The sequence below is a fragment of the Bos javanicus genome, chromosome 22, assembly GCF_032452875.1.
Source record: "Bos javanicus breed banteng chromosome 22, ARS-OSU_banteng_1.0, whole genome shotgun sequence".
In the NCBI taxonomy this organism is placed as follows: Eukaryota; Metazoa; Chordata; class Mammalia; order Artiodactyla; family Bovidae; genus Bos; species Bos javanicus.
Genome location: NC_083889.1, coordinates 12,936,789 through 13,225,146, shown reverse-complemented (window position 1 = coordinate 13,225,146; position 288,358 = coordinate 12,936,789). Strand labels below are relative to the sequence as shown.

The window sequence follows — 288,358 nt, the reverse complement described above, 5'->3', positions numbered from 1 at the left end:
TTATATGTATACTTATGGCTGATTCATGTTGTTGTATAGCAGAAACCGACACAACATTGTAAAGCAATTATCCCCCAATTAAAAATAAATTAAAAATAGAAAATAAATTTAAAAAATGGAATATTGGAAATTCCCTGGCAGTCCAGTGGTTAGGACTCTGCACGTTCTCTGTAGAGGGCACAGGTTCAATTCCTGGTCAGGGAGCTAAGATCTGCAAGCTGCATGATGCAGTTAAGAAAACCCCACAAAAGACAAAAAAATAGGAATGTTGTTTTGAAAAAACTTCAGATTTTGCCAAGAATTCACTATTTCTGTCTTTCTTTTTTTACTTAGTATTTAAAGTCTTTTTCTCTGCAGAAAGCATGTCTTCACTTGCTTTACTATTTTTGAGTTTAGTGAACTGTAATTTTTTAAATGAAAAATTGGAGTAAATTGTGATGTCTATTTAGGAAGGAAAACTGCCCTAGGATGTAGAGAAGTTCAAGAAAAGATGGCCAGTAGTGATCATATTTCTCCTCTGGGCTTTGACATGGACTTTACTTGAAGGTCATAAAGAAGTGTTTGGGGACGTTTTGTAGAAAGAGCCTTATCTGGAGGAGCCATCTGAAAAGGTTCAGGCTGGTTCATTTATTTTCTTATGGCCAGAGCATTTTACGGCTTCATCACAGGAGATTATAGCTGGGTGTTTTGAGGTTCTCCTAGAAACAGTCCGGATTCTAGGAGGCTGGCTTAGATGACTTATTTGGTGCCTGGTGGTGACTGAAGATCTCTGCCCTGGGCTGAATGGTGAATCTTAAGTATGAACCAATAGCCAAGACAAAACAAAGCTGCCAACATGCACGATAGAGGGAGAGAAAACAAAACAACAGCAATAACAAAAACAGGTCAGAAAAAGGAACTCAGAGAACAAATAAGACAGTGGACCTGGAGTAGCAAAAGAAAAGATAAACAGCAAACCCCAGAATCATTAAACTGCTGAGAGACTTGAAGATACTGTATCTATAAGAAGAAAGGAAACACAATGAAACAGGAACATTTAGAGTGCATGCAATGTTCTGTTGGGCATTTAAAATATGACAGAAGATGAAGGGAAGAGTCCAGTTGACTGTTTGGAAAATAAACATGGGGAAATATATTAGGATTAATATATACATGTATTATAAAAAGATAAAATGGGAGAGAAATTATAAGAAAAAGAGGATCAATTCTGGAAGTACAGCATTCAATAAAATTTCCAGAAGTAAAGCAGAGAAAATGGAGGGGGAGAGATTATTAAAGAAGTAATACAAGAGAACCCTCAGAATTGGAGAAAAATAATGTCCAGACTGAAATGCTAAATTAAGTGCCCAGCACAATGGATGAAAAAACAGGCAAAGAAGTCATGTTATTTTCAAAACACTGATGATGGCAAGAAGATTGAAGAGACAGAAAGGGAGAAAGAGAATCGTTCACTTGCAAAGGAATGAAAATCAGATAGAGATATTAGGCTTCTTAATAATAACACTCAGTACTAAAAGATGGTGAAATTATGCTTTAAGATTCCCTTCTATGATCAAATAAAATGATGATGATGGTAAAAATTATTTCCAATATACAAACAATAGCTAATTTCTATTGACTCTTTACAAAGTGTCAGGAAGTAAGCTAAATTCTTCACATCGACCTTCATGTTTAATGCTCCCAACAAAGTTATGTTTTATTATTATTCCCATTTTACATATGAAGAAGCTGAAGTGCAACATGGTTAACTAACTTGTTAAAGGTCAAGCAGAGAGTAAACTTTGGAGGCAAAATGAGTTTCCAAAAAATTATGAAAATACTTGGATCAGGCAGTAAGATGTTAATGTTATATCTGTCACACAGGGTAAGAGAATAAAGAGAAGAAAAGAATAAAAAGAATTTGACAAAGATTCCTCCATTTTAGGTGCAAAAGAATTATCAATCAAGAAGGAAAAGGGAAAAAAGTTTTGTAGCACTAAGTAACTGTTTTACCCCTGTGCTAATGAGTCATATTGCAAAGTTTTTGCTGCTGGGGAATGTGTGATCCTTTGCATCCGCTGTGATACTGGGCACCAAAAGAAATACTCAACTTGATGAAGCCAGCTTATATCCACATGCAATCTGCTGTGAATGAAGCATATTGGCACCTTGAGCCCCACTTACCTTGTGAAGCAGGAGAGGCAGTTCAAGGTGAAAGCATTCAGGCAGGGTGTTTTGGCAGTCCCTGGAGAGGTAGGGTGTGTCCCTTGAGGAAACAGAATTTAATTTACCTTTCTCCAAGTAGGACTGTGTTGGTAACAGAGTCTTGGTGAAAAGTCAGTGTGAGCAAAGAAGGCTTTCAGGAAGAGAGTGAATCACCTTGGTTACTGTAGCTGATAACCATCTTTGATAATCTTCAAGATAGGCAAAATAAAAAACATTTTAGGGGAAATCTGATGCATTTGGGCATTTGGGAAAATTATTGTTAGACTTGTGATCTTTTATATCACTTGAAAAAAATACCATAGAAAATGAAACAAATAAAAACTGGGGGAAAATAAAAAACTGTAAAGAGAAGGAAGCAAATCATAAAGCCATGTGGCTCACCAGTGAATAATACTTACGTTGGCTATTTGTTCCACTAAAAAAGTTGTGATTTAACCATATTGCAAATATTAAGAAGAGGAAGCAGGTAGTCATGACATGTAACAGCATGAAACTCTCAAATACCATAACTGGAAATAAACTGACATGCTCCAAAACAGATAGACCTAGAAGGGGCAACAGGAACATCCTTCTTAGAAATGTGAGACCAAATATGAGAAGAAGCAGCTCAAAGAGTGGAAAAGTGGACACTTCTGAAGAAGGACAGAGCGAGGGTGGGGGTGGAGATCAGTGGGGCAGAGAACTTTCTTTTAACACTATTTATTTTTAAATTATGTGCCTGTATTATTCTTTTAATCTTTTTTTTTTTTTTTTTTACAATAGAAAGTGTTTTCACATGTTTCAAAATTTGAATGGTACAGTAAAAAGTTTGCCTTTTCTCTCACTCTTTCCTACCTGGCTTCCCTCTGCAAAAGCATCCAATATTTTCCCCTTGTGTATTGTTCCAAAAATAATTTAATTGTATTTAATATTCATTTTATTAAAGTGAATATTAGTTTAAAAAGGCTAAGGCAAAAAGAAAATCTACTGAGGTATGTAGTTGACATGGTCCAATAAAATAAATTTTATCTAAGTGCAGTGAAGTGACTTTTGCAGAAAATTAATAGAATGTCCTAATTCCTTGACATCATCAATAGTAATTCATACCATCGCTTTAATAACATTTTTTAAAGAAATAATTCTGTCATTACATTAAAAATCAACAAATATGTAGCAATGACAACTTCTCTTTCCTTCTTAGAGGCATGGGCCTCAGATTTTAAGTGTCTTATATTTGCTGCCACTTTTAAAAGGGAAAGATGCTCACTTCAAGCCAAATATTCTGTATCTTACACTTGATAATAGATCCCTTTCCCAGAGCTAATGGTAAGTTTAGCTGCAGGTTTACCTAAAAGTCAATTACAAATATTGGTAAAGACAAGATGCAATTTGCGGGCAGCCTAACTTGTTATTAAGTACAAGGTGTTTTATCCAGTCTTGTTAAACACTTTCCACAGGGCTCTAAGGATTCATTCCCATACATGATGTATAGCAGGTAGAGGAGGCTGAGGTGGAGATGGGGTGGGAAAACATCTCAAAGACTGCCCTGTTTAACTGTAGAGGAGGTGAGAGAAGCCCAGTCCTTATAACTCTGTGACCATCGCATCATTTACCACATCCACAACAAAGGAAGCTCCAATAGTCTGTTAAAATCCTGTGTGTTCTTTTATTCATTCATTCAAACATCGCCTTGTATTGATTGCCTCAGTTCAGTTCAGTTCAGTCCCTCAGTTGTGTCTGACTCTTGGCAACCCCGTGAACCACAGCACGCCAGGCCTCCCTGTCCATCACCAACTGCTGGAGTTTACCCAAACCCATGTCCATTGAGTGGGTGATGCCATCCAACCATCTCATCCTCTGTCGTCCCCTTCTCCTCCTGCCTGAATCTTCCCCAGCATCAGGGTCTTTTCAAATGAGTCAGCTCTTTGCATCAGGTGGTCAAAGTATTGGAGTTTCAGCTTCAACATCAGTCCTTCCATTGAACACCCAGGACTGATCTTCTTTAGGATGAACTGGGTTCGATCTCCATGCAGTCCAAGGGACTCTCAAGAGTCTTCACCAATACCACAGTTCAAAAGCATCAATTCCTCGGTGCTCAGCTTTCTTTATAGTCCAACTCTCACATCCATACATGACTACTGGAAAAACCTTAGCCTTGACTAGACAGACCTTTGTTGACAAAGTAATGTCTCTGCTTTTTAATATGCTGTCTAGATTGGTCATAACTTTCCTTCCAAGGAGTAAGCGTCTTTTAATTTCACGGCTGCAATCACCATCTGCAGTGATTTTGGAGCCCAAGAAAATAAAGTCAGCCACTGTTTCCACTGTTTCGCCATCTGTTTCCCATGAAGTGATGGGACTGGATGCCATAATCTTCGTTTTCTGAATGTTGAGCTTTAAGCCAACTTTTTCACTCTCCACTTTCACTTTCATCAAGAGCCTTTTTAATTATTCTTCACTTTCTGCCATGAGGGTGGTGTCATCTGCATATCTGAGGTTATTGATATTTCTCCCAGCAATCTTGATTCCAGCTTGTGCTTCCTCCAGCCCAGCATTTCTCATGATGTACTCTGCATAGAAGTTAAATAAGCAGGGTGACAATATACAGCCTTGACATACTCCTTTTCCTATTTGGAACCAGTCTGTTGGTCCATTTCCAGTTCTAACTGTTGCTTCCTGACCTGCATATAGGTTTCTCAAGAGGCAGGCCAGGTGGTCTGGCATTCCCATCTCCTTCAAAATTTTATTTTGATCCACACAATCAAAGGCTTTGGCATAGTCAATAAAGCAGAAATAGATGTTTTTCTGAAATTCTCTTGGTTTTTCGATAATCCAGCAGATGTTGGCAATTTGATCTCTGGTTCCCCTGCCTTTTCTAAAACCAGCTTGAACATCTGGAAGTTTGCAGTTCATGTATTGCTGAAGCCTGGCTTGGAGAATTTTGAGCATTACTTTACTAGTGTGTGAAATGAGTGCAATTGTGTGGTAGTTTGAGCATTCTTTGGCATTGCCTTTCTTTGGGATTGGCTTGAAAACTGACCTTTTCCAGTCCCATGGCCACTGCTGAGTTTTCCAAATTTGCTGGCATATTGAGTGCAGCACTTTCACAGCATCATCTTTTAGGATTTGAAATAGCTCAACTGGAATTCTATCACCTCCACTAGCTTTGTTCATAGTGATGCTTCCTAAGGGCCACTTGACTTCACATTCCAGGATGTCTGGCTCTAGGTGAGTGATCACAACATCATGATTATCTTGCTCATGAAGATCTTTTTTCTACAGTTCTTCTGTGTATTCTTGCCATCTCTTCTTAATATCTTCTGCTTCTGTTAGGTCCATACCATTTTTGTCCTTAATCGAGCCCATCTTTGCATGAAATGCTCCCTTGGTATCTCTAATTGTCTTGAAGAGATCTCTAGTCTTTCCCATTGTGTTGTTTTCCTCTATTTCTTTGCATTGATTGCTGAAGAAGGCTTTCTTATCTCTCCTTGCTATTCTTTGGAACTCTGCATTCAGATGCTTATATCTTTCCTTTTCTCCTTTGCTTTTCGCTTCTCTTCTTTTCACAGCTGTTTGTAAGGCCGCCCCAGACAACCATTTTGCTTTTTTGCATTTCTTTTCCATGGGGATGGTCTTGATCCCTGTCTCCTGTACAGTGTCATGAACCTCTGTCCATAGTTCATCAGGCACCCTATCTATCAGATCTAGTCCCTTAAATCTATTTCTCACTTCCATTGTATAATCATAAGGGATTTGATTTAGGTCATACCTGAATGGTCTAGTGGTTTTCCCTACTTTCTTCAATTTCAATCTGAATTTGGCAATAAGGAGTTCATGATCTGAACCACAGTCAGCTCCCGGTCTTGTTTTGCTGACTGTATAGAGCTTCTCCATCTTTGGCTGCAAAGAATATAATCAGTCTGATTTTGGTGTTGACCATCTGGTGATGTCCATGTGTAGAGTCTTCTCTTGTGTTGTTGGAAGAGGGTGTTTGCTATAACCAGTGCATTTTTTTGGCAGAACTCTATTAGTCTTTGCCCTGCTTCATTCCGTATTCCAAGGCCAAATTTGCCCGTTACTCCAGGTGTTTCTTGACTTCCTACTTTTGCATTCCAGTCTCTATAATGAAAAGGACATCTTTTGGGGGTGTTAGTTCTAGAAAGTCTTGTAGGTCTTCATAGAACCATTCAACTTCAGCTTCTTCAGCATTACTGGTCAGGGCATAGACTTGGATTACTGTGATATTGAATGGTTTGCCTTGGAAATGAACAGAAATCATTCTGTCATTTTTGAGATTGCATCCAAGTACTGCATTTTGGACTCTTGTTGACTATGATGGCTACTCCATTTCTTCTAAGGGATTCTCCCCACAGTAATAGATACAATGGTCATCTGAGTTAAAGTCACCCATTCCAGTCCATCTTAGTTTGCTGATTCCTAGAATGTCGATGTTCACTCTTGCCATCTCCTGTTTGACCACTTCCAATTTGCCTTGATTCGTGGAACTAACATTCCAGGTTCCTATGCAATATTGCTCTTTACAGCATCAGACCTTGCTTCCATCACCAGTCCCATCCACAAGTGGGTGTGTTTTTTTTGCTTTGGCTCCATCCATTCTTTCTGGAGTTATTTCTCTACTGATCTCCAGTAGCATATTGGGCACCTACCGACCTGGGGAGTTCCTACCTTGTGCCAATGCTGGGTTACATTTAGGAACTAGACAGAGGAGGAGTGAGGCAGACAAGGGCTGGTTGGCAAGATATTCTTTATTTTTTGTGATGCCAGCTAACCAAAGGTCTTGATGAAATCATAAATTCTGGAGCAGGAAGCTTCTTCAGACATTATCTTTCCAGCTAGGGCCCAGTGAAATTAAACAACTGACCCACAGCCTCACTGGTATTTGCTGAACTGAGATAAAGACCACCTTCCAACCTGGTTGGCTCCATGTGATAGATTATCAAAGGTGCGAAAGATCTGTAGACAATGACATTCTATAACTCTCTTCATAGTAAGTTTCTGGAAACATGACTGAGTGGGCTTCTTGATTTTTTCAGACTGAACAACTCACTGAACATCTATGTCAAGGGGAAGGGAATTACCCTCAGGGATCAGGAACCTCCCTGACCCTCTAGGCCAGCTGCATAGCCATGGCAGTAAGAGCCCCAGAAAGTGATGGCTGGACAACAGAAACTGTGAAGGGAGAATCTGGAAGTGCAAAAACCAGAGATAAAAAGCCTCTAGTAACATTCATGGAATGTGGAGGAAAGAAGGAAAAGCATGTGGAAAGACGGGATGGGAGCCCTTAAGTTTGTCACGCACTAAGGAGGAAATCTATTGGAACTGCTGTGTTCACAGGTCCCTATGAGAAAGGAAAGCATTGTCCCCAAAGGAAAAGCACGTCATTTTATATACTACAGATGAAGATGAGAAGCTTTCTCCTACCTCCTCAAGAGCTTCTGATCCACAGGGAATAAAGTGAGCATGCACCCTTCAGAAGTAAATGGTAGACAAATTACATTTTTGAAAGAGAGAGAAAGTACATCTCACTCACTTTTCAGAAGTAAGGATTAGGAACCTGAAACTCTAGCACATGCAGTTGGCTAGAACGTAGTCATTTGTTTAGCACTGTTGCTGGTTCAGTCGCTGGAATGAACAAGGGTGGGAGTAGTGTGAGGGGGCTCAAACGGAAGAGAAGCAAATCTGAAGGGAGAAGGATAGGGTTAAGACATAAATAAACGCGAAGAACAAGGGTGGTGGATAGAGACCCACAGAGAAAGAGGAGGACAGAAAGGAACACACTCTCAAGAGAGACAAGTGCGATTTCAAAGGAAGAGCATGAAGATTCCTCATCTGCTGCTAAACCTCCCTGCCCCATCCCCAATAGCTGGCGAGTCCAAGATTTCTGGTTCTGCCATTTCCCACTCAGGTGAATCAAGCTCTCCAACCTAGCATCCACCCCACCACCACCTCCACCCCCATGAAATCATTAAAATCTCTGTTTTCTTTAGTGTCCACATTACCAGACTTCTACTGAAGATTTCTTTTAGCTCTTGTGCCTAAAGAATATTGTAGAACTGTCTGCCCTTCACACATTTCTAAGTTAACACCTATTCTTTTTCATCTTAAGGTTAAATAACTGCAAAGGATAAAGGCTCCCAATGTACATGTGTGAGCCTTAAATATATTTTTATCAAAATGTTGTTGTTGCAGACTTATCTTTTTTTTTTTTTTTAAGATTTATGTATTCATTTTGGCTGCACAGGGTCTTTGCTGTTGCATATACATGCTTTCTCTAGTTGCAGTGAGGGGGAGCTACTCTCTAGCAGTGGTACGTGGGCTTCTCGTTGCAGTGGTTTCTCTTGTTGTTGAGCATGAGCTCTAGGCATGTGGGCTTCAGTAGTAGGAATGTCTTTGTTCAGGGTGGAGGCTGGCCACCCCCAACAGTCTAGGGTAGGGCTGGCCACGCCAGAAAGACTAACCTTATGGGTCTTGCATTATCAGTTGACCTGGGGACTAAGTTCAGCCATACAGGCAATGACACAATCAAGCATGCCTGTGTAAACTTACAAGAGCTTTGAACAGTGGGCTTCCCTAGTTGATGGTACTCGAAGTGTGTTGTCACACAGCGATGTTTGGAGGGAGCGTGCCCTAACTCCATGCGGGATAGGATGGTGGAAGCTCAAGTCTGTAGTCCTCCTGGGCTCCGCCCTATGCTTCTCTTCCTTCGGCTCATCTTAGTCTGCATCCTTTCACTGCAGTAAACTGTAACCATGAGTATAATGACTTTCAATGAATTCTGTGAGTTTTTCTAGTGAATTGTCACAATCCCTGGTGATTTGGGAAACCTCTGAACTTGCACTTGGTGTCAGAAGTGAGGGTGGTCTTTGTGGAGACTATATCCTCTAAGCTTGTAGTTGGCCCTAAACTCCTCACAAATAAAAGACTCTGAAAGTAGAATTTCTGGGTCAGAAATATGTGCATTTGCAAATTTGGCCAAGGTGAATAAGATGGCCCCACAGAGATTGTCTCAAATTATATTCCCACCAGGAACAGAGCAGAGTTTTTTGGTAAGAGGGTGGGGAGAAAAAAATAACCCTACCATGGATTGTGAGAGAATAAAAAGTCATGGCGGGGAGCACCCTGGTAGACACCAGGGGGTTAAGGCAAGGAAGCGGGGAGAGTGTTCTCAGAGGTGTTTGAGGCAAGAGATGAGCAGGGGTTGAGGAAGTGGAGACAAACGGTGGCCGCATCAGGAGCGAAGTGGAACAGGGCGTGACAGAGTCATGGGGCAGTAGAGTGCCATCTTCACAACCGGGCACTCATGCTCCTGGGCGGAACCCAGGGATTCCTGAGAGAAGAAAGGATTCGGGATCCTCCACTTCTTTGTGTGTTGCTTTCTGATGTAAATTTGTCTGAAGAGGAAGCTTGCGATCTTCCGGTTCTCCTTCTCCTAACTTACCATGAAAAGTCTCACCTCTCCCACATCCCAAACCCTCCAGAAGCTGAAGGCAAAAGCCACACCATCTCTTTGGACAGAGGCAAATTTTTTAGTACACAGTCCTACATACACATTCACACATGTACAAAATGACGCACATACAAAGCTGATTAACCACAGCATGTTTGTCATAGCAGAGATTTGGAACAACCTAACTGTTTCTCAGCAGAGTGCTAGTTGAACAAATTTAAGATATATTTACCCAAGGTAAGAATTTTTAGTCAGAAAAAAAGAATGAAGAAGCATTTTATGTATTGATATGAAGCCATCTATATACTGCTAAAGAGAGCTGGTGTTTTCTGTCAATATAAAAAGTACTTACACTTTTTTTTTTTTTTTGCAAATGCACAGAAAGATATCTCTGGAAAGATAACCAAGAATGTAATAATAAAGCAGGTAAATGGGTGACTAGAGAATGGGCTGGGAGAGAGGTTTTGACTCTATATCCTTTAATGTCTTTTGAATTTTAAGCATGAGACATTATCTACTAATAAATACTTAAAATTTAAAAATAAAAACCAAAAATCCTTCTTCTTTGCATTCAGCTGTGGCTGACTCCTCCTCCCTTTTTTGCTGGCTGCAAATTTCTGGAAGACATCCATCATCAAGTTATGGAAGTTTCCTTTAATATCTGTTTTGTTAGGAGATGCTTTTTTAAAAATTAATGTAAGAATAGTATTGAATTTTATGAGCATATAGTGAGATAATGATATTTTCCCCCTTTAATCTCTGTACTGAATTGCAGTAATAGATATCTTAATGTTCAATCATCTATTTCTAGAATAAACCCACAATATATTGTTCTTTCAATCCACTGCTGAGTTTAATTTGCTAATATTTTATTAGGATACTTTTTCATCCATATTCCTAAGTAAAATCAACAGATCTCCTTCTTCTAACTCACTGATTTTGGTATCAGATTTATGCAAGGTTCATAAATGGGGAGATGTCCATCTTTTTCTGTGCTGTAGAATAATTTATGTAATATGAAAATTACATAATCCCTATATGGTTCTGTTTATTTAAAAACTCCAAATAGGCAAAACTGATCTATGATGTTAGACATTAGTATACTGGCTAACTTTTGGAAGGAAGAGGATTGGGAGGGGAGATAATGAAGGCTTCTGGATCCTTGCTTGCATGCGTGCTAAGTTGCTTCAGTTGTATCTGACTGTTTGTGAGTCTATGGATGGTAGCCCACCAGGTTCCTCTGTCCATAGGATTCTCCAGGCAAGTATACTGGAGTGGGTTGCCATGCCCTCCTTCAGGGGATCTTCCCAACCAAGGGATCAAACCCACATCTCTTATGTCTCCTACATTGGTGGGTTCTTTACCACTAGCGCCACCTGGGAAGCCATTCTGGGTCCTTATTAGTTATCTATTTTATGTCTGAAAGTGAAAGTGAAGTTGCTCAGTTGTGTCCAGCTCTTTGCGACCCCAGGGGCTGTAGCCTACCGGGCTCCTCTGTCCATGGGATTTTCCAGGCGACAGTACTGGCGTGGAATGCCATGTCTAGTAGTGTATATATGTCAGTCCCAATCTCCCAATTTATTCCTTCCCCCCATATTCCCTGGTAACCATAAGTTTGTTTTCTACATCTGTGACTCAATTTCTGTTTTGTAAATAATTTCATTGGTACCATTTTTTAAGATTCCACATACAAGTAATACCATGTATGTGTCTTTCTCTGTCTGACTCACTTCACTTAGTATGATAACCTCTAGGTCCATGCATGTTGCTGCAACTGGCATCCATTCTTTTTTATGGCTGAGTAATGTTTCATTGTATATGTGTACCACATCTTCTTTACCCATCCCTCCTGTTGACAGACATTTAGGTTGCTTCCTTGTCTTGACTATTGTAAACAGTGCTTCAGTGACCACTGGGGTGCATGTATCCTTTCAGATTATGGTTTTCTCCGGATACATGCCCAGGGCTTCCCTGGTAGCTCAATTGATAAAGAATCCACCTACAATGTGGGAAACCTAGGTTCAATCCCTGGGTTCGGAAGATCCCCTGGAGAAGGGAATGGCTACCCACTCCAGTATTCTGGCCTAGAGAATTCCGTGGACTGTATAGTCCATGGGGTCACCAAGAGTCAAACACGACTGAGCAACTTTCACTCACTCCCTCTGGATAGATGCCCAGGTCTTCCCCTTCTTATAAGGGTGCCAGTCCAATAGGATTAGGGCCCCACCCTTATGACTTCATTTAACCTTTATCATCTCCTCATAGGTCCTATGTCCAAATACAGTCACACTGGAAATTAGGGCTTCAAGATATGAATTTTCTGTGAGGAGAATACAATTTGGTCCATAGCAGAGCTATCTATTTTATGATTCATACATTTCTCTTAATGTATGTTATACTTTAATTTTAAAAGTGTATTCAGTAAAGTAAAATGAATGAGAACATGAAGAGGATCAGAAGTCACATGCTCACAGCTGCTCTTGGAGACACAGGGACCACATAACCATCTTACAGAGATGGACCAGTGCTCATGAGCCATTGTGAAAAGCCCAGTCCAGTCTCCAGGTGTGGGCTCTTTGCCTGACTCCCTGCTGCAGGACACATCACATCTTAGATTGTATCAAAGTACTCACTGTCTCTGTGCAGAACCTGTGCATCACCTCCTCGGCAATTTTCTCAATCATTGAGCCGATGAGTTCATGAACAGGCTATGGTCTGTGTTAGGGTGTGAGTGGCTATTGGTAGAACAAAACACAGAGTGTCCTTGGGGAGTCACACATTTGTTAGGAGGTCACAGGGCAGCTAAGGTAGGGAGAGAGAAATGAAGAAGAAAAGAAAGACATCAAAAGTATTTTAAAATATCCAAGTGGAAAGATTTTTAAAGCACTATTTAGTTATTAACTTATGATTGTATTGCACTTCGGTCATTATAATTTCCACTTTTTGAAATTTGTCAACATTCCCTGTGTGACCTAATGGTCAAAAATTGGGAATGTTTCATCCTAGCATGAAAAAAGTGCATATTCATTCAACAAATATTTAGTGAGAGCCTAAGCGGCCACCCACTGTTTCAGAATCTTAGAATGTTATCAGTGAACAAAGTAAAGATCCTTACCCTTGTGGAGTTTTCATTTAAGTGAGAAGACACAAGTGACAAGCAATATTCACATAGAATAAACAAGTTATAAAGAAATATTACGTGTGCTATGGAAAGTGACAAATGTTTTCCAAAATAGTAAAGTAGGATGGGGGATGCAGGGTGGTGGCACAGATCACAATTGATGTAGGGTGGTCAGGGAAGGCCTACTTGAAACGTGAGGGAGAGGAGGTGTGCCTGTATGTGTGTGCCTGCAGGTGTGCACACTTCCTGAAAGGCTTTGCAGGGCTTTGCAGGGTTTTGCAGGGCTTGGACCCTTAGCAGTGGAGATGAAGAGAGCTAGTTGGATTGACTGGATGGATGGTTTTGTCAAGGTAGATGGTCAATGTGGAGATTTTGGATTGACGATATGTTTTGAAAGTAGAGTCAATGTGGTTTCCTGACAGTTTGGTGATGGTTAATTGTAGAGAGAAGTCCAGGACTGTGCCAGGGTTTTGGCTTGAGTGGCTTTCTAGAGCTGCCATTCATTGAGATGCAGAAGACTGTAGATGGATCAGGTTGGGAGCTGGAGATCTGGAACTCAATTTCTGAAATGCTAAATTTGAGATGTTTTGAGTAGCTAATTGGATCCATGAATATGCGATTTGGGAGAGAGGGCTGGGAATGAGATATAAATTTAGGAAATGTCAATGAAGTGAAACTGTTAGTCGCTCAGTCGTGTCTGACCCTTCACGACCCCATGGAGTGTAGCCCACCAGGCTCCTCTGTCCATGGAATTCTCTAGGCAAGAATACTGGAGTGGGTTGCCACTTCTTTTTCCAGGGGAGCTTCCCTACTCAGGGATTGAACCCAGGTCTCCTGCATTGCAGGCAGACTCTTTAGGGTCTGAGCCACCAGGAAAGCCCTCGGAACTGTCAGTAGGTGGTTGGTATTTACAACCAAGAGACTAGATGAGGGCACTTAGGGAATGAGTGTGGTTGGAGGGAAGAAGAGCCAAAGGACTAAACCATGTAACACACACGTGGTAAATCTGGGAGGTGGAGGAACAGGCAAAGGACTGAGAAAGAGGCGCCAGTGAAGGATGAGGAAACAGAGGAGGGGGTCATGGAGGCCAAGTGTAGAAAGTGAATCAAGGGGAGGTATTATTTGTTTTGAGGTTATAATATTTACTGTATTTTGTTCATTGTTATTCAAATATTCTATATTCTTCATTTGTATCCACTCTGTCAATTTCTGATATTTTAAATTTTGTCATAGAGATTGTGGATTTGTCCATTTGCCCGTGTATATCTACCATTTTTGTTTTATATATTTCAAAGCTTTAATGCTAGATGCATAATGACTCACTTCTATAATTTTTCTACCTATTATTTTTTTGGTTTAAAATTTACAAAATTTGTGTATAGGTTTGATCTTCATTTAAAAAATTTATTGGCGTATATAGTTGATTTACAATGTTGTGCCAGTTTCGGTGTGCAACATAGTGATCCAGTTACACAGACGCATGTGTTCATCCCTTTTGAATTATTTTCCCATATAGATTATCACAGAATATTGAGTAGAGTTCCCTGTGCTATACAGTAGGTCCTTGCTGCTTATCTCTTTCTGTGCTGTCTAGTAGTGTGTGCCGGAGAAGGCAAGCAATGGCACCCCACTCCAGCACTCTTGCCTGGAGAATCCCATGGGCGGAGGAGCCTGGTGGGCTGCAGTCCATGGGGTCGCAAAGAGTCGGGTACGACTGAGCGACTTCACTTTCACTTTTCACTTTCATGCATTGGAGAAGGAAATGGCAACCCACTCCAGTGTTCTTGCCTGGAGAATCCCAGGAACGGGGGAGCCTGGTGGGCTGCGGTCTATGGGGTCGCACAGAGTCGGACATGACTGAAGCGATTTAGCAGCAGCAGCAATAGTGTGTGTATGTTAATCCCAGACTCCTAATTTATACCTCTCTCCATGTTTTCCCTTTGGTATTCATCAGTTTGTTTTCAAAATCTGTGATTCTGTTTCTGTTTGGTAAATAAGTTCACGTATGTAATTTTTTAAAAATTAAATTCCACATATGAGTGCTATCATATGATATTTGTCTTTCTCTGTCCTCTACTTTTAAAATTTATTTATCTCCATGTTGTTTTCTTTGAGGGGACTTAGAGTAAAATAGAAAACACCACAATATTAAGGGCAGGGAAAGAAATGAGAGTAAGAGACGGAAGATGAGAGATAAGCAAAGAATAGATTTGTGCCTGAGAAAACCTATAGCGATTAAAAACCGTCAAATGCAAGCTCCCCAAATATCGCCAGCACCGCCTATTGCTAAGACAGTGCTAAGCTGATTGCTCGCTGTGGAAGGGAGAACACCAGCACCACTGCACGGGACTTTAGCTCTGACTCAGGGGCAAAGGCAAAGCTGGATCTCAATGAGAACTGCAAGTTTGATCAAAGCTGGTCTTCAGGTGTGATGCTTGATCAGGATTGGGTAAAAATTGCGACTAATGGTTTATTTTTTAAAATTTATTTATTTTAATTGGAGGCTAATTACTTTACAGTGTTGTAAAGTTTTGTCACATAAATATTGACATGAATCAGCCATGGGTGTACATGTGTTCCCCATCCTGAACCCCCCTCCCACCTCCCTCCCTATCTCATCCCTCAGGGTCATCCCAGTGCACCAGCCCTGAGCACCCTGTCTCATGCATCAAACCTGGACTGGAGATCTGTTTCACACATGACTAATGGTTTAGAATTGGTGGCAACAGCAAGGTGAGGACTTTGAGGTGAGAGATTCAAAGAATCTTAGGGAGTAAGCGGTCTGTTGATGGTTCTTACAGAGGCATTGCTGTGTCTTTTGAGAGGTTCACGTAGTGAATGAACTTTCACGTTCCTTTCCTGAGAAGTCTCCTGGCACAGCAGTTATACTAATGCATATGATGGAATACTAAAGTTGTGTTGGAGAAGACAGTAAGCTCTGTGTGCATAGGGGACATGGGCGTGTGTTTGTTTCAGCTCCTCGACACAAAAACCAAGCTGCGTCATCTCTCACTGTGGTGCAGACCTCCAACCCTCTGCCCTGACCACAGTAGCACTGCTCACTCTGGGCTCCAAGGCTTTGAGTTGTCTTTCTAAGCAAGCAGTTAATGGTTCAACGTCTCCTTAATGCTTGTAAAGTTTTTGCCGTCAGTGGGACCGTGATTCCTAATGAGCAAAGTCAATTTAAATTGAATAAGGTTTGGACCGATAGTGCTCGTTGTTTATCTGCAGTGGATGTCCCAAAGGACATAATCTTTTGTCCATTAATGACAAATTAGATTTGGAATTTTCAACTCCATTTTGTTCTCTTATGAGCTTTCAGTTACACGTGATTAATGGCCGTAATTGTCCAGACATTCCATTTTTAGGAAGCAAAGATTTCCTGGTAAATATGTCACTCTTCAGCTACCGAGCACAATTTACAGTATTCAACCTCATTCCCTTAGATTGCCTCACTACCCTGGGCATTGCTGAGAAAGACTCAGCTTAACACCGTGGATTTAATTTTCTTATTATTTTCTCTAAAAGAATCACCAAGGTCCTACAAAAGGCTTAAAGATGGTTTTAATTCATCTCCCCATATTATATTAATCTTGATATTATTTTGCTCTTTGGTCTTATCATTTAACTAATTGAATAATTAAATACTAATTGAATAAAACATACTGTCCAATGCATAGATAGGCATTACACTTTTCATAATGAAAAATGTCGTCAGCATCATCCTCTCTGTAGTGGACATTGTCCGTGTCACACCCAGATGCCTCCACCTAGCCACTGGACACAACCCCAGAAGCTGGGAGTGTTGAAGATTAATTGTTCACAACTGCTCCCTTCAGAGAGTCGCTCTGGCAGACAGGAGCTGTCTGGCCTGAACTATTATACCCCCAGCCTGCCCAGGGCAGCCCACAGCCGATGAGTGATTGACATGGGTATAAAAGGCCAGCCCTCTTGCCTCAAGCTGGGACTGACTGCAATACAATTCATGCTTCATCTGGGCAGAAAAAGCCTCTGGTCTGTAGTGTGATCAGCCTTGACAGCCCCTGGGACCCTTTGTTCTGAACAAAGCTGCTGGGCCCCAGGTTCCCACCACCAGCAGTTCCCATCTACTCCTGGACTTGAGCAACTCCCAAGATGACATCCAGTCATTTGTTTCTGAACCCCAGAATTATAGACTTAAAAACGTGTCCAACAGAGGTTGGGGATGTCCGTCTGAGGAGAGGAAATGTGACGTTGCCGGAGGATGGTGACTAAGAATAACTCACTGGAGCTTGCACGTGTTCTCATGTACAACTGGTGGGAGTGTAAATGGATTCAGTCATTGCTTCCTGGCAAAATGATCATAGCTTTTGACCTGGTTATTGCACGTCTCTAAATTTATTTTTAAGATACTAGATGATTAATTAGGCAAAAAATCAGCTATATGGAGACCCATTTCAGTGTTATTTATAACAACAACAACAAAAAACTGGAGACAATCAGGAGCCCCAAAAGGGGAATTATTGTGTATTCATGCAACACAACACTATTTAGTTATCTAACCATATCCGTTATCATCACTCATGGTTTTTTGTGGGCAGAGTGGAAATGGCTCATCTCTGCTCCATGTCCATGTCTGGGCCCTCAGCTGGATAATTAAAGGCTGGAATGATATGAAGGTTTGTTTGCTCTCACATTGGCGGATGCTGATAATCAGCCAGAGCCCAACTGGGTATGTCAGCTGGAACAGTTTTGTGTGGCTTTTCCATGCAGCTTAGACTTCCTCACAATGTGGAATCTTGGTTCCAAGGTTGAAAAGAAAGAAGGAGAGCCAGGCAGAAGCCATATTGCCTTTTATGACCTGCTGTGCAAATCACACAGTGTCATCTATGACACATTCTATTTACCGCAGCAATACAAAAGCCTGGTGGGGCTGAGAAGAAGAAAACACAGACCCCGCCTCTTGATAGAGTCATGTCAGTGTCGCATTGTAGAAAGAGCACGTGGGATGGGATATATAATATGCTGGTGCTGGCATCTATGGAAAATACAGTGTGACTGTAACCAATCACATCTTAATGTCTAATGGCATAGGGTAATGTTCACGATATGCTGTGAAGTTAAAAAGATCAGATTCAAAGACAGTATGCACAGTATAATCCCACTGTGAAGGAAATCTGTATAGATGCAAGGTATGAACAATGGCTTCCACCAGAGATGAGATGAATTTAAATGGGTAATTGTATAAGCTGTTTGTTCAAGTATGTGTGTGTGTGTGTGTGTGTGTGTGTGTGTTGGGGTAGGGCTGTTTACTGAAAGCATCTGTCTTTTTTGCCCGTAGGCAGCTCCAGGGGCTTCCTTTGGAAGAGTTCTCTTTGGCCCCCTGAGTAGATCATTGGATTTAATAGTCAGGAAAAGCTATTTTTACTCAGGGATGCCTCTGGGTGTTCTTCCAGGAGGCCCTGGCCTGAGTCCAGTTTACTTGGCATTGATTCCCAGCAGCATGTGGCCCCAAGGACAAGGCATGAGTGAATTAAAGTTTAATTAAAGGTAAAGCTCCAGTGTAGATGGGGCTGCCTGTTTCCTCTCGGGTCGTTAGTGCAGGTGGGTAATAACGAACCTCCCTCCTGGGCTTGTGTGTAATCAGTTTCCCCTGCACTTCTGTGGGACACCTTTCTTTTTCTTTTGCAAAGGGGATGAAAAGATGTTGAAAAGTATGGTAATGAAAACACAGAGAACCAGCGTGGACAGAGTCTGGGGTGGCAAATGCAGAATAGTTCTCAGGTTTATAATCGAATTGGTCCCCATGCCTTGCAGACTCCCTGTCCTGGGCCCCTCAAACAGCCATCTTTGAAAGACCAGATGGAAGGGGTTTCTTGGGGCCAGACCTGCCTCTCATGGGTATCAAGGAGCACTTAGCCGGATAACACCCCTGCTGTGGGTGTGGGCATGGAGTGGAGGGGGTGCACCCAGTTCGGTGGCTTTGGGTTTCCGTGCAGAGCAGAGACAGGGTGGACTGGTCCAGGTCTCACAAACCGCCTAAAGCTGACTAAGAGGACCAACAGGACGGGCTACATAGTTGGGAAACAAAATCGAGAAAGAAGGAAAGGCGCTTTGATATGTACACGGTACCCAGTATGGAAGGCGCCACAGAGATGCTATTCCAAGGTCCACTGCCAAGCTGAACTAACTGCTCAGAAAGGCACCTTTTAGGGCAAGGGTTGTTCTGGTCACACGCTGGCTCTGGAACTCTCCGTGAGGCCCAGCAGCTCGTGGAGCCACAGTCTCCTCACCTGTGAAATGGGGCTCAGCTCACCTGCCTTACCTTGTTGGAGGTGCCAGTGAGATGATGCCTGCCAGAGTTAGTCCTTGTCCTCAGAAAGATGGGAGTGTATTGTGAGAATACGATAGAGCAATGAAGGAGACAGACTTTGATGGAAATTAGAAAAAGAAACCTTAATTGTACCAGGACTTAGAAATGATTAAAACTGGACCCATGGAAGCTTCAGGGACCCCCAACAAGTGGAGTTAGCAGATCTTCACCATGACATTGTAATGATGCAAATAATTCGTAATTATACTGATAATAAAAAAAATAAAGTTTAGCAACCATTGACTCTGCAGAGCACATGCTCAGACCTTTATGGAATCATCTCATTTGCTCATTTTCTCCCCATCACAACTCCGGGAGACACTTTCACCTTCCCTGTAGCCCCTCCCCTGCCTAATGAGGCTCATCATTTCTGTGTAGACAAAGCTTTGCTTGCCCGTTGCTCCTGCCCCTCTCAGGACTTCTAACATGACTCCTTTCAGAAAGCTACAGTGCCTGATACTCACTGCTTGATCATTTCCCAGTTTCCCAACTCAAATTTCTTAAAGCAGGAACATCCCCAGTCTGCAGGGACCTGATGCTTGTACAGCTTTAGAGACATTCTTTAAGAAAGGAAAAATAAAGCACACATATGCAGATCCGGGCTCAGGGACCTAGAGAAGGCCTGGGCAGGTGAGGGCCCCGAGGCTTCAGTGCTTGTGTTTCAGGGGGACTCAGCCTCTGCTCTAGCCTAGTGATGTTTTTTTGGTGGTTGGGTGGGGGGTGACATTCCATGGTACCGAACATGGCTATTAAAAGGTGATGCCTTTGAGCACAGCCTCTCTCCCCAGCGGTTTCATCTCAATCAGAGAAAACTGGTCTCAGGGGGCACCTGGCCATCTCTTTGTCTCCTGTGTCCCTCTGTTCTTCATTCAGAAGTTGGACCTGAGAGAGGGAAATGGGGGCTAGGAACTAAGAGCCAGGCTCCCTGGAGACCTGCGAGGGGAGATGCAGGCCTGGGGTGCAGTGACCAAGCAGTAATTCCATATGCCTCGTGCCTTAGGTACATGGCTCTCTCAGGGATCTCATGGGGATAAGGAATGGCTAGATCTGCAAATTTGGGGGCAATTACGGGGCTCATGGGCCCATTGCCATATCACCTTTTTAAAAAACTATCAAAACCTTTCCATTGTTCCTAACACTTCCCTCTGGTGATTTCCTTTAAAAAAGTGCATGAAGGTGGAAGATCTGAACAATTTAAAGCCCTCAACATGTAATTTTGTTAAAATGAAATTCATTCAAGTTTCATTCCAAAAAGTTATAGTGATTTACACTTGCTCCAAAGAGGATACATCTCCCTCGGAAATCATGACTCCCATGTTCAATTTCACTCTGGTGGAAAATTATTCCTAACTAAAGCCCCTTTTTTAATCCTTGAAAGTGAGTTCCAGGAGGCCTGCTCATCTGCAGTCCAAAACAAGCCAGCCAGGTGACTGTGCCAAGGGAGGCATCTCCAGGGAATGGCGAGCAGGTCACTTAGACATCATGACAAAGGGGAATAAGTCCCAGGAGGGACATTTTTCTGTACTTTTTAAACCAAAGTTTTTTTTTCCCCCCCTTGAGTGCCTGGAGCATTTGAGAGTTTAGCCAGTTTTGTATAACCCCTCCATTTCTTCTGACTTTCAGGTCTTTTCTCTAAAACAAACTTAAAGACAAGCAAAGGGATTCCCTTGTGTTAGACGGTGAAGAATCCACCTGCAATGCAGGAAACCCAGGTTCCATCCCTAGGTCAGGAAGATCCCCTGGAGAAGGGAATGGCAACCCACTCCAGGATTCTTGCCTGGGAAATCCCATGGACCAGGGAGCCTGGTGGGCTACAGTCCATGGGGTTACAGAGAGTCAGACACGACTGGGCGGCTAACAGTACCACTGATGTGTGCTGTGTGTGCTAAGTCGTTTCAGTCGTGTCCCACTCTTTGCGACCCCATGGACCATAGCCCACCAGGCTCCCCTGTCCGTGAGGTTCTCTAGGCAAGAATCCTGGAGTGGGTGGCCATGCCCTTCTCCAGGGGCTGCGAGGGCAGGATTTAAATAGGTCAATAGCATCATCTATTGGCCATATGCAGGTACTGCAGCTACTATTCTTTTCCAACTTACTTTACAAAAGGTATCTCTGCCACACTATAACAGAGAATCAGAAAATGAAAAAGCAGCGCTGTCTTCAGAGAATTACATTAACACCTGATTATCTCCAAATACACTAGTTGAGGAGAGGGACACATGCAGTGACAGCGGTGTAGCTTGAGGAGGATGCCATCGTGTACATATTTATCACATCTTCTTTACCCATTCTGGAGAAGGAAATGGCAACCCGCTCCAGTATTCTTGCTTGGGAAATCCCATGGACAGAGGAGCCTGGCGGGCTACAGTCCATGAGGTTGCAAAGAGTCGGACATGACTTAGTGACTAAAAAGCAGCAGCTTTGTTCGTTCATCTACTGATGAACACTTAGGGTACTTCCATATCTTGGCTGCTGTAAACTCAGCTGCAGCAAACATAGGTGCGTATATCTTTTCAAATTACTATTTTCATTTTCTTTGGATAAATATCCAGGAATGAAATTGCTAGATTCAATGGTAGCTCTATTTTTAATTTTTTGAGGAAACTGCATACTGTTTTCCATAGTGGCTGTACAAATTTACATTCCCACAAACAGTGTATGAGGGTTCCCTTTTCTCCATACCCGCTCCAACATTGTTATTTCTTGTCTTTATGATAATAGCCATTCTAACAGGTATGATGTTATATCCCATTGTGATTTTGATTTGCATTTCCCTGATAATTAGTGGTTCTAAACATCTTTGCACGTGTCTGTTGACCATCTCTATGTCTTTGGGAAAATATCTAGATCCTCTGCCCATTTCCCTGGGTTGGGAAGATCTCCTGGAGAAGGAAATGGCAATCCACTCCAGTATTCCTGCCTGGAGAATCCCAGAGACGGAGGAGCCTGGTAGGCCACAGTCCACGGGGTCACAAAGAGTCGGACACGACTGAGCAACTCACTTCACTTCTGCCCATTTTAAAAATTACATTGTTTGTTTTTGCTATTGTTTAAATTCTTAATATATTTTGGATATTAACTCCTTATTTGATATATGATTTGCAAATACCTTCCCTCACTCAGTAGGCTGCCTTTGCATTTTGTAGATCTTTTCTGCACAGAAGCCTTTAATTTGGTGCACTCCCACTTGTTTATATTCACTTTTGTTCCTTTGCTTTTGGGGACAGATCCAAAAATTCTGTGAGTCTGTTTCTGTTTCATAAATAGATTTATTTGCATTGTATTTTAGATTCCGTATATAAGTGATATCAAATGGTTTTTTTCTCTCTCTGACTTCGCTTAGTATAATCATCTCCATCCATGTTGCTGCAAATGGCATTATTTCACTCCTTTTATAACCAGCTAATATTCCGTTGTGTATGTTAACCATCACATCTTCTTTATCCACTAACCTGCTGATGGATATGTGGGTTGTCTCCATGTCTTGGCTGTTGTAAATAGTGCTGCTATGAACTTAGGGGTGCATGCATCTTTTTGAATTAGTTTTGTCTGGATATTTGCCCAGGAGTGGGATTGCTGGATCATATGGCAACCCTAGTTTTAGCTTTTTGAGGAACCTCCATACTGTTTTTCATAGCGGCTGCATGGTGATGCTCTCTTTATTACAATATTCACTTTATTGCAGTGGGTTGGAACAGAACCACAATATCTCTGGAGGTATGCCTGCATTTGAAAGATGAGAAATATTAGGGGATATTTGTATCTGATGAAAAGGATACAGTTGGGTGGTACATATTTACAATAGAATATTACTCAGGCATAAAAGGGGACACATTTGAGTCAGTTCTAATGAGGTGGATGACCCTAGAGCCTATTATACAGAAGGAAGTAAGTCAGAAAGAGGAAAACAAACGTCACGTATTAATGCATCTCTATGGAATCTAGAAACACGGCACTGATGAACCTATTTGCAGGGCAGCAGTGGAGACGCAGGCAGAACAGACTTGTGAGCACAGTGGGGGAAGGAGAGGGTGGGGTAATTGAGAGAGCAGCATGGAGATTTAATTGCCATATATAAAATAGCCAGTGGGAATTTGCTGTGATGTAGGGAGCTCAAACTAGCGCTCTGTGACAACATAGAGGAGTTCGACGGGGTGGGAGGTGGCAGGGAGGTTCAGAGAGAGTGGGGGCATACATATGCCTCTGGCCAATTCATGTTGCTGTGTGGCAGAAACCAACACAATGTTTTAAAGCAATTATCCTCCAATTAAAAATAAATATTTTGTTTTAAAAGCAAAAAAAAAAAAAGAGGATCAAGTAGGGAGGGAGAAATTGATGATTCAGAAAAAGGAGGGTAATGACAGTGATAATTCATTGAGAAGAGGATGCAAAATGAGGGCTTAGTTTTAACGGGAGCAAGTACCCTTCATCCATTATAAACAGAAAAGAAGACAGAGAGTATACACCATTGCCTTAGATGAGAAGATTTGAAGATGGAAAAATGCAGGAGCTTCAGATACCTCAGTGAAGGATGAGGCAAAGGCTTCACCTGTGTAAGATGGAGGATGGGGATGAAGGGAAAGGGCGGGGAACCGTTGTTCCCTCAGCCGCCGCCAGCTGTCCTGTGCAGGTACAGAGCCGGAGCCGGGAGGTGAGTTTAACAAGGGCAGCGTTTTGACAGATGAGTGCAAAGGAAGGAGACAAGATCAAAGGAGACGAGGGTATTTGCGGGGAGATAATTATAATGGTAAGCCAGGGAAGCTATGCCGCGTCATGAAGTCTGTGAGAATTACATGAGCAGATGTACAAAAGGTGCTCAGAACTCTAGGCTACAAGTGTTGAAAAGAGGTTAGCCATTTTTGACTTTTGTTGCAAGGGAAGTGAGAGAATGAGGGACAATGCTTGGTTAAAATGTGGAAGTGTCAAAGGATCTACTGTTAGAGATAGTACATTTTCTGAAGTTAAACCTCCCAACACCTCCCTGGCGAGATTCTCTGGTCAGAAGCCCTCTTGTGATGCCGTCCTCAACTCACATAGAATCAAATCCCTGAACAATTTCCAGGCTACCACTGAGCTCCCATTAGGCTTCCCTCACTTGTGAAGGTGAGATCTGCCAGAGGCTCTCCAAGCGAGCATATTACTAATGGTTAATCTGCCAAGTGAGTCGTGTCCTGGGTTCTTTAGGCCTAAGGCAGTGGCATCGCTGAAGATGTCAGGCCTTTAAGGGAGCCCAGTCACTACTTTTCCCAGACAAAGGTTGCTAGTGTTCAAGTGACCCTCTAAGTGGGTGTGACTCCAGTGGCCAGAAAGTCACACTCACCTGTGTACTGGTCCAAGATAGGGGTTTAAACTGAGGGCACTATGTACTTATGGCGTGTGTGTGTGTGTAAAGTAGATGTAATGGTCATCTGAGTGAAATTCACCCATTCCAGTCCATTTTAGTTCACTGATTCCTAAAATGTCGATGTTCACTCTTGCCATCTCCTGTTTGACCACTTCCAATTTGCCTTGACTCATGGAACTAACCCTGGAGAAGGAAATGGCAACCCACTCCAGTACTCTTGCCTGGAAAATTCCATGGACGAAGGAGCCTGGTAGGCTACAGTCCATGGGATCGCAAAGAGTAGGACACGACTGAGCGACTTCACTTCATTTCACATAGACCTACCATTCCAGGTTCCTATGCAATATTGGTCTTTACAGCATCGGCCTTTACTTCCATCACCAGTCACACCCATAACTGGGTGTTGCTTCTGCTTTGGCTCTGTCTCTTCATTCTTTCTGGAGTTATTTCTCCACTGATCTCCAGTAGCATATTGGGCACCTACCAACCTGGGGAGTTAATCTTTCAGTCCTATCTTTTTGCCTTTTCATACTGTTCATGGGGTTTTCAAGGCAAGAATACTGAAGTGGTTTGCCATTCCCTTCTCCAGTTTTGTCAGAACTCTCCACCATGACCTGTCCGTCTTGGGTGGCCCTGCATGGCATGGCTCATAGTTTCACTGAGTTAGACAAGGCTGTGGTCCATGTGATCAGTTTGGTTAGTTTTCTGTGATTGTGGTTTTCATTCTGGATAAGAGGCTTATGGAAGCTTCCTGATGGGAGAGACTGACTGAGGGGGAAACGGTCTTGCTCTGATGGTTGGGGCCATGCTCAGTAAATCTTTAATCTGATTTTCTGTTGATGGGCAAGACTGTGTTCCCTCCCTGTTGTTTGACCTGAGGCCAAACTATGGTGGAGGTAATGAAGATAATGGCGACCTCCTTCAAAACATCCCACACACGCACTGCACTCAGTGCCCCCAACCCTGCAGCAGGCCACCGCCAACCCACGCCTCCACCAGAGACTCCTGGACACTCATGAGCAAGTCTGGGTCAGTCTCTTGTGTGTGTAAAACTCCAGATTGTTTCCCAACGGGTGACAATTTAGCAGAGGCCTTGGTTGTTTTCTAGCTTAATCATCCATTCTCTGGAGGCTATAAACAGATGTCTCTGTTTACACTTGAATTAAATTCCTTCTATTAACACTGGGATAGATAATAGGTAAGGTGGCTTTATACATCCCCAGGGCAAGACTATGAAGGCATTTTCTTATCTCTCCCAGGTAAAAGCAAACCGAAATATATTTCTATGGATTGCAATGATAAAAGATTGTTGGCTAGATCAATTTCTGCATAACATTTGAGGGATGACAAATTAAATCTGTCAGCTGATGCTTTAGTGATGTCTGCAACTTAAAGCTTCTGTAATTTACAAGCCGTCAAGAGCGAACACAAGTGGCCACAAGGGGGTGGCAAAGGACTGCATACTTGCTCTTACCCTGACCCTAACCCATCTTCCTCTTTGAGTTCAGTTCAGAAGGCAATGGCACCCCACTCCAATACTCTTGCCTGGAAAATCCCATGGACGGAGGAGCCTGGTGGGCTGCAGTCCATGGGGTTGCTAGGAGTCAGACACGACTGAGCAAATTCACTTTCACTTTTCACTTTCATGCACTGGAGAAGGAAATGGCAGCCCACTCCAGTGTTCTTGCCTGGAGAATCCCAGGGACCGGGGAGCCTGGTGGGCTGCTGTCTATGGGGTCGCACAGAGTCGGACACGACTGAAGCGACTTAGCAGCAGCAGCAGCAGCAGTTCAGTCACTCAGTCGTGTCCAACTCTTTGTGACCCTATGGACAGCAGTACGCCAGGCCTCCCTGTCCATCACCAACTCCCAGAGTTTACTGAAACTCATGTCCATCAGTGATGACATCCAACTATCTCATCCTCTGTTGTCCCCTTCTCCTCCCCTCTTCAATCTTTCCCAGCATCAGGGTCTTTCCCAGTTCTTTGCATCAGATGGCCAAAGTATTGGAGTTTCAGCTTCAGCATCAGTCCTTCCAGTGAATATTCAGGACTGATTTCCTTTAGGATGGACTAGTTTGATCTCCTTGTCCAAGGGACTCTCAAGTCTTCTCCAACACCACAGTTCAAAAGCATCAATTTGTCAGCGCTCAGCTTTGTTTATAGTCCAACTCTCACATCCATACATGACTACTGGAAAAACCAAAGCTTTGACTAGACAGACCTTTGTTGGCAAAGTAATGTCTTTGCTTTTTAACATGCTAAGTTGGTCATAGCTTTTCTTCCAAGGAGCAAGTAATTTCATGGCTGCAATCACCATCTGCAGTGATTTTGGAGGTCCCCCAAAATAAAGTCTGTCACTGTTTCCACTGTCTCCCCATCTATTTGCCATGAAGTGATGGACCTGGATGCCATGATCTGTTTTCTGAATGTTGAGCTTTAAGCCAACTTTTTCACTCTCTTCTTTCACTTCCATCAAGAGGCTCTTTAGTTCCTCTTCACTTTCTGCCATAAGGGTGGCGTCATCTGCATATCTGAGGTTATTGATATTTCTGTCAATCTTGATTCCAGCTTGTGCTTCATCCAGCCCAACGTTTCTCATGATGTACTCTGTATATAAGTCAAATAAGCAGGGTGACAGCATACAGCCTGATGGACTCCTTTCCCGATTTGGAACCAGTTGTGTTGCTCCATGTCCTTACTTATGTAAAATCATTCCCTTGGTACCCTATGGTGTTTCATTTCAACAATCTTAATCCATTGAGTAGGTTGCTGGTGGTTCTCATAGTTCTGAGTATCAGGTTAAGGTTTCCTGTATTTTTAACAAGTTAATAGCAATTAGGCACCTAGAGTAGACATTAGTGACCAAGGAGTAGATGGGCCTTTTCCCTACTTCCAGGGGTTATGTGTGTGTGCTCAGTCGCATTCAACTTGACTCTCTGCGACCCTATGGACTATAACCCGCCAGGCTCCTTGGTGCATGGGATTTCCCAGGCAAGAATACTGGAGTGGGTTGCCATTTCCTACTCCGGGGGAATCGACCCAGAATCCCTCAAGAGATTATACCATTCTCTAAATCCTTGGTGATGTTTTCCCCATGGAATCTGTCATGGGTGATGTGGATTAAAGTACTTTCTGATGTATTTCCACTCTCCAGACTGTATGTGGGTCCTTGCCCAGTAACTGAGGAGGTGGGCCTGGGGTCCTGATGATGGATGAAAGACGCATGGAGACAAACTTAGTGGTTAGCTAGCTTCCTTCTGGATCATCCTCTAGGCCCAGAGACCCTCCAGGCTAGAGCAGAGGACTGCAGCAGAAGCCCAGCTTGGAGGATCAAGATTACTTAGATTTCTAGTAGAGGAATTTAGCTTTGAGCTTTAGTCCCCTTTGTGCACTGCATGAATGGTGTTTATCTCTATGTAATTGTTTTTTGCATGAAAAGAAGTCTGCAGGTTGTTCACTGGTTTGAGATGAAAGCACCATGATTCAGATCCTGCCCTCAGTTCACTCACAGATCTACTGCTCCCCCTGCTAGATTCAAAATCAGGCTGATGAGCTACCAGGCCACCTCACACTGGCATTCTCACCGCCAATGCCCAGTTTAAATTCCCCTTTAAGTTCTCCATAAAGACCAGAGAGGGCTTCCCTGGTGGCTCAGTGGTAAAGAACCTGCCTGCCAATGCAGGAGATACAGGAGACGTGGGTTTGATCCCTAGATCAGGAAGAGCCCCTGGAGAAAGAAATGACAATCCACTCCAGTATTTTTGCCTGGGAAATCCCATGGACAGAGGAGCCTGGCAGGCTACAGACCATGGGGTCACAAAAGAGTTGGATACGACTTAAGTGACTAAACAATAGACCAGAGAACCCCACAGGCCACCTGTCATCTGACACACAGGCCTGGATTAGGAACATCCAGGGACAGTGTGAGTTCCCTCCTCTGCTGGAACTCGTGCCCCCATGAATGGTTTTCCAGGAGTGAAGAAATACAGCCATTCCTCCAGCTTAGGGCTTTTCTTTTTCCAAGCTTCCACTATCTAGATGAAAAGGGAGTTAAATGTCCACATAGCCATGTGAAAGGAGCCATCAGTACTGAAGGCACCCTTACATGTACTTACTCCTGCTTGGTTCACCAGCCAATTCACTTGGCCCCCACGATCCCAGACAAGCACAACGTTGCATGTCAAGCAAGGGTAGCTGGTTGCTGTCCGCTGTGAGTGAGACTTTTCTTTGGTTTTAGATATAGCAGGGCCTTGCCTGCTTCCTTTCCTTCCCACGCCCAATTCTGGCTTGATGTGGGGAAACCTCACAGGCTCACTGAACAAGTCTGTGTAGGCAATCTAATGAGCTTGATTCTGCCTAAGCCCTAACTGCCCATTCCTTTCGCTGGAGCCCAGCTGGTGACAGAAGGTACACAGACGGCTGTTACCATTCTGTACGTCTCAAGTTATTTTGGTTAACTGTATCTGATTGGGACTAGGACTGTTCCTTCCCTAAGATGAGAGCCACCCTCTCTCTAGGGTGGTTCAGAGAACAGCTCTTGAGTTCCTAAACAGGAAGGGGGCACCCCCAACCCCCAGGTTTTCCTCTGCCTCCTGTGGGGCCAAGATCCAAGGGCAGAGGGCATTGTTGCTATAGCAGCAGTCTACTCAGGCTGTGCCTCAATCAACCAAAGGTCAATTTCCCATTGGCTTCACCAAAACCTCTACGGAGCATAGAGGTTCAGGGACAATCTACTAGTCCTCTACTCGATAGTTCAAAGTACAGATCACTAAAAATCTGCAGATCACAACCTTCCCACAGAGGCACAAGGAGATACCACTTGGCTCGCATTTTAGCTGCGTAGCTGCGTCTGTAGGACGTACTCTCCCACCTGTTCCACAATACCACCTCGTCACTTTTGCAGACAAGTGTTGCAGCCCTTAAAGCAGACAAGAACACTGAGCTTTGCTCCTAGGTATCTCTAAGGCTCCCTGTCAGCTTTCCCACTTGGGGGGACATTGACTTTGACTGGTTTCAGTAAAATTGTACAAACGTGTAGCTATTTCTATTGTATTGCTCAAAGACAAGAAAGGTACACGATACTGTTTTTGCTCTAAGGATGAGGACTGCCCTACAGGTGACAAGTCCAAGCATGTATCTGGGGCTCACAGGCCGAAGGATCAGGCCAAGAGCTTATCTCTGGGGAAACAGTTTAACAAGCTTTCCCTTATCCGCCTATGTCCCTGTTCAATCAATCTCAACAGACAATTCTTTTCCCTGCACTACCTCGGATCTCCCTAGATGAAGCAACACTTCAGTGTGTTAATGTGTCTGCTGTATTGTTTTTTCTGTTTCCCCAGCACCTCTCAATGTGAGATGGGATGGTTACAAAATGTTACAGGTAGAAAAGTGAAGATTTCTCAAATCAGAAGATTTCTCCCATGTCTCTTGACCTTCCTGGTCAAACTGCTGTTTTTCGGGAATGAGCTTACCAAATTTGGCACCGTTTCCTGGTGTTCTCACTTCTCAATACTCCCAGTCTCCCTTGCTTAAGAGGTAGAATGGGGTGAGAAAGTCACAAAACCTATCAAGTATCCTCCAGACGTAAACTGTGGGGGCTGATTTTATTTTCCAAAAGCAGTACCATCAAAACAGAAGCGAGAATTCAGCGGGAACAGAATGTAGTGACATTTTCCACATCATTATTCCACTGCATTTAGCTTAAAAGCACGTGTCCATCCAACAGTTCCCTCCTTATCTGAGATTTCACTTTCTGCAGTTTGTTACCTGTGGTCTAAAACAAAACTAGATGGTAAATTCTAGGGATAAACAATTCATAGGTTTACTACTGGGTACCATGAGACGGAATCTCAATCTGCTCCATCTGGGCAAGACCCGATTCATGCCTTTCTCGAGCATACCTACACAGTATATGCTATTTCCTGGGTTTGATACTACCTGCAGTTTCAGATGTCCACTCAGGCTCTTGGAATAGGTACTCCTTGGATACAGGGGTGACTACTGTAGATGCATTTTTCTGTCTTGGCTAAATGGTTTTAAGGACAGTTTGTCAAAGTGTCAGTTGCTTAGTCCTTCGAACTCTTTGCGACTCTCTGGACTGCCTGCCAGGTCGTCTGTCTGTGGAATTCTCCAGGCAAGAATACTGGAGTAGGTATCCATTCCCTTCTCCAGGGCATCTTCCCAACCCAGGGAGTGAACCCAGGTCTCCTGCCTTGCAGGCAGATTCTTTACCATCTGAGCCACAAAGGAAGCCTTGTATAACTAAGCAAATAACGATGGCTCAATAAAAAAGCAGAAGTCTGGAAATCAAAGAGGATAAGCAGCAGCAATCTCCTAAGAACCGTTAATTCTCTTATTTCTCACACTACTCCCAGTCCCCATGCACTATTACCTGTGGTTCTTACTTCTGGTGAAACAAATACAAACCAGGATTTAGTGAAAGAATATGACTTCTCTGGTTGGAAGCCTCTGGCTGGCACCCCAACTGTCACTTCCTAGCACTCCAGGGAAGTTAAGCCCAACCCCAAGCAATGTCTTTCTTCCATCTGTAGAACAGTAGTACCAGCCACCCACCCACCCACACTTGCAAGGCAGCACCTCTGACTAAATTTATGTCAGGAACCTACTTTGTCTGGCACTTAGAGACAAACTTATGTTGGCATACCAATAATATAACCCAATAAAAGAACCAAAAGAATTCTATGTGCTAATACTTAAGTTTAAACTATGTCATTTTCTTCTCAACAATTTAACAGTACTTTCTGATAAATTCTTGGTTTTGACTGAGTTTATGTTTTTTCTACTCTTATTTTTAAGTCAGTGAGTAAAGAACAAAAATTACATATAACAAAGGTTCTCCTCTAGCTTTAACAGCATCTGAAATTAATCAGAAAGAATAAACAAAATGAGAACGCCAGTTATGAAAGACAAACTATAGGTGTACATTACCTGCTTAGATTTGGGAGCCTAACTGATCACAAAAGCACTCATAGATATTTTTTTTTATTGTTAAGCTGCAACATACATGGTTTAATACAACAAAAAAAAATTTAATCAAGTGAAAAGTAATAAACTGAACAATAAACAAATAAACACTCAAAACAAAATCTTTTCCATTGGAAACATGTTAAGATGAATACGGGGTTTCATTACCATCTTACTGCAATTTTCTTATGTGTTACTAGCCTACATACCCCATGTTTTCTGTAATCATGCAGGTGTGAATGGAAGTTTGAATGATTAAATAAATGAAAAGTCCATTTACTGCAGAGAATCATTTCACAAGGCAGCCAAACTAGGTCAGAGAACAAAATTATTCAAGAAATCCTCCACGTATTTAGGTTCATTTTAGAATCCATGAACCTTAAGCTGTTCCTCCTTGACAATGCCAACCTACAAAATAAAATTTAGCAGAATCACTACATATAAATTCATTCCTAAGAAAACAGAGCAGTCATTAAAAAGTATCACTGTTAACAGGTCAATGCAACACTATTATTTGTGGCATGAACTGTTAATAAAAATTCAACACACATTTGAATATCATGACATGCCGCAAAACATCCTCAGTGGACCCAGGAATAATCAGGTCATTCTAATGACAAAATAAACTGGTACTCCTGTCTTCAAAATAAGTACAATTAATGTGCTTCATCCACATGACTTCTTACTAAAGAGGATAAAGTTATAATTCATGTCACCCTTAAGTACAATGTCAGAAGCAATCTCAAGGCTGTACATAAAGCACCCAATCACTCACCTCCAAGAGAAACTGGCAAATGTTTTTCCTTTGGTCACCTTGAAGCTGAATAACCTCTCCGTATTCCGGATGTTCAATCACAGTACCATTACAGGCAAATTTCTGAAGAAGTAGATTCAACATAAATGAATCAAATAACAATGATATTTTATTTTCACCCTAAGATTACCTAGATGTTAATTAAGAGTATGAACATAGTTTCCTTGGGTCAAATCATCTTCACCCACACTGACAGTCAAGTAAGGTGTGGACCATAATCCTACTTAGAGGTGTGCTTCAATAACTACATTTTAATCTCTTCTTCCTAACACCTTTACCTTTTTGAAAGCTTTCACAAGTTTCTTTTTGTCATAATCATCCGCAATGCCCTGAACAGTAGTCAGTGTCTTCCTGCCGTTCCGTTGCTGGATTCTTATATGAATGTAATCCTCAGTCCCTGCCGGGAGTAAGTCGTCACCCTTAGTTGCATCAGCAAAGGGGTCTGCAAAGGGAATACAAAAAAATCCAAAGCAGGAAAATATCTTTTAGTTAGTAATTTCCAGATATATGGTTCGCTACAATCTAGACACTCAGCAAAGAAGGTTCTAGTGCCTCTGCTTTTTTTCTGCAGGTGGGGATGGGGGGGGGGGGGGCAGTCATAAGCTTAGGTTATTGATGAAACCGCTAAGGTACTCTCACAAAATGAGACTTTAAACAGGTATGCCCACCAATACCGGAAGAGAAAAACGCTTACAGGTAGATAATATTATCGTTGAACATAATCCTTAGATTTTAAGACCTTAATTTTATAGCCACTATAAAAAATGTGCGTCATCTCGATTACATTCTGATGACAACAGAAAGATTCACAGATAACCTCCTAATCATTTAACAGTAACTGCCTGGGAAAAAGATGCACATATCTCAATACACAGTACTACACGTAAAGAACTGGACCACTACCCTATAACAGATCAGAGGCCTGATCCGCCGCATCTTCTACTAAATGCCCCCGGGAGCCGCTCACAGAACAGCCCCGACCGCTAATGGACGCCGATACCCCGGCCCGGGCCGGCGTCTCCCTGGCCAGCAGCAGGGCAGGTCTGGGGGCGGCACAGGGCCGCAGAGGCGGCAGGAGGCAGAAGCGAGGCGCAGGCCGGTCTGGGAGCGGGCAGGGGGCGGCACAGGGTCCGCGGCCGGGGCTCCGGGGGCCGTCTTCAGGGAGGGGGTCGCCAGGGGCCCAGTCGCCATCTTCTGGGCGCCGAGACAAAGCCCCACTCGGGGTGCGGGGAGGGCGACCGGGGGCCCTGCGAGGCAGGGGGCGGAAGAGCGGCCCCGCCGGGGGCTGGCAGCGGCGGCTGGACAGCCGAGAGGCGCGCGGAGGACGCGGTGGGCGGGAGGACGCGGCGGGGCGACCCGCTCTTACCGAAAGATTGGAGGTTCTGGATAGTGGACATGCGATACTAGTGTGAGGCCGGTGTGGGGATAAAATTCCTGCGGGGCCCGCCCGGATCACCGTGTCAGGAGGCTGTAGTGGCGAAAAAACGGAAACAAATACGGAGACGCTTGGCCCCGGGGCTGGGATGCGGCTTGAGCGGCGGCGGCGGCGGCGGAAGCCGGGAGGAGGCAGGAAGAGGCGAAGGAGGAGGCGGAGGAAGAGGCGGCGGCAACGGATGCGAAGACGCGAAAGAAGAGGCGGCGCTGCGGCTTCTCCCACAAAATGGCCGACGGAGACTATTTAGCCGCGCCCGCCGCCCCTCCCACGTGACCCGCCCTCGCCAAGCACTCTGGGACTTGTAGTTTTCTCGAGGCAAGACAGTCCGGAAAGCCTGGAAAGGGTGGGCTTCCAGGACCTCAATTCCCAGCAGGGTGTGCGCCCCCCAGCACGGGGTGGCTTGGGCAGGGAAGGGTTTAGCGGGCCGCCGATCTGTCTGGCTAGAACCCTCGTTGTCTAGCCCTGTCCTTCCCGGTCTCTAGCACACTCTCCCTTGACTCGTCTTTTCTCGCCGTAGGGTGGCAGCCCGGAGGGGTCGGTGCTGGCGGGGTCAGGGGAGGGTAGGCGGATAATCTCCGTCAGTCACCCTCGAGGCCCTGGGTAATGTAAGTAAAATCGGGGTACAGGAGCAGAACAAGGCCCCAAGTCCCGGCTTTCGACTCGATGGACGCCCCTCATCATCTCCCTTCCCAATCTCCCGCCTCGTCCGGTTGCAGGAGCCCTGTTAGTTCCTACCAAGGGTCGAGGTGGGGGCCTCCTACCCAGGATTGTGCTGTCCTCCGAGTGTGTCTATCACGGTGGTTCTCAAACTCTAGCGTATATCTCCCCGAGGGCTTAAAATACAGACTGATGGACACCCCGGAGCTTCAGTTTTAGGACGTCTGGGGTGTGACCCGAGAATTTGCATATCTAACAAGCTGACAGGAGACGCTAATTCTACTGATCTGGAACCTCCGCTTCGAAACCACTGCCCAGCTTCACCAAAGGCCTGGCATCCAGTGGGAGTCACATATATTCCCCAAGTCGATCGAATGCACCAGAAAATCAACCTGTCAGCTTAACACAGAACCTTGAACACGAAGGTTAATTGACAGAGTCAGACACCAGAACAGTAGTATCTTCCTATCAAGCTATAAACAGAAAAACAAACCTGAGACTATGGGAATGGGCTCACCCAGTCAGGTGCTCAATTGTAAAACTTGGTTGGCCTTCTGGAAGCAAAGAGATAGACTGAAAGGGATTCTTAACCTTGTTTTGTGCCATGGCAGTCTTGTGAAACCTATGGACCCATTCTCAGAATAATCCTTTTAAGTGCCTGAAATGAATGTTGGATTACAAAGGAAACTATTGAAATTAAAACCAATACATTGATAACATAGTATTGCTTCTTTACTAATGCCTTAATTGAGAAGATCTAGCAGCAGATCTCACAAAGGCTGGAATTTCGAAAAGGTGACAAATATTTTGAGATGTCTGTAAGCATCAGAAATGTAATATGAAAATATCAGTGACTTATACTGGTGCAAAGTTACAGATCCTTCAGATACTACTTTGATGTTGCCAGCATTCATAATGAAACAAAAGCTAACTTTTGTTTAGAGATTAGTGAAAATGTAGGTGGACTCTTATTTTCCACCCGGTTTTAGGAATCCACTCTCCTCCCCACCCACCCACAGTTTTAGCTGTGGATTGACAATGTGCAGGCCCCAGTTTCAGTTCAGTTCAGTTGCTCAGTCGTGTCCGACTCTTTGCGACCCCATGAATCGCAGCACGCCAGGCCTCCCTGTCCATCACCAACTCCCGGAGTTAACCCAGACTCACGTCCATCGAGTCGGTGATGCCATCCAGCCATCTCATCCTCTGTCGTCCGCTTCTCCTGCCCCTAATCCCTCCCAGCATCAGAGTCTTCCCAATCCTGGATTTAATAATCTTTTGTGATTAACTATGATAATAGTAAGTGAATAATTTACTATTATAAATAATTTACTATTATAAAAAATAATAAATGGATAATTTATTGAGTACATACTATTTGCCTGTTGTAAGCTTTATACACAGTATATTAATCTTCATAGCCATTCTATAATATAGTTATTCCTCTGTTTATACTCATGTAGAAATGGAGGCTTTCATGGGTTAAATTATTTGCCTGAAGAATCAAATTGGCAACTCTCAGAAATCTGAACTACATTTTGGGGCTTTTAGTCCTGACTTAAATGAATGACACTTTTATTATCCAAACTAAAGTGTAAAGTGTTAGAACTGGTTCAAAAACAAGAAGGAGAAGCAAACATTTTTTGTTGTTCATTTGTTGATTATTCCTACAATGGCTTTCTAGTTTTGAAGCTTTATCAGTGTGCTTTAAAGTAATTTTTAATACTTATTTGGATGAAATTTAAGAATAAACAAAATGCATAACCATTTCTGTTTTCTTTGTTACTAGACATCTCAAACTGTTTTATGTTTTTTCTTAGAAGGAGCCAAAAGTGGTCCAGTCAAGGAAAAAAAAAACATAGAGACGTTAAAAAAGATCCAGAAATCTTGGGGTATTCATGGTCATTACCTGTGTCAGGAGAGCACATACTTTCTTGGACCTACTGTTTACATCAGAGATCCCCAGGAGCTCAGAAATCAAAGCCAACTATGAATACAGGTCAAATACAATTGTGATGATAGTCTGGAAAACCCTTCTGACTCTAGTCATCATTCTGACTTTGTATTTAGACCTGACCTGTCCAATACAGGAGCCACTAACGACGTGTGGCTATTGAAGCCTTGCAGTGTAGCTACTGCAAACTGTGACGTGCTCTCACTCTAAAGTACACATTTGGAAGACTTAAATTGTCTCAGTTCACCTGTTTCTTTTTAGAATGTGGCTACTATAAAATGTAATACTGCATATGGCTCACATACTATTTCTATTGGACAGCACTGGTTTAGAGAGAAAGGATTTGACCTATATGTAAAGTTATAAAAGGGACAAATTTAAGCACTTAAAATCTATTATTTTTATTAATATCTCTAAACAATATCAGCCTAGTTTAAGGTGATTATTTTCTGCCTTATTTCCAAAGGGAGTGTAGATCACTTGCAGAAAACAGTAGTAGTGACTAAAGGAATCAGGGAAGATTTAAAAAAAAAAATGTTAGACTAGTTGAGAAATAAAAGCCCCCGAAGCTAGAGAGAAACCTCAGATCTGGCTTTTAACTTCCTAATGGTTAAGACAAAGAGAAAATCAGCTAGAAAATCCGTACGCCTACCAGGATGAAAACATACCAGTTGTGCAGGAGGAATGACTTTGCCTGGCTCTGAGCCACAGGCGGTGTTTTTCTTGGGCTCTCAAAAAGGGGACACTGTGAGGTAGTGGACAGTGTCCCCAGTAGTCTGCCTACCATGGAGACAATGGTGGGTTTTATGCAGCTGCTTCGCATATCAGCCAGTCATGAAGAGATGCTAACAGGTGAGGACTCGGGTCTTTGTCCATCCAGAGGTTACTGATTGCAGCGGCCTCGTGAGGATGTGGCGCTCAGGTTTTCTGCTTCAGTGAGTGTAGCTCACCATCTGTCTCAGCTGCTGTGCTCTGAATTCAGCATCACTGAGGTCACCCCTCCCACCAGCTGTTCCTGGTGACTCAACAAGAATCCTAATCCAGGCCGGTTCTTGAGAGATGTGGGACTCCTTATGTAGGAGGATCTAGACCTAGTGTCTAGGTCAGAAAAAGTCACTTTACAACCTCAGCTTATTATCGTGAACACTTGATTGTTATATTAGCAATGTGTGATACAAAGGAAATGCTTGAAAACATTATCAGTTAAGACATTTAATTCTTTTTTTGTCGTTGAAGATAGTAGAATTGTGTTAGAGCAGAACTCACTATTATGAGTATTTGCATAGGCCAAAAGTAAAATCACATCTCCAGAAACCTACTTAACCTGCAGTGGGAACTTGAATGATAGATCATTGAAATTAATAATAATAATCAAGGGTTATGCTATCATTAAAGAGAAGGGAATAGTAATTCGCTCAAAATGGCTAGCTTGTTATCTTCACTATCCAAAGATCCCTAATAATGTCAGAAAATACATGTTTTGGGGAAGAATAAATTTAGCACTGAACAATACGGGTATGTCATCAACAGATTAGACATTTCTTTCCTCCTAAAGGAAAGAAAAACAAATCAGTTAATGGAGGAAATGCTGAAACACTAGCTTCACTGGATTATTAAAGATTACAAAACATCTTTAAAATTCTGATATTATGGGCCTGAAATCCTATATTTTGGCAAAATAATATGCAAGAAGAAGACAAAGGCATTTTTCAAAATGTTTAAAAACTCAGAAAGTTTACTCCCATGCACAGTATTGATGACACACTCCAGAAAAATTAAAACTCAAAGAAGAGAAAGATACAAATAAAAGAACATAGGTACATAGAGAACTCAGTAAAGGTTATGGTTATGCCTAAATCACATTGGTATGTAATGAGGGTGAAATATTTTATGGGTGACTTTTAGAAGAATAGAAATTTCATGCTTTTTTCAATCCAACAAAAGGTAAGAAAATGTAGAAAAGAGCAGCAAGAAATCATACAGTAAATTTAAAACACTAAATCATAATAAAGATGTTAAAAGTACATAATTACCAGCAATCACAAGCATGAATGTTATATTTTTCTGTTAACTAAAATGGCTGCAAAACTTTACCTAGGTGCTATTTATGATACATTTAAGGTCGAATGACAGAGACCGAAAAAGTTATTGCAAGCAACTGCTAGTTGAAAAGCAGCGTATAACAATATGACTATTGGGAAAAATGAATTCAAGAATTACATTAAGCAGGACAAAGAAGAACGGTTTATCTGGATCATAGTTATGTTGGACCAAGGATATGAGTCACAGACTTTTATATTCCTTACAACTTGGCAAAATGCGTATGAGGCAAAAAAAAGAAAAATATTGAGAAATTGATGAATTTGCAGCCATAATGGAATACAGTAACACATTTGTTTCAGAAACTTATGTATGGTAAACAAAAATTAAGGTATAGATACATTTAATAATATAGATGTTATTATATTATTATAATTATAATATTGGCACAATAGATAACATGTAAAACTTTGTACCCAGTGCAAAGCATACCAATTGTGTAAAAACACCCAGGACACCCAAATGTCCATCAACTGATGAATGAATAAGCAACATTGGGTATATCCATAAATGGAATATATTCATCCAAAAAAGGAATGATACATGCTGCGGTGTGGATGAACTTTGAAAACATGAGGCCAAATGAAAGAACCCAGTCACAGAAGACCACATACTGTGTGACCCCTCTTAGGTGAGTTGTCTAAAATTGGCCAAGCTATAGAGACAGAAAGTAGATGAGTTGTTGCCTAGGACTGGGGATGTGTTTGAGGGGAAATGGGTAGTTGCAGCTACTGAATATGTAGTTTCTTTTTTGAGTTAATGAGAATGTTCTAAAATTGATTATTGTTTAGTCGCTGAGTCGTGTCTGACTCTGCAACCCATGGACTGCAGCACACCCGGTTTCCTTGTCTTTCACCGTCTCCCGGAGTTTGCTCAAACTCCTGTCCATTGAGTCAGTGACGCTATCCAACCATCTCATCCTCTGCTGCCTGCCTTCTCCTCCTGCCCTTAATCTTTCCCAGAATTAGAGTGTTTTACAATGAATTGGCTCTTTGAATCAGGTGGCCAAAGCATCAGTCCTTCCAATGAATATCCAGGGTTGATTTCCTTTAGAATTGACTGGTTTGATCTCCTTGTTGTCTAAGGGACTCTCAAGAGTCTTCTCCAGCACCACAGATGGAAAGCATCCGTTCTTCAGCGCCCAGTTGATTATGATGATGGGTAGATTGTATGGGATGTGAATTATATCTCAATAAAGTAGTGGTAAAAAAATAGGATACAAAAAAGTAAAAAAAAAGTTTCTCTGATTCATTTTCAACATAGTAAGTAAAATATTAGCAAATCAAGTCAGCACTATACCCAAAAGAATAGTATTAACCCAGATATGCCAAGATGACCAATCATAAGTAAGTATATTTTAATAATATACTTCAGAATTTAATATACAAAACTTTAAATAGAGAGTTTTGCCATCCTGTAGGAGCACAGAGAAATGTTCACCAGCCAGGAGCTGAAGAATTCTCCATACCTCAAGTCATTAACCAATCAAAATGACAGACTTACAAAACAGACTCACCCAAAACCATTCCCAAGAGTCGCATTTTAGTCAGTAGGGTCGGAGGGGGCTTGGGACATGGAGAAGGGGATTGGAGATCTGGTGGTACTCAAATAGAATTGATAGAGACTTCCTGTCTTTCAGAGGAGATGAAACCCCTTAACAGCATGGGAAAGAAAAATGGACACCATAGTGGTAAGTCAGCTAGCTTCAAAAAAGCCTCTTTGGAAAGGTGCACGGTATCATTTCATTGAGCTTTAACTTGTAGGTACAGGCCCGATCTGAACTACCACACTGAGAAGAGACTGGTCTCTCCCTTTCTCAACACACTGACCAGTGAAAAGACATGAGCTCAATGGTCGTGTGAAGATGAAAAAAAAGATTTTAGTTGATTACCTGGCTCTATTCGCCAAAGACACTGCCCCCTTCTGCCACTCAATGAGGGGAAAGCCAGGACCACAGCGTGGGAGTTAAGGCTGCATGTTATATGAGCTCATTCAATTTCTGGAAGTGGCATGACACAGGTTGTTGCTTCTTTCAAGGATAGACCAGTGACCTTTCCAAGTCTCAAATTTATGCTGATGCTTTCATTGTAATAATAGCTTGCATGAATTCTTTTCTTAGTTCACTTTAATATGAGGGCGACTTAATCGATTGTATTACTCTTTTAACTGAGCCATCGGTTATTTTTTTAATATTCAATATTCCCATATCACAATCTGCCCATCATGCTATGTAATCCTAGAACAACCATGTCCTTATGTCATGGGTCTGCCTAAAGCTCTGGTAACAGCTACACTGAGATATCAACCTGTGGTGCCATGTCCTTATAAAATCGTATTTAATTGATACCATGCTGTTCATATTTTGTCAGTTTCTCGGGTCTAGGGTTTCAAGACTTTTGAGTTTAATCACCTTTATTGGAAACATTTTCTTCATTTAGTGAATTTACAAGGCTGGTAAAACAATCTCAGCCAAGATTCAGTTTCTTTCTTTATTCCTTTTTCTTTTTATTTTTAATAGGATTGTGTCTCATCTAAGCAAAGAAAACAGAAATATTCATGTGGTAATATAGTACTAGCTTGCACCTACTAAGTGTGCCATATGTACCAGGTCTGGGCTAAGTGCTTTCCACACAATACTTGTATTTTCCTTAGCTTCATTTTAAATTCTGGACCACAAATCCCAAATGGGCATTCAGCGTCACAGTTCTTACGGCACTTACTCAGATGTTTTCCTCTTTCTCACTCTCTCCAATGATGATTTCATACATCGGTCTTCTCAAACCCAAATTCCTTCCCCCGTGTTCCTTCTCAGCTGATGACCTTGGTTATATTTCACTGAGACTATAGAAGCAATCAAATGGAAACAAACTCCAGCCACCAAATCTCCAAATCTCACTGCATTTGTCCCTGTGCTCTTTGCCTTGCCAGCTTGTTACCCTGGTTGAGCACCCTGTTTTCCTCTTTTGCACTTTCAAGGATGTTGCTCCTGGAAGTATCCACCTCTCCCTCTTGCATCTATAATGTCTCTTTCTCTATAGACTTACTTCCACCAGGATGCAAATATGCTCTAGAATCATACGTCTTAATAGACGAAAACAAAAATTCCTTTGACACATGTTCTTTTCTTCCAGGACCCATTTCTCTTCTCTTCCAAAAAGTTGTCTAAGGTCACTGTCTCTGCTTGTTCATGATTCATCTCTCCTTAACTCCTCCGTACAGGCTTCCATCTCCGCTGCTATGCTGAGATCATCCATGCCCAAGTGTGCTTGACCCTATGTTGCCAACCCAATGCTGTCTCACTGTTTCTGACTTGGCAGCATTTGACAGCATGAACTACTCTTTTCTTCTCTTGGCTGCTGCGACTTCATCGTCTCTTGCTTTTCTTCCATCTCATTGGTCATGCTATTTTCAACTGCTTTGCTGACTCCTTCTTTGCTCAAACTGTGTCAGTGTGTTTATTAAGATAAGAGGAAAAATCAGGAGATGGTATGTTGGAAGTCAAGGAAAGGAAGTGTGCATCCCAAAGGCTGGGTTATGAGTGGTTATCACGAGCTGAGGACAGCTGAGCCCGGTAGACTGGCAACCTTCTAGCTGCATTCAGTGGCATCATGGTGTCAGGGTTAGGGGACAGAGCTGAAGTAGACGAGCTGACTACTTCCAAACATTCATGCGACCAGGGAGGATCTCAGATCCCCTCCACTTAGGTTACACTGGCTATCATAAGCAACTGGCAAGGAGGGAATGCATTAGAACTTCCCCTTGAGCTCAAGAAAAACAAACATGGAGAGGAAGTTATTCTGCATCAAAAGCATCTGTAAAGAAGGGAAACAAACATGGACAGTTATGTAAACAAAGCCATTCTGCTTTGAGAAATGGATAGGACATGGAGAGAGGGTGAGGAAACAGACTAAGTGAAAGAAAATCTACTCCTGAGTTCAGCTCACCTCAATTCACTTGGAATATTAGGCATCTTTAATAAGAATTCTTTTTTACAGAAACTTGAGAATTTGCAGAGCTGTCAGTGAAGCAATGAGTTGGGAGGGCAGTGTCATTGTTTCTTGGAGTATAATTCCAAAATAAATAAAGGACCCCAGGCTGTCTGTGTAACAGACAGCATCCTCAATAGCATTTTTTTCCTGGTAATTGACAAAAGGGGTTCCATGTGGCTTTTGCTTACAGATGAAAAAGAGTAAAGACCTTCACCCTCTTAGAAACAGCTGTGCATCTGTCAGATCTACCCAGTCACAAACACTGAGTCTGGCTTTCCAAAGTAAACATGTTATTTTGTATGTAATTGCTATAATTAGCTGTAGGGACATCACTGACCCATTAGCAGGAAAAACAGATGGGATAAGATTTGTCTTCATGCATGGGCTAGGATATAGTGAAAATATTAGAAATTGTTAGCCATAAACTCAGTCACCATGTTGCAGAGCTAGAATGCTCAGTTAAAAACAGTGGAGGAAGTGGTACAAGCAGTCCATGAAGGACCTCTTTCAGTTACTCAGGATGACCATTTTAGACGTCTTTCATGGTGGCGGATTACTGCAAAATCAGTTCATGTGAAAATGTGAGCAAACTCCCCAAATCTATTTTCACATTCTCAACTACTGAAACTGCCACTGACCCAGCAGCCTTGGCGGGAAGCCTGGGGACCCTGCCACTTCTTCCCTTCTCTCCACTCTGTCTGCTTGGTCTCTGAGTCGGCCTCCAACGCAGCAACACCTACTTTGAACATCATCTAGAATTTTGATTAGGGACTAGAATTTTGTGAAATGTTTAGATTTTGTAGGGGGAGTGGGGATTGGCATATGTATTCTTTACTTTTTAAAACTGAAGTATAGTTGATTTACAATGTTGTGTTAGATTCAAGTGTACAACAAAGTAATTCAGTGATTCAGAGTGGTTCACGCACACATATATGTGTGTGTACAATATACTTTCTCAGATTCTTTTCCCTTATACATTATTATAAGAAACTGAGTATAGTTCCCTGTGCTATACAGTAGGTCCTTGTTGGTTAACTAGTTTATATATACTAGTGTTGTCTATACTAGTATAATCCCACTTAAACCCTGAGTTTTCAGTGGGGCCAAGGCATCAGAGAGGCCCTAGGAGTTGGCCAAGCAATTCTCTAGTCAAAGACAGGAAGTCAGGGCACAGTAGGAGACTGGTGCCATGTGGAGAGACTGCTATTGGTTGGAAAAAAGGCTTTTGAGGAACAGGAGTGTCTAAATTAGATTGTCACGTATAACACAATATACCGTGTGCCCCTGCCCCCCGACTTCTTCCCCATCCCCCATCCTCGTCCTTCAGTGAGGTCTGCTACAGGGCTGGTTGATCTCTTTGTTGTTGCTGTTGTTTTAAGTGAAAATTGTTGGGGAGGTTACATTTCCCTTCTGGATCGATACAGTATAAAACAGAGGCTTCTTTTCTCTTTCTGACTTACTTCACTCTGTACAATATGCTTTGGGTTCATCCTCCTCATTAGAACCGTCTCAAATGTGTTCCTTTTCATTGCTGAGTAATATTCCATTGTATATATGTACCACAATTTCTTTATCCATTCATCTGTTGATGGAGATGTGAGGGAGGTTCAAGAGAGAGGGGACATATGTATACCTATGGCTGATTCATACTGATGTATGGCAGAAACCAACACAGTATTGTAAAGCAATTATCCTCTAATGAAAAATAAATCAATTAAGGAAAAAACAGAGGCTGCAACAGGGATGCAAAACCATTGATCTCCATAAGCCCAAATTCACAGGCTTTTGGGGAAAGCTTTGGGCTTTAAGGGAAATAGAATTGGGGGTTTGAAGGAGTATAGACTGGAATGTAAATTTTTCCTGGCACGGAGCTTACTCTTACCTCCAAACATCTGGGCTACACTAGGCTTCTCCTGAGCTGGGGAGGGTCAGGAACCATCAGAGGGGACTTTTGAACCGAGCCTTCTCAAAGGATAGGTAAGGGTTTTCAAAGTCAGAGGGAGGCATTTCAGAGGATTGAATGTAATGTGGGAAGATGCAGAGTTGAGAAGGGTCCTAGCTTGAGTGGTTTGTGAGCCACAAAGGGTAATAGGGCCCTACCAGGAGCTGTGGTCCAGAGTTACATATACTATTACAGTCCAGCTCTGACAATGCCTGGAACAGACTTTCCAACCACACTTAGATCTGTCTTTTAACATTAGCCAAGACAACCATTTTCCCCGGCAATCAAAGACAAAGTGGAGGCCAGGGGAGCAGAATCCCAACTGCCTCAAATCAAGAAGTGGTAACTTATTCCTTTGTCATCAGACAGTTTAACAATCGATGGGCACCAAGCTGACATCTAGCCAAGTGGCATCAGCAGAGCTGTTGTGCCACAGACAGTCAGCGTTTCAACAGGCCAGGGTCACTGAGAAGAATTGCTACTGGGCACAGATAAAACAATAACAGTGTCATTTAAAGACAAAGAAGAACCTCAGTTCTGCCAGACCGATGACAGGAACTCATTCATTGCCAGGATGGTTCTACAAAGACCCAAATTACAAACAGGGTGGAAGCGCTGATTCACAGTCTGTTTTCAGCAGCAGAGCATTCATGACACATGGTCTGCCTTTATCAGGACAAAGAATACTTGTCCAGATTTTCCCTTTTAAAGATAAAAAATCTTTTTTTTTTCTGACTTCCCAGTGGGTTTGTTACGAAATGAATGAAATAATAGAGAAGAATAAATCAGAAAGGACAGGCTTGAAAGTGCAAATTATTGTCATTACCAGGAAGCAGGAAAGGGCACGTTGAAGGTAGAAGTGCCATAGGAAACACTGACCACCACCGCTGCCTGCAGATCGCGCTTGCATCTTCCGTTAGGTGATTACCACGTTGCTCAGTGAATGAGGACAGCAGTTGCATCCTGTCACCTTGGCACCCAGCACCTCATGCTTGGGGCACATCCTGTCTCTGGGCCAGCGTTGCTTCTTGTCTTTTTGATACACAGCACACGGAGGAGAAGGTCCCCAGGCGCCCAGGCCCGTCTCTCCCTGAGCAGGTACAAAGCTGAGAACTTGCAAACTTGGTGGTGCTGTGTAGGAGTCGCCAAAGGCATACTCCCCAGATTGCTCCGATGACAGCAGAGGACAGAGTCTCCTGGACTCATGGAAGATCTTGAGAGTGGGCAGGTGGGCAGAGGATGTTTCCTGCACAAGCAGACTTCCTGGAGGCGCTCAGGTTGCTGGTCTTGTAAACTCTGCAGCCCCTGCCTGCCTGGCTGGCTCTGGGCACTGTGCTATGAAGAAAGGCAGGGATGGGTAGAGGAGGGGGCTGTTACCTGGTCCACCTGGCTCCATCCCAGCTCACCTGGCCCTCCAAGCAGAGATTTAACTTTGTCCACTTCAGAGAGCCCCAGGGATATGTGACTGGAATCCCCCTTCCTCAAGGCTGCCCATTGGGTTGTTTTGAGGCAACAGTAATCCAAAGTCTCCAGGAAGTTCAGTTAAGACGGCTGGATAGTGAATTGACATTTTTTCCCTGGACTGGGGAGAGCAAAGGAAACAGATGAGACAGACACAAAGCTTTTCCCTAGAGGGATGGAACAGCGCTCATCCCAGGGCTCAAACCATAGACTGGGGCTCTCTGTATTACCCCCTCCCCTCTGCCCTTCCTTCAGCTGCTCTTTAAGCACTGGCTTACATTTTGAGCGTAGCACTGTCCTTGACAGGGATGGTGATGGGGACTGGTTGGAGGGGAAATTTGAGTCATCAGAAGTTTACAAGGGGGACTTCCCTGGCAGTCCATTGGTTAAGACTCTGCACTCCCAATGTAGGGGGCACAGGTTCAATCCCTGGTCGGGGAACTAAGATCCCGCCAACTGCACAATGCACCAAAAAAAGAAAAGCTTACAAGGTTTTCTAACTAGTGGGTGGTCTCCAAACGTTTTGGGCCACACATCCCATCAGTAAAAACTGTTTGACAGTGCATCCCTGAAATATGTATGTTCATTTATAAATTATTACATGCACTTGCATCTATCCACGTATTTAATCTTGGTAAAGCTTACTTCCACATAGAAAGTGAGTTCAAGGATGAGTATGCTCTTTCACCTGACCCCAGTGGACCATCTTCTGTATCCTTTATGCAGTCTGTACCCCACTTTGGAAACTGCTTTCTAACTTTAGAGTTCCCCCCAAGTTCTGGTTTTTATGGGCAAAGGATGAAGGAGAGAAATCCACTCAGAGAAAAGATGGGTCATGGCTGGGAACACGGGTTTTGTTTAGAAGTCAGTGAAAAAAATAACTTTTCAATGTCTTCCCTGCCTCATCATGGATGGCAGGAAGGAGTGATGGCACCCAAGAACTCTGTGGTAGCTCTTGACCAGCTTAGAGATGGTGCTTTAAGAGGCCCACTCAAAGTTACTGGTGTCTCACTGGGGCCTACAGATTGTGAGCATCTGTGGATACAGGAGCTTGTGCTTTGGGATTCTGCGCAGCCTGGACCATTTCACTGCCCCCTGAAGTTGCTCCACAGTCTTTAGAAAAGGGAGGGAGTGAAGTAGAGGTTAGGGGGAGCCTCTTGCTTCTCCACCTTGGTGTTGAGATCCCTTCTATACACTTCAGTGTCAGAAGGGTGCTCACCCCCAGCCTTGGATGGGCACCATCTTCAGTTGTCGATTGGTCACGGGGTAACCACAGGCTGGAGGTAGGACCACCATGGCCACAATAGGTGAACCAGATTTGTTTCAAGCACCTGCTCTGTGCCAAGCTCTGTGTGATTATGAACGGAACCCACTTCCTCAAGAAGCTTTCAGGTCAGTGCAGGAGAAAGATAATCACATATGTAAATGCAGTGCAGGGAATGTCTTAGTTTGAAGTTTCCTCAAAGGAGATTCTGCATTAAGTGGTTAATTTGGGAAGTGACCCCCAGGGTATATGCTGAGGGAGGGAGAATGTGAGAGTGAAGGGAGAAAAAGTCACAAGAAAGCATCAATGAACAGGTTACCACTGTGGGCACCTGGACCTCAGCCCTGCAGGGGACTCTCTGAGGGACTCTATTGAGCACTGCTACTCAAAGTGGGCCACAGGGCTGAAAAAGGTCAATTTTCATTCCAGTCTCAAAGAAGGGCAATGCCAAAGAATGTGAACTGAGAACTTCCGCATGTACAAACTGGGTTTAGAAAAGTCAGAAGAACCAGGGATCAAACTGCCAACTTTTGCTGGATCATGGGAAAAACAAGGGGATTCCAGAAAAACATTTACTTCTGCTTCATTGACTACCCTAAATAAAGCCTTTGACTGTGTGGATCATAACAAACTGTGGAAAATTCTTAAAGAGATGGGAATACCAGACCACCTTACCTGTCTCCTGAGAAACCTATATGAAGGTCAAGAAGCTGAATGAAGGTCATAGAACTGATATGAAACAGCTGACTGGTTCCAAATTGGGAAAGGAGCGCGTCAAGGTTGTATATTGTCACCTTGCTTATTTAACTTACATGCAGAGTACATCATGTGAAATGCCAGGCTAGATAAATCACAAGCTAGAATCAAGATTTCTGGGAGAAATATCAACAACCTCAGATATGCAGATAATACCACTCTAATGGCAGAAAGTGAAGAGGAGCTAAAGAGTCTCTTGATGAGGGTGAAAGAGGAGAGTGAAAAAGCTGACTTGAAACTCAACATTCAAAAAACTAAGATCATGGCATCCACACCCGTCACTTCGCGGCAAATATACGGAGAAAAGGTGGAATCAGTGACAGGTTTTCTTTTCTTGGAGTCCAGAATCACTGTGGACAGTGACTGCAGTCATGGAATTTTTAAAAGACGCTTGCTCCTTGGAAGAAAAGCTATGACAAACCTAGACAGCATATCAAAAAGCAGAGACATCACTTTGCCGACAAAGGTCTGTATTGTTAAAACTACGGTTTTTCTAGTAGTCACTTATGGATATGAGAGCTGGTCTATAAAAAAGGCTCAGTGCTGAAGAATTGATGCTTTTGAATTGTGGTGCTGGAGAAGATTCTTGAGAGTCCCTGGACTGCAAGGAGATCAAACCAATCAATCCTAAAGGAAATCAACCCAATCAATCCTAAAGGAAATCAACCTTGAATATTCATCGGAAGGACTGGTGCTGAAGCTGAAGTTCCAGTACCTTGGCCACCTGATGCAAAGAGCTGACTCACTGGAAAAGACCCTGATGCTTGGGAAGATAGAAGGCAAAAGGAGAAGGGGGTGACGAAGGAAGAGATAGTTAGATAGCATCACCGACTCAGTGGATATAAATTTGAGGAAACTCTGGGAGATAGTGGAGGACAGAAAAGCGTGGCATACTGCGGTCCATGGGGTCACAAAGAGCTGGACAAGACTTAGGGTCTGAATGACAACAACTCAAAGTATAACCAGCAGCAGCAGCAGCACTCGGGAGCTTGTTAGAAATGTAGCATCATGGGTCCCACCAGGCCTGCTGAATCAGAATTTGCACATTAAAGTTTGAGAAGCACTGCCTTTAATCTTTCATCTTTATCAAACATGGTAACTTTGATATAAAACATATTTTTCTATATTTGAGGACTTGATTCTACCAAATCTGATCCTTCTGAATAACTTCTTTGAGATTTCCAATGTTTGAAGTGCATATTAAAGTTTTTCTGGTCCCTTGAAAGCTCTTTAAAATGCAACGCCATTTACCTGCACTTTATCGTAATTACAACTCAATTGTAGTGACAGAAGGCTCACTAAACCTACTGTTCTGTAAAATGCAAATTTTGTATGGGAAATACTTCCCCTGGGAGAAAATAAAGTGGCTGTCATTCGAAAAGTTATTTTTAAAGGAATGTACCTAGTGCCTCCTGTACTTTAAAGTTTTGTCCAAAATTTCAAGGAATAGAGGACCCTTTGTGAAAGATCAACATGTACACAGAAAGATACTTCAAAAATGTAACAGAAGTTCCATATTTAACAAAATGTCAAAGACAAGTAGTTCAATAGTTGCTTATATATCTTTTATATTGGCATGTGATTTTACTTTTGGCATCCACTCATCTTCATTTCATCACTAACACAAAGATTAATCTAAGGTTATAAAACTAATTTTTCACATAGTGTATCAGTTACCTATTACTCCATAATAAACAACTCCCAAGCTCAGTGCTTTGAAGGAGCAATGATTTATTCTTGTTCGTATGTCTACATGTTGCCTGGGGTGGCTTTGATGACCTCCTGGGCTCAATAGACTTGGCTAAAGGTTGGATCCGAATCTGTTCCTCAGGTCAGTGGGCTGCCTGTGGCATGTTCTCATTCAGTTCATTTCAGTTCAGTCGCTCAGTCGTGTCCAACTCTTTGTGACCCCATGGACAGCAGCACACCAGGCCTCCCTGTCTATCACCAACTCCCGGAGTTTACCCAAACTCATGTCCATCGAGTCCGTGATACCATCCAGCCATCTCATCCTCTGTCATACCCTACTCCTCCTTCCCCCAATCCCTTCCAGCATCAGTCTTTTCCAATGAGTCAACTCTTTGCACGAGGTGGCCAAAGTATTGGAGTTTCAGCTTCAGTGTCAGTCTTTCCAATGAACATCCAGGACTGATCTCCTTTAGGATGGACTGGTTGGATCTTCTTGCAGTCCAAGGGACTCTCAAGAGTCTTCTCCAACACCACAGTTCAAAAGCATCAATTCTTCGGCACTCAGCTTTCTTCATAGTCCAACTCTCGCATCCACACATGACCACAGGAAAAACCATAGCCTTGACTAGACGGACCTTTGTTGGCAAAGTAATGTCTCTGATTTTCAATATGCTATCTAGGTTGGTCATAGCTTTTCTTCCAGGGAGTAAGCGTCTTTTAATTTCATGGCTGCAGTCACCATCTGCAGTGATTTTGGAGCCCCCCAAAATAAAGTCTAACACTGTTTCCACTGTTTCCCCATCTATTTCCCATGAAGTGATAGGACCAGATGCCATGATCTTAGTTTTCTGAATGTTGAGCTTTAAGCCAACTTTTTCACTCTCCTCTTTCACTTTCATCAAGAGGCTTTTTAGTTCCTCTTCACTTTCTGCCATAAGGGTGGTGTCATCTGCATATCTGAGGTTGTTGATATTTCTCCTGGAAATCTTGATTCCAGCTTGTGCTTCCTCCAGCCCAGCATTTCTCCTGATGTACTCTGCATATAAGTTAAATAAGCAGGGTGACAATATACAGCCTTGACGTACTCCTTTTCCTATTTGGAACCGATCTGTTGTTCCATGTCATGTTCTCATAGTGAATGGCAAATATAAATGGGCCAACCCAACTCCATAAACAAGTCCCTTATGTAGCTCTTCTTCTATTAATAACATGTCATGAGTCAAAGCAAGTTACATGGCCAAGTCCAAACCAAGGGTTCAGTAATGCTATTGTCTGGATGTTGTGCCCTCTCAAAATTCATGTTCTGAAACCTGACCCCTGAGGTGGTGATATGAGGAGGTAAGGCCTCTGGGAGGCAATTAGGTCAGAAAGGCTCCACTCTCTTGGTTGGGATTAGTGCCCTTTTAAAGGAGGCTCCAGTGAACCCTCTCCATGTGAGGACACGTGAGAAGTCTGCAGCAGCCTTCCCCACAACCAACTATGCTGGCACTCTGATCTTGGACTCTCGGTCTCCAGAGCTGTGGGAAATACATTTCTGTTGTTTATAAACTTCCCAGTCTTTGGTATTTTTGTTATAGTAGCCAGAGACAGAGAAGTGTGCTCCGCCAACCATAGGCAAGTGACATGACCAAGCCCAACTCCAGTGGGGTGAGGCAGTGCACTCCTCCCAGAGTTAGGGGGATAAGGGAGTGAATATTTGCAGAAAAATAATCTCTTCTACCATAAGTAGAAAAATTGAGGCACAGCATTTTGCAAAATAAATCATTGGTGCTGATATGCTAATGCTTTTCGTATTTCAAGAGAAAAAGGAAGACATTGAGGACCTATAGTTACCAAGCATTCTGCTGAGAATTTCCTTGTGTGTTACTTCATTGAACTTTTATCTTTCAAAAACTATTTATTTATTTATTTGTCTTGGTGGGTCTTTGTTGCTACACACCAGCTTTCTCTAGGTTCAGTGAGCGGGGGCTGCTCTTTGCTGCAGAGCATGGGCTTCTCATTGCGGTGGTTTTGCTTGCTGCGGAGCACGGGCTATACGCGTGGGCTCAGTGGTTGTGGCGCATAGACGGCTTAGTTGCTCCATGGCATGCGGGATCTTCCTGGAGCAGGGATCAAGCCAATGTTGCAAGGTGGATTCTTAACCACTGGACCACCAGGGAAGCCCTTCAGTGAACCTTTTAACAACGCCATGAGGAAGCTATTTTAACTCCATTTTACAGATGAGGTGCTAGGTCACCAACCTGGCATTTGGGATGTCAAAGAGCAGAGCTCAGTGTTTTCTGGCAGCCTTCAAATACTATGAATACTGGGTCACTTTATTATTTTTTTTGGCATGGCAAATCAAGCTCTTATTTCTTAGGGGAAAATACTATCTTTACTCTGTTCCTATTTATCCTGGGAACAAGAAGAGCTGTACATTTTCTACAAGTTTAGTTGCCTATCGCTCTTGACACTCAAATTATTGACTCAAACTGGTTCTCTTGAATACTTGGAGTGTCAGCACACATTGGCTGCTCAATACAAGTTTTCTGGGCTTCTGGGTTAGGGTAGACAAATGCTTGGGTAACTGGAGTGCGTCTGAACCCTCTTAGCTGTTTCCATGTCTTGCTGTCCTATGGGAATGTGCTTGGGGACGGGAGGCAGTGTAGAGAAGTCAGGAATTCTGGTCTGGAAATGCTGCCCAGAGAATATCTCAGAGGGTCTCCTGGTGTCATTCTCCCCGCTGGCCCCATCTGAAATGCCCCACCAACCTAAGTGTTAACTGGTTGTGAATGTTTAGCGAATATTGTGCCATGCACATTAATGGGAGCGTTGTTGTTATTGTTCACTCACCTAGTCGTGTCCACTCTTTGCGACCCCATGGAGTACAGCACGCCAGCCCTCCCTTTCCCTCACCTTTTCCTGAAGTTTGCCCAAGTCCATGTCCATTGCATCAGTGATGCCATCCAGCCGTCCCATCCTTTGATGCCCTCCTCTCCCTCTGCCCCCAATCTTTTCCAGCATCAGGGACTTTTCCAATGAGTCATCTGTTCACATCAGATGACTGGAGTTTCACCTTCAGCATCAGTCCTTCCAACGAGTATTCAGTGTTGATTTCCTTTAGGATTGACTGGTTTGATATCCTTGCCGTCCATGGGAGCATAGAGGAAGGTAAACTGAGGATGGGAGGTGACTGGATTTATTCCCTGAATCTGTGTTTTTGCAGGGGATTGTGATGCCCACTCAAGCTTGAGTACTACTGTCAGCCTCTCAGGCAGAGAAGGCTCTCAGCTGCTTCTTTTTGTTTAAGCCATAGTTGATTTGCAATATTGTGTTAGTTTCAGGTGTGCAGCTTCAGATTCTTTTCCATTATAGATTACAAGATATTGAATATAGTTCCCTGTGCTATACAATAAATCCTTGTTGTTTATTTTATATACAGTGATTTGCGCCTGTTAATCCCAAACTCCTAACTTATCCCTCCCCACCTTCCCCTTCGGTAACCATAAATTTGGCTTCTATGTCTGTGAATCTGTTTCATTACTTAGTTGATTTGCATCATTTTCTTTTGATTCCACATATAAGTGACATCATATGATGTTTGTGTTTCTTTGTCTGATTTACTTCACTCAGTATGACCATCTCTCGGTCCATCTGCTCTTTGCTGCTGTTTTATTCCCTCATTCATTGCAGTTTTGTTGTGGGTTCCTACTCCCATCCGGGGATGGAAGGGCCAGTGTGTGAGCAGGCCAGCCTCACAGGACCAACAACTGCCTCTGAGCCTGTGAAAGGCTCTGAGAGAGTCACTGCCCTGCTTCCCACTCAGCCACACAGTCCCCACGGAGGTGGGAGCGGCTTTTCCACAGGTGTCCAGGCTTCCCTCCAGGGTCTAACCCAGGGTTCTCATACCCGGCACCACTGACATCTTCGGTTGGGTAATTCTTTGTTTTGGGTGGTACTGTCCTGTGCGCTGGAGGGTGTTTAGCAGCATCCCTGGCTGCTGTTTGTGCGCGTCGTGCCCCCAGCAAGTTGTGACAATGTCCCCTGAGGCACAAAAATCACACTGCCCCTCCTCCTGCTTTGAGAACTGCTAGTCTTACCTGAGTGACCCCTCAGTAGAGGTGGTCCTGGGCGATTCTGTTCTCAGGAAGACAAGCAGTGGAGAGGTGAGTGGTATAACCAGAAGGAACATGGGGTATGGGGCAACCATGGCTTTGCATCTTGGCCCTGCCAATGACTAGCCATTGACTTCCCTACCCCTTCTTCATTCCCAGTCTTCTGTAACCAATAAAACCAAAACCGAAAAAATCACACACCCACAAACATTATTTTCATAAATGACTTTTACTTCTTGATCATTTTTCTTGACAGTAATTCTTGGCAATGTGCATATAACATGAAGGCAAGCATACTTTCAGAAGTCATCAAAGATATGGTCCTATTGGCCTCATTTTCTTAAACCATTAAAATATTTTCATTTATAAAAATTAATCTAAATATAAATATTGACACTGAAGATCAAAATCACTTGATGACAAAATAATTCTTCTGGAACTATAACATATGTGTATGGATTTTAATAGTAAATTAAATCTTTGCACTTATTTGGCACAAGGAAACCTTTATAAAAATTCAAATGCCATAGAGCAGGCTTCTTCTTCTTTTTTTTTTTGCAAGGCTTACACAGTACACATTTTTGTCAAGGAAAACTGAATATTTTAACACTGTAACACAACAGTAGTTGCTTTTCATGCCTCTTAAAGAAAACGCTCTATTTGGAACTCAGATCTTTTTTGTTGTGTTTTAAAATTGTGTATTTGTTTGCTTTTAACCACGCCAACAGAACGAAAAGCCAAAGATTTACTTTATTTCAAAGGACTCATTTCTGTTGGATAACACATATACAGCATCAGCAAGGAATATTACTGGAGGATAGGTAGACCCCCATCAGGAATGGATCATAACACACATTTCAGCAGCAAGTCAGGTCTGGAAATGTGCACAGCAGCAAAAGAACAGAGAAGTTGAAAACAACACAGAATGAGGCTTTGTCAGGCGTTCAAATTACACTTAGCTTAAAGGTCTGATTTTGGCAAATTAATCACTCTGGCCCTCAGTCTCCTCATCTGAAAAATGGGGATACCTACTGAATAGGGTTGCTATAAGGATTAGAATGGTAAGTCCATCGCCTCCTTCAGAGCAGTCCCTTAATAAACATCAATCATGCTATTCCTTTACTTTCCATCTTGTACCTTCTTCCTTGGATTCAAAATATACAAGGGGAAAATTTTAAAAAAGGTTGCTAGTACTCAATTAATTGAGTGAAATTCCAACTCCATTTGCTTTTATAAACACACTGAACAGTCATGCATTTGAGACCACACAAGGGGAGTTAGCGTCAACTCTTGCGTCTGTTGAGTTCATAGTTGGTCCTTGCTTTATTCAGACATGCAAGTTTTCTCAGGCTGGTCCTTAACCATTTTTATCTTTAGGGTCTTCTTACTACTTCGGCTGAATTTTTATTGGGAGGTAAATTTTGGAGTACAGCATTTCCTTGTGTGGTTGTATTCTGCAATCATCCAGTTACCTAAAACCTCATTTAGACGCGGTCATTGCTAAACCACATCTTACTGATTCTGGACAATGCACTAAAGTTAAGCCAATGGTGGGCTTTCTCAGGCCCCTCTCCCCTTCAGAGCGGGGAGACTCTCAGCAAGTCCAAGGAAGAGCCCTGAATTCTTGATGAGACATTGTTTCAGATAGACTCGGGCATGGCATGGGTGAGTGAGAGCTTTCTGTCCTGTGGCTTCCGACTTTAAAGTGATGGGAGGAATTGGTGGTGTGGTGGGCGAGAAGCCAGCAAGAACAAGGTGGCTAGAGGGAGACTTTGATGTTGAGGGCTCCCAAGTTAGACAGTCCCTAGTGCTCACTACAGGGGCATTTCACTTTTCTCCTAAGCATTTGTAGGACAGACATGCCTGTGAGAGATTAATAAGAACTGATGACTTAAATGTTAACACCCTTCCCTCCACTATCCCCTGACCCCAGCACTGTATTTTGGGACAAATTGTTGACATGTAATTCTAGTTGAATCAAAAGCGTAAAAAAAATAAAATAAAATGAAGTCTTAAAGACCACACACAGAGCAAAGTGAACAGGGAGAGGACGCATCTTTTGAACATGGAGCTCTGCTGTTGGAAGCCAGCGTCTGGGGTTCTGTCTTGGATTCCCCTGGGAGCCTAAGGCAGAGAGTAGGCAAGACCTTGATGCTGAAGTCTGGGTCTGCTTTCTGGCTGAGGTGTCAGGACAGCCCTGTGCAGGGGTGCGCTGTGGCCTCCCCAGGCCCTCTCCTCAGGTGGAAATCCGTGCAGCAATTCGATGGCTGTTGGGGCAAGGCACTGTCGTGTACGCCGGAGGCAGTGGGTCACTGGCAGTGGGGCTCCACGGTGCTAACACATCACAGCAGACTCCAGGGTGGGCTCCTGAGGTGGAAAACGAGCAGGTGCAATCAGCCACTCGGTGAAAGCAGGCGAGGCCATTAACAACGTCTGCTGCTTTTTTATGTCATGAAAGGTATTCATGCCCATTGCCCAGTGGAACAGTTCACAGCACTCAAAAAGTGATGTATTTCTACATGTACTTCTTAATCCATCTGAAATTCATTCTGGTATATGGAGTGAGACAAACTGATTCCCTTCCGACTACATCCCATTGGCTAATTTGCCAAGCACAGTTGTTGTTGTTTTTTTTTAATTATCTATACCTTCTCTACTGGTTCCTAAGGCTTAAAAAATTCATAAAACAGACTTTCATATGTGCCTGTATCTATTTCTGAGCTTTCTATTCTATTTCATTAATCATCAATTTCTTTACAGTTTTTAATTTATTTAAAAATCTGGCAGGAAAACCATTTTAACTTTGCAAATTGCCCTTGTCTATTCGTTCATATTTATTCCTATATGAACTTTAGTTCTAAGAAAATCTCACTAAGAATTTTACGAGAATTAGATTATAAGTTAATCTGGAAAGAATGAATTTTTTGTGGGATTTATTAATCATTATCTCAGTATTAAAGGTCTTGTTGCATTCTGTAAGATTTATCTGGTAATTTATTATTTAAAGTACCCCTGCATTTAATTTGCTAATATTTTATTTAGCATGCCTCACCTTTCTGAAGAAGCACTACTGGTGTGTGATTTGTATGTGTCTGTGTGTGTAAGTGAGCATGGAGATGTGTACACACTTACCAGCCCCATCAGGCTTTGGTTGTTGGGGTTTCAACAGTTTCAGAACATGTGAGATTATTTTGAGGATTGGGGTCACAGAGGGTAGTTTTATACTTTCTACCTGTGGGAATTTATTGAGGCTTTCTTTGTAGTTGGTATAAAATCAGTTTTTATAAGTGGTCCACTGATGTTTGGAAAGAAAGTGAACTCTCTGTTAAGTGTAAAGTTAGATATGTTTTTTAGATATATTTCCTAATTAAAGCTTAGTCATTACACTATTCTAAATTATATAATTTGTATGTATTTCTGGTGTACTGGGCTTCCAAGGGCTGATAGGAGAATTTTAAAGTCATTAACCATGGCACATTAAATTGCTCTGTTTTCCAGTTCAAGAAAGGCTCATGATTTCCTTTATTTTATCAATATCTAAACATGCCCCCTCCTGTTTCTTCTGTGTGCTTCCTGCCTTGGATTCTACTTTGTTTGAAAGTAGCATTCCTGCCCTTTGTTTTTTCTTTCCATTTATTTAGCAAACATCGTCTATCCTTTCATTTTTAACCTTTCTGTGTTATTTAAAGTTAACTTATTAAAAAAAAATTTACTGAGGTGAAATTCACAAACATAAAATTAACCATTTAAAAATGAACAATTCAGCAGCATTTAGTACATTGTCAATGTTACATAGCCACCAGCTCAGTCAAGTTTCAAAACATACCCTCACTCTATAGTAAAACCTCTTATCCTTAAGCATTTCTTTCTATGCTCCCTCCTCAGAACCCCTGGCAACCACTTATCTATGTTCTATCTCTATGGAAGGTAATTTATTTATTGTTTTTTTTTTTTTTAATTTTAAGAGAGGGGGGACCTGGAGCTTTATTCTCTTTATTTTTTTTTAATAATATTGAAGTATAGTTGATTTACAATGTTGTATTAGTTTCAGGAGTATAGCAAAGTGAGTCAGGTATATATGCGAGCTTCGTGCTCAGTCGCTTCAGTCGTGTCTGACTCTGTGAAACCCTATGGATTGTAGCTCGCCAAGCTCTTCTGTCCATGGGATTCTCCAGGCAAGAATACTGGAGTGGGTTGCCATGCCCTCCTCCAGTGGATCTTCCTGACCCAGGGATTGAACCCAAGTCATGTCTCCTGCATTGGCAGGTAGGTTCTTACCACTAGCACCACCTTGGCAGCCTAGGTGTATGTATGTATATATATTTCAGATTCTTTTCCCTTATAGGTTGAGTACGGCTCCCTGTGCTATACAGTAGGTCCTTCTTGGTTGTCTATTTTTATATATACTAATGTGTATATGTTAATCTCAAACTCCTAATTTATCCCTCTTCCCCACCCTCCCACTTTCCCCTAAGGTAATTTATTTTTAACTGTCTTATTTATAACAGATTCCTTCCCTGGCCCTAGTGGTCTGCCCTTTTAGAGTAATAATGCATCTTTTTAGGTCTTTGCAATAATGGCCAGGAGCCAGGTGGTTGGACTTTGGAAGGTCGGGGTACTGGCTCACCAGTGAAGCAAAGGCAATGGGCCGCACAGTTGCCATATGGTGCCTGAGAGATGTAGTAACTTGTAGTTCAAAAGAGCGTGCCCTCCATTGTGCCATTTCCTGGTGTCTGTGTGCTCAGGACACAGGGGCAGTGCGGGGGGGAAGGGAAGGGAGCAACAGGTGATGCATAAAAGGTCTGCCTGTGCTTCAGTCTTGTCACCAGCCATCTTCTGCCCCCTCAGCATTATCAGTATCCCCGGGGCAGTTCAGCTGGATCTTTACCTCCCACGTAAGCAGCATCGAGCATTTGCAAAATTCTGAAGCATATGTTGGTGTAATCCCTTAGCCCTCTTACGTGATCTCCAGGTTTATGCAAATTATCCATTATCCCTTTCTTTGCCACATTTATGGGCAGCTGCTGACTTTTTTGTAGGAACACAAGTAATTAATGGCTAACAAGAAATTTAAGGAAGAGTGAATATGAACCAAAGGCAGAATAAAAACTTGTACACCTCAATTAGACCTTACATTTTGTCTACATGTTTTTATTTCTCTTATATTAAACCTGGTTCCTAAAAGGAGCTGGAGATATAGCTGAGAGAATGTATTCACATACCCAGGAGTTTAGCAATATAAGGAACCCTGTCATTTAACCAACAGACCATGAGATCATGCAGGAAGTTCTGACTGGGGATCCACAGAAAGAATGGCTGCAGAATGGAGGTGCCATCAATAGTGAAAGTAACTGGCATTAAGACAGAGATGACTTACTATCAAATCCTTGGGGGTGCTATTCCTTTCTTTAGTCCCGTTTGTCGAGGAGTCTTGGAGAATGAAGTTGCGGTTAAATGTTTTAATGGTGGCTGTTGAAGACGCCTCAATTTTTTCAGCTAAAAGGAAACACAGGAATAAGTATCATGTGGAAGCTGGACTGATGGTTAAGGAAGAAGGAGCAGCTGTCCAGTCTACCCAGATTTTTGTTCTAGAATTGGCATCTCATTCTGGGTCCATAGGTCTGACTGTGGGAACGTTTTTTTCTGTTTATTTATTTTGACTAGTGACTAGTGAAGTCACTCAGTTGTGTCTGACTCTTTGTGACCCCATGGACTGTAGCCTACCAGGCTCCTCTGTCCATGGGATTTTCCAGGCAAGAGTACTGGAGTGGGTTGCCATTTCCTTCTCCAGGGGATCTTCCCAACATAGGAACCAAACCCAGGTCTCCCGCATCGTAAGCAGACGCTTTTACCCTCTGAGCCACCAGGGAAGTCCTTATTTATTTTGGGGTAGATCAAATAAACCAAAGCATCATTCATTGGTGGCTTTCTGGCAAAAAGGTAGCTTGGAGATAATCCAATACAGTCTACTAACTCTTATTTGCAATTCCGAAATATAAAAGGCTCAAAAAAAAAAAAAAAAAGGCAAATCTTTATGACTTTGGAGTCAAAACTGCCTAATGGCAAAACCTGATGTAAGCTGACAAGTGGCCGTTTCAGGTCCTTGTCCCGCCCACAGAGCATGAGCATTCTCACACTTGGCTGCAGGGTACTGATGTGTTTATCAGACGCTACACCAGACACCACGCGGAGGGGGCTGTTAGGAAGCACACGGCACACAGACCGAATTGCCTTTCTAATGTCCAAATGATTCTGAAACACATAGAGACCCAAGGCTTTCAAAATAAGAGCTCATGGATCTGCAGTGTATTTTCATTGTTTAGGGCTCCGTGGAATATAAAGTAGGCATTGAGTAAATGTTTGTTGAACAGTGAAGGGTAGACCCAGGACTCAAACATGTATCCACTGACTTTCTACTCTTTTACTTTGTAGGTCTAAATTTTTAGTTTGGCATCCTCACTCTGTGGCTTCTGAATCCAGGGAGATGGTTGAAAACGACCAGTAGATACGGGCGATGGGACTGGCATTACTGGAATCCCTCTAAGTCGGGCCCTGAGTTAGATGCTTTCGGCGTGTGCTCACATCTCCCTGACAGTCACCATCCCAGTCCACTCTGACAGCATCCTGCTGCAGGCACCACCACTCTCTCTTAGCCCATGAGTGATGGGGCAGGTCAGAAGTACCAGGGAGTTAATGTCCCTGCCCAAAATAACCTTCAAGCAAAGATGAGAGTTGAAAAACCTCATCTTCCTAATTCTTTGAGCAGGAAAGTGTGAGATACGGTTAATACTGTCTCCCAGAAGTCCCCATCAGGGTTTAGCATCATTTGCACAAAGAAGCAAACTATTAATACTGATCAAAGTACACTGTATTGGCTTAACTTCCTTCCCTGAATCATTTCTCTCTTCCCATATCCGTGTTTCTTGGGAGTTACCTCCCATATCACATCCTTGTCCCAGGGTCTGCCTCTTGGAGGAATCCAAAGCAAGACAGACTCTCCACAAGGGTAATTCTGGATGAGAACACCTCATTAGATCTGGTCCTCAAACTCAGATCTCTGAGTTACTCTAAGTGAATGAGTCAGGCTTGATTCTTGGGTGGCTCTGTGGTCTGATGTAAGCGTACCTTTCACCGGTGGAGCAGGCAGTTTCCTCCTCTGATGCCTTGACGTGTCTATGGTTTGTACCTACAAACAGAACACAGGCATCAGCACTCCTTCGTGAAGCCACAGGTGTTTTATCTTCTGCGTTTTCCAGGTCATGTGGTATTCCAGCAGATGGAGCGAGGGACAAACTCACCTGGTTCCTTTGCTTCTGGTTTCGTTTTCTGGTGAGGCGCCCACAGGGTGCTATGTTCAACCCTGCATTGGTCAGGGCTGAAATCCGGCTCTCAATATCAGAAATCTTAATGCAAGAGAAAGACAGAATCAGTAGGCATAAAGTCCAGGAGGAGAGAATCTTTATTAAAAGTGTTATGAACCTATAGAAAACAAATTTGCTTTGATATATGCTCATTCATTCATTCATTCAACTTCCACCAGGCATGTCTCTACCTGGTACTGTAGTGAAGAAAATAAACCACGGATCCCTCTTTGTAAACTCAATTTTCCAGTTGTTAGCTCTAGAGCATGTCACCCCTGTCAGAGGTCCCTGAGGGATAAATGGAAGCCTGGGGCATGATGGGAACCCTGGCCCAGGGCCACCGGGCTCAGCATAGGGGTGGGGGTGGGGTCCAGGAAGACTTCCCTGGGAGGCAACACGCTGTGAGTTTTGAAAGGCAAGTAGGAGCTGGAGATCCACCTTCCTTCTTCCATGACTCCGAGAGTCCAAAATCACAGCTCCAGGTCTTAGGTGGGAGGCCCAGCAGCACCTGATTCAAGTCCGTTTCCTCTATGAAGAGGCCAAGTGGCTTTGAGAAACTCCCTCCAGCCTCTGGGCATTGGTTTCCTTCACTATAACATCGGAAGGTGAGAAGGAGCTCAGATTTCTTCTCCAACAATGTCTTAAGGTAGATAAGGAGAACAACAGTCCACTCAGTGCTAGGAAAGAATCCCCGTCGGTCCATGTCCCCAGGGGTGAAGAAGACATGGTCCCTGCTCTTAGAAAAGGGCATCACTGTGTGCCATCACCATGCTGAGTGCTTTAAATAAATGAACTCACTCATGCTTCGGTCATAATCCTGTGACGCAGGCACCGTCCTCTTGGTTTTACAGACGAGGAAACTGTGGCTCAGAGGGATGAGTGATGCACCCACATCTCACAGCAGAGCTCAGAATTAATGCCAGTGCCCATGCCCGCACCATGCTGCTGCATCCTCAGAGGCCTCTTGCCAAGACCTGGCATGGGGGACACTGGAGGAGGCAGGAGGAAGCTGGCAGAGCTGAGGGAGGGGGCTATGACGCAGCCTGGGTGTGCTGGGGCATCAGACGGGAGACCTGAAAGCAGGCCCAGCCCAACGTGTGTGCCCTCCACCCCGACGTCTTCACTGCCTTCCCTGTGTCAGCTGCTCAGTCGTGTCCGACTCTATGTGACCCCATGGACTGTACCCGGCCAGGCTCCTCTGTCCATAGAATTCTCCAGGCAAGGGTACTGGAGTGATAGCTAGCACATGGAAGCAGCCTAGAGGTCCATCGGCAGACGAATGGATAAGGAAGCTGTGGTACCTATACACAATGGAATATTACTCAGCCATAAAAAAGAATGCATTTGAGTCTGTTCTAATGAGGTAGATGAAACTGGAGCCTATTATACAGAGTGAAGTAAGTCAGAAAGAAAAACACCAATGCAGTATATTAATGCATATACATGGAATTTAGAAAAACGGTAATGATGATCCTATATGCAAGGCAGCAAAAGAGACACAGATGTAAAGAACAGACTTTTGGACTCTGGGAGAAGGCGAGGGTGGGATGATTTGAGAGAACAGCATTGAAACATGTATATTACCATATGTGAAATAGATGACCAGTGCAAGTTCGATGCATGAAGCAGGGCACTCAAAGCCAGTGCTCTGGGACAACCCTGAGGGAGGGGGTGAGGAGGAAGGTGAGAGGGGGGTTCAGGATGGGGGACACATGTGCACCATGGCTGATTCATGTCGATGTATGGCAAAAACCACCACAATATTGTAAAGTAATGGTCCTCCAATTAAAATAAAGAAAGAAAGAAAAAAAAGAATACTGGAGTAGGTTGCCATTTCTTTCTCCAGGGGATCTTCCTAACCCAGGGATTGAACCTGGGTCTCTTGCATTGCAAGCAGATTCTACCATCTGAGCCACTTGGAAAGCCCATTGCCTCCCCTGTCCCTAAGCTATTTTGTGCTGCGCAAGACGAATTCTAATTCCGCTGTCATTTACTGAGGGCTTCTTTGGATGAAGCCCATGGAGAGAGCTGCTCTAGGAGATGCAGAGAGAAGGTCTGAAAGGGCAGCAGATATGGGAGATGCTTCCCCTATCCCGCAGTCTTACTCAGAGAAGGAGGAGGAGGCAGGTAAAGGCCAGGATGTGGCAGCTGGTCAAAGAACACTAGTGAGCTGCCCAGCAGCCAGTCCCCAGCAGGGGCCACTGTGCAGCCCTCGTCCCTCCCTGCCCCCCAGAGGCCTGCCTATTCTGATTCCTCAAATTTCACACTGAGGAGGGCATTCCCTTGGTTTAGAGACAAACAGATTGCTGATAAACTGTTGTCAGTCATTAGCAACTTGTGTGAGTGAGACCCCACACTCTCTCCTGGAAGCAATTTTGATGGATGGATTTGCTCAGAGGGCTCTGCTCAGAGGGCTCCTCCCCTTGAAGACAGCAAGTTGCTGATCTGATTTGCTGACTGCCAGGCTCTGGAATAAGAAGGGTTAATTTTTCCTGCTTTAGTCCACGGGCAAAGGATGAAGAAAGAGCAAAGGAGATTGCTGAGGGTTGGTTTTGCCTGCATTTTATCTATCTGTCTATCTGCCTATCTATCATTTTCTGTCTAATTGTGTTCCATTAATTCCTAAGACCAAATACCCAGGGACCCTTACCCTCGCTCTTAATAGAAGGGGATGACCAGTTTAGTTCTGAGTTTTCTGGGAGCCAAAGCAAAAAGATCAGTGTAGGACTCTGTGTTCACAGATAAAGACCAAGTATTTAGGAGAACAGCTTTTCCTGATATTAAGAGTTAAGAGAGACATTTCCCAGGAATGCTCACAGAGGTGACCCTGCAGGACACAGTGGCCAGCTGTTCTTAGCACGCTGCCCCGTGGATGGCCCTGCACTCTCCTTGAGCACCCGGCAAGCCTGTCCCAAAGGTAAACTCCAAAGTGAAGGCGTCCCCGGAATCTGACCTAAGCTAAGAACATAATTCAGCACATCTACCCTCCAGGCGGGCTTCCCTGGTGGCTCAGAGGTTAAAGTGTCTGCCTGTAATGCGGGAGTCCTAGGTTCGATCCCTGGGTTGGGAAGATCCCCTGGAGAAGGAAACGGCAACCCACTCCAGTATTCTTGCCTCCAGGCAAGCCCCATGGACAGAGGAGCCTGGTGGGCTACAGTCCACGGGGTCGCAAAGAGTTGAACACAACTGAGCTACTAATAGCAACCCACTCCAGTACTCTTGCCTGGAAAATCCCATGGACGGAGGAGCCTGGTGGGCTGCAGTCCATGGGGTCGCTAAGAGTCAGACATGACTCAGCGACTTCACTTTTCACTTTCATGCATTGGAGAAGGAAATGGCAACCCACTCCAGTGTTCTTGCCTGGAGAATCCCAGGGACGGGGGAGCCTGGTGGGCTGCCGTCTATGGGGTCGCACAGAGTCGGACACGACTGAAGCGACAGCAGCAGCAGCAGAGCTACTAAACGACAACAACAAGGCACATGCAAACACAAGGAAAATAGATATTTTGGATGCCAGGATTTTCTTCCATAAAACATGGCTGCAGTAATTTAAGCCTAGAAAAATTTGGAATCACAAATAACTAATTATCCAATAAAACCCTCCCAGTCATCCATAAACAATATTACTTCCTGCCAAGCCATTTGAGAAATATTTGCTGCAAACTACACCCCCAGAAAACAAATGACTTGATTCTATTTTATATCACACTGACTATGAATTGATTAAATGTTGAGGGGCATTTGTGGGAAATGATTTTTATTTGAGGAGAGTTGCTCTTCAGCCATTCTTGCTGGTAATAAACAGTCAACAGGGTCATATGTGATGAGCCCATTCCCAGGCCATTCCTAGCACAGAACTGGTGCCCTCCCATTCTCAAGAATGCTTAATAGTATCAGCAGTTGTTGTGATTTTTGACTCTTTAAAATAGAAATATTTATTTAAAAATAATTATCAAAAAAAAAATAATTATCACCCAAGACTGTCATCTTCTCTGTCCAGAGATGGTTTCTACTGATGCCCATTCTCCAAACGAGGCAAGTTTTGAGATGCAGGGTCTACAGAAATATCAGTGAACCAGGGATCTACACTGAGCTTATGCTGCAGAGACCAGCATTTTTCGTGGGTCCCTGAATATGCGTATGTCCACAGACCCCAGTCTGAGAATCACTTAGTCCACAGTCAATTCTGATCCAGAATCAGAGGCTAAGAGGCTATCCATGAAAACTGCAAACAAGCATCTTCAGAAAGTTACAGAAAATATAGTAGTTAGTTCTAAAACAGCCACATTGAAAATCATGCAAAATACTGGTCTAAGAATTCTACACTTAATTTTTCATTCATTTATTCCTCTCAATGTTATTGGGCCCCAAACCCATGTCTGGTGTTATGTTAGGCACTGGACTTATGGTGTTAAGCTAGACAGCTAGAGTCCTGTTCTCAAGAAACTTTCAGTCTATCATGGGGAACACTGGCATTAAATAGGTAATCAACAACATGCTAAAGGTTAGGGAAGCTGGTCTTGGGGTGGGGTGGGAGCCTCTATAGCAAGGGTCAGAGAATTTGTCAAAGAGGAAGATGGCATAGGTTTGGAAGACGTATATTATCAAGGCTATAATTCAGGGAGAGGAGGGCTGCACTTTGAAAAGGAGGATTTGGTGGCATCCTGGGAGGACCATGTCCATGAAGTCTGCTGGAGACGGCAGGAACGGACAGATACAAAGGCTTAGAGACGACTCTCGTGGGAGATGAGGCACCCCCTCTTTTTGCCTCCACCTGGGCATAGGGGAGAGCTCTTACCTGGATCTCGGCGTGGTGGACCTGGGCTGCTGCCGTGGCCACTTGGTCCTCCAGATCTGCCAGCTCGGTCTCATCCGTGCCGCTGTGGATGCACCGGGCGGCATCCTCTAGCTCGCTCAGCTGGCCCTCAAGTCCGTACACAGTGCCTGCAGCCAGGTACACCTGCAGAGGAGGCATGGCCTTTGAGCTCAGGCCTGTGGGCCCGGGGCTGGTGGGGCCCTTTCAGGGGATGCTACAATTCAGGGGAGTGAGAAAGAGTTAGACTCAACATTGGGAAAAAGAGACAGGGAATCCCCCATTTATAAACATTCTTTACACGTAAGTGGTAACATAAGGTCTTCCCACCCCCTCACTGTCAGACACACCTCCTTTTCCCCCAGCCTTTCCTGGGAGAAAAAATAGTTTGCAAATTCTAAAAATATGATAAAATAGTATAAAAATACATGAGATAAGCTACATAAACTGTGAATTTGTCCAGCAACTATAACAACCATAGTATCAGGACAGAAGAAACAAGGAGGAAAACTCATGATGCAGTTTTTCCAATAAAATTTTTGGTTGGCATTTAGTAACTGGGAAAAATTCAGAGAACACGAAAGAGGTGAAATTAATTTAAACCAATTACAAATTCTGAGTGAATTATCTCTGAACAGGTATATTAGCTTGCTTGAATCAGATTAAGGGAATGAAAAGGAACCTGATATTTGTAATACTTTATTTCTGAGAAAATAGTATGATGTGGAGAAGCATGTGAAATCTGTTTAATGTAAGACAGCTGGTAAAGAATCTGCCTGCAATGCCGGAGACCTGGGTTTGATCTCTGGGGTGGGAAGATCCCCTGGAGAAGGGAAAGGCTGCCCACTCCAGTATTCTGGCCTGAAGAATTCCATGGATTGTATAGTCCATGAGGTCACAAAGAGTCGAACATGACTGAGTGATTTCCACTTTCACTTTGACTGAAAACTAAAGAGAAAATAAGATAGAAGTAATTTGAGGGGAAATTAAAGGAAAAATTACTTTGGCTTATGAGTTTATAATGTGATTCTCATAAAAGTGGGCAAACAAGGAGATTCCTGCTGGTCCAGTGCTTAGGACTCCAAGCTTCCGCTGCAGGGGGCACGGGATTGATTCTGGCCGAGGGATCTAAGATCCTGAATCCTGCATACCATGTGGCAAAGCCAAAAAACAAAAACATGGGCAAACAGAAAGTAAATCGTTGAAATAATTCAGGCCGAGGGATGCCGGACAGGGTGAATGAAACAAATGCCCCTTCAGCCTAATTAACAATGTAATGAAACAAGGGACAACACAGGAACCAGATGTATCTAGAGAAGTAATTAATTAAAGAGAGATTCATGAGGTTTAACACGTAATCACAATCATTTTGAGTTGATCTGAACGATGCGCACCGCCCCTTCTTTAACTGTTCTTTTAACTTGAGGTAAAAATATAACAGAGTTAGGCAGTCCAAGAGCCGTGCACACAGATCACCTGCGCTGAGTGATGCTGAGTGTGGACGAGGAGGGCGAAGACCCCTGAGATACTCCAACTCGGTCAGTTCCTTGGCATGATTCATACATCTGTGTGAAAACTGGCAGTTTGACAAAGCTTTTCAGTGTGGAACAAAAGCAGGCGCAGGTGTGATGAAAGCAAATTTGACCGTGCATTACCAGACAGGACTAGCTGGGCTGTGGGAGCTTCCAGCGGCGACCGCCACGTCTGGCGTCATGCCGGGTGATTGATCGCTCACGCCGGGGTCATACATCGCATGTCTGCTGGCCATCGCCCTATTGCAGTTTGCCCTTAGTGTTATATTTCCTTATCACAGGCGAGTATTAGAGAACTTCTGTTTCTAAAGATCTTCACAGTTTAATACAGCCATATGTTCTTCATCTTCAAAATAAGAAAAACTTTTTTTTTGTCCGATGAAGAAAATGATGAATATTTCAAAGCTATTTGAGGGGAGAAAAAGCTGTGAGGTTGAAAAATTTATCTTCAGAAAGGGAGAAAAATTGCAGACAGAGAAAGAGGAAAGAAGAGTAGGAGAAGAGGAAGAGGAGGAGGAGGGAGGGGGAGAGGGGAGAAAAGATTAGAGAGATGGCCATGACAGTTTGAGTTTGGGTATTATATTTTTGGTAGCCACACCCAAAATGGTGAATTTATTTTGATATGATCATTTAAAACATAAACTGAGAGCTTTTCACAATGAACCAAAATTTGTAATTATGATTTAAATAAAATGAATAATTTAAGTGTATCAGTGGTTAAACATGACATAAGGTCTCATAACCTTGATATTTCCAGAAATATGGAAAACTAAATGTCGTCATACCCTATGGCCATATCAACTCAATAGCATCTTGTTCTCTCACCAGCATAGTCATCCACCAACATTCCTTATTTTCTCTGCCAAGACAAAGCAGTATGAAATCGCTCCAAGTCCTCAGCAAGGCCAGAATGTTCATCTTTTACTCTGTGTTCCCTGAAAGCATGCTTTCCCGGCACTAGCGGGGCGGGGAGGTTCAGAGGTTTGGCACTGACACCCATTCCACAGGAACTTACAAGCACCCAAAGGATTAGAGGAGGGTGATGATGGTCATGGCTGTGATGATGATCATGACAGGTATTTATTGAGCCAGAGGGCTGGTGCCAGATTTCATGCCTTTAGCCACCCTGCCCTATGACGGTGTGCTCAGTCGTGTCCAGCTCTTTGGGACCCCATGAACTGGAACCCACCAGGCTCCTCTGTCCCTGGGATTTCCCAGGCAAGGATACTGGAGTGGGTTGCCATTTCCTCCTCTAGGGGATCTCCCCAACCCAGGGATCGATCCCCCATTTCCCACATCTCCTGCATTGCAGGTGGATTCTTTACTACTCTACCACCAGGGAAGCCCAATCTATGATTACCATGACACTTAATCTCAATTGGAATGTTATGACGATTTATAGTTCAAACTTTGGCATAAAGGTACTAGAGTCACTGTGGTTACAGATGGACGTGATACTGGCTCTGTGGCCAGGCTGAAATAACAAAAATTAACATGCTATATAATGAAAATGTTATTCTAGTCTTAAAAATAACCCATTTGAAAACTGTCAACTTGGTATTGCTTGCTTAATTACGGTGCACTTTTGGCAAGAAATATGGTTACCACATCTGAGCAATCTACATCCCCTCCAAACTCTAGTTACTGATGCCTGTGACCCCACTGCTTGGCTCCTGGTTCAACAAGCCTTTCTTAAACTGTTCAATGGATGAGAATAAGTGTTTCATTAAGGAAGGACATTATGATCAAAGCCCCTAGGATACAGAATATTAAACAGATTTCTTATTGTAGAACTTCTCAGAGTCTTTAATGTGCTAACATGTATCTCAATTTTCCTAGAAAGAGTTTATGGGTTTCTCAAGCCTGTTTGATCTTAGAGCATCTCGTTGGACTTGGCTTCCATGAAATACACGTCAAGGGACTAAGGTTAGACAGCAGCAGATAGGATTTCTTTTCTTGTCTCTGAGAGCAAAGAGCTATGATCACTTCCAGAAGTTCTACCTCACCTGTGCTGTGGGGGCTGTTCAAGGGCTTTGAGAAGGAAGGTCAACCTCCTCTGCCTGGTCTTAGATTGTGGGTCAGAGGTGGGTGCCCCCGTGGCTGTCCCACTGTGCCTGCTACCACTAACTGCATACTACAGAGTACTTGGCATCGCCGAAACTTTTAGGGCAGAAGTAAAAAACTAAGGTCATGGCACCCAGTCCCATCACTTCATGGCAAATAGATGGGGAAACAATGGAAACAATGACAGACTATTTTCTTGGGCTCCAAAATCACTGCAGATGGTGACTGCAGCCATGAAATTAAAAGATGGGTGCTCCTTGGAAGAAAAGCTATGGCCAACCTAGACAGCATATTAAAAAGCAGAGACGTTACTTCGTCAACAAAGGTCCATCTAGTCAAGGCTACGGTTTTTCCAGTAGTCATGTATAGATGTGAGAGTTGGACCATAAAGAAAGCTGAGCACCAAAGAATTGATGCTTTTGAACTGTGGTGTTGGAGAAGACTCTTGAGAGTCCTTTGGACAGCCAGGAGATCAAGCCAGTCAATCCTAAAGGAAATCAACCCTGAATGCTGAATAGTCACTAGAAGGACTGAGGCTGAAGCTGAAGCTCCAATACTTTGGCCATCTGATGCAAAGAACTGACTTCATTGGGAAAGACCCTGATTCTGGGAAAGATTGAAGGCAGGAGGAGAAGGGACAACAGAAGATGAGATGGTTGGATGGCATCACCGACTCAATGGACATGAGTTTGAGCAAGCTCTGGGAGTTGCTGATGGACAAGGAAGTCTGGCATGCTGCAGTCCATGGGGTCACAAAGAGTCCGACATGACTGAGTGACTGAACTGAACTGAAAAGGACGTTGAGACTGTTCCTCCACTGGCTCTGTGGCTGGGAATTATGGGGTACCCCCGATGGTCTCTTTCAGAAGATCTTTAGATGGGGGTGTAATGGTGAGGGAGCCCACTCATGCTGCCCCCTCACAACCCTGCATAATCCCACAAGGTGGCCATGGTGGGTTCCCCCATTCACACTACAGGTTTTAGAATGGTTAAGCTGGTTATTCTCTGTTGATCCCTAGATCCATTTTCCATTCTTCTCTGCTCTGTTCTGTTCTCTGCGAGGCTGACCGATACAAACTTTACCATCAAGGATCCCTTGCTGGCAGGGATGGGTTTCGCCAATGAGAAGATCAAAGGCAGGAGGAGAAAGAAGTTGGAGCCTCCCCCCATCCCCTTTCCTTCCTGGATTACATGGCAGCAGCTCCCACTAGGGGATGCTCTTCCAGGCTCCAGCTCTCCCTGGGCTATAATGGCCTGGGGGTGGTGGCTACTTCCTCCTCCTCCTACTCTCTGGGCACTGCAGCATCCCTTAACCTTGCCCAGACCTGAGCCAATACTCTTTTCCTGAAACTCTCCTCTCCCAGCCAGACCCCTACAGGTACAGTAGGACCCTGTGCTTCAGAGGTCCCTAGGCATTTAATCTGAGAAACTGAGTCTCCACTGTGTGTGTGCAGGGAAGGCTGAGGTTCCTCCCACCTTTAGGTGAGACAGAGCTGACTTTACAACCAGGCAGCAGGTCAGAAGTGTCAAAGTTAAGAGACAAAGGAGATTCTCAAATCCCCTGTTTGTTGTTGTTCAGTCGTGTCCAGCTCTTTGCAACTTCACAGACTGAAGCACGCCAGGCTCCCCTGTCTTTCACCACCTCCTGGAGTTTGCTCAGATTCATGTCCATTGAGTTGGTGATGCCAGCTAACCATCTCATCCTTTGCCACCTCCGTCTCCTTTTGCCTTCAATCTTTCCCAGCATCAGGGTCTTTTCCAATGAACCTGTGCCCCCCTTTCCCCAATTAAGTGGATTAACAAGGCAGTTCATGAAACAGATTTGACATGTGGATGTGACATATTTCATTTTATGTAGCTCTGAAATCTTCCTAAGTCTACATAAAGGTGGACATTCTCTTGCAAATCTTCTCTTTTATCTGAGTCTTGGTCTGCAGAAGCCAGTGTTCAGAAAGCAGACTAAGTGTTGCCATTTCTATTTCTGCTGGTCCCTGGGCTCCTTGGCACAAAGGAGAAAGGCAGCAGAGGAATGAGAGCAGGAGCGCTCTTTAGAACACAGACAGACACAAGCCCTGGTTTAATTAAATCAGCTGCACCCAGAGGCCAGTTTAAGAATCAGCTCTGCCCTTCTCCTGCTGCTCAACTGAATTCCATCCTGGAAACAGCAGAGCAAGCGACCTGCCCACGGCTCTGTGATCTGGGGAACTGAAGAGATAAAGAAAAAAATCATCCCTTCCATGACTCAAAGACCCACAGAATTCAAAGGAACACAGATGTAATAATCTCTTTAGAGGTGAAATTTGAAAAGCTGGACGGGGTAGGGAAGGAGGTGGAAGTAGGCAGTTAACTCTTTGTGAACAAGAGAGGCATCTTAGAGGGTCCGTACAGGGAGCAGGGAGCTGTAACTCCCAGCCTTCCACTGTTGGCCTTTCTGACATCCTGAATCAGTGGCTAAGAGGATGAGTTTCGGACTCAAAGTGTTAATGCACCCACGAAAAGAAACATGATGTACAATAAAAGGATCTTACATATGAAAACTCTGCCAAGGCCATTGTATTTTTCAATACACTCCTTAGAGGAAAAGAAAAAGGCATGCTGTCTTTGCTTTCAATGTGCCGTGGGGACTGGCCGTTGTTGTTTAAATCTGGATTATTTCATGCATTGTAAGTTTTTTGACACCATACTTTGTAAAAAGAAAATTCATCCCTTCCTGGTTAACCACATCTGTAATCTTTTCAACTCTGTGTGTGCAGGATTAGGGCTACTTGAGGACTAACAGCACCTGAGAGTTACAGGCATGTTTAAAGAACAGAGACCTGCACGTTAGGAGTAAAACAGTGCTTTTAAAAAATGTACCATATTCATCTGATGTAATCATGTATTGGGCTTCCCAGGTGGTGCTAGTGGTAGAGACCATGGGAGAGGCCCATGCAGGAAACATAAGGGCCTCAGGTTTGGTCTCTGGGTTGGGAAGATCCCCTGGAGAAGGGCTTGGCAACCCACTCCAGTATTCTTGCCTGGAGAATCCCATGGATAGAGGAGCCTGGCAGACTACAGTCCATAGGGCGCCAAGAGTTGGACATGATTGAAGTGACTGAGCACACACGCATGCATGCAACCATGCATCAGATAAACATCTCTGGGGCACCTCCTCTGTGTCAGGCTCAGGACCAAGGGCGAGGGCTATCGATAGGAAAGGCAGCAGGTCCGGTTCTGTGGGAATTTATATATCTGGTTTCCAACGTGGGCATGATCGTGCCATAGTCTTCTCTCACGCCCCCGCTAAGATTTGACAATGTCTGGAGACACTTTCGACTGTCAAATCTGGGAGGGTGCAGCTTCCAGCATTGAATGGGCAGAGACCATTGGATGCCGCCAAACATCCTGTCCTACAAAGTACAGGACAGGCCCCACAACAAAGGATTATCTGATGCAGAGTGTCATTGGTGCTGATCTAATGGGAGATATATGAGTGAACCGAAAGCGACATGAAGTGAGGCAGACACACGTGTAGGTTTTATGGGAATCCAAAGGGAGAGAGTCTTCCACTTTTCAAGCAAAACTAATCTGTTTGTTTGTTTTTTTTTTTAACTTTGAGTCATTTAGATTTGTTGTTTCAACTTCCGGCAAAAAAAAAAAATCTTTCTAATAACATTTCCTGGTTTCTGAGAATGCCATTCATTAGAGCATCTCCAAATTAGGGTTGATTCTGCTGGAGGAAAGATAGAATCACCTGACTGGCTCTGCTAGTGGGACTATGCCAACTGTGATGGTAATGATGACCTGAGTGGTCACGTCCAGATTTCTCTGTGTCATCCCTGGCTGCGATGCGTTGTTGGAAAATTCTCACTGAATCTTCAGTGAGGTCTTAAAAGTGACTGTACATATCTGTATGTAAGAATCTATTTCTTTCTTTCCTCACTAGTTGGAAGGACAGAAAAATCCATTACAAGCAGACCTATCTGTGAAGCACGGCAGACCAGTTGCAGTAACCTACCACTCCAGTACTCTTGCCTGGAAAATCCCATGGACAGAGGAGCCTGGTAGGCTGCAGTTCATGGGGTCGCAAAGAGTCGGACATGACTGAGCAACTTCACTTTCACTTTTCACTTTCATGCATTGGAGAAGGAAATGGCAACCCACTCCAGTGTTCTTGCCTGGAGAATCCCAGGGACGGGGAGCCTGGTGGGCTGCCGTCTATGGGGTCGCACAGAGTCAGACACGACTGAAGCGACTTAGCAGCAGCAGCAGCAGCAAGCTCTGTTGGCAACCACTCTTACTCTCTGTAGTGGCACTGGCAACATTCCACATGGATCCCCACGGATCCCTTATATAATTTCTGCTCACTGCCCTCCCCACTCCCAAGCTGGGGTGTGCTTTTGGTTCTAATAACCCAAACCTCTGCAGAAGACTACCTTTGAGCTACTGTAGACACTTTGAAAGTGAAAGTGTTTGTCACTCAGTCGTGTCCTACTCTTTGGGACCCTTTGGACCGTAGCCCGCCAGGCTCCGCTGTCCATGGGATTCTCCAGGCAAGAGTACTGGAGTGGGTTGCCATGCCCTCCTCCAGGGGATCTTCCTTACTCAGGGATTGAACCTGGGTCTCCCGCATTGCAGGAAGATTCTTCACTGTCCGAGTCACCAGGGAAGCAGACACTTTGCCTGCATGCAGAGAGACTGAGGTGCCTGCTGGCTGTAGGAAGGGCTGGTTTCTTTGCCTCAGGTCAGGACAACTCTGAGATGCAACTCACACTCCCGGGAGTTGCCTGCAGCTTTGGGCTTACTCTCTAAGGTCATAGCTTTGCTTGACTTCTTCCCTCTCCCTAATCCCTTATAAATAAGTCTTCCCTGGGAGCACTTCCCTAATAAATCAGTTGCATAGGAATCCTCATCTTGGAGTCTGCTTCTGGGGAACCCAGTCTAAGACCCTTCTGAGAATATACATGCTATGGCAGTGGTGTGTTTGTGTCCTCGGCCTCTGTGATGAGTTACATCATCAGCTCCTCCTTCACGTATGTGTGCCCTAAGCAGAGCACATCCACATTGTCTTACATTTTCCTCCAGGGAAGTCAGCTGCTCATCCAGTCTCGCTTGGTCTGTCCCAAGAGGAAATGTCCCCTTCTCTCTATCAGGAGGGACAGGCGGGAACTCCCAGGGCCCTGCAGACTCAGCGATCAACTCCTCCGTGGCGTTGATGACTTTCAGGACTTCTGTGGAGATGTTGCAGAGAGAAACAGCAGAATACTTCTGTTTGGTCCAATAACAGAAGGGGACAGAAGACAAGAACAACATTAACAATGACATGGAAATTCTACATCATCATGGTGCTCATCATGAGACTGATTCTGTCATAACACACACACACATCAATGTGCTGAAGGAATGAGAATCTCTAAAATACCTATCCAGTCTGAGGGGACTGAGAGGAGGCCTGATGAACTACTGTGGCTCACAGCGAATTATTTCAGATTCTTAGGGAGAGAGGAAGAGGAGCCCAGGGGGAAGTTACTAGGTCCTTTGCCCACTGCTGATAGTTTCATATTCATCACCTCGTTTTCTGGATAATATTCTTTCCTCAGCAGACCTGCAGTCACAGACTCTGTCAAACTACATTCATGATGTGGTCCAATGGGTCGCTTTCTGGACCGTGAGTGAGGAGGCCTGGGCTCTAGATCTGGCTGTAATTTCACCCAGACATGGGACCTTGGTCAGGCTACTTCCCATTTCTGGAACTCAGTTTTGTCATCTGTTCATTGAGAGGATCGGAAAGAGTTTCTCTGCAGCCACTTGGTAGCCACTGTGTTGTTAGCTCACTCACATCCATCCTCAAGCCCATTCCTCCTTGCCTTCCTTCACCACTGAGGCTGAACAAGAAATACACTCCATTTCCCAGCCTCCCCTGGAGCCAGGGGCAGTCATGTGACATGGTTCTGCCCAGTGAGCCTGCAGGGAAAGCCCACTGGGGTTTCTAGCAAAGCTTTTGTTTTCCTAATCAGGTGAACAGATGCAGATGCTCTCCTGCTCCTGCCTTGATCATAGGTGTGCAGTTAGGAGGTCAACATGAGTGAGGATGATATGAAAATGCTGAGTCAGGTGGATCAAAAAGACTGAAAGAGCCTGGCCCACATAGACCCTGGATCAGCTGTACTGCTGCGAATCTCCCTGCCTCTGAAAATGCATGAGAAAAATAATTCCCTGCCTGTTGGAACCCTTGTGGGCCAGATTTTCCATTATTTATGGTTGAACACATTTCTGACCGACACAATTCACTTCCAGTTTTTGTATTCGTGACTCAAAGTTATAATCAGTCCAGATCTGGGCCAAGGTCTTTGATGGAGTGGACGTGCTTCAGCCACAAAGAATCATCTGCATCTTTGAGTTCATCTGAACATTTAGCACCAAGAAATAAGAAGGAGATCAATGTTGCTTGGCAGTAATGGTGTCCATCTATAATCAATTTTACTTAGCCCATCACAGGGTTTGCAAACTGGAAATTCAAACACTGCCCATTTGCAGGAAAGCCTGGAATTTTAATGCCTTTGGTACCTCTCAAGGTATCTATCTGATTCATATCAGATCACATCAGTTGCTCAGTCGTGTCCGACTCTTTGCGACCCCATGAATCACAGCACGCCAGGCCTCCCTGTCCATCACCAACTCCCGGAGTTCACTGAGACTCACGTTCATCGAGTCAGTGATGCCATCCGGCCATCTCATCCTCCGTCGTCCCCTTCTCCTCCTGCCCACAATCCCTCCCACCATCAGAGTCTTTTCCAATGAGTCAACTCTTTGCATGAGGTGGCCAAAATACTGGAGTTTCAGCTTTAGCATCAGTCCTTCCAAAGAAATCCCAGGGCTGGTCTCCTTCAGAATGGACAGGCTGGATCTCCTTGCAGTCCAAGGGACTCTCAAGAGTCTTCTCCAACACCACAGTTCAAAAGCATCAATTCTTCGGTGCTCAGCCTTCTTCACAGTCCAACTCTCACATTCATACATGACCACAGGAAAAACCATAGCCTTGACTAGACGAACCTTTGTTGGCAAAGTAATGTCTCTGCTTTTGAATATGCTATCTAGGTTGGTCATAACTTTCCTTCCAAGGAGTAAGCGTCTTTTAATTTCATGGCTGCAGTCACCATCTGTAGTGATTTTGGAGCCCAGAAAAATAAAGTCTGACACTGTTTCCACTGTTTCCCCATCTATTTCGATGAAGTGATGGGACCGGATGCCATGATCTTTGTTTTCTGAATGTTGAGCTTTAAGCCAACTTTTTCAGTCTCCACTTTCACTTTCATCAAGAGGCTTTTGAGTTCCTCTTCACTTTCTGCCATAAGGGTGCTGTCATCTGCATATCTGAGGTTATTGATATTTCTCCCAGCAATCTTGATTCCAGCTTGTGTTTCTTCCAGTCCAGCGTTTCTCATAATGTACTCTGCATATAAGTTAAATAAACAGGGTGACAATATACAGCCTTGACGAACTCCTTTTCCTATTTGGAACCAATCTGTTGTTCCATGTCCAGTTCTAACTGTTGCTTCCTGACCTGCACACAAATTTATCAAGAGTTTTGCCAAGAAAATGCACTGGTCATAACAAACACCCTCTTCCAACAACACAAGAGAAGACTCTATACATGGACATCACCAGATGGTCAACACCGAAATCAGATTGATTATATTCTTTGCAGCCAAAGATGGAGAAGCTCTATACAGGCAACAAAAACAAGACCAGGAGCTGACTGTGGCTCAGACCATGAACTCCTTATTGCCAAATTCAGACTTAAATTGAAGAAATTAAGGAAAACCACTAGACCATTCAGGTATGACCAAATCAAATCCCTTATGATTATACAGTGGAAGTGAGAAATAGATTTAAGGGACTAGATCTGATAGATAGAGTGCCTGATGAGCTATGGAATGAGGTTCGTGACATTGTACAGGAGACAGGGATCAAGACCATCCCCATGGAAAAGAAATGCAAAAAAGCAAAATGGCTGTCTGGGGAGGCCTTACAAATAGCTGTGAAAAGAAGAGAAGTGAAAAGCAAAGGAGAAAAGGAAAGATATAAACATCTGAATGCAGAGTTCCAAAGAATAGCAAGAAGAGATAAGAAAGCCTTCCTCAGCAATCAATGGAAAGAAATAGTGGAAAACAACAGAATGGGAAAGACTAGGGATCTCTTCAAGAAAATCAGAGATACCAAAGGAACATTTCATGCAAAGATGGGCTCGATAAAGGACAGAAATGGTATGGACCTAACAGAAGCAGAAGATATTAAGAAGAGATGGCAAGAATACACAGAAGAACTGTACAAAAAACATCTTCACGACCCAGATAATCACGATGGTGTGATCACTGACCTAGAGCCAGACATCCTGGAATGTGAAGTCAAGTGGTCCTTAGAAAGCATCACTATGAACAAAGCTAGTGGAGGTGATGGAATTTCAGTTGAGCTATTCCAAATCCTGAAAGATGATGCTGTGAAAGTGCTGCACTCAATATGCCAGCAAATTTGGAAAACTCAGCAGTGGCCACAGGACTGGAAAAGGTCAGTTTTCATTCCAATCCCAAAGAAAGGCAATGCCAAAGAATGCTCAAACTACCGCACAATTGCACTCATCTCACACGCTAGTAAAGTCATGCTCAAAATTCTCCAAGCCAGGCTTCAGCAATATGTGAACCGTGAACTTCCTGATGTTCAAGCTGGTTTTAGAAAAGGCAGAGGAACCAGAGATTAAATTTCCAACATCCCCTGGATCATGGAAAAAACAAGAGAGTTCCAGGAAAACATCTATTTCTGCTTTATTGACTATGCCAAAGCCTTTGACTGTGTGGATCACAATAAACTGTGGAAAATTCTGAAAGAGATGGGAATACCAGACCACCTGATCTGCCTCTTGAGAAATCTGATTCATATAATCTAATATATATAACCAAATATTCATGATAGCTCTGGCTTGATCTTGCAAAGCTTGTTTCTCCAAGTAAATTCTACTACAGGTTTTATCTCACTAAAGGAGGTTTTCAGTGGCCCTGCAACTTCACTAGGAAATCAAAGTGTCTAGGTGACAAGTCTGGCTGAGTTCACAGTCTAGAAGCTGGCTCTGGGCTCTGGCACGTGGTCTCATACTAGAGTCTCACCCTGGCATCTATCAGTCATCCTAGGGTTAAGGCACATGTGCTCAGAGGGCCGCTCTCCAGTCAGTCTGTTCTATAATAGCTGCTTGACTCATCCAAGAATTATGCTTCTTTTGGTTCAAGGGACTTCATTACATACCAAAAAATCAGTCTGAGTTATCAGGAAAATGAGAGGGAGGGAAGGCAATGCACATCTGCCAGACGAAGGGTAGTGGAGACCAAGCCAACCTTTCACCTTAGGAAAAACATGCAGAGGCTGTACTCTATTATCCAGAATCCTGTAACTCAATGTTTTAGAGATGACCTGGACTCAAAATGTTTTGGCATGAAGTAACCACCATTGTTTGCTGAAGTCCATTTTAGAAAAGGCAACACTGTACATATGAAAACACACTTGTTACCCTTCTCTTAATAGATAAGGCTTGTATTTACAAAGTTTGCCCTTTATTTGGTAGAAGAGGTGCCTCTGTACATCTTTTGAGAAGAAAGATGGTAACTAAGGGATTCAGAAAAAAAGGTTAGATGGTAGCATGACAGAAGGGCAAGTATGAACATTAACACACACCTCCCATTGGTCCAGGGTCATTAAAGGGCCAAGCACCTAAATGGGAAGGACATAAGAGGTGCTTAAACAGAAAGAGTTATCTGCATCTTGACGCCCACAGAATACACAATATCAAAGTGATGAGCTGGACATCAGTGTTGCTTGGTAGGCATTTTTACTTTCCATCCATAAATAGCCTTGTTTATTCAATCATAGGAGTTGCCAGCTGGAAGCCAAATAGTGCCTAGAGGCATGTGGGTTTGTTTTTTTTTTTCCCCTGACAAGAATGCTTTCTGTGAGATAAGCACCTCCCAGTTCTCTGCAGTCCCTGCCACTAATTCGTCTACATCTTTTATTGGGGGTTGGTGATGTGCTGACTCTACCCCAGGTGCTGGGAAGAAGCAGTGAACAGTGGGTAAAATCCCTGCTCTCATGGCATGCCTTCAGCTCCACCCAGGTGACTTGACATGGTGACATACTTTCCTGACCCCCTGAAAGTATTTGCATTTGTCATTAATTGAGAGTGAGCAATCCCTGGCAGCTGGTCTGTGGAGAGCACCAGAGTTTCGCTCACCAGGTCTGTGGTCCCATTCAGAAGGCAACCAGCCTCCAGCTGGGGAAGGGACTGAAAGAAAAAAACTACATGGAAACTGGACAAGATCACTCTGGTTGGTTGGTGTCCCAGTTCAGCTCTCTACTGGGAAACACAAACTGGAACCCATGGGCACTTGGAGGGAATTTATCCCATCTCTAGGAAATCGGATGTTTGCCTGTTCTACAGGAGTGTTCCTGACTTGCTTGGACGTGAGCACAGGAGTGGACAGGGCAACTACTGGGAGTGCAGATAAGTGGGATTTAATTAGCTGTGTGATAGGAGCAGGGCGCCCAACCTCCCCATTCCTTAGTTAACTCACTAGCCCAAGAAGAGATTAGATTTGTCACAAGGCTCACACTGTCTTGTTATGTAAATGTCCTGTTCCCTGCCCAGTCTAGATTTAAAAGTCGAAAAGCACCGTCTACAATTGTGTGAAATAAAGCTATATTTAGCGCCGGACAGGGTTTTGTTCAGATGAAAAAGCTGGTGAGGATTCAGAGGTGCTGGCAAGGAGCCCTGTATGGGGGAGAAACGAAAATCTAAAGCAGCCTTCCTGCTTTATTGCTTACAGCCCCAGAGACACGAGCTGAATGGCACAAACAAAGCATGATCCCAGAGCCAGAGAGGGCTTTCTACGATGGCAGCTGACATTACTCCGCACTTTCATTGTAAGATGGATCAAATGTGACAGGTCCATGGTATCAGATAAGGGAGAGGTGAAAGTGTGGAGAAAATCAGCTGACAGAACAGGGGCCACTGCAGAACAGGAAGGCTGGATGCAAAGACACTCATGGCCAAGGGCCCCACAGATGACAGAATGAAAACGGCCAGTGCGCGGAAGTAGTAACCAAATTCAACCTTCTAGCAATCAAAGAAACACAAACAACAAATTTACTAAGTGCCAGGTAGATGCACGATTCCTTTTCAAAATGCTCAGGGTAGCAGATACTGCTTTTCCAGGGTGGAACAGGGGCTTTCAGGTGTTGACCTGGCAGATATGTATTTCTTGTGATGCACCGACACACCCCAGTCTCTTGACCACATGTGGTCACCACTGAGAGCCTGGCTGTCCACCTCTAGGGTCTGGTTTGTGTCACAGCCCTTTGTGGGACACTGAATCCATAATATCAACTTCACAATCACCAGACTGTAACAAATAGACCATGCTTGGGGTACAGAAGGTGATGAGAAACCTCCCCTGTTTCCTCCATCACTCACCAGTGAGGCAATGAAACAAGTGTCCATCTCAACAAAGACGCAGCTTCCTGCTTGACCGTAACCAACAACAGGACCAGTTCAGACCTTTAAGGAGGTGATGTACCACTCTGAGGCGGGAGCCTGACCCAATGGCCATGTCAATGGACTGGAGGAAGAAGACCATGTCAGGATTCAGTTATAAATCCCACCTGGATCTTTTCTCTTCTCTCTGAGGACCACAGTGCAGAGCAGACTCTGCCTTTACTTTTTGTCTCACTACCCACAAACTTATTTTTGCCTTTCTATACTGTTCATGGGGTCCTCAAGGCAAGAATATAGAAGTAGTTTGCCATTCCGCTTCTCCAGTGGACTATCTTTTGTCAGAGAAGACTCTTGGAGTGCGAGGGGAGCAAACCACTCAATCCTAAAGGAAATCAACCCTGAATATTCACTGGAAGGACTGATGCTGAAGCTCATGCCCTTTTTCTTCCTATAAAAACATGTTTTTAGGAACAAATTCTCCCTCCTTTTACTCTTCCTTATAAACTGTTTTCCAAAGACTCGCAGTATGTGAAGTGTCACCAGGCGGAGATTCTGAGTCTTTAGAATTCAAAAGAAGAAAATATCTCCATCCTAAACACTACATATCCCTGCTTATTTGCAACCCTTGCAAATTCTCCTAAGAATGTTCCAGTGTCATCATTCATCTCAAAGCTTTGTGTTGGACAAAGAACTACAAACTCATTCCAAGCTGGAATAAGCATGCATGCTCCTTGCCAGAGTGGCTCAAGCTTGTGAACATGTGGGCAGGCTCCTTAGGTGCCTGGCTTAATAGGAAGAGAATAGGGTGGAATGTCGGAGGGCTGATCCCAGGACCAGCTCCACCCTTGGGTGTGTGCATGCACATGTGTCTGCCAGTCTCAGCTGCGCCAAATCAGATCCAGTGTCTGGCTGTGTGGTGAACTGGGATTGTGACAAAGACCCGGGCCATCTATTCATGTGACCTGACATAAGCCTTGACATAACAGCTTAATACAATGTGGGGAAAAAAAGCTTTGAGGATTAAATGATATGTTCAGATTTCTGGGGCAGAAGAGGGAATTTCCTAGTTCCACCTCAGGGATGGTTCCGACACCTATAATAAGCCCTAAACATGTAGAAGTTGAAGGGGCATTGATATTAGGGTTTTTGTGAGATTTCAGTTCAGTTCAGTTCAGTCGCTCAGTCATGTCCGACTCTTTGCAACCCCATGAATTGCAGCACACCAGGCCTCCCTGTCCATCACCAACTCCCGGAGTTCACTCAAACTCATGTCCATCAAGTCGGTGATGCCATCCAGCCATCTCATCCTCTGTCGTCCAATTTTCCTCCTGCCCCCAATCCCTCCCAGCATCAGAGTCTTTTCCAATGAGTCAACTCTTTGCACGAGGTGGCCAAAGTACTGGAGTTTCAGCTTTAGCATCATTCCTTCCAAAGAACACCCAGGACTGATGTCCTTTAGGATGGACTGGTTGGATCTCCTTGCAGTCCAAGGGACTCTCAAGAGTCTTCTCCAACACCACAGTTCAAAAGCATCAATTCTTCAGCGCTCAGCCTTCTTCACAGTCCTACTCTCATATCCATACATGACCACTGGAAAAACCATAGCCTTGACTAGACGAACCTTTGTTGGCAAAGTAATGTCTCTGCTTTTGAATATGCTATCTAGGTTGGTCATAACTTTCCTTCCAAGGAGTAAGCGTCTTTTAATTTCATGGCTGCAATCACCATCTGCAGTGATTTTGGAGCCCAGAAAAATAAAGTCTGACACTGTTTCCACTGTTCCCCATCTATTTCCCATGAAGTGATGGGACCAGATGCCATGATCTTAGTTTTCTGAATGTTGAGCTTTAAGCCAACTTTTTCACTCTCCTCTTTCACTTTCATCAAGAGGCTTTTGAGTTCCTCTTCACTTTCTGCCATAAGGGTGGTGTCTTCTGCATATCTGAGGTTATTGATATTTCTACCAGCAATCTTGATTCCAGCTTCTGTTTCTTCCAGTCCAGCGTTTCTCACGATGTACTCTGCATATAAGTCAAATAAGCACAGTGACAATATACAGCCTTGACGTAATCCTTTTCCTATTTGGAACCAGTCTGTTGTTCCATGTCCAGTTCTAACTGTTGCTTCCTGACCTGCATATAGGTTTCTCAAGAGGCAGGGATTTAGAAGCGGGCAAAATGTTTTGATGTCCATGGATCCATGACACATCAACAAGCTCTTGCAACGGGCCTCCTTTACCCATTGGGCTCAGCAGGTATGGCACCTAGGGCCCATCATTCTTTTAGGGGGCCCATGAAAATGTCTTAACTTCTTTGAAAATTGGAAGGAAAAATGAGTTCTTAGGTCTCGGCACGTGTCTTAAATACATTTTGTTGTTGTTCAGTTGCTCAGTCATGTCTGATTCTTTGTGACCTCATGGTGACTGCAGCATGCCAGGCTTCCCTGCCCTTCACATCTCCCAGACTTTGCCCAAACTCATATCCATTGAGTCGGTGATGCCATCCAACCATCTCATCCTCTGTAGTCCCCTTCTCTTCCTGCCTTCAATCTTGCCCAGCATCAGGGTCTTTTCCAGTGAAGTCAGTTCTTTGCATCAGGTGGCCAAAGTATTGGAGCGTCAGCTTCATCATCAGTCCTTCCAATGAATATTCAGGGTTGATTTATTTTAGGATTGACTCGTTTGATCTCCTTGCTGCCCAAGGGACTCTCAAGAGTTTTCTCCAACACCACAGTTCAAAGGCATCAACTCTTCAATGCTAAGTGTTTTTTATTGTCCAGCTCTCACATCTGTACATGACTACTGGAAAAACTATAGCTTTGACTAGATGGACCTTTGTTGGCAAAGCAATGTCTCTGCTTTTTAATATGCTATCTAGGTTTGTCATAGCTTTTCTTCTGAGGAGCAAGCGTCTTTTAATTTCATGGCTGCAATCACCATCTGCAGTGATTTTGGAGCCCCAGAAAATAAAGTCTGACACTGTTTCCATTGTTTCCCCATCTATTTTCCATGAAGTGATGGGACTGGATGCCATGATCTTCATTTTTTGAATGTTGAGTTTTAAGTCAGCTTTTTCACTCTCTTCTTTCACCTTCATCAAGAGGCTCTTTAATTCCTCTTCGCTTTCTGCCATAAGGGTGGTGTCATCTACATATCTGAGGTCATTAATATTTCTCCTGGCAATACTGATTCCAGCTTGTGATTCATCCAGGCCAGCATACATAATACATAGTATTGATCTTTATACCAACATAGTTGTAAAATATGGTTTTCAATGTTTTTTTGTGGAGGAAAGTGTTCACAAAGGCAGAAGTGCTCAGGCCCACAGAAGTCATCAGCTGGCCCTGGTCCTGCTGATCTGGAGCCTCTGTGGAGGTGTCTAGCAGGGCCGGTTCCTGGGGTGCATGTGGGCAGCAACAGCCTGGTGAAGGCCCTGAGCAGGTGGGCCCCTAGAGGAGGATCATGAACACTTGGGAGACCCTCACCCTAGATTCCCCCACATAATGGAGAGAGATAGTGGGAATGAGTGGGTGCGCTGGTCTTGTGGTTTCCTAGTGGAGATGGATCCTAAGGTGACCTCCTCACTGTGTACACACCAGACCATGAGGCTTAGGAAATTCAGGTTACACTGTATGACTTTGGGGATATAATCTTGCTGAGGCTCAGCTGTGAAATGGAGATAACACCATCCAGCTCAAGGGGTTTTTGAGAAGATGGAATCAGTCAGAACACAGAGCTGTCCACGTCTACTCAAACCTCTCCCACCTGCCCTGCTGGCTCAAGGTGGGCACGTTACCAGTAAAGGCTAGTGGCTTAGACACCTTTTATTATGTACTGTGTTCTTGAAACAACTTTCCTTGATTACTTGTTTTCTTTTTTTCAGTACTTTTAAACATGCTTTATTTGTTTGTTTTAGCTGTGCTGGGTCTTCGCTGGTGCGCGGGCTTTCTCCAGTTGCGACGAGTGGGGGCTGCTCTCTAGTTGCAGTGTGCTGGCTTCCCGTTGCGCTGGCTTCTCTTGCTGTGGCTCCCAGGCTCGAGAGCACAGGCTCAGTGGTTGTGGCACACAGGCTTAGTTGCCCTGCAGCACGTGGGATCTTCCCAACCAGGCATCAAACCAGTGCCTCCTGCATTAGCATGCAGATTCTTAACCACTGGACCACCACAGAAACCTTTACTTGGTGTTTCGAAAAAATGCTTTTTAAAACTGTTTTTTAACCAAAAAAAGTTACACTTTGCTGCTGTTTCCCAATTTTTTTCTCTTGCTAAGTAAGAATATTTCTTTAAAAAGCTACCATGAAGCGACTTAGCAGCAGCAGCAGCATGCTGTATTATTGTCTGCCCTCATCATAATTTCATAAAGAAGAGATACCTTAACACCCCAAAGTGGAAGATGTAATATCAGAATACAGAACAGTCTGTCCTAAGAAGCAACAGGAGGCAACCTGCCACTGACACACACATGTGCATAGGACCCTTTGTTTCCTGGTAGTGAGCACACTGAACCATGTATGCTGACAGGCAAGAAAAAACAGGCACGTCATTGCCTAGCTGGGCAACTGAACAAGCCAGGCACTCAAACATCATCTGCTGTTTCCTATCATCACTAATTTAATTCCAGCCTTCAGGAGGCATCTGCTTTCTGCCAGGCACTGCCCTGGGCCCTGCAGGGGATGCAGAGTGAGTAAGCATGGCCCCTGTCCTCAGAGGGCAGAGACAGGATAAGGGTAGGAAGACCCCCAGCAAACAGCAGGAGATAAGTCCTACTCTACCCTGGGAGCTACAGGCTGAGACCTGTAGAGAGACAAGCAGGTTCCATTAGCATGTGACTTTGGAGTGTGTCTGGAAGCACAAGAAGGATGAGCAGGATACTTGCGGCTGAAGGGAGTAAAGACATCGGCCTTGGAGATGAGGCGGCATGACGCGCACGGGGAATGGCACTGCAGTCCAGGGTGTGCAGAGGATGACAGATGGGAAAAGAGAGGGCGGCCTGGGTCCCACAGCACCCTGAAGGCCAAGCTCAGGGGTCTGCATCTTGAACAGCTGGTGATTCGGTGCCATCTCAGGTTTCCACTGCTGTTATCCAGAGCTGGCATTTTTTGTTGTTTAGTTGCTCAGTCGTGTCCGACTCGGTGACCCCATGGACTGCAGCACACCAGGCTTCCCTGTCCTTCACCATCTCCTGGAGTTTACTCAAACTCATCCATTGAGTCGGTGATGCTATCCAACCATCTTGTCCTCTGTCATCCCCTTCTCCTCCTGCTTTCTATCTTTCCCAGCATCAGGGCCTTTTCCAATGAGTCAGCTCTTTGCATCAGAACTGAAGAACGAAGAGCTGTCATTTACTGAGTGCTTACTGCGTGCCAGGATCTGAGAGCCTCATTTAATCTAGGAACCTCCCTATAATGTAGGAATTATGACTACTCTATCTTACAGGTGAGGAACTGTGCTTAGAGAGGTGACGTGGTTTGCCCTGAAGGAGCCAAGACCCACACCCAGGTCTGCCCCATTTCAAAGCCTAGGTTCTTAACATGCCAGCTTGAGAGGCTGAGGCCTTAGGAAGGAAATTCTGACTGCTAAAGGAAGGACAGACTTAGGGCCTGGGAGAATCAGAGGCAGAGATGAGTGTAGGTCATGATTGGTGCAGCTTGACTCCCAGGTCGCAAGGGCTGAGGTGGGGCAGCTGCAGTGGGGACAAATGGATGAAAGGTACACTGTTCTGGCAGGAGAATGGGAAGAATGCTGTGGCCATGGAGCAAACAGGGAGAGGGCAAGATGCTGCTGTGCGTTCCAGCTGAGGGATCTGGAAGAAACTCATGCCATTCAAGGAGATTTAAACATCGAGGGAGAGAAAATCTCATTAGATTTTTGAAATAAGGAAAAAAACATAAGATTCCAAAGCTCCTTTCTCACAGTCCAGGAGACAGAGTGATTGCCAAATGTCAAACTGGAATAACCCCCAAATCACTGATTCAGTCTATATTTTGAATCTAGCTATTTTTCTCTCTGCCTGTAGGGCATGCGGGATCCTGGTTCCCTGGCCACGGATCAGACCCACAGCCCCTACATTGGAAGTGTAGAGTCTTAGCCACTGGACCACCAGGGAAGTCCCTGAATCCAGTAATTCTGATGTCAAGGCTTCTGTGCAGGTTTTGGGGTAGGGGAACAATCTTCGTAGTTGGCTTTAGTTAAAAACAAGAACAGGGTACACAGGCGGGGCTCTCCAGTTTTCCTTTCAGCCCTGTGACAAATGGATGTTCTTTAAGGGGCGAGCAGGGGACTGTGGACATCCCAAGTAACAGAAAAAACTTTAACAGAACCTTCTAAAGACATGTTGGCTCCCATGAAGGAATTACAGGCAGAGGAGAAAAGTCTTCAGTGTTCAATTTGCGTAAAATGCATACAGGACCTCACCTTCTCTCCTGGGATATCTTGCTCCTGAGAAAGCCCTTTGAGGGGAAGCGAGAAGGAAGGAAGGATTTCTTCCTTCCTTCCTTCCAGCTCAGCATTAATGTATGTCCCCGCTGTGCTGGGTCTGACCGGCACTGGTTGTCTGACCGGCACAGATTGTTCAAGGTTTCATGTAACCCTCACAACAACCTTACGTGGAGGCTGTTTTCATCCCATCTCAAGAGAGGAAGAAACCGTGGCTCAGGGAATAAGATGCATGGCTGGGACTGGAGCCCAGAGTCTCTGGTCTCTGAAGCCCACGCTCCTTCCCACCAGCCACACCACCTCCTCCACCAGCACCATTCCCGGGACGTAACATACTGCAGAAAGTGATGGAAGAACAGAATCTAACTGAATAATCAAATCCATGAACAACAGAGAGAAGGGCCTGCAGCCTCCACCAAGTGACACCAATCAGAATGAGCTTGTCGATTTGTATGTGCTGTGTGCTAAGTTGCTTCAGTCTTGTCCAACTCTTTGCGACCCTATTGTAGCCCACCAGGCTCCTCTATCCATGGGATTCTCCAGGCAAGAATACTGGAGTGGGTTGTCATGCCTTCCTCCAGGGGATCTTCCTGACCCAGGGATCGAACCTGAGTCTCTTACGTCTCCTGCATTGGCAGACAGGTTCTTTACCACTAGCACCATCAGGAAAAAAGTGAAAGTGAAAGTCGCTCAGTGGTGTCTGACTCTCTGTGACCCCATGGACTATACAGTCCATGGAATTTCTCCAGGCCAGAATACTGGAGCGGGTACCCTTTCCCTTCTCCAGGGATCTTCCCAATCCAGGGATCAGACCCAGGTCTCCCACACTGCAGGCAGATTCTTTTCCAGCTGAGCCACAAGGGAAGCCCATGTTGATTTGTACACCAATGAGCAAGCCACACACCAAAACCTGAGATCTCCCGAGGGACCAGCTCCTGTTCTGAGCCTTGCTGAGCCTACCTGAGGTGGAGCCACCAGGGCAACCAGAGTGAATGAGAATGTGGTGTCTGAGGAAACCTGCTCCAAATGTGATCCAGACTTCCCAGCCTGCTCATTACTGTTCTGTCCCACATCACAGGTGCTGCCTTGGCTCTATGAAATGCTCCTATCAAACCACCAGAGCAAGCAAGGAAATTTGTCCAAATGCCCTGATTTCATGTATTTTTTTCTTCCTCAAAGGTAAGAAAAGAAACTCCATATGTCATCCTAAATAGATGACAGAAATCTGTTAGAAAAATTCAGTGCAAATATGTTTCAGTTCTCATGAAACATAAGGCGCTCCAGCGATGCCTCTACCACCCGTCAAAATACATTCTCCATGAACAGACTCATGTCCCCAGAGAGTGACTTGATGTAAGAAGGTGGCACAGAATTGTGGAAAGAAATTGGAGCATGGACCTAATAAATTAGCATGTGTAATAAACTGCGACATGAAATGTAACAGAGATTAGAGAATGGACCTCTGGGGATGTTTGGGTTCTGAAATCATCTAGATTTTGATGATCAAAGTTATACATGAAAAAAATAAGATTATTTTTGATGGTGATGATTGAAATGAATTTTAAAAGTCTGCTATTTGCACATTTAGTTTAGTTATGGAGTTAAACCCACTGGTCTGTATGTCTCTCTGAGGTCATTTTCTCTCCCTTCCTGGGTGGAGTCCCCGTAGTCTGATGCAGGCACCTGAGCATGGCTGCTCCAGGACCTGGTAACGATGAGAGAGGAAGGGAACGCTGGGGCCACTACCTGTGACCAAACCTGCCCGGGCAAGTCTTCAGCAGGCAGGACTCCCTCCCTGACCATGGTACTCATGGTCGTCGATCTCTTTTGCTTTTTGCACACTGGCTGTTCAGAAAATCAGTTCCTGATACTCACTGGAAACACTTCCCCATGGCTGTCGGTAAACAGGGTTCTGCAAGGGCACGTGCTTGGCTCTGAAATAGCCTAGTGACACAGGAAACCACCTTCCACGTTCACTTGGAAAGGAGGTGCACCTGGCAACCAAGGCGATCTTCATAAATATAGGATCCTCCTGCTGAAATCTTTCCAGGTTCTTCCCATCTCACACAGAACAGAAGCCGATGTTCTCTGCACGGCCCACATGGCTGGCTTGCTCTGGCTCCTCATCTCTCTCTCCATGGCTATGTTGCCCCAGCCACTCTACATCTTTAGGCGGTTCCTTGAACTTGTCAAGGTCATTTCCACCTTAAGGCCTTGCATGTATTTGCCTGGAAAGCCCTTCCTTTAGATCTTTGCCTGACGTTTTTCTTCTTGTCCTTTGGGTTTCAGTGGAAAGCACAGTCGGTCAGAAAAGTCAGGACCATCCAGGACACGTCCTCCTCCCAGCTGCATCCATGACTCTCCTGCTGAATCTTTTCTTGGGCACTGGTAACTGTGCACACCTTCCACTGCGTGTGTTTACACACTTCTCAGCTGTCACCCCTCAACAGCAGGGAAATCCCACCAGAGCAGAGCAGGGACCTTTCCTCGCCAGTCCCTACTGTATTATTCTAGCTCTTAGAATAGTTCAACAATTATTTGTTGAACAAATGGTAAATGAATAGGGATTCAAACTCTAGAACTTGTGCTACCACTTCTCACAGGAAGTTGGCATCTTTTCTGTTAGTGTCTCCTGTACCTAATGCTGGGCCTGCCAACCAGGGATGGCCATTAATTCCTTCATTTGGGTGAACACTAAGGACCTTCCTCTCCGGCCACATCACTCCCTCCCAAAGAACAAGTGCACGTATGTCTCAACACATTTCTTAAAAATTGATCTCTGCCTGACCAGGGGTAAGAGGTGGGTGGGTGGTAAATATGAGATAAATCATGAGTTAAATTAAGAATATTCTAGACCATACTTCTGAACTATTTCATTGCATCCTTTACTCATATCTCATAAGTTTAATTACTCTGTCTTTAAAACAATGTACTATCTTAATAGGTCCTCTTTATTTTTCTAAAAATTTCTAGATTATTCTTTATTTTATCAGATGATTTTTTTAATCCTTTTGAAAAGTTAAAAAACTTCTGGTTCAGATTTTTATTTGAATTACACTAAATGTCTATCCTCATTTTGGAAGAATTCTTCTTTGCATGGTCCTTCCTACCAGCAAACTGGTAGGTTTCTTAGAGATTTGCAGTTTTCTTGTTAAGTTTTAACTTCACATTTTTTTTTCCTATTATGGATGGATTGTTGTTTAGTTGCTAAGTCGTGTCCAACTCTTTTGTGACTCCATAGGCTATGGCCCTCCAGGCTCCTCTGTCCAGGAGAATTTCCAAGCAAGAATACTGGAGTGGGTTGCCATTTCCTTCTCCAGGGGATCTTTCCTACTCAGGGATCAAATCTATGTCTCCTGCATTGGCAGGCGGATTCTTTACCACTGAGCCACCAGGGAATTTCTGTTTTATCTCCCCACCCCTCCAATCTGGTTTGAGATTCATATCTGTAAATCTTGGTTATGAAATGGGGAGTTCTCATGGAAACCCCAGAACCCCTTGAGCTGTACTGTGTATTGTGCTGAATGAGCTGGATTCGTGAATAGACCTGCTCTTACTAGACCTTTTCTTTGAATAGGATGAATTTTTATTTTGCATTCATTTGCATCAAATTTGCTATATTCTATTTTTTTTAATTGAAGTTGATTTACAATGTTGTGTGAGTTTCAGGTATACAGCACAGTGCTTCAGTTAAACATAACTATCTATCCTTTCTCGGGTTCTTCTTCATTGTAGGTTATTACAAGATATTGGATATAGGTCCTTGTGCTATACTGTAGGTCTGAATTGTTTATCTGTTTTATATTTAGAGCGCAGAGTTGCTGTTTTCTTTTACATGTTCTTTGTAACTCCAGTAAATGTTTTTGATCTCTGATTTTACCCTGGGGATCCTTTATATTTCTCCACACATTTTTCTGCTATTCTATGCAATAGCTATTTCAAACCCTGTCCACAATCCTGACAATCCAATTTCACCGTCCCCTCACTTTCAGAAGGCAAACTTGCCTTCTAGTTCAGGGGGCTAGAGATGTAACCAACAGGACCCTATGGGGAATTCCCAGGACAGACTCTCCTATGTCCTCGGCCTGCCTCTTGTTTATAGAAAGACTTTACCTTCCTAAGCCAAACCTGAGTTCTAAAGAGTAAATTTAATACATTTAGAAGTGAGAAAATGCAGAAACAAAGAAAAACAGTCAAGCGAGACAAAATAATAGTTTAGCCATTAAACAAAGTCAAAGACCTTTAGTTCCTCTCAAGGGCTATAGATACGTTTCTGAGCCATGTCCTTTGAGCTGTTTGCAGACACCAAAACCCCCATCAGGTGGACCATGTTTACTGCATGCTGACCACCATCATGAAGGTCCCAGACAGGACGGAATCAGAGGGTCGATGATGTTGATTCCCGATTACCTCACCACCAACCAATCAGAAGAATGTATACAAGCCGATCACGCACCCTGCAACCCTCTCCCTCACCCTGTCTTTAAAAACCTTTCCCTGAAAGCCATCGGGGAGTTCCCACCTTTTGAGCATTAGCCATCCCCACTCTTGCTTAGCGCCCTGCAATAAACTTTCCTTCACAACCCAGTGTCAGTGGGTTGGCTTTACTGTGCACTTTGCTTCAGTAAGTGGGGCAAGGGGTTCGGGGAGGCTTAGAACACAAAACAAATTTTGTTCATCTTCCTAAAAATCAAATTTACCCACTTACTTATATCTGGACCATTCTGTCTTTGCTGTTCCATTGTTGACACCCCACCTGTTTTCTGGACCTCATCCTCTCCATTTTCCCAAAACTCCCTATTGTTGGACACTTAGGTTGTTTCAAGGTTTTCCTAATATAAAAGTATAACACTTAATGATCTGCATTGTGATATACCCTTGGCTGCTTGTCTAGTTATTCCTCAGGATAAATGATCGAAAGTATATTTGCTGGGTCAAAGGGTATGCACACTTGGATTGCTTTGAGTCACCAAGTCACCCGTGCTAATATGTGCTACTTTGTGTATGTTAGACTGCCTGGTCCTCTGAACTCTTACCAACATAAATTATCATCCTTTTTAACCATTAATTTGTTAGGCAAGTGGCATTTCATTATTTCAATTTGCATTTTTATTGCTTGTCTGAACAAATGCTAAACTTTGCCCTGTTCATGGCTGTCTTCCCATTGCCTCAGTGTGCTTCTGCTGAATGGAAAAAAATGAATGAATGTACAAAACATATGCCAAGTATGGGCTGGGTGTTGCATTGAATACAGTTGAGATACAATGAAAATTGAATATTTTTTCATATGCTTATTGGTCATTCACCTTATTCTTTTTTATTTTTGGTCAACTGTCTGCTTATGTAGACTGCCCTTTTATCTACTAGCATTATGAGAATATTAATTCTCAAGGGCTTAGCTCATCTTTTGCCTAGAGAGGAAGATGTTCTGCTGAAGTCCTCAAGATCCAGGAGAGAACCCCGAACTCTCTTCCCAACCTCAAAGGCCCGTCCCCCACACACGGAGGACAAGAGTGTGGGGATGAGGGATGCCCGTGACAACACGGTGAGGTGGGACCTCACCTGTTCAAGCGCTGTGGATAAGAGCTGTAGCTCTAAGTGGTGAAGTTTCTATTTTTCCCTACAGCCAGTTGTTTAATAGAATCTTAGAAAAGAAGTGTTGATTCCTCAACAGGCATAAGGCCTCCTGAGATCAGGACAGCTTGTAAGATACAAGTCAGGATTGAACCTTATATTCAAATTAGCACCAACCGAAGACGGAGACACGCTTCTCAAATCACGCTACCTCGAGTGAGAGACACTGAATCCTCATGTGGATGGTGAGCCGTTTTACAAGGGTGAGACACGTGCGGACAGGACTTGACTTTATGTGACAGCAACACGTGTTTCACAGCACGTTACGCTGCAGAGACCTACAGCTCTGGGCTTTCTCGGACAACAGTCAATCTGTCTGGCTGACCATTGACCAGGACTGTGTTTCTATGTGACTTGATACTAATTAATGAGGAGTGGCTGTGAGAAGATGTACAGATTTATCTCTTATTTGCAGAGAAAGGCACTTACTACTTTTTGCTCAGTACTTTGATGAGAACTATTTCATGAAACTGTGGATAGGGGAGATACCTGCTGGTCTGTGACTCCCTTGTGAAAATAAAACACAATGATTCAGTTACCTGTGATAATTAATAAACAAAGACATTTAAATAATGCCTTTAAGACATTGCATGTACGGATTTGACTATAATGCAAGAATTCACTAATCTGGGTCTTCAACAAACACTCATTTTCCAAAAGATTGACACACAGGACATCTTCTGTCATATAAATAGTGTAATAAATGACACTTATTTCAGGAAACAAAAATGTATTTAATTCATGACATGTCTAGAGCCATGACTCTTTGGAGCCAGAAGGGACCTTGGGGGTCTCTGCTGTATGTCTGGGAGATAAGGGGTTTGTGGGAGATCCAGCCCCTGCAGGTAGTCTCCAAACTCCGGCCAGGAGTTCCTGGTCCTTCTTTACATCCTGCCCTCAGGAACACAGCACCTACATATCTAGAGGCAGATGGTTCTAGGAAGCACTTTAGCCAGCCCTTTCTCCCATAACCATTGGCACAGTCACCTGCCTAGTGGTGGAGGAGAAGCAAAGGCTCATTCCTGGGCTTGAAGGATCCCAAGGTATGGAAGGTTGACCACTGAGGTTCAATGGAACCAAGATGGCTTCAGTTAAAAATATAACCCTCTAGGAGTCCAGGTTTCTGGACTAGCCCCAAGCTTTACAAGCTGGTTCTTCAGGTAGTTAAAACTCAAATGGCAGTGATCATCCTTAACTCATCCTCAGGCAGGGAACACCCAGCCAAAGTGAATCAGCTGTAGGGACCAGTTCTGTCTACAGCCAAGGGCTGACTCCCGTCCAGAAAAAGCCTATTTCTAAAATGGTTCTTCTGCTGCTGGACAAGACTGTGAAGCCCTAATTTCTACATGGGTTGTCATACTAAGGACACTGACCTGCCGCTGATGTCCCTGTGTTGATGGGAATATGCACATTATTCTGCTATGGACCCCAGATTGCAGAATCCACGGTAGAGGCAGGAGGGATGTGAAGTCTGGATGAGGCTCTGTCTGTATGAGGGATCCTCCAGGTCAGGCAGAGGCTGCTAACAGTCAGCTAGGCTTTTAGATTTCCCCACTGCTCAGTCACAAACACTGCAGTGAGTGTTTGTGATCTGGGGCTCCATGTGTTCTCTGGTTTGGTTACTGCCTCAGTCTGGTTTCCCCAAAAGCAGACCCCAAAACATGGCTTCGAGTGCTTGGAGTTTATTTGAGAAGTGGTCCCAGGAACCAGTGGAGGAGTGGAGAAGAGAGGCAGGGAAGGGAAGACAGCCTGCTTGAGCTGGTCCTCACTGCAGGTGCCCAGAGCAAGATCTACTGGGCATCAGTGGGCAGCATACATCCCAAGGTCATTGCCCCAGCAGAGGCAAAGGAGCTGGAGGATTTATACTCTATCAGTCACTGGATAGGGCTCTTTTCGGGGAGGGGAGCACTGCCTAGACTGTGCTTCTAGACCAGTGTCTAGAGTCTAGACACTCCCGGCCTGCCTTCTGCACAGGAAGGGGCACTCCTGCTGTGTCAGGGACCCCAGGCAGGTGGACCTTGGGTCAGTGTGCAGCAGCACAGTAAAGAGATAAGGCGAGCACTAACAGTTTCTGGAACAGTCTCTTTAGCCCAGATCCACTCCCCAACCAAGGTGTGTGTGTCTGCGTGTGTGCACTGCACAGACTGGTTGTGGTCATATTACAAGGGCAGTCATATTCACTCTGGTCCTGAAGGGAGTGACCTGGGAGGTTCTGATGCAGTATTTTCCCCGTCCCATTCTTCAGAGCATGACAAAGCACCACATGTGGTTAGAGACCTCTGGCTTGACACTGCATGCATGGATGGGAAATAGGTACTAAGCTCTTCCTTCAGTGCTAGCACAGGGGTGTCATTTCACAACAGCGAAGTTTCTTCTCCTTGAGGTTGTTAAAGGGGCTCTGAGGTTATTACTATTTGCTGGGCTCCGGCTTTGTGTTACGCCTATGCTGTAAACTTCAGTTGTCTCAACTCTATAAAGGGGCATGGTTATACCCATTGTACAGATGAGGCCAACGTGCATTTGTCCAATCAACCATGAAGACCCAGACAGGGTCCTAGGGATAGATATAAAAACAAGGTGCACGTGGGCTTGTTGACATGCTGGGAGCAAGTTCAAGGGCCACAGGGCAGCTCCAGCTGCTGAGTGGACAAAGGACCGGAGGGGCCACAGAGGGCAGCTAGGAGCAGGTGTAGTGAGCAGACAAGAAAAGGCCTGGACTTAGAACCAAAGTCCAGAGTTTGCAAACTGCATGGCTGTGTTTCACACTCTGTCTAGCCCTGAAGCCTCTCTCTACACTCTTCTGATTCTAAACAACCTTCCATAGATGAACCTCTATTTCTGTTTTCCTTTAATCAGAGTAACCCATTCTTGATGGAGAAAGATATATTAATTTTCTCTTTTGGTTTGCTATCTGCGTTTTTATATACACTGATTCATGGTTGGTGGTGGGAAAAACTTTAACTTTGGGAAACTGGCACATTTGGGAGTTTGGATAAAAGTGATGCCCCTAATTTCCTACTCAGCGAGGGCACAGGGCAGGGTGGAGGCAGGAAGGGTCAAAGTGCCCAGGACTTGCCTCCGTTTCCTGTTCACATTCCACCCAGCAGAGCCCAGTACAGATGGGTGGCTGTGCCTCCAGAAGGTGAGGCTCGCAGGTGAATGGGGGTTGAATGTGCTGGACTCATCCCAGCCCAGCACCCCACCGGTACAGCGTGAGTTGGGACCACGAGGCAGCAAAGTCAGTAGGATGTGGAGTCATCGTAAGAAATAACACGCTATGCTTCAGTTGCCCTCTGGCTCTCAGCCCTAGCAGACAAAATGTGACTGTAATGGGGCATCGGTTCAAGCAGCAGAGAGGATCAAAGCTCATAACTGGAGAGGAGGCAAGGGGTTGGAGCCCACATCCCAGGGAAGGGCTGCCTGTGAAGGCCAGAATCTGCTCTCCACCCACAGACGTGCCAGGGGAAAGAGGGATACGCCATCCCCACGCACAGGAACTGGCTGGTTTATGAGGGAGGATTCAATGGTTATGGAGGATGGGCTGGGAATGAGTGAAAGGCAGAGGGTGAGGTGTTGGAAGGTTCAGGGGCTCAGCCATGAAGGACGGTGCAGACTGCTCTATGATGGTCCCTCCTGGGCTGGCCAGCACCCTGCTTAGCACCCCAGCTTGGCTGCTGAGCAGATGAAGGGGGCTCACGGACTATATATATGGGTTACCAGCAGTCATTAGCTTAGAGAGCCTACTCTCAGAATAGGGAAAAAATGGATCCTAAGTACAAAGAATTTGAGATATTACCAGACAAGATGTAATCTGAGTTTCGGAAGCAGCAGCTTATAGAGGAAGGAGCCTGTGACTTGAGGCCAAGAGGTTTGTGATGCAGCCTCCGAAACCTACTAGCTGTAGGCCTTGAGCAAGGACCTTCACGACTGGTCTCAGTTTCTTCCTCTGCACATGGGGCTGTGTCTGCCTCAGAGGTTTTACATTAAATGAACTGACACATGCAAAGCACCAGACACATAGGAGACGCTGAACAAATGCTGGCTTCTCCCCTGCCACCGGAGGCAGCGGGGTCGAGTCTAGGGTGGACGTACTTAGGGAGGAGCTGTGGGGGGGGCCCAGGCAGGTCATGGAGGATGGTGGGAGAGAGGCTGGGATCCCCTTCTGCCAGAGGCAGGGTCTGTTTTCTGTGGTTTTCACACCACGTCCCTTGGAACTCGGTGGCCTACTTGGGCCTGGAAGGAAGAGAGGACAGTGGGACTGAAGATCAAGTGATTGGGGTTTGGGGGACCCCTCGGACCAGCAGTGTTTGTATCTGATTAGAACCCTGGGATTCCATATAAGGTTTGTTTGGGAAAGGTTCTAAGTAAGTCAAGCCCAAATCTGAAAACTGCAGAGATAGTGACCTAGAAGGCAACTTTCAGTGTGAAGACTTTATACTATGAGATGAAGCTTTAGCACTGGCTGAAAGAGGGCTGGCTAGATGCCCTCAATCCACAGGAAACATTCCTCGGGGGGAGGGTGGTGCGAAATAACACAGCTCTTACCAGTAAGAAAGACTGTGGGTACTACATTACAGACTCGAAAGGCAAGGGCTGTCTTGATGAAAGATGGGATATGACAGGTCTTGGGAGATATCCAAGGACATGCGGGGCTATTTTCCTGATTGAATAACTCTGCATTAATCAAGTCAAGTTTTCCTGGGCTCTCCCAAGTGCACAGGGATGGGCATCTTAGAGAGTGCTCTTTGGGGTCTCAGCACATCTCAGCACAAATACAGAGCCTCGCCCCAGCGGCAAGAGACCGGGCAGAGACTGGGCTGTCTGCTGTGACTTCACAGCCCTTACCTTCTTCAGCTCTTCCTGGACACTCTGGCTGTTGTCTTCAGAGGACAGACTTTCCTTCCGGTTCTCGGACTCGGTCTTGGGCTCGGATTCCTGATCCTCCCCAGAAGAAGTCTCCTTCTCACTCATTTTCCTTGCTAGCTCGTACAGCCTGTTCCTCCGTTTCTCTTCTGTGGTGTCTGTGCTGGCCCGGGGGTGCCGAGCCTCACTGCTGGTGTCAGTCTCTGATAAACCACCTGGCACCTGAAGGAAAGCCAGAATCACGAGCTGAAGACCCTCTGCTACAGCCCTGTTGTTCCCGATAATCGCCAGGTAAAGGTCAGTCCTTTACATGAGGCTTCCCTGATGGCTCAGCGGATAAAGAATCTGCCTGCAAGGCAGGAGACATAGGAAATGGGGGTTCAGTCCCTGAGTTGGGAAGATCCCCAGGAGAAAGAAATGACAACCCACTCCAGTATTCTTGCCTGGGAAATTCCATGAACAGAGGAGCCTTGTGGGCTCCAGTCCATGGGGTTGAAGAATCAGACATGATTTAGCGACTAAACCACCAAAGGTCAATGAAAATGAAGGTAAACTAAACCAGAAAATGAGGCTCTTGCTTGATCTGCTTTCCCTATGGATGAGCTCTTACTTTTTATTCTTCCTTTCTCAAACATATGCATCTTAACACTTTGTTAGAACTTTAGGCAGAACCAATGCAATACTGTAAAGCAATTATCCTTCAATTAAAAAAACAAAACAAAACAAAACTTTAGGCAGGTGAGCATCTGTAGTCAGAAAAGTGAATTCAGTGTTTTTCATTTGCAGAATACTTATCCAGTGGCTACTAGGGGCAACACTGTGCTGGTACTGAGGATGCAAGTCTGAGCAAACCTCCACCAGCTCCCAGTGGAGGAGACACTAAAACCCTGCTAAGTGCAGAGAAGCAGGGGTGGGGATGGAGGCTCTGACAGCCCTGCTAAGGGGCGCCTGATGGGAGGGCTGGGAGTTAGGGAAAGCTGGCTTGTGGAAGTGATGTTTGAGTTGAGATTCAAAGTGCAGCAGTTACCCAGCTAAAAGGGAAAGAGGAAAGAACCGTATTCTGGGCAGATCACAAAGATTTTGAGATGGTGTGAGGTTCTTGTGCACAGTTAAGGAATATTATGCCACCTTCCCTTGATAGTCACACAATTACATCTCTGGCTCCTACCATCTCCTAGAGCTCCCTCTATGAGTAGAGCCCTGACCGGGCCTGGGGAACTCCAGGAAGACATGGAAATCGTTAAGTCTCACTCTATTCTTCACCTCATGTTGGACAGATGTGTATGGAATTTTAACAAGATAACCCCCAGCGTACCATCAGGGTCCACTGCACACAATATTAGCTTTTGAATTTCCTCTTTGAGTTGTTCTATCTGTTTAAAAGGCTTGGTCTTTCATGACTTTTATTCTTTATTGAAGAACTCCCGAAGAACAAAGAGAAAATGTACTAATTCTGTAAATAAAACTCCTTCCATCTTGCAATTATTATCTGGGTTCATTGGATCCTTTTATAAATCTAAGACACATGACAAGATTTTCATGATCTCATTTTCCTTATCTTTGGAAATATTTTGCTGTTTTATTATCCTGGGAATTATCTTTCATCATTACTCATCAAATACTTCCAATTATGCTAAAAAAGAGACTAGAATAACAAAAGAGAAAAATGGAATTACTTAGAAGGATGATTCAACATGGAAATAAATCATCATCATTTTGAGTCTGCTTTTAGCTCACTGTATACAGTTGGGAATTCAAATTTTTCATAATGGCAAAGGAAAAAAAACTGAGAGAACAACATTTCACAATTATTAGATGACTCAGAAGATGAAGTTGGAGAGCAGCTCCACAGACTCGAACGATGATGGACGAAATTGGTTGTTTAAGTAAAATCTCAGACCAAGAGTCTTCAGATGACAGTGGCCTAAGTGAATTTTCTCAAACCCAAGAATCAATAAGTAAACAAAGAATCGATGAGTAAACAAAGAATCAATGAGTAAACAATGCATCTATCAGGATAAGAGAAAAGATGGTGTTTTCATTCAGTTTGTCATTCGACAGGAATGGCTTCATCACACAACATTTCGCAACAAGAATCTAGACCATCCTGTTCTGCTAAAAAGGTGTGGCAGATTCTTTATGAAGTTCATGTTTCAAATTCGCTTGATTCAGTTTATAATTGGACAGATGCTTAAAAGGGAGCTGTTTATATAAAGGCAATTAAAAGGAGACAGATGATAGAAGTGAAGAAAAAAATCACCGGACTGATAAACAGGGTCCCTTGGATGGTGATTTTTTTTTTTCTGGCCCTGAATAAGAATCAATGGTGAGGACCTCATGAAAGGTGGCCGATGCCCCCAGGATGCTTGAGAAGGAGGCCTATGGTCTTAGGACTTGGGGGGAGCTCCACAGGAAGAATGGTCTCTGAGCAGGTTCTTGAGAGATGAGGAGCATTTTAATATGTTGACATGGGATAGGCATTGTTGGTGAGGAAGCAGCAGGACGGTTAAGACCCAGGATGCATGAAGCTGCTTGGCACAGTTAGAGGAATAAGGCTCAGAGGTGGAGAGCATGGGGAGCTTCAGGGTGTGGAGAAAACAGGCCTGGGTCAGACTGCAGAGGAGTAAGCGTCTGCCAGGTGGAGCTAGTGGTAAAGAACCCACCTGCCAATGTAGGATACCTAAGAGATGAGGGTTTGATCCCAGGGTTGGGAAGATCCCCTGGAGGAGGGCATGGCAACCCACTCCAGTATTCTTGCCTGGAGAATCCCATGGACAGAGGAGTCTGGCAGGCTACACTCCATGGGCTCACAGAGTCGGACACAAATGAAGCAACCTGGCACAGCACAGCAGGCGTCTGTCTAAGGAGTGAGCTTTACCTGTCAAGTATCTCTGGGCTCTTGGGTCTTCCCAGGCTGCTGGTGGCACCAAGGGCACTCAGAAGCTGGCTCATGGAAGATCTTGGGTGTTCCTGGAAGGTAAGCACCCAGGAGCTCCCTAGAGTAGAAATGAGGTAGCTGACCAGGAGCTGCACGACAGGGTTGGAAGTGGATGAAAGTGAGAGCCGAGGTGGGGCCTGAGGGAGAGATCCAGGGTTCTAACTGAGCACACAGGGGCGGAGCCTTAGACACTGGCGGGATGCCCAGGCTGGGGGCCAGTGCAGAGGATGACTTGATGAACAGGGGCCCCATCACTGAGAGATCTGCAGGAACCAGGAACACTGCTAGGCTCTCAGAGGACGCCAGAAGGCCCCTCACAACCCAAGATGGTGAAGCTAGAGAAAGTGGAGGGGTTGGATGACTGGTTATTTACTTTAAAAATACAGTTTTAAACAGAAAGTTGCAAGCGGCTAAGTAAGCGTCTGTTGGATTGGCTGGTTTTACATTCCTGGCTCTTCAGAGTGGGGAGACTGATGAGGAAATTTAAGGAAAAAAAGTTGCCTTTTCTTTGCACATTTCTATTTAGTGTGTGGAGTGTGTGCGTACATGCTCAGCTGTGTCTGACTCTTTGTGACCTCATGCTCTGTAGCCCACCAGGCTCCTCCGTCCATGGGATTCTCCAGGCAAGAATACTGGAGTGGGTAGCCATTCTCTTCTCCAGGAGATCTTCCCGACCCGGGATCAAACCCAAGAATCCTGCATTGGCAGGTGGATTCTTTACCACTGAACCACCTGAGAAGCCCCTAATGTGGCTGCTGTTGCTGCTAAGTTGCTTCAGTTGTGTCTGACTCTTCATGACCCCATAGACTGCAGCCTACCAGGCTCCGCTGTCCATGGGATTTTCCAGGCAAGAGTACTGGAGTGGGGTGCCATTGCCTTCTCTGCCTAATGTGGTGATTCTGGCTAAATAAGGATGATGTTATTGTTGTTCAGTTGCTAAGTCGTGTCTGACTCTTTTCGACCTCATGGACTATAGCCAGGTTCCTCTGTCCTCCACTATCTTCCAGAGTTGGCTCAAATTTATGTCCATTGAGTTGGTGATGTTATCTAATCCTCTGCCACCCCTTTCTCCTTTTGCTGTCAGCTTTCCCCTGCATCAGCGTCTTTTCCAGTGAGTTGGCTCTTCATATTAAGTGGCCAAAGTACTAGAGTTTCAGCTTCAGCATCAGTCCTTCCAATAAATATTTGGGACTGATTTCCTTTAATATTTGATCACTGGTTTGATCTCCTTGCAGTCCAAGGGAGTTTCAAGAGTCTTGTTCAGCACCACAATTTAAAAGCATCAATTCTTCAGCGCTCATCCCTCTTTATGGTCCAACTCACCTTCGTACATGACTACTGGGAAAACCATAGCTTTGCCTATATGGAACTTTGTTGGAAAAATTGATGTCTCTGCTTTTTAATATTCTGTCTAGGTTAGTCATAGCTTTTCTTCCAAGGAGCAAGCGTCTTTTAATTTCGTGGCTGTAGTCACTGTCCCCAGTGATTTTGGAGCCCAAGAAAACAAAATCTGTCACTGCTTCCATTTTTTCCCCTTCTATTTGCCATGAACTGATGGGACCAGATGCCATGATCTTCGTGTTTTGAATGTTGAGTTTCAAGCCATCTTTTCACTCTCCTCTTTCACCCTCATCAAGAGGCTCTTTAGTTCCCCTTCACTTTCTGCCATTAGATGGTATCATCTTCATATCTGAGATTATTGATATTTCTCCTGGAAATCTTGATTCCAGCTTGTGATTCATCCAGCCCGGCATTTCTCATGATGTTCTCTGCATACAAATTAAATAAGCAGGGTGACAATAGACAGCCTTGTTGTACTCCTTTCCCAATTTTGAATGAGTCAGCTGTTCTATGTCTGGTTCTAACTCTTGCTTCTTGACCTGCATACTGGTTTCTCAGGAGACAGGTAAGGTGGTCTGGTACTCTCATCTCTTTAAGAATTCTCCACAGTTTGTTGTGATCCACACAGTCAGAGTGTAGTCAGTGAAGCAGAAGTAGATGTTTCTCTGGAACTCCCTTGCTTTCTCTATTATCCAATGAATGTTTGCAATTTGATCTCTGGTTCCTCGGCCTCTTCCAAACCCAGCTTGTTCATCTAGAAGTTCTCGGTTTATGTACTAAGCCTAGCTTGAAAGATTTTGAGCATTACCTTGCTAGCATGTGAAATGAGTACAATTGTATGGTAAAAGTTTAAATACCTGATGACAGAATACTCATTCAGATAAACTAACATATCTTCTTTTCCAAGAGATTCTCTGTGGTTCTTTATCAGTTCTTTATAATCTGCAGAACTTGCAGATTCTCTGCAAGTTCTTTATCAGTTCAGTTCAGTTGCTCAGTCATGTCCGACTCTTTGCGACCCCATGAATTGCAGCACACCAGTCCTCCCTGTCCATCACCAACTCCCGGAATTCACTCAGACTCACATCCATCGAGTCGGTGATGCCATCCAGCCATCTCATCCTCTGTCGTCCCCTTCTCCTCCTGCCCCCAATCCCTCCCAGCATCAGAGTCTTTTCCAATGAGTCAACTCTTCGCATGAGGTGGCCAAAGTACTGGAGTTTCAGCTTTAGTGTCATTCCTTCCAAAGAAATCCCAGGGCTGATCTCCTTCAGAATGGACTGGTTGGATCTCCTTGCAGTCCAAGGGACTCTCAAGAGTCTTCTCCAACACCACAGTTCAAAAGCATCAGTTCTTCCAAGTCCTTTATACTAATCTTTAATTTTTCGTTTTTGTTTCATTGATACCCTAAAAAAAGCACATTGTGGGTTACAGGGCAACCACCTTGCCACTGAGTGCTGCCAGGGGATTGCCATTCCTTTGTTTGATTTATGCTTCTGGTGGTGCTAACAGGTCTCTTACATTGACAGTATTTAAGTTTTAATGCAGCCATTCTCAAACCGGATACCGTCTGAAAATTCTTGGGTAATCCATGAATTCCCAAGATTGAGAAATACAAAGGTAGACATAAATAGAGGCGATGGGGACATGAAGGGTGGAGGAAGGAACTGCAGGGTTCCTGTGGCTGAGCATGGCCGTGTGGTGTGGGTGAACACTGCTCCGGGTGCTGCACACACAGAATCTCATTCAAGAGGCCCAGTCGTCCCCTCTGTATCCCTGAGGACACTAACATGAGTAGGCTGTCCAAGGTCATGTGGCTACAGTGTGGCTGAGCTGAAGATGGCCTGACCCTAAAGGCCAAGCTCTTTGCATTCTTCCAAGATAAAGCTAGAAGCTCCACACTAAACCACACTCCTTGGAGGGAGACCAGATTGCAGAACCGCAGAACAGGGGAAGAACCCGAGATGCAAAGGAAACCTCTTCTTTCACAAGGGGAAATTATAAAGGGGTGAGGAGATCCTTTTTCTAGCGGCATGCTGGCAATGGGTACTCAGATTTTCTCAGTCCCCCTTTGCTTCAGTCAGCCTGGTGGTCTGTCTTTATAGACCTTGGAATCCTGCCTGCTTTAATTCAGAGCAGCTTTTCTCCACCTCAGCCTCATCACCACCATCATCCAGGTTCTCTGCATGTTTTAAGGGAGGAAAGTCAACGTCTTCCAGGCTGGACAACCCCAGTCCTCACATTGCTTTCCCAGAGCTCGCCTTCCAACCATCAGGCCACTCGAGGTGGGGCGGTGGGAGCCTCTAGTCTCCTCCATCCTCTCCAAAGGAGGCCCACTAAAGGATTACTCTCAGAGGTCACACGTCAGACCTCTGAATATACCCGGGTGTCCTGGTGGCCCTCGTCAGCCCCAGTGATGAAAGATTCTGATCCTGACCTAAAAATCAGAATTTCGGCAGCTTGCTTTTAGGTATTATTTCAGTCGACTACAGAGGAAAGCCCCAAAAGGCTAACTAACCCTAGACACTCTTTACACAGCAAATGGCCATGGTTCTATGTGCAAATCCCTTGGCATACACAGTGATCCCGAAGTCGAGAAGAGCAGAAAGAGCCTGGGGCTGGCCGACTCCACCGATGTCCCGTTTCTTCTGCGGGCCTGGGAAAGCTCTGTCTCTGGTGCCTTCAGGTGGAGGTTTATCCTCTCCCGATGTATTGATGTTAACCCCAAACTAGATGTATTCACATGCTGTACTCTGGTGAATAAGGCATTTTTAAAAATAATCGGTGTGGTAAGAACAGTCATACCTACAAAAATATACGTCAAATCCTTGGTCAGCTTAACAGGGTGGAAATGGGAAGGTGGAACCTGGAATTTTATCAGATTTAATGCTGAAATACATCTGCCTGCCTTGAGGAGCACGCCTCCCAGTGCAAGGGTCTGAGTTGGGCCAGTGGAGCTGCACAGGGGGGCCTGGGCCTTGGGGACCAGTCTGGTGAAGGGGGTTATGGGAGCTCAACACCTGGATGTCAGCTGGAAGGCTCAATTTTAACTTTTATAGTTACAGGTCGGTTGTCCTGGTGTGATTCCCAAGCTGTTCTCTGAGTCCTTCGTATTATAAAATTGACTTAAAAATAAACAAGAAAAGTGCAAGTACTAGTCATCCAGTCGTGTCTGTCTCTGTGTGACCCCATGGACTGTAGCCCACCAGGCTCCTCTGTCCATGGGATTCTCCAGGCAAGAATACTGGAGTGGGTCATCTTTTCCTCCTCCAGGAGATTTTTCAGATGCAGGGATTGAACCCGGGCCTCCTGCATTACAGGCGGATTCTTTACCGTCTGAGGCACCAGGAAACCTCAATGAAATCTGGGACGCAGATCCCTCTTTCAGAGCCCAAATCCCTCTGATGGGTGGGCTGTGCCCCTGGTCTGTTTTCCCTCTGGAATCTCCTGTCTGGCAGAATTAACTACGCCATTTGTTGAAACAGCAGCCATTTCTGGAATTATGGCAATCTGTGCAAAATACCCAGAAAACCATTAGCCTGGACTTCTCAGGTCAGTATTTATATGAGGAATACGCATTTAAGTCACAGTTATTTTCATACTGACTACAGTTGGCCTGTCACTTTGTGGAAACATCTTTTAGGAAGGAAGCAGCATTAACAGTGAACTTCATCTTTTTTTTTCTCTCTCTCTGGACTCAGCATTGGAACTGGGTGTAGATTCAGTCACATGATCCTTGGATTTTGATAGTGATTCAGTACCTGGACTGTAGTGCCAGCATGAGGGTCAGAATCTTAGAAGGGGCACAAAGAGGCTCCTAAAGAATCATGTGCTGAACTTTAGGTCAGGGGCTGGGATAGTGGGGCTGAGGGCTGTTCCCGATCTCCTTCTTTTCATTGCCAACGACCTGCTACCTGCTGTGAGTGGGCTGGGTTCCAGTCCCTGCTGTAATGTTGTTACTTAGTCACTCATCATGTCTGACTCTTTGTGACCCCATAGACTATAGCCCTCCAGGCTCCTCTGTCCATGGGATTCTCCAGGCAAGAACACTGGAGTGGGTTGCCACGCCCTCCTCCAGGGGATCTTCCCGACCCAGGGATAGAACCTGTGTTTCCTGCATTGGCAGGCAGATTCTTTACCACTGAGCCACCTGGAAAGCAATCCCTACTCTAGAGAGAGCCCAACATTTCCCTCATGGGGTGAACACGCCTTTACTGCCACAGGAAGTAAAGGCTTTAACTGACAGGTAGTCCCACTATTTAATATCCGCCCAAAGTAGGGCCACAATTTAACTACAGCAAAACAAAAGTCATCATTTTGGGCCCATCCATCCTAAGTCCCTCAGTTGTGTCCAAGTCTTTGTGACCGTATGGACTGTAGCCCACCAGGCTCCTCTGTCCGTGGGATTCTACAGGCAAGAATACTGGAGTGGGTTGTCATTTCCTTAATATCCAACAGAGTCCTGGTTAAAAATGTAAAGCTCTGAGCACTTGTATTCATGCACATTTCTCTTCCCCACTGGGGAGAAAACTTAATAATTCATCAGGGCCTATGACACAAGAATGTTAAAGAAAAACTGTTATGTACAGTAAATATCTCATTGCTTTCTAGACTTGTTCTCTGCAGCCAGCTAGTCATGGAGGCACCCAGAAATTCTCACTAACAAGGGGAATCACTTGACAGGTCGTTGTCTAAGATTTTTCTTCTGTGCAGGGGGTATTTGATCATACATGCTCTCAACTGTTTCCAAGTTACGATCTGTACTTGCGGAGGCTGCCGTGGAGGTGGGAGTGAGAGGCATGAGGAACCAGCAGCCTTATCTCAGAGCAGCTCTTTAAGTTTTCATGTAAAGGAAGGTTCCATGCTAACAAGCTATGAAAATCAACGGTGAGGAATTGGGGTGGAGAAGGGGGACTCTCACCCTTTAGTCTGTGCATTGGAGGGAATTCAGAAAGAGTTTGAATTAGACTGAAGGCCTTGCTTGGGAGTGTTCTCTTAACACACCTCAGATGTAGGTGGATCCGACAGGTGGCTCACTGTTCGCAGGTGTGGGGGGTGTTGTCACTCCACAACCACCTTGCGTGGTCTTGCAAGACATCGCAGAGTGCCTCTCTTTGAATTCAGAGCTGTACAGCACTCATGGACCAGAGCCTGGGGGAGGCAGCCATCCACTCCTTGACAGATCTCACAACCCGATCCAGGAGCAGCTCGGACCGGTAGAGGTCAGGTTATTTTGGCCCCTCGTAGGCCCAAGCTGACTGGGCTGTCCCTAGAGTCATGTACTGGCGCACACTGAGTGGCACTGTGAGAAGCGGCCTCCAAAGTGTGTGTCATTTGAAGCAGTTCATGGAGGGGGCTGTGTTTATTCTGTGTTCTCTCCATGAGGAGGGATCTCAGCTCCAGGAGCAGCATCTTTTAAGGAATGGATTTATGATTCTAATATGGCTTCCATGACTCAGAAAACTGCTCATAGTTTCCTGCAGATATAAGTTTAATTATTCAATAATGATTTGATGACAACAATGATCTTACCTCATGCTGTGTGCGTGCTGTGCTTAGTTGCTAAGTCCTGTCTGACTCTTTTGCGACCCTTTGGACTATAGCCTGCCAGGCTCCTCTGGGATTTTTTAGGCAAAAATACTGGAGTGGGTTGACATGTTGTGACATTCCAACATGACACTTCCATGTTGGAATCTTCCCAACCCAGGGATCAAATCCGCATTTCTTGAGTCTCCTGCATTGCAGGCAGACTCTTTACCACTGAGCCACCAGAGAAGCACTTACCTCCCATTATCCCCAAAAGTAAAGTACAGATGGACTGAAGAGCTAAATGCAAAATTCAAATCTATAAAGTATTAGAAAAGAACAGGAAAACATTCTTAAAACCTTGGCGATTTAAAACTTTCTCAAACAAGACACAAAATTTAAAGGAAATGAAAATAACTGATAAGTTATTAGTAACAAAATGTTTTGCATGTAAAATATACTTAAAGTTAAGGTGAAAGTGATAGACCCGGGGAGAGTATTTTCAGTGTGTAGCCATCAAAGAAGTAAGATCTACAGTGTAATTCGAAAATAAATTACTAAAAATCAAGAAGACAAAGTCTGACAAAATAATAGAAGGAACATATAAATGTGTCTTTCACAGAGGAAAAAAATGCAAATAGCTGTAAATATAGGGAAAAATATTCAATTTCAGTAGTAACTATGTCAACTAAAAAGAAATATATTTTTTTCCTCACATAAAGTTGGCAACAATGTAACAGACTGACAACACCAAGCACTGTTGACAGCATGAGAAAATGTGCCCCACAGCGTGTGGCTACGCAGGCTGCTGGGAAGTTTGGAGAGTTTAATTTGGGGAGTACTCATTAAAATTAAAGATCCATTTATGCCTCAAGTCAGCACGTTTACTCCTGTACTTGTAGAAAGAGGTTTGCACACTGGTACTTTCTGCGGTATTGTTTAAAACCCCAAACACTGGAAAAGCCCTGAATGTCCATCGGTACAGGAACTATTGACTGTGGGTCCCTCCCCTCCTGGAACACTGGGGAACTGAGGGAGTTGGATGTTTGGAGCGACACTGGTAAAGTCCTGTGCCTGGTGCAAGGGGATAATAAAAAGCCTGACTTGGATCTGATTTATTATTGTTTTAAAATTCTCATCAGGCAATGCCTGCATATTGCTTGCATCCTGGGCAAATGGCTCCCACTCCCATACTTCCCCCCTGGGGACCACTGGGATGCTGAGATCTGTGTGCTGTGACCTCTCCATCACTTACTGTTAGGAAGAAGGGGTGGAAGAATAGAGGGAGTAGCATGCCAATTTTGCTGAAACACAGGTACATTTACAGAATACTATTTCTAAATGTGCTATACATATATGATGCACAAATACAGCTGTAGTCATTGGTGGGAGAGAGCAGGGGTGTAGGGTTGTGGTCAAGCAGACTACATCTGTGGTGGTTTAGTCACTAAGTTGTATCCGATTCTTGGAATCCCATGTACTATTGCCCGCCAGACTTCTCTTTCCATGGGATTTTCTAGGCAAGAATACTGGAGTGGTTTGCCATTTCCTTCTCCAGGGGATCCTCCCAACCCAGGGATCGAACCGGGGTCTCCTGCACTGCAGGCAGATTCTTTACTGACTGAGCTACCAGGGAAGCCCGACTATATCTGTATGTTTTAATAACGTCTATGTTATTTATATATTTGCATATATACATATAAGTATGCGTGTGTGCGTACTAAGTCACTGCAGTCGTGTCTGACTCTTTGCGACCCCGTGGACTGTAGCCCGCCAGGCTCCTCTGTCCATGGGGATTCTCCAGGCAAGAATACTGGAGTGGGTTGCCATGCCCTCTTCCAGGGGAGCTCCCCAACTCAGGGACCGAACCTGCGTCTCGTGTGTCTCCTGCATTAGCAGGAGGGTTCTTTATCACCATGCCATCTGGAAAGCCCTTATAAGTACACAAATAGTTAAAGATATACATTTATATACCTTTTCTTTTTTGAGGGGAGAACTGCCCTAGGAAATTAAACAGAAGGGAGGATGGAGAGGAGGGCCAGGGTTTTGAGGTCCCCAGAAGTTCAATGCCATCGCCACCTAGTGGGGAGGAGAGGACACTGCCAGGGAGGCAGATAGCCTCGGTCCTGGGTCCTTTCTGCTGGCCCTCGCCTTCTCCCTGTTGATGCCTCCTAAGACTCATCAGCAGAAGACAACTTACAAGTCATCTTAGAATAAATAGGGAACTTCAGGCACCTAGTGATGATGGATAGGTGGCATTTTATACTTGCATTTCAATCACGCAGACAACCCCCAAGAATATCCCTTGAGGCAAGTCACCCAGAGTCCCTGGAAAACTGTCTCCACTTGAGCTAGATGATACTGAATCACAGTTGAACAGAATTTTATAAATTTTTCATTTACGATCACGACAAACTCACATGGCAGATTTGTAATGATCTTATTTTACAGAGCAGAAAGTGAGAGCCTAGACCAAATTTCTAAGTAATATATTAGCAGATCAGGTAGCATTGATGCTAAATCCTGTGACCTGAAGTCCTCTGAGGTCACGACTACCTTAAAGGGGGCCCCAGGATCGGGGACCTGGCTGACATTCATAGAAGCTGATACATTTACTGTAGCAGATGCTGGTGATGTCCTGGGCTGTATCCCCCTGGACCCACATGAGTTGCCCACAGCCATGGGGGACAGTTTCTGACCCACTGATGGTTTTCCACCTCAGATCTAGTCTCTCTCCATCTGAGGGATTTCTCAGGCACCATTCATGCAAACCTGTGTATAAAGTTTAGGCCCACCCTGGATGGGACCTCTCTCTACCAGTGGGAGATAGGAGACTGGGTAACTGCTGCCCATCTTCTAGGGGCAGAATTCTGAGCTGTGACCCACTTGGCTTCTCCACAGGTCCCCGGTGGGATGGAGCCCCAGTGGCCTATGTTGTATCCTCACCGGCCTTTCTCATTTCTTGGTTTCACTCTTGGGTTTCCTGGGATTGCTTCTCTCAAAATCTACAACCAAATTTTTAATTCCAGACCTGCTTTTTGTGGAACCCCAACTGAGAATGCAGGGCACGGTAGCTGGGCACTGTGGGAGACGCAATGATGTTCAGAGAGTGGGTGTGGTTTCCCTAGGGGCATAAAATGTCACAATAGTAATGTGACCTATGACCTGTGTAATGTGAGTGGCAGTGATGATGTGCCTACAGAAGACAGAGGCAACCTGACTAGCTCTTCCACAGGCTCGCAGTTTCAAACAGTTCAAAAGGGCATTTGAACTTTCCAGGCTTCACTGGCGTCACTTTAGAAAACATTGCTGTGGGAAGGCCCCCGTTGGCATCACAGAGTTTAATACTCAGTCCATGGTGATCACTGTGGAAGAGACCACCATGGATGGCCAGGGAGAGGTGAGGGCAAGGTCACAGCATGTTCATAGACCCAGAGCTGGGGGTGAGCGGGGTGTTTCCAGGGAATAGCAAGTTAATCTGGATGCGGGTCCACGAACTACCTGACACTGTAAGTAAAAAGAGAGAGAGAGAGAGTGCTTGCTGCTGCTGCTGCTAAGTTGCTTCAGTCGTGTCCGACTCTGTGCAACCCCATAGACGGCAGCCCGCCAGGCTCCACCATCCCTGGGATACTCTAGGCAAGAACACTGGAGTGGGTTGCCATTTCCTTCTCCAATGCATGAAAATGAAAGGTGAAAGTGAAGTTGCTCAGTCGTGTCTGACTCTTAGCGACCCCATGGACTGCAGCCCACCAGGTTCCTCCATCCATGGGATTTTCCAGGCAAGAGTACTGGAGTGGGGTGCCATCGCCTTCTCCGAGAGAGTGCATAGAGGAGTGTTTTTCTAGGGAGAGATTCTGTAGCTTTAATCAGATTCTCTAAGGGGGTTCATGAGCTAAACCATGAGGGAGGAGGCACTGAGGACTCTCGAGATAGCTTGTGATGGGAACCAAGAATCACAGATGTTAGTAAACTGCGCCCTCAGTTATGAGATCAAAACAGCACTGCCTGTGCCCTTGTTTGTGTTCTAGGAGACAGCTCAGCTCTTTACAAAGTTATCTTATCCACTCATCACAACCATCCTCTGAAGTGGGTTCTAATATTATCCCCATTTGACAGATGAGGAAACTGAGACCTAAGAAGATGCCTTGTCCAAAGTCACACTGCTGGATTTGAACATGGCCAGGCTGATTCTAGACCCCATCCCCTAACTCCATGCCAGGGGCCCTCAGACTTTAACACACAGCAGAATCACCAAGACAGCTTGGGCTCCATCCCCAGAATGTTGGGTTCAGCAGCTCTGGGGCAGGGCCCAAGGATCTGCATTTCTAGTAAGTTCCTAGGTGCTATGGTTGCTGCTGATCTGGGGGCCACACTTTGCAAGCCCACTTTGAACTCTAAGCTCTCATCTCCAGAGAGGAGGGTACACCTCCGAGAGTTGTGACCTGTGTCAGCAGCAAAACCAAGATAAGAACCTGGGTGTGTGGATTCAGAATCCAGGACTGTCCATGCCACTCTTGCTTGGAGAGGGGCACAGCCTACTTAAAAATGAGTGGGTGCTTATGTGCACCCTGCTTTATTACCTGATGTGTGTCCAGCTCTGGGGGATGGCCGCTGGGGGAAGGCAATTCCTTGCTTAGCTCCTCGGAGCACCCCCGGGCCCTCCTCCACCTTCTGGCCCTCCGATCTGCGGCGTGGGGGGCCTCCTCAGGCTCGCTGCTGTCTGAGGTCTCCCTGCCAGCTGCCTGAAGGTTGAAGTTCACATCCAGTTCTCCCTGTAGGCGCATCTTCTCGGCTGCAGGGTTCCAGGGGGCCTTCCTCTGCAACCAAGACAGCCTGGCCCGGTGCCCAGCTTCTCGGGATGAGCCCACCGAGGAGGTCTCTGAGTCGGACCACATGGCCTCGGGGTTGGGTGAGGGCCCAGAGGAGGCAGAGGGGCCTTGGTCTGATCCTGGAGCCTGTGTGGGCTGAGTCTGGGGTTCCCCGGGCAGAGCCCGGGGCTGCAGGCACAGCGTGCTCAAGGCCTCCCTCCAGTCAAAGTCCTCCTCGCTGTCGGAGCCCAGCTCATCGTAGGCGGACGCCACGCTGGAGGCCGCCTCCAGGGCCTGAAACGCGCCGCTCTTAGGTTTGGCCAGCAGGCGGGCTGGGGGCAGAGCCCCATCCTTCAGGGCCATCCAGTTCCCATCGGGGCTCTGTAGAACTGGGGCCACCACTGTGGGCAGGAGGGAGAGAGAAGCCAGAGAGGGACTGTCAGCGCCTCAGAGCGAGGGGCCCCTCAGACAGCCCTCCTCCTCTGCCCCCCTCTTCCTAGAGCTCTTTCTGGTCTCCCCGCCCAGAGTGGGCTCCTCCTTCCCTGAGTTGCTGTGATAGCCTTTCTGGTTCACTCCAGTATCCATCCTGGCTTCTGGCTGACCATGCAGAGGGCTGGGCCCTCCTGCCTGGTGAGAGGGGCCCTGCGGCAGGGGCTGGGTCTCAGTCATCCTGCACTGTCCCGAAGACAGCTCGTGCGGAGGAAAGAGCAGAGGCTGGGAAGTCAACTGTAGGGATGCTGTGGGCTGAGTAAACCCACCTCCAACTCACACTGAGAAACTCAAGAGCAGGGACTGTCCTCAGACCGTTATTTCCCCGCACTGAGCACACGTGGTGTAAACAGCAGATGCTCAGTCAAGGTCTGGGAAGTCAGAAAGTGTCCGGGGGGATACGAATTTGTCAAAGACACTGTCAAGACTGAAGGTGGGTTTACTCAGCGTCCCTACAGTTGACCTCAGCCATGGACCAACAGGCTCCAGACCTGGCCCTTTCCCTGAGGCATAAACAGAACCTCTGAAACTAGTCCATGGACATTAACCTTCTGGGATGACCTCTGTACCTCCTCTGTTCTACATTTCTGCTCTGCTGAGATGGAGCAGTGCCCCCAAGGAGTAACCTGCTTCCTGTGAAACAGATCAGACATCTTTCAAGACTTCTGGAGTTAGTCTGGACAGCTTAGCATGTCAAGGGCCGAGCGGTCCTCAGAAAAACCAGCTGTTTTCTACGCAAGTGCTTTCTGTTCTTTAAGTCTTCATCCTGAAGGGTGCATGGAGTTTTGAGCTGCGTATGAAATCTTTTTTTGTGTGTGGTGTTGTCAAGCTAAGTTTTTGTTTCTATGCAATGATAAAATTACAAGTAGGTGCCTTAGTTTAGAGAAATTTATGCACAAAACATGTTTTGAAAACCAAGATCCTTCACGAATTTATTTGGAATGCTCATAACCCAGCAGGAACTGTTTTGTGAAATGGACTGTCTGCTAGAAGTGCTTATCAAACCTCCTAAGTCTGTCCATTTCTTAGTCTAAATTTTGAAATGCTCTTGCTTTGTTATTTGTTTGCTGTGGAGACATTTGTTAACATGAGTAGCTGAAGAGTCCTGATGCTTGGGTCTGGGGACCACATTAGCTGTGGTATCTTGGACGCTGAAATGAATGCCCTGCTAGTTTGGATTGGTGTTCCTGTGAAAGTGAAAGTTGTTCAGTCGTGTCCGACTCATTGTGACTCCATGGACTATACAGTCCATAGAATTCTCCAGGCCAGAATACTGGAGTGGGTAGCCTTTCCCTTCTCCAGGGGATCTTCCCAACCCAGGGATAGAACCCAGATTTCCCGCATTGCAGGTGGATTCTTTTCCAGCTGAGCCACCAGGGAAATCCAAGAATACTGGAGTGAGTAGCCTATCCCAACTCCAGGGGATCTTCCCGACCCAGGAATTGAACTGGGGTCTCTTGCATTGCAGGTGGATTCTTTACCAACTGAGCTCTCTGGGAAGCCCTGGTGTTCCTGGCCTACGACACCGGCTCCTAGTCCACACAGAACAGGCAGCTGAAGTGGGGCTGTGCAGCCAAGTGATCTGAACCCACCTGCCCACTGTCTCACAGGTCTCAGCAAGCAAACTGCCCACATGGGAAACATGCCCACCTTATATACAGTGTGCTGAGTGAGAGACCCTGTGACTTGGTGGCCAGGCTGTCCCAGATGGGCACACCCCCACTCAAACTGATGGTAGGAGGGGCTGAGCAACCTCACGACAGCCAAGCAGCCTCCCAGCAGCATTTCTGAACCCTGCAGAACAGTTACTTGTCTGGTCCAGCCTGTCCACGCTCTTCCAGCTGGGCAACGCCTCCTCCTCCCTCGGGTGCTGCTCCCTTGGCTCCCTTGATGCAGCCTCCAGCGAAGGGGTCCTCAGGGCATCTTCTCTGCTGAGTGAGAATGCAGACTGCGACCGCTGTGCAAAGAAAAGAGGGGAAGGGGTGACCTCATCAGGCACAGTTCCCAGGGGGACTGCCTTCCGATCCGCAGGCACCCCACCGCATGGAGATGACACAGCTGATGGTAATGGCTTTTCTCGAGATTCAGAAGCTTCAAATCAGTACATCCTGCTGTGAAAGTATTAGCTGCTCAGCTGTGTCTGTCTACAATCCCATGGACTGTAGCCCGCCAGGCTTCTCTGTACATGGAATTCTCCAGGCAAGAATACTGGAGTGGGTAGCCAGGTCCTTCTCAAGGGGATCTTTCTGACCCAGGGGTTGAACCCAGGTCTCCTGCATTGTAGGCAGATTCTTTACCATCTCAGCTACCAGGGATGCTACATCGTGCCATATAATGGCACAAATGGTTCCCCATTTATTCCACTGCAAGTGGCCAGGCCTCCCAGAAAGCATCAGAGATGTAGCAGAATCCAACAGAGCTGGTTCTTACAACGCTCCTACTTACCCATTCTTCCAGCTGAGATTTCTCAGGGCCAATTGTGTGTGATGAAAATAAAAGCATATTCCCTTCAGAGACCTCCAAACCTGAGCGTTTCAGCAGTGTAAGTAGAAAACTGTAGTACAGTGTAAGTGCTGTGATAGGTAAGTGAACCAAGATGGTCAGCCCACAGTCCCAGAGACTTTGCAGCACATTCCCATTTAGTTAAAATAAACTCTAACCTAAGGACAAGTGGTAGAAAGGACTGACAAGAAACATGTTAGAACTGTATCATTTCTGTATGTTACAAATGTAATTTCTAGAATTTGTAGCTCAGATGTTCTATACAGGGAATTTCATCAAACAGAAAGAGACCAATTTTTTCCATTGTCATTTAATGAGAGAATTCTCTTCTCTTGGGGATTTACTTTGCTCTTTTTATATGGGTGAAACGGAGGAAGGAAAGGGCCAAGCCACAGAAAGCATCTCTGACTGTGATGTGAAGCAAAGCAGTATCTCTGACTCCGGCCTTAGGCAGTTTGGCGCCACCTGCTGGCCAACATCAATACTAACAAGCCTAGTGCCTTCTGTCCTCGGGAGAAACGAATGGGCTTTCCTCCTCTCCCGCCACAGATGCTGAGAGTAGGAGACAAACGGGGAGCGCGTTTGGAGAGTTGTGGGCAGGGCCCCCAGGCAGCTGAGGCTGGACTGGGGACTCATCAGTACCTGGGATCCAAGATTACTTCTGGTGCAACACCTTGACTGAGTGACTTAATTTCCTGAGAAGCAGAAACCTAATCTTTGCTCTAGCTTCCCAGGTGGCGCAGTGCCAATGCAGGAGACGCGGATTTGATCTTTGGGTCGGGAGGATCCCCTGGAGAAGGGAATGGCACCCCACTCCAGTATTCTTGCCTGGGAAATTCCATGGACAGAGGAGCCTGGTGGGCTGCAGTCCATGGGGTCGCAAAGAGTCGGACACGACTGAGTGAGCAACTAAGTGCACACGCACGCACGCACACACACACACACGCACACGCGCACGCGCACACACACACGCACACGCACACACACACACACGCACACGCGCGCACACACACACACACAATTTTGCTCTGCGCACAGTAAACGAATACTAAGCGGGAGCTTTAAAAACCCGTTTGAGAATAACAAAGGAGAATAGCAAACACCAGCTGAGGGATATCCGGGTGAAAAAACTGAGCATCATGACTAGGGTTTGGGGAGAGGACAGTGCACTCTGTAGCCTCACCCAGAAGGATGGCTAACAGTCTGAGAAAAGAGGGCTGAGGACTGGGGCCCAGTATCCCCGTAATCACAGGCCAGCCCGGGGCCCATGGCCTCATACCGCGCATCTGCACACTCTGCTGGAGAGGGTGGAGAGGGTGGTACAGACAGTTCTGGCCCAGAAAGAGCCGTAGGAAGCCTCTTCTACTTCCCCTCATAAGACCTTGAGGCTGATCCAGGAGGAAGATGCATTTGCAGAACAAATACAGAGCCCTTTAAGCTGTGTGCCAAGAGTCACGACCTGACTCCTCTCTGATTACAGAACAGAGTACCACGGGCCTCCAGGTCTGCCATTCGATGCAGCAGTCACAGGTTAAAGCAGCCCAGGCGTGGAGGAACTCTCCCCCTCTTATTGATCAGGTAAGATTCTGTGTGCATTCAGTTCAAACAGGCCGTGGCCTGTGGTTTGAAACCCCGTTCCTCAAGCTGGGCTGAGAGTCCTGCTGCTTTAATACTGTGTTATATGACACTGTATTGCAACATCTGTTTTTCTGCTGGGGTCCCCACTAGACTGCAAGCAACTGAGGGCAGTTAAAGGACAGTTAATGGTGATAGCTCCTAGCACTGCTGCTAAGTCGCTTCAGTCGTGTCCAACTCTGTGTGACCCCAGAGATGGCAGCCCACCAGGCTCCCCTGTCCCTGGGATTCTCCAGACAAGAACACTGGGGTAGGTTGCCATTTCCTTCTCCAGTGCATGAAAGTGAAAAGTGAAAGTGAAGTCTCTCAGTCGTGTCCGACTCTTAGCGACCCCATGGACTGCAGCCTACCAGGCTCCTCCGCCCATGGGATTTTCCAGGCAAGAGTACTGCAGTGGGTTGCCATTGCCTTCAGAATTGGGAATCAGTGAATGTTTACTGTGGAGTGAATAACTCGAGGCAGGCCACAGGGTAGGTTTTTAGAAATGCCTGTTGATGGTAATGATCTTACTAACTTCTTGGATGACACTGGGGAGCAAGAGAAACAAAGAAGAAGCCCCCCGTCATCCTCACTTATATCATGGACAGGAAGGTCTTACTTGGAGGAGAGCCAGCCTAACACACTCATCAAGTGGTTTTTGGCCCAGTGTCAGTTCCATTATTCCCAGGGCATGGCAAGCACTGATCCTGTCTCTGGTGCCCTGAACAGCTCTGATACTTGACAACAACAAAGGTTTTCTTGGGGCTGGGTATTCGGGAGCCATCTATAATTTTGGGAAATCCTTGACAGATGATGAGTGGCGATCATAGAGGAGAGATCAAGGCTGACAGTCTGTTGGCAGGTGAAGTTATTAAAAATGAAGCAAAAAGTCCTTCCATGTCAAACTGCCATCTATTCAGGGGGATACACCCTTCTTTTTAAAATCTGACTGTGCCATGTCTTAGTTGGGGCATGTAGGATCTAAATCCCTGGCCAGGGATCGAACCCTGTACCCTGCACGGGGAGCGTGGAGTCTTAGCCACTGGACTACCAGGGAAGTCCCAGAGGGACATACCCTTGACATGCCTCCCACCTTGGACTGGCAAGACCCCCCCCACCTTCCATGTAATCACACAGATCTTCCTGTCTCTGCTCCAGTCATATTCCAACTTGTCGTCTCTTCCACGGACTGTGAGCTCCTTGAAAACGGTCTTCTGGGTGTGACCCTCAGTCCCACGTTTGTGCCTGATTTTGTAGGATTATAACACGGCCTGACTCTAAGGCGCTGATGGCCTGTTGCCAGGCGCAGTTATTCCTGTAGCCTCCCCTGAGCTGTTTTCTATACCCTGGCCTTTCTTTTTCTATCTTCAAACTTCACACTATAAATCACAAAATACATGTTTAAAAGAGAGAGGAAATGATAGTGTTTCATTTTGCAGTGGCTCAAACAGTATTTTATTTCTGATTGTGTGTGTCAGTAAGAGGTGGCTGGGTTCCACTTCTATAGGACAAAAATGCTCCCTTACTTACAAAAGCCAAGATCAAAACAGGAAACGTCCTTCTCTGGTCCCAACAGGGAAGATGAGATCTATGTTTTTCATGAGTTAAGGATGCCAGGCTTTCATAATCTATTTCAGGCAAGCCATTGTTTCACACTAGGGAAAAAAACTACACCCTGACAATCACGAAAATCCCTAGAGAGCTGCCTCCAGCGCATCTCAGGACGCTGCTGGTCTGCTGTCTCCAGCCAGGTTGGAAAAGCTCCAGTTCTGAGACCTAGACCCAGTTTTGCCACAAGTTCATTGCAATAAACATATGGCCCAGAAGATGGCGCCACCACGACACTTTTACTTGCCAGTTGGATCAACCTAGAGGAAAGTGATGGGATCACTCGGTTAATTTATTTGCTTTATTATCCTGGCTGGGCACCCTGTGCCCATCCTTTCACTCCCACCCACGGCGTCTGTTTTCCTTCCTCTTACCCACCCTAGGGTCCATGGAAGAAACAAGGCTGGCGATGTCAGCAAGGGCAGGCCTGAGTTACAGTGTCTGCACATCTATGCTGGGAGGCTGGGCGTGGTGGGTGGAGTCCACGGGTCCAGGAGGCCTTGCAAAGATGGACTGAGAACTTCAAATCGGCCCCACCTCTTAACTCTTGGGGCATGAAAGTGTAGTATGTTGGGTAAGGGGTCCATGCCAGCTCCTCCTCCTGGGCTTCCCTGGTGGCTCAGAAGGTAAATAATTCACCTGCAGTGCTGGAGACTCGGGTTTGATCCCTGGATCGGGAAGATCCCCTGGAGGAGGAAATGGCAACCCACTCCAGTATTCTTACCTGGAGAATTCCAAGGACAGAGGAGCCTGGTGGGCTACAGTCCATGGGGTCACACAGAGTTGGACACGACTGAACGACTAACACTTTCACTTTCATTCTAAGCCTCAGGGATCAGTGCCGTGCCAAGCACACAGAGTGCACTCAGTAAGCATCCGTCAAAATAACAGCCTTTATTACGCTCCGCCACTGAGCCAGGGCCACACCTCCATCCCCTCACTCTGTCCGACTGGGGACACATGAGTGACCTGCAGCAGCTTGGACCACTTGCCCACGAACATGGTTGGTGAGGGGCAGAGGCAGGGCTTGACCTTGGGCCTGTCTGGCTCCAAGGTGATGCTCTGCTGTGCCCTCTTGGTGCTGTGCCTGACACCCTTTCCTGAAAGCCTGGGGACGACGCACTCCTGTCTATCAAACCTCAACCCAGCAGGATGTGCCATCCAATCCAGCTGGTTCTGAAGCTTTAGACAAAACTTGCAGGGTGATCATCAGTTACTTTTGTTAAAGCTTCCTCTGCAGTCACTGGTCCCCTGAGTGGGCAGCAGCATCCTGCCCTCCCTGTATCTCTTGCGATGGTATATGGTTGCTATGACTGCAATGATTATCATCATCACCAACAGGGCAGACTCCCTGGGGCTTCAAAATAGTCTCTGCTCTCAAGGAGCCCACATCAGGGGTGAACAGAGTGAAAGTTTTTAGTAGCAAGGGTTTGTGGGCAAAGGGGTCAACGATATTCGAATGAATAACAGCTGAGACATTGCTTTGTATTTCTGGGGTCAGGCACAGCCATTAAATTCAATCCAATAATTATAACAGTCATGAAAAATACTTCAGGTCTGCCCTATAGTCATTAAAGGAGAGAGCAAAATGTGAGGGAGGAAAATGACAAACACAAAGAGAAATGGCTGAAGAAAATAGAAAAGGATGGAGAAGAGACAGAGAAAGTTAGACAGAGACACAGCTCAGTCGCTGGGCATGCTGCATGCCCAGCCTCTGCTCTCATCATTGTTATCACTAGGACCACCATATGAATACAGAGATGACTTTTTACATACAGGTGCCCAGGGAGACCGGCACTAAATGAATGATAACCCCCGCCCTGGTGCCTGTTAGGATATTGCATCTTAAGGCTTTGAAAATCAAGACTGCACTGACCCCCTTCCTGGCGGAGAGCCACACAATCAGAGAGGAAATTAAAAAGAGGGACGATCACACTGAATTTTCTTTCAAGAGAACAGATGAGAAATCCTGTCTGACTGGGGATGGATTAAGTTTGGGTTTTGCAGTTAAGCCCAAGGACCGAGTCCTACAGTGTTACGGGGTTCTGCAGTTACCCCTGGAGCCACAGCATCCACATCCGTGGAGGACTGAGGACACAGGAGGGAGCACTGCCGGGAGGCCCGTGGCTCAGGAGGGAGCACTGCCGGGAGGCTCGTGGCTCAGGAGGGAGCACTGCCGGGAGGCCAGTGGCTCAGGTGGGAGCACTGCCGGGAGGCCAGTGGCTCAGGGCCCTCCAGGGTCTGCAGCTCAGGGTCCCTCCTCAAGATGCCACGAAAGGGTCACCCTTCAGCCCCCAGCCTGTGCCCACCGCCCCCCACCCCACCATCCCCACTGCTGCAGATGGCATGATTTCATTCTCCTTTATCCTGCCTTTCCAGTTTTAAATTGCCCCTGTGTGTTGCCCCATCCTCTCCCCCATGCTATGACTTGGGTCCCTGCAGCTGACGGAGCACAAGCCCTGCCGGCCAGCCCTGCTTCTTTTCTTGCTGAATCTCCACCCCCAGGACCCAGCCTCTATCCTCTGCCCCACACGCGCCCTCGCTGGGGAAGGAGGAACACACACCGAAGGACTTTACGGGCTTGGGGACCCTCCCCAGCCGCGACGGGCCCAGACCCTTGGGTCACTGGATGGACGCTGTGCTTCGTGACTGGGGAGAAGGAACAAAAAGGTCTGCCCACATCCTGATGCCCCACCCACGGGCTGCTGCGGCCTCAGAAGGCAGCGGTCACTCTCTCACAGTCCTCGGTTTCCGTACAGCAAGTGCTCAGGTTGTGAGAACACACACGGCCCTGAGAAAGCCATTCTCCCCACGGGACTCAGTGCAGCTCTTTTCAGAATGAATTGTAAAAAGCTTGTTGACAGTGTTATTTTTCCTAAATTGGTCTCTGTGTAAAAACCCACCTCCACGTGTAACAGAACAGGCCTCCTGGCCCCCAATCCACGCTGTCTGGCGGGCACATGTGCTCACTACAGATGTTAGGCATGGCGGCCCCATTTCTATGGGGAGAACGGTTCTGAGCTGCACGCAGCAGGGCCCCTGTAGGGGTGGGCCGGGATGGCATAGGGGCTCACCCAGAAGGTGGTGGAAGCCTGGGGGCCTCCCGGGGCGGCTGTGGTCCCCGCGTCAGCTGCCTCTGCACCACAGCTCTGGGGCTGCGGCCACTCCGGCTCGTCTTCCGCGCGCTGCTCACTTTTGCTCTTCTGTTTCCTTATGATCTGGGGAGGAGGCAGGTGACAAAGGGCACACATTATTGGAGAGACTTCCAGCGCTATGTGGTGTAATGGGGATCATCTCTGGGAAATTTTTAGCCACGGAAGAGCTTAGCTTCAACGGAATACCAGCCAGTTTCAGACCCGCCTTGTGATAAAACAGCACAACCAAAGCTTTGAACATTCTACAGCACTTTACAGTTTAAAAGTAGTCCTCTTATGATGCTGACAACCTTTTCTATTAAGGGCCTACTGTGTGCCAGTCTCTGTGCTTGACACCATGTAGTACAAGGGCTTCCCTGGTGGCTCAGATGGTAAACAATTTGCCTGCAGTGCAGGAGGGCAGGTTCAATCCCTGGGTCGGGAAGATCCGCTGGAGAGGAAAATAGAAAGCCACTCCAATGTTCTTGGCTAGAGAGTTCCATGGACGGAGGAGACTTGCCGGCTGCAGTCCCTGGGGTCGCTTGACATCATGTATGCCTTCTGCTTGACACCATATATGCTTTATGTCATTGAATTCTCAGAATAACTCTAAAAGCTACCTACTATAACTCCCCCTCTTTTATAGATGCAGAGTTGATCTCAGCATCAGTTAAGGACACACAGCTCATCAACAGTGGAGCTGGATCTCAAACCCAGAGTCTCCGGCTGTACACCCTGACTTTAGGAAGGGTCTGAAAGCCCTAAGGAGGGGGCATATACCAAGTGTCACGAAGGAAGGCTTCAGCTTGTCTGCACCGCTTGCTATGTTGGGCACGGTCACTTAGATTTAATAAGTCCATTTGTACAGAGGTCTCTGGGCCAAGGTCCTGGCTCCTCACCCACTAGCTCAATCCCTAAGGGCAAGCACGTTCACACTGCTTATTTGTCGCAGTGCAATGCAACCCCTCTGCCTTAGCCCCGGAGTACAAGGGCAAAAGTGAGAAGGAACAAGACAAACGATGCCCAAGACAACAGCGGTACCCTCGGCGGCTCTTCCGCTCACCGAAGGCCCTGGTCTGGACCAGGTGGCCCACTGCAGCCGTGTGGTTGCCAGGGCGCGCCTACCTTCTGCAGGATGGTTGTGGCCAGCTCCTCGGTCAGCTCCTCCTTGTGGTCCCGCAGGTAACTGGCCTCATTCTGCTTGTCCTGCAGAGGGAAGAAGGGAAGGGTGTGAGCTGTGGGTGTGTTTGGGGGACTTGGCAATCGATTTCTTGGGAGTCCTGACCACAAATGCAGGGGGAGGATGGGCTCAGTTCAAGGATGGTTATATGATGATGGTGTCCCCACAAGCTGCGCTTTCTCTTGGCAGCCAGGACCCCACCCGCACCACCTTCCAGACAGACATTGTGGGGGGTGGGGGGCATACCAGACTGTCCCCATAGGCTTCTGCTTTGGAGATGGCTTCCTCGATGGCCTCTTCAGCCACCCGTAGGGCGACAGCCAATGTGTCCATCATGCTGTGTCCTGGACAGGAAACAGAACAGAGACCACTTCTAAAAGGCAAGGACAAGTGAAAGGTCCTTGTGTCAGAGTCATGAGCTGACTAGGACGAGGCTAGGCCATAGTCCTCTTGTGCCTGGCACTAAGGACAGCCCCAAACATACAAAGTGGCTCAAAGACGACGGACAAAGGGACTTAATACAGCAGTTCTTCATCTACCTTCTCGGATAAAGATTATGCTTTATTTTGTGCATGTACTGTATCATTTGTAATGATAGGCAGGAAAACTGTGAAATCTTCTAAGGGCTGTGCTCATGGTTTAATGCAAATACAAAATCCACAAAAGAATTTTTTAGATTCTAAGCCCATACTATGAATCAGTTCAGTTCAGTTCAGTTCAATTGCTCAGTTGTGTCCAACTCCTTGCGACCCCATGAATTGTAGCACACCAGGCCTCTCTGTCCATCACCAACTCCTGGAGTTCACTCAGACTCATGTCCATCGAGTCAGTGATGCCATCCAGCCTTCTCATCCTCTGTTGTCCCCTTCTCCTCCTGCCCCCAATCCCTCCCAGCATCAGGGTCTTTTCCAATGAGTCAACTCTTCGCATGAGGTGGCCAAAGTATTGGAGTTTCAGCTTCAGCATCAGTCCTTCCAAAGAACACCCAGGACTGATTTCCTTTAGAATGGACTGGTTGGATCTCCTTGCAGTCCAAGGGACTCTGAAGGGTCTTCTCCAACACCACAGTTCAAAAGCATCAGTTCTTTGGCGTTCAGCTTTCTTCACAGTCCAACTCTCGCATCCATACATGACCACTGGAAAAACCATAGCCTTGACTAGACGGACCTTTGTTGGCAAAGTAATGTCTCTGATTTTCAATACACTATCTAGGTTGGACATAACTTTCCTTCCAAGGAGTAAGGGTCTTAATTTCATGGCTGCAATCACCATCTGCAGTGATTTTGGAACCCAAAATTATAAAGTCTGACACTGTTTCCACTGTTTCCCCATCTATTTCCCATGAAGTGATGGGACCAGATGCCATGATCTTAGTTTTCTGAATGTAGAGCTTTAAGCCAACTTTTTCACTCTCCTCTTTCACTTTCATCAAGAGGCTTTTTAGTTCCTTTTCACTTTTTGCCATAGGGATGGTGTCATCTGCATATCTGAGGTTATTGGTATTTCTTCCGGCAATCTTGATTCCAGCTTGTGCTTCTTCCAGCCCAGAGTTTCTCATGATGTACTTTGCATGGAAGTTAAATAAGCAGGGTGACAATATACAGCCTTGACATACTCCTTTTCCTATTTGGAACCAGTCTGTTGTTCCATGTCCAGTTCTAACTGTTGCTTCCTGATCTGCATATAGGTTTCTCAAGAGGCAGGTCAGGTGGTCTGGTATTCCCATCTCTTTCAGAATTTTCCACAGTTTATTGTGATCTACACAGTCAAAGGCTTTGGCATAGTCAATAAAGCAGAAATAGATGTTATCAATAGCATTGGCCAACCTTGCCCAGCTCAACCACTTGCTGGGCCACAGACCACGTATCTCGGCTTAACAATGTTGTGTTGCAATGAACAGCAAAGGGACTTAGCCATACGTGCACCATCCAGGCTGCCACATAACATTTTAGAGCTGAGATTTGAATTCAGGAGTCTGTCTCCAAATCCTGTGATTTTTAACCACAAAAATGAGATAGATACAAACTAACATGATTTTTAAAACTAAGGCTATCATATATCTAGTGAATGTATTTTTTGCATATGGCAACAAACAGGAGGAAGTGTCCTTAAGCCAAAGGACTTCCACAGGTGACAGAATTCTCTTTGGAGTCAAGTACTTGGAAGAGTTCTGCTTCCTGGAGGTACTAGATTTTTACCTCTTACTTGAAAGTGAGAATTTCTATCATTCCTCTTAGTTCACCCCAGAAGCCCAACTCACATCAGGCACAAGATCAGAGGTCTGCAGCGGCTGGTTGCCTACGTCTCCTCTTCCCCTTCTCAACCTCCTGTTTCCATCTATAATATGCTAGTCAGGCATTACTGAACACATGCAAATCTCCTGAAAGCTGCCTCGGATGCTTTGTAGAATGAGATAAGGTGTAAATATATCAATTCATTAATTAATAAATCCCTAAATTAAAATACTTAATTCAAGCTTCTTAGGCTCCTGAAGACACACATGTGGACAGAAAGTGGCATTTGGCACACATAATAAATCTCCCAAACCAACCCGAGCATATGTGCTATGCATACTAAGTCACTTCAGTCGTGTCCCACTCTTTGTGACCCCATAGACTATAGCCCACCAGGCTCCTTTGTCCATGGGATTCTCCAGGCAAGAGTACTGGAGTGGGTTGCCATTCCCTTAAACTCCTGGGCATCTTCCCAACCCAGGGATTGAACCAGCATCTCTTACGTCTCCTCCATTAGCAGGCGGGTTCTTTACCACTAGCGCCACCTGGGGAGCCCAAACCAACCCAGTTAAAGTCAAAGCCGTCCAGCCAGGCAGGTGATGAGGACATCGCAGGCTGGCTGTGAGTCCTGGCAGAGACATGCCTAGGGTTCAGCACCCCTCAGTGTGGCTGAGTGAGGACAATGGTTTCCCCAGAGTTTCTGTCAGAAGAGTATTAAATTTGTCATCACACTCAGTGCTCCCTGGAGATAGACACCGTATCTCCCGTCTCTCTTCTTTCAGATACCAGGCAATGTATTTTTCACAGAAGTGGTGCCCTACAAATTCTTGTTGATTCAAAGTGCACCATGACCTCCCCAGCACCAGGCTCCGAGGGCCCCAGTGATGCCCCAGTAAACCCCAGCTGAGTCCACACTCTCTGATCAGACACATATGTAACAGCTAAGAAGTGTGTGGCGATCCTGTGATGGGGACAGTCACCAGCTTCCATAGAGCCCTGGAAAGAAGGAGTGTGGAGACGTTAGAAAGGCCACATTTAAGATTTTGGCACGAGGTGGAGTGGAGCACTGAAGATGTTTGGTCAGAAAGTGAAGGCTCGCGTCAGTTTCAGAGATAACTGGTGGGGTGTGGAGGGAGGATAAGAGGGCAGAGGCAGAGTGGCCGAAGTTTAGAGGACCAGTTAGGGAGAGAGATGGTTACTTCTGTGTGTCAACTTGGTAAAGCTATAGCTGCTGCTGCTGCTAAGTCGCTTCAATCGTGTCCGACTCTGTGCGACCTCATAGACGGCAGCCCACCAGGCTCCCCCATCCCTGGGATTCTCCAGGCAAGAACACTGCAGTGGGCTGCCATTTGCATCAGCTGTTAAATCAAACACTAACCCAGGTGTTACTATGAAGGTTTCTTAGGTGTGGTTCACATTGTGGTTACAGTAGTTGACTTTAGGTAAAGGATATTACCCTTGAAAATATCAGTAGGTCCCATCTCATCACTTGGAAGGCCTTAAGAGCAAAAACAGAGGTTTCCCAGAGAAGAAATCCCGCCTTAACACTTGAGGATCAACTCCTAATAGAGTTTCCAGCCTGCTGACCTATTCGATAGATTTGGGGCTTGCCAGGCCCCACCACTGTGTGACCCAAGTCCTGAAATGAACTTTTGTATGTGTGCGTGTGTGTTATGTGTACATATCTTATTGGTTTTGTTACTCTGGAGAACCCTGGCTGATTTAAATTGTCACTGAAATTAATATTTATACAGGAATGTTGAGGGCAAGAAGGTACTCAGGCCATAGACCTTGGAATAGAAAGAAAAGAACAGGATTGCAAACAGAACTTGGGTGACTGGGTAGAAGTGGGGACAGGGATTGAGGGAAAGGTTAAGTCTTGATGGTGGACTTAACTGGCTGAGGAGCTTGATTAGGACCGCTGAGGGGCTACAACTACTCAGGATCCCTGGCAGAGCTACAGCTCCTGATGGTCAAGCATCAGAACTCTGAGTCTAGAACTCTGGGGCTGAAGTGAGAGCTAGGCATTCAGACGGAGGTGCGCCACAGTCACGTGTCAACCCGGGGAGAAGATCCAAGCAGGAAGGATGAGAGAGGACCAGACCTTCATGAGAAAGTGCCCAAGGAGAGAACAGGGTGAGTGCAGAAGCTGTGGGGGGCACACCACAGAACCCAGCACTTGAGGGAAGGAGCTGCAGTGTTGGAGGAGGTTTTATTTGTAATTAGAAGAAGTTTGTTTTGCTTTTAATCTCTGTTCTAAGGGAACGATTATATTGGTATAAAAAGTCAAAGTCAATCCATAAATGGTATACTCTTCTAAGAATATTTCAATATGAATTGCACAAGTGAGTTTGTCGATTGTTATATCCTAACTCCAGAAAAACACACACTCTAAAAGTGAAGTGAAAGTTGCTCAGTCACGTCCAACTCTTTGCAACCCCCACAGATTGTAGCCAGCCAGCCTCTTCTGTTCATGGAATTCTCCAGACAAGAATATTGGGGTGGGTTGCCACTCCCTTCTTGATGGGATCTTCCCAACCCAGGGACTGAACTCAGGTCTCTTGCATTGCAGGCAGATGCTTTACTGTCTGGGCCACCAGAGAAGCCCAAAACACACCTTGTTGATCATTATCTTGTGGTTGGTAGGGAATGCACTTCTCTAGGGTACACCTTAGATATAGTTAACTATTCTGATGATGGATTCACACAAATGGCAATAAAAGAAGCCCCAGGGAGATGCTCACACACAATAACAGAGTTCCATCAGTGGTCCCAGTGCGACGAGGGCCCTGACGATCTGAAGGCGTTTCCAGTCCTCCAACCTCCCGTTAGGTGTAAACCCATAAGCAACCTTACCTTCTGACTGCCGATAAAATGTTGAGTCGCTGCCTGAAACACTTCCTTCATTCTCCAGGTTTGCCTCAAAAAAGTTTCCTCCTGAGAGAGAAAGAGAGAGAGGATATAAAATTACCCAAGGTGTTCAGTGGGCCTGGTGCCCTGTGCTACCGAATTGGCAGGCCACCGTTACCCACTGTGATTGTTTGCCTTGCAAATAGGTTTAGGGAATCCCTGGGTTTTTAGGCAATAAATTTAAGGAATTACTGGGCTCCACAATAAGCTACAGATTTTGACCAGTCACATTTTTTCTTTCTCATATTAATTCCTCATGTAGCATCGCTTCCACCCCTAACTCTCTTCCAGAGCCTTCTTTGGAGGCAGTGTGGAATCAAACATGGAACAAAAGATTGAAGTCTGAGAGATATGAGGTCATTTCCTGGATCTGCAAGAGACTAGTTGTGTAACCTTGATCAAGTTACTTAACCACCCAAACACTTGGTCTCCTTACTAGCAAAACTGTGGTAATGACAGAATTCTCCTCATGATGAGTGATGAGACACTGAATGCCTGGTCTTCAGCTCCTGTCCGTGGCACCAATCCACACAGTTGCCTTCAGCCAGTGAGTTAACTTTCATTAGCACTTAGGGGAAACAAGCCCAGACCAAACAAAGTAAGCCTCAGCATTTGCTCTTTTCAGGCCCACTGCCTCTTCGCTGGTCTTCTGTCTGTTGAATGCACACTCCAGTGTCTTAGTTCCAGGCTGGAAAGTGCAGTTGGCTAAGCCCTTTTTCAGTTGGGGATTTACCATCTGTATTCACATATTAACTCATCAAATGAGATCTTTGAAGGTGTGAGGTGTGTGTCATGGCTCTTTCCTTTTAAAATTACTATATTGTATCCCCAGTGCCCAAGGCAGCATGGAGATAGCAGGAGCTCAAAAAAAGTCTTGAATTGGATGCTGGTGGAAAGCACTGATAGAAGGAAGAGATAAACGTGGGTCTACATGTCTTAGCTCAAAGGGGGAAATGCTATTGATTCCAAGTCAAACTAAGCCGTGGATCTTTGATACAAATAACACAGCCTGTGCTTCCCTGCATGGGCTGCATGGGGCTCTGGTGCGGGATCTCTGAGGGTGACTTCCATAGGTCCCCGCCGCGGGGTCAGTGGGATGTGACCTTTGTGAGACAGGGCGTTAGTGTGCGGCCTGCCAGTGACTGTCCGACCATGTACCACTGTCTGTGTTTGTGTTTTTTGACCAGCCTTTCAAAAGAGCCGAAGTCACTTATTCTAGCTCTGTGACCGTAGGAAGTGACTTTATCTTCCTGTGTCTCTATCTCCTCATTTATAAAATAGGCCTTTAGAATAAGTCATCACCTCAGTTCTCAGACCACACAGCTAAGTGCAAATATTTCACTTTGGCTTGGCTGCATCCAGCATTCATTCATTCATCAAGCAAATATTCCATGGGGACCTAGTAGATGCTTGGCCCTGGGCTGGATGTTAGAGTGATTGGTGAGCAAAGCAGAAAACCTCACTGCCCTGACAAGCAGTGGATGAGAATTCAATAACCAAAGATTTATATAAATAAATATAAAGCTATAGATATGTTGAATGCTGTGACTGGGTGGTTCACAGAATAGGGCAAGTGTTCAGCAGGGAAGATTGACCTAGTTGGTGAGTGACCAGTCAAAGCGGTGGGGTGGGGGGCGGGGAGGAGTTCCAGGGCAGAGCAAACAGCTTGCGTGGGGACAGGCGGTGGGACGGCAGGGTGCACCTGAAGACCTAAAGCAGAGGCTGTGTGGAGTGAGTGAGTGGAGGAGTGAGATGGGCTGGAGGCAGACCATGCAGGTCATGGTGCCAACATCAGTGTTCTGATCTTTGTCCCAACTTGAAGCCGCCTGAAGCCAGTAAAGGCTGCAGAGGGATGATCTGGTCAGGGGTATGCTTCTAAAGGTGCACGCCGGCTGCTGTGTGGAGGCAGCTTGGAAGAGGGAGAGGGTGGGTGTCTAGAGAGGAAGTGGGGAGTGCAGCCCACCCTCTGAGTGTCCCTATGATGAGAAAGGGGGTGACAGGGCAGAAGCAGAGGAGAAGGTGCAGCCCAGGAAGGGCTTAGGAGACAGGAGAGACTGGCGTGATCTCAGATCAACAGGGAGGAACCAGTTAAGGGAGAGGCTGAAAGGCAAGATGGAAGGGCTGAGTGACCTTGAGCCCTTCGTGGAAAGTGACAGAGATTAGATGTGGAGGTGTATGGTACATGGTCTGCCCTGTGAAGGAGGTGTCGAGGCTGTGTCCTGAGACAACACGGAGGGCGGAGGGGAGTGTGAGGAAGGGGGAGACCTGAAAACATCCTTGGGAGACTGCGCCGACCAGGACAGGCTCTGGGTTTGTGTTATTATAAACCTTCTCACACAATGACCCTCCCTGGGTCCCTTTACATTCATAGGTGGGAGCTTCTGTGTGTCGTTTAGGATGATGGGATTTTTCCAAGGGCAGAAAGCGACTGAACTGTTCTGGAAACTGAATGCAGCAGCCAGGCACCAAGTCAGAGCTTTCATGAGCTGGAGGAACCTCCGACTTGACACAGTACAGTGTTTTTAAGGGTCAGAGTCTGTCCGTCAAATCCCAGGTGAAGGATGTCATAGACCCTTCCCAGAATCATATCAAAAATAGATATATCATACTAATAAATAGAAGTAGGATTTGTTTTCCCCATTTTATTTATCTAAAACTAAATAAAAGAGCTTCCCTGGTAGTTCAGTGGTAAAGAATCTGTCTGCCCGTGCAGGAGACGCAGGAGACATGGGTTCGATTCCTGGATCAAGAAGATCCCCTGGAGGAGGAAATAGCAACCCACTCCAGTATTCTTGCCTGGGAAATTCCACGGACAGAAGAGCCTGGTGAGCTATAGTCCATGGGGCCGCAAAAGAGTCAGACACAACTTAGCCACTAAACAACAACAACTAAATACACATATATATTTATCAAATTGTCTAGGGATTGAGTATATTAATAAGGGCTACTTTCATCTTAGAATAGCTGTTTTGTTTTTTTTTTCCCCTTTTGGTTGCACGGCATGCAGGATCTTGGGCATGCCTGATCTCCTTGGCAGTGAGAGTGTGCAGTCGACCCCTGGGGAACTCTCAAGAATAAATGTTAAAGATATCATGCTGAGGGACCTCCCTGGTGGCCCAGTGGGTTAGACTGTCTTCCAATGCAGGGGGTATGGGTTTGATCCCTGGTTGGGGAGCTAAGACCTCACATGCCTCATGGACAAAACACCAAAACATAAAACAGAAACAGTATTTTAACAATCCTATAAAGACTTTAAAAATGGTCCACATTAAAAAAAACTTTGAAAAAAGTCATGCTTAATCTATCAGATAAATCACATTGAGCATGCATTCCCATTGGACATTATATTTTTTATAAATCTATTTACTTATTTCTCTGACTTCTCCACTGCAAAGTTGGCTCTAAGATGGCCAGGTTTTGCTTATCTTGTCACCCCCAGGTTTTAAACCAGGCACTCACTAAATGTTTACTGGACTTCCCTTTAGGTCCGGTGATTAAGACTCCATGCTTTCAATGTAGAGGACACAGGTTTCATCCCTGGTCGGAGAACTAAGGTCCCACATGCCTTGCGGCCTTCTAAAAATGTTTACTGAAGATATGAATACATCTAGGATTTATCTGATAAAACAAATGTGTTGTCAGTTATGCCTAATCTGGTCACCAGGGCTTGGGACAGATGGTCATGCAAGGGTGCATGTGATGGGTGATCCGTAAGATTCTGTGAACTCAATGAATTTTCAATGGACTGATTGGTTTTATGGAAAACTACACTGGTCCATACAGTGGAGCTATTCCATAGATGAAAGGAATTTTCTGCTGAGAGTCCTGGAACAGAGGGTCGGTCTTACACCCTGTAGATTATGTTCTGACAATCGATATTCTAAATACCCTCAGGTGGAGTTGAAGATGGAACCATCTTATTCAGAACCTCCAGCTGAGGTTCTCAAGTCTTGGCTGCATCTTAAAATAACCCGGAGAGCTTTTTAAAAAGTATCTGTACTGGGCCCACCTCCAGAGATTTGGAAGTAATTGGCTGGGGGTGGAAAATGACTGTGGTGCTGCAAGTTTTTTTTTTTTCCAGTTCCTGAGGTGATTCTAAAGTGTAGTCAGGCTTGAGGATGGCAGATGACAAGCACATTAAGGTGTTGGGTGGTAGGTAGGAGCTAATGCTGATGACTCCACAGTCATCTAATATAACCAGGAAGCCACTCACACACTGGGAGATTTCTCCAAACTTGAGGTATATGTAACTCAATTTTCTAGGTGGTTGGTAGAACCAATCTCACTGTTTTATGATCACGACTTTACAGATTTGAGTACCGTCTCGTAAACTATCTCCTGCCTGCTTGTCTTCATATTGATCAAAAGGAAATCTTAGTTTAAATGGAGATACAGATCAAATCAAAGTAACTGATTCTAGTACTTCTGTGAAGTGTCCTGGTACCTACAAAGTGCTTTTAAGCCTGACTTGTGTAATACTGAGGACCTAAAAAGTATCAGCCACTGGACCACACTTTTGAAACACAGAGATAAAGAAGCTGTAGCCTCTGCCAGGTGCAGCAGGAGAGCAGCTTTGTAAACCATCCCCTGAATGCAACGTGCTAACTGGGGTGATTAAGGCCCAGATGAAAGAAGTCGCGAATCACAGAGGCTCCAGGACCTAAATCTGCTTCAATAGTGGCAGAGTTATTCCCAGCAAATGATTTGCCTTTGAAAATAACACTTGAACATTTCAAAGCCTCTGGCTGGCCCACTTGGAATTCACGTGCCTCTGCTGCATCTGTGGGGCCCAAGGGAGAAACAGGAAGAGATCGCGGTTGTGCTCTGTTTATAGGATTCTCCAAATGTGTTGGCTCCGCCCCTCCTGCTCATTTTGTATGAAGCAGTAGAGAACACCCTTGAGATTTGAATGTGGTGGCATGTAAGACAGAACATGAAGCAGACCTGAGGATGAACAAGGAAGAAAAATGGGATACAAATGATGAGCCAATGCAACTCGAACTTTCTTGACATATCTCTTTGGGCTGAAAACCTACTGTTACCATGATTACTTGTAAGCTTCGTTTCTTTTCTTTTCTTTTGGTCTTTGTTCCTTGAGAAATGTTTTTAGAAAAATCAGCAAAGAGAAGATTAAAAATAATATGTGGAAGTCTTCAGCCCTGCTCTCTTAGCTACAGGCTTCCTGAGTGGTTTGAAAGACAGAGATTCTAACAGCTACCACAAAGGCCCTAATGATTCTCCGTGTTTAATGCTTCCACTCTATTTCCCGTGCATCTCAGTGGCTTGCATATTTTTAGATAAGACACAACCAAAGACTTTATTGACAGCACAGCAATGTAAAATAACGATGATGAAAAAGCTCCAAATGAGATGGATGCAATATTTTTCTTCCCTCTTTCTCATGGATAAAAACCATTTACCTGTGTCAGCAAAGTTATGGAAAAATCTGCTTCAAGACAGAAAAAACAGCCTTCTGTGGGGAAGACATGCTGTTCATATTCTGACAACCATTTCTTTCCACTGGCTGGTCTATTAGGAGTAAATAAATCCTATCTGTCTGTTTATCCTATTTATCCTTCCTTCCAAGGCGTCCCTCCTTCCTGGGAGGAAGCTGAGACATTTCTGACTGTCCCATGACATCAAACTCTGGGCCTGGTTGGTACAAAATTTTGGGGTAGGAAGGAAGCGGGGGGGCACATATCCTCTGAGAGCAGCCCTAGTCTACATGACCAAGCAAAGATGACTTTCCAGTGTTTTAATCTTTAGGGGGAAATGATCAGGGATCTTTCATTTCTAGGGATTTGGAATTAAAATGTCCGCAGTATGCAGAAACACTGTGGCCCTCCCAACTGTTAACATAGCCAGCCCAGTGGAGATGCCAGATCACAGGACTTAAAACTTAGAAACTATGGGACTTCCCTGGTGGTCCAGTGATTAAGAATCAGCCTTCCAAACCACCACAATATTGTAATTATCCTCCGATTAAAATTCATTAATTAATTAAAAAAAGAATCCACCTTCCAGTGCAGGGTACATGGGTTCAATACCTGGTTGGGGAACGAAGACCATGTGCCTGAACTATGCGTCCATGCGCTCTGGGGCATGAGGGCTGAAAGCATGCCACAACTGAGACCAACACAGTCAAACAACTAAATGTTTTTTAAAACCTTAGAATCTTTGGAATATGCCCTGGTATTTCTGCTCCTGACTAGAGTCAGGTATTTAAGCCACTTTCTGTGTCCCGAGTGAGTAGGTCATAGTGTATGGGGCCTCCGAGCCAGGCCTCCTTCTATCCCACCAGCCCCCCAAGGACCCCCAGGGTGGCAGGCAGCCAGCGTACCCACGATGTCAAAACACACTCCGCTCTCCAGCCGGTGTTTCCTGTACAAGTTCTTCAAGACCTTGGCGCTGCCAAAGCGTTTGAAGCGACTCTTCACGTTATTGTAGAACCATTCCAGAGACTGGGTCCTGAGAACCCTGAGGACAACACAGAAAATTGGAATTAAAGGAGAGAATTAGGAAACAAGGACTTGCAAAAGCTGCCACAATACTTTGCAAGCTCCTTCCGTCAAGACGTAGAGCTTTTTTCTCTGCTCCATGGATCCGGGTTGGCCCTGTGACTTGCTCTGACCACAGGGACTGGTGGAAGCAATGCTGTGCAAGTCCAGAGCGTGCCAGCTTCCTCTCTGGCTGCTCCTGGATGCCCTGCAACTCTCTGCCATGTGAACAAGCCCAAAATAGCCTTTGGGATGACGAGAGACACTCGGCCTGATCACCCTTCTTGCCCCGGCCAATAGCCTGGACAGGAGAGCGGGGCCACTGACTACTGGCTGACTGGAGACGCATGAGTGAGCCTAAGTAAGACAAGCAGGAGAACCGTGCATCTGAGTCCATCCGAAGAGCAAGCTGATAAATACTTGCTATTTGAAGCCACTAGCTGACACATCTGTTTAGTAGCTAGCAGGCTTTATATCTGGTATTCTTACTGCATTAACAACATTTCTAGTTCAGCTTGGGAAGATAACAGAGCGCAAGTGAGAGACCCTGGGCTGTATGGCAAAATTCTGCAGCCTCTTACCCATTCAGCCTGAAGCACCGCAGGAAAGAGGTTTCCTGGTCAGCGCTATCACACTTGATATGAAATGCTGACGCGATTCTTCTCCTTATTGCCTGACGAGAACAAGTTGCTAAACCCCTCCCGTTTTAAGAATAGCTTTTGTTATTTTTCTTATTATGAATGGAAATAATGCATAAACTCATTTTAAAAGTTCAGAGAAGCAAGATGAATATAAATGCTTCTAATTCAGTGGAGGAACAAGCACATGTTTAGCTGCCCTTCTTCCCTAGATGCCAGTGAAACATGAGAAGATGTCCAAAGGGAGAGAAATTTGTAGAAATGAAGAGCATGGAGGAGAATCAGAGATTCTGACAGATTTCTGGAAAGTTCTAAGTGAGCGATAGCCTAAAGGTAACAGAGAATGTTGTCCTGCAAAACAGTCAGAAGGACTGGGACTCACAGACCGGGAGGTCAAAGTTAATGTTGATTGGTGGAATACTCATTGGTAAAAAAGAATGAAATCTGCACAATATGGCCTGCCAATACAGGAGACATAAGAGATACAAGTTCAATCTCTGGGTCAGGAAGATCCCCTGGAGGAGGGCATGGCAACCCACTCCAGTATTCTTGCCTGGGGAATCCCATGGACAGCGGAGCCTGGCGGGCTACAGTTTATATAGTCGCAAAGCGGCAGACAAGACTGAGCGACTAAGCCCACATGCACACAGCAATATGGGCGGACTTGGAGGGCATCATGCTGAGGGAAATAAGTCAGACGGAGAAAGACAAATGCTGCGTGATATCACTTATATGTGGAAGCAAAAAGAAGACAACTAACTCGCAAATGAAACAAAAAAGAAGCTAGCTGACTCATAGAAAAAACACGGTTGGTTGGTGCAGAGAGCAGGACTGGATGATGAGACGGTACTCACAAAGCTAGTTTAGTCACTGTGTTGATGACAGTGAGGGCTCTGGGCCCCCACCCTTGTTCCCAGACTGACAGTTGGTCCAAAGACGCTGGCTCTAGTCAAAAATAGAAAGCAGTTCTCTAATAAAATTGAACAATCTGCTGGAGGGGGTTACCACCTGGCGGTAAAGCCCTCCTAGTTCAGCACTCCGGGAGCCCCACCTGCTGGCCTACCAGACACTGTCCATGTACCCCAGAGCCAAGCCTGCCAGCTCCACAGACTCGGAGCGCTCTGCACCAATGTCCCCTCCTTGGGAGGCCCTCCCTGACCTCCCTAAAAACCACCACCACCGTGCCAACACATCTGTCCTCTTCCTCCCATTTTCTCTCCCCAAATTTCTAGGGTGCTTCTCTGTACCTGATGTTTAATTTTATATAATTATTATTTGTAAGACAATCAGTACATTAATATGCTAATTAATAATTATTAAATTGTTTATTATCTATTTTCTATTTCCAGTGGAATATATGCTCATGGAAAATGGGCTTTTTTCCCACTGCAGTGTACATAATAGACGCTCAATAAAATCTTGTGATGGATGGACAGTTTTAAATGTATTTTTTTCACTTAATATTCCTGATGGACTTTAATGTTGTTGAACAGTCTTCCCCACAGCATTTTTAGTAGCCCCAGAATTCACCATAGTATGAACATAGCATGTTTTATGTCTCTAGCCTCTTGGCATTGAATTTGCCCATTTCATTTGCTATCAAAAGCAATTCTGTGATGCATATGTTGGCAGCTAAATGATCAACATGTCTACAGTTGTGGGTTCTCGAAGTAGAACTGCTGGGTTCAAACACGTCGGTCTTTCAGAAAGTTTGTACCAATGTCACTCTTCATTCGCAGTGTGAGATTTTGAAGTCCTCAATTTGGGGTGAGGTGAACCCCAAGAAACCCCCTATGGAGTGGCCAGTTTCTCCATGGAAAGCCCATGTCTGAAGCCCAAGTAAAGCACAGGAAGCAAGGCAAAAGGGCAGAGAACAAGCATCATCGCGTCCTGGCTTGGTGGACAAGATAGCAAATAGGCTCGTCTTCCCTGAGCGGGGGAGGCAGCTGTCAATGGCAGAATGTACCAAAGGTGTCATCCTTTTACATAAAACTGCACTATATCATCAGTGTCATTACTACTAACAAAATGAACACCATTATGTGAGAGCTTGCTCTATGTTGGGCACCGTGCCAAAAGCTTCCCTTGAATCACTATGAAATTCTCATGGGCGCTGGAGCAGGCTGGACTGGCCCAGACCCCAACATTTATTGCCCATTGGTTATAAGCCAATTCCTTAATCCCCTAAGCCTCATTGGTCCTTCAGCTCCACCATCTCCCACCTCCCCTCCCTCCTCCAGTCAGTAACTTCTTGCTTGTTCACTGGATGCCAGCCCGTCTGCCAGCTGTTGTGCTGGACTACCGTACTTGTCAAGGTTGTTGATGTCATTCAGTCGTGTCCGACTCTTTGTGACCCCCTGGACTGCAGTGCACCAGGCTTCCCTGTCCTTCACCATCTCCCGGAGTTTGCTCAAACTCATGTCCATTGAGTCAACGATGCCCTATACAGTAATACTAACAATATTTTCTTTATTTTCTGCGCTTATTTTTTTTAATGTATTATTTGTATTAAAAGTATTTTTTTTTCTTTTTTGATTAAAAATTCATTTGGCTGCATTGGGTCTTAGTTGCAGCATGTGCAATCTTCATTGCGTCCTGGAAGATGTTTCATTGCGCTGCATAGACTCTCTAGCTATGGCACACAGGCTCAGTAGTTGTGGCACGCAAGCTTTGTTGCTTCATGGCACGTGGGATCTTAGTTCCCAGACCAGGGATCAAACCTGCGTCCCCTGCACTGCAAGGCAGATTCTTAACCATCGGCCCACCAGGGAAGTCCCTTGTGTGAAAAGTATTATAAAGCTATTACAGTACAGTACTATTACAGCCAATCGTGTTAGTTGTACCTAAGCTAACTTTGTCGGACTTGGAACAAACTGGACTTACGAACACACTCTCTGATGGAACTTGTTCTTACATAGGGGATTTACTGTGCTTCAAGTGCATCATAGGATGAGCTCTCCGTTCCCTGGTTATACCAAAACTCTATAGCATTTAGAGACACTTTGAGGACACGGAAACCAGAATGCCTCTGCTTGCTCAAGTCAGAGACCGGAATCAGGGCACTGCCTGGGCTGCTGGAAGGTGGGAGGATGAGAGGCACTGAATCCTTAGAGAATGACCAGCAAACCTACAGCCTCATTTGGAGACTAGAAAGCTTTTCCATAGAATCGATGCATTTTAGATACTGTTTTGACTTCGAGTTAATGTGGAGAGCGTCTCTGGAAGCCCCAGGGAATGCTCAGTCATGATTACCTTCATTTGCTATTACTGCTTTTATTTCAGTTATTTTAAAATTCACGGCTCAGAGGAAACTCACAGGATACGCACGGTTCACAGGGCAGAGGTGTGGGGAGAAGGCTGTGGGGACACCCGTGCCCAGGATGGACTGGCTGAGTGCTGCAGGGCCCCAGCCCACCCTCACATCTCCAGCTGCCTCCTGAATAGAGGCAGCTTCGGGCAAGTGTAGATGAGAAGGAAAGAGCCCAGTGTCAGGGTCCCACTGGAACCAGAGGCGTCTGTGCACAAATTCCTTCATGTGTTCACTCTCTCGTTCTCTCACGCTTCACTGTTTATTGAGTCCTTTACGTGCAGGCACTATCCTGCCATATGCTGCCGGGCATGGGAAGCGACAAAACCGATCGAGCTCGTACCCAACAGTGCTGTCAGACTAGTCTCTTCCGTGAGTGCCAGAGGCATCATGCCATGGAACCAAAAGTCAAGCCAAAGGCATCTCCAGAACGGCTGACAGGCACTGGGTTCTGTATCATTCCCACAGAGGTGTGAGAACAGAGTCGGTCTTGCTTCGTGGCTCAGGCCTTTTTTTCTGGACTTAAAACATTGAAGTATAGTTGATGAATAACAGTGTGTTCGTTTCAGGTGTACAGCAAAGTGTTTCAGTGGTAACACACACAGATAAATATGTATATATGTATATTATTTTTTAAATTCTTTTTCATTATGATTTATTACAAAATATTCAGAACAGCTTCCTGTGCTGTACAGTAGATCCTTGTTGTTTATCTATTTTATATGTATTTGTGAGTATCTGTTAAGCCCAAATTCCTGATATATTCCGCACCCTCTCCTTTCCCCTTTGGTAGCCGTAAGTTTGCTTTCTATGTCTATGGTCTGTTTCTGTTTTGTAAATAAGTTCATTTGTATCACATTTTAGATTCCACACATACGCTATATCATACAATAGTTGTCTTGTTCTGACTTACTTCACTTAGTAGGATAATCTCTAGGTTGCATAGGATAATCTGCATGTTGCTCCTAATGGCATGGCTTCATTCTTTTGTGTGACTAAGCAGTATTCCATTGTTCCACACCTTCCGACACAGACCACGTCTTTTTTATCCATACGTCTGTTGATGGGCATTTAGGTTGCTTCCATGTCTTGCCTATTGGTGGATAGGGCTGCTGTGAACGCTGGGGTGCATGTATCTTTTTGAATTAGAGTTTTCATCTTTTCCAGGTATACCAGGCATTTTCTTTAATGACACCCAAACCGCCCTTTCTCACTGCAGTAAACACAGGAGAGGCGCCTTAGTGCTGGACAGGGAGCCACAGTGCTGATGATGAGACTTACGGTGATGATGAGACTTACAGTGAAAAACTTTCCAAGTTTATTTCTTTGGCTTATTTTTAAAATGATCCCAATTTGTCCCTAAGGATGCCCATACAAAGGTTCTTAGTCCTGGGCAGTTTCACAATCTAACCCTGATAATTTCTCTCAACACTAAAGCTTTAAAAAAGTCAACAGCCAAGCCTTCGAAATTCACCAATCACAGATAGTCGGAATTGATGACATTTAGTCCTTGGAACTACAGATGGTTTGTCTGTAAAATGATGGTCACCCAACTAGGGAAGACAGGAAGAGGATCAGGTTTGGAGGGAAGGTGGTAAGTTCAGTCAGGACACCTGTATGTGGGGTGCCCCCCACATGCCCAGGTGGCAATGCCTGGTGCTCAGTACTAGTCTGTAGATGGAAATCTGGACTAGAAAAATGGATTTGGTGGTCTTTGGTCCACAGGTAGCCCTGAAACCAAAAATTGGGGTTAAGGGAGGTATATATAATCATTATCTCTATTTTACAGAAAAAATGGAAACAAGTAACTTGCTAGTCACTGGCTGAACTAAGAGCAAATCAGGGAACAGACTGTAGACCTCATCCTTGGGTCAGCGCCTTGACATCTGCTCGGCTTATTTTCCTTCCAGAACCTCTAGTTAGTGTTCTTACTGCAAATGATGGCTTTTGCTTCAAAGTTTAAGCAAACAGAAAGCCCCAGGGATCAAGAGTTCAGAAGGAAATGTAAAATCATTGTATCATTTCCCCCCAAACAACCTACTTATCATTCTGTGGATACTAAACACTTCAAGTCACTTGTTTGTATAAGCAGTTTGCTAATTTTTTTCTGTGACGTGAATAAACTTATAAACATGGTGCATTCTCATCAGAAGACAGACTGGAAATTACATCACAAGAGCAGCACTGAAATTACAACCCCAGGAATGCCAGACTGATTTCAGCTCATTAGACAAAATAACAGGATTGTGAAGAGGAAGGAACTGCCTACGCCAGAACTGCTCGGATCCTGCTGCTGGTGGTGAAGCAAGGCCGCCTTGGCCCACAGGTCCGGCACAGCAGGTGCTGTGCACACTGATGGGGGAGAGTCTGTGGATCCCCCTACCTCCTGTGCAGTCCTCAGACCAGCCGTGTGGGCACCGTATGGAGCCTCGATAAAATTGGCAATCCCAGCCCTCTGCTCTCACCCCGAGACCGGTGGAATCAAATGGCACTTTAGAAAGATTCCCAGGTGGTTACTAGGTCCATCAAAGCTTAATAAGCACTGGCCCAGTGAAATTAGCTGGGTGTTTTCTGAGTCCACATATGGTTTTTGTTTTGTTGTTACTCTTGACCACAATCCACTTAGGTAGGACAAGTTGTCTCTCTCAACAGCTGACTTGCCTCCCTCCTTCCTATTTTCCTGGGCTTCCCTGGTGGTTCAGACAGTAAAGAATCCACCTGCAATGCAGGAGACCCAGGTTTGATCCCGGAGTTGGGAAGATCCCCTGGAGGAAGGCAAGGCAACCCACTCCAGTGTTCTTCCCTGGAGAATTCCATGGACAGAGGAACCTGGTGGGTTACAGTCCATGGGATCACAAAGAGTCAGACATGACTGAGTGACTAACACTTGCTTTTCCTGCTTTCCAAGGAAAAAGAACTAAACGGGGTGATAAAAAGTTTGGAAGAGGAATGGAATAATTACAATGGTACTCCCAATTTCACGTGCTTTCACTATAGAAATAACTAAATCAATAAAATGCCAAAAATCCTGATGAGCCAAGTTCAAATCATTATATAAAGCAAAGTTGCCCAAACTGACTACAACAGTCTAAATTGATAATGAAGAACTAACATTACCTTGTTGGTAAGAATTAAGAAGCACAGCAATTAAAATCCATGACCAACTCAAGAGGACCCTGATGATGTGTGGATAACAAAGCATCTCTCCTAAAAACTGTAAGCACAACCATGATCTGTGAGCTCTGCCTCACAAAATACAGACTGAGAAGATTCAGCACCAACAACACATTGAATGGACATAAAAGAGAGAAAACTCTAGGTCTTTCAAACAGACAGACTCTAACACAGGCAATTGGTTACATAGATGACGAAATCACCAAGACTCCCAAGAAAGGATGGTGAGGCATGCCAGAGGCTAGCAGCGGGGAAGCTGCCACCACCCCAGGGCCAGAGGGGCCAGGGAGGTGGTGGCATTGCTGGGAGGAGCATCCTGGAGCCAGGAGATGGGGCCACAAAGGAGATGCGGCTGCTGCAGAGATGCTGCCCAAGGCAGAGAAACTGATGCACTATCTTCTCTCTTCCTCCCACCCTTTCAGGGAGTGAGGAAATAGTCATTAAACTAAAGTCTATTTAAAAAGACCGTTAGAGAAAACTCTAAGGAAGTAAAAATCGAAGAGCCACCCCTCCTCCTATGTAGACCACAATATAGGATCAGGACCAGTAACTGACATCAACGTAGACCGTGGACCTCAGCTGCTTGTCACATGTCTTCTAAGACTGCAGCTGTCCAGGGAGACTCCCCTGAATGGCAGTGTGCACTCTTACTCCTGCCAGTGGAGGCCCGGGGAGCCCAGGACTGTGCAGCCAGGCCTGTCACCCTGCTGATGGCAGCTCCCCACAGGGAGCACTTGTACTGAGGAAAGGACAAGAGAAAGTCTTGCCGCCAGAATCACTCAGACCTCCTCTGCTGTGTGTGTGTCGCTCAGTCATGACCAACTCTTTGCGTCCCCATCAACTGTAGACCGCCAGGCTCCTTTGTCCATTGGATTCTCCAGGCAAGAATACTGGAGAGGGTGGCCATTCCCCTTCTCCGGGTGATATTCTCAACCCAGGGATCAAACCTGGTTCTCCTGTGTTTACTGAGCCACAAGGGAAGCCCCTCTTCTCTGCTGAGTGAGACTCAACTCTTAGGAATCATGATTTCTAAGTAAACTCCTTGGATACAATGTCCCTAAAATAAATTCAAAGTATAATAAACTCAACTTACTAGAAAAGCCAAACAAAAACCCCCACTGAACAAACAAACCTTTTTTCTCCCCCAAGTCTTGGCTATTTTATCTAACAGAGGTTTTTTCCCCTCCCAGATGCAGAGGAGAGAATAAATATTTCATCAGGTTTTTCTAAAGATTAAATGATATAATACATGGGAGGCACCCAGCCCAGTGTACATCTTCAGGATGTGCTATTTTTTTTTATTATCATCAATATTATTATTTCCTTTTAAGCCCTCTGCATCTTTTTTTGGGGGGAGGGCAGGATCTGAGTATAATCAATAGATAAAGAGTTAAAGTAGACTTGTCAGGAAATGCATTCAATTTTTACATTTCATCTTAAGCAAAAGGCTAGACTTTAGGGTTAAGGTGGTTCTTAACCTTTAGCAGTTTTTAAACTTAAAACCGAGCTTGCTGGGCCTGACTTCAGAGGTTCTGATTTGCTTGGTCTGGGCGGGCCCCCACTATGAGCCCTGACGACGTGTAGGTGATGCGAGGCTGCTGTTCCGAGGTCCACACTTTGAGAGTCACTGAGCCTGAGGACAGATCTGGCATGTTGTAAAGAACACAGGACGATATTACTGATTCCGAGCCATGGGGAAAACAACAGAGTGACAGGCAGGTGTTTGGAAAATAAGACTCCTTCAGCCCTGACAGCACGAAGGCCCTTGAGCACGGAGTCAGAGCAGTCAGTTTCAAGAAGTCAAGAGACGCTGAGAGACTAGATGGAGAACAGCCCCCACACTGGGAGCCCTGAGCGTGTCATTGGGAATTTGCAGACAGTCACAGCCAGGAGGCTGGAAGTGTCATGTTCAGTTGATACGTGACAATTGCCATTAACGTGAAGTGTCCTGCTAAGGGTGGGGAGCTGGAGGCGACAAACAGGAGCAGGGAAAGCCTGGGAGAGCAGTGAGGAAGCGTGTCTGTGTGTGACGCCCCCGCAGCTGCTCCTGGGCCCTCTCTGCACTTTTCCAGGTTGCACAGTGGCGAACGGGAGATGGAAGAGGAAATGGGCTGAAGGAGAGAATAAAGGGGTGGATTTTGAAGATTTTTTTTTCAGTTTTAATATTTTTTATTGAAGTATAGTTGACTTACAATGTTGTGTTAATTTCTGCAAAGTAATTCAGTGATCCATTTATACACATTCTTTTTTAAAATATTCTTGTCCATTATGGCTTATCATAAGATATTGAATATAGTTCTCTGTGCTATGTATGAAGCAGGGCCTTGCTCTTTATCCATTCTATACACAAAAGCTTACATCTGATAACCCCGATATCCCACTCCATCCCTCCCCCAGTGCCTTCCCTTTTAGCAACCACAAGTCTCTGTGAGTCTGTTTATCTATGTCTGTGAGTCCGTTTCTGTTTTGTAAATACATTCACTTGTGTCATATTTTAGACCCCACGTGTAGGTGGTATCACATGGTATTTGTCTTTTTTTTAAATTGTATTTATTTTTGGCTGTGCTGTGGTGATCGGGGCTACTCTCTCATTGCAGTTTACGGGCTTCTCATGGCAGTGGTTTCTCTTGTCGTGGCACACAGGCTCTAGGCCACAGGGGCTTCAACAGCTGCAGCTCCCAGGCTCTAGAGCACAGGCTCAATACTTACGGTGCACGGGCTTAGCTGCTCCTTGGCATGTGGGATCTTCCTGGATCAGGGATCAAACCTGTGTCTCCTGCACTGGCAGACAATTATTCTTTACCAATGAGCCACCAAGGAAGTGCGGTCTTTCTCTTTCTGACTTACCTCATTTAGTATCATAATCTATAGTTGCATCCATGTTGCTGTAAACGGCATTATCTCATTCTTTTTTATGGCAGAATAGCATTCCACTGTGCATATGTACCATATCTTCCTTATCCATGCAGCAGTCGACGGACATTTAGGTTGGTTTCATGCCTTGGCTATTGTGAATAGCGCTGCTGTGAACGTAGGGGTGCGTGTATTGTTTTGATTTATAGTTTTGTCTAAATATGTGCGCAGGAGTGGGATTGCTGCATCATATGGTTATTCTATTTTTTGATTTCTGAGGAACTTCCATACTGTTTTCCTCATTGGCTGCACCAACTCACATTCCCAACAACAGTGTAGGAAGATTCCCTTTTCTCCACACCCTCTCCAGCGTTTGTTAATCGCAGCTGTTTTTTAAAAAAAAATTTACTTGTTTGTTTTTTTTTGTGGCTCTGGGTCTTTGTTGCTGCTGCGGGCTTTCTCTAGTTGTGGTGAGCAGGGGCGACTCTTCGTTGTAATGCGTGGGCTTCTCGATGCAGTGGCTTCTCTTGTTTCGGAGCACGGGCTCTAGGCGCACAAGCTTCAGCAGTTGTGGCACTCAGGCTCTGTAGTTGTGGTATACAGGCGTAGCTGCCCCATGGCACGAGGAAACTTCCTAAACCAGGGATTGAACCCACATGCCCCTGCATGAGCAGGCAGACTCCACTCCACCGTACCACCAGACAAGTCCTCTCTCTAGACTTTTAAATGGCCTAGACTTCTAGGCCATTCGGCTGCTGTGAGGTGGTACCTTGAAAATATTATTGGTGAGAGTGCTTCCATTAAGGCCAGGAAAGTAAAATTATAAATAGTTGTGCTTTTTATTTAAATAAAATATTTAAACTTAAAATAACACTGTGAGTTTAACATACATGCTTTTCAACTTTTCACTATTTTTTCAGATATTTTAATATGCCAGAAAAATTATCATTAAAATACATAAGAAGATTACATAGGGGGATAATTATTTCCTTTTGTCTCAGTCTCCAGTCAGAGGTATTCACTATTAATAGACCCTGTCTTTAGTCAAAATTTTTGCATTTTGACAGCAAATATTTTGTAGTAACTATAAATGGTATATAACCTTTAAAAATTGTGAATGACTATATGGTACACCTGTAACTTCTATCATATTGTATATCAACTATACTTCAGTGAAAACACTTATATTTTATTCTTTATGAGTTTTTGCATTAATTTTGCTTTTTAAATGTACTGTCATTTAAATATTTACCGTAATTACTTGGCTTTGATCACGCCCTTAAATTCTGCACCCAAGGTGAATGCCTTGCTTACCGCACCCTGACTCGGCCCTGAGAGGGCAGCCCCACGTTGGCACTTTGACAGTAGGTTCTGTGGTGGCAGATGTGTGCCTGGGGGGGGACACAGCTGTGCCCCCACATACAGATGACCCCAGGAGGAGAGGGTGGTGCCCGGAGAGCACAGTGGTGGTACCCAGGGGAGTGTGGTGATGAATACAGCGCCCAGAGTACACTAAGGATGAGGAACAGCTGGGGAGAAAGTGGAAAAACATCCATGGATGTCACGGGCTCGTTGTTGAGACTTGTGCCCTTAAGAGATTCCCATGAATCCATAGGTGTGGGGTGGGGGGAAGAGTTTTGGAGGAGGCTGGGGTCCTGCATTAGTAATTAGGGATAAAAACCAATGAAGCCCCATCACCCAAGAAAGTAAGTGTTAGTTTCTCAGTCGTGTCCAACTCTTTGGAACCCCATGGAATGTAGCCCACCAGACTCCTCTGTCCATGGAATTCTCCAGGCAAGAATACTGGAGTCATTCCCTTCTCCAGGGGATCTTCCTGACCCAGGGATCCAACCCAGGTCTCCTGCATTGCAGGTGGATTCTGTACCATCTGAACCAGGGAAGACATTTCTGAGATGGTCTGGAGGCAGATGTGTCAGGGCAGGCTCAGTCCCTCCAGGACTTTCCAGCTCTCATTCACAGGTCTTGGGCACAGCGGCTCTTCTTTGCAGCCACTCTGGCCTCTCAGCTGTCTGTCCCTACCTGTCCCTCAGGAAGCCCTCCCCAGACTCGATGCCACTGGCACTGACCTAGCCCTGCACTCTTCCATCTCTCTGGCATCTCCATGGCTCTCAGCTCCACCCTTACGCTTGATTCATTCCTCTCTGGTTCAGCGAGTTGGAATGATACTCAACCAGGCAGTTATTAAGCCTGGGGGATGGGGAATGAAATGGTTTCTTTTAGTGCTGGCTGTTTGCAGGCAGGAATAAATGTCATTGGAATACGGCTTTTCTTTTGCCTTCTTAATTGTAAAGCTGATTGGGACTTAAACATCTTTCACTTGTCAGAATCAACCTGAAGTAAGAGAATTTAACTGCATTTATTTGAAGAGCCACTGCTCTGGCTCTAGCTACAGAAATCTGCACTCTGAACCATGCAGGCCCAGAAGGGAAATTTCACGTCCATCCCGTGCTACTTTGCGTGAACTAGGAACCAAGATGGCAGAGAAAAGGCAGTCAGCACATGTGGATTCTTGCCCCAGTCACATCACTCTATGTGTGGTCTGGAAGGCATGTTTATCTTTCTGTATCTCGCCTCCCGCACCCGCAGAATACAAATGATCACAGCTTCCTTCAGCCAAACTTTCAGAGACGCACAGTTGCGCTGGATCTCGCTTCACCTCCCACATCCTGACTCACTGAAGTATGCCAGCTTTGCTCTGATAACATCTTCAGATTTGTATTAAAAAAAAAGCGTGTAATTTCCTTTTTGGCTTATTGTTAACATTAACGTTGCCATTACTCAAACTGATGAATAAGCCAAAAAATGAAATGACACACTTATTTTGAGCTTCCCACGTGGTGAAGGGGTAAATAATCTGTCTGTCAATGCAGGAGATGCTAGAGACTTGGGTTCGATTCCTGGGTCAGGAAGATCCCCTGGAGGAGGGTGTGGCAACCCACTCCAGTATTCTCGCCTGGAGAATCCCCGTGGGCAGAGGAGCTTGGCGGGCTACAGGCCATGGGGTCGCAAAGAGTCGGACACGACTGAGCGACTTCCCACATATGTAACATTATGTCATATAGTGAGGTGTCTTTAAGTTCCAAGCTGGTTGTTGGGACAAGAAGATGATCTTCTTACTGTTTATATTAACCAATTCAGGACTTAGCTATAATAAACACACAATGTACTACTATGAAAATGAAAAGGCAAGGACTTTGTTATATTAAGTGGATGGTTAAAGACAATGTAAAACGTCACTGTTTGTTTACAGCAGATTATAATTGCTGGGGCTGCCATGTACTTGCCAGTATCCGTCACTTGTTGAGTGCCTACCACACACCTGGCATGGGGCCAGGTCTATTTAGTCCTCAAAATTAAATGATGAGACAAGTATTCTTTTGCGAAAACAAAGGCTAGATAGCTGGTCAACAGTGAAGCCAATATGCTCTCTTGTTTTTTGCTTGTTAGTTTTCCTTACGTAAAATAATTTAATAGATGTGTCACAGAGTTTAAAATGTATCTCCTGCTCACCCATGGTCACCATCCATCCAGTTCAGAGGCAGACAATGCCATCAGTTTCTTGTCACCTAGGCACACAAGACAATACTCCCTAAAATATTCACCTCTGCTTTTTTTCTGTACAAATGGTAGTATAGTACCTCTTTGCACTGTTCCAGAGGAACACATCTGGTGATCATCCCATATCATAAACATAAAGCCTCCTTATTCCTGTTTTGGGGTGTACTATATTTTATTTGGGCTTCCCTGATAGCTCAGTTGGTAAAGAAACCACCTGCAATACAGGAGACCCCAGTTTGATTCCTGGGTTGGGAAGATCCGCTGGAGAAGGGATAGGTTACCCACTCCAGTATTCTTGGGCTGCCCTTGTGGCTCAAGTGGTAAAGAATCCACCTGCAATGCGGGAGACCTGGGTTCAATCCCTGGGCTGGGAAGATCCCCAGGAGAAGGGAAAGGCTACCCACTCCAGTATTCTGGCCTGGAAAATTCCATGGACTGTATATCCATGGGGTGGCAAAGAGTCCACTTTCACTTTCACAATATTTTATTTGGGGCTTTCCAGGTGGTGCTAGTGGTAAAGAAATCTGCTTGCCAGTGCAGGAGACGTGTGAGACCTGGGTTTGATCCCTGGGTCAGGAAGATCATCTGGAGGAGAGCATGGCAACCCACTCTAGTATTCTTGCCTGGAGAATCCCCATGGACAGAGAAGCTACTGTCCATGCCAGGCTACTGTCCATAGGGTTGCACAGAGTTGGACACAACTGAAGCAACTTAGCAGGCATATTTTGCTGCTAAGTCACTTCAGTCGTGTCCAACTCTGTGCAACGCCATAGACGGCAGCCCACCAGGCTCCCCCGTCCCTGGGATTCTCCAGGCAAGAACACTGGAGTGGGTTGCCATTTCCTTCCCCAGTGCATGAAAGTGAAAAGTGAAAGTGAAGTCGCTCAGTCGTGTCTGACCCTCAGTGACCCCATGGACTGCAGCCTTCCAGGCTCCTCCATCCATGGGATTTTCCAGGCAAGAGTACTGGAGTGCGGTGCCACTGCCTTCTCCGAGGTATATTTTACCTGTCCCCAATTGATTGGCATTTAAAATATTTCCTAATTTGCTTTTACATCAGTGTGGCAGAGAATGGCCTTCACACACACACACACACACACACACACGAAGGGAGCAGAACATTTGTTAGGAAAAAACTGGGGAATCTTCCTTCTAAAGGGTCTGGGCAGGATTTTGAAGGATGTGCTACCCCCTTACTGTGAAGTGGTAGGCAGAGTATTGGGCAAATCATCATACCAGCTCCCATCTGTGTGTGTGAGTGCATGCTTCAGAATATTCATGAGGATGCAGGGCGCTCTGCTTACAACGCACCACTGTTGATAAAGCACTTACTTAGAAAAGGATCTACAGATAAACCAAGGCTGCTGAGGAAGGGAAGAAACTGCTTCTTTTTGCCCACTGCCAAATAACTGCAGCCTCTGGAAGTGTGTCTTTCTTCCAGACAAATGCAGGTGCACAAAATTCTGTTTATACTCTCCTGGAATGAACTGCATCAGAAATGGGTTCTCTCCATATACGTGGGGCATAAACGCAAACTTTGAAAAGGCACAAGCCCTCACCCACTCTTTTTCATGCAAAAATCCATGGCCACCTCTTACGAAAATGGAAACACATTTATATTCAGCAAATCAAAGAAGTTAATGTACTTCAAGTTAATTCAAATGTAAATCTCAAAAAAAAAAAAAAAAAAGCTGCTGTTGTCCTTTGACTTGAAAAGTAAGTTGAAACCGTACAGTGGTTTCCTACCGGGAGAGATGCAAGCCATCTGACCCGCCCAGCTGTTGAGACTGGTCAGTTGGGGGGTGAAAGTGGGAGGAACTCCCACTTGAAGGGAGCACCATCATGAGCTCAGATCAGAGTTGGCAGGGCTGCTGGGAGAGATGAGAGCAGATAGGAACCGCGGGGTTCTCTCACAATCGAGACCGAGTTCCTCCAGCCACATTTCCCTTCTCCTCGAGTTGTCAAGCTCCTCTCGGACAAGGTCTGCATCACCTGCACTGTTGATGCTGTCCATAGCATCCCTAATCCTCTTTCCGGTGTCCCAGTGTGAGCAGAAGGGACCTCCACGTGGGTTCTGTGGTGTGCCCAGGCCTCTGCAGATTTCTCTCGACAGGGAGGCTCCAGGCACCACGCTGCAGGATGTATTCTTCAGGAGTGGAAATTATGTGCAGTTGCTACCAATCCCCATCTCCAGGGTGGAAGCCTGGCCAAAGATCTTGCATGTGTAGGTGTGGGGAGGGGGCTATTTTATTTTAGCATTATCCACCATGGTGGACTTCAGGGCTCCTCTGTCTGCAAAGAGCCAAAAATATCTCTCCAGAGATGCCGTGAATACATTTCATATGTTGCCTTTTGAGGGGGCTTTCAACAAAATTCTCCTCAAAATTGAAACCACTGACCGGGATTCAACTAAGCACCCCAGAATGCAGCAGATTTTTGAGTTCTTGAGAGCATCATAGTACAGAGGAGGAACTGTGGAGCCAGCCTGCCTGGTGTAACTCCTGACTCCTCCACTTCCTAGCAAGTGCTGGCTAAGTTCCCTGCCTTCTCTTTCCCTAGTTTCTACATCAGTCAAATGGGTGCAATATATCTGCCTTATGGAGTTATAAGGAGAACTGAGTGCTCAGCACAGTAACTGAGTACAGAATAAGCTCTCTTGAGACTTCCCTGGCGGTCCAGTGGTTGGGACTTTGCCTTCCAGTGCAGAGGATGCCGGTTGGATCCCTGGCTGGGGGCTTGGATGCCACATGTCTCGTGGCCAAAAAAGTCAGGATGTGGAAGAGAGGCAATACTATAACAAATTCAATAAATGCTTTAAAAAAATGATCCACATTAAAAAAAAATCTTAAAAAAAATGATACAAATAAACGTATATAACAGAAAGAGACTCACAGACTTAGAGAAGGAATTACGCTTGCATGTACACACTGCTTTATTTAAAATGGACAACCAACAATGACCTACTGTACAGCACATGGAACTCTGCTCAGTGTTATGTGGCCTCTGGATGTGAGGGGACTTTGGGGGAGAATGAACACGCGTATATGCATGGCAGAGTCCCTTCACTGTTCACCTGAAACTATCACATTGTTAACTGGCTATACACCAATAAAAATCTTTAAAGAAAGAATAAGCTCTCAATAATGCTTCCCTGGTAGTTCAGATGGTAAGGCGTCTGTCTACCATGCGGGAGACCGGGTTTGATCCCTGGGTTGGGAAGATCCTCTGGAGAAGGCAATGGCACCCCACTCCAGTACTCTTGCCTGGAAAATCCCATGGATGGAGGAGCATAGTAGGCTGTAGTGGATGGGGTCACAAAGAGTCGGACACGACTGAGCGACTTCACTTTCACTTTCAATGCTAGCTCTTATACAGAAAAATAATTTCCCTTTTGCACAGGCTTATTTTGGTGGTGCTTGTGGGATCTGTTTGCAGAGGCAGTGATTCAAGGCCCAGCCTCTGAAGAAGCTGAGAGCCTCCATGGCAACAGATGAGCCTTTTCTCTGGGTTCTGGCAGGGCCACTGATTTCAAGTCACAGCCATGCAGCAAACAAGGAGTCAGGATGATGGCTGGAGTGCCTTGCTCTACCCAAACAGTGCACAGGGGACCTTGCCAAGCAGCACAGATGCTGCCTCTCAGATTGCCTGGGTTTTTCTCACAGTTGTCGCTTTGCCTGGCAAAGAGAGCTTTTATCTTTCAAAGATATTGATGTCTTCTGCCCTGTTCTCTCAGCCCCACTGCTCTGAGGTGGGGGCTCGGGGAGAATCTGCTGGGCTGCACCCCACTTCCCAGGCTACCTACACAGCAGCTCCCCTCAGGCCGGTCCAGACAGCCCTCTATTCAGGTCTTGCCATGAGATCACACCGAAGTTCTCGCCTAGGCTGGCCACTCCTGTGGCCAGAGGCGACGCAGATTCAGTACAATCTTTGGTTCTGTTGGGCACTTATTTGAGGGTTTTGTTGGAGGGGAGCGGAACTTACAGAGTCAGAGGCACTTACAGAGGTCTTTCCACTGGTTTGTCACACTACCTTTGTCACCTAAGGTGACTCTATCCTCACATTGCCTGCTTGCTAAGATGCTTCAGTTGTGTTGGACACTGTGACCTCATGGACTGTCACCTGCCAGGCTCCTCTGTGCATGGGATTCTCCAGGCAAAAATACCGGCGAGGGTTAGCATGCCCTCCTCCAGGGGATCGTCCCAACCCAGGGATCAAACCCACATCTCTCACATCTCCTGAATTGAGAGGTGAGTTCTTTACCACTAGCAGAGTCCCCCTTAAATCTGGGAGGATTCAGGCCTAAGAGGCACATCTTAAGTCAGAAGAGGGACATGGGAAAGACACCAGCCTTGAGGTCCAGAGAGCCAGGTTCCCTGTTCCCCTCTGTCACACAGTGGCTATGTGACCAGGCTCAGATCACGTCCCTTCTCTGATATTAGTTTTCTTACCTGAGGTGCTCCATGGGAACATGAGCCCAACCTTCAAGTTGGGACATGCATTTAGGGTTTGACTGCCATGTGGGGTGTATCCAAAGGATACATGGATACAACATGTGGAGGCCAACCTTTGAAGGGTCAGTGGTCACAGATGTTGTCCAAGGGTTGAGTCTGTGTGTGTGTGTGTGTGTGTGTGTGTGTGTGTTGGGGGACTGGGGAAGATGGAGAGGGGTGAGGTGGTGTGTTGTACAGCTTCTATGTGTGTGAGAGAAAAGGGGGGAAGTGTACATGTCAAAGACCCAGGGAGAGACACTGTGGATGTCACTTCTGTGTGTGAGAGAAGGAAGGTGGGGAGAGAAGAAGGTGGGGAAAGAGGAGGACAGCCTGTGAAGAATTCAAGAGCATATTGCAAGTACATGTGAGGAAAAGGGAATGGGGAGGGACAGAGAACAAGGAAGAGAGGAGATGTGTGTGTGGGGGGGGCGGTGATCAGTGGCTGGACTGTACACACAGCTCCTGCCTACACAGTTCTCAAGAATCTCCCCAAGCTCCCCAGAGAAGCTCTGTCGGGGTCTTTGGGGAATTCTCTTCTCCAGCTGGCTCCAGAGCAAGGCTGGATTCTCTCAGTCTGAGGACAGAGGATCAGGAGGTCCCCCCAGGGTCCCGCTCCTCTCCCCAGGGCCTGATTTCTGGATCTGGGTACCTGAAAGTCTGGCTCTGCGCTGGAAAACAATCCCCGCTGGGTGCTGGGGTGCCTCAGAGCAGCACAGCTTGTGTAGGCAGCAGCTAGAAGCTGGCTCACCCTCTCTGCGCAGAGAATGAGAGTGCCAGGCTCTGTTTACAGCTCCAGGCCTGGCAACATCATCCCAGAAGGGGTGTGAGGAAGGAGGAGTCAGGCTCTATACCTGTGAGGATGACTCCAGTTTGGAGGAGGTGCGAGGTCAGTTTGGGAAATCGTGAAAAGAGCCCGTAGTGGAAATCTTCCTTTCAGAGTCTGGCATCCATTCATCCTCTTCCTGATAAAACAGTACCCCAAATATTTGGGGAACTGCCTCTCCCACTCCTTTTCCTGGAGTTGACCTTGGCCCCAGGAGTGGGTCTGGCTTGAATCAGGCATCTTCCCCTGCTCCCAGCCACAGTGATTAGATCAGGGAGGGACAGGCAAGCACACATCAGGCCAGTGCGAGCAATGCCTAGGACTTTGTTCAACACTTGCAAGAGGGATGATTTCTAAGGATGTGTGATTGAGAGACAAGAAGGGTCAGAGTTTCGGCTGTCATCTTGCGATTGTGACAAATGCGAAAGTGCAGCCCACCAGCAGAAAGCAATGGAAAGGAAAGAGACAGTCCTGAAGGTACAGTCTAAACTCTGGGTCCAGCAGTACCTGAAGCCACATTACCCTTGAACATCTCTGACTACATAGCAGATGCATTCCCTTTTCTTGAAGCCGAGTTGGGCTGGGTTTTCTATCACTGGTGACCCGTGGCTGACACAGAGGGGAATGGGATTCCCAGCCCCCTACTGAGAATCCACAATGTACTGGGCAGGTACAGTGACCGGTGCTGGGGGAGGAAGTGACGCAGCACGAGGCCCCTGCCCCTGGGGGCGCTCAGTCACTTCTGAAGGCAGACGTCTGGACAAGCCAGCACCCCAGCGACACATATCCACGTGCCTCCAAGGAGAGGCGCTGACAGCCTTAATCCAGAGCCAAGATGGGAAGGCCAGTGGGGGACAGAGGAGTCGGGACATGGGGTTGTCACTGGGTAACAAATACCAGCTTTAGAGATGGAAGGACTGAGACCTGAATTCCAACACGACCTCTCCAAATCTCCATTTATTCACCTGCCAAAGGGGGAGTCTTATCTCCTAGTTTTGTTGTAAGAATTAAAACATTTAATCAGCCACTCAGGACATATCTGTTGAGCACCTATTATGTGCCAGAAACTGTGGACAATACGGTGTGACAAACAGAGAGGGAGCTTACATTCCAGTGGCGGAAGCATCCAAACAAGAGACCACCGATTTCCTCTGACTTTACAGGGGGCTGTCCCCAACTGCCTCTCTCTGAAAAAAGAGTTAACTTATAGCTCCAGTTAATAAAGTTCCTGGGTGTGAGAGTGTTTCAACCTACAAACTCCTTTGGAAGTCCTCTAGCCTGCCTGAATAGGTTTTTCCGGCCACATGTGATTGTTCAGAGCCTCCCAACTGTGAGAGGCATGAGATGTTCTACATACAGATCTAAATACAGATTCCTTTGAGCAGTTATAGCCAAGACATGGAAGCAACCTAGATGCCCATCAGCAGATGAATGGATAAGAAAGCTGTGGTACATATACACAATGGAGTATTACTCAGCCATTAAAAAGAATACATTTGAATCAGTTCTAATGAGGTGGATGAAACTGGAGCCTATTATACAGAGTGAAGTAAGCCAGAAGGAAAAACATAAATACAGTATACTAACGCATATATATGGAATTTAGAAAGATGGTAACAATAACCCGGTGTACGAGACAGCAAAAGAGACACTGATGTATAGAACAGTCTTATGGACTCTGTGGGAGAGGGAGAGGGTGGGAAGATTTGGGAGAATGGCAATGAAACATGTAAAATATCATGTAGGAAACGAGTTGCCAGTCCAGGTTCGATGCATGATGCTGGATGCTTGGGGCTGGTGCACTGGGACGGCCCAGAGGGATGGTATGGGGAGGGAGGAGGGAGGAGGGTTCAGGATGGGGAACACATGTATACCTGTGGCAGATTCATTTTGATATTTGGCAAAACTAATAAAATTATGTAAAGTTTAAAAATAAAATAAAATTAGAAAAAAAAAAAAACAAAAAACCAAGCACCCTCTTGGTGCCTGAACTTGGTGCTGAGCCACATCAGCTTTGGCATAAAGTATCAGAGATGGCCAGAAAAGAAAGTAGCTCAAAACAATGCAAGGTGTGAGTTGCTGGGCTACTTCTTGGCATCACAGCAGGATTAAAGAGGAAAAAAAAAAAAAAGATTGATTAGAAATTGTATTGGTGAAGGGTTTTTCACTTCTTGGGCCAATGTTTGCTGCTAAGTCTCCATATCCCTTACCTGCTGTGTCCCTGGCAGTGTTTGTAACCTTGGACCCTTGAGTTAATTCTTTGTCTTGTTACAGCCCACCACACCTTTGCCCTGTAGGAATGCAACTTTATCTAATGCTTTTGGAGGGTGGCCCTGACTAGTCACCTTTAGAGAAAAATAAGTTTTCTGAAGAAAGGGTCTTAAAATGTTAACAGGCCTCCGGGCCAGAAGATGATGCAAATCACCTAAACTTTTGCATATGGTAAGTTTGCGGGAAGAAAGCCTGGCTTACTGCATGACTCTACCCGTTCCCCCATTATCCTCTATGCATAACTTAAGGTATAAAAACTACTTTGGAAAATAAAGTGCGGGCCTTGTTCACCGAAACTTGGTCTCCCCATGTCGTTCTTTCTCTCACCTTCTGGCTGAATTATTCAGCCTCTTTTCTCCACTGAATTTCCTCACTGAGCTATCCTTATTTAACCACTCTTTATATTAACGTTTAATTAAGCAGTTGTTTCCTGATTCTCGCCGACACCGTCCCCGCTTCGAATTCCCTGGATCCACCAGGGCTGGACCCCGGCAGCAACCCACTCCAGTATTCTTGCCTGGAGAGTCCCATGGACAGAGAAGCCGGGCAGGCTACAGTCCATACGGTTGCAAAAAGTCGGACACAACTGAAGTGACTTAGCACACACGCATGCAATGCTATTATGGCCAAGTTGAGAATACAGATTAGGAGAGAAGCAACCTGTGCTAAGCTCAGGGCATCTCGCCTGCATTAAAGCAGTGTTGTGATGGCAAGGGAGGGAGCAACAGCAGTGTTATCCCCAGCCTGGGCAGGAGCTGCCAGTGAGGAACCGCAGACTTGCTTCCACTGTCCCCTGGGAGGGCCAGAGGGCCCAGGCTCAGGACTCCATTCCATGATGGGGAGTTATCACTAACTACAAAACGATGCATCAAGGGGCCCGGACTTCCTGGGACACAAAGCCCATTAAGCAGACTGAGCTTCCTGCCGGGGCATCCTTAGATGCCCAGACTTGCCTCTGGGAGCTGGAGGTGGTATCCTCTGCTCCCAGGTAAGCAGAGTGGGACAGTGGGAAGATGCTGGGCTTCAAAATAAAATAAACTGGCTTCCTAATCCAGGCTCAGTGCCTTGTCAATCACATGACTTTGAGCAGGTCTCTCAGCCCATCTCCTACCCTGTGTAGACTTCTTAAAAAAAGAATATTTATTTTCATTATTTCTTTGGCTATGCCAAGTGTTAGCTCAGCACTGGGGACCTTCAATCTTCATTTTGACATGAGAGATCTTTAGTTGCAGCATAACTAACACACTCTTAGTTAGCATGTAAGATCTATTTCCCTGACCAGGGATTGAACCTGACCCCCCAGGGAAGTCCTTCCTACCCTGTAAACTGAGGCTAAGGCCTGCCTTGGAGGCTTTCTGGGAAATCTGTGAATTTAAGGCAGACAACATGCCTCCTGCTCAGGAAGTGGGCCATGACTTTCACTTCTCTTCTCCAGTCCTTCTTGGGGTTCTGGGTGACCAGCCTGAGCCACATATGACAAGACAGATCCAGGACTGCCCCAGGCGCTGCTGGAAGCATCCCAGGGTAGAACGTCTGAGTTGCCGTAGGGACTTAACCTATGTAAATAAAACTCCCCTGGGAGAGGGATCGGGAGCTATGCCCACCCCAGATGGCACATGGTGAACTCCTTTCACAGTCTTTCCTGGCAGCTGGCTGTGATCAAGGGGGAGACAAAAGAGAGCCCAGGAGGGGTGCAAAGCATCTAGGTGGGGAGGACACCTTTGGAGGCTTTGGGAGTGCTGAACGTGGCCGGGCAGCAAAGGCCCCGTTCAGGCTCTCTGAATCAACAATTAGTGGCCGTGAGCATTCGCAGCAATGTGGACGGACCTCGAGGTGATCACACTAAGAGAGGTGAGTCAGACGGAGAAAGACAAATCATGTGATATCACTTGCATGTGGGATCTAAGAAATGATACTACGAACTCATGTGTAAAACAGAAACAGACAGACTTAGAAAACAAACTTCTGGTTACCAAAGGGGAGGTGGGGGAGAGATGATTTAGGATTTGGAGATTAACAGATAACACCATGCACGCATGCTCAGTCGTGTCCAACTCTTTGTGACCCCACGGACTGTAGCCCTCCAGGCTCCTCTGTCCATGGGATTCTCCAGGCAACAATAGTGGAGTGGGCTGCCATTTCCTACTCCCGGGGGTCTTCCCGACTCAGGGACTGAACCCACATCTCCTGTATCTTCTGCATTGGCAAGTGGGTTATTTACCGCTGCACCACCTAGGAAGCCCCTAAAAGTTGTATATATGTGTGTGTGTGACAGATTTTTTACTTTGAATACACACACACCCATGTATATGGGCTTCTGTCGTGGCTCAGTGATAAAGAGTCTGCCTGCCAATGCAGGAGACACTGTTCGATCCCTGAGTTGAAGATCCAGGAGATCCAGGAAGATCCCGTGGAGAAGGAAATGGCTACCCACTCCAGTATTCTTGCCTGGACAATCCTATGGACGGAGGAGCCCGGTGGGCTACAGTCCATTGGGTCGCAAATGAGTGACTAAACAACAAATACATGTGTGTGTATATATAGGGGCTTCCCTGGCGGCTCATGTGGTAAAAAGATACACATTACTACATATAAAATAGATCAGCAACAAGCACCTACTGTATAGCACAGGGAGCTTCATTCAGTATCTTGCAATAATGTATAACGGAAAAGAATCTGAACAGTACGTACGTATATGTATAACTGAATCACCTTGTGGTACGCCTGAAACTAACACAATATTGTAAATCAGTTATCGGGGTTCAATAAAAATAAGTAAGTCAATAAAAACAACAACTGCAACAGCAGAAGAGTTAGCGGTAGCTTCAAAACTTCAAGAAAAGGAGACCTGGCGCCCCCGGCCCCCACCGTGTGGTCATCGGTGCCCCGCCACATCCTGAGAGCAGCAGAGACTAGCAGGTGGGGGGAGGCAATGTGAACAGGGCACAAGAGACGCGGCAAGAACAGAGTCCATGCCAAGGCCTACAGAGTCTCAGATGAGCCACTGATAGCTTTGGAAATGCATTTGACTGTGTCTCTGTGCAACGCCATCTCTTTCCAGGCAAATTCAATCCTTGGCCTGTTACCAGGATGAGACTGGAAGGTACAGCGTTCCCTGGGCAATGTCAGCATGAAATCTTCCTTCTGGGAGGTTCTGGGAAGAGGAGAAACAATCAAGCAGAGCCTTTATCTTGTCTGAACTCCCTCTCCTCTACTCAGCCCTCGATGCCGCTCAGAATCCTGCAGTCTAATTTGTAGGTCAAGCGTGTTACTGGATGTGAGAATTAGAAGTGACAACCGAAATGCTCTGTGCCATGATGCTAATACTCATTAAACCATCCCTGTCTATTATTTCAGAGAAAATACATGCTCACTAAGAACATACTTAGCGACTGTCTGTGAAAATACACTCCTAGTGACTTAAATCAAACATGGGGAGGCCTGGGTTGTCCTTGAATCGTCACATGGCCATGAAAACCACAGTTGCAGAGAAATACTATATTCTTTCACTCTAATGGGTTGGGGGGGCTTCTGTGGTGGTCCAGTGATTAAGAATCCACTTTCCAACGCAGGAGACATGAGTTCGATCCCCGGTGGGGGAACTAAGATCCCACATGCTGCAGGGTATCTAAGCCTGCACATTCCAAGTAGAGAAGCTCGTGTACCACAGTGAGAAGCCCATACACCACAACTAGAGAAAAACCCATGTGCTTGATGAAGACCCAGCACACTCAAAAAAAGTGCCTTGCACCAGAAGGAAAGGTTTTACCACAATGAAGCATCTGGATTAGGAAGCCTGAACTCTGGGGTCTCACCTTAATAGACAGACCCTCCTCTAACCTGGTCTCTCTGTTGGTGGCTGTCCCCTTCACTGGCCCAGGATCTCCAGGGAGATCCCCTGGAGACCTGGCCAGAGGGCCTCACCAAGACCTGGATGAAGGCTCCAGAGCTGCAAATCAGAGGTGAACACAGAGGGGAACTTCGACTGGATCAGCTCCAGTGAAGGTCCAGCCGACTCTGTGGGGCAGGTGCCACATGCACTAGCTTACTCGGGACCCCACTGGCTTACCTAAACTTCACACCTGGGAAGCCATGACTGAAAGGAAAAAGAGGAGCCCTCTGTAGTGCTTCCAGGCTTGTCTCTTCTCCACCTGAGTGTCTGAGCATTGATGTGGCACCTACGTAAACCTCCAGAGACCCACCATGCTAGAATACAACTCAGCACTGCACGTCCTCCACAGACATCAGACGGGAAGCCTACATCAGGGAGGTGGGACGCTGCCACGAAGCAGTGGAAGGCGTAGGCACCTGTGCCACATAGATGTCACCCTGTGGCCGTTCACTTCTGAAATGGCTCTGGGCAGAGAAGTGTGTACGCTGGCAGGTTTGATAGATGATGAGTTAAAAATGAATGAAGCTGGTCAGCTGAGTTAGATTTTCATCTCCTAAACTTGAAAGCCTACACTGTAATACTTATAGATGACTTGCTCTCAGGGACTAGAAACCCCCCTTCAGCAGATATGGTGACAGGACAAGTCTGGCTGGTCTATAAGGAGAATGGGCTTGCTCCACCACCTTCAGTCTCATGCCCCACCCAGGTATGGACTTGTCATATGCAAAGGCAGATTCCTCTTTTCCCCAACCATCTTGGGGAGTTACACTGCCCTCTGAGTCCAGGCTCAAGATGCTGCCTGAATCACCGTCCTTCACTACACTAGCAAATTTCAGCACCGAGCATCTGGCCAGCTCCTCACTGACCCATCCCTGGGCACTCTGAGGAAGTGTTGCAGAGGTCCTGAATCCCTGTCAACCTCTCAGGAGGGGCCCAGAAAAGGTCAGGGATTTTTGCACAAGGTTTCAGGGCTTGCCAAGCAAGAAAACAGTCTGATTAGAAATAAAGCTGAGTATATTGATTTTTCTTGATGAAGTTTTGAATGCAACAAGCATTCAGGGCACGTTTTTCAGTATCCAGTAACACCATACGAGGTAGTTATTAATAAAGCCCCGAGAGAGAGAGAGAGATTGTCCCAAGGTCAAAAATAAAAGCATGGAGAGAGCACTTTAATATTATCATCAGAGGTGCACACGGTGTCGGAAGTGACTTTCCTTGACCTTGTCCCATGGAAACAGATTCACAGGCTCTCACACACTCCTTGGACAGAAGATTCTGAATATAATTTTAGAGAAGAAAATAGAAATTGAGAGAAAGCGGTTTTTAGCAAAGCAAGTGCAAGCCTGCATAAATGCTGCCAAGGTCTCTGTATACAATAAACCCAGAAACATCCAACAAAGAGAGAAGCATTTCCTTTGGAACTAAGTTGTAAAAGCTTTGTGATCACGTACATTCCTGAGACTCTCATAAAACTTCTGTCTCACAACTCCTTTTAGTTTCTCTTTAGCTCTTGTTAGGGTTGACTTTTTTTTTTTTTTTTTTAGCCACAAACAAGTCTAATAACCACATCTAGTATTTTGGCATACTCCTAGTATATTGAAGAGCTTCCCTGGTGGTTCAGATGGTAGAGAATTGGCCTGCAATGCAGGAGACCTGGGTTTGAGCCCTGGGTCAGGAAGATCCCCTGGAGAAGGGAATGGTTATCCACTCTAGTATTCTTGCCAGAGAATCTCCAGGGCAGAGGAGCCTAGCAGGCTACAGTCCATGCGGTCGCAAAGAGTCAGACACAACTGAGCAGCTAAGCACACATGCAGTAGGATAACGAGGACCAGAATTTTCCTGCTATGTGGGACACCTAGTCTCAGGCCCGGGAGCATCTCTGAGTCTTAAGAACCTGCATGGAAAGCTACTAAGCTCAAAGATGGCTTTCATTGAGCTTCCAATGAAAAAGGACATGTTGTAACAACTTCTGCAAACATTAATTTCTTCAGCTACAAAATTGGAATATTGGCTCCACATACCTCATGGATGGCTAAGAGGTTAAAACAACATAATGCAAGCAAAAAATGCTTCTTAAATTTAATAAGGTCTGACTGCATCCTTCTTGATGACCTAGACTCTAGTTTGGGTTCAGGCATCAAGATGGTCTCAGCCACAGAATGAGCCACAGGATGCTCTCTGGTCCCCTGGCTCACACCTCAGGGCCTTTGCACTGCCTCTGGGTGCTCTCTCAGCACCAGTCCCAACGTTGTATGGTTATGTTTGGGACCTTCCTGTCCTCTGTGTTAGACTCTGAGCTCCTACAGGGCAGGGCCTCTTCCTGGTGTTCTTGGAGACACCCTTCTCCACTCCAGCCAGTGCTATGAGGGACAGGCTTGTTCCAGCTGTGGGGAGCTGACTGTGGGCACCTCTCCCTCACTCATCATTCAGTGATAATCTGTTGGGAGCTCAAAAACACATATGATAGGGATATTTACACTATGGAAATCGACAAATGCTACAAATCAAGCTCTTTTTCTTTTTATCCCTGGAGAGCCACCTGTCAAAAACTTACCAGGATACTACTGACCCCTAGCCAGCACTCTTACCTCATCCTTTTAACCTGAAACATTCATGCTGGACAAATGCTCTCTACAACAGAACCAAAATCTAGTGTGTCATGACCCCCTCCCTTAAAAAAAAAAAAAAGTATTTATTTATTTGGCTGTGTCAGGTCTTAGTTGCAGCACGTGGGATCTAGTTCCCTGACCAGGGATTGAACCTGGGCCCCCTGCATTGGAGATACAGATTCTTAGCCACCAGAGCACCAGGGAAGTCCCTACACCCTCCCTTCTTGAAACATATGTACTCTCAGTTCCATGATCTACTTGCCTGGCTTGTTCCCCAGTGGTGGCAGCAACAACCACCGTAATCAGAGCTAACATCTACTTGGACTTATTCTGGGCTGGCTGCTGGCAGATGCCTCTCAGTGAGTCCTGTCCACGGGGCTGTGAGGCTGCGAGGCTGGCACTGTGTTACACTCATCTGACCCAGGAAGAAAGCGAGGCTTTGGAGCCTTGTCCACGGGCAGGCGGGGCCAGCATCAGAACCCAAGCCAACTTGGCCATGTCCCCCACCCCGGTCACAGCCACACTGGGTTGCTCACCCTGCTGCCCTCCCATGGCCCCCTCTCCCCATGGTCACGTCTCTGTGCATGTCCAGCACTAGTCACTGGGGTTCTATTTTCACCCACGTGGCAATGATATGAAGAGATCTTGTTGATTATGCTCTGTGGCCCCTTATGATTTCCCTAATAGCCGCCAGTTTCATCCCTGGCTGGGGGAATGGGGCTGGCTCCCTGGTCCCCACTATAGGGGTGCCTCTGAATGTCAACCAGCCTCAGAGCCCACCCTGCTACATTCTTCCTTTTGGATTGAGGCTCCCAGGGGCCACAGCTGTCTACATCACTTCTCTGAACCTGGCCTTGGGAACATTCACTGGGGGTCCACTGCAGTGGGCATAGGGCTGCCTCGTTTATTACTCCCAGCGCTTCCCTACACCAACAAAAGCTTGATTTGATGGATAGCAGACCAGGGGATGGAGAGCTAAGAAGGGGCCAAGCCAGAGTTTCAGTCAGGTGTGCATGATGGCATTTAAAAAAATATATTTTATTTATTTGGCTGTGTCGGGTCTTAGTTGTGGCACATGAGCCTCCATGGTGGCATGTGAGATCTTTAGTTGTGTTGTGACTTGCAAACTCTTCGTTGTGGCATGTAGGATCGGGTTCCCTGACCAGGGATTGAACCTAGGCCCCTGCATTGGGAGTGAGGAGTCTTAGCCACTGGGAAGACCAACAGGGAAGCTCTAGGGCTGGCATTCTTTCCGTAACACCAGAGATCCTGAGCGTAAGGCAGGGGACAGGCTTCTGGATGGCCAGGGGATTCAATTTCCACTGCCATCTCCCAGCCCCTGGCCCACAGAGTGCAGGCCCTGCCCTGGTAACCCTCTAGGCGGGCCCTGGAGCTCCTTCTCCCATCCCAGGGCCTGGTGAGTGGGACCATACTGTGGGTTGAGCTATATCCCCTCCCGGGCTGGGGAGGGCCTGCCCAGGGCATGAAATCCCCCCGGCCACGTAGTTCTCATCTCTCGAAAGGCGGCCTCCACTCAGTGAGAAGCAAGTGGTTAACTCTGCTTAAAGGTGGTGGCTAAGTTAAGGGCAGTTCAGGTGACTGTGTGTGTGCTAAGATGTCCAACTCTTTGCAACCCCATGGACTATAGCTCTCCAGGCTCCTCTGTCCATGGGACTCTCCAGGCAAGAATACTGGAGTGGGTTGCCGTGACCTCCTCCAGGGGATCTTCCCGACCCAAGGATGATGGAACCTGTGTCTCTTAAGTCTCATGCGTTGGCAGGCGGGCTCTTTACCACTAGCATCACCTGGGAAGCTCTGTTCAGGTAACTGGGGAAACACATTCATCCGTTCTGAGTTGTGGTGGACACCCTGGTTTGACTGGACCTTTTTAATTTTTATTTAAAAATTTTCTGACCTCCATGGTTTCCGTTGAGAAATTTGTGGTCACCTGAATTGATTTTCCCTTATAAAAAATATATTGTTTATGTCTGACTGTTTTCAAGATTTAAAATTTTTTCTTTAGTTTTTGAAAGTTTGATTTTTATGTGTCCTGGTGTAGATCTGAATGTATTTGGTTTTCCAAGTCATGTGTTTATTTTTGGGGGGCTTCAAGGACATCGTCTGGCAATATTCTCAGAGAATGACCTTTTCTCCTCAAAATCAGCCAGTGAATTTATTTGGTTTTTATTTCCCTTGAGTACCACCCACAAGCCTTATCCAGCAGCTTCTAATTTTCTCCACTCATGCTTACAAAAATCTTCTACTGCAATAAAAAGTGTAGCTGGAATACTTTTATGAGTGTGATGAGAAGTGATGTCCTCGTCACAGGAGGCACCATTCTCTGGCACACCCACCGGGACTCAGCTCGGCTTCCCAGCTGAACCATCAGAGCTGGAGCCATTAGAGCCAGGGGCTGTGGACCGCAGATGGTTATAGGAAAAGAAATTAAAAGTTTCCTAACCATGGGACCGACACCATGGTGGGCACAAATCATCCTCTCTCTAATCCTTTAGCAACCTGCTAAGCCCAGGGTCATAAATTTCCATTTTTTCAGATGAGGAAAATGATGTTCAAAGATGCTGATAGCAACTGGCTAATAGCCACACAGCTGTTAAGTGCCAGAGCCAGTGTAAATGTGCCAATAAATTTAAAAAATTATTTTAGGCAGCATGGCTTACCTGTAGTAAAGTACACTAATCTTAAGTGTCACAGAGAATGTTTATATGTGTGTTCACACATAAGACCACTTAGTCAACATACAGAACACTGTATTAATAATCACTCCAGATGGCTTGCTGGGTCCCCTCCCATTCAGTAAGCCCTCCTACCCCCAGGGGCCATCACCATCATAGGTCAGTGTGACCATTTCAGAAGTCTACACGAATGGAATCATACAGTACGTGCCACCTGCATCTGTCTTCTTTGGCTCAGCATCACATGGTGTTCATCCATGGTGCTGCGTGTATCAATAGTTTCTTCTTTTTCATCGCTGTATAGTATTTTATCATATGACTACATCACATTTATATTCATTCTCTGCTGATAGACTTTGGGGTGGTTTCTCGTTTGGAAGCATTACCAAGAAAGCTGCTGTATCTTTGCGCCTGAGTTTTCTGGACATACACACTCTCACAAAGTCAACAGACACACCCCAACTCCATCATGTGGCAGGAAGCTGCCGTTTTGTTCTGTTTGTTCGCTTTTGCTATAGAAATTATGCTTCCCTTATTTTTAGCCATAGGTGATTTAGGAAGGAAGAATCTTACTAACTTAAATAGGAAGAGGTCTGAGTAAATTTGTAAAGTTCTCTCCAAGCAGTTTTTAATTCTGTTAGGTAGTTAGAATAGGGATAAGGAATCCAAAATGACGGTGGCTAAAAGACAAGGAAGGGAAAAGCCCGCTAAAATAGAACAGAGAAAGGTGAAAGGAAGGTCCGAGGACCGGAGTGAGGACTTCAGGTAGAACAGCACTCCTGACTAAGCCCAATTTGCATAGGGCAGGCCCGGGGCAAGAAAAAACATATAAAAAGAGGAGCCAAAGGGCTCTCTCTCTCTCTCTCTGTCCCCCAAACCCCGCACACTGAGGCACTCTTCTCTTCGTGTCCTTGGATCGACGTGCCCTCACGCCTCAAAGATGGATTTTCCTGCTATCTTCTAAATAAAATCGAGCTGTAACACTGATTTGTCTAAGAGCTATAACATGGTCCGTTCGAGACCTGAGAGGTATAACACGGTCTGTCCAAGACCCGAGAGCTGTGACACGCCGAGGGCTTTATGTCCGTCACTCCAAATCTTCAGTGACGAGACAAAGAACCGAGCAGCATACACTCGCCTGACAATTCCTTCCCGTTGAAACCTTGGAAGTGAGGTGAGAGGGGATCAGTTTTACCTCTTCAGGAAACACATACACCCTCATACCTCCGCACACTTTTCGTCATTTCACACTCTGTTGCTTTACACATTCACATTCCCAGCATCAACCACCAGCTACCCTCATTGACCTAAATAACGCGCTTCCTGCCTCAGCCATACCCGTTCTGCTGTCCCCAAAGGCACTGTTTCATGACCCTTCAGCGCTTTACCCTTCCTCTCTGCCAAATTCCATTCTTCCTTCAAATCCCTGCTTAAATGAAGCCTTCCCTTTTCTCTCTGGCAAGCTAACAGAATTGTAAATTGATGGGGACATAAATTCTAAATAAATAAACCTACTGTCCACACACTTTATTTATATGAGAATATACAACAAATTTTGTTTTGTCCTGAAGGCAATTTTTAAACATACAGGACACAATTTAATACACAGGACATTTTTAAAAAGGGAGAAGCAAATTACTTCTATTTGATAATGACTTAATGACTGTGACATAGGCTACCTACTGAATGGTGTAGTCTTTTCCCCAAAGTTAAGAAATAAAAGCTTAATTGATTAGAAGCAATGCAAAAATGTTAGTGCTTTATGATTGTAACTAAAAGGCACAGCCGACAAAGATTTCTTAAAGGTACTCAGTTTATTTAGAATTCGTTACACTTCCTCAGTGTACAAGGCCATTCCTAGATGTCTCTTGAAGAATCTCAACTTAGAGGTTAAGCAAATCACCTGAAGGACACAGAGTCCCAGAAAATGCAGATGTCTTTATGGGATTTAATTCTGATGAGGCTCTGGAAGCTACTTGATTGGGGAATTGGGGGATGCTGCCCCCAGAACAATTCTTTAGAAAAAAAAAAAGAAAAAAGAAATCCTCTTTTCTTAATTATCTCACATCCTCACTTCTACGGGTGTAAACTATAAACCTCTCCAGTTCTTTCCTTACCAATGAATTCCTAAATACTCCCCTGACAGGGCTGCCTTTGAATTACAGAGACCATAATATTCTCTGATGCTTTTACAGTGATTCCGAGAGCAATTCACACCTCAGGCAGGATTCCTAAGAATCCTTATGACAGTACAGCTTACACATTCCAGGGTGAAGCAGCCCATTTATATGGTAAATGCTTTGGCCCTCCCATCAGGCGAGGCTGGATTAGTTTGCCTTCCTTAGGCCACTTGTTCCTGCTCTCAAATGAGAACTCAAGAAATTTAGCAGCAGTCGCTTTTCGTCTTGATTTTAAGAGCTGTTTGTAGTCTTCAGAAATGAATACAGCATCATCTTCTATATTGGTTCCTGCTAAACTTAACTGTCTTCATACTGAATACTGCTTTGTCCAAATTTTAGGGCTTAGTTTTCTAGGATCTTTCGAAGAATTTACATTTTGTAAGGTTTTTATAAAGTGAAACAGATGTTCTTCACTCCCTATCCCTCTCTTATGCTGCGGTATCAAATCCTTCATTTCTTAAATTGATTTTCTGTGGACTGTTCTGAGGGAACTTCAAATTTTTAACCACTAGGCTTATCATGGGCTTTCCAGGTAGCTGAGTGTTAAAGAATCCATCTGCCAATGCGGGAGATACAGGAGTAGGTGGGGAAGATAGATCCCTGGGTAGGAAAGATCCCCTGAAAGAGGAAATGGCAACCTGCTCCAGTATTCTTGTCTGAAAAATCCTATGGACAGAGAATGGGCCACAGTCCATGGGGCTGTAAAGAGTCAGACACGACTGAATGAGCATGCAGGCTTATCCGAGGCTTGTGTATGTACTGTATGCATATCTGTGCTTTATAAATAAAAAGAGCAAGATTCCCTCTTCCCTCATGGTTGGGGGGACATAGTCCTGTCAAGAATGCATATCCTGGAGTCAAAGATTTGGTTCTGGATCTTGCTCCCACCCCTATTGGAACAGTAAGATGCCTTGGTAAGCTCAGCATCTACAATTTTAACAGGAGGTGCTATTCACCTCCCAGGACCATAAAGGAGAGGGTGCTGGCATCTAATTAACGTTCTTTTCTGGAAATCCACTCTCTACTGCCTGCAGCCTAGATTCAGCCTTACCTTGCCCAAGCTTTCTGGTCTGCCCACTGCTCCCCCTTTCCTTTGTCCAGCCTGCCTTTGCTTCCTTGTCCTCCCCTGCCAATCTCCTACCCCATGAAAACCCAGCTCAGGCAACCCTTCCTTTGTGATACCTGTCCTGCTGTTGCTCTAACCACAGTGCCCCTCTCCAACCCTGCCAAAGACCTCACGGCCTCCAGCAGAGCACTGTCCACTCATGGCTGCTCATGTACTACTTAGATCTGTGTGACTCTTTAACTTGGCCATTAACACAGGCCTGGGTGCTTGCTGATGGAAAGAGCCAGTGCCTCTGCTTGCTTATCAGAGAAATTTCAGAAAGATAAAAATTTCTGGCTAAGATTCAGCACTTTTACTGCCCTATCATGGCCCGGGTTCAATCCCTGGTCAAGGAACTTGAGATCCTGCAAGCTGCAGTCAAAAACAAAGAAAGAAAGAAAGAAAAAAAAATGCCAAAAGATCAAAATTTCAGGCTGGCCTCTTCCCCATAATAACTGTCCTGCAACTTATGCAAGGAAGCTTCAGGAAGAAAAGAAAAAAGGGACGTTACAAACAAAAGGCATACCAAGAACTTGTACCAAAAAATTATATGACAAACATTAAAAGTGGACATGTGAACAAACAGTTCTCCAGAAAATCAGTGACGGATGGTAAAGAGTTGATTGCTTTGAAACAGGCCTCCTGTGTGGGCTGAACCCAGTAAGCATTTATGGAGGAAATAAATGAAAAATACTTCATTTACCGTGAGATGTGTCTGTGTACATTTCCAGGAACAAGGAGATGTTCTCTTACATAACCAGGTAAAATGATCAATTTCAGGAAATTTAAAATGAACTCAGTACTATTCTGGAGAAGGCAATGGAACCCCACTCCAGTACTCTTGCCTGGAAAATCCCATGGATGGAGGAACCTGGTGGACTGCAGTCCATGGGGTCACTGAGGGTCGGACACGACTGAGCGACTTCACTTCCACTTTTCACTTTCCTGCATTGGAGAAGGAAATGGCAACCCACTCCAGTGTTCTTGCCTGGAGAATCCCAGGGATGGGGGAGCCTGGTGGGCTGCCGTCTATGGGGTCGCACAGAGTCGGACACGACTGAAGCGACTTAGCAGCAGCAGCAGCAGGACTATTCTACCATTATCCATTATCAACTGTCCCAGTGTCCTCTACAGCCACGTTCCTCATCTCAAGAGTCGACCAAGGGTTAGGCATGCCTTGGTTATCATTTCTTGTTAGTCTTTAAACATTTCCTCAGTTTCTTTTTTCTTTCATGACATCAACATTTTGAAGACTTCAGGCCAGTTATTTTGCATAATACCACTCGGTGTGCCTTTTGTGTTTCCTCAGGATGAGATTTATTCTGAAATCTGGAAGGGTACACTGTCTCTCACAGTACATGAATGGAACTTAATCACCAACACGCCTCAATTTTTTTTTTCCTTTAATTTTTTTCAGTCTAGTCAAGAGCTGTGTCAATTGTACAACATTTTCACTGAACAGCCCTGGCTAAGATGGGATTTTCCAAGTACACAGTAACTTTCTTTGACTTGCTGCATCATAGCGTGTGATGGCAGTGCAAGAGCTCCCTATTCAAAATGAGCTACACGACATTGGCACACGGTGCTGTCAACACAAACACTTCCACCGCATCCAGGCTCCTGTGTCACAAATACTCCGCAGAGTGTACGTGCCGGGTAAATGCTCTCCATTCAAAAAAGCGAAGTACTTCTTTCACTAAGAAACCACCGCATATATAATTTTTAATAGAAGAATTTACCCATGCTAATCCACATGATTTTAAATGTCTCATCATACTCTGTCAAGTAGAATGCATCCTAATTTACTTCTTCTGTTCTATTGTTGGACATGTAGATTATTAGTGATCCAGGATGTCTCATTTTTCACTGAAAAATTTTTTGTATTAAAAATATTCCATTGCCTCTTTAGGTAAAGGTTTTAGAAATTACAGGGTAAAAGGACTTGAACATGCTAATGGCTCTTGCTATATGTTGGTAAAAGGTTATGCCCATTTTGACTTCACCAGCGATGGATGAGAGTGCCTTTTTCAATCTACCCTTGTCAACACTGAGGAGAATGCGGAAAAACAAACATTAATTTAATAAGAAAAAAAGCTACTTGAAGTATAAATGTCTATTCCCTTGCTTTCTAGTGAGGTTCAACATTTCTCCATATAATTGTTAACCTGCGAATGTCCTTATCTCATAGTGGTAATTTTTTAATATCTTATCTCCTGTAGGGATGTTGCAAGCCCATTGGGATATCTCTAAAACATACTGTGGATTTTATACTAAAAGGCCAGCATGCTAATTTATGAATCATGTGGATTGTGTGAACATCAAACATTAAATGATCAGATAGAAGTTAAGGGTATTCGACAGAAGGTGAAAAGAAATGAAGGCTTAAGTTGTCTCAGAAAAACCAAAGCCAATGCCACACGGGTAATAAGGACATATGTTTTGATTTCAGTTCCAACGGTAATTTTTCTCTCTCATTCTCTGAAAACAATCTCCCCAGTTGGTCTGCATTAAAGGTAATAGCACAAAACAACAAAATCAGAGAGAGCATTTTTTATAATGAAGTAAAGAACTAAGAGGCCAACTTGTTTCCAAGGAAAGTAGGAATGAGATTCCTGAATCAATTCGACACCAAATGATAACGGCTGTCCTGTGTTTCTGGGCTCACTCAGAAAGTTTGGTTTCCCTGCAGAGGAACCACTATATGTCCTTATTTACAATGTTTGACTGCATCTCTGCAGTAAATAATCAAGAAGAGAAATTTATATATAATTAGAAAATGACAAAGAGAATGATTCCATAGTATCCTATTGTTAGGTAGTTAGAATAGGCAAAGACAAACAAACACTCCTGGCTAACCCAATTTACATAGGGCAGGCCCAGGGCGGGGGAAAAACATATAAAAAGAGGAGTCAAAGGGCTCTCTCTCCCTCTCCCTGTCCGGCCCCCACCTCTGCACGCTGGGGCGCTCTTCTCTTTGCGTCTTTGGGTCGACATGCCCTAATGGCACCCCACTCCAGCACTCTTGGCTGGAAAATGCCATGGACGGAGGAGCCTGGTGGGCTGCAGTCCATGGGGTCGCTAAGAGTCGGACACGACTTAGCAACTTCATTTTCACTTTTCACTTTCATCCATTGGAGAAGGAAATGGCAACCCACTCCAGTGTTCTTGCCTGGAGAATCCCAGGGACGGGGGAGCCTGGTGGGCTGCCGTCTATGGGGTCGCACGCACAGAGTCGGACACGAGTGAAGCGACTTAGCAGCAGCAGCCCTCACGCCTCGAGAATGAGAATGGATTTTCCTGTTATTATCTAAATAAAAGAGAGCTGTAACATGGAGCTGTAACACTGATTTATCTAAGAGCTATAACACGGTCTGTCCAAGACCCGAGAGCTGTGACACGCTGAGGGCTTTAATGTCCGTCACTCCAAATCTTTGTTGTGACGAGACAGAACCGAGGAGCATACACTCGCCTGACACTATTAGCTATATAACTTGTAAAGTAAGTAATCCATCATTCATTATTATTAATGTCCCAAAGCTAAAAATTTTAAACTAACCTACATTTTAATTTGAGTCACACCTGTAGAACCACACCATAGACAGGCCCGGGGTGCTTGACACAGTCATTCATTTCTGATGCAGTCGGTTAATATTACCACACAAAGGTCTCCTCTCCACTCCTAGTGCCTTAATTTTCTGTGAGCAGGACTTTTTACTATTATAATTATTCATGGCTCCATAGTATCTCAAGAACCATATGCCTATGGTAGCTACTGGATAAATAGCTAGTAATTAAACCAATGCACCCAAAATGGGCTTAATTTACACAGGAAAGAAAAAGTATGTCATGGGCAGTGGGGAGTAAACCATGGGTCTAAAAAGTGGTCATCGCCACAGCTTCACAGAGCTGCTATCTACTGTTTTATTGGGATTTCACACAATATACATACAGGTGTTTGTCAAGTAATTTGACACATACAGTGTTTTAAAATCCAATTGCTCGATTATGAATATGCTGAAAGAATGTCCCAGTAATACCCTAAGTAAATCATTTCTAAACCAAGACGTGAATTTCAGATTGCATGAGAGGCAGAGAAGCTGATGGTCAAAGTGGATGCGGCACAAAGTGACCCCAAACACCATCTTCCAGCAAGACGCCGGCTTTTGCCAGGTATTTAAAGTCTAAACAGTCCATTGTAAACGAACTGCTTTTGTTTCAAGAAACTGGGCAGGTTTTAAAAACTGTTATTTACCTGAAATTTTTCACATTTGATTCAAGTCAAATATTCCTAAATGTTTCCCATGATGAATTTGGCAGTGCATCCTGTATCAGGCTGAGGGGTTATACAGCTTGTTACTACTGATACATAAATAAACTCTTCTAGGGAAACCTTCAAAATGTAAAAGACTGTCAGCCCACAGGCCATACACACCTGAGGCACTCTGACTTCTCTATCAAACTGAGCCTTAGAAAAATTTCAAGAAGCAAAACCTGCCCCATGGATCTTGGACTTCTTTCCTGGACTGGTTCCAGTGATGGACTTGACTAATATGGAAAAACAGGAAATGAGCTCAACTTTTCCATCTTTTTTGATTTGGGACAATATTCATCCCAAGGCTTCTGGAGATATCCACACAAGACATCATCACAAGATTAACCCAGCAAAGTTCCCAACTTCTCCCTAACATCATCTTCCTTCATGCTCTGATTAAACAAGTTTGGGTGTGTTCTATCTGCATCAGATACACCAAAAGTAGAAAACTCCTCGGTAACCCTCCCTTTTCTTACACAATAATGCCGACCAACCACCCACTGGTGGCCCCACTCGCTTGAAGGAAGATGGTGCCACCGGGGAGCTGAGACCCTGAGGGTGCACTCGGCCACTCACCTCGCCTGCTGGCAGACACAGCAGACCCACACCTTCTCACGCTTCTGGTAGGAGCAGCAGCCCTTGCAGACGTTGAACTTACAGTCCCCACAGCGGCGCTTGGTGCTGATGAGGAAGGTGAAAGGCGCGCAGCAGCGCATGCAGCAGTGCTCCACGAACTTCTGGTGCTTGGAGAGGATGCTGCACTTGCTGCCTTCCGCGTCCAGCCTCTGCTTCATCTCGCTGGGAGCCGGAGGGCGGTGGGGGGAGAGGGTGAGGAGAAGAGAGACAGCACGTCAGCTCAGGGGCTCCCTCCCTAAAGTGCCCCACCCCGGCCCCCCTGTCTGCCAAGCTACCACGTAGGGTCTTCCTGTAAAACAGTACAACTCAGGAAGTCCAATGGCTTGACATATTATCCAGAGAGGAACCTTAATGGTGGATTAATTGTGTGTTCTTCTATATGTCATATTTTCTATAAGAAAGCACAAAACCTTACTACTTATATTTCAGACACCAGATTGAAATATAAGTTATTATAAAACTAAGCACATTAAAAAAGAACCCTTTAGCTTAATTAATGCCTTTTTAAAGGAGCAGAAGATCATTTATGTTAAAACATTAATCCTCACAACAGCCCTGCTGGGAATATGATAAATGCAATCCTGGCCCTCAATATCCCTGGAAACAAGCACCGAGGATTTTAAAAGCTTTCAAATCAATGTAAGTCAATAAAGATTCTCTGGGTGATGGGCTAATCCTGAACACTGGTGACTTGAGAGCTGGATAAAAGTTAACTCCCTTTTTCCAAAGAGCTCATGGGTATTCTGGGCACACAACTGGTTATATTAATGCAAAACTGCACGCACTGTTTTCTTTATACTCTGAGAAGCAAAGGAGAAACCCTGAGAGATAAGGAATCCCCCAAACACACTGAGATACGCAGGATAAAACTGACCGGAAGTAACAAAGTTATTCTGACCTGAAAGGTTTTGATTTTTTTTTTTTTTCTGTTCAAAGATGGACACCCACAGGCAGGAACAGAAAATAATTATATTTTTCCATATCCATTTTGTGATTACACAGTTCATCCCTGATGAATCTATAATGTACGTGCATCATGCTAAGTTGCTTCAGTCATGTCCGACTCTTTTGCAACCCCACAGAATATGACCCTTCAAGCTCCTCTGTCTATAGGATTCTCCAGGCAAGAATACTGGAGTGGATTGCCATTTCCTCGTCCAAGGGGATATTCCTGACCCAGGGATCAAACCCATGTCTCTTACATCTCCTGCATTGGCAGGCAGGTTCTCTATTACTAGCGCCTCCTGAAATATGATGTATGTAGCTAATATTTTCCTTCATTTTGCAATTGTTTTTTCAACTTTTCATACGGTGTGTCTCATCATTTAGAAGTGTTTATTTTTTCTGTAATTAAATCTGTCAGTCTTTTCTTCTATGGCTTCTAAATTTTACATCTTGCTTATTACTTCTCCCACCCTCTACCAACCACTTATCTACTTTCTATTTCTACAAATTTGCCTATTCTGGCTATTTAATATAAATGGAATCATACCATATATGTTCAAAGTTCATCCATGTTATAGTGTGTATCAGAATTTCATTCCATTTTTTACTGTCAAGTAATATTCTATTTACAGATATACCATATTTTACTTTTCTATTCATCGACTAATAGACATTGGGGTTGTTTCTACTTTTTGGCTATTTTGAATAATGTTGCTATCAATATTCATGGGCAAGTTTTTGTGTGGACATATATTTTCAACCCCAGGAGTAGAATTACTGGGTCAAAATGTTAAATGATTAAACTTTCAAGAAACCACCAGACAGTTTGGTCGTTCGGCTACTCCTCCTTACATCCTACTGGCAACCCATGAGGGTTCTGATTTTTCTGCATCCTCATCAATACTTATTACTGTCTGCCTTTTTTATGACAGCCATCCGAGGAGGTTTGAAGTGGTATCTGATTATGCTTCTCATTTGTATTTCCCCAATGAGGAATAATATTAAGCATCTTTTCATGTACTTACTGGCCACTTGCACATATTCTTCGGAGAAAAGTCTATTCAAATCTTTCACTCATTTTAAAATTAGAATATTTGTCTTTTTCATTGTTGTGTTATAAGAGTTCTTTATATATCCTGGATACAAGTCCCTTATTTTCCCTTTATTATATTAAACTGTAGATTTCATTAGGATTTTCAGGTGTTTTTAGTACAAAGAAGGGCTGGGCTAGCTCATCACAGCCTGGTACTAGAATTGGACATCTATGTATGGTTTTATAATCTAATTTTTCACTTAACAACAAAACACCGTAAACATCTTTCCATGAAAATTCAAAGAGTATTTACAGCTTTAGCTTTCAGGTGCCCTGGGCTGGCTTACACAGCTGCCAGTACACACACAGGCTGACTACTCTGCATTGCGGTGTCCAATACCCATTTGTAGCTTGAGCACTGGAAGGAGAGAGAGACTATATCAGGCCTGCTGATAATTCTACAGGGTAAAATATATGTATACTTGGCTGAATGGGGGCTTCCCAGGTGGCTCAGTGGTAAAGAATTCTCCTGCCAATGCAGGAGATGCAGGAGACCTCAGTTCAAGCCCTGAGATGGAAAGATCCCCTGGAGGAGGGCATGGCAACCCAGTCCAATAGTCTTGTTTGGAAAATCCCAAGAACAGAGGAGCCTGGTGGGCTATAGTCCATGGGGTCATAAAAGAGTCGGACACGACTGAAGTGACTTAGCATGCATAGTTGGCTGAATAAAATATTTACAGGGAAACAGGACAGAAGGTTTTTCCTTAAGGCATGATGATGTTGTTATCCAGTCCCTCAGATTTAAAACAGAAGATGAGCTAAGTTATCAACACTCTGACCTCTGTAAACAATATAAGAACAGCCTCAGCAACTGACTTTCTTCTACTGACATTTCAAAGACACTAAATTAAATGCGATAAAACATCCAGGAAAGAAAGTCTTGTGGATCAAAAAAAAAAAAAAAGGAAAAAATTCTGTGAACTCAACGCACAAGATCACTTGAGCTTTATGAGTTTTGATTCCTGATATACAAAATACCGATGGCATTTTAAGAAAATCACTGAGAGTCTAATAATAAAATTTACCAACTCCTCTAAAGTTTGTCCCAAGCAAATCGAGGATTTTTAATCACAGACTTGAAGGAGGAAATAAGAATGTCCTTCTTCTGGATCGTCTCTCCCTTCTCAGATTCTACTACCCTAGAGGACCTCCTGGCAGAAGTCCTTAAAGAGAATTGTATAGGATAACCTATAGTGACTGAGTGCAGGATCAACCAAGAATCACAAGACCGGGTACCTGCACCGAAATGTCCTGGGAGGGAGCAGGCCCCCAAATGGTCAGCCATGCGGGAAACAGTGATGGGTTTCGTCACAGGCGAGGGTGCAGAGCTGAGCTCAGTTACTACCAAAGACCCTTCCAGCGTTTCTGAGCCTCTACCTTCTGAGCGGCAATACTAATTCCTACTTCATGGAGTTGCCAGATATTTCAAATGAGCAAAGCGGCAATAAGCAAATAGTGCTTATTCATTTGGATCAGCAAGAAATCCAGTAGTCTCAGTGCACGTAACATTTGCTCACACTTGCTTCTGTGTGAAGAAGGCTTTGTGATAGTGTCTGGGCTGGAAGGCTCACACTTGCTTCTGTGTGAAGAAGGCTTTGTGATAGTATCTGGGCTGGAAGGCTCACTGTGTACTTGTTGCTTGAGCACTGAGTATGGGTGTGAAGTAGTATCTTAACTGTGGTTTCAGGGTTTTTTGTTTTACTTTTTAGCATCTGAGATCTTAGTTCCCCAACTAGGAATCAAACCCACACCCCCTGCAGTGAAAATGTGGAGTCTTAACCACAGGACTGCCAGGGAAGACCCTAGCCTCTTCTTAATACATCACTCTGTGATGGATATATGAAAAGCTATCAACACTTCATGGTTTCTGGGTTCACCGCCATGCCAATTCTGATTCTCAGCACATGCTGAGACTGCATGCAGGCTCAGTGGGGCTAGAGTGTCATAACTCAGCAGCATCTAGCGTGGGCATAGCAGGGAGAAGCGATGGCATATATGTCACTTGTTTGCTATCAGAAAGACAGTAATTCTAGCCCATAGCTACAACTCTCCATGTTACAGGAACTATTATCTAGATTGCCAAGTATTCACTCAACTCACACTCACTGAGTAGCTAGAATACTATTCTAGTGCGTGTGCATGCCAGGTCGCTTCCGGTGTTTCCGACTCTTTGTGACCCTGTGGACTGTAGCCCGCCAGGCTCCTCTGTCCATGGGATTCTCCAGGTGAGAATACTGGAGTGGTTGCCATGCCCTTATCCAGGGGATCTTCCTGACCCAGGGATTGGACCTGCATCTCCTGTGACTCCTACATTGCAAGCAGACTGCTTATGGTGCAGCCACCAGGGAAACCCATAGTACTGTTCTAGGCACTAGGGATAAAAAGACATAGGTCCCTCCCCTTCATGAAACATGTATTAAAGTAGGGATTCAAATGATTAAAAACTAAAGAAACTATAAAACAATTATAAGTTGTAAGACATTCAATAACAGAACAGCCAGGACTGGGGACGACATGGCAACCTACTTTAGACTGGGTGCTGACAGAAGTCCTCTCTGGGGAGGTGACATTTTAGTTGAGAAGGGGCTAATCCAAGAGAAAAAAAACAGCAGAGGAAAGAGCTTAATGTTGGAGAAAGGGGAGGGAAGATAAGACACAGCCCCTGGAAAAGTGTCTGGACTTTATCCTACGTGCAGTGGGAGGTTAATGAGGCTGGTGAGCAGGAACAGAGCAGGATCCACTCTTCATTGTAATAGCAGCTGCTGTTACCTTAAGGTGGACTTCTCAACAGCCACGCAAGGAAACCTCGTATGAGGGCTGAGCAGTCATCTAGGTAGATGGGTGAGGTCTGGGCCAGGATAGGAGACAGAGAGGGTTGGACAGATGCATGGCACACCTGCTGAAGGATCTGTACAGAGGTGGAGGGAAAGGATGAACCAAGAGCCAGTCTCAGGTTTCCAGCTTTTGCAGCAAGTGAAGCCAGTTATGGATCAAGGGGAGATGACGATGATGGAAGCATGTTTTAGTGAAAACTGTGAGGCATTTAAAGGGATTTGCCACGTGGACAACCGATAGGTATTTGTGCATCTCAGAGGACAGATCTGGGCCAGCTGTGTTCTTCACACACATCTCCATAAATACGGGAATGGATGAGCCACCCTAGGGGAGACAGGGCATCAAGCGGAAAACAAGAGGGCCTAGAAACAAGTCACAGATACCCCAAACGTTTACATTCAGGCTGAAACATTGACAAGGTGAAGCCAGACAAAGAGACTGAGAAAGACACCAAAGGAAGACGTTTCAGAGAGGGAATGGCTGACTGTGTCTACCGTGAGGGTGGAGGAGGGTCCACTGGATCTGGCAACACGGAGGTCAAGGGCGGCCCCGACAAAAGCAATTTCACTGCGGTGGCAGGGTGGTGTGTGGGGGTAGGGCAGGAGTCACTGTCATGGGCTGCAGAGTGAACAGGAGGTGAAGCAGTGAATCAGAATACCTCTGCCAGTAATGTCATAAATGCTTTTAAGAGCCAGGCTCCAGAGGGTGACCCCAATTGATAGGATAATAACAGTCATGGTCATTTAAAAGTATGTTTTGCTTTTAATATGTCATGGGTAATCTCCCTCTCACTGTGTAATTTCAGGCAGAATCATTCTGCTGCCCCCTGATGGTGTTATCAAAATTCATTCAAGGTTAATAGAGTTCAGCATATCACAGTACGGAAAATAAACACTTAAAGATTCCCTCTGGATGGTAGAGTTAATAGACACACACCAGGTACATGGTGATTACCAGCTCTGCAAGGAAGCAGACCATTTTAAACCAGAACTTTCGATGGTCCCTTTAGCCCCATAAACCAGAGCATCAGGTTTCATATAAGCATTGTCTGTAAGGAGTTGTGGGAGCCCCATCAACCTGAATTTCTGCAGGCAGCTTAGTAAACGGTGGCTGTTGGGGGTGCTGAGGTATGTTGACTCTTCTCCTAATGGCTACAAGTTACTCAGCTCTTCTAAACCTATTTCTTTCTTTCTTCTTTGTCAAAGAAGGATAGCAGCAGTATCCTGAAATGTCTGTTGCGGAAGTTAATGAGAAAAATGTAACTGAGTTGACCAGTAGGTGCCTAAAAAGTCAATGCGACTCCACAGAAGTCTGATGTTATTTCAGTTCAAACCAGCTAAGCTTCTGCCCCACAGCAGGTGCTTAGAAAAGGCTCCCACTTCCCCACTGGATCTTCTGGAATATTTGATGTTTTAAAAATATATATTTATTTATTTGGTTGCACCTGGTTTTAGTTGCAGCACTCAGGCTCTTTCTTTCTTTCTTTCTTTCTTTAACTGTAGCATCCAGTATCTTTAGTTGTGGCATGTAGGATCTACTTCCCTGACCAGGGATCGAACCCAGCCTCCTGCATTTGGAAGGGCAGAGTCTTAGCCAGTGGACCACAGGGAAGTCCCATCTTCAGGAATATTTGACTAAAGGTCATTTGTCAGAAATCAGCTAGCCCATACCAGGTCAGGAAACTAGATGATTTGATTGAAAGTATGGTTTAGACAAAAATTAATGTCTCCAGTCACTTTTAAAAAGAATTAGTGATTTTTAATTTTTTTTTTGTCTCCCAAGGTGGTGAGGGTTGGGATGGTTAAAACCTTCCTGTATCTTGACACATTTTTGCTGGTTACCATCACCATATAAAAAAATAATGATATTGAAAAATGTGGGGTTACTGAAGAGAGTCATAGTTTATATTTAACATCTTTAGCCTATAATCTATGAAGGGATTTACCATCACAATTCAGAAAAAAATGTTGTAAAATGAATGCACATTTATATAAACCATCTCTGTGGAATCCATGAACGTAAGTAAAAAGAATGTAAACAGACAGTAAGCTCTATGTTTCATAAAATGAGGGAATTCCCACATCCCCCCAGTTTCAAAATAGACTATGGAAGTCGCTTACTGACTTTCATTTGCAATCTGGAGGGAAGATGGTGAAATCAGACACACATCTGTCCTGACCTTGAGCAGACAGAGTTATTGAAAAACAAACGAAGGCACCCTGGGGGCATTATAATTCTTTTCTCGAAAAGAAGAATGGCCAGGTCACCAGAGAAGCTGAGACCTTCACGCTCTGGACTCACATCAATATCACAGTATATTAGAGTTTCATTACAAACCCAGGCTGGCTGGGAGCATGTGAAAAAGGAAAACCAAAGGGCATCTAGCTTGCAAGAGGGGTCACACCTCCATGGTGGTAGGCTTGTCAGATCAGATGGGCAATGTCTGGGAGAAACATCCCCACCTGAAGCTGCTTACTGACCCAGCTCACTTACATTCCAGGATCGTCCCCTCACCTCCAAACAGCCCCAGCTGTGTCTGCCTTCCTAAACCTCATGATGGCTTGGGGGCAGGACCCTCCTGGGTCTTCACAGAGCCAGTTTTTCACTCATTATCTTCACAGCTCAGGAAAGTAGGGTGGGCAATCATACTTTCCACCTCCTCCTTAATAGCTATGAATGACTTCTCTCTTTTTCTTCTCAGGAAGAATGGAGGTGCAGGGGCTGAGAATCAGGGAGACTGAGAGAGAATGTTCTAGATATTAATAAAAAAATAAATAATAGAAAATAAAGCAACCTCTCCTTTCCACCAAACTTGCCTCTTTATTGGCTTTACAGCCACCTGGGCCCACTTTCACTAACAGAGTTTGGCTCCCAACGTGAAGCCACGCTCTCGTGATATCTGGCTCCCGCGAGTTTTCCTTAGTAGAGCTGCTGCCATCATGATGCCCTGGGGCAGCCATGAGAAGCCCCTTGCTCGTGGTTCACTGACCCCAGGAGAAGGATTTAGGGGGGCATTCCTAGCAGCGGCTGAAACCGATTCAGGGATTCTCCCTGTTTCTTCCATGCTGGGCACTGACTGCCAACAGCATGTGAGCTTATCCTTGGTGGAACGGAAAGATGCCTCTGGACGAGCTGACGAGCTCCAAGACCAAGTCCCCCGGTGTGCTCCTGGCTAACTTCTCTTTTGAGCATGAAGTGCTGTTTGGGCTTCCTGCCAGCCGGTTCCAACGTGTGTCTGATGTTGAAGCCTGTCTGTGAGCAGAGTGTCCTTTGGGTATTTCTGCCACTGGTTCTGACGTGCATTTGACGTTGAGGGTCGTTTGTGAGGACGGGCTGCTATTTGGGCATTTTGCCCATTGGTTCTGACCTGCGTCTTCCCTTGGTTTGTGACTATGAGATTCTACCTCGGTGTTTTTGTGAGTTGGTTCTGTCATATCTACTTGGAGGACCCTTTGTGTTGGGAAGTGTTTATTTGGGACTCCTTATTGGTCATTATTTTGGGGGATTTGTGATAGTCCTGTCTTCTGGTGTGTGTGTGTTCCATTTGTGTGATTGGTATTCTCGTTGCCTTTTGTAAACTGGGAAATTCAGGTTCAGTTCATTAAGAAAAGTTTACCTACACAACTATGACTAAGAAAAAGAAAGATTTAAAACAAGCAAACAAACAAAAACCATTGTGTGGCCAGCAGTATTCTTCAGACTCCAGAGAAAATTGGTTAAGATAAAAACTCTTTTGAAACTCCAAAACTGGTTCTTTTTACATATGTAGTTAGAGACAGCTAGTTTGATAAAATACTGTTTTCTGAGAGACCCGAGAGAACAAAAATCTGGCTAGGAGAAAGCTTGACGTTAACTCTTACCATGTGCTTGAGATAACAGACACAGCCCACTCTGCCCAAGACTTCAGTCTTGGGTTAATCAGTAGAACTTTGAAAGATGTTCGGGTTCATATACCCACATTTTATACCACACTGAAGAGAAATTGTGTTATGAGAAAAATGTATGTTATAGATTACAGAATATGTTCTTAAGTTTGCCAATCAGAGAATGCTGATATAACACATAGTTCAATGACTTGTCTCTTGGTTTTGTTAAGATATTTGAAAGGTTAAAAATTGTAATATGTAAAAATGATAAGGGAAGCATTTCAGTGTGTAAAGCAAGTAGGCTATGTGTTGGTGAGAGAAAGTATAAAAAAACTAAAGTATTTTTGCTGAGGAATAAAACAATAATTTTGGCTTCAGCTGGTTCTGGATGAGAAAAAAAGGGACAAATTAATATGGAGAAAGTGATAAAAGACTTATATATAAAAAAAGAAACTCGAGAAAAGAACTTTGCACTTTAAGATAGATTGAATTTAATTAGATAAATCAATTTTGCTATTACTAAATTGATACAAGACTGAGTTTGGGTTTCTCTCTGTTAAGAGAACAAAGGTTTTCTAAATGAATGAGGATTATTTGGTGTATTAAATTATATGGAAAACATGGTCAAATGATAAACATTCTTAGGTTATATTGTATGGGTAAATATCATTAATATAAGTGTTCTAGAAGTTGTATGATGTTTCTAAAGTTTGAATATGTACAACATAGTACAATATGGTACTATGTTGTCAGTCATATGTCTAGTCACAAATTGTCTAGTGAAGTTGTCGCAGAGTGTAACTTAACCACTTACGATGTGTAGCACTGCCGGCTCTAAGTCTCCTGCTTGAAGCACGTGTACGTGTGTATGACAATCGGGTATAACTGATAAAACGTATACTATCAAACGTTTCCCCGTCAGCACACCTCTGTACTGGTGTGTTACATCTGATCAGGTTTCTCCCAATGTGAATAACTAAGTCAATACGTAATAGAAACAAACAGTAAGCCTAGCACTGAGGGACATGAACAGACCCAGAGCAGGCAACTGAACCACTCTGGCAATGTTGAAAAAATATATTGATTGTCAGTGCTTTCTATGGAAAGATGTGCTATTAAACGGGGAAAATGATGAAAGAAATTTTCACATGTTGAGGCATGGGGAAATCATCCTGGCTTATACATGATTTAATGTGACATTTAGGCTAACCAAAACAGGCTGTTTGTGGCCTATTAGAAAAACATCTATTTCTGCTTTATTGACTATGCCAAAGCTTTTGACTGTGTGGATCACAATAAACTGTGGAAAATTCTGAAAGAGGTGGGAATACCAGACCACCTGACCTGCCTCTTGAAAAACCTATATGCAGATCAGGAAGCAACAGTTAGAACTGGACATGGAACAACAGACTGGTTCCAAATAGGAAAAGGAGTACGTCAAGGCTGTATATTGTTGCCCTGCTTATTTAACTTACATGCAGAGTACATCAGAAGAAACGCTGGGCTGGAAGAAGCACAAGCTGGAATCAAGATCTGGGAGAAATATCAGTAACCTCAGATATGCAGATGACACCACCCTTATGGCAGAAAGTGAAGAGGAACTAAAAAGCCTCTTGATGAAGGTGAAAGAGGAGAGTGAAAAAGTTGGCTTAAAGCTCAACATTCAGAAAACTAAGATCACCGCATCTGGTCCCATCACTTCATGGCAAATAGATGGGGAAACAGTGTCAGACTTTATTTTTGGGGCTCCAAAATCACTGCAGATGGTGACTGCAGCCATGGAATTAAAAGATGCTTACTCCTTGGAAGGAAAGTTATGACCAACCTAGACAGCATATTCAAAAGCAGAGACATTACTTTGCCAACAAAGGTCCGTCTAGTCAAGGCTATGGTTTTTCCAGTGGTCATGTATGGATGTGAGAGTTGGACTGTGAAGAAAGCTGAGTGCTGAAGAACCGATGTTTTTGAACTGTGGTGTTGGAGAAGACTCTTGAGAGTCCCTTGGACTGCAAGAAGATCCAACCAGTCCATTCTAAAGGAGATCAGTCCTGGGTGTTCATTGGAAGGACTAATGCTGAAGCTGAAACTCCAATACTTTGGCCACCTCATGCGAAGAGTTGACTCATTGGAAAAGACTCTGATGCTGGGAGGGATTGGGGGAGGAGGAGAAGGGGACGATAGAGGATGAGATGGCTGGATGGCATCATCGACTCGATGGACATGAGTTTGAGTGATGGACAGGGAGTTGGTGATGGACAGGGAGGCCTGGTGTGCTGTGAGTCATGGGGTCGCAAAGAGTCAGACACGACTGAGTGACTGAACTGAACTGAAACATAAATTGTTTATCTGCTTTAACCATTTTGGGGGAAATAACACATTCAGAGAATAATCCAAAACTACATCTTGATTAATATCCTCATTGTAATATGTCTACTAATTTTCACATGTTTGTCCAGGTACTATGACAAAGTAATCACAGAAAGAGGTGTTTTCATAATACAAAATACTGATGCTAAGCTTGAAACTCAAGATTATTTCCAACTCTGTGTCCATTCCCCAAATTATGCAGGACTATGCCCCACTTTGGCAGGAAGGATCCATAGCAGTTTTTGCCCTATTCCCTCAAAGATTTGGGGAAAACTTGGAACAGTCATGGAACTAACACCAAGTTCCTGTAAAAAGTTTATGATTAACCTCTCTATCCAACACTTTATTCCCTTTCTGGTTCTGCACCTGTCCCTCCTCAAGACTGAGGAGTATCAAAGAAAGGGTGGATTTGAAATGGAGTGGGGGTTCCGCAGCTGCGGAGCCTATAGGCTGCGGAATAGCTGGAAACTGACGGCGTGCTGCGGCTGAACACGGCTTTCTCGGTCGGATCGGTCGGTTGCCTGTTGGGCCCCATCAGTAGGTCAGCGGGGCTGCTGGGTGGCAGGTGGCTCCAGGGTTCCCGGGCCTGGCTGGGGCTCCCTGACACCCGGAGACTCCCCGCCATTCAGCAGACCAGGGGCAGGACGCGCAGGAACGAGTATCAGCCAAGCAAAAATTAAAAAAAAAAAAAATGGAGTGGGACCCTATGGTCCTTCCCCTCCATGTTCTCCACTTGCCTTTTGTCTATGGAAAAACTTAAGCCAAAGAATAAGTTTAATCAGAGAAGTGAGAAAATGCAAAGCCAAAGCAAAGCAGTCAAGATTCAATAATAATAGTCTAGTCATTAAGCAAAGTTAGGAACATTTAGTTCCTTCTCAAAGGCTATAGATAATAGTCTAAGTCATATCCTTGGAGCTGTACTGTGAATATTGAAACCCCCACCAGGTGGAAGAAGTTAAGTACATGATGACCAGACTATAGCCATGACATAAGCTGCCACTGAGTCTGCACCCTGGCCCAACCCCCACGCCAATCCGTTTGCCGGCCTCCAAAAGAAAGCAAACTTCCCTTTCCAACAACTTTGCCTCTTTATTGGCTTTTGAGTGGTAAGTTGTTGAATTCCACTTTTGGTAACAGTATGTACTATATTTTAATATTTTGAAGCCATTGGTAGGTTAACCTGACCTATCCAGGCTCACTGACCATTGTGTGCTGGGCAGATTGACAAGATAGCTGTGCCTGCTGTTTACACTGGACAGAGGAGCATAACTGAAGTGAGACAACCTGGAAATAGGGTGACCATGTAGAAGTGCTAATCCATGTGCCTCCAGATCTCATCATATTATGAACTATGTATGAGAAAATATATACAAAGTAAATAGGCTATTAACATCATTACTAGACCACATCTATAAGTCCTGATTTCAGGTAGTTTCACTCATTAATATGGCTTCATTTCATTAACTCATGGGCTTCATAAGTAAATATTTATACATCTGAATGTGAAGTAAGTTTATGGAAATAAAAAACCGCTTTTATATCTTTACATATTAGGAACTAGCCTGAGGTTTTATTTTTCAGATGGTTCCCGTTACTTAGATTTTAAGTCGCTGCATGAGAATGCCTTAAGGCTGTAGCTTTTGAGATTTCACATTTTATGTATTTAATTGTTTTTTTTGCCTAAAAGTGCTTCTAACATTGGAGTGGGGATTGTTTATCTTCCCCATGCCCCAGAATTTCTACTTTCTTGCTTTTAGTTCTGTCAGTAAAGGTTGGTTCATTAAACAAAAAAGGGAGAGCACTCCGGGCAGAAACTGCAGCCGCCTTCAGCTGCTGCAGTGCTTTGCCTCCCCTGAGCGTAATCACAGGCAGGTGTCTGGGCACGCACAGGAGGCCTGGGCGCGCACGGCGGGAGTGACACTGTCCCTGCAAGGAGAGGGGCGGCGGAGGGTAAGCTCACGGCCTGGCTATAATCTTGGGGCTACATTAAGGTCAGACGTGTTAATTTTCTCCCATTCTCAGCAGTCTAAGACACTGAACCCAGAAAAAAAAAAAAAAAACCCAAACCATGATTGATGGCAAGCATGGACATTGCAGAGAAGGAGGGACAGAAGGAGGAAAGGGAAGACAACCATTCAGTCTTCTGTCCTTCACTGACAGAACACTGACTTTGAGCTGAGCCACTGCCTCCTAGAATCAAGACCAGGCTTCCCAGCACCCCTGGCAGCTACGTGGGGCTGTGTGACTAAGTTCTGGCCCGTGAGATAAAAGTGGAAGGACGTGTGGTACCCAGGGTGCTTAGAGGGAGCTCACTCAGCCAGGAGGGGTCTCTCTGTGGTTTTCTGCGATTCCTCCCCATCTCACTCTGCGTTCATGACAGCACAAGCTCTAGCCACCAACTCCATCTGTGATTTGACCTTGGGAACCTGTGTGGATCAAAAACAAAGGCTCTTGGGTCCTCATGATGTGGAGGAGCCACCACAGTAGTTCTGAACCCACTGCTGCATTTCTTCTATGTGAGAAAGAAACACCCTGTTTCATCACTGCATATCTATTGGTCTTTTGGGTTTTTCCCTTATAGACAGATTGACCTGAATCTGAGAAAGGAGGGCAGGGCCAGGTGTCAAGCAGAGTGAGGGCCAAAATGGGGAGGGGAGGCTGGGTGATGAGGCTGAGAGCGGCAGGACTCTGGGCGGGTCGGGATGAAAAGGAAAGCGGGATGACGCAAGTCCATAGTGAAGACCATGCATCGCCACAGTGGTGGCAGGCCCGGGGAAGGATGTCAGCTTGAAGTCACCCCACTGGGCTGGGGGCCCAAGACAAAGCACAGTGTTGTATGTAGAAACAGGCCAAACCCACCACCGCATGGGGCTGGATGTGAGGATGGTCTAAAACTGACCCAGACAGATGGGCAGCTTTGTTTTCAAGAGCCTCTGATACCTCCTAGCTCACCGTTCACAAGGGGTTGCTCTGTCCTCCTCCTGGAACCAGAGGGAAGCATGGTGGCCCGTCCATCAGGAGCATCACTTCATGGGCCTCTGGGGTCTGTCACTGGTCACTGCTACTTGTCACCTCTCTGACTCGCTCCTTCTTGAATGTGCAGAGTGGCCAGAGTTCCTCTGCCTTGATTCTCCTCCCCTCCAGGCACTGGATGCCAGAGGTATTTCCACCATCACCTTGGCAGCCGCTTCCTGAGGCCAGCTTCCCATGAGTCCCTGGTGGCCAAACTCCTCACGTCTCGGCACTCCTTTTTCTCCTTGGCCTTGCTGTCCAGCAGAATTCCCAGAAAGCCCCCGTCTCTGTTCTTCAAAACAACCACACCGTCCCGTTCCCACTAGCGTCTCCCTGCCTGGACATATAGCTCCCTTGACTGGTTTGCCCTTAAATGGCTGGCAATCTTCCCAGGACTCTTCTTCTTTGCAATCTTTCCTTCCTAGTTGCCAGGATAATGTTCCCTTTCCTATGCTCATCCTCCCTTGGATGAAGAAAGGAAAATCATCTTTATTGAGAAAGTGCTGTGTGAAGAGCACAGGCCTGGCATCAGGAAGCCCAGGAGAGAATCCTGAGCCAGTATTTCAGTTCTCTGACCTCAGTTTTACTCCTCTGTAACATGGGGCCAATAAGGTTCACCTCACAGAACTGTTGCAAGGACTAGAAATACACATTCATAGCACTTGTACATCATGGGCATGTGATAAAATCACCTGCCATTTTTTAAAATCACTGTAATGATATTTGTAGCATCAGTATGACCTTTTAATGGGACCCCTGAGAAAGGCAGTTTTTCTAGGACATGGCATCTCCAGTGATGTGAGGGATTTCTGATCTCAGGAGACAGTCCTGTCAGTCCAGAAGACCTATGTCCCCTTGAAGCCCATCTCAGATTGTATCTCAGCAGGGCTACTCAGGAAGCCCTGGGCCATCCTCCACCGTGGTGACCTTGCACAGGACAAGGGTCCAGCTGGCTCCACACGGGGGCTGTGCAGCTCTGAGCTCCCATCTGCATGACACCACAGCTCGTGACCCTGCTGGAAGCCTCACCCCAGCAAGGAGCCCCTGTGCTGCTACTTCTTCCCCTTCCATCCCACCCTTCCATCGCCTTGGCTTCCCTACAGTGAGTCCTGCCACCCCACTCCCAGTCCTGGGGCCAGGACGGGCAGCAGGAGCTTCCAGCAAGGAGACAGAAAAGGCTCAGGAAGAAGACTGACTGGGTGGAGTCTCCGCCGGAAACATCTGCCCACGTCTGCATCCCTGAAGGCCACCAGCTCCTATCTTCTCCTTTCCCTGTGCTCAGATGAGAGGCAAAACCGACCGCAGAGAATCTGAAATTCTGTCCACTGCTCATTCCCTTAATAATACTGCGGGGGGCGGGTGTTGCTGGAATAAGTGTGTTTTCTGGCTGTGGAACTGTCAGACCTCCTGAGGTTGAGTGTTCGCATGGAGAGCTGTGATGCCAGCTGTCCTGCAGGGTCCGGCTGTAATTACCAACACCGCTGAAGAGCTTTCTTCCCAGCTCTGCTTTCAACCCATGCGCCTTTGTGTCTGGGCCACCTCTTCCTTCTGGACTCACAGTGACAGTCCATTCCCTGCCTACCCACACCTTCCTACTGCACTCCCCTGTTTATCTACAGAGAAAACTGAGGCCAAAGTGGGGACTCAAAGCCTGGCTAAGCCAGAGAACAGGGTCTGAAATTGAATACACAAAAGCCCATTTGGGGAAGAAAGACAGTATTAGTTTCATGGCCTGCAGAGCCTTCAGGTATACATTTCTGTTTCAATAATATGGTAAAATGTGTATCCTGAAGCCTACATCTAAATTTATCCATCACTTTAACATTTTTACAGAATAAGCTCTTCCCTGTTGACATTTCTATCCTTTGCTTTTATAAATGAATCTTACATAATTTATGTGGCCCTTTATTAAGCATACATGGAGATGCTACTTGGTGCCATATAATATCCTAAATGCGAGGTGGTTCAGACCTAAAAGGAGAGAATCATGAGGTAGATAATAGGGAGCAAGAGAACTCTACTTGAAGGCCCTTCTGAGGGTGGAACTGAGCAAGGAGAGCTGGAAAAGTCTAAAATGGCATTTTTGAGGACCTGTGTGATGGTTAATCTTAGATGGCAACTTGCTGGGTCACCGGGTTCCCAGATACTTGGTAAAACACATCTTGATGTCACTATCAAAGTACTTTTTATAACATCTGAATCAGTAGCCTTTGGGTAATGTAGATTCCATAATGTAGGGGGGTAGGCCTCATCCAATTAGTTGGGTTTATCTTTAATTTTTATTTTATATTGGGATATAGTTGATTTACTATGTTGTGTTTCCAGTGTCCAGCAAAGTGATTCAGTTATTCATATACATATATCTATTCTTCAGATTCTTTTCCCTTACATTTCATTCCCTTCTATATTACAGAGTATTGAGTAGAGTTCCCTGTACCAAGCAGTAGGTCCTTGTTGATTATCTGTTTTATATAATAGTGTATATACATTAATCAGTTGGATTTTTAACGAAAAGACTGACCTTCCATGGAGGAGAGGGAGTTCTGCTAGTAGACTGGATTTGGACTTGAGCTGTAACTCTTCCCTGGGTCTCCAGCCTGCCAGCCCACCCTGCAGATTTTCTATTTACCAAGTCCCTATGGCGTGCTGTGATTCATGGGGTCGCAAAGAGTCGGACATGACTGAGTGACTGATCTGATCTGATCTATAGTTATGTGAGTCTCTTCCTTAAACTCTCTCTTTCTCTACACACACAAAACACACACTACACATCATTCTGGTCCTGTTTCTCTGGAGAACCTATCCTCCTACGGCAAGGAGTCATGTTAGGCTTCCTAGGCACCTTACCAGCATGAGCAGGAGAAACCAAGGTCCGTGCAGGTTGAACTTAACCTTCTCTCGTCTCAGAGTCAATGAGGGATTGAGAGAGGGTTTGAACCCAGGTCAGGAAGACTAAAGGGAAAGTTTAGGCTGGGAGAGTTCCTGTACCTTTGCCTCTCTATACCTTCCCTCCCTTGAGGATCCCCTGTTTTAAAAATGGTTCTCTGTGCATGTTTTTGAAACATTTAAACAAATGCAGAATCAGAGGACAGCCTGCTCAGTAGCTCATAGAGGAACACTGGCTGGCCAAGGCCTCAGGGCTATTATCTCAAGATGAATTGTCCCCTGACAGCTGATCAGGTCTATTTTGAAACTGCTTTCTCCATGGCTGGATGCATTAGCTTGAGACAGAATTCTGCCAAAAATAGAGGCTGCTGCTGTCTCCAAGTGACCCAGAAGGGTACACCAATATGAGTTATTTCTCCAAAGCAAACAGATTTTCCTGAAACATGTGCTGAGGCCATACACACACACAGAGGAGAAACTGGCTCTCGCATGCACACGTTCCCTACTCCACTGGTACGTAAGGGAGACCACCATGGTGATTTTCCACTCAAGCACACAGCTGTTCTCATGACTCAGATAGAACCCACAGTGAGTGCAGACGGTAGACAGTGCCTGCTGCACGTGTATGACATTCCAGAGTTACCCTGTTAGTCTTCAGACTGATGGGGTGGCGTGATTCATGTTTACCAGGAAACCTTCTAGGAAGGGTGGGTGCTCAGTCACATCTCCCTCAGGTGAGTTCGTGGATGTCATCTCCTGGGGGCCTCAGGTTTAAACTGTTTCAGATTGTTGCTCTGTCCCTGCAGAGCTGCTCTCACCGCAGGCTTGCTGAGCTCAGTGAAGGCCTCCTCCATCTTCCCCAACTGCTAAAGCCACAGAGATCTTCTTGATCTGGCTTCTCCTTACGTAGCACAGTCAGCCCAGGTTCTACACATTCGTGATCCTAAGTAGAAAATAATCTGACATCTATCTTCCTGTCTCCATCTTTGCCGTCACCACCCACACCCAGTCTAATCCAGTCTCATCTCCCCTGGGACCAGGGCAACAGCCTCTTTCTGAACTGGAGACCCTTCCTAATCTTCCCCTGATTTCCATCTCTAAACTACAGCAAAGGAGGACCTCTTAAAAATGAAAATCTGATTGGGTCACCCACCTGCTTAACATATGTTCACAGATTTCAGTTTTTCTCAAGATATACTAGGAGCCCACATGGCCTGTTGCCTCCAAACACACCCCCTCCCCTGATGCTCTAAACACACCACCTGTTCAATTTCTGGCTGTTCTTTGAAAATGCCTTGGTCTTGCCTTTTCTGAGGCTTTTCCATATGATCTCTCATCTTGAAAGCTCCTCTCGCCAGTGTTCACTCAGCCCAAGTCCATTCACTCTTCGCCATTTCCCCATTGAAGGCCTTCCCTTATCCTTCAGAGTGAACTAAGTCTTCTTGTAATTCTCTCTCATAGCACTTGTCTCCTTGACAGACGTTTCACAATTTCTAATTATAAATGTATGTATGTGCATTATATTTTAGTGTATTTGGTTTGTTTCACCACTGTAGACTCCATTGCAAAGGAGATTTGCAAACTATTGCATGATATTACACCTACTGTGTTGTAAAATATAGTGGAGATACTCAGCAGATGAGCACGACGTGTGTCCAACACGTGCGGCATGCTCAAACCTGGGCCATTAGGCACAAGGAGCTACACGGCTTTGCTCCCATCACAAAATACTTCATTTTGATGCCCATGAAGTCAAATCATATTGTTTCAAATCACTTGCCTATGAAGCCTGTTCTCTACATTTTAATACTCTCATCTGTATCATTTTGAAAACCATGATCGTTCTGACTTATTAATTTCATGCATCTGCTTTGACATTGGAGCCATGAACAAAGAGAGGGTGTACTGGCCAATGAGGCCAGAGAATGGACATACTTAATTATAGAAATAACACCTGATGATAAAATGAGGTCTGAGATATAAACAAGTGTTATTTCATGCATTGAATAAGTATTGACTTGATACTGACTTTCTCATAGCACCGTGTCAGGTACTATGGGTCACAGAGGTGGCTTAGTAAGACAGGAGCCTGAGATGTACAGGAGCAGATGAACAGGGAAGACCCAAAACAAGGCGGGGGAGTGGGAAGAAGCAGGATGTGGACGACCTGGCTTGAGCCCAACACAAGGCGGATAGCCCCCAGTGGAGCTCTGACCCTCCAGCAGGGGTCCCCTGCCTCCAGGCTGCAAACTGGTACCTGCTGTCAGGTCAGGGGTGGCATTAGATTTGAAGTAAAGTGGAGGGGATGGCTTCAGGATGATGCAAGCACATTACATTTACTGTGCCTGAAACCATCTCCCCCATCCCCAGTCATGGAAAAATTGTCTTCCATGAAATCAGTCCTGGTGCCAAAAAGGTTGGGGACCATTGCCTATAGCACAGACCCCTTTCATCTTGTCCCAGCATTAGGAACAGAGGGTGGAAACCCTTCCTGGGCATTGTAGACTTCTTTCTGGCAAGGCTCCTGCTTTGTGGCTCAAAGTTCTATCAAATAGACACTTTTTAACATTTCGCTGGTTCCTTTGACTAGTGTCAGACCCTCACATAAAGGTTAAAGAGGATAGTACTTTAAGAGTTTGGAAGAGAAGTCATCAGGGTGGTGCAGCAGAAGGTTTAGGAACTCAGAGCCAGATATGCCTGCTCTGAAATCCACTGGGCTGAATCATGCTCATGGACACCTAAGGGGTTCCAAGAGGCAGAGCTCTAGGACAGCTGTAAGCTCTCTGACATTGTCTGGGAATTTTTGCATGATAATAAAACATGTCCAAAGGGAAAGATGGCAGATGGGAAGAGGACGAAGTTCATAAATGTCACAGTCAGACTCTGGCTGCATCAGCTAGGCCGCACTTACCTGGCCCTGGGCGAATTATTCAAGTACAAACCCCTCCAAGCCTTAGTTGTGGAGGGTCAGAAAAGCAGTTTGAATTACACCATGTGGCCAGAGGTGTGAGCTTTTCAGAAACAGAAGCAAGAATACAAGATTCCCAGTACTAAATGAGTGCGGTCCTGTCTTGGTGAGCTCCAAAATCACTGCAGATGGTGATTGCAGCCATGAAATTAAAAGATGCTTACTCTTTGGAAGGAAAGTTATGACCAACCTAGATAGCATATTCAAAAGCAGAGACATTACTTTGCCAACAAAGGTCCGTCTAGTCAAGGCTATGGTTTTTCCAGTGGTCATGTATGGATGTGAGAGTTGGACTATAAAGAGCTGAGCGCCGAAGAATTGATGCTTTTGAACTGTGGTGTTGGAGAAGACTCTTGAGAGTCCCTTGGACTGCAAGGAGATCCAACCAGTCCATCCTAAAGGAGATCAGTCCTGGGTGTTCATTGGAAGGACTGATGCTGAAGCTGAAACTCCAATACTTTGGCCACCTCATACGAAGAGTTGACTCATTGGAAAAGACTCTGATGCTGGGAGGGATTGGGGGCAGGAGGAGAAGGGGACGACAGAGGATGAGATGGCTGGATGGCATCATCGACTCGATAGACATGAGTTTGGGTGAACTCCAGGAGTTGGTGATGGACAGGGAGGCCTGGCGTGCTGTGATTCACGGGGTTGCAAAGAGTCGGACACGACTGAGCCACTGAACTGGACTGAACTGTCTTGGTTGGGGAGGCATCTTCATTCACATCAGGGTATGCCAAAGATGTGAGGAGAAAGAGCATGTAAGAGCAAGCCACAAAGGTATAGAATCTCCAAACAGTGTTGGAATGGAGAAAAGTGCATTAGGGAAGCCAGGCCACCATGCGTTATCCCACAGCGATCATTGTAAGTCAGTATGTTAAATACTCAGTGCCTCAAGCAGACCAATTTCTTAAGTCTGGTCTCCAGCTCTGAAGCTATTCTGAATCAGTGAAACCCTGAGTCAAGAGTTTCAACCTATGCACAAGCAGGTCTTCAGTGCCCCTATCACTTCTGGGGATGCCCCAGGAGGTTCTCATTCATAAGCCTGTTTTCTTCCTTTGGTCCCACTGTTACCTGGATATGTCCACACTCTGGACAGTTCTTGAAGACGCCTCACGGGCTGCTACTCAAGAGAGAGATCGCCAGTTCCCACGCAGAGCAGGACAAACATGCCGGTACTGGCGGCTGCCTTATTTCTCCTAATGGTTGTTCTCAACTGTTACTTCGCACGTTGTTTCTTTCTCACCTTCTCTGCCTTGTTCCAGTTTGTCATCCTCTGTCTGATTCTACTCTTGCTGCACATTCTTTAGCTTCCAAATGCCATTTACCTGCCTGAACTGACTATGTATCAGTTAAGATTCTTGTCAGTAAGTCAGTTGGATGACTTACAGGGATTAACTGAGAAACCGAGGTGACATTTCATCAGCTAGTAATTGCTAGAGTTTAGTTTCATGGTGCTGCTGCTGCTGCTGAGTCACGTTAGTCGTGTCCGACTCTGTGCAACCCCACAGACGACAGCCCACCAGGCTCCCCCATCCCTGGGATTCTCCAGGCAAGAACACTGGAGTGGGTTGCCATTTCCTTCTCCAATGCATGAAAGTGAAAAGTGAAAGTGAAGTCGCTCAGTCGTGTCCGACCCTCAGCAACCCCATGGACTGCAGCCTTCCAGGCTCCTCCATCCATGGGATTTTCCAGGCAAGAGTACTGGAGTGGGGTGCCATTGCCTTCTCCGTTCATGGTGCTAATGAAAGAAATACCTATCTAAGGCCTTCCCTGGTGGCTCAGGTGGTAAAAATCTGCCTGCAGTGCAGGAGACCTGGGTTTAATCATTGGGTCAGGAAGATCCCCTGGAGAAGAGAATGGCAACCCATTCCAGTATTCTTGCCTGGAAAATACCATGGACAGAGGAGCCTGGCAGGCTACTGTCCATAGGGTCGCTAAGAGTCGGACACGACTGACTGACTGAGCTTGCACTGATATATGGCTATAAATACATATATACATGTAAATATATGTATATATTTCTTTTAATAGTTTATGGCTATTGATTGGCTTTAATATATGACCTGGAGTGGCTTTAATTTCCCTCTATGGGCTTCCCTGGTGGCTCAGATGGTAGAGTCTGCCTGCAATTCAGGAGACAGGGGTTCAACTGCTGGGAAGGGACTATCTGAAGTAGGAAATGGCAAATCACTACAGCATTCTTGCCTGGAGAATCCCATGGACAGAGGAGCCAGGCAGGCTACAGTCCATGGGGTCGCAGAGTTGGACACGACCGAGTGACTAACACACACACACACACACACACACTCACACTCACACACACACACTCCTTCTGCTCACCTGGTCTCAGCTCTGCCTGTCACGAAGCACATTCTTATGTCCCTGAGGCAGAAGGGTATGGCTTCTGTTGCCTTTGCTTGCAGGTCTTTATAGTGGTAGGGTAATAATGGAGTCCAGTTTCAAAATCATTTCCTTAAAATGAAATTTTAAATGGGCAGAGGGGAGCACTCTACACCATAGGTCAACCACCCTTGTGTCCTTATGCTGCAAATTCTCAACTTGTCTTTTTGTCAACATGGATCAAATGCCTTTGACATGCTTGGCCTCATGCCAGAAGAATAAGGCACCACTTGTCCCTGTGAGGAGGAACACGCACACTAGCCACAGACGGCAGTCTTTCCTAGATGGTTTATTACTGCACCCCCAGCCGTGTGTGCTGTGTGAGCTCCGAGGACCTGGGATCACCTTCCGTGGGACTCCCGAAGCCAAAAACCTAGCGTTCTCCCCAGCTCCTCTCTTTCTCTGATCCATGATGTCCAGTCAGTCACCATCGCCTTTTGGACCTGCCCTGGAATACCTCTTGAATCTGCTCATTTCTCTCCATTGCCACAGCCACCATGCTGGTGCAAGTTACCTACTGCGTCACGTCTCGTCAGTCTACACCAGCTCTGCTGCCTGTCGTGGGGACAGCAGGATGATCTTTCAGATATGCTGATACGATAAGTCACTCCCAGTCTTAAAATCTTATGATGTCTGGCCTTCTCACTGCTCTAAACCCAGCACCTGGCCCAGAGCCTGACGCAAGAGGGTGCTGAGCAGTGTTTGTTGAATGACTGACTGAAGGAATTCAGCTGTAGTTATCATGAGGCTTATTCTCTCACTCTGAAGGTGAAAGAGCTCAATGTTTCCTACCATTTCTTTATGAGACAAGAACCCAGTAAGAAAAGCAAAGTAACCTCCACTCTAAGTGGATAACATCACTGGCAGCTGCACTGTTGCAGAGGGAGAAACTTGAGTGAGAAGAAAATCTCTCAATATGGGATTATGCCAAGTTATTACTGTTTTATGGAACTGTCTCAAAGAGTTTCCACATCCTTTAGCATTTAAGAAACTGTCTGAAGGCCTCTGTCCATTAAGGATACATCACTTTCTCATTGTGAGTCTACAGGCAACCACTTTCACAATTTGCCAAAAGTCTGAATCAACTTTATTACTATCTAATATTTTTCTTTTAAGCACCTCACCTACAAAATCTTAAATATCATCATTTTGACTAATTCTCAGCATTTATACCCATGAAATACTGGACTGGATATGTATTCTAATTTTTTAAATAATATACATTAAAACAAAAACATAGCTATTAATATAAACAGTGTTTAGCCCTGCACCACCCACATTCATCTGGACTACCAGACACAGTCCACACGCTATGTACTTTGGGAAATGCTCCTACAAGAAATTTATGGAAAATATGACTGAAATGCAGAAGCTTCTAATGTTTCCCAGATGTTCAGAACCAGGGTAGGAGGAAGGAGACACGTTTCTAATCTCAGAGCACCGTTAGAAAAAACGGACAAGTGTATATCATGTCTACCTGGAAACTCTTGCAGGATACCTGTCATCACAGCCATGGCCTGCCCACAGCCATCTGTGGGGGTGACCAGCCACACGAGGAGACAATAGATGGTCTTATCAGGTTTCTTGGTTTATAATCTGGTTTTCACCTCACAAAATGAAGACTCACAAAAAATTAAGGGAGGAAAAGAAAGCAACACACAAACCATCAGGTTCAAGTCCCACGGGTATCTCCAGGGTGAGTGTGTGTGTAAGGATACACTGAGACTTCCCATGACGTGGCCTGGGGACCAGTTTCATGCATGATTGGAGAGATCCAGGGGCCATCTGAATGGGTTTTCTACTTGACTCTCTGACTTTGGAACTTAAGACACAAGTCAGCCATGCCCTGGGAAGGATGTAGCCTTTTCTGGGAAGCACAGATGTTGTTTGTGGCATAGCTTCTACAGTGAAATGTCAATAGCAACTTACTTGGAAACACTCAGAATCATCTTTATGGGTGATAATATTTCAGATTGCAGTAAGCAAGTAGTACACAGTTATTTATAACATTTATAAGTTTATACCTGTAAGTTCTTTTTGCTTTTTTAAATTCTTTGTCTTTGACACTCCACTTTGTTTATACTTGAAGTCGTCAGTTAAATTTATACTTTGTTAAAAAAATACTGTTATAAAAGAAGTGTTTATGCTTTAAGTTATACTCAAAATCATCTTTTCAATTATTAAGTTAAAAGCAGGCAGATTCAGGATTCAAAATTATGTCATTATTATTTTATATTGGAGTAGAGTTGATAAACAATATTGTATTAATTTCAGGAGTACAGCCGGAGAAGGCAATGGCACCCTACTCCAGTACTCTTGCCTAGAAAATCCCATGGACGGAGGAGCCTGGTAGGTTGCAGTCCATGGGGTCGCTAGGAGTCGGGCATGACTGAGCGACTTTACTTTCACTTTTTCCTTTCATGCATTGGAGAAGGAAATGGCAACCCACTCCAGTGTTCTTGCCTGGAGAATCCAGGGACAGAGGAGCCTAGGGGGCTGCCGTCTACGGGGTCGCACAGAGTCAGACACTATTGAAGCGACTTAGTAGCAGCAGCAGCAGCAGCCGGAGTACAGCAAAGTGCTTCAGTTATGCATATACACGTAACTACTGTTTTTCAAATTGTTACAGAATATTGAGCAGAGTTCCCTGTGCTATACAGTAGGTCCTTGTTGGTTATCTACTTTAAATATAGTAGCCTGGTGGGCTTCCGTCTGTGGGGTCGCACAGAGTCGGACACGACTGAAGTGACTTAGCAGCAGCAGCAGCAGTGTATATATGTCAACCCCCAATTCCCAATTTATCTCTTCCCCCTTTCCCCTTTGGTAACCATAAGTTTGTTTCCTAAGTCTGTGAGTTTGTTTCTGTTTTGTAAATAAGCTCATATGTATCATTTTGGTTTTTTTAGATTCTGCATATAAGCAGAATGTCCTGTGTCACAGGACATTCATTTTTCTCTGACTTACTTCACTTAGCATGATAATCTCTAGGTCCATCCATGTCGCTTTCATGCTTTTTAATGGCAGAATAGTATTCCATTGTATATATGAACCACATCTTTATTCAATCTGTTGATGGACATTTAAGATTGCTTCCATGTCTTGACTATTGCAATGAACATTAGGAACTTGTATGCAGGTCAGGAAGCAACAGTTAGAACTGGACATGGAACAACAAACTGGTTCCAAATAGGAAAAGGAGTACATCAAGGCTGTATATTGTCACCCTGTTTATTTAACTTATATGCAGAGTACATCATGAGAAATGCTGGACTGGAAGAAACACAAGCTGGAATCAAGATTGCCAGGAGAAATATCAATAACCTTAGATATGCAGATGACACCACCCTTATGGCAGAAAGTGAAGAAGAACTAAAGAGCCTCTTGATGAAAGTGAAAAAGGAGAGTGAAAAAGTTGGCTTAAAGCTCAACATTCAGAAAACGAAGATCATGGCATCTGCTCCTATCACTTCATGGGAAATAGATGGGGAAACAGTGGAAACAGTGTCAGACTTTATTTTTCTGGGCTCCAAAATCACTGCAGATGGTGACTGCAGCCATGAAATTAAAAAGATGTTTACTCCTTGGAGGGAAAGTTATGACCAACCTAGGTAGCATATTCAAAAGCAGAGACATTACTTTGCCAACAAAGGTTCGTCTAGTCAAGGCTATGGTTTTTCCTGTGGTCATGTATGGATGTGGGAGTTGGACTGTGAAGAAAGCTGAGCACTGAAGAATTGATGCTTTTGAAATGTGTTGGAGAAGACTCTTGAGAGTCCCTTGGACTGCAAGGAGATCCAACAAGTCCATTCTGAAGGAGATCAGCCCTGGGATTTCTTTGGAAGGAATGATGCTGAAGCTGAAACTCCAGTATTTTGGCCACCTCATGCGAAGAGTTGACTCATTGGAAAAGACTCTGATGCTGGGAGGGATTGGGGGCAGGAGGAGAAGGGGACAACAGAGGATGAGATGGCTGGATGGCATCACCGACTCGATGGACGTGAGTCTGAGTGAACTCCGGGAGTTGGTGATGGACAGGGAGGCCTGGCGTGCTGCAATTCATGGGGTCGCAAAGAGTTGGACATGACTGAGCAACTGATCTGATCTGATCATTTTATATACAGAATTGAGATTGCTCAGTCATATGGTAGTTCAATTCTTTTTAAGAAACTCCATACCATTCTTCATAGTGGCTGTGCCGATTTACATTCCCACCAGCAATGTAGGAAGGTTCCCTCTTCTCCACATCCTCTCCAGCATTTATTATCCTTTTGATGATGGCCCTTCTGACTGGTGTTAAGTGATATCTCATGGTAGTTTTCCTTTGCATTTCTCTACTAGTCAGCAATGTTGAGCATCTTTGCATGTGCTCTTGACTATCTGTATGTCTTCTTTGTTGAGATGTCTATTTAGTTCTTCAGCTTGTTTTCTTTCTTTTTGATTGTTTTTTTTAATATTGAGTTGCATGAGCTGTTTGTAAACTTTGAAAATTAATCCCTTGTCAGTCTCACCATTTGCAAATATTTTCTCTCATTCTGTAAGTTGTCTTTTCATTTTGTCTATGGTTTCCTTTGCTGTGCAAAGGCTTTTGAGTTTAATTGGGTCTTATTTGTTTATTTTTGTTTTTAGTTCCATTACTTTAGGAGATGGATCGAAAAAGATATTGCTGCAATTTATGTCAGAGTGTTCTGCTTATGTTTTACTCTAAGAGTTCTATTGTATCAGATCTTACATTTAGGTCTTTAATCCATTTTGAGTTTATTTTGGTGTATGATGTTAAAGAATGTTCTAATTTTATTCTTTTACATCTAGCTGTCCAGTTTTCCCAGTACCCAAGATGATGCCATAATTTAACTGAAATCATGGTAAAGGAAGTAACTGAAAGGTTGACAGTCTTTGAAGACTAAGTTAATTTAGCACTAAGTAGAATAAAAATCTTATAACACAAAGGGCCAGGCCTGTTGCACCCACCCCTCTCATGCCCTGAAATGCTGGGGTTACTGCATCTGCCTACAGATGCTTTATTGTCCCCCACACTTAATGTCTGCTCATCTGCTCTTAGTGGGAAGATAGGGCAGATTTGATGGAAAGAGGAAGTCATTTGCTCTCAATTGTTTCTGTTTTCTTACTGGGTTAAGAAAAGATTTAATTTAAAAAAAACCATTAGAATAATACAGATCAAAATGTTAACAGTGTTTTTCTTTGGCTAGCAAGTAGCCCTTACTCTCTTTAAAGTGGAAGTTGCTCATCTCCGAAAAGGGGCAAAGATTAGACTAATGTGACTTAAGCCTTAATTTCTCTATTAAAACAATCAGTAAAGGAGGAAAACTTTGAGTGGTGGCTGGCTGATTTTTCTTTTAGGGCCAATTTACTTCCAGTTGAAATTTCAATTATTGGTTCATTATTATTAATAAGTAACCATGTCTAGGGAGAAGGCAATGGCACCCGCCTCCAGTATTCTTGCCTGGAAAATCCCATGGACGGAGGAGCCTGGTAGGCTGCAGTCCATGGGGTCACTAAGAGTCAGACACGACTGAGTGAGTTCACTTTCACTTTTCACTTTCATGCATTGGAGAAGGAAATGGCAACCCACTCCAGTGTTCTTGCCTGGAGAATCCCAGGGATGGGGGAGCCTGGTGGGCTGCCATCTCTGGGGTCGCAGAGAGTCGGACACGACTGAAGCGACTTAGCAGCAGCAGCAGAAGCGACCATGTCTGGGAGGATGGGGCTCCTCTATTAATAAAACATCAACTTTATGTCTGAGTTCAAAATAAATAAATAATGTTTGTCATCAGACCAAAAAAGAAAAGGTTTAATTAGCTGAGAGTGAGGAGGTGATGGGTGACGAGGGCTGTAGAGTGAGGACGAGGCATGAATAACTGGCGTCTTGGAGAGTGGAGACTGACTAGGAAAATGATGGAAGAACCACAGCACGGTGGCACCTTTCCCTCCATCCACTCCCAGCTTCTCAGGTGCAGGGGGAGATTCAGAGGGAGACTGGAGGTTACCCAGGTGAGAACAGGTGAAGGAACAAAAGCAGAAGAACTGAAGGTGAATGCAAAGAAAAGGACTCGTGGAGTCCAGGCTAAGTAAAGGTGAAGTCAGGACAGGAGGGGGCCTCAACAATGAAAAAGTAGAAGTCACTAGATGCCAGGGATGAAGAATTATGGACGAGGGGTCACGACAAGACAGAAAGCAGTGGGTGGAGACTAGGATGCTTGAGGTCAAGAATTCGAAGTCTGGGCAATGACGAGGATGATGAGGACTAGAGAAGGGCCAGGGATGGGAAGATGAATGGAAGGCAGAGAACTGAGAGACTAAGATGCTGTCTGGGTCACTGAAGGGGAGCTGAAATCACCAAAGAGAAGTAGAAGAGTCACAGGAATGTTGAGTGAGACTAAGCCGGATGTCCAGGTAATAAAAGGTTCTGTGAATGAGGGGGACTGGCCATAATGCTGACAGATGGCTGGAACAAGGATGGGTGGTGGGTATCACATTCACATGGAAGTGCTTCAGAGGACCCAAGGTTCTGGTCTGGAGCAGTCCCGGAATTACAGTGGGGAAGGGAAGAAACAGCCACAATTTGAAAAAAAGCTCTGGGGTAGTGGTGTCTCTGGGGGAGGGGCAGACTTCAGAGCAAGAGCCATGGCAGCTTTCAGAGGCTGAGGGACAGGCTGGCTCTGCTGATGATGGGGGCAGAGCTGGGGTGGTAGAGATGGAGGCAGAAAAGAGACTGAACTGCACCACATGGGGAGAAATTCCACAGACCGAGGAGGCTTTGCACACGAACATGGACGTGAACACGAGGCAGATATAGGGTGGTAAGAGGCTTGATGGGATGGGTCCTGGAGACCTCTTTGGGGAGAGAGAATCAGAAGGTCTAAACTGGTCTCTTGGGCCACGGTGATGGCAACGGTGGGTGGTAGGTAGAGTTAGGCAACAGTGGCCTGGTCTTTCATGAGGCATAGGAAATCTGCTCAGCTTCTCCCAGCCATCGTGTAGAGCTGACCTTCCCTGGTGGAGCAAGAGGCCCTTCCATCAGGTGACATATTCATTTTGGAAGGTTAATCTGACACACGTTTACTAAGTCCCTTTTGTGTGCTACACACCATCCTAGGCACATGGACTATGTCCACGTGACAAAAGAGCAAAAGAGACAAAGATTTCCACTGTCAGGCACTTACATTCATTATATTACACAATGAATACATAAATTATAGATAGATGGTTCAATCCCTGGCCAGAGAGCTAAGATCCCACATGCCTCGTGGCCAAAATCTAGAGTATAAACAACAGAACCAATATTGAAACAGGTTCCATAAAGACTTTAAAATTGGTCCACATCAAAAAAACTTAAAAACCAGGAATTTGTTTTAAAACACACCATTCAAAATCCTTAGGTGTCCCAAAAATGATCAACTGACTGTAAAATGACTTTTTTTTAGCATACATTGCTTTTAAAGATTATACTCCAATTGTTATCACTGCAAATTAGCACCTGGCATTCCAAAATCTAGTATGTTCATACCAAGTTAGTCCCCACAGACTAGAAATTGCTACTAGTCTTTCGGAACCAATGGTCTCATTAATGTTCAGTTTCACTTGAGGGATTCTTGTCCTTTCTCATGTGCTCGGCAGAACCTGTGACATTTCAGAATTAATTCTAAGACAGTATTGTGTGTGTCCAGAGAAGGCAATGGCACCCCACTCCAGTACTCTTGCCTGGAAAATCTCATGGACAGAGGAGCCTGATAGGCTTCAGTCCATGGGGTTGCTAAGAATTGGGCACGAGTCGGGCCCGACTGAGTGACTTCCCTTTCACTTTTCACTTTCATGCATTGGAGAAGAAAATGGCAACCCACTCCCGTGTTCTTGCCTGGAGAATCCCAGGGACAGAGGAGCCTAGTGGGCTGCTGTCTATGGGGTCACACAGAGTTGGACACGACTGAAGTGACTTAGCAGTAGCAGGTGATAATTACTATGGGAAAAAGAAAAAAAGTAGACCAGGGAAAAGAGAGAATCTGGTGGGAGCCTGTGTATTAAATAGGATGGTTAGAGTGAAAAGGTGACATCTGAGCAAAGACTTGAAGGCAGTACAGGGAAGAACATGGCAGGCAGAGGGAACACCCAGTCCAAAGATCTGAGTGTGGGAAGCGTTGCACGGTGTGCTGGAGGAACAAGAAGAGAACAAGGTGCCTAGGGAAAAGTGAGTGAAGGGGAGAGAGGCAGGAAGATAGTCAAATAGTTAAATAAATTTGATCAAATAAATGAGAGATATTTACAGAGGAAGAATCACGTTTACAGTTTAGTTCTCATTCACCTTGGGACAGTGACCAAGTCATCTTACCTCTCTGAATTCTGAGTTTCTTCTCTAGAAATGAGAAGTAGGAGCAGAGAACTAAGTTTCCGTCTGGTTCTAAAACCCAAGCCTCAAGGCAATAGGGACATATATCCTGAGGACAACTGGTTATAGGAGTTTGTCTTTAGAAGCTTGCTGAGACTGAAGCTTACACAGACCAGTCTTCATACAGTTTGCCATTAGGCTGCAAGTTTTGTATCTTATAACCTATTATCCTCAAGTAACATTTATTCAGAGTCCACTAGAGGGCAGCCCTGCACTTAGAAATGGGAAAAGGTCTGCCGCCTAGCAATCTGACTGTGTCATCTATTGGGCCATGATGACTAGAACAATCAGAATGAATAACAAGACACTCTGAAAGCTTTCAGCAATGTTTCAGTTTTTCAACGTTTCTTTGGTCGTGGGACGTGGCCTTACATCATAGACATACCAGAAGGCAGCATTTCCTGGCACCTAATTCTAAATTGTACTTCCCTGGTGGCTCAGACGGTAAAGTGTCTGTCTACAATGTGGGAGACCCCGGTTAAATTTCTCATGGGTTGTTTATATTGGGGAATCAAGGGCCATAAAGGTTCATGTTCTCAAACATTTTGTAAAGAACATATCCTCATTCATGTCCATCAGGGAGCTCTGTTTCTTTCTTTCCCATCCTTTATCACAATCTGTAACAAATGACTTTATATATCTATTCCTGTGTTTACTTGCTAATTGTCTGCTCCACTAGAACATAACCTCCAGAAGGGCAGGGCCTAGCCCTCCCACAGAGTCCAGTAGAAGGCTGTTGGCTATTTGTTGAATAAATAGATAATTGGAAGGAGTCAAGCTTCATGGTGATCATAGCAGGAGAGGCCTTAGGAACTAAAATTAGTAGAGTCAAAATAGTCAAGCATAATAAACTGAATACTTTGTGACAGAAAATATTCCTAATCAGTAACTCATATTCCTTAAACTTTAGGATTAAAAATCATGTTATACAGCAAAGAAGTATAAATATATACACATATGCCGAAGGAGACATTTTTGACCAAGGAAATCAATACTACCTTCTGTTTGTTTTCGATTTTCTTCTGTGGCAGGACTACTTCACAGCTTCCTGACGATGTTTAGTTAAGTGCACCATGTACTGCATGGGCACCGGGAGGGATAAAGAAACTGGATCATGTAAAGACTGAAATGTAACCCAGGCCCACCTTTTCAAATATCAGAAACCTGTATTTCAGGTTTATATTTAGCAATGTTATTTGGTTATGGATTAAGCTTTGTCTGAAGTAAAATTTCAAAAGGATTGCTGAAGAAATAAGTTTCTGTGATTGCTTTAGATTTTAAATATTTCTAATCTTTGGCTAAACACTTGCTACCCATTCATCATCACAGTAAGCGCTCTTCCATACTACTCTAAACGACTCAGACTTATGGAAAATGGAGCTGTGAGTTTGACATTACTGGATAAATAATCCTGAGGAGGTTTTGCAAATACACCACTTTCTATTTTTTTTTCAAAAGTTAGAAAATGGTTTTAAGATTCCATTTTCAGAGGAAACAAGGTCTAGTAATTAGGATCATCATTTAAGCAACAAAAAAGTGGAGCTGAAGTTACTGAAAAACTGAAAAAATGTAGTCTCTAGAGCAGATCCTAAAACAACACACCTCTCTTTCTTTAAAATATATTTTTTTAAAGATTAATAATGTTTACTGGTTATATGTCACCAGTAGGTATTTTATGATGTTGAAATTACTAAATTTTAATGAAAATGTTTTGTGTCACTCCCAAGAGACTTGGCAGTCCCCCGATTTCTGAAATGCAATGATTAGCAATTATTGTTGTTTAACACAATAGAGGCCATCGAGTGTTTATAATATTCAATGTAATACTTAACTGAAGCTGTAAGTGGTTCCTTTCATAATTTCCTTTGGTAATAAAACTGTCTATTCGATTCACAAAAATGTCAAGCAATATTAGGGGATCAAACCTATCTGTGGGCTCAGTCGCTTCAGTTGTGTCTGACTCTTGGCAACCCCATGGACTGTAGCCCACCAGGCTCCTCTGTCCATAGGATTCTCCAGGCAAGAAAACTAGAATGGGCTGCCATGCTCTCTTCCAGGGGGCTCTTCCCAACCCAGGGGTCAAACTCGCATCTCCTGCATTGCAGGCAGATTCTTTACCCACTGAGTCACCTGGGAAGCCCCAACCCTATCTATAGGGTCCAGGGTCCAGTTTCTCATCCTACACAAATGTATATGACACCACCAACAGACACGGGTGTTGCTGCCAACACAGATTGTGATGGACGTGACAGACCCACAACATCTGGTTCAATTCTCAAGACCAACCTACTAAGTTTTCTCAGATACTCTTGTCCACACTACTCTCTACAGAACTGATTACTTTCACCCTGTGCTATATATAACTTTACTAAGTAGTGTTCTGATATCATTAAGTCTGTCGTTCTGTTAAGTATTTTATATGCAACCTTTCATTTAACACTCTCCAAAGATAGGTCTGGCCCCTAGTTTATAGATGAGTTAACTGAAGTATGTAATTATAGTCATGTGTTTTTTTTTTTATCCTTGTGTTCTCCATCCTAGCTAGTTCACTTTTAGTCAACCTAGGTATATTTCCCCAGGCTCCTCCTATGTGCCAAAGTCTTCTCCCCAGCCCCTGGCTGGCAGATACTGGGTCCCACAAGTAGAACACATCCATTTGCTGATATGTGGTAGCATCCAGTGTCAAATCAGTCATTGATGTATGTTTTGTAAGCAATATACATTCCTGTGATTGAGGAAAGATTGTCAGATAAAATCGTCTCTTCAGGAACTTGGCAGTGTTTCAGACCTAGCCTCTGGGCTGTTCCTGAAAATGATTCAGAACATCTCAGAGGATCAGATCACAGTGTCATCAAGAGAGGAATCTCTGCACCCTGACCCCAACAACAGAAACAGCTAGGAGGCAGCATCTTATTTTGACAAAGAACCAGGTTCCCCAAACCTCCCTTGATTATGGAAACTAAAAATAGAACTCAGAAAAGTGAAGAATGCAAGGAGGAAAAAATTGATACCAAATAATGAAATATGAATGTTGGAAAAGGTTCTGAAAAAAGCCAAGACAGCAGAGATGTTAGAGACAGACAAAGGCAGAAGTTAGGTCCCAGATAAGGAATCCCACAGTATCCAGTCATCGTTTTGTGTGAAATCGAAAGCAAGTTTTGAGGAAACTCCCTGATGGTCCAGTGGTTAGGACTTGACACTTCACTGTGGGAGGCCCAGGTTCAATCCCTGGTTGGGGAACTAAGACATCCCTTCCCATCCCCGCTCCCCCCGCCACATGTATACACAGAATTTGACCTTAAAGATTCTCTATTTTTCTATCCTCAATCCTGGGCCAATTTCAAACGGAGATAGTAATGTGATCATGTTTGGTTTAGGAGAAGAGATTTCTCTGGAGCCAGAAAAGCCATATTGTATGTTAAAAGTTTTAACTTTAAATTCTAGGGCATGTATAGTCTTTGGAATAAAAATGTGTGACCACCCACCTGGGAGCCTCAACACAGAGTAATGAAGAGCAAAGTAATGCCCAAAATATACATTGCTGTTTTAACACCTGTGGCTGATTCATGTCAATGTATGGCAAAAATCACCACAATATTGTAATTAGCTTCCAATTAAAATAAATTAATTAATTAAAAAAAAAGATAACCAAAAACCCAGCCAGAGCCAGGTTAACTAGAGTAACAGTGAGTGTCATGTCCAACAACAAGTATTGACTCAAGGACATTCATAAGGTGAGGTCAGAGTGGGCACCAGTGCCCATGGGCCTTGAGAGTCTTTGTCAAGAGATTTTCTGCTTGAGATGGGAGGCCACCAGTGGGTTCTGAACAAAGAAGAACATGGTATCATATGTTCTCTCAGAGTCTGTAGTGCCCCCCAGCCCCCCGCCCGTGACTCAGTGTACTCATTCTCCTAGTCACTGCCTTTCTTCTCTGGAATATTGCCCTTGGCCTTACAGAAGTCCCTTTGCCCAGGAGCTGTACTCACTGAACCCAGGTCAGACCCTGGCTCATGTCTGACTAGCATGAAGTCGAGGAGATTGCAAGATGCCAGCCTTGTGCCTTAAAATGAGGCAACTCTGGTACAACTCATGCCCCAGAGCCCCCATGGGATCAGGCTGACATCCAGTCCAGCTGAGTCCTCACTCCTCCATGCCTCAGCCTGAGCTGGACATCAGCTTCTTCCAAGAGCACCCCTTCCCCCCAACAAATCATGGGCACTGAAATCCCTGCCTCAGGCTCTGCTTCTAGAGAACTGGTCTTAAGCAGCATAATGACCTTTCTCCTCCATAATCTGTGCCACAGTTGTAATTTTACACTTCATTCTGTGGTTCTTTGCCTGATTTTTGCCTTCCCACCGGACTCTGAACTCCTGTGTTCACTTTTTTTTTTTTTCTGTTTTAACTTATATTTCCCATGGACAGAAGAGCCTGGTAGGCTACAGTCCGTGGGTCACAAAGAGTCGGACACGATGAGCGACTTCACAGACAACTTATATTTATTTTGCGTGTGGTGAGTTGAACACTGTTCACAGGTTTGAAGTTATTCATCTCTTCTGTCAAATGTTTTTGTCTCTATTTTTCTAGAAAATTTATTTGCGATTTAGTCAAAATACTGGAAATTAAGACTACATCTTATTTTAATTTTATTTTTAATCCGAGATCTTTGTTCACTTTGGTTTCCTCAGCACCAGCCACAGTGATCTTCATCCACCAAAAGCTTTACAGATCTTGTGAAAATCTTTTTCACCACTGACATTGATTTTCATTATGAAAATATGGCACTGATGCTAATTAGAGGAGACAAGTGGTGGTTGTGTTCACTGGAAAAATATAGTCAATTGCCCGTTTACTTGCCATTTAAAAATTACCTGTTAAATGCCATGAAATCAAATGTTGCCTTCATTTTCCAAGGAATGTGTGGCAAAAGGTTTTTCATCTGACCATATTGGGCAAGCTAGTTACTTAGTATTAATTACTAAATCCTGCAAATCCCCAAAGGGACAAACTCATTAAAAATCTGGGTTAAGTTCCCCACAAACGGTATATGAAAAATTTAGACTTTAAGTACTGGATAGCTATTGAGTTTGTTTTCGTACAGCAGTCGACACTAATGTCAAATGGGCCTATAGGCCGTTTCTACAAAGAGCCTTTCTCTCCCCCTGTGTAATTTCCTCCTGTTTTACACCTTTTTTAAAAAATGGGGGTAATAAGCAACTCCTGCATCAAACCTCATGTCAAAAGTGGGGAAACGCTACAAAGTAAAAGTGAAAGTCGCTCAGTCGCGTCCGACTCTTTGCAACCCTATGGACTATATAGTCCATGGAATTCTCCAGGCCAGAATACTGGAGTGGGTAGCCCTTCCCTTCTCCAGGGAATCTTCCCAACCCAGGGATCGAACCCAGGTCTCCCGCATTGCAGGAGGATTCTTTACCAGCTGAGCTAGCAGGAAAGCCCCAAATGCCACAACTTAGGACATAAAAGAGGCTGGAGATTTAGGTAACATATGTGAGGATTCTGATAACATTTTTAAAAAATCAATAGAGTTCAATAAAACACGAAGATAAGCTATAAAGCATTTTTTTCTTTCAAATTAATGCCTTTGACAAGATTATGGAGTACCCACTTAAAGATTAGAGGCTAAACTCAAATACAATGATGTGATCAAGCTGGAGCTGGAATTGATTTCTTGGTGATCTCTAAGAATCAGCACATGGCCAGGCTTGTGACAAATTTCTGGGAAGACTATTTATGTCAAAAACAAATATATAGTATCGAGAAATCATAAATCCTGGGTGGAACACAGAGTCCACAGTAATTTTTACAAACTAAGAGAGACGAGATCTGTTTAGTCAGAGAGGGCTGCAACTCACTTTGCAAAGCCCTAATGGCAAGCAGATAAGACAGACTGCTGTGCCAGACTTCAGCCAAGCCTCACAGTGCAGGCACCCCAAAGCCACAGAGCACATCATCCACTTAGAACATTGCATCAAACTAAAAGCTGCCTATTCAGTGCCTTTACACCAGCACCCTTATCTAGGCAAAATCAAACCTAGAGATAATCATTATCAATATTTAGCAATACTCCCTCCGAACTTCTAAAATCAACACAAAAATCACACACACACACACATATAGACATTCTCTATTTACAAAACCAAAGTCTTGCTATATATGCATTTGATTATCTTTACTTTCAAAATATCAAGACAGTCCAACAGAGTCACATCACTCCTTAGTTGAAATGAGAGATAAAATCAAGACTTGCGGAGCATGAACTTTTTTCTTCTGGTCCAAAGGAGATGTCTCACCAGTGCAATAGAGCTTTACTGCTGCTGTGAAGGGAAGGGTCCATTCTTCCATTTCTTTCCTTCTTTCTGTTTTTTTTTTTTTTAACCTTTTATTTTATATTGAAGTATAGCCAATTAACAGTGTTGTGACAGTTTCAGATGGACAGCAGAGTGACTCAGTCATATACATAGACATGTATCCATTCTCCTGCAAACTGCCCTCCCATCCAGGCTGCCACACAACATTGAGCGGAGTTCCCTGTGCTATACAATATGTCCTTGTTGGTTATCCATTTTAAATATACCATTCTGCCATTTCTGAAGGAAAAACACGGGAGGAAAGAGAAGTGACTGGAAGGCTAGTGACAAGCCCTGAGGTCTGCACTACACACATCTCTGTTTCCTAATCCATTCAGGTGAGCTTCAGTTTCTTCTGTGAAAGGGTAATCAGAACACACGCCTATGTCCAAAAAGTAGACAGGATATTCAAAACTAAAATATCAGAATAGCAAAAATCTGATTCAGGTTTGATACTTTTTAAAAATGTATTTCTTTTCTTTTTTTTCTTTTTCCCAGCATGATAAGGATGTCATAAAAGGCAACACTCATGATTTTGTGAGGTAACTCAGAATCATCACAAAGTTTAACTCTATGTTAAAATCATTTTGTATCAGTGATCCTTTAACATCATTTCCCTCTGCCAATATGGTGCTATTTTCACCCAATAACAAAGAAGTTAATATGGGAATAATTATATGCTGGGAAAGACAGCGGTACTAATAATAATCACATCTTCAGTACACTCTGAATAAGAACTAAACTGCCAAAAATTACTACCTCTGAAACTAGTGTTGTTAATAATTATTGCCATTGAGAGAGAAAATTCCAGGGTGTATATCCACATTTATTTCAAACTGTCTTGTGAGTCATTAAGTCTTGCTCATGTGAACATGAGATACTATAAGAAGTAACTGATTTTAACATGTTGCTAGCATTTTGTAACTAACAGTCCCAGAAATGCAGATAGCTGATACTGTCCTTCGAGGTGATTAATGCTTAGGAATAGCAAAGACCCATAACTGTCAGTCATATTTTTACCAGCATTTTATTGTTCAGAAAGGTTGTAAATGCCAGTGCTGCTTTACCCCAGGAAGTAGAAATCATGCATTTATTAGAATTCCTTAGCGGGCTTTATGGTCAACAGATGACTTGTGAATTATTCATAGGTGTAATATGATAAACTGTTGCTAAACCTCCGACCTGGTTTTATTCACAGCCAGGAGCTTCATCCGTGCAGACAGCACAGAATGCTTGCCATAAGGAATGAGTAAGCATTTCTTTTCACAACCAGCATGCTCTTGCTGGTGTCCCCAGAACCTTGATGGTCCAGATTTTTCTTGTAAAGACGATGGATTGCCTTTGAACTTCCTCTGAGATGAAATTCTGAGATGTTTCCATGTGACTTATGATCTGAATCATCCTGACACACAAAGCGTAGTAATCTATACTATCTATAGATGCGCTACTGTCTGTGCTATTATATCTATATATCCTCTTTTATAATCCTAAATACCACAGAGAAGAGAAATTACATATGTGGGCACACTTATTATATCCCAGTGCTACTATTACCTGCCTAATACTCACAGTGTTACGACATCACTTCAAAAGACAGCAACAGCGAAGTCAGATAGTGTGCGTGAGTCTCAGTTTCTCCCCACTGATGCCAAATTTGGGAGCCATTTGCTTTGTCCCTAAATTCTCCACCATGAGGTAGGTAGGAGGGGAAAGGAATTCAAATCGGGGTAGTTTACCAATGTTCTTTTTTATTCCGGCAGATAGGTAGGGAAAAGTGAAAATGTATGGTCATCAGGAGCACCAAGAGGAGATGGGAGTTTTGTCTTATCGGAGTTTAGGTCAGACTCAGGTGTCCTGCATTGCAGGCAGATTCTTCACTGTCTGAGCCACCAGGGAAGCCCAGGTTAAAGTACACAGTATATATAAATATATACTATATGTAAGATGCTATAGTTACTCTAAAACAGTTTAAAATGCTTCTTGAATATCTTCTCTCTTTCCCTACTGGCATGTGAACCTCCTATCTATAACAATTACAGTAATGGTGTCAATTATAATAAACAATAGCAGCTATTACATTAAATGCCACCTATTGTTAAAGGAAATTTACATGTACTATCTGTCTCTAAACTAACTTAGCCAGCTAATTATAATTACCCTATTTAAAATGAGAAAACTGAGCCTCAGAGAAATTATACCTCTAGTTCAAGTTCATGCACTCGAAGCTGTTTATAACATTAACGGAGGGCTTGCCCCTGCGGACCTACCCTTCACTGTAACCGCCAGGTAACTAATTTGGAGGGACCACATTAGAAGACTCCGTGGCCCTCTGACTTTTGATGGGTTCAGTCGTTGGGGAACCCACACAGGTGACAGAGGGAGACAGGGAGTTGTATTTTCAGGGTCAGGACATTCCTGTCCCCCCAGCTCCTTCTCCTGAGGACTGGTTTCATCACCTAAGCAGGAGTCACAGTACCTACGAGGGTATCCCCTCATCCCAGCCTTGCCTTCAGACTTCGAGTATCTCTCCTCCCTTAATCCTAGACTGGGTACCACCCACAGTGGTGACTGGGTACTATATAATGTCACTGGGGGTTTCCCTAGAGCTCAGTCCTTTATAAATAGGCCTTTTTGTTAACCCTTCCTCAAACTGCTCGAATTTGAGGGCCCTGTTTGTTTCCTGCTGGGATCCAAAGTGACACCTATACTATTCACATGCTCTAAGGATGTAGAGTCTGTGTCTTCAAGAAACTTTTTTTCTGAGAGTTAGAGCATGCTCAGTCACTCAGTCATGTCTGACTCTTCGCAACCCCATAGGCTGCAGCCCGCCGGGCTTCTCTGTCCATGGGATTTCCCAGGCAAGAATACTGCAGTGGGTCACTATTTTCTTCTCCAGGGAAAGAGGTAGAGCAGAAGAAAACAAATTTACTAGTCATTCAGTGTTTTCAAAAGCCCAGTACCTGTATCCCCCCTTTTTGGGGCAACTTCACAGGTATTCTTGCTAAAACTCAGAGTGCCTTCCCCTGGTTTCCAAAGCTTCTAGGCTTAAGCCTGGTAGTTTTGGATAATCAGTCAGCAACAGACACACTCTGAACAGCCAAAGAAAGCTCTCTTATTAGACAGAGTTCTTCAGAAAGGCTAGTTCTGAGGAGCTAGAGAGAAGACAGAACACACTGGGGTGAACTTACCTTGAAATCCTGTAACTGTCCAACTGCCTGCCTGCTGTGTGTGCAGGGCAGAGAGTCTCTGTGATAACCACCCACGTCACCTCTCTACTGCCCTATTCTCTCAGCCAACACAGGAGGGACTTGAATTTTTAGGTTTACAAGTGTGCATTTCACTGCAACACTAAAAGAACAAAACTGGATTTGACTGATGTCAAAGAAATACAATAGCACACAAATCTGTATCAGTCTTCTTGAATTTGAAATGTTTTGTTTTTACATGTTATGATGGTCCATGTTAATTACATGTCAACTTGGTGAGGCAACAGTCTCTAGTTATTCAAACATTAATCTAGCTGTCACTGTGAAGGTATTTTGTAGATGTAAGTCCAGTAATCAGTTGACTTTAAGTAAGGGAGATTATCTTAGATAATCTAGGGTGGACTTAATCAGTTAAAAGGCCTTAGCAGCAGAACTGAAGCTTCCCTAAGAAAGGAGAAATTCTGCCTGTGGACGAGGTTCAGCTTAGGCCTGAGAGTTTCAGCCTGCCCTTCATGATGATCCACCATATGGGTTTTGGACTTGCCTATCCAGCTCTTGCAATCATGTTCTAGGTCTTTGCAATAAATATATATCCCCTATTGTTACTGTCTCTCCAATTGACGCTGGCTGATACAAATATCTACTAGAAAGAGTAAAGAGTTGAGATTCTAAAACTATTCTTAATTGCTATAATTAAGTAAACAAAAAGTTGATTCCAGGGAAGAGGGGACAAAATAGCAAATCATTAAGTGTTCCAAATGGGAAAATTGCAAAGTTTAAATGAACAGAAATCACATTTAGTTCATAAAATGCTTTATGTACTTTAATGCAATTCAGAGTTATGTGGCATTTATAAAATGGTCTTAAGGAATGTATAAGAATTCTTTCAAAATAAGTTCATTCCTATCCCAAAGAAAGGCAATGCCAAAGAATGCTCAAACTACCACACAATTGCACTCATCTCACACGCTAGCAAAATAATGCTCAAAATCCTCCAAGCAAGGCTTCAGCAGTACATGAACCGTGAACTTCCAGATGCTCAAGCTGGCTTTAGAAAAGGCAGAGGAACCAGAGATCAAATTTCCAACATCTGCTGGATCATCGAAAAAGCAAGAGAGTTCCAGAAAAACATCTATTTCTGCTTTATTGACTATGCCAAGCCTTTGACTGTATGGATCACAATAAACTGTGGGAAATTCTGAAAGAGATGGGAATATCAGACCACCTGACCTTCCTCTTGAGAAACCTATATGCAGGTCAGGAAGCAACAGTTAGAACTGGACATGGAACAACAGACTGGTTCCAAATAGGAAAAGGAGTATGTCAAGGCTGTATATTGTCACCCTGCTTATTTAACTTATATTCAGAGTACATCATGAGAAACACTGGGCTGGAAGAAGCACAAGCTGGAATCAAGATTGCTGGGAGAAATATCAATAACCTCAGATATGCAGATGACACCACCCTTATGGCAGAAAGTGAAGAACTAAAGAGCCTCTTGATGAAAGTGAAAAAGGAGAGTGAAAAAGTTGGCTTAAAGCTCAACATTCAGAAAACGAAGATCATGGCACCCAGTCCCATCACTTCATGGCAAATAGACGGGGAAACAGTGGCTGACTTTATTTTTCTGGGTTCCAAAATCACTGCAGATGGTGACTGCAGCCATGAAATTAAAAGACGCTTACTCCTTGGAAGGAGAGTTATGACCAATCTGACAGCATATTAAAAAGCAGAGACATTACTTTGCCAACAAAAGTCCATCTAGTCAAGGCTATGGTTTTTCCAGTAGTCATACATGGATGTGAGAGTTGGACTGTGAAGAAAGCTGAGCGCCGAAGAATTGATGCTTTTGAACTGTGGTGTTGGAGAAGACTCTTGAAGAGTCCCTTGGACTGCAAGGAGATCCAACCAGTCTATCCTAAAGATCAGTCCTGGGTGTTCATTGGAAGGACTGATGTTAAAGTTGAAACTCCAATACTTTGGCCACCTGATGTGAAGAGCTGACTCATTGAAAAAGACCCTGATGCTGGGAGGGATTGGGGGCAGGAGGAGAAGGGGACAACAGAGGATGAGATGGCTGGATGGTATCACTGACTCGATGGACGTGAGTCTGAGTGAACTCCGGGAGTTGGTGATGGACAGGGAGGCCTGGCGTGTTGCGATTCATGGGGTCGCGAAGAGTTGGACACGACTGAGCGACTAAACTGAACTGAACTGAGAGGCTTCTGGGATCCAAACTATGTATATAAAGCGGGTTAAATCCAATTGAGTCATAATACTAATCAATTCAAAAGAACAAAATTTAATATGCAACATGTTCACTTGAGGGACTTATGGGAAGACATGAAGAAAATATTATGAAGAATAATTTCCACTAAACTCATATATAAAATAACAAATTGTTACCCTGTACCTCAAAGTAGCTGAAAATATGAGTTCTATTATAAAGCTAGAGTGTCTCAAAGGATATGGTATTAAAACATTGTGAGTTTGCAAACTGACTTTCTATTACCATATCTAGCAAGTATACCAGTCCTCTTTTTGCAAAACTAAAAATATCTCTGTATCAAAATGACTTGAAAATACTCATTCTTGGCATGATTCTCCAAGCAGTTACACTGATCAGATATATACAGAGTAAATGAAGATGATAAGAAAAATTTAAGCTTATTCACACATTGTCATCTCCCATAAAAACTATGATGAAAGTCTACAGCAGTCTAAAGTGTCCTCCAAAGCAGTATACAATTGCAAGTTATTCTTGGATCAGTTTCATGACAATTTCTTGAAAAAACAGAAGTTCTTCTGGATGATGTTTTTCACCTGCAGCCTTACCCTGAAGCAAGGTTTCATAAGCAGCGCCCCAGTCAGGCCTCAGAGTGATCCTGTCATCAGTTTAACATCCAAACAAGACTTTGCCATGAGCAAAATTCAACCTGCGTCCAGCTTTAAAGTGGGGGCGCTGAAGACTGTGAATTATCTACAACTTAATAGTTGTTAATAACAGAAAAGACTCAGAGAATAGAGAAGTTGTCTCTTCTCACTTTCAAGCTAGAATAACAAATGCAGTTGTGAGGAGCCCCATGCTGCAAAGTCTTTGTTAAATGGTCCACTGCATAAGATCTTTTATCGTTTCATCTGGAATTCACACCAACAATTTCTTAGCTGCTATGGTGGTTCAGTGGTAAAAAAAAAAATCCACTTGCCAATGCAGGAGATACAAATTCAATCCCTGGGGGGTCAGGAAGATCCCCTGGAGAAGGAAATGGCAAGCCACTCCAGTATTTTTGCCTGGGAAATGCCATGGACAGAGGAGCCTGGTGGGCTATAGTCCATGGGGTCACAAAGAGCTGGACACAACTTAGCAACTAAACCACCTGCACCCATCTTACGTATACCACTGAAAAACTCTTCATACTACTTGAAATACTCTGGAAACTGTTTGGTTTTTAAGTTTTTTCTCTAAAGTGAAACGAACAGAACAGAACCCAAGTTGTTCATAATGGTAGTTAAGAGCTACAGATTCATCAGGGAGAAGCCAGCTATAGGAGGATGAAATGAATATTTTGTCATCTTGAACGTGCCAGGTGGCACACTCGGGTGAAATGTCAGGCTCTGGCACAAGAAGGGAATCTAAATGCACAGCTAAAGAAGAAATCTATAACAATGAGAGCTGCTCAGCACCACATACTGCTCCAGATGGAAGATAGTAAAGCATTTTAATAGCACATTTTAAAATTAGGAATAGCATGTAATTGCCTAGACATACAATCTTTCTGGACTTCGTCTCAATCTTAAACATAAGCATAAAATAACTGATCTTTGAAAATGTATATTTCTAGTACATAATATGAAGATGTAGGTTTCCAGTACACAATATGAGGACTGATTGGTAAAATAAGCAGTTAACAATGAACAAATGAGACCACATGGGAAAACAGTACTTTTTAATTTTAATATTCGTTGTTCAGTCACTAAGTCGTGTCTGACTCTTTGCTATCCCATAAACTGCAATGCGTCAGGCTCCTCTGTCCTTTCCTATCTCCTGGAGTTTGCTCAAACTCATGTCCATTGCATCCGTGATGTTATCCAACCATCTAATTCTCTGTCAACCCCTCTTCCTTCTGCCCTCTCTTTCCCAGCATCAAGGTCTTTTACACACACACACACACACACACACACACACACACACTAAATTATGGACATATGTAGGATACCAAACTTCTCGTATCTTTGATTCTACAGCTAAGCTTTATGTTTTTAATGTTGTCATGTTTTTATACCTAAACACCAACACACAAGATAGTGCTTAAGGAAGCAGGGTGCCATCTCTGCATTCATGTAATCAATTCCAAAAAGTTCCCCCAAAACCCGCAGCTCTTTCCTTCATCTCTGTCTCAACAGTATCTTGCACACTGCAAGATACTCAATAGAAAAATGGCTGGATGAGTGAATTAATGCACAAATGTATGAATAAATAAGGTGGATGGATAAAAAGAGACCTGTCATGCCTAACTGAAAATGAAGTGAAAATTCTCCCCCCATTTTCCACTCTCATACTTCCTTAGTAGTCTTGATGAATTGTCCAAAGCTCACCCCTCACATCAAGCAACCCCTACACCTTTCCAACCCTGGCTGGAGGGAAGGGGTGAAAACTGACATTGCCAGGCAGTTCATATGTGTGGTCTCATTTAGTCTGCACAACTGGCGAATCAGGCAAATACCATGCCTTTAACAGATAAAGAGACTGAGGTTCTCAGGAGTGACATACCTGGGCACTGGGTGCTAAGAATGTGCTGAAACTGAGTTCAAATCCACGCCTTTTCTGACACAAAGTATGTGTTTTATCTGTTCACATTTGTACAGCATTTAGTTGCTATGAGGTCTCTTTCTATAAGGGTTTATCTAAGTATTTGCACATAACTGTATTAATTTACCTTGGCTCATCTTATGCATATGTCTTCTTAGAAGACTGAAGTATAACTTTATAATATGAAACTAAATTGAAAAAAATCAATCCTCCATAATTCTACCATTCTAACACAGAAGTTGTTTCTAAGGCAAATGATTTTGGCTTCTATAACTGAGCATCTTAGCCAGAAATGGCTGGCAGACACTCTTCCATCTTCCTACACAGTGAGTCTAAGTCACGGCTACAGTCAACAATTTTAGGGTTTTAAAACATGAGGCCTGATCCAAGACTTAGGAATGCTTTTCGTCCCTCCTCCCGGGACGGGGATGTCCTGGGTAGGGGAGTGCTCTGGGACAGTGTCTCCTGCAGAGGTACCTGCATCTGACCACCTGACCCCCTGACCCCTCCTTTTGGAGGGCAGTTGAGGCCCTTCTTAGAGAAGATGTGTCTCCTGAGAAGCACACAGCATCCCTTCACCCACATTAGAAAGGGCTTTACAGGGGCTCCATTCCCATCCCTTCACTGAACAAGTGAAAAAGCTCTCACTCAGAGAACACAAACACAATTAGTGTTTCTGGGTTCTTCCCACCTCTGTTTTCCAGCAGACTGACAGGCAATTTTATTCCTTTTACTAGTCAGTTCTTCAAACAATGAAAATGAAGAGTTACAGTGTGACAACAACAACCAGAGGTTCAGGACTTTATATACAGTAACCACTGGCATTAACCAGGGATGACCACATGTCAATGATACCCAAAGTTTTCATGTGCATAGGCCTGCTTGACTCTCATAACCACTCTGAGATTGGCATTATTACAGTCATCTTACAGATGGGTAAACTGAGGCTCTGAGAAATGAAGTTACTTGTTTAGGGCCATATAACTAAAAAATGGTGAGTTGAGAGTTTGAACCCCGATGAATAAGGAGCTTAGACATCATGGGCATGCTCTACTACCCTGCTCATGACTAGCCTCATGAAATCTTCCACGAAAGTCTGTGCATTCTCCGTTCATGAAACAGAATCACACAATGAACATTTAAACCCTGATACTCCATCCAAATGCCCTTAGGCCTTGGGCCTATCTGAAACGTTTGCCTTTAGTTCCTTTTAATGCCCCACTTTCTGATCTAACAGGCCTACTACAAGACATGTGGCTGACTGCTATAGGAGAATTAAGTGTCTCCCAGCAGAATAGGAAAGTGTGCCTGACTGAAGGAGCTAATTCAAAAACTAGGCATGATGCAATAGGACTGAAAGATAGAGCTTTGTGACCCTCTGACACTACACACCTCTGCTAGAAATGGAAGGATTCATTCAAAGCCCACCTCTGTAATCCTCCAGAGAGTGAGGCCAGGAAACGAGGGCGTTGTGGCTGGTCTTGTCCTCCCGTGCCAGTGTCTGACCCTTGGACCCTCGACTGTCCAGATGCAACACTTTCCTTTCCTGCCTGGACTCCCAGAAGCCCAGAGGAACATGGGCTGGAGAGGCAGGAATCTCCAGTGACTCCCTTGAGAATAATGTCAGCTGAGCCCCTCTTGCGTTTCCACTGTTATTTCCCTTTGCCAGCTCTTCTGGAGGGACTGTGGTGACCTCACTAAGCCACTTCAAATCCTTCCTGAAGTGAGACTGAAATGTAAATGAACAGAATAGTCAGGGAGATGTGTGTGGATTCCTTTGCTCTCTGGGTCTCCTGGTATCATTTCCCCTCTACCTACAAGAACCATTCTAGGTTCTTCAGGGAATAGAAAAAAAAAAAAAAAAAAAAACCTTGAGAAAAACTGTCTGGAAAACAATACATGCGGGAAACTAGATCCTTGATTTCAGTCCTGAACACAATGTTCTAAGGTTTTTTTTTTTTTTTTTTTTAAGCTAGGTTTCCTTCCAGAATTCAACATGCACAGGTCTGCCAGATAAACATTATGGTCTGAAACAGTAGTTAGGGAAATGTTTGTATGCTTGGATTTGAATGAGAAGGGGAAACTGCTGTGGATGAGAGATTGCACTCAGCGTGACATTAAAAGCACAGCAACAATCAAAGTGACACCTCCCCTCCCCAGGAGGCTCCTGCCTGCACAGCCTACCCCTCACAAGGGGGAAGGCATCGCTTTCCAGGAGGAAGATACAGTCCACCACTGGCTTCCTAAGAAATGCGATTGTTTGAAACCAGTGCTGACGAACGTGACTTATGTAAGCTCACATTTAAGGCAACGTCAGCCTCTGTCTTGATTCCCTCGCTAGCAGCCTGTTATGGCTAAACCACCACATGGTAGCCCAGAATACTCAATTTTTTTAAGTTATAATTTTGCCAAAAGAAACACAAGTGCGTGTGGTGCCAATACATACACTGAGACATAAGCTATTGCTCCTCTGCTGGACGGATTTCTTAAAAATTCTGTTTGATGGACGAAGGAAGGAAAGCAAGTCAACCACTTAGTGAACTACATATGATTAGGGAAATAAAGGAAATGCTATCACTAAACTTGGCCTCCCTAAGTAACATTAAATAATTGCTTTATTATCAGGGTTCATGCCTGTTACAAGAGGGTTGCAGGAATAAGCGCTCAGTGAGAACCGACTCCCGCTTTTGATATGATGGACTTTTGGTAGCAAGATGGGGGGTGCAGGAGAGAGCGGAGGCAGGAGAGGAGCACTGTAAACAGATTGACCATCCACCAACTTCCCTCCCTTCCCCCGACCAATTACATGACAATCTTGGGACAGTGTGGTTTTTGCAAAGCTCTCTAGGTGATTTTAATGTTTCACTGGGACTCAAGATTACTCTTCTAGGTCATCCATAGAGCTAAGATGAGGGCGCTGGAGTTTTAATACACTGGACTTCCCGGGTGGCCCTAGTGGTAAAGAACCTGCTTGCCAATGCAGGAGATGTAAGAGACCCGGGTTTGATCCCTGGGTCAGGAAGATCCCCTGGAGTAGGAAGTAGATACCCACTCCAGGATTGTTGCCTGGAGAATCCCATGGACAGAGGAGCCCAGCGGGCTACAGTCCATAGGGTCACACAGAGTCAGACACGACTGAAGCAACTTAGCACACATGCACACGGAAATCACATCAAGGTTTTAAAGTTAGTAAACAAAAGAGCTTCAGACCAGGGATATAAATCTAAACTACCGGCAGATTAAATGGGGCTATCTGTGACAAAACTACCTTGTTCTTCTGTCACCTGAAGAAAGGAGACCCATATGGTCACTGTTCCTCAATCAATATTTCCAAAGTACATTAAAAGGTTATCATTAATAACCAGTCTGTCTCTGCAAAGCATTTCCAGAAGGAGGATTTCTGCTAAGAGCACTAAACCTGGAAACTAAAGGTATAATTGGAAATGGTCTAGTAGAATGGCAAGATTTTGATGACTCCACTGCTCTTACTCATTTTAGGTTTGTGTCATATAGCCCAATATAATCAACAGCTACTGAGAAAATGAGGGAAAATGGGTGACAAATGGCATATATGGTAAATTAAATATGGCCACCAGTTTTCTGCATGTACTTTCATTAAGAGTTGAGTCTATTGGAGTTAGCATGTAATTCAGCAATTCCACTCCTGGACACATATCAGGAGAAAACTCTAATTTGAAAAGAGGCATGCACCCCAGTGTTCATAGCCGCACTATTCACAATGGCCAGAACGTGGAGGCAACCTAAGTGTCCATCTACAGATGGCTGGATAAAGAAGATATGTGTGTGTATACCCACCACAGACACAATGGAATACTACTCAGCCATAAAAAGAATGAAGTAATAGCTTTTGCAACAACATAGATGGGCATAGAGATTATCATACTAAGTGAAGTAAATCAGAGGAAGACGAACACCGTATGATACCACTTACAAGTGAAGCCTAAAAAAAGACATAAATGAGCTTATTTACAAAACAAACAGACTCAGACTCTAAAAACAAAGTTATGGTTCCAAAGGGAAAAGGGGGTGGAGGAGGGATAAATTCGCAATTTGGAATTAGCAGATACAAACTACTATATATAAAATAAACAACAAGGCCCTACTATAGAGCACAGGGAACTATATTCAGTATCCTGTAATAAACCATAATGGGAAAGAATATGAAAAATAATATATGTGTATATACACACGTATGTATATAACTGAATAGCTTTGCTGCACACCAGAAACTAACACAACACTGTGAATCAACTGTACTTCAATTAAAAAATTAAACCAAAAAAAAAGAGTTGGGGGCCTATTAGTCTAACCCTGATCTTTTATTTCAAGAGCTCTTGCAGCTTCTGCTCATGCCCTCCTTGAAATCCTGAGACTCCCCCACTGTAAAGAAGCTCAGGATGAAAGACCAAATAGGAATAAGAAGCCTAGGCATCCCAGCCGAAACCAGCCATGATACTGAAGTGACAGAAAGGTGAAGTAAAAGAACTGTGTCCTCCTGGAATTCATAACAGTGAAGAAATGAAAACTGAAAGTGACAGTTACTTCATCGTGTCCAACTCTTTGAGACTCCGTGGACTGTAACCTGCCAGCTCCTCTGCCCATGGAATTCTCCAGGCAAGAATACTGGAGTGGGTAGCTGGTCTCTTCTTCAGGAGATCTTCTCAACCCAGGGACTGAACCCAGGTCTCCTGCATTGCATGCAGATTCTTTACCATCTGAGCCACCAGGGAAGCCCGAAGAAATGAAAATCTGGGAATAGTTAAATGCATAAAAGGACCTCAGGAAAGTGTGTTTTTTTCTAAAACACTGTGGGAAAATGTGTATTATCAAAAGGTCAAGCCCATGATGGAATGAATACAACTCAAAAAGGAACAGAATATAGAAATGAAAACTGATAATTGTGAATAACCTTTATAAGGAAGAAAGGGGAAGAAATCTTAACCAATGTGGCTCTATGAAAAATTCTCTGGTTCATTCTTCCATCTACTCATTCACACACACACATTGCCGACAAAGGTCCATCTAGTCAAAGCTATGGTTTTTCCAATAGTCATGTATGGATCTAAGAGTTGGATTATAAAACTGAGCACTGAAGAATTGATGCTTCTGAATTGATGCTTCTGTGGTGTTGGAGAAGACTCTTGAGAGTCCCATGGACTGCAAGATCAAACCAGTCAATCCTAAAGGAAATCAGTCCTAAATATTCATTAGAAGGACTGATGTTGAAGCTGAAGCTAAAATATTTTGGCCACCTGATGCGAAGAACTGACTCATTGGGAAAGACCCTGATGCTGGAAAAGATTGAAGGCAGGAGGAGAAGGGGATGACAGAGGATGAGACAGTTGGATGGCATCACCGACTTGATGGACCTGAGTTTGAGTAAGCTCCAGGCATTGGTGATGGATAGGGAAGCCTGGCGTGTTGCAGTCCATGGGATTGCAAAGAGTTGGTCATGACTAAGCAACTGAACTGAATTCATTCACACACACAAACAAACATGGAAAATTGGTCACGGGCAAAGTGTTATACTCTAATGAGGTCATATTTTTAAAAGTACAAGCTAAAAGTGGAAAACCCCATATTTTTGAAAAGTATATACTAAAAGCTTTTTAATGGCCAAGGATTATAAGAATATTTACAGAAAAGTTCAGAATGAGCTAAGACATTCAAAAGAAGTGGTGTCTAAAATTATGTTCCAGGGCAATAGAAATAAGAAACAAAATGTGGTATTTCTTGGGACAGATGGTATATTGCTATTTAGCAGATGCTAGTGGGAAATTCAGAACTCTTCAACATCTTTTTTTCTTCCATCTTCTCCACTGAAGATACTATTTTCCAGTTAAAATAAGAAACTGGAACCCCAGACAAGAGACAGAATTAGTTAAAATGGAAAAAAAAAAAAATCACACAGGTGCCTTATTTACACTGACTTCAAGTTGCCCACCTTCAGGAGCCAAATCACATCCCAGGGTCCAGAAAGAACTTGCAAATCAACCACTGTCAATAGTCTCTGAGGACAGGCATCCAAAGCTGTGAATCAGGTTAATATGACTCTACTTTTCAAATAAGAGAAGAAGGTGGATTCTGTTTAAATATAAAGCCTGAAACCAATGCCTGCTAACGTTCTAGAAAGACAGCTAATGAAATAGGTGGCTAAAGAGCATTGGGAATAAAAGGTCAAAGACATTTGACCAAGTCCTTCTTCATATGTTATTTTCATATTTATTTGTTTTCTTTTTGGCTGCACTGGGTCTTCGTTGCTGCATGCGGGCTTTCTCTGGTTGCAGTGAGTGGGGCGACTCTCTATTTGTGGTGTGAGGACTTCTCATTATGGTGGCTTCTCTTGTTGCAGAGCGTGGGCTCTAGGGTGCACAGGCTCAGGAGCTGCAGCTCACGGGCTCTAGATTATGGGCTCAGCAGTCATGGTGCATGGGCTTAGTTGCCCCATGGCATGGAGGATCTTCGCAGACCAGGGATCGAACCCATGTCCTCTGCATTGGCAGGCAGATTCTTAACCACTGAGGCACCAGGGAAGTCCAATCATATGTTTTTAGACAAGCTAGATGGACAGAAAGGAACTGTATCTTCTTTTGGATGTCTCAAAGCATCTCAAACTCATCCAAAAGCAAATTCATGAACGTCTCCATTACAAACCTGACTTTCTTTATTCCCTTTCTCAGTGAAGGTATGGTGTGCATTCTGGGAACTTGAAAGTTACTCTTGAAAAGTTTCCTCCATGACCTCTCACCAAAACCTGCCAATTTTATATTAAAATAGCTCTCCACACATGTAAGGCATCATTCCACTGCTGCTGACAATCAAGAGTCAGTTTGGTTGTTAGTCTTCTGAAGCATACCTTTTATCTCTGGCTACTTTTGAGATCTTCTGTTCGTCTTTGCTGGTCTACAGCTTCACTAAATGAGTCTAGGTATAGATTTATTTTTGGTGTCCTGAAAATCTTGATTGGAGCTTTTCATCTCTTCCAATGTTGCCTCTAACCCATTCTTTAACCTTATAACAATACTGCTTTGCTGCTAAATTTATTATCTCGGTTTCTATGGGTCAGGAATCTGAATGTTTTAGCTGAGGCCTCTGCTCAGGGTCTCATAAGGCTGAAAGCAAAGTGCTGGTCAGCTGTATTCTCAAAGTGATTGCACTTAATTTTTTTTATTATGATTAAATTTGAGGGTCTTTACGTTTCAATAAATGAGTTTAACAAATTCACATTGACTGGAATAATAAATTTCGTCTTCTTATGTCATTTTATCTAGTGCTTCTTGCTGCTCCATTGTCCTTCCTACCCCTCCACCCCAATATCTTTTTCTTTAGGGATCAAAACTTCCTTTGATTTTATTTTTCTCTTTCTGTGGTCATCCAGAAGTAATATGTAGTCTCTTAAAACTTTTAAGCAATGACTTGCATATTTTTAAAACATTTAATATTCCTCTCCCTATTCCCATAAAGAAAAAAACAGAATCTAAAGATATGTCCATGTGACTTTCTCTCCTCTTTTTGTCCCCCATCAAGTAAAAGAATTGTAACCTTTATAATTCTGATTATTAATGCTTGATATACTTTTTTCTTGCTTAAGAATTATTTCTTATATCACATTAAGTTGTACAATCATAACAACAATTTTTTAACATTAACTCAAATTTTAAAGGTTTAATTACTCATCATTTTATATTTCATTTTCCTTTAATCTGAGGTTTGATGAATTTCTTCATTGTCTGAACAATTTTAAGTAATTCTGAGTTCTGGAATGTCAGAGAAGTCCTTTGGTTTGAGAGTGGAAGGTGCCCCCCGCCACCCCTGAGTTTCAGGTTTGTTGATGGAATAGCTATTATTTCAACAGGCATTTGGAAGGAGGTTAAATGCATATGGATACTCGTGATTTCTTGAGCCAAAGACATATTCTTAAGGTAGCCAAAGAAAACATAAAAACCCCCAGTGATCCCTGCCTAGCTGCAGCCCTGACACACACCCTTTAACTTCTCTGAGCTCTCCTTCCTTACAGATAGGAAGGAGGCTTGTTCAGATACTCTTCCAGGTGTTCTAGTCAAGATTCTATGAAGCCCATAGAAATACCAATATTTAATGGACACCATAAAAGCAGAAGAATTAATTTCCAGCAAAATATTAATGAAGTCTACGACGTGTTTAAAGTTTCAGGGTTACATAATGATGGACAATAAATAAAAAAACAAATATTTCTCTCAGTGCTCTGTTTAGAAGAAAAAGTAGAAACTCATAAATAATATTTCATTCACATATATGTACAACTACATTATTTTCGAGTGTTGGGAAAAGGAAATATACTTTTAATGAACCCTCAGTATTCATTTAGCAGCATCAAATAAGCAATTATGATACTTATGAATGGTTTTTAGGATCCACTTAAAAATGTTTCACTAGGTTTTATATTGATATGGTTCAAAATTTAGAAAATATAGAAAAATTTACTCTCAATTCTGTTTTTTGCTACCCAATTTCCATCCTCTCAAAGTTCTGTATCCTTCCAAAGATATTTCATACATATACAGAGTATCTCTCCTTCCCTTCCCCTCCCTTTCCCTTGTTTCCCTATTTTTCTCTGTCTCTATTCTCTGTTTTTTTCTTTTTAAAAAATTTTGGTCCCTTTTAAATTGTATTATTGTATTGAAATTGTATTATTCCATTTTCCTGAGGCTTATTTTTCACTTAATGTATCTTGGAGATCTTTGTAAATCAGTATAAATGCTTCCTCAGTTTTTTTTTTTTTTTCAGTAACTACTAGCATTCCATTGTCTGGATATACCATGATTTATTTTCTCAGTAACTTATTGGTGTATATTTTAAGCAATGTTACAGTTATAACCCCAAACATACATCACTTCAAACGTGTATGAAGTATATCTCTAGGACAAATCTTAGAAATGAAATCACTAGGTCACAGGCTATACACATTTGTAATTATGAGAGTTACAGCCATGTTGCTCTCCATAAAGGAAATAATTTATGCTCCAATCCAGGAATATATGAGCCTCTTAGAGCAAGATTTTTAATAGTTCCAAAGCATGTTACATGGGACTTTCAAATTCCCATTCCCAATTTGTTTTGTTTTAGTTTTGTGGGATTATTTGGAATGGGAGTATGAGTCAGATGAGTTCTGGTTTTTGTCCCAAATGATACTGGTTCTCTTTTCCTGGAGAATTTCATGGGGTTGCAAAGAGTCAGACATGACTGAGCAACTTTCACTTTCTTTTCCCCAAGGCACATGAATACGACAAACACACACTGTTGCTATAAAGATTCACAAATTTAGACATACTAAATGATCTATGACCATACTAATGACCAGGATCCATTACATTTGAGTGTCTCTACAAAGCTCATCTAAATGCTAAGCTGCATTGTAACAGCAAGAGAGAACGGGTAAACTCTTGGCCCTACGAATCAATGTCTAATGAGAATTGATTTAACAGGCTCCGGGGGACCTTATCTTATTGCTAATAAAAGAAATCCCATCTGGCACTTTCCTACACTGCCTAGATATTAAATAGGGCTTATGATGATTAAGCACCAGAAAAGTTAATTAAGAGGTAATTCCAGGGGAATGTACAGATCTCCGAGGGCAATGGTCTTCTACCGGGTAACTTAAGGAAAGGAGCCAGGAGACCAGCTACTGGACTCCAAGCACTAGGCAGAAGCCCCACAACACACAGAGTCATGCTGGCCAGAGCCCACCCCCAGGGCAGCCATCCTTAGCTGAGGACGTCCTCCCACATGGAAAGGACGCTCACTTCCACTCCAACCCTAAAGACCTGCTCCGAGAATAGGACCTCCACCTGGTGAAAAGGACATGAAACCATGATGAGGCATTTCCATTTGTTTTTCCTCACCGGATGGGGCCTCAAAACTTTTATCATATTAAACAGAAGGACAGGATTTATAAAAAAATAAAATGTAGACCAAAGGAGGATGTCATATATTGTAGTCAGCCATCAAACAATTATGTCCCAAGTTTAATAAGTTTATGTCATCCAAATCTGAATAAATCCCATCCATATTCCTAGAGCATTATCTTTAAACACAGTCTCAGTCAAGGGTGCCCTAGATACTTCCTAGAATGCAAGAGTCAAGGTCATTAGAACAAAAAGTCTGTTCACACCAGCTCCGTCACCATATCCACAGCAGGAAACCTGCTCCAGAGCAAACAAGCGCCTCATTTGATTTTCAAAAGATGATTTGTCTTTGCCTTTGTATACCTAAGATACAAAACAAATTATCTAATTCCCATTTCTATAAAATCCAGACATCTGGCATGTGGGGCCTGAAATGAACAACACTAATTCCTAGGAGATATGTAACACGCGAGGCTTTCAGCAGGGTTCAGAGAGCACACTTTTTATTCTGGCACCAAGTCTCAAGGGCTCATTGTTTCTGAGAAGGTCTGTGGTGGTCCCCTCTGCCTTTCAGTCCTGACACTCAGTGAATTCAAAGGAAACTCGAGTGGCGTGGCTCTCTTCTGTTACTCTGACCAGTACTTAACACAGGTTTCCTATTCTGAAAGCACCAGAGAGGTACTAAGTCCATTGGGCTGTTAACATTGTTAGGTCTGACGTGGAACTCGGCTGTCTATTTGCTTAATTGACTATAAACAGAGATCCTTTGCCAAATAGTGCTTGCCATAAAGAACTCAACACGAGGCGCTTGGATGCTGTCCACAAGTTTCAGGAGCAAACATGAAACGTACCACAAGTGAGCAAACAAAACTGGCACGACCCTCTGGAAACCAGCTCAGTGGTGTGGCTCAGTGGCCTGGGAAGGTTTTCTTTCACGTATTTAAGTTGGCCATCCTATTTTTAGGGATAGGTTTTAAGGATAAAGACTGGAGAAGATGACAAAATTTCACAAAATACAGAGATGCTCCCTGTGCCATTCTTTATATTATAAAAATCATAAACAACCCAAATATCCAGTGATCAAGGCATGGTTAACTAGATTAAGACACATTCATATGATTTTACATGATGTGATATGAAATGATGTGATATCACCATATAGTTGGGCTTCCCTGGTGTCTCAGATGATAAAGAATCCCCCGCCTGCAGTGTGGGAGACCTGGGTTCGATCCTTGAGTTAGGAAGATCCCCTGGAGAAGGGAATGGCCACCCTCTCCAGTATTCCTGCCTGGAGAATTCCATGGACAGAGGAGCCTGGCGGGCTACAGTCCATGGGGTTGCAAAGAATCGGACATGACTAAGTGACTTTCACTTCATGGTATAAGATAGCCTTATATAATGACACAGGATGTTGCTTAATATAATATTAAGCAGGAGGAAACTATGTACACAGAATGCCAGTTTGCTTTATAAAAATCTGTCTACTGGATGTACACATGCAGACATTTTTATAAGGCTGCATTTCCCTCATAACAGCACCTCTCACACTAAACTGCCAGAGTACTTTTCTGTTTTGTTTTCCATCCTTCTCTCCCCTGGTTCTTGTGTACCTCCGATTCCTCTGATTGTTGGCAGACCTGGAACACAGAAGACCACAGGTGTGTCTCTGCGGATAAAGAGTAGGAGTGTGTCTGAACCCCAATCCAGGGGCTTTACCCTGGGCCTGAGATGCTATCAAGGGGATGCCTGGCACAGAAAAGGCACTCTGGATGTTCACACACCCTTCCTTCTTGAAAGTTTGGAGACAAAGATGTGAGCAAAATGCATTGGATCCCTGCCTAGAAACCCCGGTGAAGAGAGAATGTCTAAGACCCTGACTTATAAGAAAAGAAGATTGTTTTTCAATAGGGATAATATTCCAGTCATAAGGAACACCCTTTCTGTTGTCCTGGCAAACAAGCATCTTGCCCCAAGAATGCTGAAGGCAGCTCTGTCTGTGGAAGACTAACACACCAGAGTCACATTGTTGTTATTAGGGAAGTAGATAGGTTCATGCATCAGATTTAAACTGTGGCTGAATAAGGAAGCTTCAGGATGAGTAGACCAGAACCCAGCCATGGTTGTCATGCCAAGCAGTGACCGGCAAAGGAAAGGGCAAGAACAAAGAACAGTCTGATCTGTGACGACCTTTTCAAATTATATGTTGATCCATTAAGCTGCTGCACTATTCCTTCTTAATGGTGAAAGTCAAGAAAATTTGACAGAAGGAACTGCAAGACTAGTTTCTCCTTTACATTTTACTCTTTGGCCTTGTGCAAAATGCTGACATCTTAATCTTTTTGAATTGTGGTTTTCTCTAGATGTATGCCCAAGAGTGGGATTGTTGGATCATATGGCAGTTCTAGATTCAGTTTTTTAAGAAAGCTCTATAGTGTTCTCCATTGTGGCCATAACACTTTACATTCCCACCACCTTTTCTCCACACCGTCTCCAGCATTTATTGTTTGTAGACTTTTGGATGATGGCCACTCTGACTATGAATTGATACCTCACTGTAATTTTGATTTGCATTTCTCTAATAATTAGTGATATTAAGCATCTTTTCATGTGCTTTTTTTTTTTTTTTTGTCATCTGTATGTCATCTTTGGAGAAAAACCTATTTAGATCTTCCGCCCATTTTTGACTGGTTTTCTGTGTATACTGAGCTGCATAAGCTGCTTGTATATTTTGAAGATTAATCCCTTGTCAGTTGCTTCACTTACAAATATTTTCTCCCATTCTGTGGGTTGTCTTTTCAGTTTATGGTTTACTTTGCTGTGCAAAAGTTTTTAAGTTTAATGAGGTCCTGTTTATTTTTGTTTTCATTCATTACTCTGGGAGGGAGATCTAAAAAGATGCTGCAGTTTGTCGGTGTTCTGCCTATGTTTTCCTCTAAGAGTTTTATAGATTCTAGTCTTACACTTAAATCTTTAACTCATTTTGCGTTTATTTCTGCATGTTGTGTTAGAGAATGTTCTAATTTCATTCTTTTACAGGTACCTGTTCAGTTTTCCCAGCACCGCTTATTGACGAGAGTGTCTTTTCCCCACTGTATATTCTTGCCCCCTTCGTTGTGGATTAACTGACCATAGGTACACTGGTTTATTTCTGGGCTTTGTATCCTGTTCCACTGATGTATATTTCTGTTTTTGTGCCAGTACCATACTGTTTTGATGATTGGAGTTTTGCAGTATATTCTAAAGTCAGGGGCCCTGATTCCTACAACTGATTCCTGATTTTTTCTCAGGATTGCTTTGCCTATTCAGGGTCGTTTGTGTTTCCATACAAATTAAGAAAATTTTTTGTACTAGTTCTGTGAAAAATGCCATTGATAATTTAATCCGATCAGATCAGATCAGTCGCTCAGTCGTGTCCGACTCTTTGCGACCCCATGAATCGCAGCACGCCAGGCCTCCCTGTCCATCACCAACTCCTGGAGTTCACTCAGACTCACATCCATCGAGTCAGTGATGCCATCCAGCCATCTCATCCTCTGTCGTCCCCTTCTCTTCCTGCCCTCAATCCCTCCCAGCATCAGAGTCTTTTCCAATGAGTCAACTTCGCATGAGGTGGCCAAAGTACTGGAGTTTCAGCTTTAGCATCATTCCCTCCAAAAAATTCCCAGGGCTGATCTCCTTTAGAATGGACTGGTTGGATCTCCTTGCAGTCCAAGGGACTCTCAAGAGTCTTCTCCAATACCACAGTTCAAAAGCATCAATTCTTCGGCCCTCAGCCTTCTTCACAGTCCAACTCTCACATCCATACATGACCACTGGAAAAACCATAGCCTTGACTAGACGAACATTTGTTGGCAAAGTAATGTCTCTGCTTTTGAATATGCTATCTAGGTTGATCATAACTTTCCCTCCAAGGAGTAAGCGTCTTTTTAATTTCATGGCTGCAGTCACCATCTGTAGTGATTTTAGAGCCCAGAAAAATAAAGTCTGACACTGTTTGCACTGTTTCCCCATCTATTTCCCATGAAGTGGTGGGACCAGATGCCATGATCTTTGTTTTCTGAATGTTGAGCTTTAAGCCAACTTTTTCACTCTCCACTTTTACTTTCATCAAGAGGCTTTTGAGTTCCTCTTCACTTTCTGCCATAAGGGTGGTATCATCTGCATATCTGAGGTTATTGATATTTCTACCAGCAGTCTTGATTCCAGCTTGTGTTTCTTCCAGTCCAGCGTTTCTCATGATGTACTCTGCATATAAGTTAAATAAACAGGGTGACAATATACAGCCTTGATGAACTCCTTTTCCTATTTGGAACCAGTCTGTTGTTCCATGTCCAGTTCTAACTGTTGCTTCCTGACCTGCATACAAATTTCTCAAGAGGCAGGTCAGGTGGTCTGGTATTCCCATCTCTTTCAGAATTTTTCACAGTTTATTGTGATCCACACAGTCAAAGGCTTTGGCATAGTCAATAAAACAGAAATAGATGTTTTTCTGGAACTCTCTTGCTTTTTCTATGATCCAGCGGATGTTGGCAATTTGATCTCTGGTTCCTCTGCCTTTTCTAAAACCAGCTTGAACATCAGGAAGTTCACGGTTCACATATTGCTGAAGCCTGGCTTGGAGAATTTTGAGCATGACTTTACTAGCGTGTGAGATGAGTGCCATTGTGCGGTAGTTTGAGCATTCTTTGGCATTGCCTTTCTTTGAGATTGGAATGAAAACTGACCTTTTCCAGTCCTGTGGCCACTGCTGAGTTTTCCAAATTTGCTGGCATATTGAGTGCAGCACTTTCACAGCATCATCTTTCAGGATTTGGAATAGCTCAACTGGAATTCCATCACCTCCACTAGCTTTGTTCATAGTGATGCTTTCTAAGGCCCACTTGACAACACATTCCAGGATGTCTGGCTCTAGGTCAGTGATCACACCATCGTGATTATCTGGGTCGTGAAGATCTTTTTTGTACAGTTCTTCTGTGTATTCTTGCCATCTCTTCTTAATATCTTCTGCTTCTGTTAGGTCCATACCATTTCTGTCCTTTATTGAGCTCATCTTTCCATGAAATGTTCCTTTGGTATCTCTGATTTTCTTGAAGAGATTCCTAGTCTTTCCCATTCTGTTTTTTTCCTCTATTTCTTTGCATTGATCGCTGAAGAAGGCTTTCTTATGTCTCCTTGCTATTCTTTGGAACTCTGCATTCAGATGTTTATATCTTTCCTTTTCTCCTTTGCTTTTTGCTTCTCTTCTTTTCACAGCTATTTATAAGGCCTCCCCAGACAGCCATTTTGCTTTTTTGCATTTCTTTTCTATGGGAATGGTCTTGATCCCTGTCTCCTGTACAATGTCACGAACCTCATTCCATAGTTCATCAGGCACTCTATCTATCAGATCTAGGCCCTTAAATCTATTTCTCACTTCCACTGTATAATCATAAGGGATTTGATTTAGGTCATACCTGAATGGTCTAGTGGTTTTCCATACTTTCTTCAATTTCAATCTGAATTTGGCAATAAGGAGTTCATGGTCTGAGCCACAGTCAGCTCCTGGTCTTGTTTTTGCTGACTGTATAGAGCTTCTCTATCTTTGGTTGCAAAGAATATAATCAATCTGATTTCGGTGTTGACCATCTGGTGATGTCCATGTATAGAGTCTTCTCTTGTGTTGTTGGAAGAGGGTGTTTGTTATGACCAGTGCATTTTCTTGGCAAAACTCTATTAGTCTTTGCCCTGCTTCATTCCGTATTCCAAGGCCAAATTTGCCTGTTACTCCAGGTGTTTCTTGACTTCCTACTTTTGCATTCCAGTCCCCTATAATGAAAAGGACATCTTTTTTGGGTGTTAGTTCTAAAAGGTTTTGTAGGTCTTCATAGAACCGTTCAACTTCAGCTTCTTCAGCGTTACTGGTTGGGGCATAGACTTGGATTACTGTGATATTGAATGGTTTGCCTTGGAAACAAACAGAGATCATTCTGTCGTTTTTGAGATTGCATCCAAGTACTGCATTACAGACTCTTTTGTTGACCATGATGGCTACTCCATTTCTTCTGAGGGATTCCTGCCCGCAGTAGTAGATATAATGGTCATCTGAGTTAAATTCACCCATTCCAGTCCATTTCAGTTCACTGATTCCTAGAATGTCGACATTCACTCTTGCCATCTCTTGTTGACCACTTCCAATTTGCCTTGATTCATGGACCTGACATTCCAGGTTCCTATGCAATATTGCTCTTTACAGCATCAGACCTTGCTTCTGTCACCAGTCACATCCACAGCTGGGTATTGTTTTTGCTTTGGCTCCATCCCTTCATTCTTTCTGGAGTTATTTCTCCACTGATCACCAGTAGCATATTGGGCACCTACTGACCTGGGGAGTTTCTCTTTCAGTATCCTATCATTTTGCCTTTTCATACTGTTCATGGGGAATAGGGATTACATAGAATCTGTAGGTTTCCTTGGGTAGTATAGTCATTTTGACAGTAGTGATTCTTCTAATCCAAGAACATGGTATATCTTTCCATCTGTGTCATCTTCAATTTCTTCCATCAGTGTCTTACAATTTTCAGAGGACAAGTCCATTGTCTCCTTGCTGCTGCTAAGTCACTTCAGTCGTGTCTGACTCTGTGTGACCACATAGACAGCAGCCCACCAGGCTCCCCCATCCCTTGGATTCTCCAGGCAAGAACACTGGAGTGGGTTGCCATTTCCATCTCCAATGCATGAAAGTGAAAAGTGAAAGTGAAGTCGATCAGTCGTGTCTGACTCTTGGCGACCCCATGGACTGCAGCCTACCAGGCTCCTCCATCCATGGGATTTTCCAGGCAAGAGTACTGGTCTCCTTAGGTAGGTGTATTCCTGGGTATTCTTTTTCTATGTGATGATAAATGTGATTGCTTCCTTAATTCCTCTTTCTGGTCTTTTGTTGTTAGTGTATAGAAATGCAAGAGATTTTTGTGTATTAATTTTGTATCCTGCAACTTTACTGAATTCATTGATGAGCTCTAGTAGTTTTCTGGTAGCGTCTTTGGACTTTTCAATGTATAATATCATGTCATCTGGATTATTTTAAATGATAATGAGTTGCATTTAAGCAATACAGTGAGTTTAGATATTCCTACTAATTGTGGAGGGGAGGGAAGGTGCAGATCTCCTGACATTTAACTGAATATTTAACTACACTGGAAAACAAAACCTAAACAAGAGACACACTGTCACGGCTGAGGAAACGGGATGAGACTGCCAGTGTTCATTCGCTGTGTTGCTTTATGTAACATGCTTAACTCCTAAAGACTTGATGCTTCGTTGATAAAGCAGGTTATACTTGAATTCAGGACTGATTTTTAAGTTTCATGTTAGCTCTAAAATTCCATCATCTATCCTGGGATATTCTTTCTCAACTTCAAAGTTTGATACTGTCAGTTCTAGGACAGGGTTCCAATAGTTAAAGGGGAGGCATGAAGAACAGGTCAAGTTTTTCTGACCAGAGGCATCCTCCACCATTCTCAATAACGACAGCAGTTCAGCAGAATCTCCTCTGTGTCAGGTGATACCGTAAGCACATCAGCAACACTATGGCCTTTCATGGCAGATTAGAGCAGAGTGAAGGGGCTCAGGGGTAGGGACTGGCCTATGTGATTCATGAAGCAGCAGCCCAGGAGGGAGGCCCGCCATACTATGGGTCTGCGACATGCAAGACTTTGGAAACCACTTTCATGGCAGAAAGATGTCTCCAGGAGAAAGCAAACACTCTGAGTGGCTGCATCTAAGGCCAGTTATTCCTGCTAGGGTGGCTGTGTATGTTCAGAACTTCTACCTCTATTTAAGTTTCCCCTTTGTGTTTATTCTGTCAAAAAAGAAAAGTGTGATTTTCACAAAACTCGCTCCTCTGCCCACTGGCCCATTTTCTATTTCATACAGAAATGCTTTGTTTCTATAATCAGAAAGAAACCAGAAAGCCTGCGGGGAAACAAATACACAGAACCACCATCCCAAATAAAAGGCATCAGAGTTTCTGAGTCTAAAGAAAAAACAAAACAAAACCATCCTGTCAGCCAAGAGTCTTCTCTGGCCACAGCAGGTCAACACACAAGTGAAGGTACAAATGAAGAGAGACATCAAAGGTCTAAATAATTAAGCATCAGCTACAAAACAAACACAAGCATTTCTATTCTGCCTGTAGAAAATCATCTGATAGCAAAAAAGGGGGAAAGTATCTTGCTTTAGGAAAAGCTAAACCATAAAAACCATTTGAATTTACCAAATAGATATGAATATTTAAAGAGAACTTTATTTAATTGATGAACCAGATACACCAGCCTAGAATAAGGCAAGAACAGACCTCACCTGAGTTCTCATGAGTCTTTACCATGTTCCCCGGGGTTTGTCCATGGGGCTTCACATCTACTGATTCATTTAACCCCCCCACATTCCAGGCAGATAGATATGTGCTTCCCTTGTGGCTCAGCTGGTAAAGAATCCACCTGCCAACTCAGAAGACTTGGATTCGATCCCTGGGTTAGGAAGAGGAAGAAGAAGAGAAAGCCCAGGACCTGCAGAAATGGGACTCAGAGATGTAGTGCTGGGAGGTAGACAACCCACAGCCATGGGAGGTCTGATTCCAGGCAGGGAGGAGATCTGGCAGGAGCACTCAGGTAGGCTCCAGCCCTGGGAAGGAGGGCAGTGGGGCAGGGGAACATGCAGGTAGGATCTGGGAGGCAACACAAAACCTTGTCCCTCCAACTAGGCCACCTTGGGAAGTGACGGAGCTCCGGGCATGTACATACCTGACATGGAATGGGGCAAAATCACAGCCCAGGCTGTGCAGGGAATGGACCCTGGTGGATGTGAGATGCTTAGCCAGGAAGATGGGAAAGGTAAGCTGAGCAGGGCAAGGTGGGAGCTGACTATGGATAACTGTCACAGATACAGGGGCTGACCACACACACAGGAACTTTGGGGGGAACCTGGGAGAGGCCAGGGATACATCATTCTAGTATTAACTCCAGAGGTGGCTGGAATCACAGATCCCGCCAACCTCCTAAGATCACCACACCTGGAAACCCAGGATCCGGCTAGATATATAGGAACCCGTACTCTGAGTAGCCTCAGGCCTAGGGGATAAGAATCAGTCGGAAGAGGAGGCTTGGGTCCTAGGCCCACGCACATGCATAGCTGATGCACGACGGGAGCCCATGAGTCAGGCCAGCGGGGGCCGGTGAACTGCAGAGGACTAGGACTTCCTCTGGGCCCCAGCTCTTCTGGGACTTCAAGGCATCAGTCAGATATCCAGCAAAGGAATCTCAAGGCTGGAGCAGAAATCTCCCATCTCAAAGAAGGCACTCAAAGAGTTATTCTGAGAGAGAAAGTGGTTCACAAATTTCCTTCACTATGACATCAGCTTAGAAACTGGTCCAGGAGATGGGCCTACTTTCTTTTTTCCCTCTATCTTCACTGACATTTATGTTTTGGAAGTATAGTTGATTTACAATGCTGTGTTAATTTCTGCTGAACAGTAAAGTGATTCAGATATATATATACACACACACACACATACACAGGCACATACATATATACTCTTTTTTAATATTCTTTCCCACTATAGTTTATCACAGGATATTGAATATGGTTCCCTGTGCTATACAGTAGGACCTTGCTATTTATCCATTCTATATATAATGGTTTGCATCTGCTAGCCCCAGCCTCCCAATCCCTTGACAACCACAAATCTGTTCTCTACATCCAAGAGTGTTTCTGTCCTGTACATAAGTTCATTTGTGTCGTATTTTTTCCACATGCAGGCAATATCACGATACCTGTGTTTCTCCGTGTCTTACTTCGCTTAATATGATGATCTCTAGGTCCATCCATATTGCTGCAAATGGCATTATTTCATTCTTTTTTATGGCTGAGCAGTCCATGGGGTCACTAAGAGTCAGACACGACTGAGCGACTTCACTTTCACTTTTCACTTTCATGCATTGGAGGAGGAAATGGCAACCCACTCTGGTGTTCTTGCCTGGAGAATCCCAGGGACGGGGGAGCCTGGTGGGCTGCCGTCTATGGGGTTGCACAGAGTCATACATGACTGAAGCGACTTAGCAGCAGCAGCAGCAGCATTTCACTGGAGACTTGTATCACATCTCCTTTATCTATTCATATGCTGATGGACATTTAGGTGGCTTCCGTGTCTTGGCTATCGTGAATAGTGCTGCCTTGAACATAGGGGTGCATGTATCTCTTTTAATTATAGTTTTGTCTGGGGATATGCCCAGGAGTGGGGATGCTGGGTCATACGGTAATTCTACTTGTAGTTTTCTGAGGAACCTCCATACTGTTTTCCATAGTAGCTGCACCAACTTAACATTTCTACCAACAGTACAGGAGGGTTTGAGATGGACCTATTTTCTTCAGGAGCTGAGTAAGGAGATGAAGGCAAGGGACAGGGCCCCCAAGGCAGGGGCCTGTTTCCAGGAACTGAAGAAGGTCATGGGGACAAGGAAGTTGTCATTCCAGTAGCACAGGGGGAAGGTGAAACTCTGATTTCTATACGGCCCATTTGTGTTCACCAACTCTGCATTTCAGGCCATTTCTGGCTAAGTGCTTGTGGCTATGCCTGAATTACTGTGGCTGAAGGAAGCTGCCTTCACAATAGCTGCAGAAACATTCCTTCTTACTCTCTTCCAAGTCCTGAATTCTGTGCACACCAAATGCCAAACAAATGCTTTCTGGAGCCAGAGATCTGAGGAATGAAAGTCCAGCCAAGAATTCGCACCACAAAAGCTTTATCAGAGCCCAGCAGCGTTGAGCCTCTAACATTGGGAGTGGGAAAGTAAATAATATCAGGAACTTTGAGCTACAAAAGCAATCTAGACTATTGTTATTAAAGAACATGGGATTATAGGGAGGAAGTATCCAGAACTGACAAATTAGTAACTGTACATCTTGAAGGGTGACAAATTAAAAAGAGCATCAGTATGATTCTTTTTCTGTTATAGGCACATCTGCAGCATCTAGCGAATTTAAGATTCCTTTAACTCTCTTGGCCATTCTTAAAAGCAGGCCCCCACAGGCAAATATGTGATAACTTATGGTTTTATGGTGCCAGAGACATTATATGAATCATGAATATGAGGCCATCCTAAGGCCACTTCATTATTTCAAAAGTCTTGACACAGACTTACTTCGTCAAGCATTAATTCCAAAGAAGTATCAAAGGATTTATTCTCTCCTGAGATGTGAGATGTGAGGCTGAGATGTGCAAACTCTCCGTGGTGAATGTGGCATGATCATAATGTGCTGTCCTTTCAAACTGCACAATAAAGCCAATACCAGGCGATCATTCTGAGATCACCTTCACATGGCAGATATGACAATTCTCCAGAGCAAAGGCCAGTGCACAGTTAGGTAGTGAAGACTTCCACTGGATCTTTCAGATACCTATGAACCTCATAAAGGAAAGGACTAGCCTTAAACAAAATTGGGGAAGAAAGCTTACTTTCTACTCCTATACATTCCAAATTGCTTAACACAGCATTCCAAACTACCGTTGGCCAATAAAAATATAATGTGAGATATATATATATATATATATATATATATACGGTCTTCTAGTAGTCATAATTTTAAAAAGTAGAAAAGAAACAGGTGAACTTAATTTTATTTTATACCTGACTTGGGCTCCAAAATCACTGCAGATGGTGACTGCAGCCATGAAATTAAAAGGCACTTGCTCCTTGGAAGGAAAGCTATGATAAACCTAGACAACATATTAAAGAGCAGAAACAAAAACTTTAAAGTTTGGGGAAAAAAATAAAGGCAGCGACATCACTTTGCTAACAAAGGTCCATATAGTCAAAGCTATGGTTTTTCCAGTAGTCATGTACGGATGTGAGAGCTGGACCATAAAATAGGCTGAGTGCTGAAGAACCGATGCTTTTGAACTGTGGTGCTGGAGAAAACTCTTGAGAGTCCCTTGGACAGCAAGGAGATCAAACCAGACAATCCTAAAGGAAATCAATCCTGAATGTTCATTGGAAGGACTGATGCTGAAGCTCCAATACTTTGGCTACCTGATGCAAAGAGTTGACTCATTGGAAAAGACCCTGATGCTAGGAAAGATCGAAAGCAAAAGGAGAAGAGGGTGGCAGAGAATGACATGGTTGGATAACATCACTGATTCAATGGACCTGAATTTGAGCAAACTCCAATAGATAGTAAAGGACAGGGAAGCCTGGCATACTGCAGTCCATGGGGTTGCAAAGAGTCGGACATGACTTAATGACTGAATAACAACAATACATTTTACTTAAAATGTAATTTTAGATTCATTTCAATGTGTTTTCAATATAAAATTATTAATGAGACAGTTTACATTCTTTTTCAAACTAGAGCTTTGAAATCCAGACTGTATTTCACATCTAGACTACACTTAACATTTGGATAAGCCAAAACATTAAGTGGCTAATAACTACTGTAATGCCCCAGCTACACTTCCCCGTATCCTGACTTAAACCCTACTAGGTTCCCATCCCTGGGAATTTTACCCCAGGTTCTAGGAAGCACAGGTACCAGATTTTCTAAGACAGCCCTAATTTCACCCATTCTGTCCCCGTGGCGCCTGGGTCACCTTTTTTTCAGTACCAAGGCAGTGTGCTGTCCTAGTTCTGGGGTGGCACTATCTAGGTTTGATCCTACCTTTCACTGTGTACAACCCGGGCCAGTTTTTAATTTCTTTTTAGACACTCACTTTCCCCATTTTGGAAATGGGTAGACGTAGTGCTCCTCCCAGGAAATGGCAACGCGCTCCAGTGTTCTTGCCTGCAGAATCCCAGGGACGGGGCAGCCTGGTGGGCTGCCGTCTATGGGGTCGCAAAGAGTCGGACACGACTGAAGCGACGCAGCAGCAGCAGCAGCAGTGCTTCTCCCAGAGTTTGCTGGGAATGAGAAGAGGTCATATTCCTGGAACACCACACTCTATTCCACATGATTAGCTGTGGTACAGAAAGAACTGTTGGCAAGTCACTTCGCCCACTGCCCCCCACCACAGCTCCTGATTGGGTTGAGGAAACATGTCCTTTTTTCTATCCTGTTGGCATTCCTGGCAGAGGGAATAGGCTCAGATGGCCAAAAAAAAAAAAAAAAAAAAAAACCTGCCTGCAATGAGGGAGACCTGGGTTCGATCCCTGGGTCAGGAAGATCCCCTGGAGGAGGGCCTGGCAACCCACTCTAGTATTCTCCAGAATCCCATGAACAGAGGAGCCTGGTGGGCTACAGTCCGTGGGGTTGCAAAGAGTCAGACATGACAGAGTGGGTAATACACAGGATGCTCCCTGCCGCCCAGACCTTTGTCTCAATCCACTTTAAAAATCCTGTCTGTTTTCCAGGATCAAATCAAATGCACCTCTCCTTGAGGAAGTCCTTCCTTTCTCCTACTTCCCACCTCCAAGATGAAAGTATTCCCATGGGTCTGTTTTTCTCACTCTGCATAGCATCCTAATTATTCATATCAGACTTAGTTCACCTTCTGGACTTTTCCCCAGGGGTTAAGGCACTTACTAATTTTGTGAACCTTTCTCTCCCTCCCCTACCCTTTCATCCCCCTCCCATTTCCCCAGGAGGCTCCTGACATTCAGTATATGATTTTGAAGCAAATGAATGGATATTCAATAGCTTTGATTTAATATATGTGACCTTTTCATTATTAAAAGTATCAGTACTAAGTAAAAAGGCGATTTAAAAAATCTGTGCAGTCCCTTATAGCTTGAGATTGATACTCTTTATCCTACTCACGTCCCACTCTGAGGTCCCCACACCTGCCCTACACAAGCCTCCGGGACTGCTCCCAGTGTCTCTGCATTGCTGGGCCTTCCCCGTCAAAAGGTGACTCAAACAGAGCTGTGTCTGCCCTTCCACTCCACAGAGTGCACCCGCTTTCGGCTCTGTCATTTCGGAGCCCCGCCAGGTGACTGGCCAGTCAACCTGATCCAGCAGTGCAGAGGAAGGAATCCTGCCTTGCAGCACCCCCTCTCTGCAGCAGATGCATCACCTGGACAGGTGAATGCCACAGCATTCCTGCAGCATCTCCGGGGCTACCCAGGGCAGTGAGGAAGTGCAGGACAGATGCACTCTGTGAACGCATGGTAATTTCATAAACCACGGGGCCTATGTATTCCAACTGAGTGAAGACAAGGCAATCTGACCTCCAGCTTCAAAGAAGGACATGACTAGGAGTGTTTGTTAATTCATTCCATAAATGTAAATGTCCAGACTAGGGACCCTGAAAGCAAGGGCATTTTACTTTTTGAAAAAGAAACTTCTTGAAAAATTAAATTCGTGTGATAAAATTTTAATTTGTTTAAAATGAATTTTGAATGAAGAAAGATCACTAACTCATTTCATTAAAAGCTCTGTGTTCTTTCTATTTAATAAAATCATAACTGAACCTTAAAGAGGTTTCTGTATAACAGACTAGAAACACAAAGCTTTTCTAATTGAGGGAGATGCTCTGCTTTCCTGCAGTGGGCCTTCCACACGCCCTGGCAGCTTTTAGTTACTTTCTCACAACACTTAGATCTGACTCTTGGGGGATGGATGATTGCCCTCACACCCTGTCACCGAGGTGCAGAGAGGGTGCAGGCTATGTCAGCAAGTGAGTGACAGAAACAGGTCTCCAAGTGCATTAATCCTCTTCTTAACACAGGCCAAAGGAGGAGGAATTTACATACTGTAGCTGCTGGGCTGCAGGCACTGAGCCTCTCAGAGAAAGACTAGACGGGAAGTGCCCTGCCACTCACGCTCCATCCTCCCCTCCCTTCCTTCCCCTGGCCTGGCCTTGCCTGAGCCCAGCAGTCCTTGGCAGGCAGAAGAACACTCTCAGTTCAGCAAACCCTGACAATTAATGGCCAGTCGCATTACGGGAAACCATTTCATCAAATCTAACCCCTGCTCCCCCACAGACCAAGTCCATTAGAGCAGCAGCAAATCCTTGGAAGTTATCCAGATGCTAACTAGCTTCTGGCCAGCACATTTTAAATGAGAAATTTTAAACGCTGTGGCTATCTCATAAACATCTCAGTCTGAACACCAGAGTGCCATGCAATTAACACTCATTTTTAAAACCACTTTGTAAACGTGCCTGACAATATAAAATCACAGAGTATAAATTATGATCCTACTGTAAGTCAGGAGATATTTCCACAGGTGTCTTATAGTATATGAGATGGCAGAAGACCAGGAGCCGAGGGTCCAGGCCAGGCTCTACCCACTAACAGCGTGTTCACCCCACAAGCCTCCTTCTACAGCTATAAAGTCAAGGTCCCTTTCAGCTCCCAGAAACTGTATTAGTCAAAGTCATACTAGACTATGCTGCTGTAACAAATAAACCCCAAGGCCTCAGTGACTTATCTCACCAAGAGTTTTTCTTTCCAGCACAAAGTCATCAGAAACTCCCCTCCATCCAGTGTTTTGGAGGTCATCAGAAACTCCCCTCCATCCAGTGTTTTGGAGGTCAGGCTCCCTCCAGCTAACGATGAGGTAAACAGCAGTAGAAGGACCTTTAAGGTCCACATCTGTGTGACCCGAGCATGCTCTGGTCACACAGGGAGCCCTTTATGTCTGCACCTCCCCATGCTCTGGCTGCACACAGGGAGCCCTTTATGTCTGCACCTCCCCAGGCTCCTCTGTGGCCCTGACCAGCAAGGAAGTTGCTGTGGCCAGTGAGTTCCAGATGGCAGACTTAACACTTGGTGGCCTTTCCGCCTTCCCAAGACTTATTTAAAATGACAGCAAGGAAATACAAATGCAATTGATTCATAAAAGTAAACAGAAAAGGAGGAGACCAATCAGCCACCTACAGATTTCAGTGCAGTTCTGAAAGAGGAAGCAGCGAACTCCATTTTCAATCATAATGACTATTGATTTTCAACAGTAGTGTCAACCTCTGAATAAAACAAGAAAGGCTCAAATTTATGTTTGCAGAACAGTACCCGAATGGCCTCAACCTTGAATACATAAGAATAAAGGTACCGCGTGGACAGATGTGAGATGAAGAAACTGGAAGGGGTGGTAGACAGAAGGTAGGAACATCATATGAATCCTCGTGCTGCCAGACCAAGAAAGGAGCATGAACACACATGGAACGAGACAGGTTTCAAATGTACATTTGAAAGATAACCAATAGAAAACCAAACCACAGATAATAACAAGCAAGAAACCAAAGGTAAAGTACTCTAAGTAAGTAAGCAAAGTCCCCACTATTCAGAGCAGAAAAATGAAAGACTACCTAAAATTGATACATCAAGAAATAGCAACATACCCACATATTTTAAATTTACAGATTTAAATTTAAGGCTAGGAGGACTACAGGATTAAGGATAAAACTAATCAAACATGGAGCAGAGGACTGGCGCTTTTCATCTCAGTGTTCTTTATCATTTTGTTTTTTACTATTTGCATGAAATCATCTGATGAAAGACAAGGAATAAAATGAATCAAGTATAATATGTATTTTCTACACATTTACCTGATTCATCTAGACCCCAAGCACCTGGAGGAAGGAGCAGGGTCAACATGTCTTTTGTTCTCTGATGTGCTCCATCCATAGCTTTAATACTATGGTGTGTCCTAGAAAAGGAAATCAACACTGTATTGAAGTTGTACATAAGTACCCCGTACTCTGCTGCTGCTGCACGTCCACAGTTCTCAGGCCTGCCCAGTCCTCTGCCTTCCCCCTAACTTGTCCTACTATACATATAGTCTTTAATGGGATTAGATGTTCGATATACCACATCCCCAGTGCTTCAGCTTATAGTTTCAGTGATACGGGGCCCACAGAGTCACGTTATATAGGAAGACCTCTGACTGTGTATATGCGCAGGAGCTGATATACCCAATGGTGGTGTGACTCTGCTCATTAGAGGGTGTGGTGGAGAGTGGGAGACAGGAGTCTCCTACTTGCACCGAAGAACAGTTTTGAAAAGGCTTGATCCAATCTATATAATTCAGAGAATGTGGGAAACAGAATTGGCTCTATCCCAGTTAACTGTGTGATGCTGAGAAAGCTCTGTAACCTCTCTGTGCTTTGGTGCCTTCATGTACATGGGGACCCTCCTTATGGGAACTTCTATGAGGAATCAGTAATAATGAAATAATGATGGATAATAATACTGGAAACTGCAGTGCACCCAGACTGCTTCATGTCTTCTAGTTGTCTTTCCATTAGTTTATTTCAGTGACCTAATTGTGTTGAACTCTTCAGCCCCTGCCCGCTCTGTCTCACCATCATGTGTTCTGAGGGCATTTAATTCACACTTTCACCACCTATATATTCAGCACACTTAATGTCAGCACTGAAGAACAGATCATTAGAAACACTGTGTAACCTCTACACCTGACACCTACCCTCACAAAAACCTAACCGGAGAAATTAGGTAAATAAAGAGCAGCTGTCCAGGAGAAAAGAAACACAATTCAATTTGAAATCTTAGAAGAAAAATACTCTATTCTGAATCTTATGCTCATTGCCGCAAAAATTAAAGAATTCAAAGACACCTTCTGTATCATAGCTTCCAAGACTCTTCCACGTCTCCTAAACCCAGGCAATGCAGAGAGGCAAGGAAAGGTTTGCCCACTGCAGTGGTTTTGAGTCTGGATTTCCTACGTGTGGTTCAAACTTAGGATACTGCTTGGACTTTGTTCCACCACTGCACTCTCCCTGGCTCCCTCCCTTCTAGCTTCTCTGGAAACACAGAGGCGCATTCCTGAATCAGAAGCCGACATCTGTTGTTGCCTCCACCCTGCTTGATGTCACCCCAGAGAGCAGCCCAGCACTCCCTCACCTCCTTCAAGACCACAGAGGTCTTCCCTGAGCAGCCCATGCACTAAAGAGCCCCCTGCCCATCCCCAGCCAGTCTCTGCCCCCATTTCTCCGCTTCATTCTTTTTCGTGGCTCTCATCACCTAATACATACAAGTATATTTTTATTTATTTACATCCTCTCTCTCTGCCCTCCCTCTAGGGCAGCACTAGCCAATTGAAATATAATGTGAGACATGTTTAATTTTAAATTTTCTAGTACCCAAACTAAAAAAGAAGTAAACATAAGCAGGGAAAATTAATTTTAATGTTTCTTCTTTAACCTCATGTATCCAAAAATTGGTGTTTCAAAATGTAGTCAACATAAAAATTATTAATGAGGTAGCTTACATTTTTTGGTACTAAAATTTGGAGATCTGGTGTGTGTTACAGTTATAGTGCAAGTCAACTCAGACTCACCCCATTATAAGTGCACAAAGCCATGTGTGGTCGATGGCTATAGTGTGGGTAGTATAGCTCTGAAATATAAACTCCATGGGGTGAAGGCTCGTTTGGCTCACTGTTATGTACCCAACAGCTAGAACAGTGTCTGGCACATGGGATTTTTTAAGTGTAGTTGATTTACAATGTTGTGTTAATTTCCGCTGCATAGCAAAGTGACTTCAGTTATACATACACACACACATACACACACACACACTTTCCTTTTTAACTATTCTTTTCCATTATGGTTTATCATAGTATATTGAATATAATTCTCTGTGCTATATAGTAGGACCTTGTTTATCCATTCCATATACAAGAGTTTACACCTGCTAACCCCAACCTCCCATCCACACCATCCTGCCCAACCCCCCTCCCCCTGGGCAACCACAAGTCTGTTCTGTAAGTTTGAGAGTCTGTTTGTGTTCTGTAGATAGGTTCGTTTGTCTCATATTTTAGATTCCATGTATACGCGATATCATACGGTGCTTGTCTTTCTGACTTCCTTCACCTAGTACGCTAACTTCTAATCGCATCCATGTTGCTGCAAATGGCATCATTTCATTTCTTATATTGCATTATATATATGCACCGCATTGTGTTATCCACTCATCTGTCAACAGACACTCACTCCACTTGTTTGCATGTCTCGGCTATTTTGAACAGTATTTCTAGGAACACAGGGGTGCTTGTATCATTGTGGATTGAGTTTTGTCTAGATATATTCCAGGAGTGGGATTGCTGGACATATGGTAATTCTATTCTTAGCTTTCTGAGAATACTACTTTCCACAGTGCCTGGAACAACTTACATTCTCCAACAGTGCAAGAGAGTTCCCTTTCTTCCACATCCTCTCCAGCATTTGTTATCTGTAGACTTTCTAATGATGGTCATGCTGACCAGTGTGAGGTCATACACACTGTAGTTTTGATTTGCGTTTCTCTGAAACTCCAGTACTTTGGCCACCTCATGCGAAGAGTTGATTCATTGGAAAAGACTCTGATGCTGGGAGGGATTGGGGGCAGGAGGAGAAGGGGACGGCAGAGGATGAGATGGCTGGATGGCATCACTGACTCGATGGACGTGAGTCTCAGTGAACTCTGGGAGTTGGTGATGGACAGAGAGGCCTGGCATGCTGCGGTTCATGGGGTCGCAAAGAGTCAGACACGACTGAGCGACTGAACTGAACTGAACTGAACTGAATAATTAGCAATGTTGAGCATCTTTTCAAGTGCCTATTGGCCATTTATATTATTTCTTTGGAGAAATGTCTATTAATGCCTTCTGCTCGTTTTTCAACTGAGTTGTTTGTTTTTTTGTTGTTGAGTTGTATGAGCTATTTGTATATTTTGGAAATATACACCTGTCAGTCACACCACTGGCAAATATTTTCTCCTATTCTGTAGGTTGTCTTCATTTTGTTTATGGTTTCCTTTGCTGTGGAAAAGCTTGGAAGTTTGATTAGGTCCCATTTGTTTAGTTTTGTTTTTATTTCTATTGCCTTGGAAGAATGACCTAAGAAAACATTGGTATGATTTATATCAGAGAATGTTTTGCGTATGATCTCTTCTAGGAATCTCAGGATACCATACCTTATATTTAAGTCTTTAAGTCATTTTGAGTTTATTTTGTGTATAGTGTGAGGGTATGTTCTCATTTCAGTTTACACGTGCCTACCCAATTTTCCCAACTCTACTTGCTGAAGAGACTGTCTTTTTCCCATTGTATACTCCTGCTTCCTTTGTTGAAGATTGATTAACCAGAGGTCTGTGGGTTTATTTCTTGGCTCTCTATTCTGTTCCATTGATTCATAGTCTGTTTCTATGGCACATGGTTTTTAAATCAACTAACTATTTAACATATTTCTTGTCTTCCATCTAACAAGCACGTATTGAATATATACAATATGGGAAAAAAACATGGTAGAAATAAAGTTAATTACACGAGGGTGCTTACAAGAAATGGGGGTTACTCTTCTACAGAAACAGAAAGACTGAGAAACTCCAAGGGCAAAAGGAAACAACCCATGTCAGTTTTAAGCAGAGTGGGAAAGGGCATGATTCGAACTGAACTGGGGCACCACTCTGGAGAAGTAGAGACAGGATCATGGAGAAGTCACTGCAGTGACTGGGATGGACAGTCATGAAAGCTGGACTGGAAGCAGGTTGGGAGAGATACAGAGGAGGCAGAAGTAACAAGGCCGGGCCCTAGCCTGCATGAGAACCAAGTCAGGGAGGAATTATAAAGACAGGTTTTGAACTCAATGGCCAAGGAAGGAGACAGTACCATGACAAACCTGTGAGATCCTGAGAGATAACAGGTTTGTGGGGCTCTTCCTGGCAGGCCAGTATTGAAGATTTCATCTTCTAAGGCAGGGTATATGAGTTTGATCCCTGGTTGGGGAATGAAGATCCCACATGCCTTGTAGCCAGAAAATAAGAAACCCAAAACATAAAACAGAAATAATATTGTAACAAATTCAATAAAGACTTAAAAAAAAATGGTCCACATAAAAAAAAAAAAAGAAACCTTAAAAAAATTCAAACATAAAAACAAGTTTATGGAGGACAGGAGCTCATGAGGACTTGCCATCAGGTTCTAACACACAAACCCCAGCACATGACCGCATTTCCATCATTGTGACTTCTTCCAAATTTAGGCAGCACAGTACTTCCAAGAACATCCCACAAGAAAATATCAACTGCAGAGGAGTCAGAAGCCCCCCTCTCTGGGTCTCAGTTTTCCCTTCTATAAAATGAGGGGGCAAGGTTGAGTCAGGTATTCCCATCCCAGCCTGGAGATCATTCTCCTTGAATCAGGTGTTCAGAGCTCTCTTTCTGTGCCATAGTAGCCAAGAGCTCTAACAGAAGAGTATACAGCTATAAGTCTAATTCTCCCATTTATATAACACTTGGGTTATTCTTCAAGAGTACCTGGACAAGAAAATAAAAGCCAGGAGCAAGCTCAAAGCAGCTCTTGTCATCGCAAACTCCATCCATTCCACAGCTAATAATGTATCAGGTAGGCAGCCAAACAACAATGTTGACTGCCAGTGTGAACAGTCACATTCCTGAGCTGACATTGTGATGTCCAGCAGTGAAGCCAGTCAGCCTGACTATGGAGGGAAGGGCATTCTTTTTACATGTGTTTACATGATATAAACACTTTGAACACAGGGCTGACAGCAAGGAGCATCAGGAAGCCTGTTTCACTTGTCCACACGTGGTTCAATGTACCCAGGCGCAAAATAGCATCTCACCTGAGACGCTCTTCCTCTCTTTTTCGGAGATTGAAGTCTCGCTGGACCACCTGGAGAACATGCTCCGTTTCATCGTCGGTCAGACCAGACAGGTCCAGCTTCCTCCCCATGATTTAATACCAAACACAGACGGATGAGACAAGACCTGAGAAATCAAAGGAAAGACCACAAATTGAGGGCAAGAAAATAGTTCTCCATGGGTAAAATCAACCAATGTTGTTATTAAACAGAATTAAACACAGTGTTTATATAAGGTGGTTTCCTGCTCTGCTCTCATACTCAGCAAATATTTAGAGACAACTTCAGCAAGGCTGCAGAGAAAAAGTGACAGTAACTGATCATCAACACTGTTATTTATCCCAGTTCTTATATTAGAAAAAAAAACGATAAATTATTCTTTTCAATAAAATGAGGTGTACATGAGATCTGCTGTAAATTTCTGCAAAACGCCAAAAGACAATACCCAAAACTTCTCAAGTTCTGTGATTTGAAGTCTCAAATTGTAATTACACATAATTGCACGATAAAAAAAATCATACTTTAAAAAATATCCTCTATATCTCCTGAAGCTTTTATCACATGACTAAAATACAAACTAGAAATTGATAAACTCTCTTCTGCAAAAAAAAAAGTAAAATAATACTTTTAGACATTTTCTTAGCACCAGAAAATATATTTCAAAGAAACACCTCCCCAGAGGTGAATATCTAAAAATTATGGGAAACCACATTTTTAAAAAAAAATAATTTTTAGTGAATGGTTGCACCCAGTGGTAAAATTAAATAATTCCAGAAAAGTGCCCAGAATTGAAGGGCATCACAAACATAAATTCAAACAGTCTCCACAAAAATATCTGTGGAACCAATGCAGCAAGATTTCAAAAGCATTATTACATACCATAACCAAGTGAGTTTTATCTAAGCAATGTAAAAAAATCAGAGTAACCCACTACATTCGTAGAAAAAAAGGGAAAAATCATCCGATCATTTCAAGAGATACAGAAGAAGCATTTGACAAACTTCAGTACCCATTCATGATAGAAACCCTCTGAAAACTAAGACTAGAGAATATTCCCTCCATCATATAAAAGGCATTTAAAAAAGAAAAACAACAAAAACCTACAATTAGCATCAAATTCAGTGATGAAAGACTGACTGTTTCCCCCTAAGATCCGGAAAAAGGCAAGAATGACCACTCTTAGCACCTCCACTCAATACTGAATGTCTTTATTATACAGCTGCATTAATCAAGACTGAGTGGCATTGGCATACACGTGGGTGTAACAGCTGTCTAGTAACAGCATCACAGATGAGCTGGCTGAGATAACAGAGATGTATTTTCTCCCAGTTTTAAAGGCTAGAAGTCTGAGATCAGGATGTTGGCAGAGCTGACTTCTCCTGAAGTCCCTCTCCATGATTTACAGATGGTCATCTTCTGCCCATATCTTCCCATGGAGTTCCCTCTGTGCACACCTATGTCTTAATTTTTCCTTCTTATAAGGATTACCAATTGCATTGGAGTAGAGTCCACTCTAATACCATCATTTTAACTTAACTGCCACTTTAAATATTCTATCTCCAAATACAGTAAAAATCTGAGGTGCTCAGGTTAGGACTCCAACATATGAATTTATCTCAGCCTGTAACTCTTCACCCTTTGCACCCCCCTCCCCCAGAGAGCACGTCCTTCTCACATGTACATTACAATCACTTCATCCCAACAGCCACACAGCCACAAAAGTCTTAACCTATTCCAGCATCAATTCGAAGTCCAAAATCTAATCTCATTATCATCTCCATTAGGTATAGGTGATTCATCCTGAGGCAAAAATCCTTCCCCCTTGTGAACCTGTGGAAGCAGACAAGTTATTTGCTATCGGAGTAGAGTAGTAGGGTAGGCATTTGGAGAGACATTCCATTCTAGCAGGGAGAGGTTGGAAAGGAGAAAGAAGGCTTAGATCTCAAGCAAGTCTGAAAGCAGGGAAAATTCCATTAGGTTTTTTTTTTAAATTAAGTTATACTTGACATACTATATTAGTTTCAGCTGTAACACACAGTGATTCGATATTTTTATACATTATGAGATAATCACCACAAGTCCGGTTACCATCCAAAGTTGTTACAATATTATTGACTATATTCCCCATTTGTCATTTTTTCATGCATAATCTACTATTTGTTTATTTTTAATATTTTTATACCTATGTGTACTTTACATCTCTGTGACTTATTTTATAATTGGAGGTTTGTGCCTCATAATTCCCTTTGCCGATTTCATCTGTTCCCTCCACCCCCTCTCCTTCAGCAACCACCAGTTTGTTCCCTGTATTGATGAGTCTCCTTCTGTTTCATTTGTTTAAGGCTCAAGGATAGCTCTCTTTGGCTCTGTGCTCTGTCCTCCGAGTGCAGCAGGGCGGCGGGCTCACCCCCTTGGCCCTGGGTGTAGCCGCAGCAGCGTGGCCCACTCTCAGTAACTGAGGAGGGACAGTGCCCTCCCCAGGCCATGGGGACACTGACACCCCTGCAGACCTCTGTTTTATCTTCAGGATCATTCTTCCCTTTTCCTGATGGATGATGCATGTTGGTAGCCAAATAGCTCTACTGGCCCATCCTGTAGCCTCTCAGAAGTCCAGCAGCCTTCCCTCAGTTATCCTGTCTCTATTTAGTTTAAGCTGGCAGTGTTTCTGTCGATGTAAATTCTCCAAAACTTTGTCAGCTTCCCATACAGTTCTCAGGGGGCCAAGCCATCAGACAGGAGGACCCTCTACAGATCTGTCCTGGGTAACAGCGTCTCTGTTTCCGGCTTCTGCTGCAATGGTTGACTGGATCTGTGAGCCACAGTCTAATCTCATAAGCAAATGGTTGTCCAGTCACACCCCGCTTGCTGTCTATAGACGGACTTTCTCATTTTTGCAGTATGAGTATACTGAGAATTTTCCAAATCTGCAAGTTCTGCTTCCTTTTGTGGAACAATTCTGTCTTCAGTTTACTTCTCTCCTCTCACGTCTCATTATAGCAGCAAGCATAAACCAGTCTTTAATACTTATTTTAGAATTCTCAGGTAACTATCCAAGTCCATAGTCACTGACAAGTTCTACTTTACATAAAACACTGGAACGCCATTAGACCAAATTCTCTGCCACTTTATAACCAAGAATGCCTTTCCTTCAGTTTCCAATTATGTATTTCTCATTACTTTCTGAAACCTCAGTAGGCACCGCAAACATTCGTATTTCTATCAACTTTTTGTTCATGATGATATATGCGTTCTCTAATATAAGAGAAGCTTTCTCTCCATCTCTCCTCTTTTCTTCCCAAGTCCTCACTATAATCACCTTTAACATTCATATTTCTACTAACAGCAGATCAATTGTGAGCTGCTGAGTCAGAGATTAAAGCGTCTGCCTGCCATGCGGGAGACCCGGGTTTGATCCCTGGGTTGGGAAGATTCCCTGGAGAAGGAAATGGCAACCCACTCCAGTACTCTTGCCTGGAGAATCCCATGGAGGGAAGAGCCTGGTAGGCTACAGTCCACGGGGTCGCAAAGAGTCGGACACAACTGAGCTACTTCTCTTTCTTTCTTTCTTTTTTTCTTTCTTTCTACCAACAGTCTCCTAAGAGAAACCTAGACTTTTTCTAACATACAACTCAAAACTCTTCCATGCTCTACCCTCATCCAGTTCTGAAGTCACTTCCACACTTTTATACAGAAGAAGAAACAGACATGGCAGATACACTTACAAAGATGCTAATTTCATTGGTAGTTATAGAATTGCAGTTAAAACCATACATGTGTATGAAATACATGTGTATTTCATACAGACCAAAACTGTCTTTATCCAGTGTTGCCAGGAGGTGGGACAATTTTGATACACTGACTACAAACTGGTACAGTCTCTTTGTAACACAATTAGGCCTCATTTTCAAAACTGAAGATGCATTCACCTCAGCATTTCTGTAAGTATATTTCTCAGACATCATCTTGCAAATATGCACCAACAGACAGGAATTGGGTTGAATCATATGAAATAAAACCTATAAAAACTCCTATTTCACATAGCTCATCCTAACAGAAGAACATTAGTAACAGTAACACGCAAAAGAGCAAAAAATATAAATAAGTAAAACCTGTAAACCATCTCAAACAATCATAAACAGGAAGAAGGATAAACAAATAGTGTATATGCTTGTTTCATACCAATGGAATACTCCACTGCAGTGAAGAAGAACATCCTAAAGGTATATTCCACATCCATGAATCTCTAATAAAACGTGCTGTTGACACAGACAGATCAGATCAGATCAGATCAGTCGCTCAGTCGTGTCCGACTCTTTGCGACCCCATGAATCGCAGCACGCCAGGCCTCCCTATCCATCACCAACTCCCGGAGTTCACCCAGACTCACGTCCATCGAGTCAGTGATGCCATCCAGCCACCTCATCCTCTGTCGTCCCCTTCTTCTCCTGCCCCCCATCTCTCCCAGCATCGGGGCAAGCCACATGTATATGCATGTACAGCATGCAAACTGTATGACTCATTTTTATATCAAGTTCAAAAGCACAGAAAGCCAAGAATACATATATTTATTTTTAAGAATGAATGCGATAAAACAATACAGAACAAAATGGGCCCTCTGTGAAGGAGAGAGAAGATCTGGCTGGGCATATCACATGTGGGTGGGAAGAGAGCCTGGAGTACCTGCTGGTCTGAGGAACTGAATCAGGAAGAAGACCCCACCACTGGGCTGCTCAAGAAAGGGGAGGCTTCTTAGTTGCCATCTTCTAGTCTCCCCATGAGCAGGAAGAAACACATCAGGGAGCACAGGGAAAATGCAGACTGACGTCTCCCTTTAAAACACCTCATTAAAGGTGATTACGGCACTTTGGAGTCTCCCAGAAGGTGATATGTCTGCCCCCTTCACTTCACTGGCTTTTGGGTTCTGAGAATTCACAGTGAGATTCTAAGATGCCCAGTTTGGACAGGACAGAAGTGGCAACTTTGATCATATCAAATCTAAGTGATCAGGACTCAAGAGGCATAAATGGTTTCTGTAGAGAAATAAACAAAGTAGCTGTAAGTGGATAAGACAGAGAATAATGAGAAACCCTTTGGGGGAAATAGCAAAAGCGTCTTCCCTTTTTTACAGTAAACACAATTAGATTTCCTGCATCATAGGAGAAAGAACATCAGTAGGGCTGGAAAAGCCTCAATGTCCATGAGTCAGAGGTCACATAGGTTTGACTCTCTCATTTACAGATGGGAGAGTGTAAGCCCAGAGGGAAATGATTTCCCAGACACAAAACTGGTTCAGATGCTCTGACTTTTAGACCTGGTCCTCCCACTCCTGGATTTCTCTGGTTTATACTCAAATAAGAAGGTAGCAGAGAGAATACATTTTAAGATTTAGTAATGAGAAAATTAATAAACTTCAAGATTTAATTACATCACCATTTCCCTAACATGTATTTCTCAGGTCACTGTTCCTGTTCTGAGGGTTCTGAGAAAGGAGCTCAGAGATGAAATAAAGTAGAGAAGAATGCCTCACACTGTATGCCCTCTTGGGGATGCACAGTGCATATAAGCTTATCAGAGTCTCTAAGAAGTCTGTCACTAAACAGCCAGTCTGTGTTTAACTCTATATTCGTCAAATGCATGTGTCTGCAGACACCTCTTTCTTTACTAACAACTGCCTCTTCACATCCAAAGAAATGACTATTTGAGAATTATTGCTGTAAGTCCATCCCATGATGACAAACTACAGCAGCTACTGTAATATAATTACTGAATTGATTTAGCTGGGGTTTTTAAAATGCAATTATCATAGGAAACTACAGAGTTATATGAGCTTTAGAAGAAGCTGAGGACTTAAAAAGGAAAGCAGATGGATACAACTTTACACATAGAAAACCAAAATAAAGGTAGAATTGTCTACACTGTTCTTGAACAGAACAACTACAGGGAGGGTACAGATAATTCTATAGGAACTAGGTAGCACAGACCTTGCAAATGAAAAAAGCAACACAGACATTCCAAGAATATGCAATACACACACAACAGGAAGTTCATCATGAAGGGTCAGTGTTTACACAAGTGACATTCTAGAAAGGAACCTAGAACAGATGGATAAAGGACAAATGCATTACTGGGATCTTTACAAATCCACTGTGTGTGTGATGCACCTGATACACAGAGAGAGGTAAAGAGATTAACTTGGAATATCCAAAGTCCTAAAAACAATAAAGGGTGAATACTGCTGGGGCTTCCCTCTTTGGCCATCGCTAGATCTTGACTAGAGCTGAAGAGAAATTTCTTCTACAAAGGAATCAAAATGTTAGGGCTGTCCCATTTAAGACTCTTGTTATTTGGTGGTAAAAAAAAAAAAAAAAAAAAAGAAAGAAAGAAAGAAAAGAACTTGGCTTGGGAAGGAAAGAAAGAAAAGCACAAGTGGTCTGAGATGTACTTGCATTGCAACTTCTTTGGAGTAAGTGGTGCTGTAGAACTCACTTTCATTCCTTCGCCTTCGGGGGTGTTAGCCCTGCCACGAATAGCCCCCTCTCTGAGACTCATTCTTTACCTGTACACAGGAAAGGCCCAGAGAGGACATGGTCATACCAACAGGGCATAGTTGATTGGACCAGGGGTGTTACATCTCTCTCCTGGGAATGATATTAATAGGAGGGAGAAAAAGGAATAGAAAAATAGTGAATAAATTATGGTAGATAACTTTCCAAATGTGATGAAAAGTGCTGTTAGTCTTCTCATTCAGGAAGCTCCACTAACTCTTCATTGCTGTTTAGTTGCTAAGTCGTGTCAGACTCTCTTGCAACCCCATGAACTAGAGCCTGTCAGGCTCCTCTGTCTATGGGATTTCTCAGGCAAGAATGCTGGAGTAGGTTGCCATTTCCTTCTCCAGGGGCTCTTCCCGACCCAGGGGTCAAACCTGTGTCTCCTGCACTGGCAAGTGGATTCTTTACCACTGAGCCAACTGGGAAACTCCAACAAATTTTATGTAGGAAAAATTCAAAGAATGCACATCTAGACACATCATAGTCAATCAAAAGTCAAATAAAATACAGAATCTTGATGGTAACAAGAGAAAAATGATTCATGACACACCAAGGATCTTCAGTAAGATCAACTGCTGACTTCTTATCAGCAATCATTGACGTCAAAAGGCAGAGAGATGATATATTCAAAGAACTGAAAGAAAAGGATTATTATCCAAGAATTCTGTATCCAGAAAAGTATCCTTCAAAAATTAAGGATAAATTAAGACAAGACAGTCCAGATAAGCAAAAATGGAGAGATTTTACCACCAACTGACCTGCTTTACAAGAAATACTAAAGGAAGTCTATTTAGCAAAGACTGACAGAATTTTAAAAAAGAAATGGACAATTCAGCAATAATAGAGATTTCTATATCAACTTTCAATAATAGAGCAATTAGCAAAACATCAGCAAGGATATAGAAAACTTAACCCATATTATAATCTACATATCTCTTACAGACGTCTACAGAACACTCTACATGACGGCAGAACATACACTCTTAAGTACACATGGAATATTCTCCAGGTAGACCATACATTAGGCTGTAAAATAAATCTCAATACATTTAAAGGAATTGAATAATATAAAATATATTCTCTAATTACAATGGAAGGAAATTAGAAATTAATAACAAAGAAATTTGGTATATTTACATATATATGGAAATTAAACAATGTACAAAAATAAATAACCAAGGGGTCAAGAGAAATAAGAAAACACCTTGAGATAAATAAAATGAAAACACATATACCAAAACTTATGGAATGCAGCTAAGTAGTGTTAAGGGTAAATTTATAGATATAAACACCTATATTAAAAAGGAACCATGACAAATCTATAACCTCACCTTCTACCTTAAAAGATTTTAAAAAAAAGGAAAGCAAACTGAACCCAAGTAAGCAGAAGGAAGCAAATAATAAAGACCAGAGAGGAAACCAATGGAATGGAAAAACAATACAGAGAAAATAAAATCCAAAGTCAGTTCTTTGAAAAGATCAACAAAATTGACAAATCTTTGGCAAGACTGATCAAGAAAAAAAACATAAGATTCAAATTACTAAAACCAAGAATGAAAGAGGGCCGTCAATACTGACCTTACAAAAATAAGAAGGATTATAAAGGAATACTGTGAACAGCTGTATGCCAGAAATTTAGATAACCTAGATGAAATGAAAAAAAAAAAAAATCCTAGACAGCTCACCAAAACTGACTCAAGAAGAAATAGAAATTATGTATAGAACTATAACTAGTAAAGATAATGAATTAATAATAAAAGCTTCCACAAAGAAAATCAAACATTAAAAAAAGAAAAATTAACACCAACCCTTCCCCCAAAAGTAGACTAGGAGGAAATACTTCTTAATCCATTTTAAGAAGCCAGTATTATCCTGATATGAAAAGCAAACAAGGATATCACAATAAAATAAACCTATAAACCAATATCCCTTATGAATACAGATGAAAAAATCCTCAACAACATATTAGCAAACAAAAATCCAGCACATACAAAAAAGGATTAGGTACAGCTAACAAAGAAGGATTTATGGCACAAATGCAAGGTTGGTTGAACATGTGAAAATCAATCAATGTAATGTAGCATGTTAATAGAATATAAAGGGCAAAGATTCCATAATCTTCTTAATAAATACAGAAACATGTTTGATAATATCCAATACACTTTCTGATATAGGAATAGATGGGAGCTTTCTTTTTTAAATTAAGTTTTATTGGAAAATAGATGAGTTACAATGTTGTGTTTCAGCTGTAGAGCAAGGTGAATCAGTTATACATATACCTATATCCATTCTTTTTTAGATTCTTTTCCTATATAGGTCATTACAGAGTATTGAGTAGAGTTCCCCATGATACATGGTGTGTTCTTATTAGTTATCTATTTTATGTACAGTAGTGTGTATATGTAAATCCCAATCTCCCAATTTATTCCTCCATCCTCTTTCCCCCTTGGTAACCATATGTATGTTTTCTCCATCTGTGACTCTTATTTCTGTTCTGTAAGTAAGCTCATTTGCACCATTATCCTAGATTCCACATATAACCTACATCATATGATATTTGGCTCTCCCTGTCTGACTTACTTCACTCAGTATGACAATCTCTAGGTTCATCCATGTTGCTGCAAATGGCATTATTTCATTCTTTTTTATAGGTGAGTAATATTCCATTGCATATATTACCACATCTTCTGTATTCACTCCTCCATCGACGGACATTTAGATTGCTTCTATGACCTGGCTATTGTAAACAGTGCTTCAGTGAACATTGGGGTACATGTATCTTTTTGAATTACAGTTTTCTCTAGATATAAGCCTAGGAGTGGGGTTGCTGGATCGTATGGTAGTTCTGTTTAGTTTTCTAGGGAGCCTCCATATGTCCTTCATAGCATCTGCACCAATTTATATTCCCACCAAGTGTACAGGATCCTTTTTCCCTGTACCCCTTTTCCTGCATCCCCTTCAGTGCTTATTGTTCTTAAGTTTTAGATGATGGCCATTCTGACTGGTGCGAGGTAACGCAGTGTAGTTTTGACGTCCATTTCTCTAATAATTAGTGATGTTGAGCGTCTTTCCCTGTGCTTCGTAGCCATCTGCATGTCTTTGGAGAAATGTCCATGTAGATCTTCCACCCGTTTTTTGGATTGGATTGTTTTTTTTATACTGAACTGCATGAACTGTCTGTATATTTTGGAGAGTAATCCCTTGCCAGTTGCTTCATAGAAGGGAACTTTCTTGGATTAAGGCTGTCTACAAAAACTCACAGCCAACATCATACTTCATGTGAATGAATAGATGCTTCCCCTCAAATGTCATGAATACAAGATTGTCACTCTTACCACTTCTATTCAGTATAGTACTAGAGGTTCTGCTGCTGCTGCTAAGTCGCTTCAGTCGTGTCCAACTGTGTGTGACCCCACAGACAGCAACCCACCAGGCTTCCCCGTCCCTGGGATTCTCCAGGCGAGAACACTGGAGTGGGTTGCCAGTTCCTTTTCCAATGCATGAAAGTGAAAAGTGAAAGTGAAGTCGCTCAGTCGTGTCCGACTCTCAGCGACCCCATGGACTGCAGCCTACCAGGCTCTTCTGCCCATGGGATTTTCCAGGCAAGAGTACTGGAGCGGGGTGCCATTGCCTTCTACGACTAGAGGTTCTAGCCAGGTCAATTAGGCAAGAAAGAGGACTAAAAAGCATCTAAATTGGGAAGGAAATTGGGATCACATCTATTCAGAGAAAACATAGTCCCATATAGAAAATTCAAAGGAATACATATACACAAAACCAATTAAAACCAAAAAACTGAGATCAGCAAATTTGCAAGATACAAGATTAATATACACAAATCAACCTGTATCTTTTCAAATTATGGTTTTCTCCGGATACATTCCCAGGAATGGGATTGCCAGATCATACGGTGGTAGTTCTATGTTTAGTTTTCTAAGGAACCTGCATACTGTTCTCCACAGTGGCTGTACCAGTTTACGTTCCTACCAACAGTGTAAGAGGGAACCCATGACTTCCTGTAGTCTGAATGCCATCACTCTGAGACTGCCAGGCACCAGCTCCTATAAGCCCGATGAGCTCCATCTGAACCACTGACCCTCCTGATACCTCATGGAGGCTCCAAGTTGATGCTATTTTAGGCAAAACTTCCTCCCCCACCAAACAGAATTAACACTATAATTTTATTTCTGGCAAATGAGAGCAGTTCTAGAAGTTGAAAATTAGTGGGAGGTCGGGAGATCTCATTATCCCCCTCCATTTGAGATTTGATGTTATTTTCTACCTATTGGATCTTGATGGAAACTTCTGCAGAAGTTAAGTATGGTGAAAGCAGGTATTGGGAGATATTTCAGATGGTATTAGATGGACACACACATACCCACCCATCCGCTGATCACAGAGTAGATGGAGTTAGCAGGAGAGAAGGGTGGAGGGGACATAAAATGGAAGTCTAAATCAGCAGTACTCAACTGAGTACCCTATATTGCCTCCCAGGAGATAATTAACAAGGTCTGGGCAGATTTTTAGTTGTTTCTAATGGGAGTATGCTACTGGCATCTAGTGGGGAGTGGCCAGGTGCTGCTGCTGCTGCTAAGTCGCTTCAGTCATGTCCGACTCTGTGTGACCCCATAGATGGCAGCCCACGAGGCTCCCCTGTCCCTGGGGTTCTCCAGGCAAGAACACTGGAGTGGGTTGCCATTTCCTTCTCCAATGCATGAAAGTGAAAAGTGAAAGTGAAGTAGCTCAGTCGTGCCCGACTCTTAGCGACCCCATGGACTGCAGCCTACCAGGCTCCTCTGTCCATGGGATTTTCCAGGCAAGAGTACTGGAGTGGTTTCTGGTCTTACGTTTAGATCTTTAATCCATTTTGAGTTTATTTTTGTGTATGGTGTTAGAAAGTGGTCCAGTTTCATTCTTTTACACGTGGTTGACCAGATTTCCCAGCACCACTTGTTAAAGAGATTGTCTTTAATCCATTGTATATTCTTGCCTCCTTTGTCGAAGATAAGGTGTCCATATGTGCGTGGATTTATCTCTGGGCTTTCTATTTTATTCCATTGATCAATATTTCTGTCTTTGTGCCAGTACCATACTGTCTTGATAACTGTGGCTTTGTAGTAGAGCCTGAAGTCAGGTAGGTTGATTCCTCCAGTTCCATTCTTCTTTCTCAAGATCGCTTTGGCTATTCGAGGTTTTTTGTATTTCCATACAAATTGTGAAATTATTTGTTCTAGCTCTGTGAAGAATACTGTTGGTAGCTTGATAGGGATTGCGTTGAATCTATAAATTGCTTTGGGTAGTATACTCATTTTCACTATATTGATTCTTCCAATCCATGAACATGGTATATTTCTCCATCTATTAGTGTCCTCTTTGATTTCTTTCACCAGTGTTTTATAGTTTTCTATATATAGGTCTTTAGTTTCTTTAGGTAGATATATTCCTAAGTATTTTATTCTTTCCGTTGCAATGGTGAATGGAATTGTTTCCTTAATTTCTCTTTCTGTTTTCTCATTATTAGTGTATAGGAATGCAAGGGATTTCTGTGTGTTGATTTTATATCCTGCAACTTTACTGTAGTCATTGATTATTTCTAGTAATTTTCTGGTGGACTCTTTAGGGTTTTCTATGTAGAGGATCATGTCATCTGCAAATAGTGAGAGTTTTACTTCTTCTTTTCCAATTTGGATTCCTTTTATTTCTTTTTCTGCTCTGATTGCTGTGGCCAAAACTTCCAAAACTATGTTGAATAGTAATGGTGAAAGTGGGCACCCTTGTCTTGTTCCTGACTTTAGAGGAAATGCTTTCAATTTTTCACCATTGAGGATAATGTTTGCAGTGGGTTTGTCATATATAGCTTTTATTATGTTGAGGTATGTTCCTTCTATTCCTGCTTTCTGGAGAGTTTTTATCATAAATGGATGTTGAATTTTGTCAAAGGCTTTCTCTGCATCTATTGAGATAATCATATGGTTTTTATTTTTCAATTTGTTAATGTGGTGTATTACATTGATTGATTTGCGGATATTGAAGAATCCTTGCATCCCTGGGATAAAGCCCACTTGATCATGGTGTATGATCTTTTTAATGTGTTGTTGGATTCTGATTGCTAGAATTTTGTTAAGGATTTTTGCATCTATGTTCATCAGTGATATTGGCCTGTAGTTTTCTTTTTTTGTGGGATCTTTGTCAGGTTTTGGTATTAGGGTGATGGTGGCCTCATAGAATGAGTTTGGAAGTTTACCTTCCTCTGCAATTTTCTGGAAGAGTTTGAGCAGGAGGAGAACATAGGCAAAACACTCTCCGACATACATCACAGCAGGATCCTCTATGACCCACCTCCCAGAATATTGGAAATAAAAGCAAAAATAAACAAATGGGACCTAATTAAACTTAAAAGCTTCTGCACATCAAAGGAAACTATTAGCAAGGTGAAAAGACAGCCTTCAGAATGGGAGAAAATAATAGCAAATGAAGCAACCGACAAACAACTAATCTCAAAAATATACAAGCAACTCCTACAGCTCAACTCCAGAAAAATAAACGACCCAATCAAAAAATGGGCCAAAGAACTAAATAGACATTTTCCCAAAAAAGACATACAGATGGCTAACAAACACATGAAAAGATGCTCAACATCACTCATTATCAGAGAAATGCAAATCAAAACCACTATGAGGTACCATTTCACACCAGTCAGAATGGCTGCGATCCAAAAGTCTACAAATAATAAATGCTGGAGAGGGTGTGGAGAAAAGGGAACCCTCTTACACTGTTGGTGGGAATGCAAACTAGTACAGCCACTATGGAGAACAGTGTGGAGATTCCTTAAAAAACTGGAAATAGAACTGCCTTATGATCCAGCAACCCCACTGCTGGGCATACACACTGAGGAAACCAGAAGGGAAAGAGACACCTGTACCCCAATGTTCATCTCAGCACTGTTTATAATAGCCAAGACATGGAAGCAACCTAGATGTCCATCAGCAGATGAATGGATAAGAAAGCAGTGGTACATATACACAATGGAGTATTACTCAGCCATTAAAAAGAATACATTTGAATCAGTTCTAATGAGGTGGATGAAACTGGAGCCTATTATACAGAGTGAAGTAAGCCAGAAGGAAAAACATAAATACAGTATACTAACGCATATATATGGAATTTAGAAAGATGGTAACAATAACCCGGTGTACGAGACAGCAAAAGAGACACTGATGTATAGAACAGTCTTATGGACTCTGTGGGAGAGGGAGAGGGTGGGAAGATGTGGGAGAATGGCAATGAAACATGTAAAATATCATGTAGGAAACGAGTTGCCAGTCCAGGTTTGATGCATGATGCTGGATGCTTGGGGCTGGTGCACTGGGACGGCCCAGAGGGATGGTATGGGGAGGGAGGAGGGAGGAGGGTTCGGGATGGGGAACACATGTATACCTGTGGCGGATTCATTTTGATATTTGGCAAAACTAATACAATTATGTAAAGTTTAAAAATAAAATAAAATTGAAAGAAAAAAAAAAAAAAGAGTACTGGAGTGGGTTGCCACCAATAATGCACAGGACAGCTCTTGGCAACAAAGAATTATCTATTCCAAAATGTCAACAATGCCAAGGTTGAGAAAACCTGATCTAAACTGAAAGCTGCACAGCGGTCAGATTCTTCCTGTGTGCTTCCCAGTAGCCCCAGGTATGGCTCCACGAGTTCACAAAGGGGACTTCACTATTGCCTGCACACTGAAATTACACCATTGGTTCTCAGGCTTCGGGCTCAGACAGAAACTAAATCACTGCCTCTCCGGGTCTCCAGCTCCCTATCTTTGGATTTGTGAGCCTACATAATCAGGTGATCCAATTTCTTATAATAAATCTTTTTGTTTGATACATATGTACACACACACACACATATAGACACACATATACTGTTGGTTCTGTTTTTCTGGAAACTCTGGTGAATATAGACACAGAAACACATTACATGTTATTGGCAAATAAAATGACCTGGTTTATATACCTTGATTGCATTTTTCTGTCCTCATCTGCAATGACCAAACTAACAGGTCTGTAGAAGAGCTCAGTGCATTTCTCTGCCATCTTGAGTTACAGCACTGCCTACAATCCCCTACTTTTGTTTCCTGAGCCTTTGGTCACAGTGGCAGCCCTGTGATGCCTCTCTTGCCTTTTGGACTTTTTCATCTGTCTGCTTCCCATCCTTTGGGGGTTTTCATGTTGATCCCCTGCACAGACGACAGCTAATGAACACTCGATAAAAATACACAGCTCTTCACCCAGTAAGAATTTCCTCTTCAGTTTCAACTAGATAATGATGCTCTCTGCTTCCTCTGTTATATAAAATCTGGTAGATTTCTTCTGACTGTAATAAAAGTGTGTCAAGATAGGAGTTGGCAACTGGCTGCATTTCAAACTTGAGCACATAAGACTATGAAAAAATGGACATTAAAGCTTCACTAATTCAGACTTCATCAATTCCAAATTTGTGATCACACAGTACGCTAAAATGTACTATTCTCAAAACAAAGGGATTAAGACAAAATAATAGTAGGGGAGAAAAGGAGAATATTTACTTTCTAAAGAGAGCAAATTATTATCAGGTACTTACTGAGAAGTATCAATTTATATCTAAATAGCACAATTACAGCGAAAGCAAATAACAGCTGTAGAGCCTGGGTTTGTAGTATGCAAACCTCAGAGGGTTACACTGGAACTTAATCTCAGGACCTGGGTTGAGCACTGTGTACACCTTCACTGAGTAGAGGCTGGGACAACTAAAGATAAAGGACAATCAGACACACAGTGGTGAGGTCTGCCTCAGGAGTGAGCTGGGAGCCATTGCCCCTCGATTGGGTATAAGAGAGAGGGCAGGAGCCAGAGATGGAGAGACTTCCTGGCGTTGGTCTTGTCTGGGCCCTGGCCATGACGGGCAAGGGTTGGTAGGTATCCAGGCTGAGGGAGGCTTCCCTTGGCGACATGCATGCATTGGTTCAGCGTGTCTGCTGCAGGGTTGCAGATGGCATCTGCGAAGTCATGTTAAAGAGCGTCGACTTCTCCTAAGGGCCTGGGAGTCACTGCAGAGTTCTAAATAAGCAAGCAACCCGAGATCCAGCATTTGGCCTCAGCAGTAAAGAATCTGTCTGCAATGCAGGAGACCCAGTTCGATCCCTGGACCAGGAAGATCACCTGGAGGAAAGCATGGCAACCCACTGCAGTACTTTTGCATGGAGAATCCCATGGACAGAGGAGCCTGGTGGGCTAGAGTCCATGGGGTCACATGGAGTCAGACACGACTGAAGTGGCTAAGCAGCAGCAGCAGGGTCACTTAGGTAGTGATGGGAAGCTGGGGTGGAGATGGACAGGCACAGAGGCAAGCAACTGAAGCCACTATCGTGGTCTAGGTGGGAGCTCCAAGTTGAGAAGAAAACAGAGACGATGACTCAAAGCTACCTATTTATTCCTAGGTTAAACTTTTTCCTCTTGGAAAATATTCAGGCAGGTCAAAGTTCAACTCCCGGTGGGCAGCTCCTTCCCTCTCCCTCCTTCCCAAGATGGCATCTGGCAGGAGGGGAAGGCTTTACTGTTCTTGGCAATAAAGACGAGTACACACAGCCTTTCCAGGCTGGGCCCTGCCATGGGGTTCATCGGGCATCTGGACTATAACTCTCTAAAGGGAGACCAGTCTTCTCTGTCCTTTGTCACAAGTGGCACACTCAGTGGTTACTCATGAGTTGATGGCCTTGGTTTGTTGATTGATCTGTTGTTGTTCAGTTGCTAAGTCACATCCGACTCTTTGTGACCCCTTGAACTGCAGCACACCAGGCTTCCCTGTCTTTCACTATCTCCCGGAATTTGCTCAAACTCATGTCCATTGAGTCGGTGGTGCTATCTAACCATCTCATCCTCTGTCGCCCCCTTCTCCTCCTGCTTTCCATCTTTCCCAGCATCAGGGCCTTTACCTCCTTCTATCAGGAGGCCAAAGTATTGGAGCTTCAGCTTCAGCATCAATCTTTCCAATGAATATTTAGGGTTGATTTCCTTTAGGACTGACTGGTTTGACCTCCTTACAGTCCAAAGAGTCTTATCCAGCACAATTTGAAACCATCACTTCTTTAGCGTTCAGCCTTTTTTATGGTCCAACTCTTACATCCATACATGACTATTGGAAAAAACCATCGCTTTGACTATAAGGACCTTTGTTGGCAAAGTAATGTCGCCACTTATAAATATACTGTCTAGGTTTGTCATAGGTTCTCTTCCAAGGAGCAAGCGTCTTTTAATTTTGTGGCTGCATTCACCATCCACAGTGATTTTGGAGCCCAAGAAAATAAAATATGCCACTGTATCCACTTTTTCCCATCTATTTGCCATGAAGTGATAGGACCAGAAGCCATGATCTTAGTTGGCTTAAAACTCAACATTCAGATTGATTTGAGAGCAGCCTATCAAAAAGAACCCTTGCCAAATCTCACCAGGTCCTGCCACAAGGGGTGCTAGTAAGTGCCAGCTACTCTGTGCCCGATTAAGATTATCCAAAATGCCTACTCAATGTCTAAAACTCGATAAAGGACTTTGAAACTCAAAGATATAGTCTATACATGAATGAACAATGGCCTCAATAGGCGAAAGGAAGACAAAGAAATGGAGATAACATCGTAAAGAATTTGGATTTTGAAGATGACATGTGGAAACATACGTGTATGCTGCTCTCAGCCATTTACTGTCATCATCCAGTTTCAAAAGGGGCCCAGAGCAAGAGATGGCTCTGTTGCAAGGCCAGGCAGTACTGCCAGAGGCTGTCTCTTGGTTTATGCAGGACCCAACAGATCCAATGGCATCAAAGTGCCTACAGCAAACAGAGATGCCATCCAGGGCCTCAGGGAAGCTCTAGGAGGAATCCCACAAAGGCTTTCAAGGGTGTCAGAGCAGAGCGCCACCCTCCTCCACAGGTAACTGGTCTCCATTTGAGAATTAGCTCCTGCTGGCTACCAGGCCCTGGTATTGAATGCCTAACTACAGGACATCAAGTGACCATGTGCCCAGGAGAAGCTAGCTTTGATCCTCTTGTTAGGCTCTGCATGAACAGTATGGACCCACTGTCAAGTGGAAATGCTATATAAGAAATCAGACCCAATCAGTTCCAGAAGGTTTAAGTTGCATGAGCAGGTAACTCGGACTTCTCCGCATCTGTGTCTGCTGCTCTGTCGCCACTCCCTCAGTCCACACCTACATCCTTATAGGAAGTTCTTGATGATCAACCAACGTAAGAGGAAAAGCCTCAGTCTGGATTCATGGATGAGTCTGTAAAGAATCACTGACACCAACCAGAAGTGGACAGCTGTAGTGTTACAGCCCCACTCTCGGTGGCTCTGAAAGATAGCAGTGAGGGTCATCCTGCTGGTGGGCAGGATTTCAAGCCTGGTATTGATCTTCCACTTTGTCTGGACCACGAGGTGTCTGGAAGAATGGGCCTGACGTCAATTCACGGACAGTAACCAACAGAACGGCAGCATAGGAGAGAACAGAGTTGGGAGATCAGTGAGAAGGAGGTCTGAGGAAGAGGGGTGTGGAGACCTTTCTGAGGACCTGAGTGTGATGTCATTTGAATATCTCTACAGAAGTTCTCAGTCACAGGTGAGGAAGGCTATTCCCCTGTGTTTATTCAGTGAGTCCTTGTACGCAATGAACATGGATCCAACAACGTGGCTACCCGTGGGTACAGTTTCACAGACTTCCTCTTTGCAGGCCTAATCTGCCTGTCGCCAATGTCTGGGGACACATCTTCCTGACAGCAAAGACCAGTGCTGAGCGCCTCCCCTGGACGTGCAGGGGAGGAATCTAGTCACCCACCTGCTGGCAGTGATTCACTAGGCCTTCCATCATGGAGCGGGTCCTTCCTGGACCACATATGTATGCTCTTCCCATCTCTGCTTCCACCTCTACCCATCACTTACAGAATACTTGGGGGTCACAGCTCCCCCCCAGCATGTTGTGATTGACCAAGAAACTCATTTACAGCAAATGAAGTTTGGCCATGGACTTCCATCCATGGAATTCACTCATCTCACTGATGTACCACATCACCTGGTGAGCTTGAGGGAAGATCTACTGCTGACTTTTGATCCACCAGTTTTCTACCTCTGAACCAGGTGATCTTCAAAACACCTCTCTGATCTGATCTTTTTGAATGCTGTGGTGTCTACAATGACCCAAGGCCCAAGTGGAATAAATAGGTTTCTTTCTTCTTTTTTGAAGCCTCAATATAGTGAAAGTTGAAATAAATGTTTGAACTGGACTGCAGTGTACATTTTTCAAAATGAAAATAGTTTCAAAAAGAAACACTTACAATGAAATATTGTGCTCAGCTAGTAGGCCTTTCAAACTGTGGTTACAGTCAAAGATAAATAAGCAATAACATTAAAAAGAGATTTGATCCTAGATAATGTCCTATTGGATAGATTAAAAAAAGAGGAGAGCAAAGTTGCTCTAGGCAAAAAAAAAAAAAAAAGAAAAGAAATCTACAATTCAACACCATGGCAGGAGGGAAACTGTTTAATGATCTTTAACATTAGCCTGCTCCACAGCAAGTTTCACCAACCCAGCTATACTTCAGTAATACGTCTTCCCATCCGCAGGAGGTTCAGAGACATATACTTCTTTTTAATTAAAGTTAGATACTTCAAAGATAATTAAAGGTGTGTTTTAGAAATCTATAGACAAGATTCCAGAACTCTAAAGCAGAAGATAACCAAAAAGCAACTGCTTTATTTTAAATAAAGTGGTTCAGCATTTGAGAAGGATGTCAGGGAAGGTAGTTGAGCATTGAGTAGTAATGCCCATGGGTATTTAATTCAAATTGAATAGAAATGGAAAACGAATTGTCTTCATTGTTAAAAATTTTATTGAAGTATAGTTGATTTACAATGTTGTATTAATTTCTGTTGTATAGCAAAGTGGCTCAGTTATACATATCTTCTTTTTCATATTCTTTTCCATTATGGTTTATCACAAGACAGTGAATATATTTCCCTGTATATGTAGTAGGACCTTGTTTGTCCATTCTATACATCATAGTTTGCATTCGCTAGTCACAAACTCCCAGTCCTTCGCTCCTCTACCCATCTCGCCCTTGGCAGTCACAAATCTATTCTCCATGTCTATGAGTCTGTGTCATAGATAAATTTATTTGTGTCATATTTTAGATTCCTCATATAAGTGATATGGTATCTGTCTTTCTGACTTCCTTTTCTTAGTATGATAATCTCTAGGTGCATCCAGGTTGCTGCAAATGGCATTATTTCATTCTTTTTCATGGCCAAGTAATATTTTACCACACACACACACACACACACACCTTCATCCGTTCATCTGTTGATGGACATTTAGGTTGTTTCTGTGTCCTGGCCATTGTAAATAGTGCTGATACAAACATAGAGGTGCATGTATCTTTCTGAGTTATAGTTCTGTCTGGATATTTGCCCAGGAGTGGGACTGCTGGATCATATGCCAGCTCTAGTTTTTTGAGAAACCTCCATGCCGTTCTTCATAGTGGATGCACCAATTTACATTCCCACCAACTGTATAAGAGGGTTCCCTTTTCTCCACACCCTCCCAGCCAAATTGTCTTCATTTTTTTTCTCAAAACTCCAAAGGTAACTTACACACTAAAAGTACAGTGGAAATATTCTATAATGTGGCTAGTGGAATTTGCTATAGTCTCTGCCCACTGATTCTAAAGTCAGCAAACACGACTTGGTCCCTATATGGACCCAGAGAAATGCCAAAGGAGAAACCAGAAATAAAGCACGTGGCCCTGCTCTAAATTTCCACAGCCAGGGATGGGACACGGGGCCTCCAACAATGTACTCCTTCAACCTGGTCTGGCCAGGGCCCTTTTCCTGAGCCATCTCTTTACCGTCTCTTGCTTCTGGACCCTCGATTCTGCAAAACACTTATTGAAGGGGAATAATCCCAGTCAGGCACTCATCAGTAAGAACCTCTAACTGCTGTCTGCCCACCTCATTCTTTTTCCTCTAGAGCTTTTGTGTCGTTTTCAGTACCTCAAATTCCCATTTATGGACATTGGAAAGATATGATAATATCACAGAAGAAAATTAATCACTTGACATCATCAAACAAGTTCAACTAGCGCTAACCCATTGGTTCATTTAGGTCTCATTTCCCCCACTCTTTGTAAGGACTGTTGTCATTTATATCTTCTTATACAGAGAAGTACGCTATACGTTCATTTCTGCTAAACTCTTATCTCCAGTATTTGTTTTTTCATGTCAGCAAGATCACTTTCAAGTCTCACTCCTAATGGCTCCATTATATTGTATCAAGTGGATATACCTGTTGACCTGTTCCTAGTGGTGAACCAATGGGTTAATTTCAATTCTGGACTACTTCATAGAAAACTATGATAAGCATCTTTGTGCATAAAGGGTTTTCCACATTAAGGATTTTTCCCCCTTCAGGCAGATCCCCAGAAATAAAATGACTACGTTTAAGGTTTATAATATTAAGGCCCCTGAGACACATTTGCAGGCATCTAGTTGAAGAACAACAACAAAATAGTGAGGCCACGTGAATGGCAAAATCGGCACAGATGCCAACAGGCCGGCCACTGAACAGTCTTTTTGTGTAGGCTCAATGGGGCACCACTTTATGGTAAAATTCTGTCTATTCCTCAGAACAGAGAAGAGAGGGGAACTGGCAGACAGGGCTAAAATAACAACTCAAACGCAGCGCTGAGAAAGGAAGAAAAATGTGGAACAGAGATTAAAAGACACAGATGATGTAGGAGAAAGATTCCGCATATCTAATTAGAGTTTCAGGAGCAGAGAATGAGGAAAAGCAATATTCAACGAAATAATGACTGAGAACTTTCCAGAACATGAATTAGACATCAATTCTCACATGAATGAAGTCCAGAAAATCCTGAGGGAGATAATTAAAGAGAAGCATGAAACTCAGAACAACGAATACACAGAAAGGGAACTCGAATCACCCATAATGAAAAGATAGATTACTGCAAAATAACAATAATCAGACCACTAGATAAATTCTTAAAATGAACCAATGAAAACTGGAAGACAAGTGGAATCATATTGTCAACAAATTGCTTACCATGTGGAAAAAATAAATAGATGGAGTTTTTAAAAAGTCTGACTAAAACACCAGACAATGTTAACATATAAATTGTGTAGAGTGATCAGAGTTTTAAGTATAAAGTCCTTGACTTGCTCAGGAGGACAGAATGACTGATTTAGTTTGTATTTTGTTAAGGTAAATATATACGCTAAAATTACCATATAATAAATACAAGTAAATAGAAATAGAGTGTAAAGCTTTTGACTGTAGAGACGAGGGAAATGTGATGTGGGGTAGGAAAGAGAATCTAAATTAATACAAGAAGCTATTAGATAAAATAACCAAGTATATTAAAAGTGGGACAATGAAAGGGGTCAAGAGAACAAAGTAAAATGGTAAATCCAAACATATTAATAGCAGCATTGTAAATGAACATAACTTTCACATTAAAACTTACAGATTGGAAAAATAAAGCAAATTTTATTGCTTTATGCTCTTTACAACTGTTTCTGTTTATATAAGTGAAATAAAAATGTACAGAACTGTTGATGGTGAAAGGATAAGAAAATGATAAGAAAGGCAAGTACTAAGTAAAAGAAAGTTGGTATACCTCTATTAGAAACAGGTCTATTTTTAATGATTTATTTTTTATTGAAGTATAGTTGATTTACAGGGTTTCAGGTAAAGAGGAAAGTGATTCAGTTTTACACACACATATATATTTTTTCGGGTTCTGGTTTACTACAAGATACTGAGTATGGTTCCCTGTGATATACAGCAGACTCTTATTTTGGTAGTGTGTATCTGTTAATCCCAAAGGTCCTAATTCATCCTCCCGCTGCAAGTATCCCCTTTGGTCACCATAAGTTTGTTTTCTATGTCTATGAGTCTATTTCTGTTCTGTAAATAAGTTCATTTGTTTCATTGTTTTTTAGATTCCACGTATAAGTGATATTATATGATATTTGTTCTTCTCAGATCTAAAAACAAGAACATTGCTAGAGATTAAGAGGGTTGTTTCATAACTGACCAGGAAAAAGTTAAACTATAATGTATCTAATAACATAACACTTCAAAAACTACAAAGCAAAAACTGAAAAAGCATAAGATTAAACTGAGAAATTCTCTATATTTCTCTCTCAGTAACTGACTAATCAAACTTCAAAAAAATGAGTAATGAAGATGGAAGATTTGAATACCACAATTAAAACTAGTTTAAGCTAATGAAAATATATGGATTACTGCAAACCAATAACTTCATGGAAATATAGAACATTTGTGAAAACTATGTACCAGGCCACAAAACAAGTCTCAACAAATTTCAAAGAATTGGAATCATGTAGATCATATTCTCTAATCATTATTAAAACAGAAAATATTTAAACTAGAAAAAAATTTTAGATAAAAAATAGGAAAAAATTTAAAATGTTATCTAAAATAAAAAAATTAAAGTAGATATTATTAAAAATGTTAAACTAGAATAAGATAGAATTAAAGAAAAAATAATTGTTAACAGGTTCTGGAAATTAAAAGACAAATTGAAATAAAAGCTTACAAAAAGTCATAACCCAAAGAAAAAATCATCATGAAAATGTTAAAAATCTATATGTGAGCAGTAACAAAACATGTGGAATACAAATATGGCTAAAGCAATACTTGGAAATTTATTGTGCTAAATGCATACATGTAAAAGAAGAAAAGTTGGAATTAAATGAGTAACCATGTACATTTACGGGGAAGGCAGTGGCACCCTACTCCAGTACTCTTGCCTGGAAAATCCCATGGACTGAGGAGCCTGGTGGGCTGCAGTCCCTATGGGGTGAGCGACTGCATTGGACTTAGAATCCCAGCAGCAGCATCGTACATGCAGATGAGGCCTGGAAAATCCCATGGACTGAGGAGCCTGGTGGGCTGCAGCCCATGGGGTCGCTAAGAGTTGGACTTAGCAGCAGCAGCATGTACATTTAAGAGATGAGAAAAAGAATAAAGCAAAGAAAGTATAAGGAAGGTAATAAGGATGAGGACAGAGAATAAATAAAATGAAAAATAATGACACAGGTGAGAAGTTCCTTCTTTGTAAAGTCTGAAAAGAGCCTGTAAGAACCCTGGTGAGATGAACCAGGTGGCATCACCCCACCGGGGCTTAGAAGGCACTTGAGTGTGGTGCCCCAGGAGAGCCCCCGCCTTCCCGGGAAGTGCTCGTGACAGCATGCAGGGCACATCTCCATGCCTCTCCCCATGCACCCCAACTTGATCTCACTTTTTCTGGCACCTCTTCCATCTTCCAACCATCTCCCAAATTTGCCAAAAGTGATATTTGGTTCTCTCATTCTCCTTGTTGCTTTTGAATCATTTATGGAAGAGAAGGGGAAATACTAGCATTACTTCAGCATCCACCACCAGCACCAGTCTGAGGGGAGGGGAACTGAGGCAGAAAGCCGGGGTGGTGGCAGTGGAAAGAACAAGCATCAGGTACCTGGAAGCTGTGGGAGGAAGGATTCAGATCTGGGAGCACAGAGGATGGGGGGTGGGGGTGGCAGGCACCCAGACTGCAAGATCTGCAGTCCTGGGAGAGGTACCCAACCTTCACTGAACCGTGGATGGAGCTGAAAGACCCACTGACGGATTTCTAGTAGGTTTTCAACAAGGATTCCATTAAAACAGCATTTAAAATTTTTCTTCTAATTAGCCATAAAAGAAGGAGATGAATCTCAGATACTCTGCTTACATGTCATTCTAGTAAATCAAAGTCCCTAATGATCAATAAATTGCTTTTCAAAGAAAGCAAAACAACAAAACCACATTTATATAACACAAACACAAAACCTGCCAGATTCTCAGAGGCTGAGCTACACAGATAAAGTAAAATGATGATTGAGACAAAGGTTTTCATGGGGAGGTTAGGAAGAGCTTTGGGGCTGGAAGCACTGCTTATGCAGATTGGACTATCTTCAGGAAAAAAAAAAAGTATGTAAAGCGGCTTGGGTCATTTTCCTTTTCTCCAGGAATATCCAGGCTTCCAAGCCTAGGAAATGACCCGCTATACTTTTGGTAGTTAAATTTCATACCAAAAAGGGAGAACTATATAGGATAACAATGATCTGAGCCATGAGTCAGTATGGGATTATTTGGAGACTCTGGCAAATAGCCACACTAGATCCTGGGAACATGGATCTAGAGGGGGCCATGACCTCTGTCTTGTAGGCAACCCCCTTCCCCTCTCTCACCTTCTTGTGTTCTTCTCCCAAGTGTCTGCTCAGTGAGATTAAACTGTCAGCCCACAGGATGCATTTGTGCATCCCAGCTGCAGATCACATATCTGTCACATCGGTGGCATTACGCTGTAAATCATTGCCACAAAAGGACTTTCCCTGGAGTGGGTTTCTTTTCTCAGCTGATGATATATAAACATACACCAAAAAATTTAACTCATATTTACCTAGGGAAGGTAATGGGGGCAAATAACACGTGGTTGAATACGACACCAAAAGCGGTTTCCAAACAGCATTTATTTTAGGCAGTTTCATCAAACTCTTTGGACTCTCTCTACACAAACACAGAATCGATTCTCAGAGTTAAGTCTGAAGTGAGCGAGGTTTCCGGCAATAAAGTAACCAGCCCGTCCCCAAATAAATCTGTCTTTGAGCCTTTTCCTCAAGAACCATCTGGTGGTTTCAGGCTGTTCTGGTCTTATGGTCACTAGTAACTGATCACATAAGGTCATTAGCAACATGGTGTTAATGGTACATTATTATCTCAGGCTTACCAACCAAGGTCTTCGAAATTTTAAAAGAGGAGATGAAGGCTAGAGCGCCTGCCCTGGGTGAAGAGGCAAAGAGCTGGGCGGAGGTGCTTTTCTGGTTGTCAAGTGCTCACCCCATTTTATAGACTGCCCCGAATAATGGCACTGTAAAAATCACTCACCTTTAAACTCGTCTCCTAAGCCAAGTAAATATTTACATGATGTTTATGACTTATATACTTAATCATTTATATGACCAGGATTCAAAATGAAAAGGTAAAAAAGAACTCTGAGATTTCTAAATGAACTTGATATTTATATATACTATAAACACATATGCATACTTTTCAGTTTAGCATCTTTGTTCCTACTTCTCTGGTATTATTATTATTTCCTTAAAGTGACAGATACTATCATACACACTGCTAGGGATGTTTAAGTGAGTATAACCATTTGGGGAGCAATTTGGCACCAGATAGTCAAGTTTATATATAAATATGTAATATGCGTATATTACATATGTGAATATGTAAGTTTATATTATAAATATGACCCCTCTCTTCTACTTTTGGGCATACATTCTCAAGAATTTCTTTCGGTGTGCATGAAAACATTTCAAAGACATTTACTGCACACATCTGTGTCATAGCCACAGAAGAAATACAGAAACAAGCTAAAATCCATCATAGAGGAGACAGATTGGTAAAATACAGTATTTTCATAAGATGGAATGATGTTTAACAGTTAAAAAATATAAATATAATCTGTATAAAACAATCCAATTGTTCTCTCAAAAACACTAAGTGATAATGCAAGATTCTTTCACAGAAAGTAAAAGAGAAACCACCCTTATGGAAAATTCTGTAGCAAAGTGGGCCATGAATAAACGTGCAAGTATATTCTGTCCCACTAGAAAAGAAAAGCAAAGTAAAAATAAGATTCTTTTTTTCCCTTTGCCTATGAAATTAACAAAGCTGATGAATAATTATGTCTCTCACTAACAAGGCCTGGGGATCTGGCCCACTCAGACACCAGCAGTGGCAACACAAATTTATACACTTTCCTGGAGAGTCATTCGGCAATATGTATCAAATATTTAAAGAAAAGTAAGTAAATTTTGACAAAATAATTCATCCTAAGAAAACAAAAATGCGTGCAAAGATTACGTGCAAAGATTAGGCTATAATTAAAAAGTATAAAGTGCTTAATCTTAATGTTTTAAAAGAATGATTTTGTTGAATAAATCACAGTACACAGATGAAATGGATTATTAAGAGAATAAAAATAATGACAGAGAAGAATAATCATTGACATTAATGCTGCTCACATTTTGTTGAGTTAAAAAATTTTGCATTTGTGTTTAAAACAATTATATTCATCTGATCCTTATTATTCAAGGATCTTTGGTACCACAGAGGAGTTACTTAGAGTAAACCCTCTTAAGATGGGGACCAAAATTTCAGACTAAATAATGGGAAATAAAAAAGCTTGATTAGCACCATATTTGAAGAAAAAGAAACAAAAGAACGCATTTTCATTTTCTATTTTACCAAATTGTGATAATAGGATTTTTCATAGGAAATGATATTTAGGATAGATCCTAAAACTCATTTGAGGCCTAGAGGATCGAGAATAGCCAAGACAATTTTGAAGAAAAAGGCTAAGAAAGGAAGATTTATTGTAAAACTTTAATAATTAAATGAAAGTGATATTAGCTCAGGAATCACAGTAAGATTAATAGAACAGAACAGAACAGAGTTAAGAAAAAGATCCAGAAAAAAAAAATAACCAAAGTTGGTATATGGCAGAGGTGGCAACAGAATAAATGAGAAAATAGTTAAATATTCAGTGATAATGTGGTAATGGTTTTCAACAAGGAAAACATTAGATCCCTGCCTCACACAGTACAGAAATATAAATGTCAAATGAGTTTTAAGATCTAAAAGTTTTATTTACTAAAAAATGGTGATGTATAGAAAAGAAACTTGGAAATCAAAACATTTTTAAAAGCTCCCTAAGGGAAATGCAAAAGAAAAGCAGTGAAATACATTTCAGGCTTATCAAAATAACCAAAATTAAAACATCTAATTAATGTCAGGCATAGCCACATATCAGATCAGATCAGTCATTCAGTCGTGTCCGACTCTTTGCGACCCCATGAATCGCAGCACACCAGGCCTCCCTGTCCCTCACCAACTCCCGGAGTTCACTCAGACTCACATCCATCAAGTCAGTGAGGCCATCCAGCCATCTCATCCTCTGTCGTCCCCTTCTCCTCCTGCCCTCAATCCCTCCCAGCATCAGAGTCTTTTCCAATGAGTCAACTCTTCGCATGAGGTGGCCAAAGTACTGGAGTTTCAGCTTTAGCATCATTCCTTCCAAAGAAATCCCAGGGCTGATCTCCTTCAGAATGGACTGGTTGGATGTCCTTGCAGTCCAAGGGACTCTCAAGAGTCTTCTCCAACACCACAGTTCAAAAGCATCAATTCTTCGGCCCTCAGCCTTCTTCACAGTCCAACTCTCACATCCATACATGACCACAGGAAAAACCATAGCCTTGACTAGATGAACCTTTGTTGGCAAAGTAATGTCTCTGCTTTGAATATGCTATCTAGGTTGGTCATAACTTTCCTTCCAAGGAGTAAGCGTCTTTTAATTTCATGGCTGCAGTCACCATCTGTAGTGATTTTGGAGCCCAGAAAAATAAAGTCTGACACTGTTTCCACTGTTTCCCCATCTATTTCCCATGAAGTGATGGGACCGGATGCCAAGATCTTCGTTTTCTGAAATGTTGAGCTTTAAGCCAACTTTTTCACTCTCCACTTTCACTTTCATCAAGAGGCTTTTGAGTTCCTCTTCACTTTCTGCTATAAGGGTGGTGTCATCTGCATATCTAAGGTTATTGATATTTCTCCCAGAAATCTTGATTCCAGTTTGTGTTTCTTCCAGTCCAGCGTTTCTCATGATGTACTCTGCATATAAGTTAAATAAACAGGGTGACAATATACAGCCTTGATGAACTCCTTTTCCTTTTTGGAACCAGTTTGTTGTTCCATGTCCAGTTCTAACTGTTGCTTCCTGACCTGCATACAAATTTCTCAAGAGGCAGATCAGGTGGTCTGGTATTCCCATCTCTTTCAGAATTTTCCACAGTTTATTGTGATCCACGCAGTCAAAGGCTTTGACATAGTCAATAAAGCAGAAATAGATGTTTTTCTGGAACTCTCTTGCTTTTTCCATGATCCAGCGGATGTTGGCAATTTGATCTCTGGTTCCTCTGCCTTTTCTAAAACCAGCTTGAACATCAGGAAGTTCACAGTTCACATATTCCTGAAGCCTGGTTTGGAGAATTTTGAGCATGACTTCACTAGCGTGTGAGATGAGTGCAATTGTGCGGTAGTTTGAGCATTCTTTGGCATTGCCTTTCTTTGAGATTGGAATGAAAACTGACCTTTTCCAGTCCTGTGGCCACTGCTGAGTTTTCCAAATTTGCTGGCATATTGAGTGCAGCACTTTCACAGCATCATCTTTCAGGATTTGGAATAGCTCAACTGGAATTCCATCACCTCCACTAGCTTTGTTCATAGTGATGCTTTCTAAGGCCCACTTGACAACACATTCCAGGATGTCTGGCTCTAGGTCAGTGATCACACCATCGTGATTATCTGGGTCGTGAAGATCTTTTTGTACAGTTCTTCTGTGTATTCAAACATACAGGCATACAAAGAACTCCAGGACAGTGTTGGTGGGAGTGTAAAGTGATACAGCAGCTCTAAAGGGCAACTTGCAAAACCTCAAAGGGCTGAAGTAACAGCAAGACGCTTATAAAGGATATCCTATCACCCAGTTACTCAACTCCTAGGGATATATACCTTAGACACACTCCTGTACATTTCTACAAGAGCCTATCAAGAATATTCCCTGCAATACTTTTGACAATAGCAAAAGGGATTTTCTCAAGTTGTGGTAAGCAGGGGCTAGTCTCTAGGCGTGGTACGCAGGCTTCTCATTGAGGTGGCTTCTCTTGTTGCAGAACATGGGCTCCAGGCTGCATGGGCTTCAATAGTTGCGGCACATGGCTCTAGAGCACAGGCTCAGTAGCTGTGGGGCACGGGCTTAGTTGCTCTGTGGCATGTGGGAGCTTCTGGGATCAGGGATTGAACCTGTGTCTCCTGTATTGGCAGGCAGATTCTTTACCACTGAGCCACCAAGGAAACCTATAATTTTTTATAATGTATCTGTTTGTGGCTTTTTATATTTATTTTTATTATTTGTTTGGCTGCACCAGGCCTTAGCTCTGGCACACGGGGTCTTTAATTGTGGCATGCAGGATCTTTAGCTGTGGCATGTAGGATCTAGTTCCCTGACTAGAGATTGAATCCAGGACTGCTGCACTGGGAGCACGGGGTCTTAACCACTGGACCACCAAGAAAGTCCCTGTTTATTGTTTTAATTTTTAATACATCATTTTATTAAAGGACGGGCACAAATAGTCCTCTATGTCTTTCTCCCTTCCACCTTCAATCCTCCAGGTAAACATGGAGTTCTTCTGAGAGCATCTTTTTTTATAAATGAAGTATAGTAGATTTACAATGTTGTATTCATTTCAGGTGTATAGCAGAGTGATTCAGTTATACAGACACACACACACACACAAATATATATATATTCTTTTTCAGATTCTTTTCCATTATAGGTTATTACAGGTATTGAATATAGTTCCCTGGGCTATACAGTAGTAGGTCCTTGCTGTTTATCTATTTTATATATAGTAGTATGTATCTGTTAATCCTAATTTCCTAATTTATCTTCCCTCACAGTTTCCCTTTTGGTAACTGTAAGTTTGGGTTTTTACATCTGTGAGTCTTATTTCCGTGTACATAAAATTTAAACGCAAAATGAGGCTACACATTCTGACCGGCGCACACTTAGCCTCGGTGTTACAGGCTGCATGGACTCAGCTCCAAATCCCCATCCCTCACTGTGTGGATTTCCCCCTCACTCAGCAGGGAAGTTTCTATTTATGACAATCCCACACTTGGACTCAAGAAGCTACTACAAGAAGCTGTAACAAGAAGTTACAACCTGCTATACCAGGTGCCAGAGAGGACAGGAGAATTATGCAAGACTCCTCTCACCCTGCAGAGGGTACCACTCAGCTAGGGAAGCTGTCTGAGAGACTGGCTCTCAGTCCTCACTCTGGCTCACACCGTGTGAAAACTCAAGAGTGCTTAATTGCCAAGGCCCAGTACCCTCATCATTAAAGTGAGAACATCACTCTCCTCCTGTTTGGAACAGTAAGTGAATACATAGACTGTGTCCAGCATACACAAGCACTCAACAGCTCAGCCGTCAAAGGCACAGCAGCCATCACATGAACGAGGTCTTCTGAGCAGTCTCAGTCACACTGATGGTGAAAAGGCAGTGGATGGGAGGAGGGAGCTAAACCGGTCCACTTAGCCCTCTCCACAGCTGGACCCAACAGCCCAGCCCCAGGGGTTTCCCCTGTGACTTGGCCCCCTCCCTGTGGAACACAGGGTATTTTTTCTAGCAGCAGTTTGGCTACACTCAGGCCTATTGATTCGTCCGAGTTCGCCACAGACAGTGCTCTGTCAAGAGAGCTACCTGACTCAAGATAAAGAACTCCTTATCTCACACCCTTGGAAGAATTCTGGGGTGAAATGAGACCAGAAGGATCACAACGCACCTAACTTAGCTTTTTGGTTGACCCCTTTAGAATTCCAAGGACATACTGCAGCTTCACAGTATTAGAAGGCAATAGTGTCTCAGGTCCACTCACCTCCAACACACAGCTGCCTCCAACCCACAAGTCACCCTTCTCAAAAGCTGGCATAGGGGTCTATTCAAGGACTTAGTAGCAGGCACCAGAGAGGAGGCCTGTCTGCCAGATACAGGAAAAACCACAGTATTTGTAAGTCACTTTTGGAGATACTTTTGGAGATCCTGAGGAATTTTATTCCTGGGATTCTTTCCTGAGGATTTCAGAAAGGATGGTGGGTGTGTCAGTTACCCCGCCAATGTGGCGCCACCATGCGGCAACAGCACAAACAGCTCATGATTTCACTCAGTCTTGAAATTCGGTGCTTCTTTACCAACTTTTAACTTTGAGGAATTCAAAATACTTCTATTTTCATATGTCAAATGAGTTCACTCATATCTTTTCTTCATTCATATTTTATTACCACTATTTTGGATTTGCATTAGTCAAATACGCTCTATGAATAAACCATCCTCAGCGTCAGCATCCTTATATGTGAGGTTGGGATTGTTACATCACCCAAGAACTGATGATCAGATTGTCGGAGGGCAACCAGATCAGATTCCACCCAGATCTTAAGACCAAATTCTTCCTTCAAGTTTTTTGGACTAGCTTAGGTATAATTACCTTTGGTTTGCATATATTTAAAAAAAGGAGGTGAAAACCATCGAGGGGTTTTGAAACTAAAATGATGGCTTTGAAACTAAAATGGTAACTAATAGGAATAAAAAACAAAACTGATCTGACAAAACTAAGCAGGTTGGTGGTTTACCTTCAGGGGAAGGGAACTGATAGTTTCTGCAGGGGATAATCTGGAAGCTGGGAATATTCTAGGTCTTAATCTGGGCACTTGTCACACAGGTGGGTTCAGTTTGTGAAAATCTTCAGATCTGTGCAGTTTTCTGAGATGATAGTATCTGACCATTCAGTCAACACTCCTTACCTTGCCTTTGAGACAAACATAATAATAACCAGGAAGGCAAAATGAAGGGCATGCCTAGTTCTCCACCAGGCACTTCAGTCTGTGTATCAATTGCTCTAAGGCCCATGGCCACAGACGAGCTCTCCTTCTGTCCCTCTGGACAGGGAGGAAGGAGACAGGACACAATCAATACCACTGTTAGCTTTAATTGCTGAGGGTGGTTAACAGTTGACTTTCTCAGATCCTGGAGCAGACCATTCCCCCTCCACCTCCACACACAGCACCTAGACCACGAAGAGAATCCTGCCGCAGAGATACACACCATCTCCACAGAAACAGCACCCCTCCACACACACACATGCTTCGCCCCACCACCAGACTCAACTCCCAACTCCAGACACATGCCCCAGACCCACAGAGGGCAGCCAGCTTTCAGCTTTCAGCTTTCAGCCACAGATGTGGTGGATAGAGGGGAGGGGAGGGGAGGGTGGTTAATGAGGCAAGAGGGGGCTGTCCATGGCCAGACAAGGAATTAGCAACAGGAAGATGGAAAGTAGTATTTTCAAAGTCTTAAACTGAAATTTGTCGGGAAACAAGGATTTTTAGACCTATGAATACAGTCCTAAAGTTGCTGGGAAATATATTTAAATCACCCCCATTTCCATCTACAGCTCAGATCCTCTTGGACTGTCTTCCTTTTACTTTCACATCTATCAGGTACCCTGAACCCCAGCGGCTTTGGGAAAAGGGGTGGGGGGGGCAGAATTAGATTTTAAAAGTTGAGGCGCCAAGATGTTTGTCAGATATCACAAAGCTACCTACGTGGTCATTTTATCCCTGAGGTGGGGCAAGGGAGACTGAGTTGGAGGGACAGGGTGATAATGTCAAAGAGAAGTGGCGACCCTTTCCTCCACCCAAAGCTCTGAGAACCGCCCACACAGCCCCACCGGAGCTGTGTAGCGATATTTACATTCTGAGACTAGGCTCCGCCTTCCCCTGGGAAAGTGGGAAACATCCAGATCAAGGGGTAGGGAGTGAAGCCGGCAGAAATAATCCAGACATAAAGCATTTTCCAAGAGCAGATGGGAGCCCAGCGCAGAGCTTACAGCTTCTCTTAGGAAGTCCCAGGACCCAGACTGGTGTGTGCAGTTCGAGTCTCTCAGATACTTACCCTGGGGATAGGGTTTATTTGGGAGAAGGAAACGGAACAGGGCTGACGCTAGCAGGGGAATTTTCAGGCACCCAGCAAATTCCCCTACTCTGCGGGGTCGTTAGTAAATTAAGTTACAGGGAACGGAGGGGATGCTGCTAATGCTGCGGGTCCCTGGGTTTCCAACACGGGACCGCTCTGCACTCCCCATAGGCCCTCCTCGGCTACCTCCTAACCTCTGAAGGATACCTTAGAATTGGCTCCTGACTTCTCCAAAAGCGGCGGAGTTGGAGGGGAGGGAGCAGGAAGGAGACGTGGGTGGGGGGTGAAGCTGAAGTGAGCACCCCCAGACCTGCAACAGCCAACCCTCCCCAAGCAGTCCGAGAACGCTGCCAGACTCCTATCGACTCCGGTTCTTAGACTGTGCACTGGCCATGACCTTGAGCAAGTCCCCGATTAGTCCCATTTTACAGAAATTAAGAGTGGAAAGAATCAAGTCGGCCACGCTGGGCTGCTCCCGGCGCTTACCTGACGGTTTAAGAAGCGTAGCGGGTGAGCGGTGAACCGCAGCCCAAGAGCTACGTGGCCAGTGGAATCGCAAACCTCGAAGGAAATGCAGAGCTGAGCTCCGACCCGGCAGCAGGAAAAAGGTGGTCCCGATTCTGTGACGACCCCCTAGCAAGTTTGATGCCCCCGCCCATGCCCCTCCGCAGAGGTTGACTGGCCGTGCCCGGGGGCCCTGGCTCAGGACACGCACGGGGTGTACTACGGGGACATGAGAAACACCTCCATACACCCACCCCCGAAGTTGCGGCAACATAAGGAGCAGAATGGCGCAAAGCTGCCAGAGAGGAGGGGACGGTACTCACACGGGGTGGCCGGGCTAGAGTAGATACGTGACCGGGGTCATCGATGGCCTCCGGGCTCCGGCCACGGCGCTTTGGGATGCCTGGGGCACCTGCCGCAGCGCACCGCGTGGATTAGGAAGCTGCGAGCAGCAAGGCAGGGGCGCGGGTCTGTCGGCGTGATCTGAGCTGCAGCGCCGCCGCGGGGGCTCGGCCGCCAGAACCGCAGCCGCAGCGGGAGCCCAGAGCAGGCGCGGGAGGCGGGAGCGCGGCGGCGGTAGCGGGTGCGAGGGAGGCGCCGGCGCCGCAGGCAGCGAGGACCAGCGGCCCGCAGCCCCAGCCGACACCTGCTGGCCGGGCCGATGGCCAATCAGAGGCGCTGGGAGCGGGGGCGCGTGCGGGGCACCGGGCAGGAGGGGGGCGCGTGCTCGCGCCTGCGCTGGGGCCAGGGTGCCTGCCCAGCGGGCTGCTCAGGCCCTCCTCCCTGCACGCAGGCGGCACGCGCCGGAGGGGCGGGGCGGGGCGGGGCGCAGCAGGAGGCGGGGCTCGGGTTGCGCGCTGGGGACGGAGTCGCGTGCCCGTTGCTCACCAGCCTAGTGCGATGCTGGGGCCTCGGCCACAGAGTTCCCAGACAGACCCCAGGTCATTCCCAGCCGTGAAATAAGAGTTTTCCTGCCCCTACAGCCCGGGCGACCAGTCCCTCCCTGACCTCCCAGTGACTGGTCACCCGAATCCCGGCCCGGCGTGGCTTCCAGAGTGTGGGCACCCTCCCTTCCCAGCCTCACCGAAGCCGGCGGGTCTCCAAACACAGCTCTTCCTCACTTCACAGTGCCCGGGTGTTGAAAGTCACCGTGGTGACCCATCCCCTGGTCTGGGTTCCTTTCGTTATTTCCTGAATTTACTGCGCTAGCGACGCTCCTTCGTTCAACACGCATTGACTGGTCTGACGCTGGGCTCTCTGAGCCAAGGCTTTTGCGTTCCCAAATGCCCCAAAGCCCCTTAGCTGCCGCACCGCAGGGTTAGTGAGCTCGCACTGTCGAAGGATGCCCAGCGATTGCTGCCAGTGAGGACTGCATTTGGGCTGTTGCCTGGAGTTCCAGATGCCGGAAGAAACTGGGAGTTGAAAGGTTCCCCTCCAGGCCAGGGCTTCGTTGCTTTTGCATCCATTAGGGCACAGGACCCGGAATCTTTCTAAGACGGACTGCCTCAGCCCCAACAACTCGGCTGTTACTTTATCAATTTTCGCTGCAGGACGGAAGTCGCAGCGAAAGATCTTTATTCTGACGAAGTAGTTTTATCACAGTAAAGCTACATGGGTGATTCCTAAAACCCTGGGAATCTTTTCTCAGGACCGTGGATTGAGCCTGTTCTCTCCGTGTAAATTTGCGCGGTAGAAATGGACGGCTCATTTGCTGACCTGTGTCCAGCAGCCCCCCAAAAACACAAGGGAACTTGGAAGGTAAAGGAGTTGTTTTCTCTAAAGATCGGGTTTCCTCTCTCAAACCGATTTTATTTACCCACAAACTAGTAAAGTGAAAGAAAGTTTGTGTTTTGTTTCTATTTTATTTACATTCAATTATAATTTTACTTATCTGTGCTTAATTAGCATTGGGAGTGGTACGAAACTTTAACGGTGCAAATGAATACAAAGTTAACAAGACTCAAGACTTGCTATCACCCTTATCTCCCAGCCTCTCAATTTCTTTTCCTGGTGGCAGCCATTGCTGTCACCTTCGTGAGTACCCTCCTAGAGATAATCTACAACCAAATGTATTTCTCTAATGTTCTTATTTTTACCTTTTGTTATACACAATAGTAGGTCTAACTACAGATGCAGATGAATTCAGGAGCTCTCAAGTGATGTCAGAAGTAGAACTGGGATCTCAGCCCCTACTCTTAATTCCTCTCTCCCTCCTTTTCTGTCTGCTTTCCACTGTGGGCTTCATTGTTAAGCTGACTTACTCCATGGTGGCCCCTGACAGCTTGTCTTTTCTCTCAGTGGTCAGAATTCAAGAAGGACGCAGTCTTTCTTTCCCAGAATGCACATTAAACCACCCACGAAGACTCATTTGCCCTGTTTCAGTCATGCTTTACCCCTTGAATAGTCCGGGACTTGGGTATTCTGCTTCTTTGCCTGGGGGGTTCTGACTGTCGGCAGCGACAATGAGATGGACACTGTGTTGGGAGTAAATTCGCCCATATGTTTGCAGGCGGTTCATGACTGGTCACTAGTCAGCTGCATGTTAATGCTCATGTTCATTTATGTGCAGACATTGTGAAGACCTCTGCTTCTGCAGCTGGATCCCAGGCCAGCAGGATAAAGTTTAGCATGTAGAATGTGAAAGCATTACTCTCCACATATGGCCTGCCAGTGGCTGCGTCATGACAGAACGGGGGCTGGCTTCAAAGGTTATTTGATGTCATACAGGTGTTTGCAAAACTGACCTAATATGTAAATTCACCTCTTTATAGACTGTTTCAGAATCAAGGTCCTAACATCTTCCCTAAGTTATAAACATTTTAAAAGAAAGACAAATAAGTATGGAATAGTTCAGTGATTTGGGCAAGGGCACAAATAAAACAGGAAGAAAGTACAGATGGATATCCAGAGACACTATGAGTGAGAAAGAGCCCCAGTTCCCTATTTGTTGTCCTTTGGGGCTTCCCTGGTGGCTCAGACAGTAAATAGTGAAAGTCGCTCAGTCGTGTCCGACTCTTTGTGACTCCGTGGACTATACAGTCCATGGAATTCTCCAGGCCAGAATACTGGAGTGGGTAGCCTTTCCCTTCTCCAGGAGATCTTCCCAACCCAGGGATCAAACCCAGGTCTCCACACTGCAGGAGGATTCTTTACCAGCTGAGCCACAAGGAAAGCAATCTGCTCACAATTCAGGAGACCCAGGTTTGATCTCTGGGTCAGGAATATCCCCTGGAGAAGGGAACAGCAATCCACTCCAGTATTCTTACCTGGAGAGTTCCATCGACAGAGGAGCCTGGTGGGCTACGGTCCGTGGAGAGGCAAAGAGTCAGACAGGACTGAGTGACTAACACTTTCACTTTCAGGTCAGAAACAGGCATGGCTTTAGTTCTTCTCCAGAGCCGAGCTCTTGTTGATCTTTTAAAAGCATTCCCCAGGAAAGGTTTGGCATTTGAAGATGATTTGGCTACAATGAACTGATAACAAGAGGACCTGAAATACTACCTCCTTGATGACTCCATCCTGAGCTGTTATCCAGCAAAACTTTACTGAGTTCCAGCAAAGTCTGTCTCTTCTTTTGCCCCTCATGGCTCAGCAGCCGTGCTTGCTTTTCCATTTTCTGCATGATCTTGACCACTGTAAGAGTTTTAATGGATCCTTCCTTTATCAAGAAGAGCTCGTTGACTTTTGTGCTCCAAGGAAATGTGTTGCATCTTCTTTTAAAATGTGAATCAGACAGTCCATTTCTTAGCCATAAGTTTGATGAGTTTATACTGGCAGAAAGGACATATCTCAGGAAGATTCTGGGTAGAATTAAAAGAATCACAAGACCAGGGTGCCAGTCTGACCTTACCACTTGCTGTCTGTGAGCTTGGGCAAGTTACTTAACTTTGCTGAATCCCAGATTTCTACCTGTAAAGTATAGTGTAATCTTCTCCAGTGCCCTTAATTGTAATTAATTAATATAAGATTGTTATTAATTGACACAGTGTATATGAAATTGCACCTGATGAGATTTAATATATGTTAGTTATCTAAAAATTGTAATTTTTAACCTGGGTAAAAATTAGCTTATAAGGGAAATTTCTATGCTGTTTTGTGGTATTCTCTGGCATAGAAATGGAGAGCCCATCACCTACTACTTCCCTATCAGCTAAAGCATGCTATCTGATTTTCCAAAAAATGTATCTCTCCCTCTTCAATGCCATTTAGCCCTTGTTATATAATATTAGTTATCTGGATATATCTCCAGTCTTCCCAACTAGACTGGAAATGCATTGAGATTGGGACCACGTCACATCTTTGTTTCCTCTGGGCACCTGGAACATTTGACATACAACATTTGACAAAGGACTTGTATCTAGAATATGTAAAGAGCTCTCAACATTTGGCAATATAAACCCCCAAATAAGCCAATTTTAAAATGGGCAAAAGACATCAAGATATTAGTATATGTAGTTGGCAAATAAGCACATGAAGAGATGCTCGACATCATTAGCAATTAGGAAACTGTAAAGTAGAACTGTAATAAGATATCACTACATACCTATCAGAATAGTGAAAGTGGAAGTTGCTCAGTCATGTCCGACTCTTTGCATAGTCCGTGGAATTCTCCAGGCCAGAATACCGGAGTGGGCAGCCTTTCCCTTCTCCAGGGGATCTTCCCAACCCAGGGATCGAACCCAGGTCTCCCACATTGCAGGCGGATTCTTTACCAGCCGAGCCATAAGGGAAGACCAAGAATACTGGAGTGGGTAGTCTATCCCTTCTCCAGCGGATCT

At 44.1% G+C, this 288,358-nt stretch overlaps 2 protein-coding genes across 3 annotated transcripts; both read right to left on the bottom strand.

Moving 5' to 3' along the window:
- Positions 1-31,454: 31,454 nt before the first annotated feature.
- Positions 31,455-33,999, bottom strand: EIF1B (eukaryotic translation initiation factor 1B). The gene is made up of 4 exons (XM_061396030.1): positions 33,633-33,999; positions 32,545-32,708; positions 32,228-32,329; positions 31,455-31,860 (listed from the first exon to the last, which is right to left on the bottom strand). Exons 1-4 carry the CDS (start codon positions 33,661-33,663, stop codon positions 31,816-31,818), a joined length of 342 nt encoding a protein of 113 aa, XP_061252014.1. The 5' UTR covers positions 33,664-33,999; the 3' UTR covers positions 31,455-31,815.
- Positions 34,000-53,814: 19,815 nt separating this feature from the next.
- Positions 53,815-284,245, bottom strand: MYRIP (myosin VIIA and Rab interacting protein). Of its 2 annotated transcripts, none has more exons than XM_061396028.1 (17): positions 283,904-284,245; positions 249,772-249,916; positions 173,102-173,323; positions 134,443-134,579; positions 128,049-128,129; positions 123,205-123,302; positions 122,904-122,984; positions 121,719-121,862; positions 114,730-114,877; positions 112,204-112,832; positions 97,801-98,040; positions 74,427-74,621; positions 65,764-65,925; positions 60,903-61,007; positions 60,730-60,790; positions 58,982-59,100; positions 53,815-55,971 (listed from the first exon to the last, which is right to left on the bottom strand). In XM_061396028.1, the coding sequence occupies exons 2-17, from the start codon at positions 249,879-249,881 to the stop codon at positions 55,939-55,941; spliced, it is 2,565 nt and encodes an 854-aa protein (XP_061252012.1). In that variant the 5' UTR covers positions 249,882-249,916; positions 283,904-284,245; the 3' UTR covers positions 53,815-55,938. The 2 variants fall into 2 exon arrangements, with proteins under 2 accessions (XP_061252012.1, XP_061252013.1); XM_061396029.1 differs by lacking the exon at positions 283,904-284,245 and adding an exon at positions 283,563-283,818.
- Between the last annotated feature and the right edge of the window lie 4,113 nt (positions 284,246-288,358).

Excerpts from the sequence above, each read along its gene's own strand:
- EIF1B (XM_061396030.1), bottom strand. The coding sequence starts at position 33,663 with ATGTCCACTATCCAGAACCTCCAATCTTTCG. Across the intron at positions 32,330-32,544 it reads TTGTGAAAGCTTTCAAAAAG|AAATTTGCCTGTAATGGTAC; the intron begins GTAAAGGTGTTA and ends CTACTTCTTCAG. Across the intron at positions 31,861-32,227 it reads TTTGCCAGTTTCTCTTGGAG|GTTGGCATTGTCAAGGAGGA; the intron begins GTGAGTGATTGG and ends TTTATTTTGTAG.
- MYRIP (XM_061396028.1), bottom strand. The coding sequence starts at position 249,881 with ATGGGGAGGAAGCTGGACCTGTCTGGTCTGACCGACGATGAAACGGAG. Across the intron at positions 134,580-173,101 it reads TGTGTCTGCCAGCAGGCGAG|GGTTCTCAGGACCCAGTCTC; the intron begins GTGAGTGGCCGA and ends TGTTGTCCTCAG. Across the intron at positions 61,008-65,763 it reads TCCACCACGCCGAGATCCAG|ATTTCTGATATTGAGAGCCG; the intron begins GTAAGAGCTCTC and ends TCTTGCATTAAG.